At 39.8% G+C, this 280,348-nt stretch overlaps 1 protein-coding gene across 3 annotated transcripts; it reads left to right on the top strand.

The window, feature by feature from the left end:
- Positions 1-100,631: 100,631 nt before the first annotated feature.
- On the top strand, positions 100,632-273,761 carry Adam23 (ADAM metallopeptidase domain 23). 3 transcript variants are annotated; one of them, XM_048344882.1, is made up of 26 exons: positions 100,632-100,845; positions 102,026-102,243; positions 142,922-142,998; positions 182,858-182,921; positions 195,769-195,851; positions 197,243-197,306; positions 201,327-201,399; positions 202,118-202,191; positions 204,460-204,525; positions 213,787-213,858; positions 216,363-216,526; positions 218,806-218,890; positions 220,373-220,463; positions 223,604-223,652; positions 225,653-225,752; positions 228,974-229,045; positions 229,876-229,965; positions 231,173-231,253; positions 234,834-234,884; positions 235,731-235,794; positions 237,137-237,242; positions 240,227-240,346; positions 248,397-248,565; positions 250,911-251,022; positions 263,675-263,765; positions 270,171-273,761. In XM_048344882.1, the coding sequence occupies exons 1-26, from the start codon at positions 100,632-100,634 to the stop codon at positions 270,217-270,219; spliced, it is 2,499 nt and encodes an 832-aa protein (XP_048200839.1). In that variant the 3' UTR covers positions 270,220-273,761. The 3 variants fall into 3 exon arrangements, with proteins under 3 accessions (XP_048200839.1, XP_048200840.1, XP_048200842.1); XM_048344883.1 differs by lacking the exon at positions 263,675-263,765; XM_048344885.1 differs by lacking the exons at positions 263,675-263,765; positions 270,171-273,761 and adding an exon at positions 260,210-260,415.
- Positions 273,762-280,348: the final 6,587 nt, after the last annotated feature.

Genomic DNA, 280,348 nt, shown 5'->3' with positions numbered 1-280,348 from the left:
GTCAAAGTAATTGCTTTTCCTCCTGAACCACAGCAAATTTGTTTGGAAATAATTAAGGAAACACTTTCTTGAGATGGCAGTGCATGTTGATAAGTGGAGACGTAGCTCCTGAATAAAGAGAGACTACTAAAGCCCTTAAGAGTCCCTTCTGACCTAGTGTCCAAACAAACCAAACACAAAGGTTGTATTGAATATTTACTTTAAAATTATCTCACATTGAAACAACATGTGTTCATTAGATGAGTGGAATTTTAAAAGCATGGTATTATCTACACAGTGGAATACCCTTGAAAGAGCAAACTGTCATTGTGACAACATAGGTCAACTTAGAGGACGTTATACTAAGTGGAAGAAGAAGAATACTTGTAGGGGAAGTCCAAGTCAAACTCATCAAAGTAGAGAGCAGAATTGGTTGCCAGGGCCTGGTTGGGAGGAATGGAAAGGGGAGGGCACTGGCCAGCAAGTACAAGGGTGAAATAAGGAAGAGTAAATTCTTGTGTTCTGTCCAACAGCAAGGTCAGGTAGTTAGTCTGGAAAAAATAGCTAAGCCTGGCACTGGTGGCTTATACCAGTAATCTTAGATTCTTGGGAATCTGAGATCTGAGGATCAAAGTTTGAAGCAAAACCAAGCAAAAAAGTCTGTGAGACTTCTCTGATTAACCAGCCAACCATCTGGAAGTAGAGCTGTGGCTCAAGTGGCAGAGTTCCTTCCAGCTTCAAGTGGGAAAAGCCAAGGAAGAAGATGAGGCCCTGAGTCGAAGCCCCAATACCAGAATGCATGTGCATGTGAACACACATACACATACACACGTTCTAGTTAAGACTATTTTAAATATTCTCGCCATAAAGAATATCTAAGATGGGATGAGCATACAGGTTAATGGAAGGGCTGAGCTTGTTCAAAATACACTATTGATAAATGGAATTATCACAATGAAGCCCCCTCATATGATTAAGATTTGCTAATGAAAGCTTTAGAGATACACGGAATTCAAAATGAGGTGTTATATATTCAATGAGAACAGGAATCACCAGACCCTTTTCTGCGTGGGTAGGATAAGCTCCATCCTGCAAAAATAGCCACAAAAATGAGCAAGCATTTCAAGCCCTTAAAGAGAGTCCCATAGGTGAAGTCACATTCTGTGTCTTCCCCTAGTAAGGGTGCTCACCTCTGAATAGGTGGAAGGAAAGATGGGGGTTTTGTGTCCTTTCGGGGTTAGTATATCAACAGATGGCACAGGTTGTACAGGTGGACCATGGTGGAATGTCTCTCCTTTGAAGGCATAGTTAAGGTGGTCATGGGTTGGGGGAGGAGGGCAGTATTGGCTCCAATATGAAGTAGACTGATGAAAAGAAGGTAGAAGGAAGGACACAATGATTTGGTCCCTGTAACTCACCCTCAAGTGTGAGAAACACTTAGCATGGCCTCAATTTCCTTAGAAGTATACTGGGGATCAAGTAGGGAGGGGTGAGGAGTAGGGCTGCTCACAGGGATAGTTGGATCGCCTTCTTGGCTTTTCAGCCTGGTTTAGCCAGTGATACCTGGTCTGTGGCCTTTTGGTGGGCTCTACAATGAAATCTGGCTCCTTCCTGGGACCTTGATGGCCTCTAGTAAGACACATGTTGATTGAGGTGTTTGGGCCTGTCCCTATCCTAAATGGCCTTGTATGCACATACCACATGAAAGGGAGTCAATAATATATGCTAGCTTTTATTTGCCCCTCACTAAAGAGCTTGAGTGAATATAACAAACTCAGCTCTGGCTGGGTATCGGTGGCTGACGCCTGTAATCCTAGCTGCTCAGGAGGCTGAGATCTGAGGATTGTGGTTCAAAGCCAACCCCACGTAGGAAAAGTCCATGAGCCTTATCTCCAATTAACCACCAGAAAACAGGAAGTGGCCCTGTGGCTTAAGTGCTAAAGCACTAGCTTTGAGCTGAAAAGCTCAGGGACAGTGCCCAAGCCCAGAGTTCAAGTCCCACTGCTGACAAAAAAAAAAAAAAAAAAAAAGCAAAAAGCTCTACCTTTCAAGCTGATATAGAACTACTGGGGAAGGGGCAGAGGGAGTGACTTCTGAGAGTTCTGACAATAGCATAATCCTGTTGCCATCCATGAGCTAGCTGGTGTCTGGGTCAAGGTAGGGGATGTTTTGGAGTACAGTGGTGGGGCAGTGCAGATAAGATCAATAACTATCAGAAAAGTGTCCAGAGTATGGAGGTCAGAGTTTGGGTCCTGCAGTAGTGTAGCAGGGTTTAGGGTTTGAGAAGATCAAATTTGGAGGTGTGGACTCCACACTGAGACTGTCATTTGGTGGGGAGTGAATACCATCAACCCTGATTTCTGGGTCAATTTGGAAGACTCATACCTGAACTGCTGAATTGAGTACCCGGAAGTATAGAAGCCATCACTCAACTACTTGGGTCTAATCTTTTGAATACATATGTTACTGGCAATCTGTGGGTCCTGGTAGTTTAGTAAAAAATGACAATGCAACCTCCCTTCTCTCAGGAATATATAGAGAAAGTTTTCTTAGGCTAAGGAGGGCAAGAACCCTGTAAGGCCTGTAGGGTTTAGGCACATTTTAGGGGTGCATTCTAGAGGCTCCTATTTAGAACCTTCCAAAGACCTAAAGAAGGGTTTGGCTATCAGTTCAAACAGATCCAGATGCAGTAATACCCCACCATTCTCCAAATCAAGCGTGTTGCTTGTTGGCAAGGGTACCCATGTTTCAAATAAAGTCCCTGCACTTCTCAGTTAGATGTGGTCCCAGGAGCTAAGATCTGTCCTAGCACCTGGAATTCTTATAGAGAAATCTGGGCTTTACAGGGACAGAGGGCAGGGTAGAGGCTTTATCTTTGCCCCTGTGAAGATTTGATTTAACAGTTTATATAGGTTAAGGACAATTGGGCAAACAGGAATAATTCCCGTTGATGACCCAGAGCATCCTATAAGGACCATTTTTGTTTCCTGTCAGTACAGTTTTTTTTTTAGGCAAAATTACAAGAGCATATTAGGCCAGCTGACAAAATTTAGGAATGAGGGTTTTGGAGTCCTCCAGAGAATCTTGGGGATGCCTAGGGGAAAAGTTGAGGTCCTCAGAAACATTTTTTTTCCATAGTCACAGATAGTGAATATCCAGGGAATGTCATGTCCCAGTCCTTAGAATGACCTTTAGGGCCAATGAAAGTGTGGACCCAGCAGTCTGCACTCTGGTCACTAAGGTTGGTCCTAACTTGGATATTGCAGCTGAGGAGTAACAATGCCTGGAAAGAGTGAGTAAAGACAGTGTTCACTAGTGAGTAGATGAGTTAGGGAATAAACGAATTCATCTGTTCCTGTGAAGAGACTAGGGAACCGAAATGTGGTGCCAGAGAAGCTAATTAGGGCAGAATATGAAGTCCCAACATGTCTCAGAAAAGTAAGTAGGGTTCAGCTGGAGCTCTTCAATGGAGGATACAGGAGCCTGTGTAGCCCACGGGCTGTATCAATCAAGACCCAGAGATCTTCCCCAACTGTTGGTTCCTCATAGTCCGAAAAACCAAGTGAAAGTCATCTCCTGGTCATTAGGAATAGGCCATCCATGGGAGTCTTGGTCTTGGTGATGGCTTCTCCTTGTGGAGAAGGAAAAGGCAGTCCTGTTCCCAGCGACCTTCCTGCCTGTAGTGTGAAAATGGTCCTGGTGTGTGTGGGGGGGGAGGGAGGGGGGGTTGACTATTCCCATTGAAATGTCCCAGCCGATCACAATTATAGCTGGCTAGTGAGGATCATGGAGAGCATGGGATGGCCTGCAATTAGCCCGAATGAAGACCACAGAAGCCAGAGATCACCCTGGAACGGGATGATCACTGCCATTGCAGTGATCATGTATTCAGCCTGTTACCACTTTTCAGTCTTCTACACCTCTTTGCCCAATTACTAAAGGCCTTAAATGCCATTTCTAGTAGGGACCAAAAACGAGTTTGAAAGCTCCGTTCTAGATTCCTGGAGTTTTTCCTCTAAGGATTGAGTGGTAAAATGTATGGAGAGAATAGCTAGCCTCCTGTGTCTAGGATCTACAGGCACGTGGCCTCTTCTAGCCTGGAGTGAGAGCTGGAAGTTAGGTGGCTCTTTGAGTTATTTCTCTTAATTTATTGAAGTTAGCAGGTTCAGTCATAGCCTCATGCATGCCCTCCAAGAAATAAGTGATAATAAGTTTTCTTTTTTCTGGTTTCTGCCCCTGACCCTTTCTTACTAATCCCATTTAGAGACCTGCCCTAGAGATACAACCTTCATCACCCCAAGCCTTGGCTAGTAACCAGTTTTTAGGCCTTTCTTTATGGGTGCTACAAATGCTAAGAAAACTGTCATGTCAGGTAAGATCAAAGGAAACTGTCAGGGTTTTGAATTCCTTAATAAAGATGGAGAGGTCTTGGCTGAAAAGACTGAGCCTGGATGAGTTCTAGGTGAAATATGAATAAGGGATGTGCACCTAGATTATTCCTCGGTCCCCATTTGCAAACACACAGAGTGGCTAAAGGCTCTTTTTAGCTTGACATGGAGGGTTCATGGGTAGTAAATGTCTATACCAACATGGTATATGAATGGGATAGAAGCTGTAGTTACCTGCATGAGGAGAAGGTTGGCTGAGGGACTGGAGGATGGAGAAGGGCTAGAAATTGGTTTGGATCATGAAGGTGGGAGAGCTGGGCATCATCTAGAAGATCATGTGAATCCTCCATTTCTGGGAATGGGGTCCACTATCCTGACATCCCTTCCAGAGATCCCAGTCCCAAGAGACACATGAAAGCCTGGACATAGACAACTTCAGATCCTGTAGAGGAATTATAACAGAGAAGATCAAGTTGATAGATGGTGTTACAGACCTTTAAGGGCACACAACATCTTGATCTGGCAGTTTGTAAGCCAGCCATGCCTCCTCACAAAGAAAAATTAAAGGATTTCTTTTTACCCATTTAAGGATCACATTTCACCCAGTGTTGGAGAATGCAGCAGGGTTGAACCTGAGGGGATGCAGGAAGTTTAATCCATGTTGGGGAAGGGATTTCCAGTACCTATATCTCCTTGGCATTCCACCAGGTAAAATGAGGCCCACACTTTGTACAGACCTGAATTGGGGCTCTACCTCTGATGGGACATCACCTTTCATCAGATGGACTCTGAAACACTCACAGATGAGGGGATTCCCAACAGTGCCACTCCCATAGGTGACATTGGGGTGCACAGGCTTGACCAGACCTAACCAGAGAAGGGGAGGGAGAAAGGGAAATCAACCATTGGCACCAAGACTCCACCCACTGGGTGGAAATAATCCTTCCATAGGGCAGAGATTATGTCATCTGAGGGATCAATGGGAGAGGAAGAGGTCAAAGTGCAAGGAGAGAGGTCGAGGCCACAACAGCACCTACGGATCCTCTGCTGAGTGTCCATCACCAATTGTGAAGTGTATTAAAAACGGATTTGATATGAAGAGGACAGGCAGGCTCTTCACATGTATGAACTGCAGACAAGGTTCTTTTTGTCCTCAATCTATTTTGCTTTCACCAAAGAGTTGTCCTCAACAGAGACTTACAAATTTTAGGGGAAGTATGTCATTCCACTGAGGAGTCTGGGTTTGGTTCTTTTCTTTTTAAGGGAAATGAGTTCCACTTGGGGTCTCAGCCTGAATGTTGTCCTGGCTAGAGACCTGCACTTCTTTCCAAGTCCATGTGCAGTCCTCCAAAAGGTCCCCATGGGAAAAATGAAGTCTCCCTAGAGAGGTCGCCAAAATTGTGTGGATTTGGGGGAGGGGGGCTGTAGTTGGTAACATAGGTTGGTAAAAGAATGTACCAAGACAAGAGAGTAAACGAGAACGCTAAGATTCATTAGGACACCATTAGAAGAGAGACACAGTGGTCAGCTCATCAAAGTAGCACACCACACAGGGTTGTGAGAAAGTTATCACACTGTGGGCTGGGCTCCCCTCTTCCTCCTTTTCCCTTTTTAAGGTGACAGGTGCACACCACTGCATCCAGCTATTGGTTGATTGGTGATCTCATGAACTTTTTTTGCCTCACAAATCATGATCCTATCTCCCACTCCACGGTCAGAAGGATTATAGGTGTGAGCTACCAGTGCCAGATAGTGGCTCCTTTTTTGTGAGCCTTATCTCCTTGGATCATAGTTTGAATTTTGTGCACATGAGAACATTTCATGACCTCAGTTTTTGTTTTGTCAGTCATGGGACTTGAAGTCAGGGACTGGGTGCTGTCCCTGAGCTCTTTTACTCAAGGCTACCACTCTACCACATTGAGCCACAGCTCTCTTTCTGGTTTTCTGGTGGTTAGTTGGACATAAGAAACTCAGGGTTCTTCCGGGGCTGGCTTTGAACCACAATCCTCAGATCTTAGCTTCCTGAGTAGCTAGGATTACAGGCATGAGCCACCATGCCTAGCTTGAGTTCAGTTTTTATGTCCACATTCTACCTGGTCCATTTTGTGCACCTGACTCACTTTTGCATTCCATTCATCCCTTTGAATTTCTCTGCCATGTCCCCTTAAAGAAGGGGAGGCTTCCTCCATTCTAGTATATTACTAGCTATCGTTATTTCTATGATCTATACATTAGTTTTCTTAGTTTGGAGACAGGAAAAAAACTATTAAATTTGTTTGGCTAGCATATTACTTGTGGGTTGACAATCTATGCCATGAATTCTTGACCTCTCTGGTTGCCTTTACTGAGTATTGTTGGTGGAATAAATGCTCTCCTACCCTTTGAAGTCAAGCATGGTGGCTTATGCCTATAATCGTAGCTAGTCAGGAGGCTGAGACCTGAAAACAGAGGTTCAAAGCAAGCACAGGTAGACACATCTTTGATGCTCTTATCTTGAATGAATCCAGTAAAAATCTGGAAGTGGAAGAGGTGTGACTCAAGTGGTAGAGTGCCAGCTTTAAGGGAAAAAGCTAAAGGAGAATACTCAGGCAATGAGTTCATGCCCCAGGACTGGCATATACAATCAAACAACATAAAATGAATTCAGTGTTCAGCAATGAGATGTCCTATGGGTCATGTTGGAATCAAACCATCCCTTTTTGCTTTGCGTTATCCTTTGGGTTGTGTGAGTCAAAACCTCAGGTGCTGGAACTTACCACAACCCTTTGTCTATATTTCTCAAAAGGGTTGTGTGCTTCTCCTGATCAAACACGTCAGTCAGCACTTGCTTGTCCCTGTGTAGAGAGCCTTGATCCTATACCAAGAAAGAAGTATGGAAGAGAAAGGAAATTATGTGGCGTGATGTCATGGGAAGACATAGGTACTTCAGTACATCTTCAGGATATAAACATGACATTAGGTTTAAGTAGAGGAAGAAAATTAGGATCAGGTGACAAAGGTCTATATAATTTAGAAGTCCTGGTTATCAGTTGAAGGTGTGGCTTGGCTGGTCATTATCTCAGTTCTGGTTCTTGTGGGTTCCAGAGAAGTTGTTATTCCTGTCCATACTGGAGGAGAGCAGTCTGGTTCCCATGAGATGGTTTCTCCAGCTCCAGGAAGCAGCTTGATTGTTATAGGTAACTGTCCTCATTTGGGGGGTAATCTGTCCTACAAGGCTCTACTGTTCCTTAGGAGTAGTTTTAGGTCTTTGTCATAAAGATGTTATCAATCATCCCTGTCTTCCTGGCCCCAAGATGATTATAAAGTGGCTGTAGAAAGAACAGATGAGAAGAGTGGCAAAATGGAGGCACAAATGCTAGGCTTTCTCTGGCTTTCAGTTAATTCATGGCACTAAAATGTCGAAATACCTGTTACAAATACACTTTCAATACACTGAAAATAGGTGTCTTTATGGTAAGAACAATAGCAGTAGTGGAGTTTAAGTCCTTCCATTGAGATTGCCTGTGAGAAACTCCTATCCCTACATCCAGTCTTACAAGGCCGTGAGTTAGGAAGGACAACATTTTCTCTAAGACCTTGTAATCTCATCCTGCATTTTAAGTTTCCCCTTACATTTTCTCATTGCTCATGGGTAGTTGCTCCCTATTGAGATAATTAGTAAGCACTTTAATTGCATGATATAAGTAAAGATCTATAGCAAGGATGGAGGTTGGATAGGACATATAAGTTACTTTTGTTATGTGGATTGGTAAGAAAAAATGTATCATGTGTTAGTTTAGGCCGTGCAGGAATCAGGCCTGGGATGGAGTTAGACATGTAAGAGACGTATTGCAAAAGATATGTCAACACTGCCTGTGAGCTCCAAAGAGAAAGGGAGTGTGAGAATAGGCAGAGAACATCTTCAAGTAGAAGCTTGACACCTAAGGGGAGGGGAAGGAAGAGTCACAAACTGTGGTGCCATTAGAAGAGTTCTGCATAGGCAGTGATGGCTCTGTCCTTGCACGGGGGCTACCCAAGGAACATCACAGGCTTAACCCTAATCACTTAGTGAATCCTGAAGTTACTGTAGTTGTCGACTGTTCAGCTGAGTGCTGAACATCAAATTCGTGAAGGTGGATCCAAGAGGTGCATCTCCATAGTTACCACAGTCTTTTCCTTGTGCCATCCCAATTCATTCACTTCTCCATATACATTTGAGGAGCTCCTTGCAGAGTGTTTCTTGGAAGCTTGAAGCTTGGAAGTCTAGCCAGCTAGTGATAGCAGGCTGGTTACTTTTTGGGTGGTATTGTATATTTTATGATCAGAGAATCTGGTGGTGTTGGGCCTACTACTGTACTTCCTTCACTGAGAAATCGATTGGGGGCTATATTGTGTGCAAGTTCATGCCTGCAAATTAACCACTTTAAACCTCCAAATAGTAGTGCTGGGAGGAAAGATGTAAGCAAGAAAGACAGACCCTTGCTTGGAATAAGGGTTGATTATTGAGAGAATAGGCCCTTCCATGACATAGGGGGTCTAATGTAGTCAACTTGCCACTGAGTAGCTAGCAGGTCCTCTTGAGGAACAGTACCCTAGCATGGGTTGAACTTGGACCTCCGTAGTTGGTAGGTTAAATAAAAATCCATGCTGTCGGTCCACATGTTGTCTTCACGTTGCCATGGGGAGTACTCCACTTGTATGTTTCTCTCCCTCATCCTCAAGTGATTGACTACGAAGTCCTGCTTATATCCTCTGGCTGAGCTTTTTATCTGCTTGGTTGTTTACAGTATATTCTGTGGTAGCTGCTTTCCAGTGGGCAGTATTATCTGATATAAACATTTACGCTTTGTGTTCATTCTCATGCATTCATCTATTTGCCTCTACTCTAGAATTCTTTGCAATAATCTCCCAAAATTTTCCTTTTAGGCCCTTGCCCAGTTATCTGTAAATGGGACTACAGTGCAGTCTCCATTCCCTGCCTGCCCGCCCCTCCCCCCTCCAGGTTTTAAACCTGTCCAAACACAGAGCCAACTAGTTTGTAAATGAAGTTCAGATTTTCTCCCCTTGTTTCAGTTGGTCATGCAGGATGCTTTACAAATTCAAAGTGGGAAACCCAGAGCGAGTGTGTGTGTGCTGAAATAGGACTTTGGGTGACCTCCTCATGAAGCTTACAGATGCTCTCTTGCTTCACATGGGCTTGAGTCCAGATGTGCTTTTTCTACCATATGAGGGACTTCTGCTGGGTACTTAAGTACCACCACCTGACATCTATGACTTCATGACTTATTATCAATATTGCTATTAATGAGTCACTGTTGGTGACTGCCTCTCCTAATGTAAATCTGGTCTGCAGATGAGGCCTACCACTGAATTCCTCTAGGGATGTTGGTCCCCCCTTACCATTTCACTTCTGATGGTCTTCATGGGCAAAATGTCTTCTAAGTTCTCTTATGGAGGATAATTATCTAGTTTTTCTGACTCATATAATACAGGCTCATCTTACATGCCCAATTCTTGCTGGTCCTTAATTATTTTCCCCAATGCTTCCTATGGCAATGCATACACATTTCCGATTCACTTAGCACAGGCTATCACTTTCCTCAAGTTTTAAAGCCACCCTACCCCTGAGTTCATCCTATCTGTTTGGATCTTTGACAGGGTGTTAAATCCTATGTTCTCAGAGAGTGTTTCTAAGTCATTAACTCGTGCTTGCACAGTAGATCAAGCATACTTGAAACTGAATACTATGTGTCCTCTGCCAGTACATCTTAGTTGATCCTTGCCGCTACTTCAGATATAATCTCCCTCTCCTCCTCATATAATCACAGTTGTGCTGGGCTGGGATTTAACCCTAGTTGGTGATCTGGTAGCCGTGTGAGAAGCAAGAGTAGCTTCTGAGGTAGGAAATACTTGTTTGTAGGGGAGACCTCTCTGTACCATCCTTTTGCTTAGGGGAAGTGCTAATTCATAATAGGATTTCACAGGTCCTTAATTGAAAGGGGTAGGTCACCAAAGGTCCCTCTCTGCCTCTGAGAGCTTGGGTTTGAGAGTCTATCTCAACCCCATGTTTTAGGCTACTATTATTTTTAATTTTTATTGTTATTATAAAGGTGATTGCAAAGAAGTTACAATGACATAAGTCAGGTAGAGTACATTTCTTTTTGGATGATGTTACCCCTCCCCTTGCGCTCTTCCAGTTTTTCCCTCCCATCCACAAATTGTATAGCTCATTTTTTTTTTTTTTTGCCAGTCATGGGGCTTGACCTCAGGGCCTGAGCACTGTGCCTGGCTTCTTTTTGCTCAAGGCTAGCACTCTACCACTTGAGCCACAGCGCCACTTCTGCCTTTTTCTGTTTATGTGATACTGAGGAATCGAACCCAGGGCTTTGTGCATGCTAGGCAAGCACTCTACCAGTAGGCCACATTCCCATCCCTGTATAGCTCATTTTTAACACAGTGTCTAGTGAGTATCACTGCTACATTGGTTTGCCCTTTGTCCTACCATTTCTACTATGTTTTTAACTAGTGCCTTGTTCTTTATGCACCAGACTTGCCTTCGCTATCTATCCAATCATTTCTGAAGTTTGGCAATCCAGAATTTGTTCCACAGCTCTATCTCTTCTCTTTGTTTTTGTGCTAGTCTTGAGGCTTGAACTCAGGGCCTACGTGCTGTCCTTGAGCTTTTGTTTTACTCAAGGCTAGCACTCTGCCACTTGAGCCACAGCTCCACTTCCAGCTTTTTTGGTGCTTAGTTGGAAATAGGAGTCTTATGACTTTCCTGCCTGGGCTGGCTTTGGGCCACCCTCCTCAGATCTGAGCCTCCCATGTAGCTAGGATTATAGGCATGAGCTGCCAGCACCTGGCATCTGTTCTCTTACTGCAATAGATAAAGGCATATGATGTTTTTAGAGAGGCCCTTTGGCTCTCACATTTACTTTTGAATTATTTGCCAACTACTTTCCAAGACTATTTTCCAAAAAATGCTTTGTATAGTAGCAATATAGTCTAATAATATTCAGCCAATTCCATTGCTCCTGTACACAGGGTTCACCCGCATACAAGTGAATTTCTACCATGGCCACAGAAGCTGTCTCAAGCAGAGTACTCTTCTGATTCACCACTGGCAAAAGTTTAGCAAGTGGGCCTCCACTTTGTGCCAAAGACTCTCTATGTCACTGGTCACAGGGTCATTTCTAGCTGGTAAGTGAGTAACTTAACTTGCAAAGTCTACCTTGATACCTACTGCTATCAGCTACTCTCACTATCCACAGTTTTGAGTTTGGATCCTCTGGAAAGCAGATATCAAACTAAACTTGGCAATGTAAAAGATTCATAGGAGTAACTTTGTGTAGAAGGGAAGAGGAAGAGAAAGAGGCAGAGAGAAAAAGGGAGGAGAAAGGGGAGGAGCCAAATCTCAGCTTCCCACTGGGGAGCTTGTAGAGTTTCCAGGTTGGGCAAATGACTAACTCCTTGCATTCCTGCTAAACTTAGCTATTGGGTTGAAGTTGCCTAGGAAATACATGGCCTCAGCTCCAGTGATGTAGCATATCCAATGATGTAGCATATCCTGAAGGTATTGTAGCTTGGAGCAGTCAGCTAATTGCACATCTTCATGCTGACTGGTATGGTCTTTCCTGAAGGGAAGGCTAAGTAAGCACACACAGATACGACTGCTGTCAGTTATTTTCATGTAAACTTGGCTGTGGCAACAGGGTACCCTCAAGGATATGACTACCTGTGAATTACTACAACCTGTGAGTTATCTAGAAAATGTGTCTTTTTTCAGATATGATTAAACTAAGGAAAGCAAGATGAGATTATCCAAATGCCTCTATAGTGTCCAAAGGGCAGAGACAGAGATAGAGACAAAGAGAGACAGACACACAGAGAGACAGGATGTATAGACAGAAGCAGAGGGAGCAGTGCTGAGACCACAGTCAGCCATTGTTGGAAGGTGGCAGCCAATGACCTCACAGAGCTCATGTCTCTGTGTATTGCAATTAATTTGAAGGGCTATTGCATTTTAATTTGTAAATCCTTGCTATATATCAGACAAGGGCCTAATACCCAAAATATATTTAGAGCTCAAAAAATTAAACCTTCAAAAAGTAAATCCTTAAAGAAACAACAACCCAATTAATAAGTAAGCTAATAACTTAAAGAGAGAGACTTCAAAGAAGTAAAAATGGCCAACAGACACATGAAGAAATGTTCAACATCTCTGGCCATAACAGAAGTGCAAATCAAAACAACATTGTGATTCCACATCACCTCAATTAGAATTCCCATTATCAAGAAAACTAACAATAACAAGGGCTGGTGAGGATTTAGACTAAAGGGAACCCTTATACACTATTGCTGGGAATATAAGCTAGTTCAACCACTCTGGAAAATAGTATCAAAGTTTCTCAAAAAATGAAACATAGAATAACCTATATCCTACCAATTCCACTCCTGGACATTTATCAAATAGAGCATAGACAAGGCTACACTAAAGCCACCAGCACAACCATGCTCATTGTAGGATTATACAAAGCTACACTAAAGCCACCAGCACAACCAGGCTCATTGCAGGATTATTTGCCATAGTCAAGATATGGAATCAGCCCAGATGCCCCTCCATGGGCAAATGAATCAAGAAAATGTGGTATATATACACAATGGAATTTTACTCACCCATCAGAAAGAATGAGATTGTATCATTTGTAAGGAAATGGAAAGACATGGAAAAAAATATATTCAGAGAAACACAGGTTGTATGGTTTTTCTCATTTGTGGTAACTAGAATATACCTATAAATCTATAAGTAAACAAACTAGATAGTGTGCAAACAGTTACAAATGAATTAACTGAAGTATAATAGACTCCATGGAGAGCTCAAATAGTATGTATTTTTTTTTTTTTAGAAAGACAAGTCAAAGCTCCAAAAATAAGTGCCAGGGAGATGGTACTTGAAAGAGCAGAGTGGAGCCCAAGGGTGAAGGATGGATAAAAGAAGAAGAGAAACAAATGCAGTCAAGAATTCATTGTAAGGTGGGCGCTGATGGCCCATGCCTGTAATCCTAGCTACTCAGGAGGCTGAGATCTGAGGATAGAACTTTGAAGCCATCCTGGGCAGAACAGTACCCCTGAGACTCTGATCTCCAATTGGCCACTCAAAAACCGGAAGTGGCACTGTGGCTCAAGTGGAAAAGCTCTAGCCTTGAGCACAAAGAGGTTCAGGGACAGCGCCCAGGCCCTGAGTTCAAGCCCTACAATTGACAAAAAAAAAAAAAAAAAAAAAGAATTCATGGTATATAGTACAAAATTAGAAACAAGAGAAAGGGTATCACTGTATCTTATCTGAGTACATTGGAAACTGTATATACTGGTATTAGAACTAGGAAAGTGAAAGGGAATACCAAAATCGAGAGACACAGGATAAAAAGACAAACGACTACAAAACGACTACAAACGACTACTTTGACAATAAATAAGAAAAAAATAAAAACGAAGGGATGGGATGAAGGATGGGGTGTGTGAAAATGTTGAAGGATGACACAAATCAAGAGCCATTGTATACATGAACTGCTTTGTTAAATAACAAAAAGATTTCCAGACAAATCCTAAAAGTTTTAAGAAAAGTAAGGAAAGGTGTAGGTTGGGTAGGATGGGCGAGAATGTTGAAACGGATGACATTGGTCAAGATGCACTGTATTCATAAACTGCTTTTTTGACTGGCAGCTCCTTTATACAACCACTTAAAGATAATAAAAAATAAAATGTTAAACAGGGAAGTGCAACACATAAAATGTTTGTGTATAGTTATGGGATAACCTGTGATGTTTCAATACATATGCACATTATGTAATGTCTAAATCAAGGTTAGACAGGCCTGCAGAAGTATCTCAGCGGTGGAGTGCTTACATATCATGCAAAAAAGATTATTTCTATCTTTTCAAACATTCAGAATCTCTTTTTTTTTCTGTTTTTTGGTAGACAGTATGTCATTGCTGGCTAGAGTCATCTTGCTGAACAGTAAAGCATTAAGTTCTGACTCCTGTCACTTGGTACCTTTGACTAACCTTTTCCTATCCCCCTTCCCTCTTTTCACCAGCCCTTGATAACCATCATTTTACTGTTGATTTACTGTTTTCTAGGATCCACTGTTTTATAGACCTCATGTAGGTGATATTATGTAGAATTTGTCTTTATGTTAGTAAGCATAAACCTAAGCAAACCCTACAGTGGGCTGTGCCTGTAACAGTGAGAGACTTTTGCTAGCAGACGTGAGGCCCTGGGGACCATCCTCAGCACTGGAAAATGAAACAAAACAAAACAAAAAGTGCCTTCCAGGCCTTTTGCGTTTTTGAGACAGGGTCTCACTATGCAGCCCAGGCTGGCCTGGAACTCACAATTCTCCTGCATCAGCCTCCCAAACCCTGAGATAACAGGTATGAATCACCACACCTGTCTCTTCTTTATGCTCTTAAAAGTTCTTGAAGATCCTAAAGAACTTTTGTTTATATGAGTAACATATATCTTTACTTATTGTATTAAAATTCAAACTAAATTTAAATCTTTGAAAAATTAATTCAATTAAAATAGCAATAACAAGCCCGTCACATGTTAAAATAAATAGCACACTTTAATGAAATATAACTTTTTTTTGTTATTGTTGTTGTTTTGTGCTAGTCCTGGGGCTTTGAACTCAGGCCCTGGGCACTGTTTCTGAGCACTTTCACTCAAGCCTAGTGCTCTACCACCTGAGTCATAGCTCTACTTCTGGCTTTTTTGGTGGTTAATTGGAGGGAAGAAAGAATCTTAATGGACTCTCTGCCACAGATGGCTTCAAACTGCAATCCTCAGATCTGTCTCCTGAGTAGTTATGATAACAGGCACGGACCACTGGGAACTAGCACTTTACAAAAAATTGGCATTTGATTTAATAGGAGGCAGATTCTTATCCCCTGTCTACATTCAATGCATGGTAAAGCCCACTTGACTATCTTGCCTTTGAATGACTTCTTTGTAACATGTTTGCCATTTTGTAATGTCATACATTGGCCATTTGGAAACTACTACTTTATTGAGTTATGTTGATTGCTCAAGTATTGACATATTTTATTATCATGAAAAATCATATATCTACATGACTATCAATTTCTTTAAGGATGTGTTTAAGTTCACAAACTGTAATGCTCACAGTTTTGGACATGAGATTCCTAATTTCCGCTTGAAAGCTTGCATTTTATCGGATATAATATTGTCAGTAGCTCTCCTTGACATTCGAGGCTCACATTTTCAATGAAATATCAGCCAAATATCCAATCAGAATAGGCATAGAGTACCTGTAATTGTTTCTGCAAATATGGTGATGTTAAATAGCAAAGCCTAGCTCCCAAATTGACTGAATACATAAATGCACTTCTTAGATATAGCTGTTTATTTTATATGCAGTAGAATTGTGTTATGTGTTCTGCTCTTTTCATCTAATTTTCCAGGAAAGCCATGTACTCAACAGTTCTGATTTAACAAGATGGAAAGCATTTAGTGCTGCTTTAAGGGCATTAGTGAAAATTTCCCTCACTGTAAGTGCATTTTGTTAACAAATGTAATGAGCACTTCACATTCTGGTGCCACATTCTCCTGTATATGCTTAGATATCAGTAGTTTTGCCCACAATGGCTGTGAGATAGATGTCAATAGAAATATTGACATACATGTTGGAGGAGGAGGCTTTCCAAATAATGTCTTAGTAATATTATGAAATTAATATGGCTATTTTTATTTAGCTTATGAATCTTCTGATGAGATATCCCAGAGGTTCTCTGGTTATCCTCTTATATCTTAGAGCATCTTTCTTCCCATATGCAATAGTGTGTGTGTGTGTGTGTGTGTGTGTGTGTGTGTGTGTTACTAGGGTTTGAACTTTAGGGCCTGGGTGCTGTCCCTGAGCTTTTTGCTCGAGGTTGGTACCATGTGAGCCACAGCTCCACTTATAGCTTTTTGGTAGTTAATTGGGGATAAGAGTCTCATAGATTTTCCTTCCCAAGCTGGCTTTGAACCTTGAGATTCTCAGATCACAGCCTCCTGAGTAGCTAGGATTATAGGCATGAGCCACCAGTGCTGAGCTTCATTTGAAGTATTTTTAAGAGAATTAAACTTTGGAATTAAACTTTGGTCAGTGGGCTCTGAAAGAGGAAGTAGGGGCTGCAGTCACCATAATTTTGCATTTACCTTAGTCCTGCACAAAGGCTTTGAGCTGTTTAATCTATGCCTTCATTTATTTACTGTCTTATTTATATCACTTGGTGACAACAACAAACACATGAATGAAATTATACGTATATTTTGTAGTCGATATGAAATAGGTTGATGGAAGAAAAAGTATCTTTCTGTCTGACAAAGGAAGTTGTTCAAGTTCTAGAAAGCTCTAAATGGTTAAAGGATAAAAGTCACTTAAAAATAGAGAAAGAGGCAGACATCAGTTCTGATACCTTATACTAGGAAACTACATTTCCACAACCCCAAATTAATTATCATTATACTAGAATCTACAAGGAAAATGTCAATGTGAATTCTGTTTTTGTGAATCCTGTTGAAAATGGGTAACATCTATTGATAATGAACTTCATGGAAGACAGACATACTTTATTTTTTAAACACATATTTCAATTTAGACACTTTCAGTTTAAGCAATAGCAGAATTAAATTTTTTTATGTGAGTAGAGAGTTATACTAAAAAGATTTTCCTGTTTGTGAGGATGTATAGAAAGAGAATTTCAGAGTGTCTTGCTCTTGCTTTGATATAAGAAGACTTTGCTTCATTATTATTATTTTTTCTTTTCTGTGTTAGTACTGGGGCTTGAGCTCAGGGCCTGGGCATTGTTCCTTAGATTTTTTCACTTGAGGTTGATGCTCTACTACTTGAGCTACTTACCTACTTGCAGCTTTTTATTGCTGGTTCATTGGAGATAAGAGTTACATGTGCGTTGCTTGTATGGGATGGGTTAGAACCTACATTATCCTCAGATCTCAGCCTCCTGAATAGCTAGGATTATAGGTATGAACCACCAGCACCCAGCTAAAAGTGATTTCATTTTTTTTCTGTCAGTCATGGGCTTTAACTCAGGGCCTGGTGGTGGAGACCTAATTTTACCTCATGGTCAATCAAGGCAGTCAGAGTTTCAAAACTCATAGCTACTGAACAAATCCAAAGGACCAGGTGACATAGGATGCGACAGTGGGTGACCAACTATTCAGGTTTGCCTGAATAGTTCTAGGGCCTCCTGGAATATCAGCGTTTAGAGCTAATACTGGTGAAGTCCTGGGCAAGCTGGACTATGGTGGCTAGTCTGAGCTATACTTATGCCAGCCAATTTCCTATTCAGTGAGTGGCTCTAGGCTCCCTTGGAATCGATAAACTTGTTAGTAATACAGAAAATTTCCTCCTTGCCATCTAAAAGGAATGGTTGCAAAAATCCATAAACTTGGCTACAACAGATGCAGCATAAGGACAATTCTCTATCACTGCAGGACTTTTTTTGGCATGGTACTGTAGAGCTCTGGTGGCCTCAAGCTGGTAAGATTTCAATTACAGAGAGAGCTGTGGTGGTGAAGTGATTTTTGTATTCACATTGTTAGTTTCAGGGCAGAGATGATGCAGGCTTGGTTTCCATGGCAACAGACTCTGAGATAGAGATTCTGTTACAGATGATTTATAGGACTCGCTCTTGCAAGTGAGGAAAGAAGAATTAGCAAGGAGAAGTTGAACTGTGATGCACACAGCCTTGGTTTGGGAAATGAGCACGTCTGCCTGACTCTACCCAGGCTGATGGGGGTGAGAGGGATGGAGTTTAGAGGGTAGACTGAGGGCATTTTTGTTCAGCGAGCAACGAGTAACGTTGTCCCTTAGTATTTATTGGCAATTGCTTCCAGGACAACCCATGGTACTAAACTCTGAGATGCTCATCTTTTTATATAAAATAACAGTGCTGTACATTTAAAATCATCTTCAGATTATTCATAATGCCTGATGCAATCAAAATGCAAGACAGATAGTTTTCTTTTTCTTTTTGCCAGTCCTGGGGCTTGAATTCGGGGCCTGAGCACTGTCCCTGGCTTCTTCTTGCTCAAGGCTAGCACTCTACCTCTTGAGCCACAGCACCACTTCTGGCCTTTTTTGTTTGTGGGTGCTGAAGAATCAAACCCAGGGCTTCATGCATGCAAGGTGAGCACTCTACCACTAGGCTACATTCCTAGCCAGATAGATAGTTTTTATACTATACTATTTGAAGAATAGTATCAAGATGAGGTCTCTATGTTTAGTGTAGATACAATTTTTTCTCACTCTGTGTGTGTATATGTGTGCACATGCGTGCACACAGGTACATGCCAATACTAGGACTTGAACTCAGGGCCTTACACTCTCACTTGGCTTTTTCACTCAAGGCTGATGCTCTACCACTTGAGCCAAACTCCCACTTCTAGGTTTTTGCTGGTTGATTGGAGATAAGCGTCTCACAGACTTTTCTGCCCAGGCTGGCTTCTGACTGCAATTCTCAGATCTCAGCCTGCTGCGTAGCTAGGATTATAGGTACGGGCCACCAGTGCCTGGTCATTTGTTTTTTCTTTTGCTTTCTAAATATCTTTAATTTGTGTTTGGTCAAATCCACAGATGAAGAATCTGTGGCTATAGAGGACCATCTTGGGAGAAAGGCAAACAGTCTAATATGTTGGGTCTTTGGGTTTCAATTCAATATTTCCATTATACTTTGTCATTGCTTACCAATAAGTGTCTGTAGGCATCTTTCGGCTCTTGATTTAGCATGTAATTGAAAAATTTCCCGACTCCTGGAAGGTATTAATCAATAATGCAAATTCATAAGGTTGTTAATAATGAATGGATCTGCAGATGCAAATGGAATATAATTATTGGGTAGTGTTTTCACAGAAGACACTTACTGATAGTCTCCACTTTCAAAGTATACACTGTGACGTGCTCAAGAGGAACAAGTCAGACACTTCTGGAAGCCAGTGCTTGCCAAAACAGGGGATGAGATAGCAGAAATATCTGTGGACCTCTAAGAAATGCTAATACAAAGTTCACAAGACACTATGTCCAAAAACATAGTCTGAACAGACTCACATCAACCTTTTTTATTTAAAAAAATTATATGGGAAGCCAAGATTTCAGTGGTGGATTGAATCCATTTTGGAGTTTGCTTGAGTGCTATTATATAGCATTGTGTGTAACAAATAATCCTCAGCCTACATTTAATCATAGAAAATTATTACTTTTAGGAGTGAGTCATCTCTGAACAAAAGATAGATAATTGCTTTTTTTTTCTTGCCTGTAAATCTCATCTGGTGAGAGATGAGTAATGTTCTGTACCTCAGGTTGCATATTAAAGGCAACTAAGAAAATATTGTACCTCGCCCACACATTTGGAGTTGGAACCTAGCATTTACATTCTAGCCGTGCTCTCAGAGGAACCCCCAGGTGGTAGCCAAGCTCAGGCTCCAGGGTGCTATGGACTGGCATGGAGCACAGCTAGCATTGTAGGTCCAGGTCCACATTTCATTGTATAGTTGCCTTGTAATTTTTTTAGGGAAAAGTTTGATAATTTATAAAGTCTCAGTAAGAAATCATGGGCTTTTAATTTTTACTGGAAAATATATGTGAGAATTAATGTGTTAGCCATTTAAACTGTAAATCAATTCATATTTGTGCAGCCATCTCTGCCCACTTCGGGGACCTTTTCATTTGCTGCAGCAGACACTTTCTACCCATTAAACAGTAACTCTCCAATCCCTCTTTGGTCTTGTATTCTGGAGTGCACCATGCTGTCTTCTATCCCTGAGCTGAACTATTCTAAGGGATTACACAGGCAGGTTGTGTCCTTTTGTGACTAGCTCACTTCACTGAGCATGGTGTGCTAAAGATTCATTCATCCATGTTATGGTAGGCATCAGAATCTCCTTCCTTTTCAAGGCAGAAGTACATTCCATTGTATGTCTATGCCATATTGTAGATGGACATTTGATATCTTAAGCCTACTCTGGATAATATGACCATGAACACATTCGTACAAATATCTATCCAAGTCATTGCTTCCAGAAGGGTAGTTTTTGTTGTTGTTTTTTTTCTGTCGGTCATGGGACTTGAACTCTGGGCCTGGATGCTGTCCTTGAGCTCTTCAGCTCAAGGCTAGCACTCTACCACTTGAGCCACAGTGCCACTTCTGGTTTCCTGGTGGTTAATTGGAGATAAGAATCTCACGGCTTTTCCTGCCTGGGCTGGCTTTGAACCTCAATCCTCAGATTCCAGCCTCCTGAGTAGCCAGGATTATAGGTGTGAGCCACTGGCGCCTGGCTAAGAGGAGCTTCTTGATCATATATACTCTCTAATTTTTTAAAGAAACTGACATCATTTTTCACAGTGGCTGCATATTGTTAGTAGCAATGAACAAGGGTTCCACATCTTCACTGATTCCCCTTTCCTTTCTTTTCTCCTTTCTCCTTTCCTTTCCTTTCCTTTCCCTTCCTTTCCCTCACCCTTTTCTCCTTTCCCCATTTTCTCCTTCCCCCCTTTCTTCTTTCCATTCCCCTTCCTCTTCCTTTCTCTTCCCTTCCTCCATCTCAACATGTGGCTATCCAGTTTCAAATACTATTTTGTTGAGAAGGCTGACTTCTTCCCCATGAATGACTTCATTATCCTTGGTGGAAATTATTCAGCTACATAAACAAAAGTTTATTTCTGGAATTATTTTGTCTGGCTAGTATCTTATGTCCACCTATATCTCAGTACCACACTGTTTTAATTATTGTACTTTTGCAGGAAGTTTTGAAATCAGGAAGTGTAAGACCTCTAACTTCACTCTTCTTTTTCCAAATTGTTTAGCTATTTGGGGCCTATTAATTGCATGCTAGTAGTCATCATAAAAATCTTTTCTTTTAAAAATGGTTGTTCACAAGCCAGGATACCATAAAGACATGTGCACATCCATATCCATTGCTGCACTATCCTCAATAGCCAAGTGTGGAAACAGCACAGATGCTCTACAATAGATGAGTGGATCCAACACATGTGGCACCTATACCCAGTGGAATTTTCACAGCCAATAGAAAGAGTAATACGTCATTTACAGGGAAATGGATGGACCTACAACGAATCATGTTAGTGAGGTAAAACAAGCACAGAGAGCCAAATGGCACGATTTCTCTCACATGAGGATGATGAGACAAAGGACAAGGGTGAACCAATGCAGCAGCCATATTCACAGGACAATATGTTGGAAATGAACTTTACTCCATGGGGGTGGGGGCGGGTTGTGGGGGAGGGAAAGTGAGAGAAAAATGAGGAAGGGGTAACAATGTTCCACAAGAAATGTACTCATGCTAGGCACCAGTTCCTCACTCTTGTAATCCTAGTTACTCAGGAGGCTGAGATCTGAAGATCACAGTTCAAAGCCAGCCTGGGAAGAAAGTCCATGAGACTCTTATCTCCAATTAACCACTAGAAAAATGGAAGTGGTACTGTGGCTCAAGTGGTAGAGTGCTGTCCTTGAGCTGAAGAGCTCAGGGACAGTGCCCAGGCCCAGAATTCAAGCCCCATGGCTGACCAAAAAAAAAAAAAAAGTACTCATTATCTTACATATGTAACTGTAATCCCTCTGTACATCATCTTGACAATAAAATTAAATTTAAAAAGTAAAGTACATGGGACATGATAAGTTGTAAAGGATTCTAAGCACTCACACACAGTGAGACCAAAGGAGGATATTCTTAGGAGAGGAACACAAAGGTGCAATGCCTATGTGCATCTCCAGGAAATGAAAAAAAAAAAGGTTCTATTTACTTATTTTTGCTGTTTCTGTTTTCTTTCTTTTTTGTTTGTTGGTTTATCTGTCTTGGACAGGGTAAGGGGAGCACAGAAATTAAGGGACAAAGAGTAAACAAATGCATCAGTGGTACTCACTAGACACTATGTTGAAGATGAACTGTACAATTGGGCAGGGGGGTGGGTGGGATGGGAGGGAAAACCTGAGAGGCAGCCTAAGAAGGGGAGACATTGTCCAAAAAGAAATGTACTCATTACCTGATTTATGTAACTGTAACTCATCTGTACACTACCTTTATAAGAACAGTAAAAAATTTAAAAATGATTGCTTATTGAAATACATGATATATGAGGATAAGTATACAAAACAAATGAATTAGCAAAAATTGAAAGGGTAAGTTCTTGGCTAACCTTTCCTTGGTTTAAGATGCAGAGCTTTCCCAGCACACCTGAAGCTGCCTGTGTGTCCGCTCCTTCTCATTTCCCGTTTCTACCCCTCCAGAGTTAATCACTATTTTGCCTTGACTTGACATAATTTATGTTCATTTGTATCTGAACATCATACTAGTGAAGTTGTACACTATGTACTTTTTTATTGTTGTTACTAGTATTGAGGTTTAAATTCAGGGCCTTGGGCTTACTTGCCTTGTTTGCTCAGCTGGTGTCTACCACTTGACCCATGCCTTCAGCCTGGCTTTTTGTTGATTATTTTGAAAACGGAATCTCACAAATTTTTCTGCCTGGATTGGCTGTGAACCATTATCCTTCAGACCTTAGTCTCTTGAACAGCTAGGATTACAGGCATGAGCCATTGGTACAGGAGCATGCACTGCTTTTAAATTTTATTGTATTTATTTATTTATTTTTTGGCCAGTCCTGGGCCTTGGACTCAGGGCCAGAGCACTGTCCCTGGCTTCCTTTTGCTCAAGGCTAGCACTCTGCCACTTGAGCCACAGCGCCACTTCCGGCCGTTTTCTGTATATGTGGTGCTGGGGAATCGAACCCAGGGCCTCATGTATATGAGGCAGGCTCTCTTGCCACTAGGCCATATCCCCAGCCCTGTATTTATTTTTGCTCATATACTAACATGATTGTGTTTATATTGCTTTATTTTTATGTCTAAGCTTATTCTTGCTCAGATATGTGACCATAGTTCCCTCATTTATGTTGTTTCAGGACTTGATGTTACCAAGTTTTCTTCTCTCTAATTTTGAAAAGAATGAAGACTCCTTCCTTCCTCTCTCCCCCTTCTTTCCTTCTTCCTTCCTTCCTTCTGCCTTCTTCCCTTCCTTCTTCCTTCTTTCCTTCCCTCCTTTCTTTTTTCTCTCTTCTTAGTCTTTCTCTCTCTTCCCTCTTTTCTTTCTTTACTTTCAATGGAGTCTCCATATATTGCCCAAACTAGCCTCAAAATAATCCTCCTATCTTAGTCTCCTAAGTACCTGGGATAGCAGGTGCATACTGCCACACCTTTTTTTTTTTTTTTTTTACTTACACCTTTGTATTCTTTTCTTCATCCAGAATTGTGTTTTAGTAGGTAAGTAGTATTCAGGTGCTGATGGCTCATGCTGGTAATCCTAGCTGCTCAGGAGGCTAAGATCTGAGGGCCAAAGTTCAAAGCCATCTTGGGCAGGAAGGTCTGTGAAACTTCTTTCTGTAATTAACCACCAAAAAGCTGGGAGTGGAGCTGAGACTCAAGTGGTAGAATGGTAGCAAAAAAACATAGTTTAGCAGTCATAATGTTTGTATATTTCTTCTAGCTTTTGACTTACATCTTTATAGAGTCATATATGTAACAATATGCACAATAACTTGGTTTATTCATTTTCAGACCATTTGGAATCTGCAATCTTTATGAATTCATAGTTAGCAACTAGGAAAGTGTCATCATGTTTAGTAGAAGGATGTCTAGACAGATGGGTAGCAAGGTGTTCTGGCAGAAGCACTAAGATGCACTTTTCCAGATACTTTCCAGAGAATGAAATAATGGAAGGGTTATAATAATGAAGGTTTCAGGCTTTTTGTCCCAATGGGATTGTCACCCAATGGGTAAATGGACATCTAGTGTTTTTATTTTTTTTTGTTTTAGTCCTGGGGCATGGCTCAGGGCCTGGGCACTGTCCCTGGCTTCTTTTTGCTTAAGGCTAGCACTCTGCCACTTGCGCCACAGCGCCACTTCTGGCTTTTTCTGTATATGTGGTGCTGATGAATCAAACCCAGGGCTTCATGTATATGAGGCAAGCACTTTACCACTAGGCCATATTCCCAGCCCCGACATCTAGTATTTTTAAAATAGCATGCAGGTAGATGACTCCTCATTTTTCATTTCTGAGTAATTGTTTCCAGATATGAACCAGCAATGTTTTACTGGGAGTCCAAAGGATGGCTCTGTTATTTATTTATTTATTTATTTATTTATTTATTTATTTATTTATTTATTTATTTATGTGCTGGTACTTGGGCTTGCACTCAGGCCGTGGATATTGTACTATAGCTTTTTACACTTAGGGTTAGCTGATTATCACTTGAGTCACACCACTACTTTCAGCTTTTTTTTTCTGGTTAATTGGAGGTATCAGATTTTTGCTGGTTAATTAGAGATACAAGTCTCACAGACTTTCCTACCTGGGCTGGCTTTGAACCATGATCCTCAGATCTTAGACTCCTGAGTAGCTAGCTTTTTTTTTTTGTTGTTGTTGTTGTTTTGTTTTTGCCAACCCTGGGGCTTGAACTCAGTGCCTGAGCACTGTCCCTGGCTTCTTTTTTATCAAGGCTAGCTCTCTACCACTTGCACCACTTCTGGCTTTTTCTATATATGTGGCGTTGAGGAATCAAACCCAGGGCTTCATGTATGTGAGGCAAGCACTCTATCACTAGGCCATATTCCCAGCCATCTGGGTAACTAGGATTACAGGTGTGAACTATTGGCACCTGATAACAGGACTTCTTGGTAGAACACATTGAAAACATCAATTCTTGAAGAGTAAATGGTCCTGGTCATGCCAATGGATTGACATGTGAATGGACTCCTTCTGTATTACCAGGGCCTACCTTTCTCTCCACTGATCTCTCTTCCCCTTCCCCTTTTCTCCACCCTCTTTCCTACTTTCTTTCACATCTGCTGGAACTATTTTCAGAATTTATTGTTCAAGCCAAGTAATTTTGACATAACTGTCAGGTTGACTCATGTGACTGGTTAAATTAATCATAGGTTAGAAATCTGTCACAATGCTACCACATCAGAGCTATCATAACTTCAAGGCTGTCTTTCAAACTCATTCTCTTCCTTTTTGTCCTCAGCATAACATCTCATTTCCATTTTAAATGAGAGCTCCCTTTCTTTTCTACCTTGCTTATTGTTGGTGTGGTTTAATTCATTGTCTTCCTTGCTGAGCTAAATGGAATTGGAATGTTATTTCTTCTGTTCTAGAAGAAATATAAAATGGCTGCACTACAATTCAGAATTAAATAAACTTTGGCAGAATGTACCTATTTTATAATAAGTGTAATCATCGTAATCATATTTTAAACATACACATTTTGGTGCATAGGTCTTTAGAGTTCAAAGGAACTATGTCAAAATTTAGCTAAGAGAATGGCCTGTTTGAGAGCATAGTTCTTTGGTCACAATGAAAAGATTTTCTTCAGCTAAAAGCCATGACTTTTATGAAAATAAACAAATAAAATATGGCACATATATAAAATGAGGTTCTCAATCAGGAGGCCAAGATCTGAGGTTCAAGTCACTCCATGGAAGTTCTCTGAGAACAGGAAAATATTAGTTCTTCTGTTATGTACCTACTGTCATTCATCTCCCCAAGAAAATTGCATACTCTTCCTGATATTGTTCTTATTGGCCATTCAAATCTCCTCCCCCAGATTGTTCATGGCACTTCATATATGTTTAACTATATTATTTCTCGATATATTATTTATCATTTACATACTATACACATATCAATCAGTCAAGCCATCTATTTATAAAGCTTTGGTACTAGGATTTGTACTCAGAGCCTTTCAGTTTGTAGGAAGGCACTCCTACCTGGGCCATACCCTCAGCCCTATTTTTTTCTTTTGCTTTAGTTCTTTTTCAGGTGGGGGTCTTAAGGTGTTCCCAGTGTGGGCCTCCTTTGCCTACCTGGGGCCTCTCCTGCAGCTGGGATGACAGGTGTATTACCACACCCAGCTGATGCATTACATATTTAACCAGTGGTGGCTATTTCTGTGGTTTCATGAGCCCCCAAACCTTGAAGTGATTTTGTTTTGCATTTCTTCAAAGAATATCTGCTGAGTATGGATAAGAAACTCTGGAATCCTTATTCTAGGACTCCTTACCCTATAGTATTCACTGATTGCACACCCTGCCTGCCATTTCCAGACTTCCCACCTTGTCTTCTCTCATGGATCAGTAAGTATTCATCATTTTCATTATTTTATGAGCTTTGTTGTCCTGCACCCTGTGTCTCACCTGATTGACACAGCTGAAGCTCATTCTCCTCCAGCTCAGGCTCTCCTAGAGGGTAGCTGTCTTCATGGGAATAACCTGGACCGAAGTTGGACTAGAGTGACAAGGGTGTCTGCCAATATTGACAATTTTCTGTGAGGACACATACTCACAGGACGAACACCCAGATGTTAGGTGAGTAAATAACTACGCTGTGAAAACAACACTGTACTATTCATGATCACTTCCCCTGGAGCCCAGGCTGAGCAGGGCTAGAAATTATAGTTGCTTTTCTTTTTCTCTTTTGTTGGTTGTGGGACTTGAACTCAGGGCCTGGACACTGTCCTTGAGCTGCTTTGTGCTCAAGGCTAGTGCTCTACCACTTGAGCCACAGCGCAACTTCCGGTTTTCTGGTGGTTAATTGGAGGTAAGAGGCTCACAGGTGCTTTTCTGCCTGGGATGGCTTTGAACCATGATCTTTAGAGCTCAGCCTCCTAGGTAACTAGGATTATAGGTGTCAGCCACTGGTGCTTTTTCTTAGAGTGACTTTTCTCAGGACCAAAGTAGAAGAGAATAACTATAACTGAAGCCGTGATCAGGTCATGTGGTCACCATGGCAGGAGGCTTGGCAGATGAACACTAGATGACTCCTGGTTTACTAATGGGACCTCACAGACTATCACCACTTGGGAAGGCTCTATAGATTGATGGTATGGGTTTGTACTGCTCTATGCTGCTTTTCATTGTCAAGTGCTACCCAAACTTCTTTCCCTAAATTGGAAGAGGCCAAGAAGAAAGTCTGAATCCTTCCTGTGACCCATCAACTTCTGATCTTAGTAGGGCAAGAGTCACTCATAGTAGTTGTAATTCCCCAGAATAGAAAGTCTCACTCAGAGTGGGCTTGCTCTGCTTAAATGCCACCAGGAAAATCCTAAGGTAAGTATAGGGTTAGCAGGGTAGAAGAGGAAGACCCATTATTATTATTATTTTTCTAGGACAGGTTTAAATGCAAAAATGACCAGTCAGTTACCATTGAGAACAATCTTAAAAGTGTAATTTGTCTGCTTCCTTTCATGCACTTCATCTAACTCCATTGTCCTTCTGGAAAAACATCAGATTCCTGAAGTGTGGGCCCTCTCAACTGCAAGTGCCTAGCACCACTCTGTCACCCAATCTGCCCCCAACTGGGACTCATTAGTGTGATTCCCAAATGAAAAATGATCCTTTAGAATACAGAGAGAATAACGGAAGAAAAAAACAATTCTTACCGATTTTTTCCAAATTTAGTACATAGATTTAGAAGAAAGACCTAATCTACCATTCTGTCTCTCTGAGATTAATCTCTGCTTCCCCTCCTTCTGCAGACTCAGTGCCCTGCTAGCCTTGAGAGGCTGTCAGTGATTAGTAGTGGCTTTGCACAAGCCAGAGCACAGAAGGGCAGCCATAAGGACAAGTTAATATACGTGCTCCATTCTTAGAATGGTGCCAGACACATAGCAGAGTGATGAAGCGATCCTCATCTCTATTTATTACTATGTATTATTATTTATTATTAATATTATTGGGAAAGGACAGATGAGTCTTATCCCTTGTTAATGCTCTGGAAATGGTGAGTAGATGGCGGATAGCCAGGGAATCTTCGTGAGAGGCCGTATCAGCCCTCTTGCTGCTTCGCTCCAGCAGATTCATCTGCAATTCACTCTGCCCACGTGTCCACAGAGTGCAGGTGCAGAATTTCTCATGGCTCCTCTGTGGTCCTTTGCCCTTGATGTAGCTTTTGTTTGCCATTTCTACTGAGGTGACAGACCGATTCATCAGAGCATCACCGCCCTCCCCAGGCTCTTTAAAGTTCTCTTACAGTTTATATCTCAAAGAATAGATGGCTGAGAACTTTTTTTTGTGACATGATGTGGGGGCTTTTCTGTCTTCACCAATCTCTCCAAACATTGATGCATCTCCCTGAAAAGTGCTGGGGGCATTTTATGGAGTGAGGTTTTATCTATTATTACATAGATTCTATTTCTTCCCTTCAGTAGCATTAGTAGCTTACGTGCACTCCCAGCTGTTTATTATCAAAATGGGAAAGATGACAGAGTGAAACTCAATGGCTGTGTGAATTTTGAGGATGAAGGAAGCGACCTAGTGTGGCAAATGAAAGCATGCTCTTGAGATAGCAGGAGACCGTGGTGGTATCTTCTAGGAAAAAACAAAACAAACAAACAAAAAAACAGGTAATAGAGATAAATATAAAACAAGACAGAGGGGAATTTTATACAATTTTAAAGAATGTAGAAACATTCTGAGATACCAGTAGTAGATTTACATCCTTGAAATAGAACTGTATTCTGTAACAACTTGCTTTGATTATCACAATACTGTGCAGTTCCTCATCTTCAGTACCCACTGAGATATTTTGAACTCTCTACAATTATTCAGTGAGCAAGACTCTTGGAGTTAGCCCAACCCCCTCCTCTCATCCCATCCCCCAAACAACAGGACTTCTGGAACATTCAGAAATAAAATAGAAGCAACAATGAGGTGGATGCTGGAACGAACTAGAAAAGTATTTTCATTTAAAACTCAGTAGTTCTACATCTTAAAACCTATTGGAATTACCTCATAAAAGTAATAAACCTTTTTAAAAAATAGTTTATATCTCAAAGAATTAGAAACAGGTGCCCGAAGACTAATTTGTAACATCATGTAGTGGCCTTCTGAAGCCCGGAACTGGTGGCTAACACCTATAATCTTAGCTACTCAGGAGGCTGGGATCTGAGAATTGAGGTTCAGTGCCTTCCCAGGTAGATTGCACAAGACTCTTATCTCCAGTTAAACAGCAAGTAGAGGCATGGCTAAAGTGATGGAGCTCTAGCTTATAGCAAAAAGGCTAAGTGCAAGCCTTGGTATCTGCACACACACACACACACATACACACACACACACACACACACACACCGAGTCTGACAATTTGTTTCTCTCTGGTCATATATTGGAAGCCCCAATGGGAGGTAATGGGGAGAACAGAAATGGTGGAACAAAGGGTTAATAAATGCAGCAGTGGTACTCACTAGACACTATGTTGAAAATGCACTCTACAACTTGTGGAGGAGGGGGCTCAGGAGGGAAAAACCTGGGAGAAGGTGACACTGTTCAGAAAGAAAGAAATGTACTCATAACCTGACATGTATTTGTAACCCCTCTGTACATCACCTGTACAACAAAAATAAATAACAAAGAAGCCATTGAGAGGCTTTTTCCTCAGACCCTCTGTCTTCCTTTCACCTAAGGTTATACTCCTGACAACAGAGATGAAATTTAGTCTGCCAGTTGAATATGAAAGTATAATTATGTTCAAACTTATCTTTATTCCTGAGCAGAGTTCTGGCAATAACAAACAAGATTCCACGTGAACTTGCAGATGACAGCGAGCGATCATATATCATAGCCAAATGTTCCTCTGCTCTACCCTTTTCTGCACGCACTCACCTGCTTGGGTTGTGTGGCCCTCAGGAACGTTTTCCATGTTTGCTTGAAACAATGGCTTATTGGAGGAGCTGAGTCACCGATTGCAAAGTAATGAAAGCATCCAGAGAAGCAATAACAAGTCCAATAGTGAACAGAATGGTGTAGAGATGACCTGGCAGAGTTCTTAATTTGGGTGCAAGTTTAGCCTCAAGTGGATTTTATCTCAGATGAGCTGATGCCTGGCCTGTAGGACAATTTATGGCAAATGAGTTATTATTGGGAATGAGGCCTTGATGGGTGATGGAATCACAGCATTAAATTTGTAGTAGCCATTTGAGATGCTCTGTATTTGTTGTTGTTGTTTGTTTTGTTTTTTTTTTTTTCAGTTGTGAGGCTTAAACTCAGGGCTCTACCACTTGATCCATAGCACCACTTCTTGTGTTCTTTTTTTTTTTTTTTTTGCCAATCCTGGGGCTTGGACTCAGAGCCTGAGCACTGTCCCTGGCTTCTTTTTGCTCAAGGTTAGCACTCTGCCAACTTGAGCTACAGTGCCACTTCTGGTCTTTTTTATATATGTGGTGCTGAGGAATCGAACCCAGCCAGGGCTTCATGTACACGAGGCAAGCACTCTTGCCACTAGACCATATTCCCAGCCCACTTTGGTGTTCTTATAAGGGTCTCATGGGGACTTTTCTGCCCTGTCTGGCTTTGAACCGAGATCCTCAGATCTCAGCCTCCTGAGTAGCTAGGATTACAGGTGTAAGCCACCAGTGCCCAGCAAGATGCTCTATTCTTAAAGATTTAAATTAAGCAAAATTGGAGAAAGAATAAGGATAATCTCCCCTTTATTAATGAAGTTATGTATATATATAGCATTTTAATACATGTACATATATTATTTATATGTATTATTATATGTATTATTTATATGTACATATAAGTTTTACATTAGATAATACTACTTTTTAAAATTTAAACTTTATTTTAAAGATGAGGTACAGAGATCTTAAGGTTAAAAGTAAGGTAATAAGTACATATCTTTTTGACAGTGTTACCTCTACCTTCATTTCATTTTCTCCCACTTTTTCCCTTCCTGAACCCCCCTTCCCCCAAGTTGTAAAGTTCATTTCCAACACAGCATCTGGTGAGTATCAGTGGTCAGTTGGTTTACCCTTTGTCCTACCATTTCTGTGAGTCTCCTTCCCTTCTCTAAATCATATAAACTTATATATAAGACAAAGGGTACAGAAATGAAAAACAGTGACAACAGGGAATAAACCAAAGGGGGGGGGGCAAGAAAAAAGAAACAACTGAAGACAGTACAATAAAAAAGCTCTGTTTCCATATCTTGGAATTTATTTCGATAAGCATCATTTTATACAGTCATAATGCCCATAGCCATTGAGCCATTGGGATTCTCTCCTAAGAATATCGTAGCCATATTCTGGTTATTACAAATGAGGGAAACCATGCAGCCTATGTTTCTTTAGGTTGGATAATACTATTTTAATGGAAGGTTCATAGTGTTTTATATTATGAAGCTATCTTTATTGTAAAGGTAATGTAAGAGGGGTTACAGTTACATAAGCCAGGTATTGAGTACATTTCTTTTTGAACAGTGGAAGCCATTTGTTGTTGTTGCTGATCTTGGAGCTTGAACTCAGAATCTGGTCACTGTCCCTGAGCTTTGTTTGCTCAAGGCTAGTACTCTACCACTTGAGCCACATCTCCACTTCCAGCTTTTTTTTTTTTTTTTCAAAATTTTATTATCAAACTGATGTACAGAGAGGTTACAGTTTCATACGTTAAGCATTGGATACATTTCTTGTACTGTTTGTTATAGTTAATTGGGAGGTGAAAGGTTCATGGACTTTTCCTGCCTGGGCTGGCTTTGATGTGATCCTCAGATCTCAGTTGCCTGAGTAGCTAGGATGACAGGCATGAGCCACTGGGGTCTGGTTGGGATTTTTTGTTTTCTAAGTTTTGCTTTAGGCTTTTAAGCACTTGAGGCCTAAGGACTTAGCTGCCCTTAGTTGACTGGTCACAGCATGGGAGCAGGGCTCCAGGGTCTAGGCAGCAGCTTCTAGCTGGACAGCTTCACCACAGGATTTCCAGTTCCTTTCCTCCACCATTTTTCATTTAGGCAAATTCTTTCCAATGGTTTTTATTTCAACCCAGCTAAAATTGTAGCCCCTTCTCTTTGGAAGTTATCCAGCAAGCTTCTGGTGTTTCCCAGAGGCTAGGTTGTGAGCTCCAGCCTTCTTGAGTGGTCCTCCCCATACTTGCTCACTTCTAGACAGCCATCTCCCTCTTGAGGGGGCCCCCAGTGAGTCCCCAGTGGCACAAGGGCAATAAGAGTGTTCCTCCAGGGAGGTGACTAGGGCATTAGCATATGCTGCACAATATGGAGGAGCCCGGCCAGGGAATAGGCAGTTCACATGTCTGTGTCTTTGGTGGTTCTTGCCCTTCTTCTTAAGTGGTGGGAAGGGCGAGAACAAGATGTTGTGGTGTTTTCACTTCAGTTCTTTTGCCATCTTGTGCCAGTGCTTAGACTCTCAGGAGCTGAGAGGGCCAGGGGACAAAGAGTGACAGAACATTGGAACTTTGAAAGTATGATTAAGAAAAAAAAAAGCAATTCCAGGCTGGAGGCTTATGCCTGTAATCCTAGCTACTCAGGAGGCTGAGTTCTGAGGATCATGGTTTGAAGCCAAACCTGGGGAGGAAAATCCATAAGACTCTTATCTCTAATTAACCACCAAAAAGCTAGAAGTGGAACTGTGGCTCAAGTGGTAAGAAGGCTAACCTCAAAAACAAACCACACAAACCATCAGGGACAGCGCCCAGGCCCTGAGTTCAAGCCCCAGGACTCTCTCTTTCTCTCTTCTGCAGGAGGAGGGGAGAGAACTGCAAGAAACTCAACTGAAAGTACTCTGGAGACTGAAGAGAAGACTGAGGCAGGTTCAAGGCCAGCTTGAGCTACATCATGAGGCCCTGTCTTAGAAACGCAAGGGAGCTGTGGCTCAGTGGAAGAGTGCTAGCTCACCATGCCCCTCCTGCCCTTCTCAAAAAAAAGAAAATGCCTCACAAGACAAGAACTCTTTTTTACTCTTCAATGTAATAAAAACGAAAGCAAGCTTCCCAGGAAAGTCTGTGGAAAATAAGCTGCTGCAACTGATTGTTTTCAAAAGTGTTCTATGCACCATAGATTTTGGTTTATCCCCCAAGGAGACTTTGGATATTAAGTACATTCTGTAGTAGCGGGAAGCAGGGAAAGAATGAGGGCACTAGCTGTGAAAATATTCCTTTCCGGTGTTTGTGAAAACACTGCCCACGCCAATTCCGGTTCAGCCGGATGGATGGCATCGATGGCAAGTGTACCCAGGTTCCTCCTGCTGAGGTGGTGCTGCCTGCTTCCTCTTTAAACAGCCTCAGTTTCTTAGTTTCTAAGCAAATTCCCCTAGATATAAAAGATAAACCAATTTAGGCAAAACTCCAAGAAATAAACCGCCTCCTCCTTGGCTCCCTTCTTCTGGGATGATTATTACCTTCTCTGGTTGAGTAAATTGTTGCTATGGTGGATAATTAGAGTTACGATAGCCAAGGGTGAGGGTTTAGATCAATATATTTTGGAGATGCTGATTGCCAAGGCGAGCTTTAACGACTTGAAAATAGACATTTAAGATCTAGTTAGTCGTAAATGGACAATTTAAAATGATGTATAAAAATTACCTTTCTTATTCAAGTGAGAGAGAACTCTAGCAGAATAGCTACTATTTTTAGGCCCTAAAATGGTCTTGAGGGAAAAATTTTTTTTCTGCTGCTGCAGGAGCTATGAAAAAGACATTAAATCTCTCTACAATGTGGACAATCAGCATGGTCAGCAGAAGGAGAAAAGGTGCATGGCCTGCAATCAGCAAGGAAGGAAGGAAAGTGTTTCTTATTTTAAAGAATGAAAGTATGGATATAAAAATGTCTGAGTATTTGGGTGCTTCTTCCTTGCCTTAATATCCATGGACAAGGAGCTCTACTAACAAGAACACCCTCCAGGGTCCTTCCATGCTGTAGCAATTTCCAAGCAAACACAGAGACAACAGGTGATGCTTTGAGCCTGCTGTAGGTGAATAGGCTTTTCCAGGTACCTTCAACCTTGCCGTTTGCTCTTGGTGGGTTTCAGGTCTGCCTATTGGCCTTGCTTCTTTCCTGTGTACTATGTACTTCTTCCAGTTTTCACCAATCTCGAACCATCTGCACCTGCTCTACCATAACACCATCCAGTTAGGCATAGATGTGAAGCCAGACTTGCCTTTTCCAAAATGCGAATTGGATCATGTCAATTTGTTTTTTTTTTAAAAAACCACCCATAGTCGCACACTTACGTTTGTTCCCTATAAGGTTTACACTTCTTATGTACATATTTGGAAAGTTGCACCAATTTATCTTCTGAACTATAAGATGTTTTATCTTTTTTTTTTTTGAGATAGGGTCTCAGCATATAGTCTAGGCTAGCCAGAAACTCATAATTTTCCTGCCCCAACTTCCTAAGTGCTGGGATCAGAGAGGTGCATTATCATGCGTGGCTGAACTCTAGTCTATTAAGGGCCCTGTGCTCCCTGTCTGGTATAATGTATGTTGATCATATTCACTCCTCTCATCATTTTTTTTCTTCATTCCTCTTTTTATGCTTCTGCCCTTACTCTTGTTTTGATATTTTATTAACTTACACATTAGCTATCCAAATTTATGTGACACTCCCACACATGTACACACATACACAATGTACACGTGTACACAATATATTCCAATCAATCCCCAGCATTCTCCCTTATCCACTTCCTCTCTTCCTGACATAATTTCAACAGGCTTCATTGTTCTATTTTCATTCTCGCTGACAACATAGTTTGACAACAGTCATCCTCTTTCACTCTAATTAGTTACCCCTTCTTCCTATGGATCAACAGCTTTCACTGAAGTTCTTTATGAGGCTTTCATTTGTAGTTGCAATATATCTCAAAATTATTTATGCTCTTTTTCTCTTTTGCTTTCCTTTTCCCCTTCCCTCCTAACTGGTCCCTTAGTTTCAGGTTCTATGTATATGTTTAACTCTCTCTCTCAACATATGTTTATGCCCATGAATATATGTATGCCTTTTAGGCCTTGATCTCCTCATCTAAGAGAAAATGTATCATTTGTTTTTCTGAGCCTGGTTTCTCTCACTAACATCACAATCTATAGCTCCATTTATTTTCCAACAAATAACATAATTTTTGGTCTCTTTTAATGGCTGAAATACTACTCCACGGTGTATATCTATATTGTATTTTCTTTATCCATGAATCAGTTGAAGGATATGTAGGTTGATTCCATAGTTTGGCTCTTGAGAATAATGCTACTAAAAACATGGGTGTGGGGGCTGGGAATATGGCCTAGTGGCAAGAATGCTTGCCTCTAATACATGAAGCCCTGGGTTCAATTCCCCAGCACCACATATATATATATAGAAAATGTCCAGAAGTGATACTGTGGCTCAAGTGGCAGAGTGCTAGCCTTGAGCAAAAAAAGCCAGGGACAGTGCTCAGGCCCTGAGTCCAAGGCCCAGGACTGGCCAAAACAAACAAACAATCCCCCCCCCCCCCAAAAAAAAAACACCACATGGGTGTGCAATGTAAATGACTTGCATTCCTTCACATAAATGCCCAGGAGTGGTATAGCAGTATCATAGGATAATTCTGTTTAGAAAAACTGCCATACTGATTTCCATAGTAGCTACATTAGGTTACATTCCCAGCCACAATGTCCAAGGGTCCCACCTCCACCTCATTCATGCGAGCCAGCATTTATTATTTGTTGGTTGTGGGGTTTGAACTCAGGGTCTTACCCTTGCTAGGCAGCCACTCTACTGCTGAACGACACTCCAGTCCTGCTTTTTTGTTTTTTGTTTTTACTGGTTATTTTGGTATAGGTTGGATCTTACTCCATGCCCAGATGCATCTGCCTATTTCTCATTGTAACTAAGCTGACAAGTGCATTCCACTGTACCAAAGCTCTTGGTTAAGAAGTGGTCTCATAGTCTTTTTTACTTTGCATGGCCTTGGACCTACATCCTCCCTTATCTTAGCTTCTCAAGTAGCTAGGAAAATAGATGTGAACTGTCAGTGCCCAACTTGTTTGCTCACTTGATGGTGACCAACCTGACTGGATTAAGATAGAATTTTAATGTTGACTTGATTTGCATTTTCTTTAAGGATAGGGTTTTTTTGTTTGTTTGTTTTTGCCAGTCCTGGGGCTTGGACTCAGGGCCTGAGCATTGTCCCTGGCTTCTTTTTGTTCAAGGCTAGCACTCTGCCACTTCCGGCTTTTTCTGTATATGTGGTGCTGAGGAATCGAACCCAGAGCTTCATGTATACGAGGTGAGCACTTTACCACTAGGCCACATTCCCAGCCCAAAAGTTCATACTTGTTATGTGAAGATCCTCACCAATGACGATAAAAGTTGGACTTTCAGATCAACTTGAAGGCAACTGAGAACATGTTCCCTTTTTGGTATAAATTATTATTATCACTAGTAATAGTAACTCATATTACTAGTGATAATAATAATTTTGGGAGGGACCATAATGGGATTTGAACCCAAGCCCTTGAACTTGCTAAACAATTGTTATATACTTAAGCTATGCCCCTAGATTTTTTTTCCAATTTTTATTATCAAACTGATGTACAGAGAGGTTACAGTTTCATACGTTAGGCATTGGATACATTTCTTGTACTGTTTGTTACCTTGTCCCTCATACCCCCCTCCCTCCCCCCCTTTCCCTTCCCCCCCGGAGGTGTTCAGTTCACTTACACCAAACAGTTTTGCAAGTATTGCTTTTGTAGTTGTTTCTCTTTTTTTACCCTGTGTCTCTCAAATTTGGTATTCCCTTTCAATTTCCTACTTCCAATACCAGAATACACGGTTTCCAATATACTCAGATAAGATTACAGAGATAGTGTAGGTACAACCACAGGAAGATGGTACAAGAACATCATCAATAATAGAAGCTACAGATACACATAGGACGTTGAAAGTAGTTACAACTGTGATATAACAATTGTTTCCATAACATGGAGTTCATTTCTCTTAGCATCATCTTATGTGTTCATAAGGGTATAGCTATTGGGCCTTGTGATGCTCTGCTATGACTTGCCTAAAGCCCCTAGATTTTTGCTGTAGTTTTTTTCTTTTTTTCAGAAGAGGTCTTGCATTTTTGCCCAGCCAGCTGGGGACTATGATTTCCTACTTATACTTTCTGAATAATTGGGATTATAAGTATGTCTACCCTGCTCAGCTTGTGTGTTGAGATAGGGTCGAACTACCTTGTTTTGCTTGCACTAGATTTGAACCAAGATGCCTTCTAAATTTCTGACTTTAATGTGGCTATCATTGCAGGCATGAGCCACTGCACTTGGGCCACTCAGCAGATATTCAATTGTACATAATAGAGGATTTAATTATGACATTTTTTTTTTTTTGCCATTCCTGGGTCTCAGGACTCAGGGTCTGAGCACTGTCCCTGCCTTCTTTTTGCTCAAGGCTAGAACACTAGGTCTTAAGCCACAGCACCACTACTGGCTTTTTCTATATATGTGGTGCTGGGGAATCGAACCCAGGGCTTCATGTATGTGAGGTAAGCACTCTACCACTAGGCCATATTCCCCAGCCCCTCATTATGACATTTCTGTACATCTACCCAGTGTACTTTGATCATAGTCACATCCTCTATTCCTTTCTTATCCATCCTCTTCTCTCCTCTCCTCTTTCTCCCTTTCCTCTCCCTTCCAGGTTCCAACTAGTTCCCTGTCACTTTCATGACTTTGATTCTTTTGTTCTACTTTTTCCATAAATGAGAAAGAAAATGTGATGCTTATTTTTTATGGGACTGGCTTATTACACTTAACATCCATTTTCTAGCAAATGACATAAATCATTCTTCTTAATGGCTGAGCCAAACTCCATAGTATGTATACATGTCACATTTTCTTTATCCATTAGTCCATTGATGGGATCTAGACTGATTCCATAATTTGGTATTATGAATAGAGCAATAACAAACATGATGTGCATGTATTTCTACAGTAAGACTTTGATTTCCCCAAAGGGAATCTAGTGAGAAGAATTATGGATTGTTCTTAGGGGAGTTTATTTTTTGACTTGTTGAAGGTCTTCCATAGGGATTTGCATAGTGGCTGGACTAATTTCCATTCCTACTATCAGTGTATGAGGGTTTCTTCTCTCCATCTTCACCAGTGTTTGTTACTTGTTTTGGTGATAGCCATTGTAACTGGAGTGAGGTAGAATCTCAGTGTATTTCTGGTTTGTTTTTCCTTGGCACTAAGGACATTTTTTTCATGTATTTATTGGACATTCATATTTCTCCATTTGAAAAATGTCTGTTCACTTCATTTGTGCATTTATTGGTTGGATTATTAAAAAAAAGTCCCAACCTTAACCTTTTATAAATTCTGGACAGCAATTTCCTGTCAGATGAATATCTGGCAAAGATTTTCTGTCATGCTGTAGGCTGTCTCTTCATTCTGTTGATTATTTCTTTTGCCTCATAGAAACTTTTCTGATTTGATACAATCCCATTTGTCAATTCTTGCTCTTATTTCCTGAGCTATTAGAGTCTTGTTCAGAAAGTCTCTCTCTCTCTCTCTCTCTCTCTCTCTCTTTCTCTACTATATATATGCCTAGATCTTGAAATGTTTCTCCTGTGTTTTCTGTAGTAGTTTAAAAGTTTTTGTTCTTGGGCTGGGAATGTGGCTTAGTGGTAGAGTGCTTCCCTAGTATGCTTGAAGCACTGGGTTCGATTCCTCAGCACCACATACACAGAAAAAGCCGGAAGTGGTGCTGTGGCTCAAGAGGTAGAGTGCTAGCCTTGAACAAAAAGAAGCCAGGGACAGTGCTCAGGCCCTGACCAAGCCACAAGACTGGCAAAAAAGTAGTTTTGTTCTTATATTTAGGTTCATTTGGAACTGATTTTTCCACAAAGTGAGAGGTAGGAATCTGGTTTCAGTCTCCTACATAGGAATATCCAGTTTTCCAACCATCACTTGTTACAGGGGCTGTCTTTCCTCCAATGTGTATTTTTGGCATCTTTGTCAAGATGGCAGTGCTTACTGGGGTGTGTCCCAGGATCTTCAGTTTCATTGGTCTGTGTGCCTGCTTTTGTGCCAGTACAAAGTTTTATTCCTATAGCTCTGTAGTATATATATATATATATATATATATATATATATATATTACATATATATATTTTTTTGTGGGTGTGTCAGTTGTGGGACTTGAACTCAGGATCTGAGTGCTGTCCCTAAGCATTTCTTCTCAAGGCTAGTATTCTACCACTTTGATCCACAATGCCACTTCTGGTTTTCAGGTAGATAATTGGAGATAAGAGTGTCATGGACTTTCCTGCCCAAGCTGGCTTTGAACTTCCATCCTCAGATTTCAGCTTCCTGAGTAGCTAGGATTACCCAACTCTATAATGTATTTTTTTTGACAGTCCTGGGGCTTGAATTCAGGGCCTGGGCACTGTTCATGTATGCAAGGTAAGCACTCTACCACTAGGCCATATTCCCGGCCCTCTATAATGTATTTTGAAGTCAGGTATTATATCTCTAGCATTGATCTTTTTGCTTGGGATTTTATTAAGGATTCTGGCATTTTGTGTTTCTAAATGAATTTCAGGATTTTTTTTCTATTTCTATGAAGAATCTTGCCAGAATTTTAATGGGGATTTCTTTGAATTTGTGTATTTTGGAGCTATGAGTATTACTATTAATAATCTTTTTTGTGCTTTACAAGTGCTTTTAAAATTATAATCACACTTGAGTTTTCTGAAATCCTTCTTCCTTTCAAGTACTAAAACGTTGTTCCTGACTTATCAAGGCTCTAATTTTTGAACTGACTGAAGTCTATCCTTTTATATTCTGGATCTTTCTTTGTCTTTCTCTCTTTCTCTTTTTTTTCTCTCTCCTCTTTCATTCTTTCTTTATTCCTTCCTTCCTTCTTTATTCCTTCCTTCCTCCCTCCCTCCCTCCCTCCCTCCCTCCCTCCCTTCCTTCCTTTTCCTCTCTCTCTCTCTCTCTCTCTCTCTCTCTCTCTCTCTCTCTCCCTTTTTCTTTCTCTTTCCCTTCTTTCTTTCCTTCCCTCCTGGGTCTCTCAGGCCCTGAGTGATTTCCCTAGGTTAGGTATTTTTTTTTTCTTAATTCTAGCACTCTACTACTTGAGCCACAGCTTCAGGCTGGACCTGTCTTATTCTCTGTTAAGCTAGTAACATTTGCTTGTTATTAACAAGCACTGATAGCTTTCTGCCATCCCTCCAACATGACATTTACATTTTAAGAAGAATTTCCAAGGCCTTGATTCAAAGGAGTGAGTAATGTGTTTATTTTTGATATCCTGGCAGAGGGAAGTAGTCCTTGGCCTAAGAGAGCTTCCTAGTCTCTAAATTTATATCAAGCCAGCAGCTGCCTACTTTGCTTATTCCGAATATGACTTGGAAGTTGTATTGATGATCAGGGAGTAATTTAACTCAATTAACCAATACTTTTGCCACTAGGAACTGCGTTAGGTAGTGTGGAGAAGAATAGGAAGATGAACGATCCTGTTGCAACAAACAAGATCAAGATACATAAAAATAATTAGTTTCATTTGCTATAATCAAACATGTAAATGTTGTCTACTGCTCAGTAGTATACTGAGGTGAGGTCCTGAGGGCTACTTGAAAACAGGAGAAAGCTGGGTGCTGGTGGCTCCTGCCTGTAATCTTAGCTACTCAAGGAGGCTGAGATCTGAGGATCGTGGTTCAAAGCCAGCCAGAGCAGAAAATTCCCTGTGAGACTCTTATCTCCAATTAATCACTCAAAAAACTGGAAGGGGATCTATGGCTCAAGTGGTTGAACACTAGCCTTCAGCAAAAGAGCTCAGGGACATCTCCTAGCTCCACAACTGACCAAAAAAAAAGAAGGGCAGGAGAAAGGTTATTTGAGAACTGCACATAAAATTCATTCACCTTGGAACTGAAACCTGAACAATACTTAGAAATAACCAGGCTCTGCAAGCACAGCTCACTATGGAGGGAGAGTGCACAGCTGTACCATTAGCTTGTAGGGGCTAGCTACTATATTAAGAGCCTAAAGCTAGGACTGGAATTTAGGGTTGATGAAGAGTGTACTGGGGAGATTATCTAACCCAGTAGAGGACTTCTTTCAGATGAATTCATGTAAAGACAAATCTTGCTTAGATCCTCATGACTTTTTTTTTCTTGTGTCAGTACTGGGTCTTGAACTCAGGGTTTGGGCACTGTTCCTTAGTTTTTTCCTCTCAAGGATGGTGCCTTACCACTCGGGCCACAGCTCTACTTCTGACTTTTTGGTGGTTAATTGGAGATAAGAATCTCACAGACTTTCCTGCCTGGGCTGGCTACGAACTTTGATCTTCAGATCTCTGCACCTTGAGTATCTAGAATTATAGATGTGAGCCAACATCATCTAGCTTATCATGGATGCCTCTTAAATCAAATGGGATATACAAATAGTACCTCTGTCCTCACTGATAAAATAAGGAAGGACAAAATACACCAGTGCTACAGTGTCTCTGCAAACAAGTGGTTTATAAGTCAGCCATTCTTTTTTTTGTTTTTGTGGGTTTTTTTTTTTTTTTTTTTTTTGGCCAGTTCTGGGCTTGGACTCAGGGCCTGAGCACTGTCCCTGGCTTGCTTTTGCTCAAGGCTAGCACGCTGCCACTTGAGCCACAGTGCCACTTCTGGCCATTTTCTGTATATGTGGTGCTGGGGAATTGAACCCAGGGCCTCATGTATATGAGGCAAGCACTTTTGCCACTAGGCCATATCCCCAGCTCCAAGTCAGCCATTCTTGACTGGCCATATAAGGCAATAATAAGTGGTATTCAAATGAGTCAAAGAGATCTCTGGTTTGTAGTTTGGCTTCCCAAGTGATAACCCATTAGGCCTTTTTCACTCCTTGCTGTGAAATATTTTCCTTTTCCTTACCTCTCACTGACTCTACTAAGAATATGTAAATTGTTAGTTCTCTAAAACTGAAGCAATCTTCTTCCACAAATCCCTCCAAGTTAGAAAAAAGAAGAAAAGGGCTGGGGATATAGCCTAGTGGCAAGAGTGCCTGCCTCGGATACACGAGGCCCTAGGTTCGATTCCCCAGCACCACATATACAGAAAACGGCCAGAAGCGGCGCTGTGGCTCAAGTGGCAGAGTGCTAGCCTTGAGCGGGAAGAAGCCAGGGACAGTGCTCAGGCCCGGAGTCCAAGGCCCAGGACTGGCCAAAAAAAAAAAAAAAAAAGAAAAAAGAAGAAAAGTACAAGTTGAGTCAAATTCTGTGGTTTAAATAGTCATTTGGCTATTTTCTCTCTTAATCTTTATCCTTACCCCACCCCCACCCCAGCTCCATTGCAAGATGGCGTCTTGTTGATGTAACCTTGTAGCTCCGAACGGAGAAGAGTCCTGGAATTCATCCCATGAGTTCTGATATCAGTTGCTCACGTGGTGTCTGTTCAGTCTGAAGATACTCAAGGCTAAAGTCATTGTGTGCTGTGATTTGTGCTCTGGCCTCGGGCTTGGTCAGGCTTCTGAGGTCTCCCTGGCTAGGTGGATCTCTTTCCGGTCCTGTGGAAGGTCCTTGAGATCTGCTTGTGACTTGTTCTTGCCCTGATCTGAGAAACCTCCTCTCTAGATAACTTCTTCTCCCTTCAGCACTTTCTCTTACAAACACCACCAGGCCAATATTTGAATGTTTTTGAACCCTATCCAGGCCTCTTCCTCCAAACATAAAGTCCCCCAATCTGCTTGGTTATCTCTAGTTCCTCTAGCTTATTTACCTATTCAACAAATATATGCTGGGTACCTACTTTACCAGGTGATGATGACACAGTGGAGAATAAGACAGAAAGCATCTCTGTCCCTATGTACCTTACTGAGTGGTAGGGGAGAAGTGGGTGTCATATGACAAAGAGGTTAGAAAAAAGTAAATACATGTATCATGATCTGAATACATTCTTCACAAGTTCATATGTTAGACACATACTCCCCAAGTCTATGTGTTAATGGTTTTGGCAGTTGGGACCTTGGGTACTACTATTTTTTTTTTTTTTTTTTTTTTTGGGCCAGTCCTGGGCCTTGGACTCAGGGCCTGAGCACTGTCCCTGGCTTCTTCCCGCTCAAGGCTAGCACTCTGCCACTTGAGCCACAGGGCCGCTTCTGGCCGTTTTCTGTATATGTGGTGCTGGGGAATCGAACCTAGGGCCTCGTGTATCCGAGGCAGGCACTCTTGCCACTAGGCTATATCCCCAGCCCTGGGTACTACTATTAAAATGAACTTTGTCCTAAGAGTGGGACCCCAGAGAAAATTGGTGGCTTTGTAGGAAGAGATAGTTTCACACTCTTACCTGCCATGTGCTGCCTTGGGACTCTGCTAGCAAGAAGGCCATTCACCATGAAGTGATGTAGCTAATATGTATTTTCCTTTATTGCTAGGTACTTTTGTGTGTGTGTGTGTGTGTGTGTGTGTGTGTGTGTGTGTGTGTGTGTGTGTGCCAATATGAGCGCTGAACACAGAGGCCTGGTGTTCTCCCTTAGTTTTTTTGTTCAAGGCCGATGCCATATTGGACCTCTTGAGCTACAGATCCACTTCTGGCTTTTTGGTGATTATTCAGAGATAAAACTCTCATAGACTTTTTTGTCCAGGTTGGCTTCAAGCTATAATCCTTCGATCTCAGTCTCTTGAGTAGTTGAGATTACAGGAATGAACCACTGGTGCCTGTCATCTGTAAGTACTTTAAAAAAGTTTACTTTGTGATTTCTTCTTTGGCCTACTGGTTGTTGAAGTGTTTGTTGTTTTATTTCCATCAATTTATGTGAATTCTCAGTTTTTTGTTTTTTCCACTGTTGACTTCTAGCTTTCTCTCATTGTGGTAGAAGAAGATGCTTTGCATGATATCTATGTTTTAAAATCTATTGAGACTTAATTTGTGCCCCTGATATATGGCCTATTCTGGAACTCGCCCATGTGCACTCAAGAACATTTATTTTGCTGTGGCTGTATATGCCTGTCAGAGCTAGATAACTTACTGTGTGACTCATATCCTCTTCTTCTTTACTTCTGGCAGACTGTTCTATCCATTATGGAGAGTAGAATATTGATGTCTTCAATTGTTACTGTAGAATTATTTATTGCTCTTTCAGTTCTTAATCCCCAGCTTTAATATGATACAATTGACTCAAAATAATTGCTTCTGATATCCAATATGTTTACACACACCACACCACACACACACACACACACACACAAACACACACACCTAGCCTACACATTTTCTTTTTCCATTTACCTATTATCAGACAATTGTTGCTATATCTTGGTTTTTTTCAAATAACAAATAGATCACACCAGTGTAGATTCTATTTTTCTTTCAGGGCTGAGGGTTTGAACTCAGTGCCTTGTATTTTCTAGCAAGTACTCTATCACTTAAACCTCAGCTTGAGGCCTTTCACTTTTAGTTTATTTTTCAGATGGGGTCATGTACACTTGCCTGGGTCAGCATCAGACCGGTTCCTACTACCTCTACCTCCCGAGTAGCTAAGATTTTCAAGCAAGGACCATCATACTTGGTTGAGGGATGGTGTGGGTCTGAGGTTGAACTTGGGGCCTGTACTTGTTAAAAAGAATTTTCTACCACTCGAGCTACCCTTTGTTTTTAAGATAGAGTCTTGCTAATTGCCTAGGCTGGCTTCAAACAGTAATCCTCCTAAATCTACTTCCTGAGTGCCTGAGATTTCAGTGTGTACCATCACACTGAGACTTACATATTTTTTATGAGGTGAGGCTTTTATTTATTCTGGAGACATTAAATTGGATTTAAGAGTAAGATGGTTGATTTTTATTATTTGGAAGGATCATTGTTTTTCATATGGTTATATTAATTTGAATTCCCAGCACTGTATATAAGGGTGATCTTTCCACATCATTATTAGGACTTGTTATTATTTATTATTATTAGTCTTTTTTGATACTAGCCATTTAAGTACATATGAAATAATACCTCACTTTTATTTGAGTGTACATTTCCTTGATGGTTAATGTTGAACTTAAAAAAATGCATACGGTCAGGTGTTTTTTTTTTTGTTTGTTTGTTTTGTTTTTCCAGTACTGGGACTTGAACTTAGGGCCTCATGCTTGCTTGGCTTTCTTTCTCAGCTGGTACCCTTCCACTTAAGCCACACATCCAACACTACTTTTTGCTGGTCATTTTGGAGACAGAATCTCAAAGGCTTTTCTGCACAGGCTGATTTAGAACCACACTCCTTTGGATCTCAGCCTTCTTAGTAGCTAGGTTTACGGGCATGGCCTACTGGCACCTGGCTTGCTGTCAATCTTTTTACGTCTTCTTTTGAGAAATGACTATTCAGATCCTCTGTCCATTTATCATTTTTGAATTTTGTTTCTGATGTATTTTGGATATTTAATACATATATGGTTTGCAGATATTTTCTCCCATTCATCGTTTTCTCTTTGTTGATTATGTCATTTACTGTGCAAAAGCTTTTAAATTAAAATGTTATCCTAGTTGTTTATTTTTCCTCGACATTTTGGTGTTACATCCAAAATCAAAACAAAACCAAAAACAACCCACCACCCAAATCAAGATAGGTCAAGGAGGCTTTTCCGATTTTCCTAATAGTTTTTCAATTTCAAGTCTTACATTTGAGCCTTTACTTTATTTTTGAATTCCTATCTGAATACAATATAATTTCATTTGTATGCATTACTTTTCCAACATCATTTACTGAAGAAATTATCCTTTATGTATATATCTGGTCCCTTCATCAAAGATCAGCTGATCATAAATGCATGGATTTATTTCTATTTTTCTATTCTGTTTTCTGTTTCATTGTTGTTTGTGGCTGCTTTCTTTCTTTTTTTTTTTTTTGGCATCATAGGTCTTGAACTAGGGACTGGGCCCTGTCTCTGAGCTCTTTTGCTCAAGGCTAACACTCCACTACTTTGAGCCACAGTGCCACTTCCTTCCAGTTTTCTGGTGTTAATTGGAGATAAGAGTCTCGTGGATTTTCCTGCCCAGGCTTGTTTTGAACTGCAATCCTCAGATCTCAGACTCCTAACTAATTAGGATTATAGGTGGGAGCCAGTAGTACCTGGATTTTTTAAGCTTACTTTTAAATTTTAAAATCAGGCAGTATTGTGACTCTAGGTCTGTTCCTGTGATGGGGAGCAAAGACAGAGCCTCACAAATGCTAAGTAACCTACCGCTGGGTGGTAGGTAGAGAGTGAGCAGCAGCCTCAACTTAGATTTGTCCTTTTTGCTCAGAATGTCCTTGTACATTCAAGGTCTTTTTCTTTTCTTCCTTATATATTTTACAACAGTTTTTCCTAATTTTATGAAAAATGTCATTGGAGTTTAACACCCTGAAGTTGTAACTGTCACATCTGAACTTATTCCAGTTTAACACCAACAGTACATAGAAATTCTGCTTTTTTTATATGTCTGCACCCCTCTACTTGCTAATATTACAATATTATATCTTTATCTCTTGTTACATATAGCATAAACTTTAAAAAATTCATATCTCTTAAATTACACAAAATAAATTTACAAACCAAAGTTATGATAATATTAGGCATCAGACCAATAATCTTAATGTTAACCTTTTAAATCTTGTAGAAACAGAAGTGGAATTATAAAGCTTTGTTGCAATGGTCTTCGTTTTTATAATTGCCTATGCATTCACCATGACTGCAGTTTTTATTTCTTTAATTTTTATGACTTTACCCATCTTTCATTTCATCCTTCAGGACTTCCATAGGGTGTGTGTGTGTGTGTGTGTGTGTGTGTGTGTGTGTGTGTGTGTGTGTAGGGGGAGGAGACTTGAATTCAGGGCCTCTTTCACTTGGCTTTTTTTGTTGACAGTTTTTGCTATAGCACTTGAGCTATACCTAAATTTCTACCTTTTTGCTAGTTCCTTGGAAATAATGATTCTTGAGGATTTGTCTTCCTGTATTGGCTTTGAACTGAGATATGGATTCCAGCCTCCTCAGTAGCTAGGATTACAGGTGTGGGCAACCAGACCTGGACATTTTTCTTTAATCTTATTGTTTTTTTATCTTTCAGAGTCAATAATATCCATTATTATACATTCAAATTTGTTGATTCTTCCTTCTTCCTGATTAACTCTATATTTGAATCCTTCTAGTGAACTTTTTCATTAAAGTTATTCTTTTTTTTTTTCAGCTCCAGAATTTATTGGTTTACTTTAGGTTTTCTGTCCCTTTGTTGTTATTTCTCTCTTGTATATCACTTGTTTTCCTGACTCTCTTGATGTTTTACTTTAGATTTTTAAGCATCTTTAAGGCAATTGTTGTTAATCTCATTTCACTTTGTAGCCCAGGCTGGCCTTGAATTCACTATCCTCTTGCCTCACCCTCTTAAGTGCTGGGATTACAGGTATGTTCCACCACATCCACCTAAGACAAATTGTTTAAAAGTTTTGTCTAGTGTATCTAGCTTTAGATAACCCTTGGGACAATTTCAATCATTTTTTTTCCCTTTAAAAGGGCTATCCTTACCTGTTTCTTTGTGTGCCTTGTGACTTTCTTAAGCACATATGAAAACTCTGGGAATCCATTTCTTCCTCTTCCCCAGGGTTTGCTCTTTATGTTTTTTTTTTTTTTGTCAATTATGGGGGCTTGAACTCCGTTTTTCTTCAAAGCTAGTGCTCTATCACTTTAAGCCACAGTGCCACTTCTGGTTTTCTGGTGGTTAATTGGAGATAAGAGACTTACTGACTTCCCTGCTTGGGCTGGCTTTGAACCATGATCTTCAGATCTCAGCCTTCTGAATAGCTAGGATTACAGGTGTGAGCCACCAGTGCCTGGCTATGATTATTACTTTGTATTTGCTTTAGGCTGTATTTGTGCCAACTGTCAGCCTGAAGTGTGAAGATACAGGTCTTCTTAGGTCCTTTCTGAGCCAGGGCCTTTTTCTGAGCATGGACAATAATTTTTCTAATTCCTTTGGTATGAACAGCAACTCTAAATGTCCAAGCCTTCATTGTCTGGCTTTCAAAGGAAAAAAAGAGAAAATTAAAGTGTGTGTTTCCTCCTTCCTTCCTTCCTTCCTTCCTTCCTTCCTTCCTTCCTTCCTTCCTTCCTTCCTTCCTTCCTTCTTTCCCTCCTTCCTTCCTTCCTTCCCTCCTTCCTTCCTCCTTCCCTCCCTCCTTCCTTCCTCCCTTCTTCCCTCCTTCTCTCCTTCCATAGTGTTGGTGGGGATGAGAAAGATCACACTGACCTATTACATACTCTTCAAGTTACTTTTGTCATGGGAGAGGGTTTGTAACACTAGGAAGAGGGGAATGCAACAACAAAAACCGTCTGTCCTCACCTCTGTGGCCAGAAGTTTTGCTCAGCACTTAGAGCATAGGTTATCCCTGTTCGGAAGGAAGGATTCTCCCACCCCCAGCCCTATTCCTACAGCTGGTAGACAAACTGCTGCAAGAACATGTGTACAGTTTGATGCCATTTGGCCACAGGTAGGGAATCACTGAGTAACTATTACTATACTAAGAGCTGAACATGACCGAAATCAGTTCCAATTTACCAACCAGCCTTCCTGCAGAAGTCGCAAGACCAAAGCTAGGAACAGAGACCCCTGATATTTCCTACTATGCCACAAGGCTTTTTCCTTTTAAATATTATAAAAATTTGAATTTATAAAACCTGGAATGTCTATAAAAGTTTTGGAAGGAGTGATTTTTATGATGGTACCAACCATTTGGATTGTCCATTATTTTCTATTATTTTGCTTATATTCATTCATTTAATATTTATTATAGTGTATGAAAAATCACTATTTGATTTTTATTTTATTGTATTTATTTTTGTATTGTGATCTTGTGGTCTTGGTAATTCTCAAATTCTTTTCCTTTTCCATTGAAAGTTAGGAATGAGTAGGATATATGGGCTTTCTCAAAAAGGTTTGAGAAGAGTCAGTATTTGGATTAATATGGTAATGTGTTAAATGTGGTGATGTGGTAACGGTGTTAAGAAACATAATTGTATGTAGTATAGAATTTGATTTGTCTTTGAGTTTTCTGATTACTTGGGAAAAGGCTGACTTGGCCAGGCCTGTGGACTATGCCTAGGTCTAGGGACCTCTAACCCAATTCAGTGCTACATTTGAAACCAGAGAACTGAACAGCAGACAGTTATGCAGGAGTATGAAGATTCAAGGACTTATAAGGCAAGCTTTGAAGGCAGCTGATGGGAGCTAGGTGCAGTAGGACAGCCAATGTTTGAAAAAGGAGGCCTGGCTTCAATGATCTCACATTCTCTGGGTAGTAGTCAGAAGCTTGACTAGCTGAGGACTATGGTATTTGAAGTGTAGAATTATACAGCATCACTCCTTTGGTTATCCTCCAAAACTATCTGTGCTATCAGCATCTCTTGCTCTCTTTCCATGCCGTTGTTGGAAATGTACCCAGAAAGTCACCATGTTGTTTACTAACTTCACCACTGACAGCACGCTTCTCACTCCGCATTTTCTGGACTTCTAAACTACCTACATAGAGCAATCAGAAACCACTGAGCTCTTCCATAGTGGAAGACTGTGGATATAAGTTGGTCAACTTCCAGGGGAAGCAAGGCTCCACACAGGCCATTGCCTTGTTGCTGGGTGCCCATATGCAACTGGATTTAGCACAAGGCTCCCAAGAGTTGGCTGGTTTTCTCTTGGAAGAACAGCCCAGCTGCCATGCCCGCACCCTGGAATCTGAACGTGTGCTTGTGTAGAGCCACCTGTCTCTCTATCTGTATTTTCTTCCCAAAGAGCTGAGTGATTGCCTAGAACAGCTGAGGGTATTTGTGTTTTATTTTTAAAAGCCCTAAGCAACCAAGTGAAAAGCAAAGACGATTATGTCATTGAGCCTTTTAATATGTATGAACAGGAAAGCAAAAACCTGGGTTCACCATGGAAAACAGTAAAATAATTTACACAGAATAAGACACACGGCATTTTCCTAAGAAGTCAATGAGCAAAGAGGCAACATGTTTGCACGTGGGGTAAAAAGATGGGTTTTAATTTTGCTCATGTTCATGGAGATAAGCTATCTTTATGCAATCTCTTAACTCCTGCCATGATGGAATTTCTTATCCAAAGACAGAAGCAAAGCCTGGCAGAGGACATGCCACATTTCAATCCAGCCGTGCAGCTAGATTTTTACATTTAGCAGCCCCTACATATTTGTTGGTCTCTAGACTATTTAAAATAGCTTTCTTCCTTTCTTCACATTCTATGGACTTTAAATGTGAGTGGAAAGTTCAGCATCAACTCTGAAAATTTATTTGTAGCATCAGAGCATCAGATTTCTGCCACCCATAACTAATGCCAGAAGGTCTTTGGCTGCTGGCTGGCATTGAAGACTCCTCAGGTGCATGTAAGTGAGAAGGGAGTCTTATTTAGTATTGTGTGGTGTCTTCTTCGGAATGATAAGTCTCCTGGATGCTTTAGAATGACATTTTAAGTCGTGGTGGTGGTGGTGGTGGTGACATTTTGGTAAGTCCAAGTCAGTGGAATTTTTAGTATTAATATGAAAATTCATAGACCCAATACCTAAATAAAGGTCACAAAATTTATGGTGTTGTGTTATCTTTTTCTTCTCATCATACTTCGAATTCTGAGGGGAATCCATTTTATTCCAGTTATATGTTTTTCTCTTCATTTAGGAAATGCTACACATCATCTTAAAAACTTTGGGAGAATGTAGGAAAACGAGCTGGATGCTGGTATGCCTATAATCCTAGCTACTCAGGACGCTGAAATCTGAGGATTGAGGTTCAAAGCTAGCCTGGGCAGGAAAGTCTAGGAGACTCTTATCTCCAATAAACTACTCAGAAAAAGGTAGCAATGGTGGTGTGGCTCAAGTGGTGGAGGGCTAGCCTTGTACACAAAATGTCTCAGGAACAGCACCCCATTCCAGTGTTCAAGCCCCAGGATTAGCAAAAACAAAAACAAAAACAACAACAAAAAACAAACAAAAAAACAAAAAAAACAAGTAGGAAAACCAAAAATACTACACTTAAGAGCAATGCTAGTTTCTGTCTTGATTTGTTTCTGTTTTAATGCTTTATTTTGTTGTTGTTTTTCAGGTCCTGGGGTTTGAACTCAGGGCCTGATAGCTGTCCTTGAGCTTCTTTTTTGCTCAAGGCTAGTGCTCTACTACTTAAACCATAGCTCAACTTCTGCCTTTTTCTTTTTTTGGTAATGTATTGGAGATAAGAGTCTCTCAGTCTTTCTTGCCTGGAACTGGCTTCAGAATGTGATCCTGATCTTAGCCCCCAGAGTAGCTCAGATTACAGGCATAAGCCACCGACACATACTTTAAACAATATTGTATATATAATATTTTATATCTTAAAAAACTTAAAAATTTGCAGTTACAAGCTTTCTCCAATGTAATTAAAAATGTGTGAAAAAAATTCTGCAAATGGTTCATCTTCCCCTTTTCTTCCATCCCATCCCTTTCTCTTGAAGATATTTATGGCTTTCATTTTTTTTTTCTTCATCAAAATGTCATTAGAGAGCCTTGTGCTTTTGGATAAGACAGAGTAATACAATCTGTATTTCCCCTGAGGAGATGGTATTGTTGCAGGATTTCATGTGAAGGATAATGAAGTCTGTGCAGAGCGGCTGTGAGGAGCTAAGAGCATCCCTTTGAGTTTTTACCCGAGCACTGAGAGCTTGTGTATCGGAAAAATGCACTTGACTCTGGGGAAAGAACCACGCAAAAGAGACAAGAGGAAAGAAAAATCCGTGGGGGCATAGACAAGCTTGTATCTCACTATTCAGATGGTCATCAAAATTTGTGCAAGTCACATATTGTCTTCAGAAGGAGAATGCCTCAGCACTGGATGACATTCACCCAAGGTCAAAGCGGCTCAGGACCTATAGAAAGTACGAAGGATGTCCTCAGAGAGTCAAGCTAGGATTGGCACAGTGACACATGCCTATAATTTCCAGCACTCAGGAGGCAGAAGCAGGAGAATTGTGGTCTGAGGCTGGCAAGACTAAAGCATGAGATGCTATGTGACAAAAACAAACAAACAAAAAACCCTAAAAAGCAAAGGGACTAGAGACTGAGCTCAGAGTCTGGTACTTGATAGCAGACTCTGAGCTCAAACCCCAATATTGCCCCTGTTCCCCCCTTCCCCCCGCAAAGAGTCAGACTATTTTCAAGTAACTTAACTGAGAATAAAGCTCAAGGATGTTTGTAGAAATGTAGAAAATAAATCTGGCACCTAACAAGGCATTGTGGGATCCAGTAACAGAATTGTAAGATATGCAAAACATTAGGTAAATATAAGCCATGATAAAAAAAAATCAATCTGTAGAAAGTTAATTCAAGTGACAGGATTACTAGACAAAGACAGTAAAACAGAAATTATCACTCTATTTTATTTTTTATTTTTTTATTATTTATTTATTTATTTATTTTGCCAGTCCTGGGCCTTGGACTCAGGGCCTGAGCACTGTCCCTGGCTTCTTTTTGCTCAAGGCTAGCACTCTGCCACCTGAGCCACAGCGCCGCTTCTGGCCGTTTTCTGTATATGTGGTGCTGGGGAATCGAACCCAGGGCCTCATGTATACGAGGCAAGCTCTCTCGCCACTAGGCCATATCCCCAGCCCCTCTATTTTATTTTTTTATTTCAAGAGAAGATTAAAGTCTGAATTTGTAAGCTGGGTAATGGTGGCTCACAATTGAGTAGCTACCTAACTACTCAAGAGGCTGAGCTCTGGGGATGGCAATTGGAAGGCAACCCCGGCAGGAAAGTCTGTGAGACTCTTATCTCCAGTGAACCAAGCAAAAAAGCCAGATGTGGAGCTATAGCTCAAGTGGTAGAGTGCTAGCTTTGAGCAACAAAGCAAAAGGGAAGCACCCAGAAAGAGTTAAAGCTCCAGTAGGAGCACAAAACAAAACAATACAACAAAAACATACCCCCTCTCCCCACAAAAGAAATACTCATGAGTTTATTAAGGAAAGTATGGAAGATATGAATGATATATATTTTTAATTTTAGCAGTAATAGACTTTGAACTTAGTGCCTCATGCTATGGTACCCTACCCCCTGAGCCTTGCCTTTACTCCCTTTTTGTACTTATTCATTTTGAGATAGTTCTCTCTTTCTGTCTGGTCCTGGTCCTGGTCCTGGTCCTGGACTTCTCTATCTATTTTAATCTTTCCATTGTAGCTGAGATGACAGGTATGTGCTATTCCATAGAGACAAGGGTCTCATGGACTTTTCTGCCTAGGCTGGCATAGAATTATGAGCCTCCTGATCTCAGCCTCTCATGTAGACAGGATGACAGGCATGCACTACGAACTGCCTTCTTTTTTTTTTTTCTCCAAAATTTTATTATCAAACTGATGTACAGAGAGGTACGAACTGCCTTCTTAATGGGTCTACCTGGCTAGAGTGAACTAAACTCTGTTCCTTATTGCATTTATCCCAGTCGAGGGCAGAAGTGACAAAGCATGTACACACACTATCTCCTTTGCTAACCCACCCATGCCTTGAGTCAAGGCTACATCTGCAACTATTTTGCATGTTTTACAATCCATCAGTATTTCCACTTGCTTGGTCAACTCTGTGATGAAGAACCCAGCTTCCTTAGGCCATCCATACTTCCAAGAAACTTCATCAACTAATAAAAGAAGAGCAAAGTATACACAAAGTAAATTGGAGGATAATACGAAAGCCAATGGAATAAAAAATTAGCAAACAATGAAGAGAAATCAATGTGATCCAAAGCAATTTCTATGAGAATATTGACAAACAGCACACTAGGTGACATTGCCACAAATTCTAAAGACAATCAGAGCATAATAAAGGAATCTCATGAGCAACTTTATGCCAATAAATTTAACATAGACAGAATAGCCAAATTTCTTAAATTAAACCCAAACTCATTTGTGAAGACATAGAAATAGTTAACAGAAATACTGCTATGACTATTAAGGAAATTGAACTTGTTGCTGGATGTGGTGGCCCACACCTCTAATCTTACTCCTCAGAAAGCTAAGGCAGGAAGCTTCTGAGTTTCAGGAGAGCATGAGACTTGAACTTGAAAACCTTCCTACACAGGACACTACCTCCTTCACTGCTTTACTGGTCCAGCCTTAAAGAAGAAATACCAATTCTTTTTGAACTCTTCCAGAAAGTTGAAGAGGAGGGAGTACTTTCAAATTATTCTGATGATACCATTACTCTAACAAAAAAAATCAGACAAAGACATTACAAAACTTTAGACAAAAATACCTCATAAACGCACATGCAATAATCCTTGAAATTCTAGTAACTGATTAAAAATGTTAAAGGATAAAATATTATGACAAGATGTTTTTTTCCTACATTGTCAACAGACTGAAAAAAAATTACAGATCATCTTAGTTGACACATTAGAAAGCCTTTGGGAAAATCCCTCCCCTCATTCTTGATTAAAAAGTGTTTGGTTTTTTTTTTTAAAGCAAGCTAAGGACAGAAGGGAATTCATTGAAATTATAGGTCATTAACAAATAACATACAGCTAGCATACTGATACCTGATAATCCCTAATATCAGGAATATGTTTACTCTTGCCACTTTTATTAAATGTAATTTTTATTATCAAACTGATACAATAAAATAAAAATCAAATAGTGATTTTTCATACACTATAATTAATATTAAATGAATGAATATAAGCAAAATAATAGAAAATAATGGACAATCCAAATGGTTGGTACCATCATAAAAATCACTCCTTCCAAAATTTTTATAGACATTCCAGGTTTTATAAATTCAAATTTTTATTAATATTTAAAAGGAAAAAGCCTTGCTTTTGTAGTTGTTTGTCTTTTTTTACCCTGTGTCTCTCAATTTTGGTATTCTCTTTCAATTTCCTAGTTCCAATACCAGTATACACGGTTTCCAATATTCTCAGATAAGATTACAGAGATAGTGTAGGTACAACCACAGGAAGGTGATACAGGAACATCATCAATAATAGAAGCTACAGATACACATGGGACGTTGAAAGTAGTTACAACTGTGCTATAACAATTGTCTCCATAACATGGAGTTCATTTCACTTAGCATCATCTTAGGTGTTCATAAGGGTATAGCTATTGGGCCTTGTGATGCTCTGCTATGACTTGCCTAAACCTGTACTAATTATTCCCAATAAGGGAGACCATAGAGTCCATGTTTCTTTGGGTCTGGCTCACTTCACTTAGTATAATTTTTTCCAAGTCCTTCCATTTCCTTACAAATGGGACAATGTCATTCTTTCTGATAGAGGCATAAAATTCCATTGTGTATATGTACCACATTTTCCTGATCCATTCGTCTACTGAGGGACATCTGGGTTGGTTCCAGATTCTTGCTATGACAAATTGTGCTGAGATGAACATTGTTGTGCTGGTGGCATTACTGTGATTCTGTTTGTGGTCTTTTGGATAGATACCCAAAAGTGGGGCTGCTGGGTCATAGGGGAGTTCTATATTTAGCCTTCTGAGGAATCTCCATACTACTTGCCAGAGTGGCTGAACCAGATTACATTCCCACCAACAATGAAGTAGGGTTCCCTTTTGGCCACATCCCCTCCAACAATTGTTATTGTTAGTTTTCTTGATATATGGCATTCTTACTGGGGTGAGATGGAATCTCAATGTTGTTTTGATTTGCATTTCTTTTATGGCCAGTGATGTAGAACACTTTTTCATATGTCTCCTGGCCATTCTCATTTCCTCATCAGAGAAGTCTCTTTGTAAGTCTTTAGCCCACTTGATGAGGGGGCTATTGGTTCTTTGCAGTTTTGTTTTGGAAGAGGGTAATTTTTTTAGTTCTGCATATATTTTAGATATGAGGCCTTTGTCCGTTGAATGGCCGGTAAAGATCTTTTCCCAGTCTGTGGGCATCCCACCTTTTTTATCAGCTTGTCCAGATGTGTAGCACAAGGAGAGGAGTATGGCTGGGAGAGCTGTTAGCAGTCACACATCCAAAATGGAGTCCACCCAAGGACCAATAGTTTCTATGTCCTATCCAACAGAGGAAATGGAGAGAACATGATATCTGTAATTGTCCAGCAAATACATATTGCCTGGGCCTAATTCTGAGAAAGCACAAAGCAAATCCACTGTGCCAATGAGAGTTACCACAGCAGGCCTGAGGCTGCTACTTCTTATGAAGGCATGCTTAAAGGTTGGTCTTTGGTTAGCATCTAGGAACTTGCATTACAGGAGTGTTCTCACCATGCTGACTCATGCAAGTGGCTTCCTGTGCCTAAATTAATTGTACAAGGAGTGTAGTTTATGCTAAAACTTGCGATCTTTTGGAGAGTCTGAAGTTTAGGTACTTATTAGAATGCCTAAGTGACTATGTCCAATAAAGACCTCAGACACTGAGTTTCTAACTAGCTTACCTGGTAGACAGTATTTCATAAGGGTTCTCACTACTCATTGCAGAAGGAATTTAGCATGTACGGTGTGATTCCCCTAGGAGAAGGCCCTTGGGAGCGTGCACCTGGTGTTCTCTGCTTCACTATTCTTGCTTTTCTGCTTTGCTTTGTCTTGGCCTGTAATAAATCATAGCCAAGAATATGACTATATGCTGAGCCCTGTCAATCCTCCTCACATATCATCAAAAACAGGGGATGATCTTGGGGACCCTGCCATTGGATGATGTTGTTTTGTAATCCCAAAAGGTTAAGGGCATGAAAATCAAGCAGTCTTGCAAAATCAACCAGTCATAACAATTGGGAGCCATCTAGAAACTTGAACAGCATTCTGCTGGAAAGGTCTTTCTGGGAATAACTGGCCATCTTGAATGGAGTCTCTCTCTGGATGGTGGGTATATGGGGGTTCTTTCTAACAGGCCTTTCTTTTGTAACTTTTTTTTTTTTGGCCAGTCCTGGGGCTTGGGTTCAGGGCCTGAGCACTGTCCCTGGCCTCCTCCCGCTGAAGTCCAGCACTCTGCCACTTGAGCCACAGCGCCACTTCTGGCCATTTTCTGTATATGTGGTGCTGGGGAATAGAACCCAGGGCCTCATGTATACGAGGCAAGCACTCTTGCCACTAGGCCATATCCCCAGCCGTAACTTTTTGATGGGTTTAGAACTGCATCATAGCTCTACCTCTGTCTATCTGCCTGTCTGTGTGGGACTTTGGATTGGACCCAGGGATTTGTGTATGCAATTTCTCTACCCTTGAGAAATATCTTCAGACAAAATAAAAAAATTTCCCCAAAGTCTAAAAGCATTTTTTAACAACTGCATATTTTCTATTGTACAATAGCCTTTCAATTTCCTTAGCTTAGCAGTTTTCAACCCGTTACACATAGAATTATTTGGAGAGGGTTGTTTTAAAACTTTAATATCTATCTATCATCTATCTATTAATCTATCTATCATCTATCTATATGCCCAATTTCCACCTCAGAGGGTTTTTTTCTGTGTTACAAAAATTTTGAATCAGTAGTATGGACTCCAAGCTTTGGCATCATTTTTATGAAAAAATAAAATTTCCCATAAAATCAGAACACCTAGACTAAGAAAACTATGATAAGAACCAATTCCTTAAGATTATTTATGTTTTCTTAGCCATAATATCTCAACCAAAATGCATATCATTATTTTCTGTTATTTTGTATCATGCTCTTAACCCGGAAGTCAAACGGTATGAATATTTTTAAGCCTCCTTTGACCTTTTGTTTTGTTTTGCCTTGTTGGTTGTGGGGCTTGAACTCAGAGCAGGCTGCGTTTCCTGAGCTTTTCTGCTCAAGGCTACCATGTTGAACCACAGTGCCAATTCTGGTTTTTCTAGTAGTAAATTGGAGGTAAGAGTCTCACAGACTGTCCTGCCTGGCTGGCTTCGAACCATGATCCTCAGATCTCAACTTCCTGAATAGCAAGGATCACAGGCATGCACCACCAGTGCCTGGCATGACCATTTTGACAAATTATTTTCAAAAGCAAGTTGTCCAGTGTCTACTTCACTGTATATACTCATGGTATTCAGGCATTTTCAGCTTACTTATTAATATGATAGATATAAGATATTATATTACTTTAATTTGTATTATCACTGTTTCTTTAGAGAGTACAGTGTTTCCATTTTTTGTCACCCGTTAATGTTTCCTCTCTTTGCAGCTATTCATCTATCATCATACTGATTGTTTTATATACATGCTTTATTATATGTAAGTGCAGCGTTCTCCAAGTTTGTGATTTTCCTCTTAATTTTGGTCATTTTCCTCTTAAGGAGAAAGACTTTAGGAGGGAATGCAGCAATAAGAAAAGCTGTCAAGCCGGGTACCAGTGGCTCACGCCTGTAACCCTCCCTACTCAGGAGGCTGAGATCAGAGGATAGCAGTTCAGAGCCAACCCTGGGCAGGAAACTCTAGGAGACTCTTATCTCCAATAAGCCACATGAAAACTGGAAGTGGCACTGTAGCTCAAAGTGGTAGAGCACAGACCTTGAGCACAAAAGCTCAGGAACAATGTGGGCAGCTGAGTTCAGGGCTCTGTGACCAACAAAAGGAAGGAAGGAAGGAAGGAAGGAAGGAAGGAAGGAAGGAAGGAAGGAAGGAAGGAAGGAAGGAAGGAAGGAAAGAAGGAAGGAAGGGAGGGAGGAAGGAAAACCCAGAGCTTGTTCTGTGTTTGGAAGGTGTTCTTAGGACAGAAGAGGAAGGAAATACTGTAAGCAGTGGTGAGGATTCTGTGTTTGTGTAAGGTGACCTTACTATGGGTTGGCAAAAATAGATATGAATAAACAGCTTGCTCTGTGAAAATATCCTAGGTAAACCTCAGTCACAATCACATAAGTTTTCAGTGTGGTAGGCCAAGAACTCTCATAACAAAGTGTTATTTCAGAAATGCTATTAAAATAAAACCCCTTACATCCAAAGAAGATAAGCGGACGGCACATAAACCTGAGAAATCTGGATTCCTCTGCAGATGCTCAATAGCCCCAGCAGGGTTCGTGGAAGGATTCTACCACAAGGGGGAGCTCACATCTCATTTCCCTCCACTCCTCCTCTACCCTCAGACCTTGGCCTGGAAGGTAGATTGGTCAAATCTGAGAGCACATTTTAGGCTACACTGTGTGTGTGTGTGTGTGTGTGTGTGTGTGTGTGTGTGTGTGTGTGTGTGTGTGTGGTGTGTGTGTGTGTGTGTGTGTGTGTGTGTGTGTGTGTTGGGTGGGTTGGGGAGGGGCTGGAGCTTTCTTTGTGTTGAAGGAAAGGTTCATGAAAGGGGGTTCTTAGAACAAAAATCTTGTTCAGCTCATTTGGTAGGGTTTTTTAGAAAACTAGTTTCCCAAACAATTGGGATAATAAAAGAAAGCAAGGGCTCTGTTTAGAATCAGGAGTCCCCCCTGCTCCCTAGAGAGCCTTGGGGGGAAATGAACAGGTGATTATTAGGAACTAAGAAAAACTTACCTTCCTTGTTTTAATTGTAATTGGATTGGAATTACCTTTTCCTTCCCTTAGAGCCAAACAATGAAGATGACTGTAGGCAAGGTAATAGAGGAACTGGTTGTTGTGGGTTAGGAAGCCAAAATTGTGAAATTCATTACTGAATAGATGACGGAGGCAGTTAAAAACTTGTACTTTTCTTATTTATTCCTTTCCTTCCTCCTTTTACCCCCTCCCTTTCTTTCATCTCCCTCCTCTTCCCTCCCTCTCTTCCTTCCTTTTGTTCATTCATTCTTCTCCTTATGGGGGAAAATCTACCGGAGGTGCAACATTAGTTTTTCCCATTTACTGTTAATTTTTTAGCTATATAAATGGTTCCTGAATGCTTTCTCCATCACCCGTGGCCACCCACAGCTAAAGCTGCCCCGAACTTCTCTTTGAGCCCTCTTCTTCTGCCTAACATTGGAGAGGAACACTGGCTCCTTTTGGGCTGGATAGAAGAGTAGTTAGGGGAAGGGCTGGAGCCAGATTGCCCAGAGAAAATGGAACTCTGTGCACCATGAAGCAAGCTACTTAACTTGTCTGTGTCTAAGTTTCCTTAGGTGGAGGATGGATATTAATATCTACCTCCTAGGGTAGTTTCCAGGTTAAAATATAAAAATATATGGAAAGCACTAAACATCATAAGGCTCTGATTAAGCAATTAATAAATGGTAACTACTCTTACTCGACTGCTTCCTCTTGGAACATAATTTCTCCCCAGTTCCAAAAGGTAACTGCTACTGTGAGTTTCAGAATATTATTTTAGTATCATTTCTCTCTCTCTCTAAGAAAATGGTATCCAATTATAGGTTTTATTCTGCAGCTTGCCTTTTTAAAATAAGCAGTAGTGTTTTGGGATTTATTCATGTTGACACAAATGGATCTAGAAAGTACCCTTTAGCAGACAGTATACTGTCGTATAGCTCTAATTTCCCTAGCTAGTTCTTTACTGATAGACAGTTAAGTGCTGCTAGTTTTTGCCTATCATAATGCAAAAGTTCCCATGTTTGTATTTCTCTTGAGTCTATACATATGCAGGGAACTGTTGGGTAGTAGGGAAAGCACAAATTACCTGAACCAACTTACTCCTTACTAACACTAGCTCAAAGTGCCCAGTTCCTCAAGACCTTGTAGAGACTGAGCAATGAAATGAAACTCTTGGGGCTGGGAATATGGCTTAGTGGTAGAATGCTGGTCTAGCATGCATGAAGCCCTGGGTTCAATTCCTCAGCACCACATATACAGAAAATGGCCAGAAGGGATGCTGTGGCTCAAGTGGCAGAGTGCTAGCCTTGAGCTTAAAGAAGCCAGACATTGCCCAGGCCCTGAGACCAAGCCCCAGGACTGGCAAAAAGTAAAAAATAAAAAAAATTAAACTCTTTTGGCTCAGATACCTATTGTGACCAATTTAACTTCCATTTCTTTGGCTTCTAAAGAAATGGAACATCTTTTCATGATTGTTGGCCATTATCATTTTCTCTCCTATGAATCTTTCGTCCATAACACATACAACATTTTCACCATGATTTTTTCTTTTCTTATTAGTTTGTAAGCTAATCTTTATGCCACCTATCTTTTCTCTTAGTGTGTTTGCTTATCTTTTAGCTTTATTTGTGGCACCTTAAAAATGTTCATGTGCGGGCTGGGGATATAGCCTAGTGGCAAGAGTGCCTGCCTCGGACACACGAGGCCCTAGGTTCGATTCCCCAGCACCACATATACAGAAAATGGCCAGAAGTGGCGCTGTGGCTCAAGTGGCAGAGTGCTAGCCTTGAGCGGGAAGAAGCCAGGGACGGTGCTCAGGCCCTGAGTCCAAGGCCCGGGACTGGCCAAAAAAAAAAAAAAAATGTTCATGTGCCAAGTTGATTAATCTTGCAGTTTGAAAAATATATATATTTTTTTTCTTTTTTTTTTTTTTTTTTGGCCAGTCCTGGGCCTTGGACTCAGGGCCTAAGCATTGTCCCTGGCTTCTTCCCGCTCAAGGCTAGCACTCTGCCACTTGAGCCACAGCGCCGCTTCTGGCCGTTTTCTGCATATGTGGTGCTGGGGAATCGAACCTAGGGCCTCGTGTATCCGAGGCAGGCACTCTTGCCACTAGGCTATATCCCCAGCCCCTGAAAAATATATTTTTAATTTTGCTTTTTATTTATTTATTTTTTTTTGCCTGTCCTGGGGTTGGAACTCTGGGCTTAAGCTCTGTTCCTGAACTCCTTTTTGTTCAAGGCTACCATTTTACCACTTGAGCCACAGCACATCTTCTGGCTTTTTCTCTGGTTAATTGGAGATAAGAGTCTCATGGACTTTCCTGCCCAGGCTGGCTCTGAACCATGATTTTCAGATGGCAGCCTCCTGAGTAGCTTGCATTACAGGCATGAGCCACTAGTACCCAGCTAATTTTGGTTTTTAATATTTAAGAAATTCTCTTTACCATGGGTCATAAGTATATCCATCTATCTATTTTTTTTTTCTAAGACCTTTCCTGTACAAGCATATGCAATCTTCTGGAAAAATACAAAGGCTTTCTTGCCAGAAGGATGTGGACTAGCTTTTAAAATAGGTTTTTCTCTTGAGATCAAGTAGAATCAGAACATAATGTGACGGATGACATCAATCAGACAAATAGTGCAAGCCTACATGTTGTGGGGGAGGACTGGGGCTGCCTGAGGTACTGGGGAAAGTTTAGGGAAAATAGGAATCTGCCTGAGGGAGAGATAGATCTCTTAAGGGGGAGTGGATCTGGAACACACAGGCACAGTTAGGCTGTGCTGCCACAGAGAAAGGTTGAGAAAGCAGTGTTTCCACTGGCCTTAAAGAAAGTCAATGAACACATGGGAGATGACATCTTGCTTTTCTCCACATGACTAAAGGCTTGAGAAATGTCAGGAGCATAACTGCAGAGACCATAAATGTGCCAACAGGAGAGTTTTCTAGCCCTGTAAATGTGGGGGCAGAAAATGATCCAACCTAGGAACTAAGCTTGTTAGCACTAAAAATCTCCAAAGTATAAAGCAGGGGAGTGTTCAGCACAAAGGAATCACTGGACTTCAAAAGAACATAGAAAGGAACAAACCAACAAATTATGCTATCTGGTAGGAAAGAGATATCTTCCTCCTCCTCCTCCTCCTCCTCCTCCTCCTCCTCCTCCTCCTCCTCCTCCTCCTCCTCCTCCTCCTCCTCCTCCTCCTCCTCCTCCTCCTCCTCCTCCTCCTTCTCCTCCTCCTCCTCCCTGTCCTCCTCCTCCTTCCTCCCTCCTCCCAAATCCCCTCCCCCCTCCTCCTTTTCCTCCTCCTGTTTGTCCTGATGTCTGAACTCAGGGCTTTGTACTTTCTGGGCAGATGTTCTACGGTCGAGCTATACCTCCAGCTGATTTTTGTGCTGATTATTCTTGAGATAGGGTCTTGTATCTTGTATCCCTGGGCCTCAACCCACCTATTTTAGATTTCTAGTAATAGCTAGGCTAGCCAGTGTACACCCTTGCACTCAGTTCTTGGCTGAGAAGGGGAGGTTTCCTGAACTTTTCTACCCAGTCTGCCCCTTCCCCCCGCAAGTAGCTAGAATCACAAGCACTTCATGGGTCACTGCTACCAGAGAGCAGAGTCTGCATTCTTAGGGGAAGCTGCAGCTCAGTTTAGCTTTCAGGCACAAAGGACATGGGAGTCAATTTAAAAAAGCAAATGAAGGCCTTTTGACTATGCGGAATAAACCCAAATAGGAAAAAAAGGACCTATGGAAGCCCCATTGACTGGTTGGGGAGACTGTCATTAATTTTTGAGGTCACGGATAAAGAATCTCCATTCTACAGGAGTGATAAGATTTTCAATGAAATTTGGATGTTAGTATCCCTATTATCTTATTGATCATATCTCTCCCAAGTCTAAGGTCACAGAGCTTGATGAGGATAAAGCCTGGACTACTGTAGGGATTGGCTGGTGTCCTATGATACTTCTTCCTTTCTCTGCCTCTTTAGAATGTCTTTATATTAGAGTTTCATAGCAAATCAACCATTGTTTGTCGTTTATTTTTCAGCTGACAACCTGCTACTTTTGATTAGTTAATTTCTGTCTCAGGAAGCTGGACCATTCTAATACAACAATGTTTTGTATGGAGTTCTCATTCATACCTTTGTCTATAGCTGCACCCTTCTTTATCCTCTTTCCAGACTTCTCTACGAAGGGTTACTGTGAGTATATCCTAAAAAATGTCCTCTCTACCAGGCACTGGTGGTTCACACCTGCAATTCTAGCTACTCAAGAGGCTGAGATCTGAGATTGTGGTTCAAAGCCAGCCCAGGCAGGAAAGTCTGTGAGATTCTTATTCCCAATGAACCACCAGAGAACTGGAAGTGAAATTGTGGCTCAAAGTGGTAGAGCGCTAGCCTTGAGCAAAAGCGCTCAAGGACAGTGCCCAAGCCTTGAATTTAAGCCTCATAACACACACACACACACACACACACACACACACACACACACACACACACACACAAATACTCTCTGCTCTAAACTTAAAATACATAATTGCTGGAACAACCAAAAAAGAAACCACCCCAGTGAAACATTTTCATAGGCCAGAAATGGAAACACTCAGAGTAAGGTGGGCCTGCTGGGCTTGTAGGTTCAGAAACAGTAGGCAACAGTAGGGGCCTATTGCCCACAGGACAAGGAAAACCAAAGTGGCCCTCTTGTGGTGGGCACCAGAGTCAGCATCACTGGGTAGAACCAAAGGCTGGAGGGCCTGCTCTGACCATGAAAAGAGGTTGGGACAACTCTGATCACTGCGTGAAGCTGTGGCTTTCTAAAGCCAAATCCCCATTAAGGACGGGAGGAAGTGGAACAAGCCTCAGGGTAGGACCTGTTCCACATAGCTCTACAGTCCAGTATTTCCTCACTCTGAGCTGGGAGCATTCTATCTCCACAGTAAGATCTGGTTCTGGATTTGGTGAAAGCGGTTCCATGGGGCTAAGTAGATGCACTGTGATATTTATGCAAAGGGAGAAAAACAATACAACTCATCACAAAGCAGCATAGCACCCACTAAACAAGAACAAAAACTACCCTTACTCAAGGTGACACTACCACTTTTAGGAAAACTACCAGTCAAAAATAAAGAAAAAATCACCCAGGAACTGGAGGTTCAGCCCTATAATTCTAGCTACTCAGGAGGCTGACATCTGAGGATCGCAGTTTGATGCCAGCCCAGGCAGGAACATCCGTGAGACTCATCTCCGATTAGCCACCAGAAAACTGGAAATGGAGCTGTGCCTCAAAGTGGTAGAATAAATGAGCTTAGGGATAGCACTCAGGCCCTGAGTTCAAGCCCCTCAACCAACAAAAACAAAACAAACAAAGAACATCAGGAGATGAGTCTACTCTAGTGAAACAAAAATAATGGGAACATATTAGGTGACTTATAAATTATTTTTCAGATCTTTAGACCAATGAAGAATAAAAAGTAGTTTATATGGACCTTGGCAACAAGGTGATGTAAAAAGAAAAAAATACAGAAGAACTGGAAAAAAAGAGCAAATCCAACACTGTTATGGGGTCTAGGGGAGGGGATTCCATGTCCCTCCTTAGAGTCCATCACACTGAGACAGTTTCAAGTAAAGATGGATTTATTGGGGAAGTAAAAAGTGAACTGATTGGTCAGGGACACAGCATAGACTTGGGAACTGAAACTGCCACCCTGACCCGCCTTGGGTGTGGGCTAACAAAGGCAAAAACCACAACACAGGTGGTCAGGCAGATTACATAATTTTAATACAGCAACAGGTACTTTCCACATAGTTAGGGAGGTTTCAGCATTTTTTAAAATATGCGCAGACATGATACACTTCTCAAAATTTGAGCTGTTTGCAGACATGCAGACAGGCTATATATATATTTTTTAAGAGGGACGTGGTCACTGAAAATAACATTCAAGCAACAAGTTAGTTATTTTTTTTACAGTTCCCAAGGGCAGGGTGAGTTCTTAGTTAATCTAAGATGGAGTCAGTCTTGCTCTCCTCAATAACACCTTTCAAGCCCATTGCATATGCTTGGGTTTATGGGCTAATCCTTTCATTCATTCATTATAATAAATTTTAGTTCTGATTTGTGTCAAGCCAAACCTTGTTCTAGGTATATGGAATATTTCAGTGAACAACTTGAATCTTACCTCTTATGGGCTTATATCCAGCAAGAGGAACACAATCATGAATAATAAAAACAAATAAAGAGCTGGGTGCTGGTTGTTCATGCTTGTAATCCTAGCTACTCAGGAAGCAGAGATCTGAAGATCACAGTTCAAAGCCAGCCTGGGCAGGAAAGTCCATGAGACTCATCTCCAATTAACGACTAGAAAATCAGAAGTGGCACTGTGGCTCAAGTGGTAGAGTACTAGCCTTGAGCTGAAGAGCTCAGGGATAGCACCCAGACCCAGAATTCAAGCCCCATGACCCACAGAAAACAAACAAATAAAGAGACCATGAATAGTGATAGCACCAGGGGGAAAAAAGAAGTCAAATGTCAGATAAAAAGAAATAGGAGTCTCTAATGTTGGTGGTTGTCGATAAAAGTCCTTTTTTATTCATTAAAATAAGTTTTGAGAACCTATATGTGATTAACATAACTTTAGCCAATTTAAGTTATATATGTATATTTTAAAGCAAAACATTTGCATTTAAAAAACAAATTCCATATTTATATTCACCATGTAGGCTGTGTTTAATCAGCTCAACTAGCATGATTTTGATGTTTTCCTGCTTTTCAGCTGAGAAAGGAGGAATTTGTTGAAAACATGTTTGCCTTCAGAAGGATATGGAGATGGCTTACTAATGTATATTGATGTTTTTCTCAGCTCTGTAGCTCTGTAGCTTTATGGAAGCTAGTGTTTGTCAGGCAGTGTCCTGGGGAGGGAAGACCAGAGATGAAGTCCACCAGGGTCGGCGGCAACTGAGAAGAGAGAGTGGTGGGCAAAGAGCCATGCACGAACCAGCCATGGGACTGACAGAAAACATGGAGAGATTGTGAAATAGAGAATGGAGGCAGATAGAGAGACAAACACACACACACACACACACACATACACACCACAATATATACAGGTGTGGGTTTTATTTTTTAGGTGTAGGGTTTTAAAAATATCTTATTGTTATTATAAAGGTGATGTACAGAGGGGTTACAGTTGTATAACTGAGTAAATAGTACGTTTCTTTTTGGACAATGGGACAATGTCACCCATTTCCTCGCTTTTTCTCAGGTTTTTTTTTAAAGAAAGGAACTTTCAAAGACCTTGTTTTAGCTTGGACAACTCCTTTCTTATTTGTTTAAAAAATAAGTTGGAATTGTATTTGTGATGCAACTTGAAAGCAAGAATGAGAAAAAAATCTACAAAATGATTATTCTAATCTGTAGTCAGGAAAAAGAGAATCCTAGCTAAAGTTACACGATTCAGTCCTCTTAGGGCTTCTTTCTCTCCTGCTAGGTCCTGATCAATAATAACAATTGCTTCTCCATCAGTTTTCATCTTGCCTGAGATTTCCATTCACTTAGAATAAGACATTAATTTTTTCCCCCAGAAAGTCCACACTAATATGTAGCTGGGCCACATAAGTATTTATCTTGAGGTTAACTGAGAGAACAAAAGACAGGGTCTGTAGAGATCAGGACACTGAACAGGTAAATGACCAAAAGAATCTTGAAAAAGATGCTAAGGTAAGCCCATAAAGAGCATCCCATGAGCCAGGTACTGGTGGCTCATGCCTAGAATCCTAGCTACTCATGAGGCTGAGATCTAAGGATCACAGTTCAAAGCCAGCCCAGGCAAGCAGGTCTGTAAGACTCTTATCTCCAATAAGCTATTCAGAAAAAGCTGGAAGTGGTGCTGTGGCTTAAAGTGGTAGAGTGCTAGCCTTGAGCACAAAGAGGCTCAGGGACAGTGCCTAGGCTCTGAGTTCAAGTCCTACAACCACCACCAACAACAAAGAGCATTCCACAGGGACCTCCCTCTTGAGGACTGTAATGATATCTTTCTAGAGCCAAGGAGGATGTAGGAAACTATTGAAAGGGGGCATATAGGCAAGTTTTTCTTATATTTATGGACTGAACATGTACAGAAAATATTGTCCTGATTCATTTTAGGGTGCTACCACAGAATATCGCAGAATGGGTAAATTATAAGCTATAGAAGTTTATTTGGTTCATAGTACTAGAGGTCTAAGATTGCAGTCCAAGACTGAAGTGTTATATTTGGTAAAAATCTTCTTGCTACGTCAGATCATGCCAGAAGGAATCAGATGGTAAGATGGTAAGAAAGCAAGAAAAGGAAAGTGAGAGTAGGGAGAGGAAGAATAAAAGGAGAGAGAGAAAGAGAGGGATTCTGCATATGAATAAAAGAAAACTTACATTGGAAGGGATCTTCAGAGGATATTGGTGTTGGAAATATGAATGAGAGTGACAGAGGACTGGGATTTTAGCTCTCTTCTTAGCCCTTAGGCTGAAGTGCCAGGAGATGATTTGCCAGGTCTCACCTTGAGGGGAATGTAAGATCTGCTTGAAAGCCACTTTTAATGTACAGCAGCAATGACTTACTTAGTCCCATGAATGAACTAAAATGGGCTGAAAAGCCTGGTATCCCCTGCCTCCATTTTGTATGTCTCTTAGCTCTAAACCATTCTCTCCTCAGAAAGGAGAGGAACGATCAATAACATCTTTATGACCAGGGGCCAAAACTGTGCTGAAGGATGAGTAGAACTTCCTCAGGACAGCAAAGATGACTTGTTTATGGTAACCAATACAAAAGCAATAGCAACTTCTTCAGAAACCCTCTCCAAATGAGTACTGCCAAACAGGCCATTTTCTGACCAGGACATTTCACTAATTCTTTATGCCTGTTTGCCCCGCTTCCAGGCCATGTCTGAACCCTAAAGGTGGTTGAAGATAGGCTGAAGTACTGTCTTTCTGTAACTGCCCATGTTACATAATAAATATTTCTTTGCCTTTCACTATCATCATGTCTTTATTTGTGTAAAGATTTGTGTAGGGATAAAATTCTGGGCTGGATATTTGGAATCCAGAAGTTTGGGTCTGGGATCTAAAACGACACAGAAGGACCATGAGTCAGAAAACAGGAATAGTTAAATTAGTTAGGTATCGGATGGTGGCCATTTCCTGAGGAATGATAGATGTTTTGTGTGATTTCATATACATAGTTCTTACTTTGAAGATTGCAAAATGGTGACACTAAATACCTGTAATCACTTGAAAATTATTTTGAAAAATTTAAAGAAAATGTTACACCTGTTTTCTAAGAGCACGTTTCCTTGGGTTGGTCTACTTATTACCTTGTGTGATTTGATGGGTTAAAATCAAGGGTGGTTCTAGAAGTGAATATTGGAGGCTTATGCTGTAATCCTACCTGCTTAGGAGGCTGAGATCTGAGGATTTTGGTTCAAAGCCAGCCTGAGCAAAAAACTTCGTGAGGCTCATCTCCAACGAACTGCCAAAAAATCCTGGGGTTCAAGAGGTAGAGCACTTGCCTTGAGCAAAATAAAAACTTACCCACAGTGCCCATGCCCTGAGTTCAAGCCCTAGGACAGGCATACACAAAAGAAAGAACAAAGAAAAAGAGATAGGCTGGGCTGCACCCAGAGCTGACAGTGTATGGCTACCTTGGCTTTTATGCTCTTGGCTCTCCTTGGGAAGAAAACACTTTTTTTTCCCTTAGCTTAGTGATAAGAGACTTGCAAGTTAAACTGACAAAGACAGATTAACAGAAGGGAAAAGATTTATTCATGTGCCTATAGGTCTGAGCAAAAGAAGTAGCTAGTTTGACAATTGCTTCTTTTTATTTTGGTTGGTCATGGGCATTGAGCTCAGGGGTGGGTCAAGCACTCTCTCAAGGCTACTGCTCTACCACTTTGAGCCACAGCTCCACTTCTGGTTTTCTGGTGGTTAATTGGAGATGAGTCTCATGGACTTTCCTGTCTGGGATGGCTTTGAACCACAAACCTCCGACATCAGCCTCCTGAGTAGCTAGGATTACAGGCATGTGTCACCCATATCTGGCCTGACAATTTCTTAAAGCGAGAAGTTTATTAACACAAGCCAGTAGAGGAAAGGGAAGAAAGAATTCGGAAAGATACTGTTTCCTAGAGAGTAAGCAGGAGATGAGAAAGCTTCTGACTGTGTCTTGAGGGTTTTTGTGTTCTTTCTTCCTTCTTCTCGACCATGGAACATCTCCAGAGAGGAAATTCATGGCCACCTCATTTCCCAGAAGTTGCTGCTTTCAGTCAGTTATTTGAGAGGGTTTCTTTATTGAACTTCAACTGTCTCTAACTTTAAACTTTGTATCAACTTGGGGATTCCAAGTGGGTCCCCCTTACATCCTTTAAAGTCTTTGTCCAATATTTAGTAACAATTTTGTTACACTGGATATTGTATATATGCCTACCTGAACTAGGGAAGGGAAAGAAAAATGAAGGTGTAACATAAATCACAAGAAATGTACTCACTACCTTATTATGTAACTGTACCCCCTTTGCACAAAACCTTGTCAATAAAATTTAATTAATAAAAAAAATCTTATCCAGAAGAAAAAAACTTAGTAACATGCATTCTCCTGTATCTCCCACGGTTTTGTAGATCTCCTTATGTTAGAAAGGTTGTTCTGATTACAGAGCACCCAGCCCTCAAAGACTTCGACTATAAGGAAGAAGTTATTAGCTCACCTCCCTAGGAAGGCTGAGGGTAGATACCACCACATTTGGCTTTCTCTTACATTGGTTCCTTTCTCAGACAAGCTTCTCCTCTTGGTGGAAAGATGAGAGGGAGGCTCCTTTCCCATTTGCTGGGCAAATCCCAGGACATGTCTAGAATTAATCTTAATTGGTCCAGTTGGGTGGTAGACCTGCCACTGGACCAATCAGCCTGACTGGGAATGCTTTCTCTTGTGTTAATACCCACCCTGCAACCAAATTGTGGGCTCTACTCTTTTAGGGTTTTTCCCCCCCTAAATTTGGCAGTACTGGAGTTTGAACCCAAGGCTTTGTACTTGCAATCAGGTGCTAGTTCTTTTTTAACTTTTCAGGTGAGGTTTCATACTTTTACCTAGGGCCAGCACTAGACTGTGATCCTCCTATTCATGGCCTCCTGAGCAGTGGAGATCAGAGGCAATACCACCATGTAGTACGACTCCTTGCAAGGATGTGGGAGAATACAGTTGATGGGTAGAAGGGTGCCCTCAAGAGAGGAGAATAATGGATAAAAATCCAGAGTCTCCACCGTGGAGAAGAATCAGTTTTGGAGATCTAAAACCGAGTATGGTAGCTATAATTAATAATGCCATATTGTGCACTTGAACTTTACTAATAGGTCTTAACTAATCACACTATAAGAAAAAAACAAACAACTATGAGGTGATGATTTTGCTAATTAGCTTGATTATGAGAAATATTTCATACTGCAAATCTGTATCAAAACATCACATGCCCTGTAAGTAGACATATTGTTTTGGTCAATTATACCTGACTAGAACTTGCAAAAAGAAAATAAACTCCCTGATTAGATCGGAAATTAATTGAAATTATATTTGCAGCTACTTGTACCATTTCTTCTGCTCATGGTCTTCCTAATTACTGTTGGTTGGGGATTGACTGGTAGTGGGAAGGAGAAACTGATCTGGACAGGAACTGTGAAAAATATCATGATGTAGGTAGGGGTATAATTCCCGTAACCTTTATCAAAGTCGAGTCCAGGAGCTGGGTGTTGTGAGATCAATAAGGTTTCCTAGGTTTCCATTTGTCAGGCTGGGCTCCCGCTTCTTCATGTCATCCTGGCAATCTCCGGGTGCTTGTTAAGGGAGGTCTCCGGAGAAGCCACATAATTAGCAAGACCTTTCTCAACCGAGTAAACGGAATCTCATATGTTTGTGTTCTTTGTCCCGATCTGTCACTTACACAAGGAGATGATATAATTCCCTTTAGCTTTCTGATTGAGGCGATGCATTGATTCCTGTAATAGTTGAGAAGGCGCTGATCACACTTTTCGCCTGTCATTGATTAGCTGTATTTCAGGATATCTACCTCCCTTTGGTTTGAGAAATAACTTTAATTAACAAACAAGAAGACTAGTTCTATGTAGAAAATTAAATCCACTCTCAGCTGAGGTGACTCATGTTTCACCCTCAGCATCTATTAATGATTTTTTACATCTGGCATACAGCAATTCATTTAGTCTTAAACAGAAAGGGTTATTCTAAATAATAACAGATAGATCACTTGATGAGAGTTTGAGTCCAGTTTTAATTATGACAACTTTTGAATTTGTTTTGGCATGCCATAATATTTCTAAGCAAATGCTTAATGAGACTATTGTGTGCCAGGCATGGTCTGAGGAATCATAGAAGAAAGATGATTAAGAAATGGCATTTGCTCACTGTGATATGTCTTGTAAGAAGATGACTATATATATATATATATATGTATTACATATACATGTTCTTTTAATGACTACTTTAAACACCAAGTCTTTAATGAATGGCTCTTTGGTGATAGACACTATTCGTTTTCAAACCATAGCAACAAGAGTGTTGGTTTCCCTGTGAATTTGACTGGACTTGGAACAGCTGAGTGTCTCTCTCTTCTCTCTCTCTCTCTCTTCCTTTGTCCTTTTCTCTCCCTTGTCCCTCTTCCTTCTCCACCTCATTCTCTTCTCTCTTTCCCTTCCTCCCTTTATTTCTTCCTTCCTTCTTTCCCTTTCCCCTCCCTTTCTCTTCCTCTACCTCCTCCTCCTTCTCTTCTTTCTCCACTTCCTCTTCCTTCTCCCCTCCCTAACATGGCCTTTCTGTGTAGTCTTCCTGGTTGGAGAGCTAGACTTCCTACACTTCCACTCTCTTTTTGGTTGTTTTTTGTTTTTTAGACTGCATGACTATGGGTACTGAAAATAAAACTGCGGCTAAGGGTGAGCAGAGGAACTGTATTCTTCATATTTTAATGAAATAATTAATTTGGTGTTTTAACTTTATTGTTATTATTAAGTTGTTGTATAAAGGGGTTATAATTCCATAAGTCTGGATATGAGCACACTGTAACTCTTGACTCCCCCAATAGAATGTTCCAAGAGGGAAGAAGCAGAAGCAGCTATCCTTAATTTTTTTTTGCCTACTTTGTTTGCTACTACATTCCTAACATTAAACCTTTTGTTCAATATATAATAAATGTGTAACAAATACTTGTCTAGTCAATAGACACTGTCTCCACTTGGAATTCATTTATTTCACTCTATCTTACTTCTTTTGTATCCCTCATCTTACTAATAATATCATTGAATTTTTCTATGGTAAGTCTCACAGCCCTTTTGCGGTATTAGATTCTCCACCTACAAACTGTTAACACAGCTACTGTGATACTTTGAGAATATGCTTTCAAAGGTGATTTGGAGAATATTACATAATCATTCCAGTTGAGAGAACTAGGCATAAGAAAACAGAGACAAGAAAATGGAAAGAAACTGAACATGATCATTTTATTTCCTGAGAAGAGAAATATACCAAATGATGACTCTCATATAGTAGGCGTTAACCTGCTACATGCACTCCACTGGTCAGCACTTCTCTTCCCTCTGAGTTACCTGCCAGCCATTCTTTTATTGATTGGATGGTAGTATGCAACTTTGGCCACATTTTATTGGAAAACTTGAGTGAGTCCAGGAGTGACAGTACACAGATCTGGACATCATGAAGCATGTCTTCAGAGCCATCTTTAGAGATGAGTTACCACCCAGTCTACATTGTTAGATATTTGTAATTTGGAGGCAGCCAGAATGGGATAAACTGGGCATCGGTGGCTCACACCTGTCATCTTAGCTGGTCAGGAGGCTGAGATCTGAGGATGGAGGGTCAAAGCCAGCCCAGGCACGAAAGTCCATGAGACTCTTATCTCTAGTTAAGCATCAGAAAAACCAGAAGTAGCACTGTGGCTCAAGTGTTAGAGCACTAGCCTTGGGGAGAGAGAGCGAGAGAGAGAGCGAGAGAGAGAGAGAGAGAGAGAGAGAGAGAGAGAGAGAGAGAGAGAGCTCAGAGACAGTGCCCAGGCCCAGAGTTCAAGCCCCATGACTGACACCCCCCCCCCCAAAAAAAGGGATACTATTCCTTACTTATGAGCATGCTTGTATTGAGAGAACTGTTTTCTGGCCAGCTAAGAACCTCCCTATATTCAAGTCTCTTTCTATGAGTGTGTGTGAGAATAGACTGATACTTTACAATGCTTGCAAACATGATGGAATTATGACAGACAATTCCAAGAACACTCACACTTTGTTAGGTGCAGTGATGTTTGGGACAAGGGGGCTCTTCATGTAACCTCAGGATGGCTGCAGTACAGAAGTCTGACCTTCAACAAGCTCCAACTTCTCTGGCTCTTTGTTTTTCCCTCTTCAAGAAATCTTTTCTGACAAGAATCCTAGGGTAGTGATCATGTTGTACTCTTCCCCATCTTTCAGGATGGGGCTGAAATATTATCTCCTGATTGAAGCCTTTTAACAAATTTTAGGACTAATTTAGGAATAAAAAATGTAATTCTCAGGATCCCACACTGCTAGATAGGCACTCTACTACTTAAGGCTTGCTCCCAACCCCCCCCCCCCCCGCTTTTTTTTTTTTTTTTTGCTTTAGTTATTTATCAGGTTGGATCTGGTTTTTGGGCTCATAACTGAACTCAGACAGATCTTTCTATTCCCACTGAGACTACAGGCTGTGTATCACCACGAGTGGCCTTGTAAGGAAGATTTTAATGCTTATTGCCATCTGTAGAATAAGTGATTTGCCAATTCAAACAGTAATTTCAATCATTCACCTATGGGTTCAAAAGAGAATTTGTCATTTTTAAGTTTCAGTTTGTCATCATGGATATGACATAGAAGTCTGTTTCAGTAACTGCTTGTGTGGGTCAGGATTGGCTAACTGCTAACACACACAACCCAGTCACTTCAGCGGCTTAACATGGTAACATTTAGTGTTCACTCTTGCAATAGTTCAACATGGAGTTCACAGACAAACATTTCTGGGTAAGTCTCCTCCATCAACCCTTTCATTTATGGTTTATTAGTTTAAAAACAGAAATCTTGAGGGCTTCTTCATTCCACTGAGAATGAGCTGAAAGAGGCAGGATTACCTATGGGAAGTTTTTTTTTTTGCCAGTCCTGGGCCTTGGACTCAGGGCCTGAACACTGTCCCTGGCTTCTTTTTGCTCAAGGCTAGCACTCTGCCACTTGAGCCATAGCGCCACTTCTGGCTGTTTTCTATATATGTGGTGCTGAGGAATCAAACCTAGGGCTTCATGTATATGAGGCAAGCACTCTTGCCACTAGGCCATATTCCCAGCCCCACCTATGGGAAGTTTTTATAGTTTATGTTTAGATGTGATGCTCATTTCTTCCCCTTGCATCCTATTGACCAGAAATCAATCACCTGGCTCTTCTTCACTTCAGAAGGTATTGGGAAATATAATTTAGTCCTGTGTGTGGAGATGAGGGATATTAGACATTTGTGAATATTTGCTACCCTCTGTAACAATGTTATTTTTCTTTTCCTCCTCTTCATGCTCCTCTCCTCTTTTCCTCAATTTTCTTTTGTTTACTACAAATGGAACTCAGAGACTTGTTCTTTCTAGGCAAGCCCTCTACCATTTGAGTCCTCCCAATTCTTTTGTGGTTAGTTTGTTTTTCAGGAACAATCTCACATATTGCTTGGGCTTGGACTCTGCCTCCTCCATGGTTGAGATTATAGGTATGCCATCATGCCTAGTTTTTTTTTTTTTCTCCCTTGGAGCTAAGATCTTCATAACTTTTACCCAGGATGGCCTGCAATTGAGATTCTTCTGTCTCTGCCTGCCTCTTTTGTCCTATTTAACGTATTTTACTCCACAGGCATTTGATATTCATTTACATGTATGTTCATTCCATTTTCACCTTGATATTAGAATGTGAAAGTAGAAAGAATAGAAAGAAATATCCAGAGTAATTTCAATGAATCCCCTAATGTATCTTTGTATCTATGGTAAATGGCTCTGGGTTATAGACTCAGGGTAGGATAAGGAGTAGAAATCTTGGTAAATACTTTGTCTGATATATTAAATGCTTCATTAGGGAAAAAAAGCTCTCATTTAAAACTGATGACATTACCAGTCATAATGCTGCTTGATAATAATTCCTTTTTTCTATTCTTAGTATATTTAAATACAAAGTAGTCCACAGATTAAAGTCTGAAAAACAGAAGAAATAGTTTTCACCATTTGAATGTTTTCCCATTTGATAGACCCCCTAATGTCCTTTCTGTTTTCATATCCAAATAGTCAAAGTCTTTAGAAGCACAAAACTAATTAATTTCTAGCTCCCTTTAAGCTAGAGCCAGATAGTATTAGGGCTTGCCAATACTCACTCAGTCAGATCTATGCGATGTAACAAATTTATTCCAGAAAGGGAGCAAAATTCATTTCCAAGGAGGAAACATTAACCATCCTTGTAGTTCATGTCAACATGGATTTGTAAAAAAACATTTTCATGACCAGATACTAAGGGATCTGCCCTTTTTTGGTAAATTCTCTACATCTGTCACTGCTTGATAAATGCATTTTAGTAGAACATTTTGAAGATGAAAAACACAATAAAGGGACAACATAGTTCTATTGTCTTTATGTCTGTTAGACAGTATCTTGTTTCTGTGAATGCTTTGATAATTGGTTTACCTCTGAGTTGAGATGGAGAGAAAAGTCACTCTCTGTAACAGCAGAGAAAATGTCAGAGTTTAACTGCTGTTTTCAAGTCTAACTGTGACCGCAGACTTCGATTTCAAAAATAGAATTGAAAGGGGGTCTTTTTCAAGCTTACAATGGGGCTGTTTTAGTCTCACTGATGTTTTTGCCAAAGATCTCTTCCTTGCATGGTAATTAGATCTTCCTCCAACTTAGCCTGACTTCTTTCTTCCTTCTTTCTTTCCTTCCTTTCTTCCTTCTTCTTGTGACTTTCATTTGCTGCTTCATTTTTCCTGTGTTATCAAAATTTGGTATAATCAAAGTTTCAGAAATATTTTTTTCTTTTTTATTACTTATTTATTGTCCAAGTGATGTACAGAGGGTTTACAGTTTCATGCATTAGGCCATGGGTACATTTCTTGTACTATTTGTTACCTCCTTCCTCATTCCCCCTCCCCGGTCCCCCTTTCCCTCTTCCCCCATGAGTTGTTCAGTTGGTTTACACCAAATGGTTTTGCAAGTATTGCTTTTTTAGTCATTTGTCTTTTTATCCTTTGTCTCTTGATTTTGATATTCCCTTTCACTTCCCTAGTTCTAATACCAGTATATACAGTATCCAGGGTACTCAGATGAGATACAGTGATAGCACGGGTACAGCCACAGGAAAGGGATACGATACAAGAGGATCATCAATAAAAGAAGCTACGGTTTCACATGGCATGTTGAAAGTAATTACAACAGTGATATAACACTCGTTTCCATAACATGGAGTTCATTTCACTTAGCATCATCTTATGTGTTTATAAGGGCATAGCTATTGAGCTCTTGTGATCCTCTGCTGTGACTAGCCTAAACCTGTGCTAATTATTCCCTATGAGGGAAACCATAGAGTCCATGTTTCTTTGGGTCTGGCTCACTTAGTATAATTTTTTCCAAGTTCTTCCATTTCCTTATGAATGGGGAAATGGCATTCATTCTGATAGACGCATAGAATTCCATTGTGTATATGTACCACATTTTCCTGATCCATTCATCTACTGAGGGGCATCTGGGTTGGTTCCACATTTTAGCTATGACAAATTGTGCTGTGATGAACATTATTGTGCTGGTGGTTTTAGTGTGTTCTTGTTTGTAGTCTTTTGGGTAGATGCCCAAGAGTGGGGCTGCTGGGTCATAGGGGAGCTCTATGTTTAGCCTTCTGAGGAATCTCCATACCACTTTCCAGAGTGGCTGAACCAGTTTACATTCCCACCAACAATGAAGTAGGGTTCCCTTTTGGTCACATCCCCTCCAACATTTATTATTGTTAGTTTTCTTAATAAAGGACATTCTTATTGGGAAATCTTATAAAATTTTATCACATGAGAATCTACGCTGTCATTTCTTGCTATTGTATAGAATAATGCTATATATATATCTTGTATACACACATATATACATGTGTATGTGTATATATATATCTTTGAAAGTTGATTTTTTTTGCATTTTATTTTTTTAAAGTTTTTATTATAAAACTGATGTACAGAGAGGTTACAGTTTCATACGTTAGGCATTGGATACTTTTCTTGTACTGTTTGTTACCTTGTCCCTTATACCCCCCTCCCCCCTCCCCCTTTCCCCCCCTGCGGTGTTCAGTTCACTTACACCAAACAGTTTTGCAAGTATTGCTTTTGTTGTTGTTTCTCTCATTTTACCGTTTGTCTCTCAATTTTGGTATTCCCTTTGAATTTCCTAATTCTAATACCAGTAAACAGTTTCCCATTCACTCAGATAAGATTACAGAGATAGTGTAGATACAATCACAAGAAGGTGATACACGAACATCATCAATAATAGAAACTACAGATACACATGGGATGTTGAAAGTAGTTACAACTGTGATATAACAATCATTTCCATAAAATGGAGTTCATTTCACTTAGCATCATCTTATGTGATCATAAGGGTATAGCTATTGGGCTCTTATGATCCTCTGCTGTGACTTGCCTAAACCTGTGCTAATTATTCCCAATAAGGGAGACCATAGAGTCCATGTTTCTTTGGGTCTGGCTCACTTCACTTAGTATAATTTTTTCCAAGTCCTTCCATTTCCTTACAAATGGGACAATGTCATTCTTTCTGATAGAGGCATAAAATTCCATTGTGTATATGTACCACATTTTCCTGATCCATTCGTCTACTGAGGGGTATCTGGGTTGGTTCCAGATTCTAGCTATGACAAATTGTGCTGCGATGAACATTGTTGTGCTGGTGGCATTACTGTGATTTTGTTTGTGGTCTTTTGGATAGATACCAAAATATCAAAAGTAGCTCTTGCTGCCTAGTTGAGGAAGAATAGTTGGGGGCTGAGAAATATGTGGCTACTTGGACTAGGGTAAGTGACTTATTCTTTCTAAATCTTTGAAAGTTGATTTTTTTTTTCATTTTAAAATTTTTCTTTAGTTAGAATTCCTAAAAGGCCTGGGGCACGGAATATGGCTCACTTTTCCAGAATCCTGGCACTTGTTTGTATCTCTTTTTTTTTTTTTTTTTTTTTCTCAAATTTTTATTGTCAAACTGATGTACAGAGAGGTTACAGTATCATACGTTGGGCATTGGATACATTTCTTATACTGTTTGTTACCTTGTCCCTCATGCCCCCCTCCCTCCCCCCTTTCCCTCCCCCCCCCCAGTGTTCAGTTCACTTACACCAGACAGTTTTGCAAGTATTGCTTTTGTCGTTATTTCTCTTTTTTTACCCTGTGTCTCTCAAATTTGGTATTCCCTTTCAATTTCCTACTTCCAATACCAGTAAACACGGTTTCCAATATACTCAGATAAGATTACAGAGATAGTGTAGGTACAACCATAGGAAGGTGATACAAGAGCATCATCAATAATAGAAACTACACATACACCTAGGACGTTGAAAGTAGTTACAACTGTGATATATCAATTGTTTCCATAACATGGAGTTCATTTCACTTAGCATCATCTTATGTGTTCCTAAGGGTATAGCTATTGGGCCTTGTGAACCTCTGCTATGGCTTGCCTAAACCTGTACTAATTATTCCCAATAAGGGAGGCCATAGAGTCCATGTTTCTTTGGGTCTGGCTCACTTCACTTAGTATAACTTTTTCCAAGTCCTTCCATTTCCTTACAAATGGAACAATGTCATTCTTTCTGATAGAGGCATAAAATTCCATTGTGTATATGTACCACATTTTCCTGATCCATTCATCTATGGAGGGGCATCTGGGTTGGTTCCAGATTCTCGCTATGACAAATTGTGCTGCGATGAACATTGTTGTGCTGGTGGCATTACTGTGATTTTGTTTGTGGGCTTTTGGATAGATACCCAACAGTGGGGCTGCTGGGTCATAGGGGAGTTCTATATTGAGCCTTCTGAGGAATCTCCATACTGCTTGCCAGAGTGGCTGAACCAGTTTACATTCCCACCAACAATGAAGTAGGGTTCCCTTTTGGCCACATCCCCTCCAACAATTGTTATTATTAGTTTTCTTGATATATGACATTCTTGCTGGGGTGAGATGGAATCTCAATGTTGTTTTGATTTGCATTTCCTTTATGGCCAGTGATGTAGAGCATTTTTTCATATGTCTATTGGCCATTCTCATTTCCTCATCAGAGAAGTTTCTTTGTAAGTCTTTAGCCCACTTGTTGAGGGGGCTATTGGTTCTTTGCGGTTTTGTTTTGGAAGAAGGTAATTTTTTTAGTTCTGCATATATTTTAGAGATGAGGCCTTTGTCTGTTGAATGTCCGGTAAAGATCTTCTCCCAGTCTGTGGGCTTTCTGTTTATCTTGAGAGCTATGTCCTTTGCCATGCAGAAGCTCTGCAGTTTAATGCAGTCCCATTTGTCCAACTTTTCTTTGATTTGTAGCCTTTCAGGGTCTTTGTTAAGGAAGTTCTGTCCTGTGCCAAGGAGCCCGAGTGTTTCTCCTACTCCTTCCTTTAGTGTTTTCAGGGTGCCTGTTTTGATTTCAAGGTCTTTAATCCATTTGGAGTTTATTTTGGTGCAGGGTGATATATAAGGATCTAGTTTTAGTTTGTTGCATGTGTTGAGCCAGTTTTGCCAGCACCACTTGTTAAAGAGGCTATTTTTCTTCCATACTATTGTTTTAGCTCCTTTATCAAAGATTAAGTAGGCGTAGTTCTGTGGGTTTAATTCTGGGTCTTCAATTCTGTTCCATTGGTCTTCAGGCCTGTTCCGGTGCCAATACCAAGCTGTTTTTATTACTATAGCTTTATAATACAGCTTGAAGTTGGGTATTGTAATTCCTCCAGCACTGTTCTTTCTGCTTAGGAGTGTTTTTGCTATTCTAGGTCTTTTATTGTTCCATATGAATTTCTGGATTGCTTCCTCTATTTCATTAAAGAATGGTGTTGGGATATTAATGGGTATTGCATTGAATTTGTAGATAGCCTTTGGCAATATTGCCATTTTGATTATATTAATCCTCCCAATCCAGGAGCATGGGAGGTTTTTCCATTTCCTTAGTTCTGACTTAATTTCGTTTTTCAAGGTTTTAAAGTTCTCCTCAAAGAGGTCTTTCACTTCTTTGGTTAAGTTTATTCCTAGGTATTTTATGTTTTTGGGGGCTATTGCAAAAGGAGTTGCTTTCCTGATTTCAGCCTCGGTCTTCGGGTTGTTAGCATAGAGAAAGGCTGTTGATTTTTGAAGGTTTATTTTATAACCTGCAACTTTGCCAAAGTTTTGGATCAGCTCTAGTAGCTTGGGGGTAGAGTCTATGGGATTCTTTAGGTATAGGATCATGTCATCTGCGAAGAGAGAAAGTTTAACTTCATCTTTTCCTATTTGGATCCCCTTTATATTCTCTTCTTGCCTAATTGCTCTGGCTAGGAATTCTAGTACTATGTTGAAGAGCAGGGGAGAGAGTGGACATCCCTGCCTTGTTCCTGATTTTAAAGGGAATGGCTTTAGTTTTTCACCATTTAGAGTTATGCTTGCTGTTGGTTTGTCATAAACTGCCTTGATTATATTCAGGAATGTTCCCTGGAATCCCAGTTTTTCCAGGGCTTTTAGCATAAATGGGTGCTGGATTTTATCGAACGCTTTTTCCGCATCCAGCGATAAAACCATGTGGTTCTTTACCTTGCTCCTGTTGATGTGGTGGATTATATTAATTGACTTGCGTATATTAAACCAGCTTTGCATCCCTGGGATGAATCCAGTTTGATCGTGGTGTATGATTTTTTTGATGACCTGTTGAAGTCGATTGGCCAGAATTTTGTTGAGAATTTTTGCATCTATGTTCATTAGGGAGATTGGTCTGTAGTCCTCTTTCCGTGATGAGTCTCTGCCTGGTTTTGGGATGAGGGTTATACTGGCTTCATAAAATGAGTCTGGTAGTGAACGTTCTCTTTCAATTTCATTGAAGAGTTTGAGAAATATTGGAGTGAGTTCTGTTTTGAAGGCCTTGTAGAATTCTGCGGTGAATCCGTCTGGACCTGGGCTTTTCTTGGATGGGAGATCATTTATTGCTGTTTCTATTTCAATACTGGATATGGGTCTGTTTAGAAGGTTTAAGTCTTCATAGTTGAGTTTGGGGGTATCAATTTTTTCTAGGAAATCATCCATTTCTTCCAAGTTCTCAAAATCCTTAAAGATGTACTCTACAGGGAAAATAATCAAGATCCCAACACAGACAGAGAAATGAACCCTAATTAGTAAACACTAGATCAAGAAATGGGAAGACACACCTTTAAACAAGATAGTGATAATGAAAAGAACAAACGATCACCTCTCAATCCTAACTGTCAACATTAATGGACTTAATTCTCCAATCAAACGACATAGGCTCATAACTTGGATCAAAAATCAAGATCCATCTTTCTGCTGCCTCCAAGAGACACATCTATCCAGCAAAAGTAAACATCTTCTAAAAGTGAAAGGCTGGAAACAAATCTATCAAGCAAATGGCCCCCATAAGCAGGCTGGAGTTGCAATCCTAGTATCAGACAAAATTGACTTCAAATTAAAAAAGGTAAGAAGAGACAAAGAAGGTTACTACATACTAGTAAAAGGATCTCTCCAACAGGAAGAAATAACCATCCTAAATATCTACACACCAAATGCAGGAGCACCCAACTTCATCAAACAAACACTATTGGCTCTAAAAACATTCATAGACCCAAACACAATGATAGTGGGGGACTTTAACACTCCACTATCACCACTGGACAGATCAACACGCCAAAAACTGAACAAAGAAACCACAGAACTAAACAATTGCATAGACCAACTAGACTTAATCGACATCTACAGAATATTCCACCCAGCAAGGACAGAATACACATTCTTTTCGGCAGCACACGGAACATTCTCCAAAATAGATCACATCTTAGGGCACAAAGAAAATCTGTACAAATTCAGAAGTATCAAAATCATTCCCTGCATTCTTTCAGACCACAATGGAATAAAATTAGAGCTCAACTCACTCAGCCACCACAGAAAATCCCACAATTCATGGAGACTAAAGAACACACTGCTGAACCATCAGTGGATCATTGAAGAAATTAAAACAGAAATTCAAATGTTTATGGACTTCAACCAAGTTGAGGACACAAAGTACCAGCTCCTTTGGGACACAGCAAAGGCAGTACTCAGAGGAAAATTTATATCTCTGAGTACATACATCAACAAACTGGAGAAACAGCAACTCAGTAATTTAAGAAAGCACCTTAATTTTCTGGAGAGAGAACAGCAAGCCAAACCCCAAGTCAATAGACGGAAGCAAATAATTAGAATCAAATCAGAATTAAATCAATTAGAGACTAAAAAAACCATCGAAAGAATCAACAAAACAAAGAGTTGGTTCTTTGAAAAAATCAACAAGATAGACAGACCCCTGGCAAACCTGACCAAAGAACGAAGGCAGCACACTCAAATAAACAAGATAAGAGATGAAACAGGTAGCATCACCACAGAAATAACCGAAATTCAGAAAATAATAAGGGACTATTTTGTTTGTATCTCTTTTAGCACTGAATGTATGCCTGTCTCACATAGTGGTCTGCATTTGTTATTAAGAAAAATAAATACCATGCAATTGATGGATGAGAACCAATAGGAACATTTTCTTGAATAAACTGCTTCAGATTAGCCAATCCAGAATCCTGAAGACTTCAGCTACTTGAATCTATGCCCTCCTTTCTCTGTGGTCAGAAAGAAGCTGTAATTCATGACTCCCTTTCAGTATACATCTGTGATTATTGCAGCTAGGGATAGGAGCCTAAAGATAAATAAGCCATTGTCCCAAACTGAAAGTAAATTTTTCTGATCAGTATTATTTGTATGGACATGTGAGTGTGATAAGATATTGAGCATTCTGACCCTTGGGGCAAACTAGGTGAGGCCTAAGATGACTAGAAACTCTAAGCTAGCCATTGTGGTCAATAGCAAGCTTTTCTGCTTATCCAGGTTCTGAGTCAAAATACATCAGAGTGTTAAGTTACAAGATGTCAAGAAGAGCCAACAGCATTTGACTTAATACTCTCTTCTGAGGAAGGATGTAGTGCACTTGTAGTTGCATGTGAAACAGTTAAGTGGAATTACAGCCTTGATATTGCCTTTATTTGGAGACTAGGTATGATTTAAATCTATCTGTATAAGTACCAAGTTCACAACAGGTAGACTTGTGATAATTAAGTTTATGTGTCAACTTGTTTGAACTACGAGTTACCCAGATATTTGGTCAAATATTGTTCTGTGTGTTCTTGTGGAGGTGTTTCTGGAAGAGACCAACTTGTAAATGTATGCTGAACAAAGTAAGTTGTCTATCTGCATGTGGATGTTCCTTCTGCATTGATTCTAAGGCCTGAATAAAACAAGACATCGAATTCTGTCACAAATAAGAGATCTCTCAAAGCCTCTGACTTAGAACGAAACATGTTTTACTTTGTCTTGACTGCTTACGTTGTGACTCCTCAATCTCCATAATCATGTACCGTGTGAACCAATTCCTTATACTTTGTTCTATATTTTCTGACAAACCTTGAAGAACCACTGCTGGGGGCGGGCATTTGAACGCAGAACTTTGCATTTGCTAGGCAGGTACTCTACCACTTGACCCATGCCTCCAGCCCTAACATATTTCTTTTTTTTTTAGTAATAAAAACTGACAGTGCTAGGCTATAAAATCACTTTTTATGAAGTAAGCCAGCTAGAGTTTATCTTCTACTCCAGTGTATATTCTATAAGCAAGAAGAGAATACAAACATGATAGCATACTTGTTAAAATTTAGAGTTTCTAACCCATGATGATAATTTTGAATTTTGCCACATGTCAGGATAGCTTTCTATGGCTAGTTAAAAAAATGTTAAATTTCTACCTGCTGTTTTAATAAGTTAGCCTAGAATCTACTAACATTTCATTTGGAGACAAGTCACCTAATTTTCTAGGACTCAGTTTCCTATCTGTAATACATAGTGATACTGAACTAAATGATCTTTGAGATTTTAACTTTGGTTACAGTGAGCTGTCATGTGTAAGAATCTTCTGAGTTGAGAAAGGAACTTAAAAGACTGCATTTTTTTTCCAGAGGGTCCAATAAATATCTCCCCAGTTCTGTAACCAGGTTCTGAAACACAAGCAAAGATGGGGGGGCGAGGTGGGGATCACTCTATTAACAATGCAGCTACTGGCAGAGAGATTCTGTTCTCTATGGGAAGCTCAGTACTGTAGGAGAAAGAAAATCCAAGAGTAAGAGAAAGGAAAGTGGATGTGAACATGCCCAGTTTATTCTCTCCAATTTATTTATCAGATAAATAATGTCTGTACCCCAGAAGTGTGAAGATTAAAGGGACAGAATGAAGCCTGGAGTAGAAAGTAATAGACTTCGACCCCTTGGAAAGGAACACCAGGAATTGGAAGAAACTATTTCCTGCTAACAATCAATTTGTTAGAGCAGAAGGAACAAGCTGGTAGATTTTAAGCAGTTAACTGCAGGTCAGACCCAGACACACTTTAAATGAAAACCAGTAGGGAGTCACTGTAGGCACTTGAGAAGGAGTAAAATAAAAAACAATTGAAGAACAAGTATAGCTCAGTGATCAAAAAACACAAAAAGCTACTTTGGAGAATAATGGAAGAATTGATTAACTGGAAAAGGTAAAAAAAAAACAACCCAATGAATAATAACTAATGAGTGTCAATAAATATAAATAAAAAAGAAAAAAACCAGCCAGTCACCAATGGCTCACACCTGTAATCCTAGCAACTCAGGAAGTTGAGATCTGAGGATCATGATTCAAACCCAGCCCTGGCAAGAAAATTCATTTTTTTTCTTCTTCTGGCTTGAGCTCAGGGTTTTAGTACTGTCCGTGTGCTTTTCTGCTCAAGGTTAGTACTCTACCACTTGGGTCAAAGCTCTACTTTCAGCTTTTTGGTAGCTAATTGGAGATAAGAGTGTTAACAGACTTTCCTGCCAGGGTTGGATTCAAACCACAATTCTTAGATCTCAGCCTCCTGAGCAGCTAGGACTACAGTGCCTGGTTTGACCATGTGGGGTGTGTGTGTGTGTGTGTGTGTGTGTGTGTGTGTGTGCGCGCGTGCGCGCACATGGGTGCACACGCACACTGCTCCTGGAACTTGAACTTAGGGCCTAAGCACTGTCCATAATCTTTTTAGAGTGTCAGAGTGTCACAAGGCTGACACTCTACTATGTGAGCCACACCTCCATTTCTGGCCCTTTGCTGGTTCAATGGAGATAAGAGTTCCATAGACTTTCTTGTCTGGACTGGCTTTGAACCATGATTCTTAGATCTCAGTCTTCTGAGTAGCTAGGACTATAGGCATGAGCCCCTTGTGATTTGGTTGAAGTTTTTACATCTATTGGGCATTTAATCTATCTCAACTTAAATACGACCTGTTTCATTGATGGATATATTCTTTTTACTATATCCATTTTCCTTGTTTTAGCAACATTTCTTCTTGTTTATGAAGAACCTTGAGAAGTTCAACCCACTATAAGCACAAAAATGGCCAACAAAAGCTACACTTAGGCTGTATCTGAAGCCAAATAGGATGGGGCCAAATTCATTGGTAACATTGCTTCTCCAGAAAAGTATTTCTGGGCTGGGACTGGATGGTCTCCTGGATGCTTGCTCTGGGAGCCCTGTTGGCTTGGCTTGCCCTGTGTGGTCACTCCTGCCGAGCCATCACGGAGCCCTGCACAGCTCCTTGTTGACCTACTGCATTGTTCAAGGTGGCTTTGTGTGTGAGCACTGATCTCAAAGTGTGCCAGGGAGAGATGTACCCCACAGTCAAGCCAAGGAAGACTGGCCCACTGAATCTATGCCATAGGTAAGTCCTAAAATCTATAGAAGCCAGGAAAATTGCAAAAAAGGAAGAAGCATTGAGGGTGGAGGTGGGGGGCAGAGGCAGGGGCAAGAGCAGCAAAATGTCAGCTGGAGATCCCACACACTTCTTGCTTGCTTTCATGGCTCCCTTTTTTTTTTTTTTTTGTACTAAATATTGAACTTAGGGCTTTATGGCTGCTCAGTAGGAACTCTACCACTTGAGCGATCTCCCTAGTCACTTTGGCTTTTAGCTTGTTTTTCAGAGGGTCTCACGGTTTTGCCCAGTCTGGTCCTCAATTATAACCCTCTTACTTCCATCTCCTGCATAGCTGGGACTAGAGACACATTCCACTATGATAAGATTTCTGCAACTTCTGCTTAGGCGAGTCTTCACTGCCTTCCTCTTACCTCTGCCTCCTGGGTTTCATTTCTTTTCTTTTTTTTTGGCCAGTCCTGGGCTTGAACTCAGGGCCTGAGCACTGTTCCCTGGCCTCTTCTTGCTCAAGGCTGGCACTCTGTCACTTGATCCACAGCGCCACTTCTGGCTTTTTCTGTTTATGGGGTGCTGAGGAATCGAACCCAGGGCTTCATGTACGCAAGGCAAGTACTCTACCACTAGGCCATATTCCAAGCCTCTCCTGGGTTTCTTGGAGGCAAACACTTCTGTGTTTGTCTCACCTTGTGGATGAAGCATAACATATCGTATTTCTTGATGGTAATCAATAAAAACCCAATAATATAGATAAATCCTTGCTATTATACGGAAGGGATAAGGGACTCTACGTGTTATTCTATTCCTTAAGGAATGCATATCTTACTAGTGATAAAAAAAAACCACTGTCATCTTTGTACATATGTATGTATGTATGTACTTACGTATGTGTCTGTCTATGTACATACACATACTCACACAGTGCTTCCCCTTCTAGACCTACTATCTGGCTCACAAATGTTGCTCCATTTCTGGGAAATGACCCAGAAAATGAGTTGGATATGTGTCCTTGGGTATTACCAAGCTAGAATTCATGATCTGTCCCAAGGCCCATGCTGTGAGAAACCATTGTTTTTTTTCACGATATAGATGTCACCAAATCTAGAGATACACTCCAAATCTGCTCATTTCCCTTTAATAAATGATACCCATCTGATAAACATGTTACTAAATATAAATCCCGAAATAAAATAACTGATGGTTTTGCAGTATGGTAGTGGGTCTGTGTGATTCCATGGACATCAATTTTGAAACTCTTCCTAAGCCTCTGCTGAGACATGACCTCCAATCCTTTGATTCCAAATTGCCCGCTCCTGCCTTTGCCCCTGTTCCCTGTCCCTGCCCCTGCCCTGCCCCAGGCTATCTTTCTGCTGCCCTTAGCAGCTCTTAACTTTTGCCAACATGCATTTCCTGTAAACCTTTCAGTAGAACAAATCATCACAAAATGGATTGTGAATTCCCCAAAGAGCAATGATATAATTGAAGGTTGCCTTCTTGACTTAGATCATGAAATATATCAAGTAAATATAAGATTGGCTCCCGATATTTCTTTTTAAATGATAGTAGAACTAAGCCACGTAAAATGGAAGGGGACAGTGTGTGTGCTGATTATATAAGGGCTCAGATAGACCATAAAGTTTATATAAAGTCAAGAGAAAAAAAGCTAGCACTATTAAATCATATAAGTACAATCCATCTAATGTAAATATATTTGCTAAAATAACCATCTGGAAGTTCAAGACAGATCTCTATATGTCAGTGTAACTGAATACAATAGTGATTCAGGTTTTACATGGTAAATAAATCATGGTTAAGAAACTACCTCTTAGGTAGTTTCAGTGAGTTAAGTTAACCTTTCGCAATGCTAGGGATCCAGGCACCAGCTTTACATATGCTAGGCAAGTGGTCTACCACTGAGCCACACTCCAAATCTCCAAATGTATGGCTTTTAATAAGACAAACCTAAAAGCACCTTGCAAAAACATAAAATGTAAAAGATCCTACTGATTTCATGATATTGTTTTTATCCTTGAAGATAGTTTTATTAGTATACATTATTTCTGTCAACAGGCAATGGTTATTGATATTATTCCAAATAAAAACATTTCGTTTTGGTACTATGTGATTTGAACTCAGGGCCTTGTACTGAGTAGGCAGGTGTTCTACCACTTGAATTAGGCCACTGGAGCTTTTTGTTATTTTTTTAAATAGGCTGTTCTTTTTATGTCCTATCTAGCCTGAACTATGATGCTCCTATTTATGCTTCCTGAATAGCTAGGATAATATGTATACACCACTATGCCCAGGGTTTTTTTTGTTTGTTTTTTGTTTGTTTTTTTTGGGCCAGTCCTGGGGCTTGGACTCAGGGCCTGAGCACTGTCCCTGGCTTCTTCTTGCTCAAGGCTAGCACTCTGCCACTTGAGCCACAGCGCCACTTCTGGCCATTTTCTGTATATGTGGTGCTGGGGAATTGAACCCAGGGCCTTTTGCCACTAGGCCATATCCCCAGCCCCTGCCCAGGTTTTTTTTTTTTTTTAAAGTTTTATTTTTCAATTGTTATTATAAAGGTGATATACAGAGGGGTTAGAGTTCTGTAAGTCAAGTTATGAGTATGTGGACAATATCACTCCTTCCCTCTCTGTCTCCCAGTTTTTTCCTTCCATCCCCACCCACAAGTTGTATAGTTTATTTTCAACATAGAGTCTAGTATCACTGTTGCATTTGTTCACCCTTTCTTCCTCCATTTCTGTGTCTCCCACTATCCTTTCAAAGACAGATAAATGGACAAATAAGACAAAAAGAAAAGAAAACAAAAAGAATAACAAAGAAAAAAAATCTCCTTAGGCCCAGTTTTTATAGGTTAAGATGGGGTTTTGTAAAGTTTTTTCCCAGTTGCCCTCAAACCATGACTTTCCCTATCTCTGCCTCCAAATAGCTAGAATTAGAGGTGTGAACCATGGTGCCTGCTTAAACATCTTCCAAAAACTTAAATAATCTTAAAAACGTAAATGTAGAAACATCAATCAAGCATTCATGTCATGAGAATTTTCTTGTTTTTAAGTTTCAAAGAACTTTGGGTGGTTATTTTTACCACATATGTTTTTCAAACATAGGTAAAACAGAAGGTTCATGCAGTCTCTGACAGGCAAGGTGGGTTCTGGGAGACTTTTTAGGGCATGGCCCTGGGATCAGTGTCTGTGGAAGTGGGGGGGAAAAAGGAAGAGAGAAGAATGGATTCCACACACCACATAGAGAGTGCTGGAGTAAGTGACAAGGGAAAGTAAGAGTTATATGCAAGGGGGACATTTGGGGTACCAGGTAAAAACACAGGACATTTAGTAAAATTCACATTTTAAATGGGACATGTCTATGTTAAAAATAATTCATTGTTTACTTGAAATCCAAATTAAACTGGATCCTTTATTTTCATTTACTAAATCTGATGGATAAATCTGATTCCTAAATATTTGCCTCAACAATTACAGAACATGGTTCACCCCAGGATTGCATGACCCTGGGTACCATGACCCCATGACCATCCACTGCTGGGTGCTCTACCATCTGAGCCATGCCTCCAAGCCGTTGAAGAAATTCTGAAAGAGGCTAAAAGCCTAACAAGTCCTGTTTATTTTTTTAAGGAGTTTTCCTATGACAACAAGAAATAGCAAAACAGTTATGGATTAGCATTAGTGTTATAATGAAAGTAAAGGTTCAGCTTTTAATCCTAGCCTCTGTGATGTACTGATTCTAGATGCATTAAGAAACTGAGACAGCCTTGGTCTCTTCCTCCCATTCATGTGGCCATTAGATTGTTCCTGCTTATTGTTCAGGACTCAGGCGTGGGGAACCTTTTATTCTACAAAGGGCTGTTTGGATATTTATAGTACCATTCTTGGGCCATACAGAATTGTCAGTACCAGCAGATGGCCATGGGGAAGCATATCAGAAGCATATGTATCTGTCCCATCAAGTATCAAATGATTTTTTGGTCTTCAGGCCAGACATTTCCTAGCCTGGAAGGGTTCCTACATCTGACTTTGTCCAAGTCCCTTTTGATTTAGGCCTTCTCTTCTGACTTAATTATTAATAACACTCCTTTCACTCTCAAAGGTGTCTTTGTTTAGAAAAGATATTACCTGGCCTCCCTAGTTGGGGACCTTTTCCTTCTGCTCCCGCTAGGCAGGGATACCCTTAACTTCCATGGTTAAGCAGTTTCTTCCCCAAATATACAGAAGTTAAGGATATCTCTGCCTACAGTGAGCGGAAGGAAGAGGTCTTCAACTAGGGAGACCAGATACTTTCTTTTCTAAACCAAGACACCAGTCCTGTGGCTGGAAGATGAAATGCTGAATAGTCCAGAGGGGGTCTAAAGCCTGGCTTTAAGTGAATCAGCTTTGGCTGGGTTGAGGGAGGAACCAGATCTTGAAAAACAGACGCTGCCTTGGGGTCCCTAATGCTAAAAAAGTGAGGGAGTAAGCCCGGGGCACCAGTAGGTCATGCTTGTAATCCTAGCTACTCAGTAAACCGAGATCTGAGGATTACAGTTTGAAGCCAGCCTGAGCAGGAAAGTCTGTGAAGCTCTTATCTCCAATTAACCACAAAAAATAAAAATAAAAATAAATCCAGAAATGGCACTGTGGCTCAAGCCGTAGAGTGCTAGCTTTGGGCAAAAAAGCTCAGGGACAGCTCCCAGGCCCTGAGGTCAAGCCTCAAGACAGGCAAGTCCCCAAAAGGGACTTACTAAGAAACGAATTTACCAGTATCTAGGCTACTTGTTTGGCCAAACTCTCTCTCAAATTTCAGATGCAACCTCATCATTAAACTACTTCCAGATTTGAATGATATTTTCACCTTATCTACACTATTCATGATTTTAAAGCCCGTAAAAATATTCTTGCCCGTGCTCTATCTTGTCAGATGAGATGGTTCTTATCATTTAGGTTATTTTCATCTGGTAGCAGCTTGGTCATTTAAAATGCCTTTTTTGGCTAGTACCTGGTTCCTTTTTAGTGTTTTCACATCAGAGTTTGGGATTATTTAGATCATATTTTCTGTTTGGTCCTTATCATTGTTCAGTTAGCGTTTTTAGATAAAATGTACAATTCAAAGAGTAGTCAGTATAGACTGTCTCCTTCTATTGGAGATAACGTTTCCATTTGTGTGTATGTGTGTTTGTGTGTGTAGGTATGCGCATGTATAGGTGTGGGACATTTTCAATGTCTCTGTGTGTAGTTATGCTTCAAGGGAGGACATACGATTGTTTGGAGAAACAAATAGTTTAAATTCCTTTTATTTTTTTTTCTAGAACATGATTGTTGTTGATATTATTGGTTGTTGGCCTCAGAAAAATCTGTTTATAGCTCATCCCAGTTCACCCAAACATTTAGTACATGGAAGAATTCAGTGTTTTCTGCAGCACAGTATGTTTTATCAATCTTTTCCTCAGATAATTTATCAAAATAGCAAATAAAAAGTCTTAGGACTAGGTTCTGGAGGAAGATGGAGTTTATCTTTTCCTCTTGGAGAAGTGATTGTTTGTTTCTGTTATTCAGTTCCTGTCCCTAAGCGATGTCCATATTCATGACATGAGTAGTCTAATCCTATGACAATCCAACAGAAACTCACAGCTAGTGCTGCTTTGGTCTCTATAATACAATGTACTAAATGACATAAGATATGCAAAAGCACACTGTGTGTTCTAACATTAGCTATTCTTTCTGCCTTGAAACAACAGAATAAAACATATTTAATGAGTTCTGTTCAGGGTTTAAGATTCTGTAATTATTTCTTTAGAAATCTAAACATTTTAATATGGCAAAAACTCATGTAATTATTTGATAGAGGTAGGAGAATAAATGCTGCTAATTATAATTGATTATATTAAAGTAACTTTAATGGGTGACTATGTTGTTCTGTTTAAAATGTAGAACAAAATTAAATTCCCTGACAAGTGAGGATCTTGATCTCTCTTGTGGCTTGGTACTCTGATGTAAGAAACATCTGGACTGTAATTAGTTTTTTGTTTTTGAAATTAAGCAAATACATTTGTGTACAATAGCTGTGCTTAAAAATATTTAATGTGAAGTTAGGAACATCATTTGGAATAGTTCTGCATGCAGATCAGTGTGTGAATGGTGTTTAACATCTTAAAACAGAACTGTACTTACAGCTAACAACAGGATTTAAAATATTACAGTTCCTTTAAGATGCTATTTTAGGTGCATATATATATCAGTATATTTCAGCTGATAAAAAATACAGTTGCTAATATGGAATGGGTAAAAAATTAAATCTTAGTATGTTTTTGGTATTTAAAATGTGTTAATCTTCCACTTGGTGGATTGATAGTGATTGAGAGACATCATGGTGTGGCTAGGAATTTGTGCTTTGAAGCTAAGCCAACATGGCTGACCTAGCCTTGCTTTTTAGAGGTTAGGCAAGTTAACTTCTCTAAGTTTCAATTCATTCATTCACTGATAAGACACAGAATTATAACAATTAGCTTTTTATTACAATGAAATTCCATGGTAGGCAACATTATAGGCAAAAGAAGTTTACCTCAGAGATTTGGAGGCTGAAAATTTGAGCAGTATAGTGAGACTGTGGTGAGGACCTCTTGTCACACCAATTGGTGGTAGATGACAGACATCTTGGTGAAGGAAAGTGTGAGAGCACATGGCAGGATCTGGAGTGCCCAGTCTTGCTCTTGTAAGAGTGCTGTTTTGGACCTTTTGCAAACTACTTTTGGGTTGGGAATGTGGCTTAGTGGTAGAATGCTTGCCTAGCATTCATGAGGCCCTGGGTTTGCTTCCTCAGTACCACATAAACAGAAAAAAAGCCAGAAGTGGTGCTGTGGCTCAAGTGGTGAAGTGCTAGCCTTGAGGAGGAGGAGGAGGACTACTTTCATCTCCTCTGAAGGTAGGGCTCACAGTGACCTAACAACCACTCACTAAGCCCCACCTCTTAAAGGTTCCTGGCACCTCTTAACACTTTTCCTGGAGACAAAGTTTCCAATACATGAACCCTAGCATATAATGATAATTAGCAGGCATAGAGGAAGAGAGGAACTGGGGAGTACAAAGGTATTTGAGTTGCAGTGATATAGAGTGTGTGCATGTAGTACACTAATGGATAGTATGGGGCTGTATTGAACAATATACTGTATTGTATCCTGGATGCTTGCAAAGGCAGTGGATTTCTGTATTCTTTTTGGTTTTTTTTTGGCCAGTCCTGGGCCTTGGACTCAGGGCCTGAGCACCGTCCCTGGCTTCCTTTGTGCTCAAGGCTAGCATTCTGCCACTTGAGCCACAGTGCCACTTCTGGCCGTTTTCTGTATATGTGGTGCTGGGGAATCGAACCCAGGGCCTCATGTATACGAGGCAAGCTCTCTCGCCACTAGGCCATATCCCCAGCCGGATTTCTGTATTCTTAATACACAGAAAAAAAATGGCTAGCTATATAGGATGATGAAGATGTCCAGTTGCTTGACTACAGTAACAATTTTACTATATGTATATCAAGAACATCATGTAGTACACCTAAAATGTATACAATTAAACAAAAAAAACCAAGTTGTTTCAGGTGATTTCAGGATGCCACCAGGCTGGAAGAACTCTGGACAACTTGTGAGCTTTTGCATCCTCTTGTGCAAAGTACAGCTCCTTCAGAGAACAGCAGGAACTGACCTGTCTCTGTGGCAGGGTTGCGCATTGATAAAGTGCTCTTTACAGTGGCTAAATGCATGGTAATTATATTTAAAAAAGCAAGTATTATTAAAGGCCTTAGCATTTGTCATTATACAAATGCAAATGATTAAAATGACATATGAAATTGGTGGCAAGGATTCTAACCTTTTCAGATAAAATTCAATCGCTGTCTCTATTTTTTTTTTTTTTTTTTGCCAGTCCTGGGCTTGGACTCAGGGCCTGAGCACTGTCCCTGGCTTCTTTTTGCTCAAGGCTAGCACTCTGCCACTGGAGTCACAGCGCCACTTCTGGCCATTTTCTGTATATGTGGTGCTGGGGAATTGAACCGAGCGCTTCAAGTATACGAGGCAAGCGCTCTTGCCACTAGGCCATATCCCCAGCCCCGAATTGCTGTCTCTAAAAGAGGAGGTCTATTCCTCCCAACCCCCTGCCTTTGATTTGTGGTAACTTTTGCCAAAATTCCCTTTGTTGTCCTGGGAGCCAGTGAGGTCCTATGAATTATGTCAACTCAATGATTATGCCTAGTAATCACCATCCTTCCAAGTTTTGCAGAGCGCATTTTCCCCCAAACCATTCCAACGTAGTTGTTTACTTCTTTGTGTGACAGCTTGTAAATGCACTAAACTGCAGAAGAAACAAGCCTAATGTTTGCGAAGTGGGGGGGGGGGAGTTAACTTTTTCAGATTTATGCTCTTCTGCCAGAAATTTCCAGTTAACCCTCATTTACTGTAAGGAGGATTATCTTTTTTTAGATCATCTTATCCTTGACATGGACCCATTTTTGTCTGTTCAGCTGCTCCTCTAGAAATGCCTGTAACCATTGCATATTAGGTAATGAATACTTTATTACTTTTCTCCCCAGTAGTGTTGGATCAGACATACTGTGATTTCTGTAATTGTCCCAGTGTGGTCTGTCCATCAGAATAAACAGCAGTCTATCTAATGTAGACTTGCAGACCTGTTTGTCACGAATTGGCTGGTTGCGGGAGACATTGCATGTAGTTCTGTGCCTGGGGCTGCCTTGGCTGCTCTGCAGATACTCTTAGGATTGAGTCTGAGGAGCTCAGATCACCAGTGATGACAGGCTCTGGGAAGGGCTGTCAGACATGTGTTACTCTATCTTCTGACCTGTCATGGCTGTAGCATTCATTCAACATGTCTCTGCTCACCAGAAAATAGAGTTTGGCAAAACAAAGGAGAAATATGGAATATTTTCTACATCTGTTTTTTTTTTTTTCTTTTTGTAAGTGATTTCTTAAATTTCTCCCATTATCCGAGTCTGGGAATTCTCTCCAATAGGAGGAATGTACCAGGTACAGTGGCTAACATCTATAATCCCAGCTATTCAGGAAGTAAAGATCAGGAGGATTATGGTTCAAGGTCAGTCCGGGCAAAAAGTTTGGGAGATGTTCTTCTCAACCACTAAAAGTTGGGTGTGGTGGCATGTTGTTATCCTAGCTATGAGGAAAGGTAAATAGAAAGATCAAGATCCACACATAGCATGAGACCCTATTTGAAAATAAAAGGGGAGGGGCAGGACTAAGAGTGTGTCTCAAATAGTTGAGTGACTGACTTGCAAGCAGAAGGCCCAGAAGCTCAACACTGGTACCTCTCACCTACTTTCTTTCAAGAAATGCTTCCCCCCGCCCCCCCCCACTTTAGGAGTCCCTTTATGTGGCAAAGTTTATTTTTTTTTTTAAAGAATTTAGTGATGACTTATTAAGTATGTAACTGAATGACAAAGAAGAATAAACTTTTCTAGGATTACAGCCACAGATATTGTTGCACATGAAGAACAAGACACAGGGGCTGGGGATATAGCCTAGTGGCAAGAGTGCCTGCCTCGGATACACGAGGCCCTAGGTTCGATTCCCCAGCACCACATATACAGAAAACGGCCAGAAGCGGCGCTGTGGCTCAAGTGGCAGAGTGCTAGCCTTGAGCGGGAAGAAGCCAGGGACAGTGCTCAGGCCCTGAGTCCAAGGCCCAGGACTGGCCAAAAAAAAAAAAAAAAAAAAAAAAAGAACAAGACACAATGCAATTGATGGGAATTTTGAAGTTAACGTATATTAGTATGTAACTCCCATACATTTTTGTTGTTGCTGATAAAAATGGTGGGTTGAGGCAGGCATTGTGGTGTACATCTGTCATTCTAGCACTTGGGAGACAGAAGCGTCCTGTTTGAGGCCATCCTGGACAGCAGAGTAAGACTTTCTCAAAATACAATAACAATTACAACACAATAAGCAAAGGAAAAATGGTGAGTTTATTAAACAGAGCTGGCAGGCTATGTGATTTTTACATTTTTAAAGTATTACTAAAAACAAAACAAAAAACAATAACAAACTGGGTGCAGGTGGCTCACGCCTGTATTCCTAGCAACTCAGGAGGCTGAGATCTGAGGACTGTGTTTCAAAGCCAGCATGGGCAGAAAAGTCTGCAAGACTCTTATCACCAAAAACTACTCAGAAAGAGCCATTAGTGGTACTGTGGCTCAAGTGGTAGAGCACTAGCCTTGAGCACAAAGAGGCTGAGGGACAGCTCCTAGGCTCTGAGTTCAAGCCCTAGAACTGGCAAAGAAAAAAGAAAAGAAAAGACAAGGAAAAAAATCAAGGAAAAATAAATGCTTTACAGACCATAAAGCCCAAAATATTTACCATATAACTATTAACAAAAAAGTGTTTGCTGATTTTTTTTTTTTTTTTTTTTTTTTGCCAGTCCTGGGCCTTGGACTCAGGGCCTGAGCACCGTCCCTGGCTTCTCTTTGCTCAAGGCTAGCACGCTGCCACTTGAGCCACAGCGCCACTTCTGGCCGTTTTCTATATATGTGGTGCTGAGGAATCAAACCTAGGGCTTCATGTATATAAGGCAAGCACTCTTGCCACTAGGCCATATTCCCAGCCCCTGATTCTCTCTCTCTCTCTCTCTCTCTCTCTCTCTCTCTCTCTCTCTCTCTCTCTTTCTTTCTTTCTTTCCTTCTTTTTACATTTACTGATGGCTGCCCACCTTCACCTGTATGAACAACAGTTTCCCACACTTAGTCTTCTAGCCAAATCACTGCAGAAGGCACTAGGAGCCAATGCACATTTGTAACCAGTGTTATTCTAGCACTCAACCTTCTGGTCCATTTATTTTCTTTGTTCTAGCCCAGCTTTCCAAATCCTTCCCTTAGCTACCAAGATGCAGTACTTTTTGGTAAGTGAAAGATGATATCCACACATGTGAATGCAGAGTATATAAAGCTCTGGATGGTAAGTGACTAAGAAAATCACTAATATCATGAGGGCAGGAAGGGGAATATTTAGTAGTAAATGCTGTAGCAATAAAAATATCCAAAAATACTCAACCAAACTAACAAATTGACTCATTAATGAATGTTTGATTCTGGTGTGTGTGTGTGTGTGTGTGTGTGTGTATTTAATTGGAGTTAAGAGTCTCAGACTTTCCTGCCCAGACTGGCTTAAACTGCAGTTCTCAGATCTCAGCTTCCTGAGTAGCTAGGATTACAGATATGAGCCACTGGTACCCAGCTTTGGTTCTGTTTTTAATCTTCCCACATACATAAGGACCACATTTGCAGAAGGATTTATTGTTTCATTTGCTAATATATTATTTTTACCTCCAGCAATCTGTAAACAGTAAAGTTCCATAAACTCAGTTTTTATTAAAATTATAGAGCATAAAGCAACATCTCCCTTTGTAAATATCTCTTCTTCTTATGCAAACTAAATCGAGTCCTTTCCCTGTACCCTGCGCATGCAGAATGGTGAATGGGGGTTTATAACTGGCTGGGTTCAGTAGGTCCAGTTCTGCTAGTTTATTTATTGGAGCATCTCAGAGAAGTTGTTGTGCAATGACAAGAAATGTCTTTTTGAATAATTTGAATCTGGGCACCTTTCTCCTTTCATTTCCTTTTCTCTTCTATCTCTTGTAAATCTCCTTTCTGGTTTCTGTCCTCCCAGCCTTTCTTTCAGAATATACGTCGTATCAAATGCAAATTAAGAAAATCTCGGCAGGACCTGCTGGTGTGGAGGGCCCCGCAGCGGAGAAAGGCTGACCTGCGGGTGGTGGCAAGTACAGGGAGATGGAGCATTTGCAGCCTGCTGAAAGCGTGACTGGTTTATGGGCACTGCTGAGTTGTTTACTTATTGAACACAGCATTTTCAAGAGCTTTCTTTTTTTTTTTTTTAAAATCACAAATATGGTGCTGGTCCTAGGGACACAGTTGGGGGTAAAAAGGAAAAGTATTGCTGCCCTAATATGGGGGAGGGAACATTAATTACACACGTATGTGCTAATAAACATCGCAGCTCCGATATGGAAGAGGAGAGCTAGAATTACTATTTAACCCTCTAACAGCTTGGTCATCTTAAGTCATCTGTGTGCTCTGTCTGTGTCTCTGCCTGTGTCCTTCTTTTCTTTTTCCTCCCACTTTTCTTCTTGTAAAGCAGGGGTAGAAAAGATAGTTAACACTCTCTGGTGCTTTATATCCAGTTTTTTTGTTTGAATCAAGATATCCTTGAGCCTTCCCTTAACCTTTTCTGCCCCTTCCCTGAGGATATTATTATCCCCATTTTAGATACAAATAACAGAGTAAGACATTACCATACAGTGACTAGAGGAGTGAGTAAATTAATATTTGCACTAGGGGACTTGGGTGACAGAAATGTGTCACAAGCTCTAATTCCAGGCCACCAGATTTAGTAACTCCTTTATCCAACCTATGTCAGGGAAATGGCTTTATATATATATATATCAACAGTGAGAGAAAATAACCCCGCTCCCTGCGTTTTTTCCTCCCCCTCTTTTTTTTGCAGAAGTTAGGAATGGATCTCAAATATAGAAACGTGTCTTCATAAATGCCTGCCCACCCCCAGAGTTGACAAACGACAGATTTCCCAAGATAGCTGCCACACACTCTCTTGGTTTCTAATCTGTTTCCATCCCCTAGTAAGTCCAAATATACGCCCAATCAGACTGCCTGAACTTTTGAGTAAACACATTTGTGCCTCGGTGTTTCTCCAAGCCCCTTGGAGAAGGCGGGCAGGACCCGGGTCCGGGTGGAGGGAGGTATCCAGCCCTGCCCAAACGTGCTGACCACCGCGATCCCACTGGAAAGCTGAGTGTGGGGCAGAGGTGTTTTAAAAATAAAAAACAAAACAAAACAAAAACAACCAACGTTTATTTGTTAAGAGCTAAAGAAGGGAATGCTTTTGCAGATATAAATTGACATGTTAAATTTCACAAAAACCTTACGTATAACTAAAAATGAAGAAGAAGAAGAAGAAGAAGAAGAAGAAGAAGAAGAAGAAGAAGAAGAAGAAGAAGAAGAAGAAGAAGAAGAAGAAGAAGAAGGAGAAGAAGGAGAAGAAGGAGAAGAAGGAGAAGGAGGAGAAGGAGGAGGAGGAAATGCTTGGCAGGAGAGGGTTGGGACAGGGAAGGGCACATGAGGTCGGCTGGTGGCAGATTGTTTTCTCCAGATCAGGCCTGGTGCTGGCCCGGGAGCCCCCGCACTCTCCTTTCTCCGCCTCGGGCTCCTCTCGGACTGCCAACCTGCCCTCCCCCGCCCTCCTATCGGAGGTGCCACCGTCACCTCCTCCGAGGCTGCCGGGGATGCTGCATCACTCCGCCGCTCCTCCCTTGCCCCCACCGTAAGGCATGCGCAGTGCGTCCTGTGCCGGGCAACGGCGATGGCAACAGCATCAGTATCCGCATCCGTACCCAAAACCCCGCTCGGGCGCGCTCCCCCGGGGGGGGGGGCGGGGCGCACCCCCGCGCCGCGCGCGCCCGTTCCCCTTCGCCTGCGCCGCGCGTGCCCGCGCCGGTCTCTTTTTTCTCTCTCTCTCTCTCTCCACCTCCCCCCCCCCCCGCACCCCCCGCCACGCCGCGCGTCCCCGTGCCCGCGCCCCGCGCGCAGCCTCAGCATCCTCAGGCCGGGTAGCAATTTCCCGCAGTCCTAGGAGCGGCCGCGCCCGCCACGGGGAGGGCGCTGGGGAGGCTCCAAGTTGGAGGGGAGGGGAATACCCCTCCTTCCCCTCTGCGGTCCACTCCGGGAGGGGCCGGGAGGACAGTGGAGGGGAGCGCGCCGCCCAGCCCCGAACCCCGAACCCCGAGCCCCCTGCCGGCGGCGCGGCACCATGCGCGCCCAACCGGCGTGACCGGCTCCGCCCGCAGCCGCCCAGCCGCCCAGCCCCGAGCTCTCACCAGCCACACCGAGCTGCGCCCGGGAGCTATGAGCCATGAAGCCGCCCGGCAGCAGCTCCTGGCGGCCGCCCCTGGCGGGCTGCAGCCTGGCCGGCGCCTCCCGCGGCCCCCGCGGCGGCCCCTCCGGCCCGGTACCGGCCCGCGCCCCGGCCCGCGCGCCGCCCGGCCGCCTGCTCCTCGTCCTTCTCCTGCTGCCTGCGCTCGCCGCCTCATCCCGGCCCCGCGCCCGGGGGGCTGCGGCGCCCAGCGGTGGGTATGGCCCCGTGCCCCGGGCTCGCCTTTCCCCCCCGGGGCCCTGTAAAGGAAAGCGAAGGGCACGCAGGTCCGTGCGCTCTGGACGTGTCCCTGGCTTGGCCTTTCCGAGCCGCCCTGGCTGCCTCTCTCCACCCTTCTCCTTCCCAGACCCCATGCCAGTGCACTTTTGCAAGTCCATTTCGGTTGCATTCACCACTAACTCGTCCCCGTTACTGTCGCTTCCACGGGGAGGTATTTAGCGGACCCCGGGTCCGTCAGTGATCTCCATGGAACTTGTGGAGGGGAACCCAAGGAAGGGAGCAAGTTGCTTCGTGCTTTGGTGCAGCCTTAAGATGAATGCGGAAGGGTGTAATGGGTAACAACAGTGGCAATAATAATGCTTTCCAGCAAGCTTGCAAATTAGGGTGAGGGAGCCCTACTTCGGGGGAAGGTGTGTGTGTGTGGGGGGGGGGGGGGAAGAGACAAAAAATTAAGAGTCCCAAGGACATACGTTTGTCAAGAACCTTTTGATTGGTATTAGTTCAAAATGCTTGTGATTATAATGAGCAAGTAAAGGATACAAAGTTCAACACATCGTTGATTGGAAATCTCTGAAAACCCAAAGCTGGCATTGAAAGAAAAATAAATTGGAAAGCTGCCAGCATTTGTATCCCTCTATGGCAAAGACCTCCCCCCCTTCTCATCTCTTAAGTTGAAAAGAGAATTGTCCATTTTGTTGAAAAGAATCAATTAACATTCTGGCCCATGAATTCAACACTCAAGTTATCCTAGGAATGACTGCTCCCAGCTCTCACATGGGGGTACTACTGAGGAAGAGTACAGTGGAGCTTCTGTGGACCCAGAGATAGGGTGGAGATGAGGGTCAGGACCCTTGAGCATGTGGACTTGATGACTCTCCTTTAAATCCACTCTGCCCTCTCCCCAGAAATTTTACATGTATGGATTTGAAGCTGGCTAGAAAATGGGTACAGAAAAAGCCTTATTGGCTACTAACCTATTCAGGCCCTTTCAGTGTAACCATAACTTGCCTTTTCTTTGTCTCCACTTCTTAACCTGCTTAGAAATATAAAACTTTGTTCATGCACTTAATGGAGAAATGCATTTTAGAACTTCTGTATTTATTGCACGTATATGTGTGTGTTTGTGTGTTTTTGTGCTTCCTGTCCCCCACCAGCTCCGCATTGGAATGAAACTGCAGAAAAAAACCTGAGAGTCCTGGTAGATGAAGACAACCCAGTGCAACAGAACAGCAGCAGTAATATCAGTTACAGCAATGTAATGCAGAAAGAAATCACACTGCCTTCAAGACTCATATATTACATCAACCAAGACTCAGAGAGCCCTTATCATGTTCTTGATACAAAGGCAAGACACCAGCACAAACATAATAAGGTAGGCAGGAGGCTGGGTATGCCAAATCAGCTACCATGAACCGTTTTCTTTTGATTTGATTTTCTGCCATAATCAGATCTCACCATTTTTACTGCAGCATTTTATTAAGAAAGCAATTAATTCTGTGATAGGGGAGGAACTGGAGGGAATTAACTTGGAATCTACTGGGACAGGGTGTGCAGTTGGTTCTTCATTGGCTGAACTGGGACTGACATGTTCAGATGGCTTTACAGGCTTGATAGCTGAGCGATGGCCCATGTCTCTTCTAGGTACATTGGGCACTACACAATAGAGTGGATGTGTTTATAGTCCTGATTGGTTTCTGGGAGCCTTTACATAAGGGTACAAGATTCTCCCTCCCATCGTATAAATCCTTCATTTCCCGCGGACAAGATTGTTACAAAAAGTTCTTTGGCCAACTTTCCCCACTGTTCCATTTAGAACTTCAGTGTTTAATTTATGCTTACTTTTTGTAACTGATCAAGAGGGAAAAAGTATTGCCTTTCTATGTTTGATAGGTAAACAATTTGACATTTAAAAACTATTAAAGCATTCTGTGTAGGGGGGGCGGGGAAGGGTGGTGTTTGATACAGAGCCTTGCTGCTTAGCCCAGGCTGACCTCAAACTCTCTATCCTACTCCCTCAGCCTCTTTAGTGCTGCAATAACAGGCTTGCACCACTATACCTGGCACGACTTAGTACTTCAAAAGAGTATGCAAACCAGAAAAAAATGGTTTGCATAAGATGAAGGCCAATTTTGGTTGACATCATCTTTCAAGACTTTGTGTGCAATATGGACAGTTGCTTTGCTTTTAGATTGGTTTAGAACATCTTGCTGAATTTAAAAAAGACGGTTTTATAACCAGAGTTTAAGGTGTCTTTTTGCCTGCTTCCTACTATTTGTTTGAGTTGCTGATACTTTGAACCCCAGATGGATTTACGCAGTAGATTATCAGTGCCTCAATCCATTACTGTAAGTAGATAGTAAAATCTGTGCATTAAAGATTTCATTTTGAGATATACCTATTCAGTTGAGGAGAGCTGTCACTGTCTAAACATGTAGAAATTAGGAAAAACATCTATGATGTACATCATTGTTTGTATTAGTTTACTGAAATTTAGGTGAATAATAACGCTATGCCCAGTTTACAAACCAGAAGATAGAAATTCAAGGCTTTCAGGTAATTCTACCAAAGTTAGAAAGAAGTATCATAAAACTTCAGAGACCCAGATATTTAATTTTTACAGTTTTCTTTTTAAACAAGTCAAGTGTCCAGAAATGTGTCCTTCCTATGGAACATTGGTAGAGAAAGTAACTTTTCCCTCCCACATGGTTGCCCACGTTGGCTAAGCTATTGGGTTTCTCCTCTGTCAAGGTCTTTTCTCCAGAAGCTTCTCTGGGATTTAATGGACTAACATGTCATGTCTCCTCATTTTTCTTATGGATGGGAGGAGTTAATGTGTCCTGAAGGCACATCCCAGACCCTCTTGACAAAAAGTGTTGAAGACAATTTTATAGCTCTCCTTATGATGGCTAACCACCTAATTCTCTTACTCCAGTGCCTTTGCACAGGTTGCTGGAGGAAGCCAGAAATGGCCTCAAAGTCCATTTTATGGAATTCCCAAGCCCCTCTCAACTGAGATATGGAACAAAATTTCAGTGGAACTTGTCTATAACAGGTTTTCGAGGCTATGATGAATGCTTGTCTGATAGTTTAGCCTATAGGGCTGTTTTACGTGTGGGACATGATTTAATTGTAGTACATCTGACTTTCTGTTATAATAAAGTCTGTTAAACCTTTACCTACCGCATACATGGAGGAATAGATTTCTCACTGAGCAACGCTTCCTAGCTGTTGGAATGGTTCAGTCCCTCCACTCCCACCCAGCCTGGTAGTTGTGTTTCTTTCCTACTTTTGAAAAGAATGTTTATGCAGACATTAAATTGGGAATCATGTTCCTTCATTTATTAATAGTTTAATTCAGTGTATATTTGTTGGATGTTTCTCATGTGCTAAAGCTGTATTCTCAGGATTCAGAGATAAGAGTTAAGGGTTATAAGGATGGCAGAGACATGATTTGTCCTCCGGGAGACACACACACAACATAGCAAGACTCTAAAAACTGGCTCCACACAGCTATTAACAGTGTGGTTCTTATTTGTGAAGGGCCCTGGCATTTCCTTTTGTGATCCATGATTTTCCTTCTACTTCAGTTTCTTCAGCAGCCTATGAACTAGTGGACAAAAAGTATCCCATATGCAGGTAGCATTTGTAGCTTAGGATGACCTGTCTTAATAACAGTCATGCAAGTCACATCTGTCAGTTTGGCTGCTTTACAGAGGTTTCATTGAGAATTTTCATCAGTTTTGCTTTGATCAGGAGTCAGTTTTGGTTTTAATGTCTGAGAACTGTGGACCTTTCTTCTTTTTCCTCTCCTGATTCCCTTGCACTGAAGCACATCTTAATGAATGCTTTAGAAATGCTGAATCACTGCGCCTCTCTCCTAGATGCCTAGATGGGGGGAGATTTGGAGAGGGAAGTTCCCAGATGTAGGTTGCAAGGCCAAGCTCCACATTTATATCTGAAGAAGCTTCATAAAGACTCCGTGGTGATGAGTCTTTATTACCTAACAGCTATGAATGTTAAAATACTTGTTAACTCTTTCAAAATTGGGGAGTTTGAGACAGATTGGACAAGCACCCCTGGACATGCTATTGTTTCTGAAAAACCTTAATGTTTCTTTCTCAATACATGCTTAAGATTCTTTTCAAATCTCCAAATAGAGTAATATAAGCGGTTCTCCAAATAGAGTAATATAAGCGGTTCTCCAAACTGTGCTTTTTTTTTTTTTTTTTTTTTTTTTTACCGAAGTGGGCCTTCTTAGTAATTATGCTGGTATTCTGGGCATAAACCAAGATAGTCCAGAACAGACAGAGAACTATTTCATAGACCAGTAGTTGTGTTCTTTGAGTTTTGGTGCCTATACAGACTCAGTTTTCTTTCTAGACAGTTTTATTTTCTGATGATATATTATAAATTTTTTAAAGTGGTAGAGTACTTGCCTAGCAAGCATGAAGCCCTAAGTTCAAATTCTAGTACCTCAAAAATATAGAACAAAACCAAAACAATATAATAAAGTAAATATAATAAAATAGTTCTCACTATATAGGAAGTCATTTTTGCCACCATGTAGCAGGTATTGAGGCTAAATGGAAAAATGTGCATTTTGTTTTGTGTGATATTGTAAACTGTGTTTTTGGTCCTCATCCTATTTCCTGTCACACAACTTCTAAAAGTCTTGGGATCTCTGGAGCCACGAGAGCATGTTTGTTCTGGTAATATAATGACTGGTGGCTGTGCCCCTTAGATAGCTTTGGGATAGAGGCTGGGCACCAGAAAGATTGAAGAATGATTAGAGGGTTTGGATTTTCAGTCCTTCTCTTTCCACTCTAGAAGAGAGAGGGGCTGAAAATTAAGTTGATCATCAATGGCTAGTGATTTAATCAATAAAGCCTCCATAAAATCCAAAAGCACTGAGTTCTGCAAGCTTTCAGACAACAGCACATGTGGAGGTTCCTGGACAGAATGGTCTTTGGGCTCTGCTGCTATCTCCAGATGGATGCTCTCAGCACTGAATTGAAATAGTGGACACCCAGTTTTGTCAGAAGAGAATCTTTGAATTGCCAAGTATGTAGGAAAAAAACTACCCACCCCAATGAGGTAAAAAGTGGGTTAAATATTCTGTGAGAGTGAAAGGAAAAAGAACATTTTGCTTCTCTCTTTTTCTCTCTCTCTAACACTTTGATAGTACTGAAGTTTGAACTTCATACTTGCTATTGCAGGTACTCTACTTGAACCATGCATGCTTCCAGACCCCCCCTCCCATCATTTACATTTTGCTCTGTTTGTTTTGAGATAGAGTCTTATTTTTTGCTCCAGACAAGCCAGGTCTGATAGCCTCCTATGTAAGCTTCTGGTTGTAGTTGAGAAGACAGAAATGCGCTTTTTTTTTTCTTTTTCTGTAGATAGGGTCTTTTCCTGGGATAGCCTGGAGCCAAATTCCTCCCAATCTCAGCCTCCTACATAGGTCAGCTTTGAAGCATTTTTATTTATTTATTTTTTGTGGTCCTAGGGTTTTGAATTCAGGTCCTCCAACTTGCTATGCAGGCATTCTAACACTTGAGGCAAATCCCCAGACTTTTTTTTTTTTTTTTTGCTTTATTTTACAGTTAGTGTCATGTGCTTTTTGGTCTTGAATTCTTATCCTTCTGATCTCTAATTTCTAAGTGTCTGGGACTCTCAGTATCTAGAATTACAGGTGTGAGCTATTGTGCCCAGCCCTTGTATCTCTTTTCTATCAAGACTTAACTTTACACGTAGAGAGTGTATGTGTCTAAGTGCAAAAGTATGATTAAAAGTCCACCCTTGGAAGGGCTCCATGCGGATGCCCCCCACTTGTTTAAGTCTGCACCCAGTACCTGCTTTACTTAAAAACCAGGAGGAACATTTTAGATTTATTCATTTATTTATTTTGAGATAATCTGTAAAGGCTATTCCTAGGAAAATTCAGGAAGGAACCTTTTCCTGAGAATTTCTTTTGGTTAAAAATGACTTGTCTTGGGCTGGGAATATGGCCTAGTGGCAACAGTGCTTGCCTCATATACATAAGGCCCTGAGTTCGATTCCTCAGCACCACATATACAGAAAATGGCCAGAAGTGGCGCTGTGGCTCAAGTGGTAGAGTGCTAGCCTTGAGCAAAAAGAAGCCAGGGACATTGCTCAGGCCCTGAGTTCATGGCCTAGGACTGGCCAAAAAAAAAAAAAAAAAAAAAAAAAATGACTTGTCTTAGCTGGGCGCTGGTGCCTCATACCTGTAATCCTAGCTACTCAGAAGGTTGGGATCTGAGGATTGGGGTTAGAAACTAGCCTGGGCAGGAAGGTCTGTGAAACTCTTACCTACAATAAACTACCAAAAAAGAAAAAGCCCAAAGTGGAGGTGTAGAGTGCTAGACTTGAGCAAAATAGCTTAGGGGTAGTGTCTAGGCCCTGAGTTCAAGCCCCAGGCCTAGATAAAAAAACCAAAACAACAACAACAACAACAACAGAAAACTTGTCTTTTGTGTTGGTCAGCCAGGACTCTTTTCTCTTCTGATTGGGAAGGAGGGGGAATGATTTATTAGCATGGCACTGTGTTGGGGCAAGTGTGGGAAGGGGACCCAGAGTTTGGACAGATATGAACAGAATCATCGAATCAAAAGAAACTTCTGTCAATGGACTGACTTATGGTAAACAAGCATCTTCTACTTCCCACAATCCTAGGTTGAGGGCACAGAAGAGACAAGTGTAGTGAGCCCAGTTTTTAATTATTTGTTGCCTTTTTGGTGCTGGGGACAGGGCCTCATGCATGCTAAGCATACACTTTACCACTTAGCTAAGCCCCCAGCCATAAATGGTTTTGGTCATAGTGATCACTTATATTGTCTGCTCTGTCTTAGTAAAAGGTGAACCGCTTGATGTGGCCTGGAAAGAATACCCGTGTATTCTCACTCTTCCTTAGGACGAGGCTGGTTCCCCATTTCTTGACTTTTCAGTCCCTTTGCTCTGTTTTCCTCAGAGTGGGACCAGGAGTCCCAGGTGTCTTCTGTGAAGTGTTCTCACACATTTTTAGAATTTGGGATGGTCTTATCATGACCCTTATCATCAAAAATTAATTTTAAAAAGTCAATAGAGGGGCTGGGAATATAGCCTAGTAGCAAGAGTGCTTGCCTAGTATACATGAAGCCCTGGGTTCATTTCCCCAGCATCACATATATAGAAAACGGCCAGAAGTGGCACTGTGGCTCAAGTGGCAGCGTGCTAGCCTTGAGCAAAAAGAAGCCAGGGACAGTGCTCAGGCCCTGAGTCCAAGGCCCAGGACTGGCAAAAAAAAAAAAAAAAGTCAATAGAAAATCCTCTACTGTATGGAACATGGGGAATTTTTTTTTTCTAGAAGTTTTAGCCTTAGCACCAGCATAGGAGGCATCACTGCTCTGTCCTGACTCGGGTGTATGACTTTGGTAGTTGGCATGTCTGCATTGTCACATCGCCTTGCCTCGGATCAGTTGTGTCTCAACACCAGCTTTCAGATCAGCCTTAGGGGCCTTTCTGACTTTCTTAGGACTTCCAAAGCAGCTGTTTCTAAACCATAGCCCTAGAACTCAAACTTGGAATGGCACTATTTGTATGGCTGGCATGAAGTAGGCCTTCAGTAACTATCTCTTGAGTGAATTGCTCATTGGACACTCCTATGTCAAAGTGTAGTGATTCCCCTGCAGTTTCATGTTATATTCAAGTTGAAAAAAAAAGAACCTCAAGATATATATAGGGTGTTTTTGGCACTGGGCTAGATCATTAGGAGAGGTGATTTTGGTATTGTCTGTGTACTTTTGCTTAACATAGCAGAAATACCTAACCAGACTCCTCCTTCCTTCATAGTTTTCCTTTTAGCCATTTCTGTTACCTGTGGTCAGTGGTAGGTAAAAAGAAGATATGTACAGTAGAACAAAACAGGAAATAGAGAGGGAAGGAGAGGAAAGAAGATTCATCAGCTTTTATTATAGTGTGTGGTTTTATTTTTTCTATGATCTTATTAATCTCTTACTGTGCATATTTTATAAGTTAAACCTTATGAAAGGTATGTATGTATAGGGAAAAACATGGTATGTATAGGGGTGTTATTGTATGTGGTTCCAGGCATGCACTGAAGGTCTTGGTGTGAGTTCTCCCTGGGTAAGTGGGGGATTCCTATAGTAGTGGTTCTCAGATGATCTTTATCACTGTTACCCACTGTGAATGAGCTAATCAGAAGTTGGCCCTGTGGTGGTAGTTGTCATTGTCATGGGATTGATGGTGGAGTAAGATGTGCTTATCTATTCATACACCTTCCAATAAATCAGATTTACATCTGTTCAGTGTTCCGGTTTGTTTTATTCAGTTCACATTCATTGAAAACCTCTCTTGAGCCAGCCACTGTGTTAGGCTCTGGAGAAAAGGGCATTAGGACTAAGAGTAGCATCAGTCTCTGCCCTTACTCATGGGTAGCGTTTCAGAATCAAGGCAGCTGATGGTGTGTGGTTCACTTGTAAGAACTGAAGGAGAGAACAGTTTTTGCCTAGAGAAGTTGGAAAAGATCATATCTGTGAAGAAAGAGATGGTCTAGCTCTACAGCAGTAGGAGCTGTGCTAGTGCAGGAAGTGGTGTGAGTAGAACCCACAGGGCAGTAGAGTAGACACTGGAGCAGCAGGGGGACATACACAGTTCCATGTGGGAGTGAGTGAGGAGAACCCAAGTGTGGGACATTTCAGATGATCACACATCAGTGTACATTTGCAATTCATGGGAAAATTAAGCTACTTAATGCTCGAGAAGTCCAGTGGTGTAGATGCAGTCGTTCAAAGTTCTGCTTCGAAAAGGATTAAGAGCTGATGAAGAGGCAGACAGAGCCAGAATTGAAGTCCAACCTTTTCTTTGTAGAGCCCATGCTGGAGAAAGATAGGGTATATTGGGGATGGTAAGAGACATGCAGGGAGAGAGAGAGGTTGGATTTATTCCATATCACATAATAGGGGTCCTGGGGCTTAAATAGAGTTTGTGTTCTAACAGGAGAGGACAAGCCATGAACTTGGGACAGACAGCAACAGGAACAGGCATCCCAAGTTCCTGAGGAAGATAAAATAGGGCAATGAGGTAGAGAGAGGCAGGAGAATGGGCCCAGGTTGACAGTTAGGCAGTCATCGTCATATAGATACGGTGGTACGAGTTCTTTACTGAAGCCCCACCCTCACTCCATTCCTTGGTACTTTTCATTTGAAAGTGTTTTCTAAATTTTTGCTTTGGGAACTTAACCTTCAAATTCATATGTTAGTGATGGAATCAGTAGTTAAGATTAGCAGAAGCCCCGAGCGTAGGGTTCACCCTTTAATGTCAGTAATGACTGCAGCTTCTTTGCATGTGATCTATTTTGTCATGTGAGCTGCTCAGCTGTGTGACCATGCAGCTAGAAGGTCTCTCCAGGTGCTGATGCCAAGCTCTTATGCTTCCAACCCCCAGAACCATGAACTACATGAACCTCCACTCCTTATAAATTACCTAGTCTGTGGCTTTCAATTACAGCCCCAGAAAATAGGCTAAGGCACCGTGTGTGTTGGACTTTCTTTGTCTCTGTTGCTTGCTTGGTCCCTGTGGACATTTCAGTTTGGACCTTTTTCTTCCTTCAGGACTAGACTGTTTATGATCATTTTACCATGGACTGCTTTGGGCAGTCCAAGCTGAGCTGTGCCATTCAAAGTCTTGCTACTGTGTGGGTCCTCAGCAATACTTTCTGCTCTTCCTGCTCATGCGCTGACTCATTCTTGCTAACTATGTAACTGGTGTCATTCGGTCTCTACTTATTCTCAGGTTTAGTTACCAGACTGTACTGCAGTCCTTCTCTTACCGTCTTTGCCTGGTGACATTGCCCAGACTTCGTGACTTCACCACACAGTGTGAAAGTAAAGCAGGCAGGAAGACAGCTGTCCTTTTCTGTGATACTGTTGGTTTTTCAGGAATCTCAGAGTGGACCTTAGAGTTATCTTTGGCTCTTCTCTGTCCTTTACCTCCTGACTACAAATAGTTGCTTATTAAGTCCTGACTTTACTTCCTTGAATCCATCCCTCCTCCTCTCTCTGCATTGTGTTCCTGTCATTGCCTGGTGTCTCTGTCACTGTCAATCCATCAGTCCCATTGCTGACAGATTAATCTCAGTGGAACACTTATTGCATCACATGACCCCTTTTATTCACATTCAACAAGCATAATTTCAGCTAGATAGATTTTCCATGTGGAGCTGAGGAGAGGGTGTAAAATCCTCTGGAGAATTTCTGCCTTTCTTCTTCTACCCCCCAACCCCCTCCCCCAGCTCTACCCCCCACCCCTGTTCTCTGCTTCTCCTGGCAGCATTTTTTTTTCAGGTCTGTTTACCCAGAGGTCAGTACATGGGAGGAGGAAATTCTGTCCGGATGATTGAATACATATCTATTCAAACTTTGGGGCAGTTGTGGAAAAGCTTTAAAATGTGTCTGCAGGCTTTGAAGTCCAAATTGTGTTAAATTCCTGCTTCAGCAGATCCTGCCACGTCCATCTTTGAGATCTGAGTAATTAATTGCTCCTAGTGAATGAGTTTTCTGAATGGAAATATTTTATCCTTTCAAGAATGTCCATAATTATACGGCTTTATTCAAAGAAAATATTTAGTTCACAATTAATACAGGTGCACTTTACCCTTATGAAAGACCGATTCATTCTTGTAATTCATCCAAAGCCCACAGAATGTCTGAGTTTTACAGGGGATCTATCATGTTTAGCATTTATGAAAACTCAGTGCAATAGTAATAGAATTTATTACTAGGGTTTTTATTATAAAAAGGGTAGATCAGGTTATGATATTTTACTCAGGGTAATGAGACATTAAAAACAATCCTACTCATTCATGGGAAATTAGAATAAAATCCTGCATCACTGGGCACTCATTCTGGGCGACTGTGAATTAGCTCAGTGCTTAGAATGAAGTTGTTATGTAGGTGTCTTTTCCAGTGAAAGTGGGGGACAGAAGCTAATTTCCTCTTTGGAAACCTTACAGATGAATGAATTTGAGTCCTACTTTCAATTCTATTATTGGAAGATAATTTCTTCACAAGAACTAACCAAACTCTAAATGTTGTTTCTTAAGCTTCTATTTAAAGGTGAAAAAGTTGGACAAGTCTCCTCTGCTGATAGATCTTAATTAAAGAATACTTATGTTCAAATAAACCAATCTATAGAATTATGACTAGGACCCCAGTTAACTATATTGCTATGGACTCAGATCTGCTATATTGCTATGGACTGAGGTGTAGTTGGGGACACTCCCCTCTTTCCAATCCACTTGGCAGTGCCCACTTGAGAGAGTCATCCTACCATGTTTTTTTTCATTCCAGGTGAGTAGGGAGTACATATGCTCCTGGACTACCTCCTGTCCTCAGTGGGGCTCAAGATTAAATTTAGAAGTAGTTAAATCTAAGCATAGATAAAGGCATATCATAAAATAAAAAAATTTTCCAGCCAGGCACCAGTGGCTCATGTGTGCAATCCTAGCTACTCAGGAGATCTGAGTGAGGATCAAGGTTCAAAAGCCAGTCCTGGTAGGAAAGTCCATGAGACTCTTTCATCTCCAGTTAACCACCAGAAAACCAGAAGTGGCTTTGTGGCTCAAGTGGTAGAGTGCTAACCCTGAGCTGAAGAGCCCAGGGATAGCGCCAGGCCCAGAGTTCAAGCCCCACGACTGGCCAAAAAAAAAAAAAGAAAAAGATTCTCCAAGGACTGTAGATGTAGTTTTGACTGTTCAAGGCCCTGAGAATGATCTCCATTACCAGGAAAAACCCAAACCCAACCCAACAGAATAACACAACAACAATCACTGCTCCAGATCAAGGAAGAATTTGGTTTTTGTTTTCTGAGTACCTGCTGAATTCTGTTTTCTGTTTCAGAGCTTCATTTTCCTTGATGATGATGTTTAAGAATTTGCTCTATCAAGTTGTAGTCGCAATCACTTAACTGGATGCTTTGTGTAGTTTTAATTATCAACAGGCCTGGTAAGGCTGGATGTATAATAGTGCTGTTGCAGATGGGTTCTTATGATAGTACAAACCAATCTTTAGAAATGTGTCTCCTTACATTTACCTTTTCAGCTAAGTAAAATGCATTAAATCAACTTGCCTGTCCACTTTCTACATATAGTAGTTAGCTTTTGTCTTGAACCTAAGCATTGTCATATCTATAACTTCACATAATCCACATAGTGTATCCACCAAGAAGAGTGTCATTTCAGTGTTCTGGCTGATGAACCTAAGTATGAAGAGGTCAGGTCAGATGTAGAACATGAGAATCATCAGCCTGATCAGAATGTGGATAACTTTGGTCTCTAGACCTAAAGCCCCTGTTCTTTTATCACATATAGTGATCTCTGTTATTACATTGATACAGATTTCTGACCCTTTTAGATACCTTTCTTCTTGATGACAGGGACCTGTGAGCTAGTGTTACCTAAACTATGTACCCGGATGCACTTTCACGTATATTTACCCTGGAATCACTCTGTTGCCAGCTGGTTTTGTTGTCTCCCGCCCCCCTGCCCCATGAGTATTCCAGGAAAATATCATATTTAAACTGTTGGCATTTGTAGAATACTTTGCTTATGTATGGTATTTTTCCTTATTAATTATCTATCTTTTTTTTTTTGCCTCTATCAGATTCTCCATTCACTTATACTGAACAAGTGGGAGAGTATGAGTGTTGTGTTTGGTGTTCTCAAATTATATGTCAGATATTTGAACCATTCCACAAATAGCTTTTCTTTGTTTGGAAAATGTATTCTTGTAGATTGTATAGGAATATGAAGTTTGGAGAAATAGGTCTCCAAAACAAACTGAATTCAGTAAGAGCTGGTTAAACTACTTTCTTTTCCTTTCCTCTTTTTCTCTCTCCTCTTTTCTTTCCTCCCTCCCTCCCCCATCCCTCCCTCTCCCCCCTACTTGGGCTCAAACATAGGGCCTTGTACTCCTGCTTGGCTTTCTTTTCCATAGCTGATGCTTTACTACTTACACCAAAACTCCTGGCCTGACATTTTGCTAGTGTTGTGCCAAGTTGCGAAACGACCACCAAGAAGGCCACCGAGACTCAGACGTTCCGAAATGCAAAAGCAAGGCAAGGCTTTATTCAAGCAAGCTGCAACTCAGGCCTCGTCCTACCCACCGACACAGTGGAGGTTAGGAGGAAGCCTCGAGCTGCGATTACACAGGGCTTATAAAGGCAAAAAACAAAGTTACAACAATCAGGTGTTCAAGCAAGCAAGATTAGGACACAGTTACAAATCTGATTGGCTCAGGGCTCGAGGCATTCTGGGGGCAGTCAGAGTTAAGCATTCCCAGTGGTTAGAGTTCTAGACGGGCTGGGCCCTAATAAGCTTGTCCTGGGTTTGCTCACAGGGCCTGCTTATCTCAGGTTCACGTGGTAAAGTGGGGTTCACGTGGTAAAGTGGAGTCTGACTTCAAAGTCTGGCACTTCATGGGGCTTGAACTCAGGGCCTTGGGGATGTCCCTGACCTTTTTTTTTTTTTTTTTTTTTTTTTTTTTGCTATTCGTGGGCCTTGGACTCAGGGCCTGAGCACTGTCCCTGGCTTCTTTTTGCTCAAGGCTAGCACTTTGTCACTTGAGCCACAGCGCCACTTCTGGCCATTTTCCATATATGTGGTGCTGGGGAATTGAACCCAGGGCTTCATGTATATGGGGCAAACACTCTTGCCACTAGGCCATATCCCCAGCCAAAGTCTGGCACTTCATTTCTCCCTTTTTTCTTTGGTACCTTGGGAGCCAATCATGGCTCCATTCTGTCCATTTCAATGGCTTGTCTGTCTAGGGGATGATATAGAGATAAGGCATGTGCCAGTAGGGCCCAAAGTAGTAACCAAAAACAACTCTGGGGCTGGGGATGTAGCCTAGTGGCAAGAGTGCCTGCCTCGGATACACGAGGCCCTAGGTTCGATTCCCCAGCACCACATATACAGAAAACGGCCAGAAGCGGTGCTGTGGCTCAAGTGGCAGAGTGCTAGCCTTGAGCGGGAAGAAGCCAGGGACAGTGCTCAGGCCCTGAGTCCAAGGCCCAGGACTGGCAAAAAACAAAAAAAAACAAAAAAAAACAAAACAAACAACTCTGGTCCCTTGGCTTTAAAGGGGGGCTGTTGGGTGGATACAAGTCCTGCATTCTTCGGGTTCCCATGTGAGAAGCTTGGTGGATTTTCTTAAGGGTCCCCTTACCCAGCCCTTGTGGCAAGATAAGTTTCCCTTCACAAGTTTTCCACCAGTCATTGTTTCCTTCTCTGTTCGGGGTTTTGTGGGCCATGGGAATTTTCTTTATCCACTCCAAGTCTTCTTGGGACCCTACCACTTTGAGCTCCACACAACTCCGTTCCCAGCACTCTGCTGGCTGATTAGAGACAAGTCTCTCACAGGGACCTTTCTCTGCTCGGGCTGGCTTCGAACTGCAGATTTCAGATCAGTGAGTCTTACAAGAGGCCACTTTACTCCACAATTAAAAGCAACAAGGTGGTCCACACAGAAGTAGTTTTTAAGCATGCTCTTACCTGGAACTTATTAAGGGCCAGTATTAGATCTTGACAAACTTGTAGTAATAACCTGTGCTTCTCTGTGAGCCTGCTGGAAACTGTTACAAAAAACCTACTAAGAAGCTGGAATGGCAATTAAACATTTTGGTAGCCATAATTCTCATTTTCTCACTTTGCAGTAATTATTTAGGACAATTTTACTTCCAAATTTCTTATCTAGAAATGTATTCTTGATTTCCAAAGCCTTTTTACTAACCCAACACTTTAGCCTTTATCTGCATTGGAAAAACTGAAGCTCACAGGCATTCTGAAACCAGGTGCCGCTTTGCCTACAGACTGCTTGTTTCAAAAGAGCCTCTTTTTTTTTTTTTTTCTTTCTTCAGTCCCAGTTACTGCATGGCATGAAGACCTTTGAACTCAAATGACAATTTTTCCTTAATGCAAGAATTACAATTAGAAATACTTATCCATTCAGCTTTCCAATATATTAGTGAGAAACATTGGCCCATTTTGCCATTTCTTCCTACATACATAGAGTTAATGAGAGTTTACTTCTATCCCCATTAGTTTAATATATATCCTTTTACATCCAAATTTCTGACACTTAGCTCTGATTTTTTTAATTAAACATTTTTTAACTATAGTTCCTCTTTAAAACAATGCAGTAATCCTTTAAAGCATTTGGTAATGCCCAAACTTGATGACCATTTGAATTTAAACTTAAACTCACTCAATTTTACAGCATGCTAACAGTCTTGAACATGTTCACACTCACACATGCACACACACATACATACTCAAAAGATCTTAAAGCTCTCAAAATAAACATCGGCCGTACATTTTCCAGTGGCAAGAGATATTTTTGCCAATCTTACTCCTGCAACACGCAAATTTTAAGACAAAACCTTTAATATATGATTTTAGCATTCTCCAGCCTCATTTTCCAGGGCTTGATAGTCTTAGTAAAACATTTTTACACTCATACTGAATGTGAGCTGTCGCCTGTACATCTTTCCAATGAGCTATGCAGGTTTGACACAAAAGAGACTGTCAGACTTACAAACACAGGGACGACAGCACAGAGTGGTGCGGTCACTCCCTGCCACCTGTGGATGGCTTGGGCTGGCCCCGTGTCTGCCCCTGTCGACGGCTGCAGGTCAGGACTCGGGGCCGGTGCCAGGACTGGTCGGGACCCTCCAGAACGGAGGGCACAGCTGAAACATTTTAAGAAGGGCCGAACCCAAGCTGGAGTGTCCCTGTCTACTAGTTCCCTCCAGGTGTCTATAAGGAATCTGGTCTAGATAGCCTAAATGAGGGGCGTCAATTCAAAGCTCCCCTCAGGTGGCCAATTAGCCTCAAGGATGGGCCATTCTGACTTGCACAGGGTGATTTTCCTCCTTATGGGCCACACCTTGATTCTGAGCTATCTCCTTGACCTCCCTCCAGTAAGCTAGGGTCAAATCTAGGGGGCTAGATGGAGGTCCCCAAGATAGAACGTTACCCATAGCTCTGATCAGATGTTTAGTTCAAAAGGCTACAAAAAAACCCAAACAATACAACACACAGAAAAGCTATGAGTTGGAGATCTCCTAGGTTGGCCCACAAGCCTCCTGCAAGCTAAGCAGCAGGAGCAGACCTAAGTTGGCCCACAGCCTCCCGCAAGGGTGCAGGAGGGGTGGACCCAAGTACAAGGAGAGTCTGGGGTGTTCCCCAGCCTCCCCAGGATTGCCGAGTAAGCGCATCCGCTTCAACAGCCCTTTCAAGAAATAAGCAAAAGCAAAACAGACAAACAGACAAATTACAGGACAAGACAAATGAACAGCGCTGTTTCCTTACCTTCGGAGTCTGGGGTCTTGGGGGTCTCTGGGGCTATCCTGGACGAAACCCCAAATGTTATGCCAAGTCGTAAAACGACGACCAAGAAGACCACCGAGACTCAGACGTTCCCAAATGCAAAAGCAAGGCAAGGCTTTATTCAAGCAAGCTGCAACTCGCCCTACCCACCGACACAGTGGAGGTTAGGAGGAAGCCTCGAGCTGCGATTACACAGGGCTTATAAAGGCAAAAAACAAAGTTACAACAATCATGTGTTCAAGCAAGCAAGATTAGGACACAGTTACAAATCTGATTGGCTCAGGGCTCGAGGCATTCTGGGGGCAGTCAGAGTTAAGCATTCCCAGTGGTTAGAGTTCTAGACGGGCTGGGCCCTAATAAGCTTGTCCTGGGTTTGCTCACAGGGCCTGCTTATCTCAGGTTCGTGTGGTAAAGTAGGGTTTGCGTGGTATAGTGGGGTCTGACTTCAAAGTCTGGCACTTCACTAGTTATTTCAGAGATGGAGGCTCTCAGATTTTTCTGCTCAGGCTGGTTTCAAACTTTGATCCTCTGAGTAACTACGATTACTACGTTAGTGAACTACCAATGCCTGGGTTAATTCTTTTTATTAAGTAAAGAAATGACATAATACTCAATTTAAACTTTTTGTCAGCTTGTGAAATGCAGCAGCTGGAGCTTCTACATTGAGATATTTTGCCTCAAAGCAAGGAAATTGGCATTGTAATGATCTGGTAGATCCATTTATTTGTGAGGCAAATAAGGTAGTTTTCCTAAGCTGTTGTCATGGTTTGAATATGAATGGTCCCCACTGGCCCTTGTGTTGAGTGTCTAGCTGGAGGCAATAGGTCACTGGGATGTGTCCCTAGGGGCTCTTCCTTGCCCTTTCTCTATCCTTCTTCCTATTTTCTGGCCACCCTGAGGTGAGCAGCCTCTGCTACTGATTCTGCCATCAGTATAGTCTTCCTTACCGTAGGTCTGAAGTAATGGAGCTGCTAGTCCACGGACTGAAACCTCTGAAACTTTGAGCCAAAATAAAAATCTTTACTTGCTGAAATTGCTTTTCTCAGTCATTATCATAATGACAAAGTCTAACAGATTTTTTTTTCAAATTTTTATTATCAAACTGATGTACAGAGAGGTTACAGTTTCATACGTTAGGCTTTGGATACATTTCTTGTACTGTTTGTTACCTTGTCCCGTATACCCCCCTCCCTCCTCCCCCTTTCCCTTCCTCCCCCCCCGAGGTGTTCAGTTTACTTTCACCAAACAGTTTTGCAAGTATTGCTTTTGTAGTTGTTTGTCTTTTTTTACCCTGTGTCTCTCAATTTTGGTATTCCCTTTCAATTTCCTACTTCTAATACCAGTATACACGGTTTCCAATATACTCAGATAAGATTACAGAGATAGTGTAGGTACAACCACTGGAAGGTGATACAAGAACATCATCAATAATAGAAGCTACAGATACAGATGGGACGTTGAAAGTAGTTACAACTGTGAAATAACAATCATTTCCATAACATGGAGTTCATTTCACTTAGCATCATCTTATGTGTTCATAAGGGTATAGCTATTGGGCTCTTGTGATGCTCTGCTATGACTTGCCTAAACCTGTACTAATTATTCCCAATAAGGGAGACCATAGAGTCCATGTTTCTTTGGGTCTGGCTCACTTCACTTAGTATAACTTTTTCCAAGTCCTTCCATTTCCTTACAAATGGGGCAATGTCATTCTTTCTGATAGAGGCATAAAATTCCATTGTGTATATGTACCACATTTTCCTGATCCATTCGTCTACTGAGGGGCATCTGGGTTGGTTTCAGATTCTAGCTATTACAAATTGTGCTGCGATGAACATTGTTGTGCTGGTGGCATTACTGTGATTTTGTTTGTGGTCTTTTGGATAGATACCAAAATATCAAAAGTAGCTCTTGCTGCCTAGTTGAGGAAGAATAGTTGGGGGCTGAGAAATATGTGGCTACTTGGACTAGGGTAAGTGACTTATTCTTTCTAAATCTTCTCTAAGCCCTCCACTTCCATATTAATAATATAGACAACAATAAGGCTGCCTGTGATAGTGTTGTCAGCTTGATTGGATTAAGGGAAGCCCAGGAGATTAGTCAAGAACTCGTTTGGGTGTGTCTTTGAGGGTATTTTCAAGAACAATTAGCACTGACCTAATCAGTGGACTAATCCCTTACAAACAGGAAAGCATTATCAAGAGGTGGTGACAATAGGAAGTAGAGCCTATGGGAGGTAGGAGGCATGTCCTTGGGGCAATATTTTGCCCTTGTGTTTTCCTGTATTCCATTTTTTTCTGCTTCCAGGTTATCACAGCTTTGCAAAAGTTTGACTACAACCAGCTTCTACTCCAGACACTGTGCCTGACGGAAATGGGATGGTGCACAGCAAGTGGCTCACACAGTGCCTGTAGCATAGGAAGTACTCAGCAAATGATGCTTATTATTGACAGGCTAGACACCAAAGAAATCAAGGCTGTGGATTACTTTTTTATAAATAAGGGATTATTATTATTATTATTTTAAAAACAGGATTTAGGAGTTATTTTGAGGCCATAGAAGTGGGGAGGGTAGACTTTCCTTCTGTGATGTGTTGGGTACAGATGAGTTTTGGGTATAGATGAGATGTAAATCAATTTAAGGAGTGACTGAACCAGGCATGCCTATCCTTGTATTCCCAGCACTCAGGAGGAACTGAGTTCTGAGGCCAGCTTGGACTACATAGTGAGACATTTTCTAAAAGCAGAACAAAAAAGTAGAAGTTTGTATGTGTGAGGTCCCAAGAGACTGTAGTCTCCTGAGCTGTGTTGATTGTACAGTTGTGTGTCCTACTCCGGGAATGGGGAGGGGAAGGGAGTCTTTCCTAAATCATTTCCAATAATCAGGTTACTCCTGGGTAGGCTTGGAGGTCAGGCATTTTAGTGGCTTGTAAGGTGAACTGATTTCTTCTTGGAACTAATTACCAGTGTGGTATGGTTGGTACGATGTGGTTTCAAATATTTGTATTATATTACTTTTCTGTTTTTTTTTTCCCTTTGGCAGTACCAGGATTTGAACTCAGGACCTTGACCTTGTTAGGCAGGCACAATACCACATAAGCCATGTCCCAGCCCTACCCTACTTGTACTCTTAAGCACATGATGATTTCCATAAGTAGATATAATATCCCAATTAGACAATTTGCCTTTTCTCCCTCTCTTCCAATTCTCTAAATAAAACCAAACCTAATAAATACTTTCATTTGCCACTGGTAGTTTTCTGGTTTTGAAATGGAATGTAGCAATGGTGAACCTTTGACAGTATAATACAGACATCCTAACCAGGAAAAAAACCAGTAGTGTCATAGGAACACAATCGTTTTTCATTTAGACCCTGGAGTACAGTTGACTAGGAGCTAAAATATTGGGATATGATACTGTAACCTCTCTGTACATCAGTTTGACAATAAAAATTTGAGAAAAAAAAAATATTGGGATATGTGTCTTAGCCATGAAGAGTTCATAGGCTGCTTCTCCTCCTTTTCTAAATTTCTGCTAAAAACAACGAACTCTTAGTAATTATCTTCCTAATTATTGTCATCTGTCTGATGTGACATAAGGACTTTTCTTCTCTCAGAATATTGCTTCTCCGAATCAATGGGATGTTGAAATGATGTCATATTGTTATTTTGGCTTTGTGATGGTGTGTAAAATACTTTTCAGCAATGGTTAATTATTACTGTTCTCCTTCCTAATTAAGTCTATAGTTTATATTTTATGTGCTTTTAATTTTATTATTCCTCTTGTGTGTCTGGATTCACATTTTTTGTTGTTGGTCATGGGGCTTGAACCCAGGGCCTGGACCCTATCCCTGAGCTCTTTTGCTCAAGGCTAGTGCTCTACTACTTTGAGCCACAGTTCCACTTCTGGTTTTTGAGTAGTTAATTGGAGATAAGGGTCTCATGGGGGTTTTTCTGCCCAGGTTGGCTTCAAACCTCAATCCTCAGATCTCAGCCTCCTGAGTAGCTAGAATTACAGATGTGAGCCACTGGAGCCCGGCTTGCAGTCACATTTAAAATTTGTCTTTTATTTTTTTGTCATTTTTTTTGGTACTGGGGATCGAACCCAGGATGTTGCACTTGCAAAATTTGTCCTTTCATTACAGCTTTCTGAAGTTCTTGATTTTTCCCCTGAGATGTTTTCACACCCTACTACATTAAAAGTTTATGAACTTAATTGTACTTACTTGTGTGAAGGACTCTTTTGTGATGGAACATTTGAGAATCTTGATCCTTCCATAATAGGACAATCCCTCCTTTGTTAGTTGTACATTCTGTTTTCTTTGTGTTTTCATTTGGATGTCTAATAGGCAACTCACATTTATCATGTTTAAAATGAAGGCCTTAATTCTTTCTAAAAATTATTTTATTTATTTTTAAATTTAATTTTATTGTCAAGGTGATGTATGTACAGAGGGGTTACAGTTACATACTGTAAGGTAGTGAGTACATTTCTTGTTACAGTTACATACTGTAAGTAGTGAGTATATTTCATGTCAAACTTGTTACCTCCACCCTCATTTTCTCCCACCTTCCCTCTTCCCCAACTCCCCCCTTCTCCCAGGAGCCCTTAATTCTAACATCTTCTCTCCTAACCTATCCCTCCTACATTCTTATATGGGAAATAGGAATATCGTCTTCCAGTTGCTCAGGCTATGAGTATCTTCCCCTCCCGCTGAAGCAGCATCTTATGGTATCTAGTTCCTTTCTCTCTTCACATGCAATCTAGAATCTGGCCACTTCAGCACAGTGTAGCTGGCATAGTCCACCATTATTTCTCCCTTGCAATGTGACTTGCCTTCTCAGCTCTTTTTCCTGCTCTAATACTTTCCCCTCTATGCTACCTTTAGTCAGTTCTTCTTTCATCCTTTCAAATTCCTATTCTGATCCTATCACTCCTGAGCTCCACAACCTCCAGGGTCTTCCCATGTGACTTTCCCCTCTAATAGTCACGTGGTCACTGATGAGTATTATAGTTGGGGATGAATTATAGTTGGGTAGCTGGATCTGTTCTTTGTATTTGTGTTTAAACATTTTTGTTGATGACTTAAGATTGTATTAAACTATAGTTTTTATTTTTAATTTTTATTGTAAAGGTGATGTACAGAGAGGTTACAGTTACATAAGTCAGGTAATGAGTGCATTTCTTTTTGAACATTGTCACCACCTCCCTCATTTTCTCCCAGTATTTTGCCTCCTAGCCTCTTTCCTCCTCCAGGTTGTGTAGTTCATTTCTAACACAGTGTCTAGTGAGTATCACTTGCTGGATTTTTCTTAAGATTAAAAAAATACAGTAAACTAACTGGTTTACTTTGTTTAATTCATGTTTTAATTAAAACATTATTTTCCAGCTATGTCTGATGGGACATGCCTAAAATTCTAACATTTTGTAAGTTTGACACCATCCTGGGATACATAATACAAAACAAAACAAAACAAAACACCCTGTTTCTAAATTCTAGACCATGTACATAAAATAGACTAAATTCTTCATTAAAAAATTTTTTTTTTGCCAGTCCTAGGGCCTGAGCATTGGCCCTGGCTTCTTTTTGCTCAAGGCTAGCACTCTACTTCTTGAGCCACAGCGTCACTTCCAGCCTTTTCTGTTTATGTGGTGCTGAGGAATCGAACCCAGGGTTTCATGAATGGTAGGCGAGCACTCTACCACTAGGCCACATTCCCAGCCCTCATTGAAAAAATTGTAACAATAAAGAAACTAAAATTATATCCAGATCATACTTTCTTCCTTACCAGAGAGTAGGGCTGATGCTTCTGAAGGTGGCCAATAATGGATTAAGCAAGGGCAAGATTATTTTGTGGTAGTAGTGAAGTCACAGTTTTTATGTCTGTGAAAAGGGGTGCTTTCTTCTCTGTAGCAGGGAAATGGCTTGCTCCAGAGTGGTGACAATTGTCACAGAATTTTAGGTTTGAAGCACTAGAAATAGATTGTACTGTAGTCTGTGTGTGGGCTTCCTGTGCAAAGGGCAGTCACAGAAGGTGGTCCAAGCTGATGTTAGCAAATGAAAATTTCTCACAAAGAGTATTTAGATATTTGCTGGAAGCTAACATTTGATTAGGTGACCAAGACAAATGGGAATCAGGTTTGAGAGAAGGGAGGGTGTGTAGTTTAATGTTTGTGTGAATAAAACATTGTTTTATTGTGGTAAAATGCATACAACATTCAGTTTAACCTGTTGGTCCCGAAAGTGGTACATTTCTGTGGCATTGAGTATGTAGACATTGTTGTGCAACCTTTACACGATCCAACTCCACAACTGTGCTTCTTTCCTTCTTTTATTTCTACTTTTCTTTTTTTTTAAAAAAAAGTATTGGACAGAGGGTCTTATGTGTACTAAGCAAGCACTCTGCCACCGAGTTACATTCCAGCCTTTCCTTCTTTTTTTAAGTTGAATTTGGTTGTTTGGAGTCTCTGAGGATGCCACATGAATTATGGCGTAGATTTTTCTATTTCTTTCTTTCTTTCTTTCTTTCTTTCTTTCTTTCTTTCTTTCTTTCTTTTTCTTTCTTTCTTTCTTTCTTTCTTTCTCTCTCTCTCTCTCTCCCTCCCTCCCTCCCTCCCTCCCTCCCTCCCTTCCTTCCTTCCTTCCTTCCTTTCTTCCTTCCTTTCTCTCTCCTTCCTTCCTTCCTTCCTTCCTTCCTTCCTTCCTTCCTTCCTTCCTTCCTTCCTTCCTTCCTTCCTTCCTTCCTTCCTTCCTTCCTTCCTTCCTTTCCCTGACCGGGAAATGAAAGATTTGTCTATTTCTGCAAAAAAAAAAAAAATTCACTGGTATTTTGACAAGAGATTGGAATGAATCTGTAGAGTGCTTTGAGTGGTATTAACATTTTAACAATGTTGAATTTTTCTTTTCTTTCTTTCTTTTTCAATGTAGAAAGGTTCAATGTAGAGATATTAATTTATTTAGTCAGAAACCAGGGCTTGAACTCAGGGACTTGCACTGTTGCTCAGCTTTTTTGTTCACAAATACCACTCTACTACTTGACCCATGATTACCTTTAGTCTGGCATTTTTTGGGTTAATTGGCAATGGAATCTTACAGTCTTTTCTGCCTAAGCTGGTTTTGAACCTTGATTCTCCAGCTCTCAGCCTCCTAAGTAGCCTAATTATTATAGGTGTGAGCTACCTGTAGCTAACAATGTTAAAAATTTAAATTCTATAAATCTTTGATGCCTTCCTATTTATTTGTGTCTTCAGAGTTCTCTCAGCAATATTTTATAGTTTTTAGTATATAGTCTTTTGTCTTCTTGGAAAGTGTGTACCTAAGTATTTTATTCTTTTGCTGCCATTGTAAATGGGATTGTTTTCTTAATTTCATTTCCAAATTGTCCCTTGTTAGTATATAGAAATCTTTTCTGTGCTGGGAATTGAACCCATGGCCTCATAAATGTTAGCCAAGCACTCTGCTGCTGAACTACACTCCCTATTCCCTCAAGTTGATTTTTGTGTGTTGACTTCGCATTTTGCAAATTTGCTGAACTCCTTTATTGATTCTAGACTTCTTTTTTCTTTTCCTTTTCTAGGGCTTGAGCTCAGGACCTGGATCTTGTCACTGAGTTTTTTTGATCAAGGCTGGTGCTCTACCACTTGAGTAAAAGCTTAACATCTGGCTTTTTGCTGGTTAATTGGAGATAAGAGTCTCACTTTTCTGCCTGGGCTGGCTTTATCTGTGATCCTCAGATCTCAGCCTCCTGGGTAGCTAGGATTACAGGTGTAAGGCTAAGGCACTGGTACCTTACTTGGGTCTAGATTTTGTATGGGCTGTTCAGGGTTTTCTACACATAAGATCATGTCATCAGTGATTTATGTATTCTATCATCTATAATTTCATGTCTTCATTTCCAATTTGAGCACCTTTGGCTAGGACTTATACTACTACATTGAATGGAAATGTGACACTAAGCATATTTATTTATTTCCTGATTTGAGTAGTATGTTAGTCTCAATGAGTTCATTCTCTAGAATACCTCATGGACCTCGAATCCTGTGAAATACTATCCCCAAAGAGGTGATTAGGTGTTAGTGAGAAGAGATGAGATACAGGTATGAGCTATGGAGTTATTTCCAATGATGGCTGCTTTTGTAGAGGAGTTGCTTCTTGAGATTTGGGGATATTGAAAAGAGGATTTATTTATTAATTAAGTTAATATAATATTATTATATATTATACAACATATTATATCCATATTATATGTATAATATATAACATTGTATAATTAATATAATAACTACATTATAATTAATTAATTAAAGAGTAAGTACTTACTATTCAAAAAGAGTAGCTGGCTCCAAGGTTGAAGTGTGATGATTCAAGGAGAATGCAATTTAAAAAATACAAGCAGACTTTTTTATTCCAGAAAGCCAAGTACTTCTGTGTTATAACTTCTAGCTTAATACCCAGTCAGAGGATCTTCAAGCCATATTATGGATGGCAGCAATTATAAAAAAGAAATGTATGTATACAAAACAAAATTTAAAATTAAATTCACTAATATGCAATATATAATTATGAATGTTAACTCCCTTACTTAATGATAAGACTTAAAATAAAGTAATCCAATAATAGGAAAAAAAATACAAGCAGAGGAGTGACCAAGGAACAGTTTTCAGTAGAAAACTGGGTCATAGTAAGCCCCTGAAGTATCACCAAATCATCAGCAAGACAGTCTCTGGTGAAGGAATTCTAAAGAGCAATGTTGAGACATCAGAGTGATGGAATATTGCAACAGAGTGAAGACATATTACAACAGGTGACAATTATATGACCAGTTTGCATACAGATGTGCACTTGCACATGTAAAATTACTATAGATATGTAATGCAGAATTAGTAATTAATCTGGTATATATGCCTTTGTAGTCTTAAGGATTCCTAAAGATACAACATGAACAGCAAGCTCCTTGCCTAGCACTCCTCAGAGACAGCTCAACTTCTGTTTTTAGTTCTTGTAACATTTAATAATTTATCTCTGCTCTATTTTTAGATAATCATCAACCTAAGATATTATCTTTTGTCTGGTGCTATGAAAGGTGACTGTATCGGACTATGATGTAGGCTTTTCTCTCTTCCTCTACCTCCCGTGGCTTCTATTTACTCTTTACCTATTTTGGATATTCTTTTTTTTTTTTTTTATTAAAGCAGGTACTTTATAGTTAAGATGGTCTTACAGGGGTAAGATTTAGAGTCAGAATCATGTAGTAAGTCGCTGTCTTCTGCCTCTAGGGAGGGAAAGTGAACTTGGATTCTCAGAAAGAGTGCTAGAATTGATTCCCCTCTTCAGTGGCTTGTCAGGAGCGCCCACGCGCTTGCACTCAGCACACGAAGCCGGGGAAGGCTCATGGTGAGGGATGGAGAGACATTTTGTGCTGGAAAAAAATAGCATATATTTCTTTCTTAATCTTTTTTTTCTTTTTGCCAGTCCAGGGTCTTCAACTCAGAACCTGGGCACTGTCTCTGAGTTTCTTTTGCTCAAGGCTAGCACTCTACCACTTGAGTCACAGCGCCACTTCTGGCTTTTTCTGTTTATGTGACACTGAGGAATTGAACCCCGGGGATTCATACATGCTAGGCAAGCACTCTACCACTAATCCACATTCTCAGCCCCTTGATTTTTTGTTTATAAATGTAAGGAGGAGCCCAAGTATGAAGGTACAGTAGTATTAGGATTTTGTTCTGATTACAACAGGAAGGCATGGGTGAGTTGTAAAGGAAGAAATAACATTACTTGCTTTGTATTTTCGAAAGATTATTCTGGAAGCTTTATGGAGGATAGATTGTATGAGGGCCAGGGATGCTTGCAGGAAGAGCAGTGTCTGTTCTGCGGGTAGATAGCACTGTTAGCAGGTAGCAGAGGGACTTCAGGGAGGTAGGTAAACTTGGAATGAATTTTACAGGTAGAGCTTCCAGTTGCTGATGATTTGGCAGGGCGGGTGGGCTAGAAAAAGGAGAGAAGTTACAGCAGAGAGATGAATGCTTCTCTCCAGCAAAGGGTTCCACATCTGAATGCCTAGAATCTAGGATAACATGGCAAAAGAGATTGAGCAGATGTGAATAAATTAAGGATTTGGGGATGGGAATTTATCCTGGATTGTCTGAGTGGCCCAGTGTGATCCTAGGGACACTTAAGGGAGTCAGAGACAATGTGATGGGGGAAGCAGAAGTGTGTGAGGAGAGACTGGTGATCCCAGGAGTGTGGGCAACCCTTGGGAGCTGAGAAGACAAGGAAAGGGATTCTTTCATGGTGTCTCCGGTGGAAGAAGCCCAGATGGAGTTGGCACTTTGAGACTCACTATAGCCTTCAGTTTTTAACTTTGACCTCTGGAAGTATACGATAACAATTTGTGCCGTAGTCATAGTATTTAAGGAAATTTGATTGGCTGGCATAGCAGTGATAGCACAATAACCCAGGAGACAAGACTGGCTGGCAGGCAACTTCTCCCTGGGAAGAAGTGCTTCTGTACCCAACCTGGAAGAGCTGAGAAGGGAAGTGGAGAAGCAGCTGAGAGGACACGCAGCTTACTTAGCTGTAGAGATGGTTGCTTGTCTCTGTCCATCTGATGATGAGCTCCTTGGCCCTGGTGTCTGGGACAGGCCTGAATGGGATGGGAATGTAGGAGGCATGTCAAATGGCTTCTAGAGACTTGAGAGTTGCTCTCATAGGCAGAATATTTGTGGAATCATTGAAAGGCAGTTTAGTAACATCTAAACACAGACTGCACACTGGCTTATTCCATCTCATTTCTTGCTGTTTAAATCACAGTTGTTTTCTTTTGAGTCACCAAATGACATTTCAAAAGATAATAAGGAGCTGCCACTTTGGGGATGAAAGGAAGCAATATTAAGCATCCTTTTTTAAAAAATCAAATTTTGGGTCTGTGTAGAGAGTGGCATTCTTTCTTCATTATTTCTTGAAGGGTACATGTGAACTCATTTGACAGATTTAAGCTTGTAGTTTAATTTTGAGGAGTCTCTGTGGGTATAAATTTTTAAAAATCCGCTTCTCAGGTAGATTGCCTTCAACAGAGGAAAAGAACCAAACTTCTTTTTCAGTTTGCATGGGTTGCCTCCTGATGTTTTGTTTCAAGGCCTTTGGTGTCAACTGCAGGTGGGCTTTGAAAAGAAGTTAAGGAATCTAAATCTGTCTATACAGAGCAGGTCTGTTAGCCAAGGGCAGTTTTGGTCTGCATAGGACATTTGAAAATGTCTGGAGGTTATTTTTGGCCATGGGTAGAATCCTAGTATTATCTTGTGGGTAGAGGCCAAAGTGCTGTCAATCATAGCCTGGTGCACTGGCAAAGCCCCTCTCCCCAAAGAAGCATCTAGCCCAAGGCGTGCTTGAGTGAGCTACCTTTACTAGAGCTTGAAACCTATAAGCTAGCAAAATGGGAACTATGATCTTTCTGTCACACTGTTTTCTATGTTATGTCTCTTTGCATGGTAAGCTCAGCAGACTCAGTCTTTTGTTGCCTTCTCATTAAGTACTAGAACATTCTTGCAACTTCTCTACTTTTTGCTTTGTGGGGAACTGACTAATTTAGTGTTCATTGGAATAAAAGGCAAAAAGAGTTGGTTAGAAGTTTTCATTAAAATGGTGTTTGTTCTTGACCAAGAGAAATGTGTTAAATTTATTATAGAATTCTATTTTTGGAAAAAAATTATGCTTCCTAAGTATTTTTTGTTGTGGACTATTTATCTTGTAATAATTAGGCCATGCCCTCCCTTATGATTACTAAATACTGCTCTTGGTGTAGTTATTTGCTTATTTCAGGTACTAAAAAATCACATGATATAACTATGATAGTTGTAATATGAAATTGTAAAAATTATAATTAAAAATTTTTTAGCACTATTAAAATGTCTTGAAGCACTGTGGTTTAAAAAAGTGCAAGAAAATTCATCTTCTTGTCATTTGCTGACTTAGGGAACAGCCCAGGAAACAGATGTCAGAATGGAGAGATTTGTTCAGTGCTGTCAAGTCTTTTTCTCTTAGATTTCTCAATATGAACCTTGATTACTAAATTAGTAAGAGACTTTGAAAAACCTACCTTGTATAGTAGGATGTAGGCGATAACTTAATTTTTGTGTGTTAAGATGAGGCCCTGGAGGTGGAAGATACAGTAAGTGAAAAATCATTAAGTGTATGTACCTTTAGAAGTTCCTAAAATGAAATACATGTCAGCCTATGTTTAAAGGCAGTGACAGGTTTGAAATATTAAAAACAGTAAAGACAGAATACTTCAATATGGGACTAGACTTTTAGGAAATTAAAGATAAATCATGTATTATATCTTGGGAATATTTAATATATGTACATTTATGCAAATGGACCATATGGTTTGTTAAAGTACTAACATTTGCGGATTATGCTTGTATATATTTCACATATAAAACATATTAAAACGATGCTTTTTTTTTTGCCAGTCCTGGGGCTTGAACTCAGGGCCTGAGCACTGTCCCTGGCTACTTTTTGCTCAAGGCTAGCACTCTGCCACTGGAGCCACAGAGCCACTTCTGGCCATTTTCTACATATGTGGTGCTGAGCAATCGAACCCAGGGCTTCATGTATGCAAGGCAGGCACTCTACTACTAGGCTGTATTGCCAGCCTCAAGATCTGTCTTTCTTTAACATCAAGGACATAGGCCTTTATTCCGTGTTCCACTTGGATACCTTGGATATCTGGTGCATATCAAATGTACAAGGTTGTGGAGTCCTGAATTCTCACTACCACCTTTCCCTCTATTAGTTGTCTTTTGTAGCTGCACAAGTTTCTTGCTCCTTTTGGTTATGCAGTTCAAACACTGTATAATTTATGATACATCCTCTATTACATCTATAACTCACATCAAGTTTGTAAGTAAGTCCCATTTACTGCTTTCACTGTCTTGTCTAGAAGCTCACACTTCTCAACTCTGCAGCTTAACTGTTTGTACCCAGATGTAACCCACTGTTACCTCCAACCTTGATATTTCCATGTGACCCTAACTGGTCTTATTGCTATTCTTTGGCATACCAAATATGCCTTTGAATTAGGAATTTCATGACTGTTGTTCCGTTTGTCTGGAATTCTTTTGCCTCAGATACATACATGGCTCGTTCCTTTATTTCCCTGCCTTTACTCAAATGACAACTCTCAAGGAATCCTTTTGTTGATTGTTCTACTTGAAATTATCAGCTTTTCTTTGCCTGATATTCCATAATTCTCCTGTCTTTTGATCTACTTCAGTTTTTTAAAAAACTTATTGAAAATGCTAATAATGGAAGCATTACAGTTATAGAAGTCAGGCAAAGAGTCCATTTCCTTTTGGACACTGCTACCCTTTTCCTTGCTCTCTCCTAGTTTTCCCCTCACATTCTACCTACAAGTTATATGGGTGTATGGTTTGCTTTCAACATAGTGTCCAGTGAGTACCATTGCTACATTTGTTTACCCTTTGTTCCTCCATTTCTGTGCCTCCCCTTATGCTCCCAAAGAGGTATAGACAAACACAAGTTTTTTTTAGCCTGTAACATTTATCACTGTCTAAATTGCTTTGAATTGACTTATTTGTGATTGCATTGCTCCTTTCCAACACACACACTAAAATAGCCATGACAGAGTACCAGGATTCCAGCTTGAAATGTGGTAGGAACAAATAGCTATTGGTTGAATGAGTAACCATTTCAAATATGATGTAGACATCATTGAGGCAGTTGGTAAATATATATATATACACACACACACACACATATATATATATATATGAAAGTTGGTATAGTATAACCCAAAGTTCTACTTTTTATTTCTCTATTTGTACAAGATTTTTCAGTTCTCATTTACAAATGAAAACATTTTAAGAAATTTAAAACATGACATGGAAACCAAAATCTATCATCTGCTTACTAAAACAGTAGAACCTGGTATATAGTCAGTATTCTATATATTTTAAGAACTGTCTGAACACATGCTGTGTGGTTGATACTGTGCAGAATTTGGTGGCAGTTGCATGTTGAGAACATGAGGTCACATGGATATTAGCTTTGCCATATCTAGCTTTGGGGCAAGTGCATGTGCTTCAAATGGTATTTATTGTGAGTAAGCTTGTGTGAAATAGGACCACTTTGAACCTCTATGACAAGGAACAGTTAGACATCAATCCTGTTACTTTGCAATTCCGAGGGCACCTGCAATTTTGAAGATGCTCTAATCCATTTTGGCATGATCCTCCATTGAAAGTTACCCTTTGCATCTAGAGGAATAAAATACAATGTATCAATGATCATAGGTAAGGTCAGAACTTAGAATAAAGGAACTTGAGGGAAGTGAAGACCAAGGAACACAGAGTTCTAATTCTTAATTGTGGGTCCTATAGACAAATAATGCTAGACAAATTTCAATGAAAGAAGAAAGTCAGTAATAAGTTTTAGAAAGTAAAGGACTCAAGCTCTGTGCTTAATACCTGTGATTCATTACCCAACATTTTTAAGCTTGCTTATATAATGTTAATACTAACCTCAAGGAAAAAAGCTAAGATAGTAAGTACTGTATAAGAACTTGGCTTAGTGCTATACCACTTTTGACATACATCTTGCAGAGGATAGTTGAGGAAAGCAAAGACCTTGTGGGAATACTGGTACCAAAAAGAAAGGCCCATGGGCTGGGAATATGGCCTAGGGGCAAGAGTGCTTGCCTTGTATACATGAAGCCCTGGGTTCAATTCCTCAGCACCACATATATAGTAAAGACCAGAAGTGGCGCTGTGGCTCAAGTGGCAGAGTGCCAGCCTTGAGCAAAAAAGAAGCCAGGGACAGTGCTCAGGCCCTGAGTTTAAGGCCCAGGACTGGCAAAAAACAAAAACAAAACAAAAAAAACCACCCCCCAAAGCAAGAAAGGTCCACCCTAAGAAACACAGGCTGCATGGTTTCCCTCACTTGTATTAACTAGAATATGTCTATGATATTCTCAGCAGACAGTCACAATGGCTCAATAGCTAGGTGCATATGACCATATAAAATGAAGCTTATTAAAATGAACTCTTAAGAATTGGAAACAAGAGCTTTTTATAATGTGCTGTTTGCAGTTATTTCTTTTTTCTTTTTCCCCTTGCTTTATGCCCTGTTGTCACTGTTTTTTTTTTTTTAATTTCTGTACTCTTTGTCTTATATATAAGTTTATCTTATTTGGGGAAGGGAAATCGCAGAAATGGTGGGACAAGGGGTGAACCAGTGCAACAGTGATACTTACTAGAGACTATGTTGGAAATGAACTTTACAACTTTGCGGAGAGGGGAGTGAGGTGGGGCGGGAGAAAATGAGGGAGGGGTAACTGTTCAAATAAATGCACTTATTACCTACCTTACTTATATAACTATAACCTGTACATCACCTTTACAACAGAAAAAAAGAAGTGGACGCCTTAACATGTTTACTTATCCTTTCTTAGTTACATGTTTTCAGTTTGTTCTTAGTGGCTGAGAAATTGAAATTAATATTTGGATTCATCCCATATTATTTTGGGTTTGCTAGATATAACAATGCTCAAGTGAATTTTGCAGTTACCAGACCATAATTCTTATTTTTGTGTCTGAGACTCATTCGTTGTTAACTAATCCTTAATGTGATCATCCTAAGAACTCACATTAGAGAAACTCATTTTGCCCCAGAGAAGTATTTGAGTTGAAATTGAGTCCACTGGATTGTTGTAGCCAACATTTTAAGGACCAAAGTAGCACACCAGGTTCTTATACAGTACTATCTGAACTTAGCTTTTTCCTCTGGAGTTAGTATTAACTTTATATAAGCAAGCTTAAAAAGTGTTGGGTAATGAGTCAGAGGTATTAAGCACAGAGCTTGATGTTTTTTGCTTCCCAAAACTTATCCCTGAGTCTCTTCTTTTATTGAAATTTTATTTAGTGGGTGTTCAGTAATTGTGGCTAGAGAGAATATGTTCTTGCTTTATGACAAAAGTGTGAGCAGAAGAGAAGCCCTCCTTTAAAGCTGTGTAGTGTGGTAATGTAGGAATTGATGAGGAGAAAGAACAAGGTGAATCACACCTTAGCTAGTAGACTAATGCATCAAATTAAATGTTACTATTCAGGAAGGCAGCAGAAAGAAATTGCTTCCATGGTAACTGTTGTCATAGCTGTATTCTTACTTGCCTTTTAGAAAATTTATGAAAGCTCAAGAGTACAGTGGGAGTGATACTTGTAATGTAATGAGACTTTATTCATTTTCTAGTAGCAAGTGCTACAAAGGTTAGAAATTTAGTCTCTTTTGTTGACGTTATCAGTTTAATATCCAGAAAAGATTAATGACCAAGGTAAATGTTTGGACATACAACGTGAATGTTTGAAGATGCTTTGTCTTAGAAAGTGAGTCTTCCAGGCTTGCTAAAACTACGAAGGAAAATCTTACATTTGTCCATCTCTTCTTCCATAATAACAAGTGTAGTTTCTCTTCTTTAGCTTATCTCCTTTAATTTTTTTTAAAATTAAGAACATTTTAATATAGCTAACTTATGATTTATTTACTGGAATATTTGTGTGGAATATCAGTGCCTGTTGTCCTTCATCTTTTATTTGTCTGTGTTTTGTTTGTTTGTTTTGTGCCTAAAATTGATGATAGGTAAGAAAAATGAAGGAGATAAAACTGGAACCTCTTTTAAGATGGTTACTTGAGGAAAGGGTTCTTGTGAAAGACTTGTCAGAAGTTTCACAAGTCTACAAATCCATGTTTTCCTTTTTCTGCATCACCAGATTTAGTAATTGAATATTGGCTAGATTTCTTTTAGAGCCTAAGTTCCATCTTTCTTGTCAAGGCTGGCACAGAAAAGGTGATGCTGATCTATGATCTGATTGCTCGGTGTTCTTTGCTTATATCCTGGTCTTGTTTCAATAATATCCTCCAAAGGACACAATTTCAGCTTTGTAATTTAATGGTAAAGGATAAATTGATTAGCACAATAACATTAACATCTTTTTGGGTGTGTATATGTTCATACCACTTAATCACTTATTGACTACATGAAAGCACTACAATTTTCATTACAGATTAACACTCCAGAATGGATGGAATCCTTTTACTTTAAAAGCATGTTTCTGATGTATCTATTTATTACCAAATAAGAATTCTTCCTCCTCACATTCAAACATACTTGTTGTCCATAGTCTGAATTTAATGATTAATTACACTTAAATTATATGTGGCATCTTACAAACAAAAGTGATTAATATTTAATTAGTGCATTACATTTTTAACTCTTTGTGGTTCAGTTCCCCCCTCCCCCTTCTCTCTCTCTCTCTCTCTCTCTCTCTCTGTTTAATTGGAGATAAGAGTGTCACAGACTTTCCTGCCTAGGCTGGCTTTTGTCCATGATCCTCATATCTCAGTCTCCTGAGTAATGAGGATTATACAAATGAGCCACTGGTGCCTGATTACAAACTTTTAAAAATATGAATCATAATTGTATATCTTTACATATACCACCCACAGTAGCTCATACTAGTAGCTATTCATTGCACATTTGTTAGAGTTAATCCATAATACTGTGAACTGGAATAGGATAGGGGAAAACATGATGATTTTCTCTTCTTTGAACTGTCTGTTTAAATGCAACTTGGCAAGATTGTTCAGCAAATTACCTTAATTTGCAAAACTGCCTTCATGTAATGTTCACAGCTGTTTCACTCTCAGGAAAATGATTCATATTGTTTCAAAGACACGGAGACTTGAACAAGGTCAACGCATAATATACGAAGGTATTTAGTAATAAAAAACATAGCATTTGCAAATTCATTGGAATTTTCTAGAAGTCTGCTGGCTATGCCCAAAGAGAATTCTGAAGTGAATTGACTGATATCTGTTCTTAAATGTCAATACATTCTCCTCTAATCTCTTCTTTGATGGTCTCCTTTCTAAAATATCAAGTTCTTTCAATATGGCCAATCTTTCCAAGCAGCTTTTAGTTACATTATTGTAACATTTAACCCTTATACAAATCCTGGTGGTAAGCTAATTGTAACATATTTTAATGATGAGGAAGCATTGAGGCTTCCAGACTTAAGGATTTGTGACATAAAGTTGGTGTTTTTCACCAAGCTGAAGCTAGGTAATACCTCATACTTCTTTTGATGTATGACCTTGGACACACACACACAAAATCACTTAACCTTTCTGTGCCTTATAAAAATGTTTTCTACTGTGAAAGGTTAATAAAAACATATACTGTTCCAGTTCTCTGGGTGCTGTATCATTCTGAGAGACAGGACAGTGCTTTGAGATGACTAAAACACAATGGGAAAAAAAAGAGACATTATTATTTTAGGGATAATGCAAGACTGTGTGGCCTAAATAGAATGCTAATTTTGAATTAAATTTAAAAATGGCTGCTTGATAATTCCTTTATACTTTAAAACTTTCTTGATATATTCACATATTTGGATTTTTGCATGATACACAAAAATGATCCACAAGCTGGACTTGTAATTTTTTTTTTTTTCCTGCAGGATCAGAGTAAATCCTGAGTCGTCATGTAGGGAGAAGCCTCTGAGATCTAATGTGACTTTAGACCTCAAAATTGTGCCAACTTAAACTGGAAAGTTTTTTTTTTTTTTTTTTTTTTTGCCAGTCCTGGGCCTTGGACTCAGGGCCTGAGCACTGTCCCTGGCTTCTTCCCGCTCAAGGCTAGCACTCTGCCACCTGAGCCACAGCGCCCCTTCTGGCCGCTTTCCATATATGTGGTGCTGGGGAATCAAACCGAGAGCTTCATGTGTAGGAGGCAAGCGCTCTTGCCACTAGGCCATATTCCCAGCCCCAAAATGGAAAGTTTTATTGGTATATAACTCTTTGAGTTACTGGATTCAGTGTCTCCTTTCATATGAAAAACAAGACCAAACACATTGAGCAAGTCAACGTGGTCAAAGACTTGCCAGGAGTGATGGCCTCTGATTTCAGCTTGTCACATGGTACTCCTTTCCAGTCTCCTGACTGGCTGATTCTTTCCCTTCCTCTTGCAAGTGAATTGGTGTATTTCTAGAACTGTTTCACTGAAACATCATAAAGTATCCTGAATCCCCAAAGAAAGTGATGTTTGCGGTTCTGTGAACTTTTCCCTTTCTATTTGAAGAAAATGAAGTCGATTGATGAAACATCATGAATAAAGGAAAGAGCCAAATACAATGGATACTAGAAAATATTTCCCCAAAGTCATAGTTCATACATACACACGAGCATGCATGTACAGTACATGCATGTACCGTGCATTCAGTATTTCAGTTACCACAGAACGAACAATACTAGCATAGTGAGGTGGGACATAGAAATAAGGAAAAGGTTCTCTGCAGTCCTGTTACTGATCAACTGTTTAGTTATCTTGCTTTTTCCATGATTCCTTTAAGCTTACTTTATCCATGATTCCTTTGGGTAGACACGTAGGTCATCTTGGCTTCTAACACTAATGCTCATGCCTTGCTCTCTGACAACCTGTTCCCCAGAAGTCAGGATCCTCAGCACCTCCTCTTTAGGAAGCAGAGCTAGAATCATTTCACTGGAGTTTGCTGGGGCTTGATTGATACGTGTTAGGGCTTTTCCTTCCACATGTAAAGCATTTTATTTTTAAGGATATGCCACTCTGAACACCTTTTCTTTATTATTTGAGTGAACATTTCCCTGAAGAAATGGAGTATATTTAAGAGCAGGAAAACCACTTCAGATTTTCTTCTTTCCAACCCGTGTGTGGTATAGAGCATACAAAAGTAAAAGGATGTTGTGATTGACAGTGTGACTACTCAGTCCCCCAAGTTAATAAATTCTTCTGCATATGAAACTCAATCTCCTATACCATTTGAACTCTTGGGGAAATGTAACATTTCATTTCCTACTTTTAGTTCCATAGATAGATATTCTAAAGAACTTAGAAACCCTCACCAACTAGTAAGGAGTACTGTGTAAGGCATGCTTACCTGACAACTTGAAGATGTGTGAATGCCTACTTTTAATTTCTCTTAAGTAGATACAGTTATTTCTCTTTCTCCCTCTCATCTCAAATAAAGGTCACATTTTACTATGCTGGAATACAAATCTCAAGAAAACACAATGGTGTGTCTTTAGGTGATGTAATGTACACAAAGTTGAGTAAATGTGGCTACCTTGTTACAGTGTTGTGGGATGATAAAGCACAAAGCCAGGTTTAGCTATTCTCTAGCATTACTTAATATAGTACTGTTAGATGCTATCTACTAGGAAAACAACAACAACCAGAAAAACAAAAGCAAGCTGTTAAGATGTGTGAATTGTTCTTTAGTGAAGGAGGTTTGTGTATATAATTGAATTCAGTTGTTTTTGCTTATAGAGCTCCTGTGATTTCCCTGGGCCAGATTCTGAGTCAAAAGAAAAACACCCAGTGCAGAGGCAACAGCTGCTGCTGTCCTTCAGGGGGCAGATTCTGAGCTCTGTTGTGAAACGGTGCCTCCTGGCGCTTAGTCCCTGCATTCTCCCCCAGTGCTACTGTAGTGAGCGTCCTTAGGAAAACCAGGCTGTTTAACAGATATCTGGAAGGAGAAAATAACTATAACCTCATGTGTGGGTCATGAACTCTTCTCTAAAATATTTCTATCATCTGATTTGGTTAGGCTGAGCACATGTTACAACATCACCTTGTAGTTCCTTCAGAAGAGCGACAATGTAGGTAGCCTTGTTTTTTTTTTTTTTTTTTTTTTTTGCCAGTCCTGGGCCTTGCACTCAGGGCCTGGGCACTGTTCCTGGCTCCTTTTTGCTCAAGGCTAGCACTCTGCCACTTGAGCCACAGTGCCACTTCTGGCCATTTTCTATATATGTTGTGCTGAGGAATCAAACCCAGGGCTTCATGTATAGGAGGCAAGCACTCTTGCCACTAGGCCATATTCCCAGCCCCCCAGCCTTTATATTTCTAACACTATTTGTCAACTCTAAAGTCATATTAGATCAGCCAGTGGTAAGGCTGTGCTATATAAAAGTGCACACCCTACCAATTAAAAAAATTACCATCTGGAAGAGATGGGCTAACATTATATAAAATAATTATCCATCTACTCAGCAATGTAATTTATAAAACCGTCATGGTAAAGATTCACTTTACTTGATTCTAAAATATCTTTAGAACTGACATTTTTCACAACTCTGTATTATCTGGTTAGAAAAGGTGATAAATTGCAAGGCAGACTCTAGAAGTTAGAAGCTGTTTTCATAGAGTCAAGGCCAAGGAAGAAATAACAAAATAATTGGGAAAAGAAGCCTGCCTCACACATTTGTACAGGAGTAACTAGAGGGGATGAAATCTGACCAAAGCATATTATATGCATGTATGAAAATATTCTGATGAAACCTCTTACTTTGTAGACTTTAATATATTCCAATAAAAATAATTTAAAAATAGAGAAGAATCTGTACTCTGTATGTAATGGCAGAATATATATAGCAATGGAAAGGGAGGCAGAATGTGAGAAGAGTATTTGCTAATGTCATGGATTACTCTAAGTGGATACAATCAGTATGCAAGTTCTCTTTGCTATGTGAGCAAAGGAAAAATGGTGAACAAATCTTAAGTTATACAAAAATGTGCTGCTTCTTTGAATTAAATTAAAAGGTTACATTTTTTATTGATAAAAATAACAAAATCAGATTTTTTTTCCAATGGAGAATTCTGTTGTTGCTTGCATGGAACATTATTTTAGTTGTTCTTGAGCATAATTTGCTCATGTTTGAACATTGATGATGAATATGATGACAGTGATGAAGATGATGAAGATGACAATGTCATGTCATTATACTCACTGAGTACAGAGAACAGGCATTTAGAAGAAAGTGCACCGTCGACCTCACATACATAATTGACGTCATACACACCATTGAACATGTCACAAAGTCTTCCTATCTCCAGCCTTGCCTGCTCAGATTCCTCATCATCTGGAAAACTACTTTCCTATATACTACATTCATTTAAAAAAAATTGAAAATAGATTTTTTGAATTTTGAATAATTTGTAACCTTAATTCTGTAATTATTTTCTTCCTTGCACTGAATGAGATAAGTGGATACTTATTTGTCTTTTGAAATTTGTTCTGTTAGTGCCTTGTCAGAAAAGCCTTTGGGCACTTTCTCTCCTGCATGTGGTTTCACTGTAGTCCCTGTGGCCTGTTGGACAGTGGCAGGCAGCTCCCCCTGCTTCCCTCGGGACTGTACGTCTTGGAGGGTTATATTTAGTCATCTTCATGCATAATGTGGATGTTAAGATATGTGTGAGTAGTGATTGACTGAAAAGGCCAGAGGAAAGTCCAGGATTAGTTGCTAACTCTTTAACTAAATTTAATCTGAAGCCTGTCCTATTAACTTGTTGTAAGCTTACATTGATAATTATCAAATTGCATAAGTTTCAAACCATTCTGTTACACAGGGTACTCTTATTGTAGTATACTGCCTACTTTTTCCAAAAGGATTTTTTGTGTGTGTTTCTATTCATCTCATTGCTTATTTGTTTTAAAATGTCCTTTTTATTCAGTTACTTTTAGGATCATCTTAGTGCTTTGAAAAGAATTCCAGGATATATATTTATCAGCTCTACCAAGCCAGATTTCCACCAATGAACTTTTCTCTGCTAGGTAATCTTCTTAGGAGAAAAACATGCTTAAGGAACTTTTTAAACTATAATTAATTTTGTGGGTGTAGTATTGGGTCTAGACTTACACTTCAGCCATGTTCCAGTCCAAGCTTCACAAAGCTTTTAGCATGTGAAGTCGAAAAAAAAAACCTTAGGGGAAGTGGCACTGTGGCTTAAAGTGGGAGAGTGCTAGCCTTGAGTGAAAGAGCTCAAGGATAGCACCCAGGCCCTAAGTTCAAGCCCCATGACTGATCCCCTCCCCCTCAAAAAATTACATCTAGGACCAGGATGTAGCTCAGTGGCAAAGTGCTTGCCTAGCAAGTGCAATATCTTGGGTTCAATCGTCAGGTATGCAAAAAGGGAAGACAAAAACAACGCTGTTAAAAAATTATATAGATAATCTTCATGCAAAGTGATACTTTGAGATGAAAGGAGGACAGTTACATGGAAGACTGTGATATTTGTCTTGCATAGGTAGAGATTCTGCTGTTGGTGGCTGAGATTGCACTTGGCACAGTATATGCCTCTTTCTCTTTCTTGTAGGTGTCTGGCGGCAGGACCGCAGGTCAAGAGTGCTGACCTTGTTCAGCATGGTTGTTTGCAGTTTGCCAAGGCATCCTGCAGTGTTAGGGATTCAGGAACCTCTTGTTCATTTCTATTTGAACTTTAATATTGATTATTTCCTTTACATTTTGTATTGGTTTTCATTGAGTGACTAATCGACAGTTTTGCTTGACTAGAAGCAGAAGCTATAGTTTATTAGTAGTGATGTGTGGGTTTGCATGGTAAAATTGTCTTGACAAAAATTATTTGGGGAGTTACTTGAAAGTTTGGATGATTTGAGAAGGGTTATTAATCCACAACTGTTTGCATGATGCCTGTGACCTGTAATAAGTGTTGTGGAGCCATCTGTCCACCTTCAGGGAAACAGTATCCTCCGAATAGGAAGGGAAGAACCAATAAATTGCCCTCCTCCCCAGGCTTTGAGGAGCATGAGTTCATTCCTAGGGTGTGGGCCAAGAAGGGCTTTAAGGAAGCTAATGAAAATGGGGTTCTTTTAAAAGAAGGGAAGAGTTTCAATATTAGAAATGGCAGAGAGGGCAATGAGGATCAAGAATGGTCAAGGAAGCAGATATGGATGGAGAGCACTTTCGAGGGGGAAGTGTGTTCATGCAGGTGTCCAGTTACCAGGCATAGGTCATCGTGTAGACATTTGGGTCTCCCATTGCCTTAAGAATACAAATAGCTTAATATTTTTTTCAGGCCTTTCCACTTCCTTACAAATGGGGCAATGCCATTCTTTCTTATGGAAGCACAGAATTTCATATGTATATATGTGTATATATATTCACATACATATATACTACATTTTCTTGATCCATATGTTGATCCATTGAGGGGCATCTCTGTTGACTCCATATCTTAGCTATGGCAAACAGAGTTGCAATGAAGGAAGTTGTGCTTATGGCTTTACTGTGGCCTGGTTTATGGTCATTTGGATCAATGCCCAGGAGTAGGATCGCTGGGTCATATGTTTTGTCTTTTGAGGAACCTCCATACTGCTTTCAAGAGTGATTGACCAAGTTTACACTCCCCACCAACATTGTCGTAGCCTTCCTTTTGGCCACATCCCCTACATCCCTGCCAGCATCTGTTATTGTTAGTTTTCTTGCTAATAGTCATTCTTACTGGGGTGAGGTAGAATCTCAGTGTTGTTTTGAATTGCATTTCTTTTATGGCCAGGGATGTTGAACATCTCTTCATGTGTCTATTGGCCATTCTTAATTCCTCTTCAGAGAAGTCTCTTAAGTCTTCAGCCCACTTTTCAGGTTGTTCATACTCACTAGACTCTATGTTGGAAATGAACTATACAGCTTCAGGGAGGTGATGACACTTTAAAAAGAAATATACTCAAGAGCTGACTGATGTAACTATAGCCCACATTTCCAATAAAAAAGGATTGCAAATGGCAAAGACATGTGGGTAAGGGACAGGGACATAGATGTTGCATTTATCCCTGTCCTCTTTTTTTTTTCTCCTCCCCCTGATAGGATGGCAAAGGAATGCTTTATCTTGGTAAATACTTGAACAAAGCTTCTTTGGTTTGTTAATTTACAGTATTCGAGATGCTTCTTGGAGCCATACTAAGGTTTAACATTTGTAACCATGACTCTAGTTTGGATGGAATTACCCTTGTACTCTGAATTTAGCCATAATAATGACAATATTAGAAAATGTGTGACTTTTAGAGGGACATAAGCTCACAGTTCCCAGAGGGCCGAGCTCTAAGTGCTTTCAAATGTCAGAAGGCTGTGCTATCCCATTTTATTGTCACATTCTGCTGATACATCATTTAGAGAACGTTCCAGAGCCAGTTGCAATCCCTGCTGAAGAGCAGAGAATTGGCATGATTTTTCACCTAGGTGTGCAGAAAGGTTGGTTAGCTTTGTGCACACAATAGGAAGAAATCAAGCTTTATCATTACTTTTATATATTTCATCCCAGTTGTCTTTGGAAGGGCAGCAGAATAGTCTCTTGATTTTTAGCTTGATGAGGTCATTTTAAAGAACTGATTGTCTATGATTGTTCTTTGCTGCTTAGATGTGTAGATCTTTTTAGCAAGGCCATGACATGTATAGTCTCTTAAAGAGACAGGTTTATACATATACATGAAGAAATGAAAATATTAGTTCTGCTTAGTGTCATTCTTTGTATGAATACAGTCAATCTTTTTTGGAAAAAAATTAAAGGTGTTTATTTACATTGTTTATTTGTATTATTTATATCTATTTTAGGGATATTTGTTAGGACAAGATTATTTTTGCCTAACATAATAATACAAATTATTATAGGTTCTCTCATAATGAGGTTTTACTATATTTCTACACTTCTTTTAGATATATTAACAATTGGAGGCACACTGTGGTATAATCAGTCTTAAGGACAGGAAAGTAAGCTAACATTTCTTCTTTCTTTTTGCCTGTGCAGGCTGTCCATCTGGCCCAGGCAAGCTTCCAGATTGAAGCCTTTGGTTCCAAATTCATTCTTGACCTCATATTGAACAAGTAAGTTTACAATCATAATCCTCTTAAGCAGGTATGGTAAAACTTCACTTCTAATATTGCTTTAGTCGAAATAATGTCCGTTGTTGAATCAACTGATAATTGCGAGCTGATTACATGTCATACAGCACTTAAAAATATGAAAGCCCAAACAGTGAATTCTGTCTTTATTTTCTTTTCTTTCCTGAAAAAGGATGTCTAATGTTTAAAAAAATTTCAATATGGAACTTACATATTATAATTTTTAAGGAGAATACATATTTGAATTAAGGGTAGTGAATTAAATGTTAACAGCAATCACTATATATAAAAGGCATGAAAAATTGCTAATTGAAATATAATTAGACTTCAGCCTAGAGATTTCCTTCATTTTACTTTTTATAATGCAATTCACATGACTTCTGTAGGAGAACAAGTAACTAATGACTTACAAGTACCTATTTTGAGAAAGTTCTTTGCTTCACAATTTGTTTTAATGTCGGTTCCTAGAAATTTAGTGCTAATGAAAATTTACTGTTTTTATCTGTGTATTTGTTTAGATTGATAGTTACATGCTATGTTCTAGGTTGTACAGATATTCTTGTATGAAGTATGAGTCAGATATGTTGCCTTAATCAGAACTAAGAAGCTCAGCTAGTTGCTTAGTACCAAGCCTTTCTTTGATGAAATAGATCTCCTACATGATTTCTATAAGTTCAGAGGACTTCGGACACTGTTTGCAGCTGTCATTGGTATTTTTTATCAGAATTATTATATCTTTGTAAGAAAAAAGAAACCACATAGGTGACCACAGCCAATATCCAAGGAGTTGAAAAGGACTTGATAGAGTAATTATTATATTTATTGTATGCCAAATACTATGACCTATGCAGAAAAAAAGTGCACATCAGCTTGGGTGCTCCTTACTCAAGTGTTATTGCAGCTTTAAGTCAGAATGAATCAGCAGAACTCTATATTTCTGTGTTAAAGATATTGCAGGTTTTTCTCTGTGGTAGAGTTTCGTTTTACCATGCTGTATCAGCAGTGTACTTGCCTAAGAGATTGGTTTGCCAAATCTTAGACTATATTGAGTAGCAAAATATGGCTAAATTTAGTTTAAGTCCTTTCTTTCTTACTGCAGTTGAGACTGTCATTGCAGGAATGACATGATAGCTACCAAATAGTGCTATGTATTTTGCATAATAAAATATCATGGTCACAGCAGAGTATCCCAATCATATAGTTGATGACTGAAAAAGAATTGTACAGGATATCCTAGGTATTTAGAGTTTTGGACACATGCCAGAAATTATTCCTCATGTTTAACATGCAAAAGAATTGAACACCCACCAGTGGAGAATAGCCCTTGCTTCAAGGAATTTAGAGTCTAGTTGAAGGAGGTTGATAGATGAATATGACCTTAGAGGAGTGAGGTATATGTCATCTGGAGGTTAATCTGGTCTTATGGTAGTGCAAGTGAACACAGTGGGCCTTTAGCCCTTAGTACAAAAGCCAATATACACAATTAACAGATGAAAGAGTGAAGAAAGGTTTATTGCTTATGGCAAATAAGAGGAACACTAGGGATAAGTCCCATAGCAGTCTCTCTGAACCCAGGAGGCAAGGAGATTTTTCTAGCAAGGCTCATCCATATTCATTTTGGAAAGACTTGTCACTGTGTGTAGAAGTGGGCACATTTAAGAGCATGTTCAAAAAATGGCCAACGGGAATAGTCCTGGTACAGAGAATTTAACATTATAGTGAGATTATATAATATGTAAAGTTTATTCACCCTTGGTCATCTAAAAGAGTGACTCAGAAATGTTTGACTGCTGTAAACTGTTCTATGTGTTTGTCTCCCCCTCTGCAAGGCCTTACTTGAAGCAATAACAAAAACTAAAACCCCACCCCCCCAACTATGGCAGGTGATGGTGGCTTTTGCCTGTAAACCTAGCTACTCAGGTGGTTGAGATCTAAGGATTGTGGTTCGAAGCCGGTTCAGGCAGAAAAGTCCATGAGATTCTTATCTTTAATAAACTACTCTGAAAAAGCAAGAAGTGGTGGTAGAGTGCTAGCTTTGAACAAAAAAGAAGTCGGGGAACAGTGCCTAGGGCCTGAGTCCAAGCCCCAGGACTAGCACCCTCCTCCCCCCAAAAATCCCTAAAACAACTTGAAGTGATATTGATAACTCATTTAAAATGGCAACAGTTTACCCCTGGAAACACACAAAAAGCTCTTGCCTAGTAGCTAACAGTCCCAGAGGCTGCTAAATGTGAGAAGACATCTTGGGAAAGGTGATATTTGAGCCAAATCTTGGAAGAAAAGTGTTAGGATGGAAGGCAAATATTAGGGAATAGGAAAGAGAGGGAGAAGATACAAAGGTACATTCTAGACATGTAAGATAGTGTGTACTAAGGATGCAGGGTTATGTAGAAATGTGCATTTAAAAAGAGTAAAGTTCTTTGTAAATTTGGGGATGATTTAGCATAGGTAAACCTAGGGACATTTCAGCTTATTATAGACCAGAACCCAAGTCTAGAAGCTCAATCAGGTGTGAAAACCAAAGTTCAGACAAGAGTCAGTGATAAAGAAAGGTTTTATTCATTAGTCAAAAACTTGAGAAGAGGGCTGGGGATATAGCCTAGTGGCAAGAGTGCCTGCCTCGGATACACGAGGCCCTAGGTTCGATTCCCCAGCACCACATATACAGAAAACGGCCAGAAGCGGCGCTGTGGCTCAAGTGGCAGAGCGCTAGCCTTGAGCGGGAAGAAGCCAGGGACAGTGCTCAGGCCCTGAGTCCAAGGCCCAGGACTGGCCAAAAAAAAAAAAAAAAAAAAAAAAAAAAAAAAAAAAAAAACTTGAGAAGAGGGAGCTTTGAACATATCAGTTTTTTAACCTTAGGGAGTTCAGAGGTTATGAATATAGAAATACGAATAATGAGGAAGATAAACAGGCTAATGAAGGGGAAGATTATACATGCTGTTACTTGGAATAGATTATCTATGTCTTTTCTTGGTGTCTGGTAAGTATCTTTAACACGGAAGGGAAGACGGTAACTGGGAAAATCTAGGTCAAATTTACTCTATGTAGTAGTCTGTCCCAGAGGTTAAGGCAGAAAAAGGAGAGGCACAATAGGTAGATATGACAACCTTTCCCTTGTATTCCAGATACTCTGTGGGGCAAAAGTGACCTTCAAGTTCCCTGAAAAATAACCTAGGCCACTATCATCATAACACACAGGTCAGAGGTATTCTACAGAAACCTCCAACATTAGTAATCTTTAAGTCAATGAACAGCAAGTGGAACTAGAGTATTTATTTAGGATTTTCTTTAATAACAAACTCAAGGAAGATCTGATATTTCATACTCAAGTGCTTGGCCTTATTTTATGCTGTAAAAAAATCATGGGGAATAAATAGAAGTCTTGCTGTCAGGAAGTGCGAAGAGGTGTGAAGTGGAAATACTTTCAAGAAATCTTCAGTTGGTGGAATTCATTAGTATTGATCTGATGTGGTTGGTAAGGCAGAATGAAGAGTAAAAGCTGGTAGAAATACCTTGATTGGACAGCTGGGTGGGCATTCCCAGGAAATAAGCAGGCTAATTGATAAAGAAAAGAGAATGTGAAATCAGAATAGACATGATAGATTTGAGGGGCTTTGAAACCTGAAAGGGTTTCATGTTTAGGAGATGATAGGCTAAACAAAGCCACAGGGAGAGGTAGGAACTACAGAGTAGACTTCTATAGAACTATTAATGACAAACATGGCTGTAAATGATGTTGCTTGGGGAGGGGAGGTAGAATAGGAGAGCTTAAGCTGGGAAGAAGGAGGTAAGGAAAATGAACCCATGAGGGAGGAGGAGAATGAGTGACTGAGGAAGAAGGAGGAGAATCAGAAGAATGATTAAGTTGATAGTTTCAAAATAAAAAGGTGTGATTTACAGCATCAGGTGTAATAGAATGACCTCATAAAATAAGGAGCAGTAATTTCCCTTTGCGTGTTCAGTGGAATTGTCACTGGTGGGGAAGTGAAGCTGTGTGGAGCAGAGCCAAGTTACAGTGGGCCAGGAGTGAATGACACTTGACAAGTACCTACTGAGGAGGTTTGAGTTAGTGATGATGAAACAAGTCAATAGACTGAGAGAGGAAGACAATGAGAATGAAAAATCCAGAAGAGATAAGCCAGGTGGTGGTGGCTTATGCTGGTAATACTAGCTACTCAGGAGGATAAGTACCAAGGGCTATGGTTTGAAGTTCAGCCCAAGCAGGAACATGTGAGACTTTTATCACCAATAAACTACTAAAAAAAAAAAAAAAGCCCTTAAGTGGAGCTGTGGCTCAAGTGGTAGAGCTCTAGCTTTGAGCACAAGAAACTCAGAGACAGTGCCCAGGCCCTGAGTTCAAGCCCTAGAATTGGCACTAAAAGAAAAAAAAATTCAGAAAAGAGAAGGAATCACCTATAGAAGGCATTCGGATATCTTTCTTCCAATGAGCTGGAAATATACTTCTAATACATTCAGTACTTCTCCTAATGCCTTTAGCCAGTCACAATTCAAAAAAATAATGACAAGACTTTCAGGTCAGTGAGTATTTGGATCGTGAATTTTCAGGCTACTTGGTTGGCTCCAAGGTGACTGCCCATCCTGGGCATGCTCTCCTGTTTATCTGAAGCAAAATATATCACTGTACATCTTCTGACCTCTTCCTGGCACAGATGAGGAAGAATTCGTAAGGTGTACCAAATGTTAAACCTTCTGTGAATAAGGCAACAACAGTGTTCTTAAGAGAACATTACTCCAAAGGGAGAAGGTAGGGCTCTTACAGGCCTCTCCTACATTTGTCTTCATCATTGTTCAGGAAGAGAGAGCTTTCCTTGGGTGAAATCAAATGTGCTAACTGTTCAGCAAGCAATTGTAACCTAAATGTGGGCCTGGGACTTGGAGAGTAAGGGCTTTGCTTTGTTAGGAATCAGGTAAGTTAAGGGAAACAATATGCATTGGTTGAAGATAACCCAAATGAAGACTTAAGTATGAGTAAAGGTAGGGTAAAAAAAATTTACCTGATGCATCCAGTATAGTATTTTGAGGGGAATCAGAGGTAGTTGACTTAAGATGAATATCTAGAAAATGCCAATTTACAGAAATATATGCACACAGTAATTTGCTAATTAAAAGTTCATGCAGTGCTTTTGGCAGTATTTTGTTTGTTTTTTTGCCAGTCCTGGGGCTTGAACTCAGGGCCTGAACACTGTCCCTGGCTTCTTTTTTCTCAAGGCTAGCACTCTGCCAACTTGAGCCACAGCACCACTTCTGGCTTTTTTTTTTTTTTTTTAATATATGTGGTACTGAGGAATTGAACCTAGGGCTTCATGTATACAAGGCAAGCACTTGGGCCTAGTGGTAAAGTATACATGAAGCCCTAGTTTTGATTCCTCAGCACCACATATATAGAAAAAGCCAGAAGTGGTGCTGTGGCTCAAGTTGGCAGAGTGCTAACCTTGAGCAAAAAGAAGCCAGGGACAGTGCTCAGGTCCTGAGTTCAAGCCCCAGGACTGGCAAAAAACAAAACAAAACAAAAAACTAGGCAAGCACTTTACCACTAGGTCATATGCCCAGCCCCATGCAGTACTTTTGAAAGAAGGAAATGACCACACTGATGTAGCCAGTTGGGTTAAATAAAGAGCCCAGTTTTCATACTGATTGGCATGGTTAATTCATTCCTTATTCAGTCAGCAAACATTTATTGAGCACCTAGTTTATGTAAGACTCTGTGCTAGACAACAAATTTAGAGCTACAGGAAAGAATTGTTCCTTTCCAAAAACCCTGCCATGTTAATCAGTCAATTTTTATTTGCTCAGACAAAATAGAGAGACAAACATTTTAAGTTTAGAGAGGAAAGATGTATTTTGTCTCATCATTTCAGTTTACAGTTGGCTGGCTGGTTTCATTGATTTTTGGCTGATAGCAAGGCAGGAGCATCATGGGAGAAGTGCATGGTAGAGGAAAGCTGCTCACCTCATGGAAGTCAGGAAGCAGAATGAGAGCAAGAGTGAAAGTAAGAGAAGAGGAACAAGGTATATATCCCCTTCAAAGGCAAATTTGGAACATCTTCCACCAACTAGGCTCTACCTCCTCCACCTTCTTCTTCTTCTTCTTTTTCTTTTTTTTTTGCCAGTCCTGGGTCTTGAATTCAGGGCCTGGGTACTGTCTCTGAACTTCTTTTACTCAAGGGTATCACTCTACCACTTGAGCCACAGTACCACTTTAGGATTTTTCTGTTTATGTGGTAATGAGGAATCAAACCCTGGGCTTCATGCATGCTAGGCAAACACTCTACCACTAAGCCACATTCCCAGCCTGACTGTACCTTCTAATAGCTCCTTTAGCTATGAACTCAGGAGTGGATTAACCCATTAATGAAGTCAATACCCTTGTGATCCAACCATCTCTCAATACTTCCATAGCTGTGGATCATGCATTCAACACATGAGCATTTGGAGGAGACATTTAGTATCTCAAACATAACATCATGGTAGGGAAATGAGATCCAAATGTATAAAAATAACATGAAAACATGATGAGACTTGTAAGACCCGGATGAAGAGGGATGGTGAAACTTGAGTCGAATCCTACGGGTTGCTGTCTTAGTGTGTGTTCCTAGGAGCCAGGAGGTCACCATGAATGGGAAAGTAAGGCACAAGAGGCTGAGACCCTAGCTGTTTGTCTCTGTAGGCACTAGGGGCTCATGCCAATGCAGAAGCCTGGGAGGCTCGATTCTCTAGATCATGCTGGAGAGTTCTCCAGCTGAGAAGCAAGGAAGCTAGATGTTGTACATCAACTGCTAGTCTGTTGTTGGCTGTTTCTGTAGGGGGCCTGTGCTCTTCACTTCTTCCTCCTGGAATATGGGTAGATGAAACTTGAATTCAATTCATTCTTCAGAGCACTTTTTGGCCTTTTGAAAATAAAGCAATGTATAAAAATTTTAGCAAAAGCAAACCATGGGGAAAAAAAGTGAAAAGGCATTTGAGATGAGTTAATTACGGTGGCTACTGCATTTAGACTGTACTTTTCTGACAATTAAATAAGAAAGGCAGTATCTTGATTTTTATAATTTGCATTATCTCAGGAGAGAAGTTTTTAAAAAATTATTTCTTTATTGTCAAAGTGATGTACAGAGGGGTTACAGTTTCATAGGTTAGGCAGTGCATGCATTTCGTATCCAATTGTTACCTCCTCCTTCACCCCCCCACCTTTCCTCCTCTCCATTTTCCTCACCCCTCATGAGTTGTACAGTTAGTTTACAGTATATCATTTTGTAAGTATTGCTGTTGCATTGGTTTGTCTTTTATCCTTTGTCTCTCGATTTTGATATTCAGGAGAGAAGTTTATCTCCCTGCTTATAGATGTAAATATTTTCTTGTCAAGGAGGCCCCAATACTGAAGGACATTCAGTAGCAGAGTGGTTAATATGTGTAACCATGGTCCTGAAAACGACCAGCAATGATACTTAAAGGACTTCTCATATTGATGCTTTGTATATGCCAAGTACCTAAAGTTCTTTCTAACTCCAGTGAAGTGATCAATAAATTTACATTGATGGAAGCCTTTTATGAGCCATTCCAAGTACTTTTGTTTCACAAATGTTTATTGAGTACCTGCTAAGTGCCAAGTACTGTCAAAATCATCAGAAAGAAATCCTCCCCTTGAGAAGCTTACAAAGTACTGCAGGAAAAAGACAAGTGCTCAGGTATCTGCTGAAGATTTGAGAAGTATGACCATCAAGAAAATACTCTACATAAGAGGGTTACTGAATTTGGGAAGGGGTGGAGTGGATAGGCAGATAAATATTTATGGAATTAGATGTTTCGTCTCAGACCTAAAGTTTGTTTAAGAGTTGGTCACAGAATATTTGAAGGGGATGTGGGAGAAAATGGAAGCCTGGAGATGAATAAAACCACCAATTTCATAAATACCAGAGCCAGGATCAGAACCCAGAATTTCTCATTGTCAAAAAGCTTTTGAGAGTTGAAACATTATCTTAATTCATTTGGGATACTATAGCAAAATACCAGACTGTGTGGCCTTCTAAACAATAGAAATTTGCTTTTCATAGTTCTGGAGGTAGGGAAGTTCATGAGCAAGCTGCCAGGAGATTTGGTATTAGGTGAGGGATGCCTTCTTCATGCCTTGTTGGTACAAGGTAAAGGGACAAATTATGTCCTCACGTGGGAGAAGAAGAGGTCTCTAAATCCTCTTTTTAAAAATTATTATATTTAGGTGATTGTATACAAGGGTTTTAATTCTGAATTCTCTTATATAAGTGGATTTCATTCATGAAGGCAGCATACTTATGGCCTGATCAGTAGCCAAAGACCCAACCTCCTATTACCGTGGGACCTAAATTCCAACACGAGTTTTGGAAAGACATACATTTGAACCATAGCAAGTTTTCAGTGGTAAATCTTAATGAAGGTATGCTGGAAAGCTCTATAAAGGTGAATTTTAGAGAAATTTAAAAAGTCATTTGCCTTTTACCCATCGCTTTAGCTTTTTTAAGCTTTATTAGCTTTATTTTGTAAGGAATAATAATTCCTTACATAAATCTAACACAAATAATAATTTCATATTGGTTCTGCATTGATAAAACAAGGGCTTGGTGTCAGATGAAATGTTTCCTTAAGAATCTCAGCTGTCTTCCGATGGCAGTAAGAATTGTGTTATTTCTAGTATCATTTCTTTTGATGACTCACAGGCTAGAATTATGGAAATTCATTTCTCTTACTCTTTTGAAATTAATTGTAAATTAATATTAGAATCCTAGCTATGGTATGTTTGATTTATTTATAAGAATGCACTGTTTAAAAAATGTCAGTTCTATTTCATCTCTCATGATTATTTATTCATGTATTTTAGCGTTTAGATTGTGCTTTAAGACAAAACAGTCTCCATAGGCCTTAAAGACAACAACAAAAAATCACTTCTGCAAAAAAAGTTGCAGGTTCCTTAAGTTAAAATATTTAAAAATATATTTACCTTGTTTTACAAAAATGAGTCTAGAAATTTCTAACACATACTATACAGTGCACATCTCATTGTTTCCTATTTTACTTTTGCTCAAGTGACTTCACATCTGCAACAAATCAGACCATGTGACTAGCAGAGTCTCACTAGCAGGGAGAAATTGAGAGGGAGAGGGAGATGGGAAAGAGAGGGAGAAGGAGGAAAAGGGAGGTGTGGAGGGGAATTTCTTATCAAGCTTTGGGATTTCTTTTTAAAATCCCTTCTGGCCAGGCACTGGTGGCTCACACGTGTAATCTTAGTTACATAGGAGGCTGAGATCTGAGGATCGTAGTCCAAAGCCAGCCTGGGCATGAAAGTCCGTGACACTCTTAGCTCCAATTAACTATCAGAAAACTGGAAATGGCACTGTGGCTCAAGTGGTAGAGCACTAGCTTTGAGATGAAGAGCTCAGGGACAGTGCCCAGGCCTAGAGTTCAAGCCCCATGACTGACCAAAAAAAAAAAAAAAAAAAGTATAAAATCCCTTCTAGCTTTTCTGATATGCAATTGAAAAAAAAAAGTACACATTTAGGGTGTGCCTATGATTTTGTTTTGTTGTTTGTTTTTTGAGATGGGGAGTCTCACTGTGTAGCCCAGGAAGACCTCAAACTTGTGATCCTTTTGCTTTAGGTACCCAAGTGCTTAGATTACAGGCATGTGCTTGTAAGTATGCCTCACTTCAGTGGGATGTACTGATGTATGTATTCATTGTGACATCACCACACTCGAGTAAACAAACATATTCACTGCTCCATTACTTTTCATAGTTATCTTTTTCTCTTTTCCTCTTCCTTTTTTTTTTAGGGAAGGCATGTAAAATCTATTCTCTTCACTATCTTCAAGGGTACCATATAGTGCTATTAAATTTGGTTACCCATACTGTATATTAGGTCTCTAGACATTATTCATTGTGATTAGCTGAAACTTTTTATCCTCTGACCACCCAAGGATTTCTTAGAGATGTAATAATGCCCGAGGCTGCTGGTTATTAGTCTTTAGTGATTAAGACAACTGGTACTTGACTCTAAGAAGCTGCTTTGCCCTTTAACGTTGTTTGGACAGTGGTAAAGAAAGGGCTTCTGTAGGTGGCTGTGGCACTTGCCCACCTACCCTCTATTCCCCTTGCTGTCTATACAAGACTAGGTTATGGGACACAGGAATAAGATGCATGTTGCAGAGGTGCTCAAATTTGTAATCCTTGCTACTTAACTGGGGGAAGTGGATACTGGAGGGATCATGATTTCAGCCCAGCTCTGGCATACATGTCTGTGAAACTACATCTCAATCAATGGCTGGGCACTTTGACATGTTCCTGTTGTCCCAGCTACAGGGGAAGTACAATGGCTGGATATAGGGCTCACACCTGTCATCCTCAACTACACAGCGAAGCTTAGGTAGGAGGTTTGCCAGCCAGGTCAGCAGGGGCCTAAAGTAAGAGAATAGTTAATGTATGAAAAGGATGGAGGAGTGGTTCAAGTGGTATAGACCTTGGACATACATTAATCTCCAGTGAAAAATAAGGTGTGGTTTCTTTAAGAAGCCCACAATTTGGGGTGAAATTAAGGAAAGATTTTCAGTGGAAAGCATGGTTGAGCTGTTTTCAGGCTGAGTAATTCAAGGATGAGTAAGTAGTCCAATACTTTTGGATGCAATAAAGGACAATAGCTTTTTTGAGCATCCATTAATTTTCACAGATGAGTCAGTGTCTGACATGCAATATTTACTAGATATATGCAAATGATGGACTGTTGATACATGGTAGCTATTTTGCATCTTCTTTTTCCCCTCACTAATAAGCAAAAGCTTTATAAGCTTCAAAAGGAAAGCACTGATATTTTAGCCCAGGTTAGAGGGTTGTATGGGCCCTACTCGTTTGTGAGATCTAGTGAACTCTGTTCCTACCAGATTGTCAGTGCACTCGAGATTGAGTCTAGGCACTTGATGACAGCAGTGCTTTCACAGTAAATAATATTTCTATCTTCTCATCCAGCATTTTTTTGAAATCCTGGATTCTGAGTGTGCTTTTGATTTGGTGAGCTATGGAAAATGAGTGAACTGCAAGAAGCCATCAGTTTTTGTAAAGGCAGTTTGAAGCAAGGTTTTCAGGTCTATGAATTAAAAGAAGTAAACCATTCTCTACCCAGTACCATCATCAAAATGCCTATACTATGACATTGTCCTTCCTTTCAGTTTATCTTCTCCCCCAAATGGGCTGTTTGGAAGCATTTTTTTATTTTTATTTTTATTTTATTTTATTTTTTGCCAGTCCTGGGCCTTGGACTCAGGGCCTGAGCACTGTCCCTGGCTTCTTTTTGCTCAAGGCTAGCACTCTTCCACTTGAGTCACAGCGCCACTTCTGGCTATTTTCTGTATATGTGGTGCTGGGGAATCGAACCCAGGGCTTCAAGTATACGAGGCAAGCGCTCTTGCCACTAGGCCATATCCCCAGCCCTGGAAGCATTTTTTTAAATGATGAAAATACATTGCATGATTTATTTGAAAATATATTGTTGCTATATTTTAAACAGAGAATTTTTCTTTCTTCATCTCAGGCCTGGGATATAAGGCTTGTTTGCCTGATGGTATTGATGGATAATAATATTAATATAGAGTAGCTAATACACATGTGTTATTTATCCTAGTCATTGTCATACAGAAAACAAGAAGAAATCAGTATTCTTGCCTCTTTGAAGTCTCCTTCATGGTAAAATTACATGGCTTCCAAAATACAAAAAAGAACAAAGATTTTTAGATCCTGTTCTGCATGGGCATAGAATGGATATTGGGGTAGTTAACTATGATGTTGGGTAGTATGGCATGCCAGCAAAATAGATGCCCCAAAGTGACTTTTAGCCAGGTGCTGGTGGCTCACATCTGTAATTCTAGCTACTCAGGAGGCTGAGATCTGACGGATCATATTTCGAAGCCAGCCTAGGCAGTAAAGTCTATGAGACTTTGATTCTAATCCACTACAAGCTGGAAGTGAGCTTTGGAACAAGTGGTAGAATGTTAACCTTGATCAAGAAAAAAAGTTCAAGGACAGCACCCAGGTCCTGAGTTCAAGCCCCAGCCCCAGAATGGCACATGCATACATACATACACACACACACACACACACACACACACACACACACACACACACACACAGAGTAGCTTTTAGGAGGGAAACAAACCTTTTCTTGTGTGTGTTATTTTTTATTGTCAAAGTAATGTACAGAGGGGTTACAGTTACATACATAAAGCAGTGAGTATATTTCTTATCAAACTTGTTACCTCCTCCTTTGTTTTTCTCCCACCTTCCCCCCCCCCCGACCCTGCTCCTTCCCCACCTTCCCCCGAGTTATGTTGTTGGTTTACAGCATATTGTCTTGTAAGTGTTTATGTTGCATTGGTTCACCTTTTACCCTTCATCTCTCCATTTTGGTGCTCCCCCTCCCTAGTTTTGATAAACATACATACAATATCCAGTGTACCAAAGTCAGTTACAGTGATATCAGGGGTAAAACCAGGGGAAGAAAGATGAAAAAAAAAGGCATAATTTCATATGGTATGTAGGAAATAGCAACAACAATGATAAACCACTTCCAAATTAGTTCATTTTGCTTAGGATCATCTTATGTGATCATATGTACATTGCTATTGAGCTATTGTGCTCCTCTGCCACGACTATCCTAGACAAGTACTAATTGGGAAACAGGCCTTTTTTGTTTTTAACAAATGCAATTTTGAGCTGGGCACTGGTAGCTCATGCCTGTAATTCTAGAGACTCAGGAGGCTGAGATCTGAGAATTGTAGTTCAAAGTTAGCCCACGTAGGAAAGTCTGTGAGACTCTTATCTCCGATTAATCACCAGAAAACTGAAGGTGGAGCTGTGGCTCAGAGTGGTAGAGCACTAGTCTTGAGCTGAAATGTTCAGGGACAGTGCTCAGGCCCTGCTTTCAAGCTCCATGCCAACAAGAAAAATGATGGTATTATTAAGATTTTGAACAGTGGGTCTGTTGTTTCGTAAGTCAGGTAATGAGTACATTTCTTTTGGACATCATTATCCCTTCCTTAGCTCTCCCCCAATTTCCTTCTCCCATCCCTGCCCACAGGTGCACAGTTTATTTTCCACAGTGTCTACTGAGTACCATGACTGCATTTGTTCACCCATCTTCCCTCCATTTCTGTGCCCCCCTCAGCCTCTCTCAGATTAAAGAACAACAAAACACTGAACAAACAAACCAAAGAAACTCAAAAATCAAAAACAACATCACCACCACCACCACTACCACCACCACCACAAAAAAAAACAAAAACACCCATGTTTCCATTTCCTGGAATTCATTTCGATAAAAAATATGTTAAATGTTCAGAGGCGTTATGCTATTGGGTTTTTCATTAGTCTCTCTGTTTGTATGCATAGAGGACCTAGAGTCCTGTATAATTTATCATGTCCTGGTGTATTTTAGATTTAGCTTCCATATAGGAGAGAAAGCATGCGCTATTTGTCTCTTTTAGCTTGGCTTACCTCATTTAACTTGATTTGTTCTAGTTCCATCCATTTACCTACAAAATGACATAATATTATTCTTTCTAGGGGGTGAGTAAAATTTCATTGTGTATAAATACTACCTTGTTTAGATCCACTCAACTATTTTAGGGCGTCTGACTACTGTGAATAACTTCCCTAACTTGGCTATTGTGAATAGTGTAGCAGTGAACATGGATGTGCTAGTGTCTTTATGGTTTCCTGGATAAATGCCCAACCAGTGGTGTGACTGAGTCATAGGGAAGGTATATGCTTAGTTTTTTTGAGGACCCTCCAGACTACCATCCAGAGTGGTTGTACTCATTTACAATCCCACCAGCAGTGCAGTAGGGTTCCTTTCCCCCCATATCCCACCAAAATTTGTTGTTGTTCGAATTTACGATGTTGGCCAATCCAACTGGGGTGAGATGAAATCTAAAAGTTATTTTGATGTGCATTTCCTTCATGGCCAGGGAAGAAACAGAACCTTTTATATTGGTAAGATTTGTCTCTTATCTCAGCGGTCGATCATACTGGATCTGGAATCAAATGTTTTCCTTGGAATACTTTGGTTCACACCTCTCTAGGCTGGCCTTTTGGGAGGACAGTCTACACTGGCTTCTCTCCTTTGTTCTCAATCTGGAGGCCAGTCTTGTGTCTCTGTACTCTGCCCTAAGCATGAAGGAAATTTCAGGAACCAAAGGGTGAAGTTAAGCCGTTTCTGTTTCCATGTGCCTCTAACTCTGAGGGTTGTTTCTGGTTAGTTGGAAGATACTCTCCTACCATGCTTTTCCATCCCTTGTTGGCCACTTCCATCCTCCACCTCTGAGAAGGGCTTTGTGAGTCTTCCTTAAGTAGAAGAGCTAATTTTCTTAATCTGGAAGAAAGCATTGTCCATCATATCCTTTGAGAGTTGGATTTAATTATTTAATTCAGACTATTTCCTACCCTGGAGGCTTGATAAGTTTGAACTCACAACATAAATTTCCCTTTTCAAGGTCCTGTTTCTTACATAAAAGGAGGCTAGTAGGTGAGCTATCGGCCCTCATTTGACATGGCTGAGTGTGGGACTCTTAAATTTCCTCGTTGAAGACAGGGAGATTTATAGACTGCTAATGTGATGAAAAGAGTAATGGCCTGTGTGTTTATTTCCTGCTTCCAAGAGCAACTTTTAGCTTTTCAAATAGACTTCTTTTTCTTATTAACAGATGTTGGGGTTAAACTCTTATAGAACGAGCAGGTGCGCTCCTCAGCTGATTGCCCAGGTCCCTTTTATCCTCAGTGAGGTGTCTGCAGGTATATTCTAGAGCACCTTCAGGCTAGTCATCTCCGGTTCTTAGTCTAGGCCTGTTGCCAACAAGTCCTTTTTAATTCTTTTTTCTGTCTTCTTGTAATTTTGTGTCCCTTGTTCCCACTTTTTGTACTTAAAAGCCACTCACTCGTGGCCACCAAGTTTTAGTCTACGTCAGCCACTTATGAGTCCCTTTCAGAAATTGGTTCCTGAGATTGCTATTGTCCTCAAGAAAATAGCCAGAATTTTGTTCATATATATTCACCTCGAATACAAAATAAGAGTGCAGGTCATTTTCCAAGAAGAAAAGATTGGAAAGTCATAGAAAGATTTTTTTCTAATACATGAAAAATACTACATTTCAAACAGGTAAGAAGCTATTTATAGATTCTCCCTGCTGTGTTCAGTACTATTGAACAGCAGGAGATTTTTGTAATCTAAAAAAGGGTATTTTGAAGTCCTTAAGAACTTTCTGCAAGGTGAAAGCCATCTCAAGTTGAATTCTGCCAGATTTCCACTGTCTTAATGTTTTACAGATGAGCTGAACTTAGTGTAGTCTATTAAGAGGCAGTTAAAAACTTACAACTATTACAGATATAAGAGCTTAAAATTTAAAATACAATATAAATAAAATTGCATTGAAATGTAAGAAAGCATTTTAGCATCTAGTTCTCATTGAAAAACAGTAACTTAAAGATTGGTGTCATTTTTATTGTGTTTTTCAGACAGAAAATTAGGCTATTGTCAAAATCAAACTTGGTACTAAAAATTCATGTGTACCTGACCTGATTGTATTGGAAAGAATCATGCTGAAAATGCACTAACTTTCTTTGCTTTAGTTTGGGAAATGATGATGGTCCATAGAAAAATCATACAGAAACCATCATTACGAAAGACTGTTCTTTTATATTTGTTATTCATTGTTCTGTTTGTTATTCTTAGCACCTCTACCATCCAGCACTAATGGGAAACTCTCCTTCTGCATGAATGCAATAAGCACTTGCATGTTAGGACCTAATGTTTCAAGTGGCCCGTTGACCGTTGCCTTTGAAGATTTTGAATAGACCTATTGGTTACCTTTTGATGATTCTATGTAAAACATTTCAGGAATAACTTCATTTATTTTCTCCGGTGTTACCCGGAGCTAGCAGAAACTGTCCCTGAGGTATTTAAGAACTTAAAGAAGTTTTTCTTTTGTAATTATAATGTGCTGTTTATTTAATCTTTAATACATAATGCAAATATTAGTGAGGGAAATCACTGTTTTTCTTTGACTTTAAAGAGCCATAGAAATTCAGCACATATAAAGAACATGATTTTTCTAGCTTAGAACCCTATAGATTTCAAATGAACTTCATTTCTGGAGGGTTCCATTCATCATTTTTTTCTCATTCCTGGTTTTCTGTATCATTGATTATGGGCAATTTGCAAGTATTTAAAAAATGTTTTCTTTGTGTCTATTTGTAGTATTTATCTTATTTTCCTAGCCTATATCCTAATGAGGCAGCCAGGTTAATGCATTTATTTGATCTTTTATATGTATATATTCTTTTTTTCTTTTTGCCAGTCCTGGGACTTGGACTCAGGGCCTGAGCACTGTCCCTGACTTCCTTTGGCTCAAGGCTAGCACTCTACCCCTTGAGCCACAGCACCACTTCTGGCTTTTTCTATATATATGGTGCTGAGGATTGAATCTAGGGCTTCATGCATACAGGGAAGCACTCTACCACTAGGCCATATTCCCAGCCCCTATTTGTATATGTTCTTACAAAATATGTATGATAGTTTTGTGGGCTGGACTTTATTTTATACAAATGATGTTATCTACAGATCTCTACTCAATTCAGTTTTTAAAGATCTGTGCCTATATCTGTGTATCTTCTCTCCTACAGAAGTGGTATCCAGCACTCTTTCATTTTCACAGGGAGAGAAATCGGCCATATTATAATGTGTACGTATGAGTCACGATAAATGTGTCTATGTGAGAACTTGTCTGGTGCACATAATCAGAATGAAATTCTTGGCTATACTCAGTATGATGAAGAACTACAAAACATGATGCTCAGTAGTGTTCCAATCTCATATTTATGGGTTGAATCAATTAAATTTCTCCCTAGAAATAGTGTTATGTGTGTGTATGCATACATATGTATATATAATCTCTAAGTAGTTGTCCAAAACAGTTGCCATTTAACAAAGCAGTTTATGAATACAGTGTGTCTTGATCAATGTCACGTCTTTCAACATGCTTCCCCATCCTTCCCAACTCATACCTTCCCTAACTTTTCTTAATTTTGTAGAATATAAATTTGATTTTTGACTTCATTCTTCCTCATCATTCATTCTTATTCTCTTCACTTGTCTGTCCCCCCTCCCCTTGACATCATCTTACCCCCTTTGAATACCTATTTCCTGATGTTTATTCTGTTGAACTATGATCTTGCCTCCCTAAGGAATTATACTGTTTGAGTTCTCCCCAGAGTCTACCATATTTCAGTGAATACACTTGCATACCACCCAAGGTATTTACTCACATATTTATAAACTAATTCTACCTTCCACATATGAGAGAAAACATGCAACCTTTGTCTCGCTGGGCCTGACTTACTTCACTTAACGTAATTTGTTCCAGGTTTTTCCATTTCTTTGCTTTTTCCATTTCTTTGCAAATGATGCAAATGATCACCATTTCTAATGAATGAGTAAAAATCCATTGTGTATATATACTGCATTTTCTTGATCCATTTGTTCATTGAGGGATTTCTGGGATGATTCCATACCTTGACTTTGGTGAATGAAGTGCTTATTTTTTATTGGCCAATAATTTCAGACATGTGAGATTAAGCCTGGTAAGATGAAGCAGCTACTCTTTGATATTAATTAGTTTCCATAGGATTGCATTAATTTGTTCAGGCCATCATGATTTTTAGTGGGAGTGGAGTTTTACTGTCTTGCACTGTGTGGTCCTATGATGGCATGGAATTAATATGAAAAGTTAGCAAAATAAAACTTGGAAAGCATCTTCACTTTATAGGATAAGATCCATATTTATTTAAAGCTCTTATGTGCCAAGAGAGTCCTGAGTATATGTGGGACAAATAAAAAGGGACAAACTTTTTCTCACCTTGTATTTACTCTCCTATCACCCATCAGCACCTAACACTGTACCCTGATATATTCGTGGTGGGTATATTGGTAGTATGGTGGAAAGCATGCTCCAGATTTCTAGGAAAATATTTTGCTTTGTATTCTAATTCTGTCACTGGAGGGAATTATGGGACCCCTTTGAGCCTCATTTGAGCCTCATTCTACTGAAACTACTGATACTCATTCTACTGAAACTGAAGGGAGGACTCAGTAAGGAACAGAATGAGAAGAAGACCTTCATGAGTAACAGACACTTAGCATGTGTTTGCTTCCTTTGGCAAAGTGCTCTTGCCAGTGCAGTAGTCAGTTTCATTGGCAAATATTCTGCCATAAGTTGGTTCTAGTCTTGGTCTTTTTTATAGGCAGTCTCTTGGTTTCTGTTATGTTATTAATGGAAGCATTTTATTGAAAACATTGTAATGTTCTATTTAAAATCCTTTCAAAATTATCATGGTTTCACTCACAGAATTGTCAATGTCTTTGACTTTTCTCCCCCCATTGCCTAAAGCACATAAAGATTATTTAAGATCCCCATTGATACAGGGTTTCTGAAAATGAGGTGTTCCATGTTGAGTGAATAACTGAAGTTTAAATAAATAACTGAAGTTTATGCTTTAATGAATTAAATTCTTCTAGTTTTCCAAAGAAATCTTCAAAAATCTGTTAAATACATCTGTTTCTTGGATAGAATATGTGTAATTTTACTTTTCTATATGCAGAGTTGGTTTTTTTTTCTGCGTGAATAGCAATACAGTAAGTATTGTGGCTCGCTCTCTTTTTAAAAAAAATCTTGGCTATCACTTTCACCCTTAGTTAATCTCTCACTTAAGTCTGGCTTTTACTCATGTGTTCTTGTTTTGATATAGTAGAGCCAGACTAAGAAACAAACAAAACCATTAGCATTTGTGCAAGTTAAGAGTTAGTCACCTTGAATGAAGACTTAAGATTTCCTCTGTCCAGTTGAAAGAGATGTATTGCCTTTAAATGGTATTTTCAAAGGCATGATAAGCCTTTTTGCTTGCGTTCTTGATGCTAGCCACATTCAAGGGCTTAAGAGTATCGGGAAGCTAAAGATGGATAAAGGGTTTTATTTTTATTGTACAGCAGAATAACATTAGCAATATAAATCTTTATTGAACATATATTTGTAATTTGTACAGTCATATAATGTGTACCAGATATGATCATTTATAGATTGTAGTGGTGGGAATATGAAGTGCCTCCCCCAAAACTCATGTGTTGAAATCTTGGTCCATATATGGACATTGACTTCATCATCGAGTTCATCTCAAATAGACTATCAGGTAGTGAGGCAGGGTTGGTGGAAGTAGGTCACTAGAGGCATGATTTTGAAGGGCATATCTTATCCCTCCCTTCCTAGCTTCCATATGGTGATCAATTTTCCTCTGTCATGCCTTTGTGCCATGATGTTTTGTTTCAGCACAAGCCCATAGCATCAGAACCATCCAGCCATGGACAAACCAAACCTCTCCTTCAAACTGTTTTTTTTTCCCCCCCTCAGGTATTACATCCCAGTAATGGAAAAGCTAATATCTAGACCCTGAAATCTTGTAATGGACCTCTTTGCCCAAGGCTACCATATTAATGTGGCACCCAGGACTCTGGACTTCTGTCCCCTACTTCACGTGTCACTCTTCTTTCCTGATATTGAGAGTATTGGCTGTGGGGATCTTCTGAATGGGAGTGTTAAACATGTCTAAATGGAAGTGATAAACATGTCTAAATGTTTCAGGATGTTTAAGTAGTAAGGATTAGACAGAAAAAAAGTATATCAGAGCTTTGGTGAGAATTCAGATTGAGAATGTAGGTTTGGAGTTAAATGCCAGACTTCTTTTCCATTAAAGACTTTGGTGGAACTAGTGAAACAGAGTGGGAAACTAAAGTTTCTAGTAAGAAAAGCTTAGTTCTGTGTTTGACCTACTGTCAGCCAAAAGATAAATTTTTTCAGTTTAGCCAGGCACCAGTGGCTCATGCCTGTAATCCTAGCTGTGAGTTTGAAGCACAGCCTGGGCAGAAAAGTCCATGAGACTCTTATCTCCAATAAACTACTCGGAAAAAGCCAGAAGTGGTGCTGTGGCTCAGGTGGTAAGAGTGCAAGCATTGTCGCAAAGAGGCCCAGGAACAGTGCCCATGCCTTGAGTTCAAACTCCAAGACTGGCAAAGAAGACAAAAAAAGAAAGAAAACTTAGACACAGTGATGTGGCAGGACTGGGAGTACGGGCAGAAACCACAGAAATAGTCTTGCTGAGCATTTTCAGTATGTGCTGCAACGTCCCAAATGCTTTATGGGACTGAAGTCTTTAATCCTCCCAAAGATTTAGGAGATACTTACCTCTATTATATTGTTTACAAACGATGAAGCTGAAGTATGGGGGAATTAAAGTCTCACACGTAGAGTTTATACATTTTGTAGTTCTAGATTTGATGAGCCTTTTAGCTTCACAGCTCCCTTGGCTCTCTAAAGAAGCAGCTGTATATAGCTGTGAAGACATCTAGAAACCTTAGTTTGTAAATCTGTTTCTATTTGCAAACATAATAACTGGTAGGGCAATAATAACATGCACATGCAAAGGAGATCTGGATCTTCACCCAGCTTTTGAGATAGACAGAAAGGATATGGGGAGGAAGAAGGGAGGGGGAGGAGCAAAAAGGAAAAGAGGGAAGGGAGCATACCAAGGGAGAAAGAGACAGCGTGAAGATGGAGAGACAGAGAGACACAGAGACAGAGAAAGAAACAGAGACAAGAGAGATTGGTACTCTGTTTATTCCTAAGAAGATCAGCCTTTCTTTACTTGTGGGCTGTGAAATGATGTTCACATTACGAAGGGTGAGATTTAAAGTTAAGAGCTCCCAGACAGACTTCTCATTTCTTTCCTCTTAAATTACCATATGCCTCTTCAAGGCCACTGGGCTCCGTGGAATTTCTTACTAAGACATCAGCCAAGCTATTTGTATTTCCCTCATCACCACAATCCTTGCCAATACACAGTCATTATTTATCATATCAGTTCAAGGTGTGCAGGGGAAAGGGCTTATGGGAAGGAATTAATTAACCTGCAGGACAGTGAGGGGAAAATAAAGTAAGAGCACGCTGGGCATGCAAATAGTACAAGTGAACAATTGAAATGTAGTGGCATTAGCCTCTGTGCTGAACTTTATTGAGCAGCTGGTATTTTGCTGGGTGGAGAACTTCAATTTTGGAGGCTTTCTCCAGGGATACCCCACATATTCTCATGTACCTTAATATTCCTGGGTTCTCATTATCTGGCTTTTATCTTTCAAAATTGCCTCAGTTATAGCTTGGAATCTATATTTGCACGTGGAAGCAAAAACACATGCCCTTCAGAGGCATTTTCTCGTCGAGGATTGCAGAAACAGTCCTTTTATTTGTGTGGTTGTTGCCACACAAAAGTCTCACATGCTGTGTTGTCATTTGGGAAAAAATTTAAACTTTTGATGTTCACAAAAGTGTAATATTTAAATAGGTGTGTATTTAGTTATGTCTCTTGGCTTTGTCTAAGTGGAATGAGAACAGTCTTGTTTCCTAGATAATCATGCTTGTATTTTGACATTGAACACCAGGCATTTGTCGAAATTAGTGGTTGTGTAAACCCAGAAATATAAATGAAACAGAGTGGGAAGGCTGAAATCATTTCCAACAACGCACAAAGGTGATCAGGGGATCTGAAAGACATTGTAGGAGTCAGATTGTACCTTATCTTAAATAAAAGGCAATTCACATCTATTTTTAGAACTCTCGCCTTTCAACATTCACAGTGAAAAATAAATGCAGGGCTATTTTTTAACTTCAAGAAAGTACATTTAAAGTTTTGAGAGTCCATAAAGCCATAGCATTTTGTCAGGCAAGTTGCAGTCAGATTCTTGCTTGGTAGTATTTATGGTATGGATTTTCTCCATTTGCTTTACTTACAAGTTCCCTTTAAAAATTATCTCAAGTAGTTGTACAAGTGGGTTTCATTTCTCTGTTAGTTTATGAATATGCTTTTCTTAATGTGATTTGTTCTGAATTTTCAAGTGTAGTTTTATGTTTGTATAAATGTTTTTATATGTCATTGGGCTAATGGATATCAAAAACTGTAACATACTTTGTAGGTTCTTTCCATATTTTTAAGCTTTGTGTGAGTGTTGTTTTTTTTCTGGTAGATTTTATTCCAGTCTTTGTAACAATAAGCTGAGAGTAGATGATGATTATAGATCTACAGACAAGTGATCACACATGTAGATTGTGTTTTCTTCATTTGTAGGTCTGTTTTTAAGTGAGGCTAAGGAAATTATGGGTTGGGGAAGAAGACATTAAAAAGGCACTTTTCTTTTTTTTTTCAAATTGCCTGTTTACTTTAACCTACTAATAGGCTTAAGAAAAGAAAAGGGTCTCCTGAAAGCTTAGTGCCTTTAAGTTACCACTTCATTATGCTAGACATTGGCATGCACTGAGTACCTACCCAGTTCTAGGTGCTGAAGTAGGCCCTCTGTATTTGAGTAATAAAGACCTGTCTTATTTCTGAGAAGTCAGCAACAACTTGAAATAAAAGTACCCTAATAGCTTTATAGATAATCCTCTCTCTGAGGTCTCCAACGAAGTTCAGACTTATTGATTTCCATCCAGAAGCTTGCAATTCTAAAGCAATGGTTATGCTGTTACTTGTTCATCCTCAGTGTTGCAGGTATAAACCTGTAGTTACTCAACCATTGTACAAATTAATGGTGGTTGTTTAGATTCCTTCCTTCCTTCCTTCCTTCCTTCCTTCCTTCCTTCCTTCCTTCCTTCCTTCCTTTCTTCTCCTTCCCTTTCCCTTTCCCCATCTCTTTCCCATTGTCCTCCCTCCCTCCCTCCCTCCCTCCCTCCCTCCCTCCCTCCGTCCCTCCCTCCCTTCCTCCCTCCCTCCCTCCCTCTGTCCCTCCCTCTGTCCCTCCCTCCTTCCCTCCCTCCCTCCCTCCCTCCCTCCTTTCCTACCTCCCTACTTCCCATATGTCATAGGGCTTGAACTCAGGGCCTAAGGGCTGTCCCTGAACTTTTTTGCTCAAGACTAGCACTCTACCACTTCGAGCCACAGCCAGTTTTCTGGTGGTTAATTGGAGATATGATTCTCATGGACTTTCTGGAAAGCCCAGACTGGCTTTGAACCTTGATTCTCAGATCTTAGTCTCCTGGGTAGCTAGGATTACTACAGGTGTGAGCCATGGTGCCCAGCTTAGGTTAGTTTCTTATTGTCAGTAACCTTTATACTTCCAAGGCATGGAGTAATAGCCACTAAGTCAAAAGACATTGTTTTAAAAGAAAGATTGTATTTTTGTAAATGATACTACTGTTATGTGTGTGTGTGTGTGTGTGTGTGTGTGTGTGTTTGTGTGTGTGTGTGTGCCAGTCCTGGGGATTGAACTCGGGGCCTGGGCACTGTCCTTGAGCTTCTTTTGCTCAAAGCTAGCACTTTACCACTTGAGCCATAGCACCACTTTTGGGTTTTTCTGTTTATGCGGTACTGAGGAATCCAGCCCAGGGCTTCATGCATGCTAGGCAAGCACTCTCCCACTAAGCCACATTCCCAGCCCTCGGTATAAAATTTGAAGACCAAAAAAGTATAGAGAGTGAAAGAAAGAAGGAATCATTATCGGGTGCCTGAGCAGACAAAAATCTGACAGATTATCTTCAAATAACTAGCAAAAAGCTGAAAGTAGAAATATGGCTCAAGAGTGCCAGTTTTGAGCAAAATACCTAAGTTAGAGCATGATGCCCTGAGTGCAAGCCTCAGTACTGGCAAAAATGCATACATACACATTTGCGCACACACACATACACACTTAATTTAGAACATTGTCTATAATGATGGAAGTCTTGATAATTTATACATCTGGAATTAATTCATAATAATATTTTAAGTATAGCTAATAACATTTAACAAAATTTGAATTTAAAAGTATTAACTTCAAAAGAAAAACAACTGAAATGAAAGCATTACTTGTTTTTTTTTTAAAAACTTACTAAAGATCCTTGCTGTGAATCATTTACAAAGAAATGTCTCAACTAGATAATCTACCTAAAAGAAAACTAAAATGTTAGTACATCTTCCACTGTCTTTCATGCTTGCCAACTTGTTAGTTATAATGTTCCTTGTACATTGCTGAGGTCCATAGGACTTACATTTTGTTCAGTAGGCACAATTCCCACAATAAATATTTCTTACTTAAAATAATGTCAGAAACCTGCCCTTGGGTTCTTTCATGATGGCTTCTCCATTTTTCCTTTAAAAATTAATTCATTTGTGTGTGTTTCTCACTGGAATTAACTGAAAAGTAGATCAGGCAAGGTAGATTTTTTTAGTATTTTATACTTTCATTCCTAAGTAAATGTTTGTTTATTGCCCTTACACTTGAAGAATTACCTGTTTCCCTTAGGGGCTTTACAGAAATGATTCCAGTGTTCCTGGGCTTGAGAATTGCTCTGAATGAGTCTGGCAACCTAGTTTTTCCTCTTTAGTGAGCTAATTTTCCACTTCAGATCATGCTATCATTCTTCCTTATCCCTAACTTTGCCAGATTAATAGCACCACTCATGTTAATGATGCTTTATCCATTTTCCTGAGAATATGGTTTGCCTTTTAGAGTTGTAAATTCATATCTTTCTTGATTTTAGGAGGGCTTTGTTTATACACACACACACACACACACAGACACACACTCTCTCTCTCTCTGTCTCTCTCTCTTTTCTCTTCCCTGTGTTTTAATGTTTTATTCAGGAATATCAGTGGTATGTCTTACTTGTCCATCATCTCTGTATCATTTTATCATTTATTCTTAACTGTGCTTTCTCCCCTTTTCTGTTTTCAGTTTTATTTGCATCATTATAATATTTATTTTTACTTCATTTTCTTTTCTGGGCTGCATTACAGCTTCTTTTTCATCTTATTGTATGGTATTTCTTTGAGGGTTTTTTTTTTGTGAAAAAGTTATTTCTATAATTTCTTTGAGGCCAGAGCATTTGAACATTTCTTCTATTTCCCTGTGACGCATGTCCTTCATCTCCCCTGGACTTTGGTCCTGGCCTTTTTTCTTCCCTCATACCTGTGCTGAGGCCCCTGTTCTCTCCTTTTCTTTGTTATGATTCATCTGTACATGGAGACAGCTATTTGCTGAAGTGAAGTGTATAGAAGAGAGTCAGGGAGACTTGAAGAGAAGAATAAGCCATAGCAACTCAGCTTACTGGGGCTTTGTTGCTTTGTCACTCTTAATCAGTCTGGTATTGTCCTCCTTGGAGAGGTGCATCTGTCACTCAGAGTGACTGGGTCAGTGGAGCTTATGGCACAACCGCCTTGGAGCTCATATGGTGAGCAGGTGTTTCCTCCCACGGTCTCTCATGTCACTCTGAGGGGTCCCCTGACCTGTTTAGTTTCTGGGGAGGTATGTGTTGGCTCAGACCTCACAGTGTTTAGCTTCATAGTTTTTAGTAGCTTGAAAATTAGCGTCCATTTTTTTTTTTTTATAATGGGGAAGGTGGTTGTAGTAAGTACTTTTTCACTTCTTTTAATTCTTTTCAATTCTTCTGTTGGCATTTAGGAGAAAAACTAGTTGTGGTGAGGACTCAAAATGTGGAAACAATGAATGATAATCTGAAGAAATGAGAAAGGAAACATGTTAAGTCTTTTCATGTATTTTGACCATCATGTATTTTTCCTATGTATGGTGCTATGCCAGCAGCCTAGGAATGGGTGACTCAGTAACTGTGAGGCAACTCTACTAATATAGTGTTTAGAACCCAGATTCTCACATGCTTGTTACCTGTGGTTAAGAGATAAGAGGTAAAAAAAATTGACTTCATAGAAGTAAGAGAGCAGCAGGTGGCCACTAGAGGCCAGGAAGAATGGGAAGAAGGGAAGAAAAGCGAAATTGAATAACAGGTACACAAAACAAAACAGTCCCACAGGGGGGATCCGTCCTCAAGTTCTATAGTACAGTAGAGTGACAAGTGTTCACAAAAATTTATTAGTATACATTTTAGAAAAAATTAGCAGAGAAGAGTTTGGAGGCATCCAGTATCAACAGATGATAAATGTTGGCCTAGGATGCAGTTCAGCAATAATGTGGGGCTTACTTTACCAAGCATGAGGCCCTGAGTTCAATCCCCAGTACCAAAAAGAAAAAGAAAAGATAAATGTTTAAGGAGAGAAATAATGCTAATTGCCTTAATTTTTATCATTATATATTATAAAAATATATCATTTTATACTATACCTCATAAGATGGGTAATGATACATCAATTAAAAAGTAAATATAAAAAATTAAAGTTATCTATCAATCTCTTAGAGAAGCTATTTAGTAACCGCTTAAAGGAGGAACAAACTAAAAGTTTTTTTCTAGTTAAGAATTACAGGAATGATCAGGCATGAAGCACAGAGAAAGGGGAAAAAGACTCATTTTGCTATTTTCACTCGTCCTTTCTGATTTTGGATGGCAATTTAGAGTGGGTGTTTAAATCATTAGCCATTTCAAAAATGTCTTCTGGTTTTAGATATTCCATCATCTGAAAAGGCTATTAAGTGCCATTACATGGCCTTAGGATTAAAAAAAATTATGTATAAAATTAGAGCAATTTCTAGGACTGAGCTGACCCTCTGATTATGCATGTAAAAACACTCCTAGAGCAACCCTCTTCAGCATTATCAGATGTTCTACATATTCTAGCTCTGTAATATTTGTCTTTGATGAAAAAGTAGGAACTCTGAAAAAAGACTCTGTGTAGGTTGAACAAGGGATTGCATAAATCACCTGTGTGAACGAGGGCACCTTTGTAGTCCAGGCCTCACTTTTCCTTAGCCCCACTGGTGGTGTTGCTATCATGACTTCCCACCTTCTTTTCTACTGCAACATCCCCAAACACGCTGAGGAAAGTTTTCTTGAGAAAGAGAAGACATTTGTTATCTTTATGAGTGCAGAAATATGTTCTTAAATGATTATCAAAACAACCAGCCTTGGTATTTTCTAACAATGGCAGCTTTGCTGACTGAAAATCAAATTTGTGTGTGCATGCGTATGTGCGTGCGTATGTGTATGTGTGTGTGTGTGTGTGTGTGTGTGTGTGTGTGTGTGTACACTGGGACTTGAACTCAGGCCCTAAATGTTGTTCCTTTGCTTTTTTGCTTAAGGCTGACTGGTGCTGTCTCACTTGAACCACAGCTCACTTCCAGCTTTTTTTGGGGGGCGGGATGGGGGTGCTTAATTCACAGACTTTCCTGCTGGGGTTGACTTTGAACCTCAAATCTCAGACTCCTTAGTTGGCACGAGTCACTGATGCCCTGCTTGTGCTTTTAAAAAAAACCTAATATTTAAATCACACCTTTGAGTGAAGGGAAAGGAATCCTATCACTTGATATTTTCTTTTGAAACCCATTTGGCCACAGCAGAATTTGCAGTAAGGTTTCCTTCACATAACCCCATACCCAGTTCTTCCTCTTCTGGGACCATCCACAGAAAACCAGTGTGGGGAGGGTGTTGCTCATGTCATTTCTTTAATTCTCCGCTCTTTCAGCTCTGTAGTATGAGATCTAACTGTTTTGGCATGAAGTCAGGTATAATTCAAAACCTGTCTAGTCTGTTATTTTTGTGATATTTCTGAACTTTTTTTTTGGTCATATTTTTCTGTCCTCCAAGAACTTCTTTTCCCTTTCCAAGTTTTTGTCTTTAACAGAAATGGACTCCTACGTGCACACGGGTGTCTAAAAGTGTCCCAGGAGGCCTGTTATTTTTAGAGAAGGAGAAAGTTGCCTTTTGTTCTCTGTGCTTTTCACCTCCCACGTGTTCTTTAGAGTTTTTCCCCTCTGGTCTTAGTAGTGACAGCTTTCTAATTCCAGATCCTTTTTCCATGGTCTGCTTCTGGCTCAATTTGTATCATACTCAAAATTCTGTTTTTTTAAATTGTTGGTTGTGGGGCTTGAGCTCTGGGCCTGGTTGCTGTCCCTGAGATCTTCAGCGCAAGGCTAGCATTCTACCACTTTGAGCTACAGCGTATATAGGTAATTGGAGATAAGAGTCTTAAGGACTTTCCTGCCTGGGCTGGCTTTGAACTGTGATGCTCAGATCTCAGCCTTCTGAATAGCTAGTATTACAGCTGTGAGCCACTGGTGTCCAACTTCGTACTCAGAATTCTTAATGTCAGTATTGGACAAGGCTCTTCAGTTTCTATTATCTATAGATAGATAGTAAAGTGATGAAAATGTACACATAAAGTCTGCAGAGTATATTTATATACTTTAAATAATAATAAAAAAATATAATTCATCTGTAACATCATCCAGGTTGACAAATAGACAGTTGCTAGTGTCCTGGAAGCTTTAAATTGTTACCTCTTGCCCAGAGTAACTGTGCAGCCTGAAGCTTAAGTAGGATATATGGGAACTTTTACATTCCCCTCCCTTCCCCTCAATAAATGCCAAATCAAAATAGTGATAAATAGTAATAAACGAGTGACTTTTGATAATAGAACATATTCATGTTTATCTCTTGCATCTGTAAAGAAACACTTAGGATTCAAGCAGTCTATTCAGGCTTGCTCTATCAAAATGTCATCAGCTGGGTAGCTTAAACAACTGACATTTTTCTTACAGTTCTGGAGGCTGGAAAGTCCTAGGTCTAGGTGCTGACAGGTTCAGTTGCTAGTGAGAGCCTCTTGTGACTTGCATTTGACTGACTTCTTGTGTGTACGTTGTGCAGAGAGGAAGAAGGAGGGAAAAAACGATCTGGAGTCATTTTTACTTCATTTATTTTTGTAGTGCTAGACATCAAGCTCAGGGCCTTAACCATGCCATCTGGTCTCTCCTTGGAAGGGAGGTTATCCCATCCTGAAGACTTCATCCTCATCACTTAAATCTAATTACCTCCCAAAGGCCCCAACTCCTATGCCCTTGCATTGGCGGATTAGTACTTCAGTATGAATTTTGGAGGGCACTGACTGTTCATGAGAACATTCTTGAAGAGTTTCAGCTGTTCTTGCTGTCTCACTGCCTCAGTTTGGATATGACTTGTTTGTGTCCTATTGGCAGGTGGTGGAATCTTTGGGAGGTGTTTAGGTCATTGGGGCATACATAACCTTGGAAGGAACTATAGGACCCCATTTCCCTTATCTGTTTGGCAATGTAAGCTCTTCCAGACATCTTGGCATTGGCTATGATGTAACTGCTTGCCCTGCTATGCCCTCCCAACATTGCCATTCGCCATCTGCTCTGGGCCCTTTGCCAGAGCCAGATTCTGTACTGTACTGCTCAGACTTTTCAGCCTCCAAAACTGTGAGCTAAATAATTATTTTCTCTTTATGATGTTAACTGCCTTGGGTGTTTTGTTGTAGCAATACAAAGCTGACCAATACACTTACTGACATTGGAATTGATGCAAAAAGGAATATTAAACATGCACAATGCAAGTATTTAGTGGGCTGGTCTATGCCTGATATTGTAAGTAATGTTTAGAAATTTCTTTTTCTGGCCTCTCAGTTTGAAGGTAAACAGCTTTTCTGACCTCATTCACTCCTCATGTTCTCTCATGGCTGATCTGGTTACTGAACTGTACATAGGAACCTCTCATATTCTTCTTTCTAGAGTATGATGTGCTATCTTGCCTTATCTTTTGTGTTTTTCTGGGATTGTTGATGTGTCAACTTGTCATCAATGAAACACTAGTAGGATGCAATGGTTGCTTCTAGGCAATGATGGTAAGAGCTGTGGCTACACTGTGGTAGCTGCTCTTTCTTTGAGATGGTGGTTTAGGGTATCTTCTCTGCTCTTCTTCTGTTTATGGGCTGATATGATCTGTAGCCTCTGTAGGCATTTCAGGTCCTGACTATTCTCTTGACCCAGACTTTTGGCTTTACCAGGCTATTGGCTTTTAGATTTTTTCCTGAAGCTGTTCATTCTATTTTCTAGCCTTATCATTTGTTACTAATACTGATTGACATGGCTTTTCTGGATGTCATTTAGGATTCTTCTCTCTATATAATCATCTCCAGTCCTAACCACTTAGGGTTCTGGAATTTACGACATTTTTGCTTAGTAAATTCATCACTGTGGATCACATATAGTTAATGTTAGAATTTCCACCAGGACTCTAAAAATGTCTGATTTTAAGATTCAACTAAAAATAGACCCCCTGAAAGACCTAAATAGAATAGTTTCTCTTTTTTTTCTGTGTCAGTCTCTCTGGGATTTTGTTGCTTCTAGAATCTAATAAGGGTCTTGCTTTTGATTCAGACATTGAGAGGCACTTGGTGAATGTGAGATTATCTACCTGGGCTGAAATTTTAAGACAATCTTTTGAAAGTTGGCTGGAGAGGAAAAAAAGCACAGTTTTAGAAATCATCTTAAAAACTCTGATTCATGGATCTGTTTTTCTGCAGTTTTAAAAACCACTGATGATTTGGTTTTATTATAGGCTCATTACATATACACTAACATAAAAGGAATGTGTCTGCGTATAAATTATTTTAAGAGCATCACATGAAAATAATGATCTGAATAGCTTAAAAAAACCTCTGTTTTAACATTATTCAAAATGTCTAGACTATAATTAGACTGGAATAGATTAAGTTACTGACCTCTAACCACTATTTTATATATGTCTTTAAAATGACACTGTCATCAGATTTGCTTATTATAAGATACTTTTCCAGGAGGAGTATTAATTTTTGTGTGTTGCATTTGGTTTAGTGCCTCTATGATAAAACATATTAATATGGCTCTAAGGGTCTTGATTTATTTTATGCAATTAAGTAATGTTTTGTGACTTGTCTGATTTTTCAGCATGCCATTTTGGTTAGTTGGTGTTAATACAAATGTAGTTTAGCAGCTCTTAATCATAAGCTCTTAGATTAGTGTCTGTGTAAAGGAGTGGGGTTTTTGGTTAATTTATTAATCTAGTCTCTAGAATAGGTGTCATATGTGTTGGATTTTGAAATGCTCTCTTTTGGTTGAGGTATACAGAAATATGTAGAATTAGAAAAAGCTGCATTAGAACTGCATAGTATGTAGGTAAGATGAATGGAACTGTCCTTTCAGCACCTCTGGACAACGCTGGCCATCACCACCATGGACGACAGCTGACTGGCAGCTTGTACTAGGTAGATGGGATGTATGTTAGCAGGTACCATGTAGGGAAGGAGATGGTGACAATCATATTCATTTATGGGAAGTTTCCCCAGATCTCCTGTTTCCTGAAATTCTCATTTTTTGTAAGGGAGAATGCCAGCTCACAGTGGGAGGGACTCAGAGACAGTCAACTCCTGATGTCTGCAAGTTCAGATGACTGAGGCATGGCAAGGAACCTAATGAAAAACCTCCCAATAACATGCTAGTGACTACACGGAACCTTCAAGTCCAGGCCAGGGATGAATTCCCCTCTATGGGAGCTACAAACAAATGGCAGCTTTTAAAAATGAATTCTATAATTTTCACAAGTCTGTAGTATGTTTTTAGTTTGAGACAGCACATAATTTGGATAAATGAAATTATCTGTAGTTGTAGAAATTAGTTGTGGTTCAGATAAATTGTGACTTAAAAATTAATTTAATCCCCAGTAAATAATTTTATGTTATGAAGTTATGAAGTGTATTCAAGGTGAGTTTGCTTGAAGGTTATTTTTCTAAGTAATTAACAAAAAAGACGATTGTTTTGTATAATAGTTATTTTGTATTTGCATAAAGAAATCCTCAAAAATTCCCATTCTTCCTTTTCCTTCCTCCTTCTTTTTGATTCGTTTTAGTGTGTTAAGTTTTTATCTACTAGAATGGCTTGATATTACTGCCAGAAACATTTTTTACATTGTGACAGTTTTTTTAAGGACAATATAGCAAGGATCCTGATTGGCATCTTCACATATCCCTGTGGTTATGATTGGATAGAACACTGTTCTGCAGCAATTGGAGCGTCTCAGGTTAGCCAGCAGATACCATGCAGGCTCAGGTTGGAGCAGTGTAGCACAGTTCAATAGTTAGGCTCTTCTTAGATATGGCACAAAGAAAAGGAAAAGCACACACTTGAGACAACTGTGGTTGTTCTACAAGAATGTTACTCTGCTGAAACAGTATAAAACAGCTAAGTGTGAACCAGCATCTGCCTAACAAATATTGTGTGTGTATATATATATATATGCATGTGTGTGTACATATATACATACATATGTGTGTATATATAAATATTATATGTGTACATACATATATACACTAATTTTGTATATATACATGTTCTATAAGTAAATATTTGGCAAAAGCATTTTGGCATAGGTTAATCATTAATCTTGCTTACCTTCCTTCCTGCCCTCCCCCCCCCCCCCCCCCGCCCCATCTTTTTTCCTTCTGGACCTGGTCACCAGCCATTAATTGAATGAGTGAAAGTGAAGCTACAGGTTCACATATGTGGAGGGCCTCTTCCCAGTGTCTTTGCTGGTTTCTCGCCATTCTCCCCCGCTGACGACATTAATTACTTTGCTGATGGCGCTAACTGACCCAGTAAAAGAATCTTTGCTGGTTTTAGCCCTTCCCAAGCCCTAATGCCTTCACAACTTCTGTGGACACAGAATGCACCACTTGGCGTTCAGCTTTTATAAACAGTCTTCCAAGTCAGAGCTCCTGTCTTCCCCTTTGAGAATTCCAAGTCCCCCTTAAGTCTGTATACTCTGTGGTTCCAAACTTACCTTTGTACTCCTGTATCCTTCCCACCCAGTCCCGGTCAATGAGGACCTGTCCAAACTGGATGTCTCCCTCCTTGTTCATATTCTGTACGTTTGGATGCACTGGACCCTGTCCCTGGGATCAGCTCTTTCCTTCCCAAATCATGTCATGCAACCTGCTGAAGCCCTACTTCTTCATTAGAAGTCCTGGTCATGATATGTAGTTGAATTCATTTCCCATTGAGGGCTGTTTGATGCTCTGTTCTTTACCTTGTTATGGTACATAATTCCATGTCTCATTTTAGCTTTGAGATTATACTCACCTTAAGTTTCTCTTTCTGGTCCTTGCCCACCTCTGTCATAAGAAACCTCCATGTCACTGAGTTAAGGAGATACGGAGGCAGTACTCAGGCATGTACTGCATGGTTGCTGGTCATATTGTGAATGCCTGTGGTTCTTTGCCTTTCCTGGTCCTGAAATTTATCATTAACTTAATAATTCTTCACTGAAGGAGCTATGTATCTCTTCTTTTAAGAAGTGTATTTTGTAGTCATGTCTTCTCAAAAAGATAACATATTCATTGTAAAAATCTCAGGAAACAAGAGAGAAAAAGGAAAACAATTGAAATTTTTGTTTAGTTTTGGTTTTTGCCAGTCCTGGGCCTTGAACTCAGGGCCTGAGCACTGTCCCTGGCTTCTTTTGCTCGAGGCTAGCACTCTACCACTTGAGCCACAGCACCACTTCTGGCCATTTTCTATATATGTGGTGCTGAGGAATCAAACCCAGGGCTTCATGTATACGAATCGAGCACTTTACCACTAGGCCATATTCTCAGCCCCTTGAAAATTTTATAGTATGTATGAAAGTATACATAGTATATATCAATGTACACACATAAAAGTATTTTTAAAATTACCAATAGTATACTCTCATGTGTTTTTTTCTCCTTGTATTATGTATGAATATCTTTCTAAGTGTTTATAAAAGCACATATAGAGCTGGTTATATCTAAATCATGGAGTGTGTGTGTGGTGTGGTGGTGGTGGTGGTGTGTGTGTGAGAGAGAGAGAGAGAGATTTTTTAAAGCAAGGATTTATTTTAGCACAACAGGGTAAAGTAAGGAGATAGGGAGAAGTGACAGAAACATATTCTGTTCTTGATGCAGGAAATAGTAGTTAAAGGCTAAAAATGGTGGTTCCTATGTGCATGCTCCATTCTAAGAGCTCTTGCCTGGCTTTTCTTCTCAGGAAGTCCTCACAGGAAAAATTTGAAGAGTGAACTTGCTTCCAGAGCTTTGCTACCTACAATGCCAGTTTTTCTGCATCTTTGCCAGCATCATATTATTATTCATTTTTTTTAAAAGTGATGGGGACAAATGGTCACTTAGGTTATTTTAATTTGAATAGTCTTTTATTATTAATAAACAACATAATACCTCAGGAAACATAATGGTTCCTGAGGTTTGAACTCAGGCCTGGGCTTGCACTTTACTACTTGAGCCACAGCTTCACTTCCAGCTTTTTTTTGGTGATTGGAGATAAGAGTCTCATGAACTTTTCTACCCAGGCTGGCTTAAAACAGTGATCCTCAGATCTCAGCCTCCTGAGTAGCTAGGGTTACAGGCATGAGCCACAAGCACCCAGCTGATTAGTGTATTTTTATGATTATTTCTTGTTTTCTTTCTACGAGTTACACTCTGTATGTTCTAGTTTATTAATATCTTTTGTCTACTTTTTTTTTTTTTTTTTTTTTTTGGCCAGTCCTGGGCCTTGGACTCAGGGCCTGAGCACTGTCCCTGGCTTCTTCCCGCTCAAGGCTAGCACTCTGCCACTTGAGCCACAGCGCCGCTTCTGGCCGTTTTCTGCATATGTGGTGCTGGGGAATCGAACCTAGGGCCTCGTGTATCCGAGGCAGGCACTCTTGCCACTAGGCTATATCCCCAGCCCCTTTTGTCTACTTTTTTATTGGGGCTGTTTTTATTGGTTTTTAGTTTTTGTAAGAGTGTTCATATTAAAGATAGTAACTCTTTGCTTTTCTACTATTTTCCAAATGCTTCTAAGTTTGTTCTGAAATTTTTGTTTATGCTAGTTACTTGCAGAAGCTTACACTTTTTAAAAATTATTCTATTTTATTTTTATTTTTTGTCAGTCCTGGGGCTTGAACTTGGGGCCTGGGCACTGTCCCTGAGCTTCTGCTCAAGGCTAGCACTCTACCACTTGGGCCACAGTGCCACGTCTGGCCTTTTCTGTTTATGTGGTACTGAGGAATCGGACCCAGGGCCTCCTGCATGCTGGGTAAGCACTCTACCACTAAGCTACATTCCCAGGCCCAAGATTAAACTTTTTTTTGTGGGACTCATGTTTGAATATATGAGGTGATTGTCCATTGAGGAACATCTGGGCTGATTTCAAACCTTGGCTGTGGTGAATAGTGCTGCAGTGAACATGGTTGTGCAGGTGACCTTACTATGTTGTAGTTACTAATCTTTTGGATAAATGCTCAAAAGTTCTGTTTAGTTTTTTGAGGAAGCTTCTTATTGCCTTCTAGAGTGATTGAAACAAGTTTACATCTCCACCAACAGTGTGCTAGAGTTTTTGTTTTTGTTTTTCCTTTCACCCATATCCATGCTATTATCTGTTATTGTTTCTATTCTTTTTTTTTTTTTTTTTTTTTTTTTTTTTGGCCAGTCCTGGGCCTTGGACTCAGGGCCTGAGCACTGTCCCTGGCTTCTTCCTGCTCAAGGCTAGCACTCTGCCACTTGAGCCACAGCGCCGCTTCTGGCCGTTTTCTGTATATATGGTGCTGGGGAATCGAACCTAGGGCCTCGTGTATCCGAGGCAGGCACTCTTGCCACTAGGCTATATCCCCAGCCCCTATTGTTTCTATTCTTGATGATTGCTATTCTAACTGGGATGAGATGGAATTTCAGTGTTATTTTGATTTGCATTTTCTTTATGGCCAGAGATGTTGAGGATTTCTTCACATGCCTGCTGGGCAGTTTTATTTCTTCTTTTAAGAGGTCTGTCTTTAGCTTGTTTGTCCACTTAATACCCATCAAAACCATCAAAATTCCAATATTCTTCACTGAGATAGAGGAAAAAATCCATAAATTCATGTGTAACCACAAAAGGGTTTGAATTACAAAAACAATTTGGGGCAGAAAAAAAGTAGTGCTGGATGTATAACAATTCCAAACATAGAGTGATAGTAATGAAAACAGCTTGGTACTGGCACAAAAATAGAATAGACCAATGGGACAGAACAGAAGACCCAGAAATAAACCCTCAGATCTATAGCCATCTAATATTTGATAAGGGAGCCGCTAGACACATAGGCTGGAAGAGAGACAGCCCCTTCGAAAATATTGCTGGGAAAACTGGATGTCCATCTGCAGAAAACCGAAACTGGATCCCTATCTGTCACCTAGCACCAGTATCAATGCAAAGTGGATCAAAGACCTCAAAGGGAGACCTGCAACTGTGAAGCTATTTCAGGAAGGAGTAGGAGAAACATTAGGACTCCTTTGCAGAGGCAGGAACTTTCTGTGTAAAGATCTAGAAGCACAGCAAATCTAAGAAAGAATTAATAAACGGAATTAGATCAAACCAAAAAACTTTCTGTGCAGCTAAAGACACAGTGAGCAAGCGAAAAAGACAGCCTACAGGATGGGAGATCAAAGCTAGTATCAAGAATATATGGAAGTATGAGTGTCGGGGTCTCTAGCCTCCTGCACTCTCCTGATCTGCGGGAGAGATGGGGAAACACGCCCCAACAGGACGAGCCAAGAAAAGGAAAGGGTCGATGGACCGCCCGCACCCAGCCCTCCCTCACTGGAGAACAACAGACACGTCCGGGAGCTAAGTCAGTGTACAAAGTCTCGTTTATTGAGGTAGATCCTTCTATTAAATAAGGCACAGGAGCCAATCAAGTCAAAGATTGGCAGGAAGGGGCAGGGTGTACATGCACCTATCTAGGGACTGTGAGGAGGCCTGAGCTGTCAAGGGTAGAGGGCCGAGGGACCAATCCTAAGAGGCGGCCTTATTTTACATCACAGCCTCTGGGTTCACCATTAGGCATCATCTTGGCCACACGTGATCCCAAGGCTGGGAGGCGGGGCCAGCTAGAACCGCCTTTCTGGTGTAATAGCCACACGTGACCCCGGGGCTGGGAAACAGGCCGAGCCAGCTCGGACCACCTTTCCGGCATAATCGCCATGTGGCCCCAGGGCTGGGAAACAGGCGGGGCCGGCTAATTGCCTCTTTCTGATGTAACGTGCCCTGTCATGTCCCACATATGAGAATACAATTATTAGAATATAATAAAAATATAAGAAATTAGTCCTATATTTTCTTTTCTCTTTCCCACATGATGGCCAAATACAAGATGACTGTTGCTGGAAATCTCTCTCATAGGCATCTCATCTCCAGATCCAGTCATAGGAAACTAAGCTTTGCAGTCTTGTCTTGTGGTTGTGCTGTCTGGAGCAGGTGGAGTCCGAGGTTGCCATGGGAGAGATGGGGCAGTCATGCAGAGATTTTAATGCTTGCACAGAGGAACCCGTATCTCATAAGCTGTAGTCTAGTCTCCCGGCCATCACCTAACTGGGTAGATATAAAATGTGATCTTGTACCAGGAAGGCAAAGATGAAGTGGCATTTGGTGACTACCCAGCATTATTTCTGCCACAGTTCCCTTCATTGACCTGATTCCTGGCTTATTTGCCATGTTTTAATAGTCTTGATGTTCTCATAAGAGATTGAAAAAAAATGATGCCCACAAACTCCCTTTTGTCAGTTCCCACAAGTTATTAGACTCTTTAGGAGCAAATGCTCAATAGGCCAGTGCACAAAGAAATGCCAATTTATGTTTGCATCCACAAATACTAAATAGATCAATATTGGCACAGTTTCCAACAGGAAATTCTACTGGGAAACCTACAGGGAGCAGGTGTGTGTGTGTGGGGGGGGGGGGGGGGAAGGACCAAGAGGCATCTGCTGTGGGGATTGCCAGATAATCCCTGGTTTCAAGTGTTATGTTTCGATGTTACTTGTCCATCATAAAAAACACACTATTTTGGCAATACTTTAAAATTTTCATATTTAATTAGATTTCATTTCAGTTGACATTCAACATTTTCATGGCTATTACAAATAATATTAAAGGGTGAGATGACTATTCTTGCACATTCGTGCTGAGTTTGCTTAGTTTCAGTTTCAAAGAGTTGATTCTTCATCCTGTTTTCCCAGAACACAGGTTGGACCTAAGATATAGCAGGCCATTGGTAATGTCTGCTCACACAGCACATGTTGATCAGGGGTCTATGGTACATGAGACATTAATGCCATGCTAAGGACACTGTGTTGGTGAAACAGCAGTTTCAGGCTGTGGTCAGACAGAAGGAAGGACATGGGAAATGTTGATGTGTGCTATTTACAGAAGGTGGAAGATTGGAATGGCCTGTTGAGGAGAGGCAGGTCTATGCCAACATTTCACACAAGCAATCTGAAAGTAGTTCTTTTTTTTTTTTTTGTAAATTCTCAAACACGGGAATTACTAGAAATAAATATGGCCCTGAATACAAGTTCCTTAGGATAATTAAAGTGACCTTTATCAGATTTGATTGATGAATGGTTAGAAAGCCATTGTCTGCCCTTCTAATGATGAGCAAAAGTAGTGGTCCAAAATAAACTTGTTTCCAACTCCTAGACATGCTGAGGTGATTGTGTGGTTGAGAATTTTTAAAAACATTGAGTTATGTGTAGAGAATTGCAATTGGGTCATAGCTCTGGAAACCCTTTGCTCTTGGAGTTGCCATGTTCCTTGGAGAAATATTAACCAGCATCAGTCCTGAACACAGGGTCTATGCATATTCACCATGGTGGCAGTTGACATGAAGAAAGAGCAGTAAAAGCAGCTCTGCACCCTGTCAGGTATGCAGTTAAGTATTGCCATTACTTTTTTCCATTGCTTAGGTTTTTAAAAGTGGATGAATAGACATGCCATAATTTAGGTTTAAATAGACAATCATCAATGGATACACGTTAAGTTCATCATTTTAATAGAGAAACACATCTAAGTGAAAACACCTACATTATTTCTTGGTTGAAAGGTTGTCCTGGGGTGCCTGCAGGGCAGCCTGCTGGGTGAACCTGGGAGAATCCCCACTAACTGCTGACTAGCTCTGAGTCACCCTATTTCATGCTGCCCAAGGAGTCAACATAGAATGCATTAGGTGCAGATCTCAAAATGAGGCAAAGTCACAGAGCCCTCTCATTCTTTAGTTAAGCAAACAGTGCCAAGATTTCGAAATTGGCCGTTAGGTAAAATTACAGAAAGTTCCTAATACTGATTGATCACTGAGTGCTGATTTCTGGGCCAAGTACTGCACATTTATGGTTTCACTTAGTTTTCAGTGTCCTGTAAGGTGCACAATTTTGATAATTGCCATTTAACAAAGTCAAGGAATGTTTCCTGTGGCAATAATTCCTAGAGGCAATGGGCTAATTTTTAAGCTTCACTCTGTCTTCCAAATCTTAGGTTCTTAAACATTATTTTATATCAGGATTTAGAAAACCATAGCTCAAGGCAAAATCTGGGTATCTTGCTTTTTGTATAGTTTGCACACTAAGGATGTTTTCCACATTTTTCAAATGGTTGAAAAAATCTATATGAGAATAATATTTAATTGCACATTAAAACTGTGTGAAGTTTAAATCCATTGTCTATAAATAAAGTTTTATTGGAGTACAGCCACAGTCCATGCTTTACAGACTGCTTGTGCCTGCTTACGTGGCACAGACCATGTAGCTGGCAGAGCCTAAAATATTTACTGTCTGGCCTTAATTAAATGTACTTCCCAGCTCTTGTTCTACATTCTTCCTCAATGATTGCAGCTTACAAAATTTCAATTAGTTAGAGCATAATTGTAGGATTTTTTTTATAGGACACATCTCTATTTTGAGTTTAGTTTATCCCAGTTTAATTGACATATCAACTAGAGGTTGAATTGATAATTACCTTTAAAATGCCTGTGTCTTTTCTTTTTGGTGGAAATGAAGGAATGTTTTGTTATTAAACAATGTGTGAGACATGCAGATCATCTGTTTTTGTACTCTTGGTGGTTTGTCATACCCCTTACTTCCATGGATTGGGCTGTTTTAAACCTCCACTGTTTTTTTTCTTTTCCTTTGCAGTGGTTTGCTGTCTTCTGATTATGTGGAGATTCACTATGAAGATGGGAAACCACAGTACTCTAAGGTATGTTAAAAGTGCTTGGAAATAGTGTAATGTAACTCTATGCATCACCAAACTGAGCAGTGCTTACTACATTGTTCTCAGTAAATCACCCCACCTCCTATACAAGGGAGTTGTCTGTAGTGAGGAAGAATTTACTAAAACTTACACATTTTTGAGATAATATAAGAGATTTTATATGTTCAGGACAACAAAGGGATGTTTATTGTTTTGGCTCTATGTACTGGTATAATAATCTGAAATATTTAGAATCAGAAGTATTTTGGATTTTGGAAAGTTTTGCTTTTTTAGTATTTGCATATATGTATGTGTATACACACAGATCTCTTGGGAAAGAATCTGAGTTCAAACAGAAAATTCATGTATGTTTCACATACATAGCTTGATAGCAAGTATACACACTATTTTAAATAAGTGTGCATGAAACACTTTTTATGATATAGAAGTCTCCACTTGGGAAAAGCTTTGGAGAATTTTGGATTTCAGGTTTTCAGATTAGAGATGCTCAAACAGGCTCTCATAGTCATGCACGCTGAATTATAAGACTACATGGATTCTTACAATAGGATGGGTATTCGGTGCCCAAGGAAGGCAGAAAACAGGTCTTGGTAGACCAAGCTGACTTCAAATACACATTCCTCCAGAGAGCTGATATCAGGTTCAGCAATTTTTTCAAATTAATTAATTTATGGTGTTGGGGATTGCACACAAGGCTTTGCTCATAGTAGGCAAAGGCTCTCTCTAGCCCTGAGTTATATCTCCAGCCCTATTTCCTCTTAACCTTCACACCATTCCCAAGAAATGGCTATTTTTCTTTTTGTACAAAGGAAGACTCTGAGGTGGAGAGTGGGCAGAGAACCTACTGAAAGCCATCCAAGGCAGTAAAGTTGACTAGGGACCAATTACTTTCAGTTGGAGATTAGCTTTCCCTCTCTTTATGTGGGCTTTTAATTTTAGCAAGGGAGATTATTATTATGCGTACTAACATGATGAAAATGAAAATCTGTAGAGTGGCTACAGATAAAATCTCAGATTTGTAGTTGTCACCAGAATGTCACTGATTCAAAGCAGAGTTTATGGGCACTAGGAGCCTAGAAGAGGAAAGGGAACAAGCAAACTGGGGAAACACCAGTGAATTTTTTTTTTTTTCTAGAATGCTACCAAGTATCAGCCTAAAAGTAACATCTTTCATGTATGGACCTGTTGAGTTGCACAGCAAGGAGCTTGGATTTGCTGTCTATAAGCTGTCAGCATGTGTTTATAGGTGGTATTGATCATAAACACTGCCCACAGGCCACAGACTTTCCCAGGCTTTATAACTGTCCAATTAACCCTGGGCACCTTGGTCATCTGGAGTGCATTTCAGCTTTGGGATCGCATACTGCCAGTGAAGCACAGATGAATCTCAGTATTTGTCAGTTGGCCTTAGGCTGCATCATGGAGGCTGTCAAATCTCCCTAAGAGTGAATACTCTGGGAAGTGAGCTGCATTTCTATATCGAGCACAGGAATGGGGATGGCGCTTCCTGGCATTTGTACAAACCCACGCTCTCAGCTGGCCAGTGCCCTGAGCACTGCGGATGCTGAGTCATGAGACTAGAGTAGGCAAGACTGCATGAGAACTTTATAGACTCAGCAAATGAGCCACCTTTGCAGCCGCAGTAACCTGATCCAAACTTCTTGCTAAGAAGTTCAGTCCATTTTTTTTTTTTTACATTTTAAAAAGAAGCTGAATAGCTAATTGGTCTCCAGTGGTCATTTGAGGTCCCAAAAGGAGTCCTTATCATTAATAAGACATTCCAGTCCTCTTATGGTATGTAACTAAAATTTAAAAACAAAATATATGTCAGCTCTGGCAGAAGCAGTTGTGTTCATGACAGCTTGTTTTCAGGTTCATTTCTTTTCAGGTTCATTTCTTTTTGATGACTTATTTTCTCCAAACAGCTCATATACTCAAATTTACTTGCTTTGTTGATAATGAATTAATAGTAGCATCCCATTTTTCTAGGTTTTAAAAAAAGTTGTTGTTCGAGACAGTGTCTCACTATGTAGCCCAGGCTACATACAGCCTTGAACTCTTAATCTTTCTGGCTCAGCTTCCCACAATGCCATGATGCCAGTACATCCTGGTTTTTATGTGTCTGTATTAGTATATACATCCATAAATCCCCAAATGATATGGAACACAAATCTGTAGCAGGATTTTGAAATTCTAGTGACAATATAAATATTTTAGCATGCAATAGACCTTTTTAAAAATAAAATTGGTGTGATGTTCTTTCACATTTGTTTGTTGTAATTTAGTGAAACTATACCATAGCTGTAGGCATTTAGATTGTTCTAATCTTTCTCAACACAAACCATCCTAGGGAAAAGCCTGCTAGATACATTCAGAACACATCCTGAATAAGTTTGTAAGGATTAATTCTGAGAATTGGATTTTCTGGATCAAGGAATTCATACATATTTTTAAGTTTTTGATTCATTTTGGTACTTTTTTGTTTGGGTACATATTGATAGTTTTTTTTTCCATAAACTCACTCTTACTATACCATTACCATTTGTGTATATACATATATGTATATGTCTATATATGTAACTATGTATACATGTGTATACATGTAAATAAACTCGGGGTCTGGGCACCATCCCTGAGCTTTTTTGCTCAAGGATAGTGCTCTACTACTTGAGTCATAACTCCATTTCTCGCTTTTTGAAAGTTAATTGGAAATAAGAGTCTCGTAGACTTTTCTATCTGGGATGGCTTTGAACCATGATCCTCAGATCTCAGTGAGAAGCTATGATTACAAGTGTGGGCCACAAGCACCTGGCTACATACATACATACATACGTACATACATATATTTTTTAAAACAAGAAAACATTTTTACTTTTTTTAAGTTTCTTCTCTGTCTTACAAAGCAGTGTAATTTATTTTTCTTTTTCTTTTTATCCTTTGTCTCTCGATTTTGTTATTCCCTTTCCCTTCCCTAGTTCTAATACATGTATATACAGTATACAGGGTACTCAGATGAGATACAAAGACAGCCTCCCATGTTGTTTAAGAAAACCTTTGCATAGAGTACCAGAAAAGAAAATTACTGTGTAAAAATGACTAGATTAAACTTTTGGTTTTATACATTATGCAGCCTTTCTTCCAAAGATCTCCAACTGTGCTGTTCACATAACCAGAGCAGAATAGAATCACACTTTGACTGGAATTCAATATAGATGCAAACACAGTATTCTGGGAGTTAATTCCAAACAAAGTGACCATGCATCTATACTCTGAAAATGGTTGTCTGTGTTTTTCCATTTCACTGTTACAAAGGCTTTCCCTAATGCCTACTTCCAGCAAAGAAGAGATTAATGTCTTGGTTTTACTTTTACTGCATTTAAATGGGCTACAAAGACTCTTTTCCACATAAAACAAATATAAGAACTGGAGAAGTAAAGCAATAAAGTTTATAATACAAGTGCAGGGGACCATTTGATGCATAGGGATGAGCCTTTTTTCTAAATCCTGTGGAACTTTTTATTAGAATTAATGCCTACTGCAGCATTTTGTGTACCGTGTATAATAAAACAATTTTGTTGATTTTATTTTACTAATTTAAAAATAACTTACCTTTTCTTTTGTTTAAACAAATCAATTGGTATATAATTTACATAGCACCAAGTAGACAATTAAATTGTTTCTTAGTACATTTGCAAAATTGTGCATCTATCTACATAACTGGGTTTTATTTGTTGATTTATGTTTGGTGGTGCAGGGGCCTGGAGCTTGTTAGGCAAGTGCTTCCTCACTGAAGCCATGTCTCTGAAGTCCTTAATTTTAAAATATTTTCCCCCACCCTAAATCAATCAATTTTTCTTTTCTTTTTTGTGATGTCCTGGGGCTTGAAATCAGTCCCAGTGCTCCCTTTTGGCTTTTTCACTCAAGGCTGGGTCTACCATTTGAACCACAGCTCCACTTCCAACTTTTTGGTGGTTAACTGGCGTTAAAAGTCTCCCAGACTTTCCTGACCAGACTGGCTTTGCACTGTGATCCTCACATCTCAGCCTCCTAAGTATCAATCTACTTTTCTGCCTCTGTATATTGCCTGTTCTGGTAATAAGTGAAATAAAACAACACATAGCCCTTTGTGAACTTTGTTCTAGTTTGATTGAGGTGTCATTGAAATACACAAATTTTACATGTAAAATTGTATATTTAAAATTGTACAACACCTCCTGCATTGACATATGTATGCATTGTCCAGTGATCACATTTAAGGTAATTCTTGTACTTACAGTTTTTTTTTTTGCTGAAAATGTTTATACTTTTATCCTCCTAGCACATTTAGTACATAATAAGTACTAATACATACTAGTACATAATAAGGTGTTAAGTGCAGTCTCAGGTAGTACATTCTGTCTTAACAATCCACACATTTGCACAACCCTCTCACCAGCACCACTTCATTTTCCCCTAACCCTCTTTCCGGGCAACCACCAGTGTACTATTTGCTTTTATAAGTTGAATTGATCAGTGTTTGTCTTATGGTGCCTAACTTATTTCACTTACCATGGTGTCTACCAGACTCACCCCAGATGCACATGGCAGGGTTTCCTTCTTTTTGTGTGTATTTTCATTTCCATTATTTGTTCACCTAATGGTTGTTTTGATGTCTTGGCCATGGTGCATAATGCTGTAGTGAGCATGGCCATATTGACATCTCTCCAAGATTTAGCTTTAATTCCTTTGATATTTAAATTTTTAGGTGATAATCTGCTTTAATTTTCTTTGGTGGTGGGAGAGGTAACCATACTGTATTCCATAATAAGTGTGCTAATTTATGTTCCAATATTTGTACACCAGTGTTTCTTTTTCTCCATATCCTCTCCAACATTCTTTATCCTTCTGATTCTAGCTGTCTCAGTAGATGTGAAATAATACCTCTGTGTGGTTTAAATTTGCATTTCTCTAGTGATTAGAGATGTTGAACACTTTCATGAACCTGTTGGACATTTTTTATCTTTTTCCAAGAAATGTCTATTCAAGTTCTTTGGCCATGGTTTAGATCAGGCTATTTTATTGTTCATGAGATGAGTCCCAAATGCTTTGAATATTGCCATTTTATCAGTAGCGCATGATTTACATAGATGGATGAAACACATCCATCCTTCCTCCTTCCCCTTTCTCATTCTTTTGAGTTATTAGGTTGGGACCATGCCCTTTTATTGGCTCTATTTTCTCATCCTAACTGCTTCTAGTCCCCTCGCTTGCTCTTGTTCAGGGCAGAAGGAGAGATGTGACTGATGTCCAGTGTGTATGTGGGATCTCTTCCTCTTTTTTTTTTTTTTTGGTAGGATCCACTCCCATACAGGAAGTGCATATTCTTTCTAATATTCTATGCCCTAAGTGGTATGGTGGCAGCTCCTGCATGTGTGGCAGGGGGCAGGGGTGGGGAATGGAGAGGACAAGGTGCTTATTGGATATGCCCAGGTGCCAATGTAGGGTTGGAGTGGCAGCAGAGCTGTTCAATTCTCATCTAGTCCTCTCCTCCGACATGGCTTTATCAGTGATGGGGAGTTGATTTAATCTCTTTCACTTCTGTGTTACTCATGCAATTTGAAGCCTGGGTGGGTGCCGCTTCACACCCACTAGGGTGGCTTTCATAAAAAAAAAAGATGGGCATGAAACACATTTGGAAGAGACAGGGGAGAGATTAGAATGAGCTCTCAAAGAAAACAGTTTGGCAATTTCTGAAAAAGTAGCAGAGAGTCATATGACTCAGCAGTTTCACTCCTAAGTATATATCCAAATGAACTAAAGATGTACGCTTACAGAGAAATCTGTACATAAATATACACGGCACCATTACTCATAATAGCGAGAAGTGTCAGCAATCCAAATAAATGTCTTTCTGTTTATGAATGAATGAAAGTGTGATAGATCCATGTAGTAGAATAGTATTTAGCCTTATGAAAAGCTGAAACATGAATATTTGTAAACATTATGCTAAGTGAAAGAAGCCAGGCACAAAGTAAGATTTTCTAAAAATTTGAAATGTCTAGAATAGGCAACCCATAGACACTGGTTTGTGGTTGTGTGGGAATGATAGGTTGGAAGAGAAGAGACTGATTAAGAGGGCGAGACTGATTATGGGTACAGGAGATTTATTTTGGGGGTAATGAAAATACTCTGTAATTAGATGGTGGTAATATTGTACAACTCTGTGGATACATCAAGGACCACAGAATTATATACGGTAAACGGGTGTATTTCATGCTTAGTCAGTTATGTGTCAAAACTAAAAAAAAAAAAATCTTATAGGTGAGAAATGGGAGTTTATTTACTTACCTTCTGCATTAATCTTTTAAGATTGGTCTTATTAACTTATACTTATGACTATACTATTCCTATTCGGCCATTAAAGATGTCCTCCACCTTTTTCATGTTTTTATAAATGGCACCATCTCCATTTTAAGGCTGAATAATATTCCATTGTATTTGTAAACACTGAAGTAAGGTAGATACAGAAAGAAAAGTGCTGCATGATCTCACTTACAGGTGGAATCTAAAAGTAAAAGTCAATATGCAGAAACAGAGAGAACACTGATTACTTGAAATAGAGAGAGTATTCAGGGATGGAGATGTGTGGGCCAAAAGGCACAAAGTTGTAATTGCATAGAACATAGATGTGGAATCTTTTGCACAGTTTGAGGACTACAGTCAATAATATGTATTGTGTGATGGAAATTTGCTGAAAGAATAGACCTAAGATATTCTTACCCCTCACATTCACAAAAACTTTGTGATATGATAGGTTAATTCATCGGATTAATAGCAGTTCTATTTGTGACAAAATGCTATGTTTTATACTTTACATCTGTATAATTTAACACACACACACACACACACACACACACACACACACGAAGCAAAACTGTGAGTTCATCTCTTACTCTGACCTAGTCCCTAGTTTTAGGTGATGAGTGTATAACAGTGAATCCTATATATGCCCCAGCTCTATGAGTCTTGTGTTGTACTCATGCCATTATGGTTCTAATCAGTATAGTCACATCCTTTAGAATTTCTTAGTGCTTCTTTATTGAGTTGTGGTCAAATCTCAGCAGAAGCCCACGTTAGCAGCAGCTGCTGCAGCAGCAACAGAGCAAGCTGTCTGCCTGTGTGGGCCTCTTTGTACTTCTGACAGTCAGTGAGTCAGGGTTCTGAAGACCCTGCCCAACACAGCCATCATTCAGTATCCATGGGAAATGGCTCCAGGATCCTACTGGACACCACAATGGGTGGACGTTCAAGTTTCTTCCATAAAATGATGTTGTGCTTGTGCATACCCTGGTACACTGTGAATAGTTGGATTGCTTAGGCAACAACAACAAGGGAAACTTGCACACATATTCAGAAAGACAGGCTTGTGTAGTGTTTTTAGTATTCTGTTGTTCAACATGTGGCTGTTGATGTGAGGATACTGAAGGATGACTTCCCCTGAGTGGAAGAGGGCTGGGCATGGACTTCTAAGCAGAGCCTGGCTGCCCGGCCTGGATTGGGACAAGGAAGTTTTCAGCCACAAGTCTTCCTTTCCTTTCTTCTCTGACTTTTTTTCTTTTCTCCGAATCCCTTTTACTTTATTAATATTTAATGAGTTTTCTCAGACTATTTTTCTTCCCTTATTTTCTTTGATTTCCTACATCTCAACTTGCCCTAATTGGATTTAAATATTCATATTTGTGTGCTCTCTGACACCTGGACCGACCAAAAAGCTAGATAATGTAAGGTTTATATTTCTGCCCATATACTCAAGTAAAATAGCCTTTTAACTTGCATATACATCAGAATTTTTAGTACCCGTTGAATTATTAGTTTTTTTTAAAAGTACGTATAGAAGATTAATAATGGATAATTTAATAATATGGAAACAAAATTATTCACACTAACCTATTTACATTAGAAGCAAAATTACCAGTTATTAAAAATTTAAGTCTAAAATTAAGTTGAAATTATTATTGTTAATCATTCCAATATTGACTTTTGGGGGGGCAATATTTGGAGTACATTTCAGAATATGGGAGAAATATAGGTTTAAAAATGCCCCATGAAGTCAAGATAGAATACAACACTGGCTCCTCCCAGAGCTATTTTAAGTTTTAGCAGTATAATTTATATGAACTATTAAAATTTACATAGCATTAGTACAGCCAAACTGTTCTAATACTTTATTAATAAACTACTGGAAGAACATTTTTCTCAATTGAATTTAATGAAGAAAATAATTAAACTGGTATGGGGGAGTTAATTTCCTGATTCTCTGAAGTTATTTATTTCCTTTTCTCATTCTGCTACATTCAAACCCAGGTAGTATGGGCTCATGAAAGTTACCTTTTCCCTTATACTTTCTTTAATAACAGACCACTGAATTTTAAAATAGACTGGTACATCATGTTCTTAAACATGAAATGTCTAAAATATGCATGTAGAATAATCATGAAAGTATACTATAGTCATTTCTATCATACTCAGAACCTGGATATCCTAACATACACATTTCCTAGCTAAGACCTATGTCACTTACTTTCAAAAAAATTTTTTTCCCAGATCTTCAGAAACCAATTAAAACCATCAGGTTATTTACGCTCATGAATGTTCAGGCTTTATGCAAGTTTTCTAGATTAGAATTGGCTGATTGAATTTTACTAAAACAGATGAGATAATTAAACAGCTACAGAGGTGGGGAAAATTAAATACTGGTTTGCTTCTATTTGGCTCTCTCCAATAGAACATAGCAGGGCAGGGAAAGTCTAAACTTAAGAGAAGTTATCCCTCATCCTCCTGCTTTCTGTGGCCTGAATTTTAGGATGTATATCATGGCTTTGTTCTTGTGAGTTTATACTTTTCCTTAATTGTTATTTGCTGAGTTACTTGGGAGGTAATAGAGATGGACCTATTTTCATTAAACAAGTAGAATAAAACTATTCCAGTTGTTAGATCAATAATGTTATAGAACTAGATTTTTCCTCTGCATGTTGATTATCATGAAGGTCCAAAAGTTGCTGTTCAGTCTTTTATAGAAATGCTGCTCATGAGCCAATGAGGTGGCTCACTCATAGAGAGATTGCTTTACAATGCACAAGGCTCTGGGTTTGATCCCCAGTACAGCAAAAAGGAAAACAAAACTACCGTGAACAACCAGTAAAAGATCCATGTGACATCAGGATTTTATTATTGAAAGAACAGACCTTGTCTTTTCCAATGGGATTCTGAGCTTATTAATCTTGTGGAACAGAGTTATTATTTGAACAATATCTGACTCTTGGAATGTTCATCTATGTGGAAGTACTCAGCTGAGAAAGTTAGGGAGCATAGTTAACAAGATTTTTTAAAATTTCCTCTGACTAGTCAATAGATTCCACTTAGCAGATTTTCTATTTTTGTTGAATTTAATTAACTGACAGCTTTGGATCTGAAAATGCTGATGTCTCTGGGGACACACATGGCTTGCATTATGGGTTGAATTAGCCCTTCTCCATTCCTGTTATTTCTCCACCCCAGTTCTGTGACCACTGTCAGGAAGTTGATGCTGGCCTTGAATGGGACAAGACCTTTCTAACTAAAGAAAAAAGAAAGATATAACTTGACCTCATGATGTATGATGAGTCGTTGAAACTTTGGTTATTGTTGGCAAGGCCTTTCAATACCCAGTGTCTACCTCCCAATCTGCATATGAGATAGTAGTTATAGTCAGATAGTGATTATTCCAAATGACAGATTCCTGGGTGAAAGGCGTGTTGGAGTTGACTGTCTAGTATCACTGAGTATGAAGCCCTCTGTGCCTTTTATCCAAGAGAGGTTGCTTGTTCTTTCTTTTTTGTTATCATTATTATTTTATCTATGATTATGATTGAATTCAGGGTCTTGTCCTTGATACGTAGGTTCTCTATCACTGAGCTAGGCTCCCTCTTTGCTTTCATTACTTTGCAAATATGCTCTCATGTTTATGCCTGGACTGGCTTGGATTGTGATTCTCCTAATTATGCCCCCCATTTAATTGGGGTGATAGATGTGAACCACCATGCTTAACGTTTTTATAAGTTGAGGTCCTGTGAAAGTTTTGCTTGGGCTGTCCACCTCACCCTGAGATTCTCTTGATCCCCGATTCTTGAATAACTATGGTTACAGGCATGAGCCACTGTGCTCATACAAAATTCCTCAAAGTGTTACTTTGTAGCATGGATCTGAATAGTTGCTAAGTAAAATGTGTCTCTATTACTTTTAAAAAATTTGGTATAAATTTAATGATGAGCAGAAAATCTACAGCTACTACCAATACTAATTTGGAAATTTCCAAATGCTCATAGTATGTAATGTAATGACGCATACCAGATGCCAAAGCCTTATTATTGCGGTAAACATAAGGGATTGGATGTTATCTCTAGTCTCATTTAAGGTCCAGAAAATATGATGACTCGCATTTAAGTATACAACAAACTGAACCAGTTTCCTTTAGGTGATCACCTACCTTGATTCAAACAGGTAACAATGACCTTGACAGGGAGAGAGCATCAACCTTCATTTTCCAGTGCAAGAGAATGGGAGTAAGCTCTAAATAAGGGTTTGGTAATATTTTATGAGGAAAGGAATATCTTTAGGAAAATCTGAAAATATCTTAGCTTTTTCTTAGAAAGGTCAAGCAAATGTGAGGGTTTGCTGTGCGCTGACTTCTCACAATCGTTTGTCTTAAGATAGCTTTTTGCTGTGCCTACAGAAGGGGCTAAACAACTAGTTTGATAGAATTTACAGTTACCTAAGGCTCTTTCTAGAAGCCTGTGGAAAGTCTGAAATGTAATTGCTGAATATTGACCTGGATTCTCAAATTGCTGAGATGTATGAAACTTTTATCCTTTTAAAGTTCAGAGTTAGATACACAAATAGAACTTGGCACATACAAGTCAATATTTACATGCATGTTTGCTATTTAAGAAAAGATAAGTAATACATGAGGGCATGCACATCTGTGTGTGTGAGCGCATGTGTGTGTCTGCATGTGTGCGCGAGCATGCGTGTGCGTGCGTGGTGTGTGTGAGGCTCCTACTAACCAGTTCACATAACAGCTAAGGAGTAAGAAAGGATGAAAAGAAGACAGCAGGTGAGAGGTTGTCCTTAAAATGTCAGGATATGGAAAGCAGATGGAGAAGGGATGATTTTCTTAGATTTGAGGTTTTCCAGTTCTGCTAAGTTCTAATGGGGAGGTGGGTGGATTCAAGAAGTAGAAAGCCAAGTCTTATCACTAAACCCAGAAAGGTCCAGGAATTGAAGGCATCTGAAAAGAGGAAGGTTGTTTCAGTTGGTTAAATGCCTGCCTTGAGAGAAATTAAGTGCTTGATCAACTCCTAACCTCCCCCACCATACATGCACGTGCCTAACCCATTCTTAGCTCAGTTAATACAGAAACATGGAAATGAGGGAATGATCAGAGAAAATTTAAAAAAAGGATTTATCAGAACTGAAGTATAGGAGCTTTCTCAATTACACGGTGCCACAGAATGTTCAGTACAGTGGAGCTGAGACTCTCACCAAGGATCACGAGCAAACTGCATAGAAATGGGAGGGAAAGAACTTCTGGAAGTCTTCAAAAAATCCTTTGAAATGCCAAGAAAAAATAACCTTTGATCTACCTCCCCCAGAGGCAACTCCACCCGGCCGTGGGGCCTTAAACTCTAGGCCTGGGTACTGTCTCTAAGCAACTTTTGCTCAAGGCTGGCCCTCTACCACTTGAGCTACAGCACAACTTCTGGCCTTTTATGTGATTAACAAGATGAGAGTCTCACGAACTTTCCTGCCTGGGCTGGCTTCAAACCTTGATGCTCAGATCTCAGCCTCCTGAGTAGCCACCAGCATCCTACTTGATCTACCATTCTCTACTCGCCAAAATTATGGCTGTACTGTGAGGATTGAAAGGAACTGTTTACCCATACAAAGTCGCAGTAACTCTGTCTTAAGTACTTCTCAATATGTGCCTCCAGGAAAGAGGGAAAAAAAGGAACACGGGAACAGGAGCTGGACAGACATGCAATCTAGGATCTGATGTAGAAGACTAACAGGACATCCCAGAACTGTTCCAGAAAGTCAAATAGCAGCCATGCCCAGGGTCCAGAAAACCACAGAATGAACTGAAGTACAAGGTTGAAAGGAGATGAGAGGTGTGTCCTCAGAGACAAAATGGCTGTGATACCCTACCTGATATGTTGCCTATCAGGAGTTTTAGAATACTCTCAGATAATAAGGCTAAGTAAATGCTAATTACATGTAGAAATAAAAAACAACAACAAGAAAATAAGGAAAAATGTCTCAAAACATTAAAAATGGAGCAAGAAAGAAATAATTATAGTAGCACAGCTGTGAACAGTATTTGCAGGCATAACACAAACACTAAATAAGGATTTAATAATAAAAAAAAAAACACCTGACTGTGTGTAACAGAATGTGTTGGGGATGAGAGAGTCTTTCACAGTTCTATATTAGGAAGATGATTTTTAAAGTGGAATAAGCCAAGATATAGCAGTATAAAGATTCCAACCCCAAATACTTACAAATATCAGGAGAAACAACTCAGCATTAATGGTTACCTTGGAAGGAGGGGAGGAGAGAGGAAATCAAAGAGGAAAGGTGGGAAGTAGAAAGGAAACGGCTGTGGAACTAGAGACTGTGTGGCTACACCTGTGGTACAGGCTTAGCAATGTGTATAGCATTTATCATTGACATTGGTTTTATCTTATTGAAGTCTTTTCCCACCTCATGAAACGTAATATATATATATGAGCCTCCCAAACCTTCTTCTGCGTTGTAGGGTGGAGAACACTGTTACTACCATGGAAGCATCAGAGGTGTCAAGGACTCCAAGGTGGCCATGTCAACCTGCAATGGACTCCAGTATGTGGGACTCTTCTTGGGTCCTCCCTCCCTCAGGCTTGGTTTCTGCTGTTCAGTCTTTCTGTCTCCTCCCCTCCTAGATATTTATTTTAGTGAGTCTTCTGTGTTAGATCCATGTTAGGGACTGCCTATGGAGTAGTTACAATGAGCTTGAGTCTCTCCCCCATGTATCACTTAGTAGGAGAGTCCTAGCAGGAGATTCAGAGGTTGAAAAAATGATTACACAGGCTAATACCTAAGGGACATTTTGGTATATGCAGTGAAAGGAGGGACACAAGTGCATCCATTAGCTTTCTCGTACTATACAAGACATCTCAGATGATCATCTTATAGGAATCATCTTATACAGACAAAAGGTTTATTTTAGCTTATAATTTTGGAGATCCCAGCCCATGGTTGGTTGGCATATTACTCTGGGCCTGTGATGAGGTAACATATCAGGGCAGGTGTAATGCAGTGAAACAGCTCACCAGGAAACAAAAGAGACAGTGAGAAAGAAGATAGGGTCTCACAAATACCCTTACAATGCATGCCCTCTGTGACCTAACGACTTCCCAGTAGGCCCCATTTCTTAATGGAGCTTTAGGGATATTCAGAGTCCAAGCCTTACAAGGGGTTTACATGGATTTACTAATCCTGGTCTATACAGCCCCCTAGAGGCGAGTTCCAGAGTACATACCAGTTGTATTAGATCTAAGCATAGCCAGGAGTTAGCCAGACAAGGGTGAGATGATTATAAAATCATGCACTGGTTTAGAGACAGGTTCCACAAAATCGCCTGTAAAGCACCTTTTGAAGTAAAGCACCTTTGAGATGTGGGTAGCACCTCACATGAAGATCTAGGTTTAGCTATTGGTGAGAAAGAGGCTTGGAGCTTCCCCTTCCCCCCCACCTTATAAAAATAAGTCTCATGTCTATCAAAATTAAATGTGATTCATGTGACACAGAATCACACTGCTCTCTTGAAAATCACTATTTATAGCTCTAGAGGTGTTCCTGCTGGCCTCTTCAGATGGTTTTAGACTGTTTTTAATGGGCAAGACCTGTCGTTTTTCTTCTACATGAGACTTGGTTCATTTAACTAGAGAGCTATGCTGGTTTCTGATGGTTCTGGAATAACCTGAGAATGTGTAGTCTACCCACTGATTTTCAAAAATGAATTCCACAAGGTGTAATCTGTGTGCTCGTGGAGTGCACATGTTTCACTTTTGTAGCCAGTACTTGCTGAGACCACAGTGGGACTTACAGAGATATTTAAATTACATTTGGGACAGCATCAAGTTATCTGCTCATATGTACTTTTGAGTTTAAGGCACTCATGATGCCCCTTTATCATTTCTTGTTATTTGCTTTATTGTTAATTTTCTCCTGTGTGCTCTCCTATGTCCTAGTGGTATGTTTGAAGATAGCACCTATGTGTACATGATAGAGCCATTGGACCTGATTCATGATGAGGTAAGTCTGTGATATCAGTTTCCTCACATTTAACTCTTTCTGTTTCTTTGCTTCAGAGCAGGGAAGAGAAAATAAAAGCAAGTTGCAGAATGTATTTTATACACAACCTCCTTTCAAACTTAGAATGATAGCATGGGTGTTGAAGTTTAAGTTGCCTATATCAGGCTCATATACCAGTAAGGGATGATCAGAGACTTCAGTATTTGTTTTTTTGAAGAAAATTTCTATTCTTTCCATCTATGCAGAGAGCAGAGAGGGCCTTTTGTTTTCCAGCAGCCAGTCTAGTTTTTCATTCTCATTGTCTCCTCTAGACAACCGTGTGGCTATAAGCACATACTTAATTTCCGTTTTCCTAAAAATATCTAGTGGAGAAATTTATGGGCTGAACTTTGATTATGTGATTCACTGTTTAGTTTCAAGATAGGGAAGAAAAAAATCATGCCTGTTTATGTACAAGACATCAGTCTAGCTAACCAATCATATATCACTGTATTGTTATTTAAACCTAATAGAATGCAACTAGATTTAAAAATTGATATGTAGTCATCAAATACTGTATTGAAGGCTTATTGCATGGTTGGTACCATTTTAGATGCTTGAGGATACACCACAGACAACACTGACATCTTGAGTCTAGTGGAGCTTCAGGCAGACAGGAATGTGAAGGCCAATAAGTAATATCATAGACATTTCAGATGATGCTCCTTGCTAATGGGAACGAATGAAGGCAGCAAGGTGGAGAGGAGAATTACTCTGGCATGCTCACTGGGCCTGGAAGGCCCCAGAAAAAAGTGGCTGGGAGTGTGTTAATGTGTTCTAAGAACCTAGAAAGGCCTGACTAGACTTGAAGGCTGTGAACAGGAGGAAAATCAGTAGGAAGTGCAGGTGCTGAAAGGACAGTAGGAAAGTCAGTGAAGAGAACAGCTCATGGGAAAAGTAACATTTTGAGAGCAGTGGAGTCAGAATATTGCAATAATTTGCCAGGGGTGGGTGGGCACGGAACATTCCTTTTATATTCAGAACAGAAGATGGACAAATAGGCTTTTGATAATAACAGTTAAACCAATGAACATTGATTTTCTTAGTTGTATCAGTGTCTATATGAAAATGGAATCATTTTCAAATTTGAGGAGGAAAAGTCATTAAATCATAAATTTCTGTGATTTGAGTAAGCCTGAATCATTTATAAGTAGTAACTGTAAAAATTACCAGATACAGAAGAAGACTCAACTTGGGTTGAGATACTTTGGTTAGATAAAATGATTTTCCTTACTCCACTTGTTGGCAAATTTATTGGGGGAAAAAAATCTGACTTTGAATTTTAGCCTTTGAATAATGGCTTTCTTGCCCTAAAAATTAAAATCTCAGAGAACAAAGAAAATTTTTCAAAATAATTTTCCATGCCTTAAAGTTAAGAAAATATATAAATGAGACAATTTTCCAGTGCATTCCCAATAAAGGAAACTTAGCAGCTGCAGTGAGTTAATGTGTTCCCATGTCTGTTAAATTGTTGGGAGTGTTTATATATCCATAAACCATGGTTATCACAATGCCTAGAGAAATGGCTTTGCATTGCTATGTCTTCTAATTATGTTTTGGGGGGGCTGGTTGTTACATGCTTATTATCTTCTCTTTTTTGCTGTCCTCCCTACCATGTACCTTTTCTTCATGTATGATTGGTTCTTTTCTTCACCGTAGCACAAGGAAGGAAGGAACAGTGCTCCAAGCTTTGCATTAATCAGTCTTGCAAATTGTGTGTTGCTCATCCCATTGTGATTTCTCACTTATTATCACAACTAGGAGTAATGGTGGCTGGGACCTGTTGGCTCATGCCTGTAATCCTAGCTACTCAGAGGATGAGATCTGAGGATTGCAATTCGAAGCCAGCCTGAGCAGGAAAGTCAGTGAAAATCTTATCCCCAATAAACTACTCAAAAAGCCAGAAGTGGTGCTGTGGGGACAGCATATAGTTTCAGAGTTCAAGCCCTAAAATTAGCAAAAGAAAAAAAAAGTATGGTAATAAATGATGGCAATTGCATTGGCAATTTTTTGTTTTTCTCTTTTTTCCTTCTTTCAGGATTTTTTTTTTAATTTTTGAGACAAGTTCTTACTATGTAGCCCAGGCTGGCCTCAAACTCACAATCTTCCTAAGTACTCAGCTTCCTAAGTACTGTTATTATAGGCATGAACCTCCATACACGAATGGATTTGAATTTCTTTTCTTTTCTTTTTTTTTTTTTTGGCCAGTCCTTGGAACTGAACTCGGGGCCCAAGCACTGTCCCTGGCTTCTTTTTGCTCAAGGCTAGCACTCTGCCACTTGAGCCACAGCACCACTTCTGGCACACACACACACACACACACACACACACACACACACACACACACACACGGTGCTGAGGAATCGAGCCCAGGGCTTCACATATACGGGACAAGCACTCTACCACTAGGCCATATTCCCAGCCCCTGAATTTCTTTCTTCTTCTTCTTTTTTTTTTTGATGTTCATATTATTGTTAATTTAGCCTGCCTGTAGTAAGTCAGGTTATATAGATGGTTCAATTTCAATGAGAATTCATGCCCTATAGTAAGTAAAAAACATAGTAAAGTTTTAAAGGATTGTCTTATGTAATCTATTAAGAAGGCTCTTTTTTTGTAACCCCTTTTTCTGATTATGAAACTCATCTGTTAGCTGGCTGTGGAGCTGTACACCTCTATCTCCAGTGGCTCTGGAGGCTGAGGCAGGAGGATAGCATCTTTGAGACCAGCCAGAACAACTTAAGCTAGGGCTGATAGCTCAGTGCTTCCCTAGGATGTGTGAGAGCCTGGGTTAAATATCTAATACTGCCAGACAAACAGAGAAAAAATGTGTTATAGGAGAAACAATAAACAAATACCCAAGTAAATAGCAATTATTCCATCCCTAAAGAGAATGTCCCTTTACTTTTCAGCATGCATACATAATATCCTTGTAGTTTTCCAATGTTCATTTCCATATATATTTTAAACTTGATTGGTTGGACAATTATTTTGTAATATAATTTAACCCAACACTATCTTTCTTTGAGTTTCTGTGTCTTCATTTGTTAGCTAAGAATAAAATAAATATTCTGTGGGGTTCTTGTTAGGAATAAACTGGGTAATATGTACATAAACATTCCTAGCATACTATCAACTTAGTAATTGCAGTTAGCAGGATAATAGTCATGGTAGTAAGTCATTACTAAAATTATAATTTCTAGCCTACTGGCTGAGTATTTTCAAGGTTGAGTATTTCAAGGCTGCTGATTTAATAATAGCCATGTTAAATCTGTCTCAAACTATGCTACCAATTTTTTTTCTACCAAAAATATTGCCTTGGGACTGTAATTAACCAGAACATCAGAATTCCTAACTTGATGGCAATTTTTTTTCTTTTAAACATTTGCATTTTGAAGGGATACTAATCAATCAAAGGGATATTAACTGATATATGGCAGATATAATTTCTTAGAAAGGCTAACTCAAAGTCCAACAAAATAAACACCAGGAAAATCAAAAGGTTAGGAGATAAGGTCAAGGGGAATGGGGGGAGGTGGTAGACAAATGAAGAAAGGAAGGTGGGGAGAATGCAGTAATAGAATTCAATGTACAGTCTACAAAATTAAGAAAGTTGAGGAAGGGGTGGAGTTGGGAACAATGGTGAAGAATGGTCAAAGGGGTGATATTGAACAAGATACAGTGTATTAGTCAACTTCTTTGTTGAATTGCAGCTCTTCTGTACAACTAAAAAATAATTTTAAAAATCAGTATCATCCCCCTGCTTATAGTTTAAGAGTAACACTAATCCTGTAAAGTATACTTTTATTTAAACTGAGGCAGTTGGAGGATACTGTTTTATTGAAAATTAAAATTATAAGCTGTAAATTTGACATAGAAACCTTCCCACATTAGAAAAGACATTCAAGAATACACTAACACTTCCATAGACTGAGGCATGCCTTTTGTCTCCCCTTCTGATTGCCTGTAATTGATTCATTTCAGAAAAGCACTGGCCGGCCCCATGTAATCCAGAAAACCCTGGCAGGACAATATTCTACACAGTTGAAGAATCTCAGTGAGTTCTCGTGTAAAGTAGCTGTGGTGGGCTGTGCAGTGGTACTCTGTGGGAGGGCATTCTTGTGAAGAGGCTGGGCTGGGCTGAGCTCTGGATGAAGGTTCAAGTGGTAGTGGAGTGAACTGAGCCTTTCCTGGAATGAGACATTGAGGCGGTTCCAGAGACAAGGTAGGAATATGAAGCCACAGAGGAAAGCTGCTTTGGAATCAGAGAGTGTGGCCTTATTTAGAAGGGTGATTTACCCTGAGGATTATCCTGCAATTTTCCTGCTTTATTGCTCTTTGCCAGCTCCTCTTGCCTCCCTCTACTCCCTGGGCGTCTTGAGCATCCTGATATTGGCCAGGGCTCCTTTTGGATCTTTTGGGGTTGCAGGGTGGGGGCGGGGGGTGTCGGAGAGGCTATGCTATCCTGTATATTGGTGCCAAAAGTCTTTTAAAATTGATGCAAAAGTTTTATCTCACATACTTTTAATTCTCTAATGAATGAAGCCTAGAAGAAGGTTTTCAGGTTTGCAAACGTGGTTGGGTGATGGCAGGTCAGATAGGCATCTCATGATGAATCCTGAGCAGCTCACGTTTTTCGTGATTTTGGGCGAGCTTCGCTCTCTTGAATTACTTTTGTGCCATTGTTTCCTGTTTATCTTGGCTCTGTGATGACCACTGTGCCTTCATGAGGGGCTATGGAGAGTCCATGAGGTATTCCCTTTTCTTTTACTCAGGTATGGACAGCGGAGACCAGTGGCCTCTACTGTCCGAGTTACAGTGGCTGAAGAGGAGGAAGAGAGCTGTGAATGTGAGTGTAGCCTTATGTCACTGTCGGGCTGTCTCATTGTTAGCTGTGCCTGTCACTGAACTGAACTATCACTATGGCAGGTTCCATTTGTGCATTCACTCTTTAAAATAAAATAGGAGAGCCCCACGATCTGCACCTGAGCACAGTGTTTTGACCTTTCTCTCCAATATGTGATTCAAACTGATTATTGTTTCCTATGAGTCCTGATGGCAGACTAAAAATGGATTGTTTCATGTCTATAGTCACAGTTTTAAAGAAAGTTGGAGAGTTGGTTTTGGTTTTGGTGCCAATCCTGGGGCGTAAACTAAAGACCTGGGTGCTGGCCTTGAGCACAAGCTTAAGCTAAAGCTTGAGCCACAACTCTACTTCCAGCTTTTTGGTGGTTAATCACAGATGAGTTTCATGAACTTTTCTGCCTGGGCTGGCTTCGAACCACAATCCTCAAATCTCAGTCTCCACAGTAGCTAGGATTACAGGCCCAAGTCAATGGTGCCTGGCTTGGAGTATTATTTTTTTTTTCTAATAAAAGCACAGCAGATTGTTTTTGGAGGGATGATATGGCTTATATACATCATTTAAAACATTTCAGCCAATAGAATTACAGGATTAAGTTAGGCTTTGAAATGTTGACTAATTATATTTATTTTTGTTCTGTCAAATATCTGTTGTACCAAATTTTAAATCTGGGTGTGTTTTTCAGAACAGAATGACTGAATCTTTTTCACAAGTGACAAGAATTAAATAAAAGTCATGCAACGATATACCCAACTGTTGTATAACTTATCTCACTTGTGCTAATGAACATATGGAGCTTTAAAACTGAAATTCTGTTTCTACTCTTTTCCATAATAGATTAGAAAGCTGTAACGATGAGATTGTTTAGTAATTACATGGTGAATACCATGTACCCAAGAATTAATTCCACAGTTTATAGATTGCATGATAATTTACTAGATAACTTAATGAGTGATTCTAGTGGAAATTGCACATTTTACATAATGTTGTATTGTGTGTGTGTGTGCACGCACATGCACGGGCATGTGTATGTGGGAAAAAAAATGAGGCAGCAGCCATAAAAAAATGTAGTAAAGGTTAAATCAATATTTTAAATGAGCCTGTGTTGGTATTATGGTGATTATATCTATAGGTTTTTTTGTGGTTTTGTATTTAGATATATCTCTCTTTTTGCTTGCTCTTAAAACTGCAGTTGATAATAGTAAGCTTCATAAAAGCTTTCTTTCCTTTCACTCTGGTCCATCCTGAACTGATTCATGACTGTGTACACAAAGAAAAGTAGGTCTAAACAAGGGCTAAGTCCTTACTCTTAAAGGGTTATCTAGTGTTGATAAAATTTAGAAGAATTTTGAACTGTAGTAAGTGGAATTGTTAAGAGTTTGTAAATTTTTATTAGAATTTTACTTTGGTGAGTTAAGTGTTTCTGTGTAACTATCCTCATGCCTGATTCAGATACACCTCGAGGTTATGCTAATTTATGCTGCTCTTATTAAATTAGTTTTAAGTAGATTCTGTTTGATGTTTTAGGTAGATATGAACAGTTTTTTTTCACATTTTAATGTTAAATAAATGGAAATTTATTTATTTTTAACAGTATTGCACTTTTACATTTTTCTCCAGGGTAAATTTAAATATAACACCCATATAAAACCAACATAGGCTGTTCCCTATTTGGATAAGTGCTTAATTTTTTATTTTTTTGTTCTTTGATGGTTACTGGCGTTTGAATTGAAGGCCTTGTGAGGCACGTGCTCTCTCTATTGAGCCATGCCATCAGCCCTTTTTGCTTTTTAGTTATTTTCTGGATTGGGTCTCATGGTCTCACACTTTTTGCCCAGGCCGGCCTCACACTGTGATCTTTCTACTTGCTTCCTGTGCAGCTGAGAGTACCACCACTACTCAAACAAGTTGAGATAAGATTTTGCTAACTTTTAGCTCCCACTGATAAAGTAAGCCTGGGATAGCAGTCTTCTCAATTCTTTTCTCTCACACACCTGGGATACGAGTGTGGATCACCACATATAGCCATGGATGCTTATCTAGAAGATAGTAAAATTCATGTTTTTATTTATTTCTGAATACTTGAATGCTTACTAACACTATATTTTTTCTTCATATTCTCAGATTCTTATAGGATGTTCATAAAGTAGACAGCAGAATTCTTCTGAAGTCTAAAATTGATATACAACTTTGAGCACTAGAGCTATTTATGCCAGTCACTATCCTCATAATGTGTTTTTGTGTTTTCCTTAGCCATCTCGGGGTGTGTTTGAAGAAATGAAATATTTGGAACTTATGATTGTTAATGATCACAAGACGGTAAGAATACAGGGTAAAGACCCATAACTTGCTAAACAAAGAATACATTTCACTTTGGATTTTATTATTATTTGTTACTTAATAAAACCAAGACACTTAGACACTTTACTTTGTAGTTTAGGGAGACAATAAAATGACTCTTTTAGGAGTGTTTGGAGACAGAATTATTATAACTCTAAATTTTTCTCTCTGTCTAACGAGAAGTATAATCAGTAGATTCAGCCATTTTCTTTCTTTCTTTCTTTCTTTCTTTCTTTCTTTCTTTCTTTCTTTCTTTCTTTCTTTCTTTCTTTCTTTCTTTCTTTCTTTCTTTCTTTCTTTCTCTCTTCCTTTCTCTCTCCCTTCCTCCCTCCCTCCCTCCCTCCCTCTTTCCTTTCCCTTCCTTTCTTTCTTTCTTTCTTTCTTTCTTTCTTTCTTTCTTTCTTTCTTTCTTTCTTTCTTTCATTCTTTCTCTCTCTCTCTCTGTTTCTTTCTTTCTTATTTTTTTTGGTGGTCTTAAAGCTCAAACCCAGGGCTTGCAAATACTGGACAGCAGACAGCTTTTACTTGTCTTCACATAGGGTTCTTGCTGTCATATCTTTGGTCACTATTTCCTAATGTTATGCCATGGCTTTATCTTGCTGTTATATGACTTCTTTTGCTTATTATGTGACAAATATAACTATGGGAGTTAAATATACATAACAAACATATATATATATATAGAGAGAGAGAGAGAGAGGGAGGGAAGGAGAGAGAGACAGACTGTCTTTAACTCTTATCTTATTCCACTACTTAGTGGGAAGATAAATAATCTCATGTTATCTCTGAGGTCATAAAATACAACTGAATGTGTAATTTCAGTAACAAATATGAAGAGCAATCATCACTTTTCATTTTACTCCTGGGAGATAAAGTAGCAAGTCTCAGCTGTACTTACTCATTTAGCCTGGAGCACATTGAAGAGTCTTGTCAGTACCTGTTGGGATCTGGACGATCCCTTTCTCCCCCCCCCCCCCCCCCCCCCGGGGAGAATGGTAACCACAAACTCTATGAAAGAGCACTCAGCCTGGCCCTCCGCCAGCGGAAGGCCAAAGGCGTGCTCACATGGGCAAGCGCTAAGTTGAGGACGGGTTGCTGAAGCTTCCCCTCCCCCCAGTTCCCCCACATGTTACCGAGGGCGGAGGCGAAAAGGAAGGCATCAGGGACACGCTGCGGTGGTGGGAAGCGTCTCAAAGACTTTAATATGGAAGGGCACTTATATAGAAGTAATGGCGGGAAAGAAAGGGGGCTGGCCAAAGGGCCAGTCATAGGCTAGGGATCACGTTCATCAAGTGACCTCACGAAACTTCCCTTTGTGGGCGGGACAACCCCATCATGGTGGCACCCACGTGTTCACCTCCCAAGGGGTGGAGGCCAGAAGGTGGGAGGGACTTCTATTGTCCCAAGGCTGGTGGAAGGGCAGCCTTTCCCAGGCCATAATAATCCCCAACAAGTACCCCCTGTTACTTTATTATATTATACTATACTATACTGTACTCAATACTAGTAAGTATACTATACCCAATACTAAGTTTAACACCTAGTTCTGAGGGGAAAGCTATGATTTACTTTTACTGATCACTACAGTGTTAATGTCTGACTAATTTCAAGCTATCAAAGTAAGACAAGTGGAAGATCTAGCTGAAGGCATGTCTACTTGGCTCTTGTGAGTTGGGAGGGTTTAGGCTCCACACCACCACCATGCTCCTCAAACTGTTTAGGCCAGTTGTTACTTTCATCTTAGCTATGCAATTGAATTCTAAAATTTGAATACGCTAAGAGTAGTTTTATAGGAATGAAGTTGCATTTTTGAAAAGACATAAAAAATTCTCAAAAGTCAGATATGAGTGAAAAACTACTAACAGGTTGAAACAAAAAATTTCAAATTGCTTTGCAAGGCATCAAGCCCTTGTTTTACTTGAAGAAAACCAGAGTTAGATGAGTAGAGAATATGATAAAGTTATGTTTCACTGTTAAAAGGACAATGCAATATTTTAATCAGTAAATACTGAGAGAAGTCCTTGAAACTGTACATTTAAAAAGTATGATGTAAGGCTGGGAATGTGGCCTAGTGGTCTAGTGCTTGCCTAGCATGCATGATGCTCTGGGTTCAACTTCTCAGTACTACATATACAAAAAAAAAAAAAAAAAAAAAAAGCTAGCAGTGGCGGTGAGGCTCAAATGGTAGAGTGCTAGCCTTGAGCAAAAAGAAGCCAGGGACAGTGCTCAGGCCCTAAGTTCAAGCCCCAGGACTGGCAAAAAAAAAATAATATGATGTAGCCGGGCACTGGTGGCTCATGTCTGTGTCAGGATGCTTTGATCAGAGGATTGTGGCGGTTCAAAGCTAGCCTGGACTGGAAAGTCCATGATACTCTTATCTCCAATTAACCACCATAAAATTGGAAGTGTAACTGTGGCTCAAAGAGCTAGAGTGCTAGCCTTGAGTGAAAGAGCTCAGGGACAGCACCCAGATCCTGAGTTAAAGCCCCACAACCAAAAAAAAAAAAAAAAAAAAAGATGTATTATCCAGGTATGGTGGCTCTCCCCTATAATCCCAGCACACCAGAAGATCAGTAGTTTGAGGCTATCCAAGGTTGCATAGGGAGACAGTCTTTAAAACAAAACAAAATATCAAAAACAAAAGAAGATCAGTTCCATTTAAACATGTATTTCAGTTTCCTACTTCAATGAATGTTTAAATTAAAAAAGTAATTTAATTCAGTTGTGTTGATAGGTTTTTTTTTTCTTCCATACAATTCCTCTTACTTTTGCATGTGAACTTATTTTCCCTACCAGTAGCCTTTAAATACATTGATTGAGTTGAATTGAAGTAGAATTGAGATGAGGGCTTCTGTGGTAGAAAAGAAAACTAAATGTGCAGGCAGAGCCTTGAGATAATGAAGTTTCAGCAGGACATTAATTAAGGTAACCTTTTCATCCGAATTGATTTTGTGGATCGGGACATTGAAATTTTTTTCCCAGCAACTTTGCACATCTGAGCCTGTTGGCCTTTTGTGTGGCTTGAGAAGCCTGTTCCCTCCCCACCCCAATCCATTATGCAAATCTTTTAAAGTGACAATCTTTAAGATGCATACAACACCTCTGCGTGTTCATAGTGCATTTCTGAGTATTAGTAAATGGCACAATCAGTTTTCAAACATTGACTTGTAAATCCAAGTCTCTGCTCCTCCCTATTGTGCATGGGAGGTACATGAAGCTGTCACTCAGACTGAAGCAGAACTTAGCAGATTTACCTCAATACGGCAATAACTGAACAAAATAGGAAAGTTGACACATTCAAAAAATCTATATTTCAGATTTATTTGTTTATTTGTTTATTGGATGCTAGGGGCTGAACCCTGGGTGTCTTCTACAACTTGAATACACCCAAGGTATTTCCTACATCTTGAGTTTACTGTTTTATTTTCTTAAATGGTCAATATTTAGGTAATCTTACCGATATATTTACCATATATTCTGTGGTAAAGTTACCTTACTTAGGCTATCACAACTTTTAGTTTTAAAATTCCACTTTTTTAAGCCAAATAACTCATTTTATTGTAACAGTTATTAACTTGAGTGATAACTGGACAGGATATGTTCATCTGTCTTTGAAACAAAAAAGTAGTAATTTGCAAAAATGTATTAGAAAGGAATGCATGTTTAAAAAAATAACAAAAGTAACCAAGCGCCAGTGGCTCACACCTGTAATCCTAGCTATTCAGGAAGCTGTCATTGTAGGATCTCAGTGTGAAGCCAGCACAGGTAGACAACCAAGAGATTCTTCTCAATTAACCAGCAAAATACCAGAGTAGAGGTATGGCTTCAGTTGTAGCGTAGTAGCTTTGAATGGAAAAAGCTAAATAAGAGCTTGAAGTTCTGAGTTCAAGCCCCAGTCTGGGTAACACCACCACCCCCTACCCTTTGCTGCTCAACTCCCCAAAAAGCAAAAGGCTTTTCTTTTTTTACAGTAATAACAATGCTTAAGGGAGAAAGAAATTACCTAAGCTTTTCTCTTTTAAACAAATATTACTTCTAGCCTAATAGAACTGTTTATTCTTTTTTCTTTTTGCTCTAAGACCAAATTATATTCTCAAGTAAGTCATTTTTAAGATTTTTGAAAGTGGCAAAAAGTCTTTTTTGTGTGTGCTATTCTCCATATGAGGTGAAATTTTTAAGTAGTCATAAAGCTATATTAAATCAGGACATATGAGAGCACTTTCATTCCAGTATTGAAAGCCCACAAAAGATAGAATAACAAATCCACCTGTTTTTATTTTAATGTTTGCAAATTTGCTACCAGGCTTTAGCAAAATCATCCCCCTGGGACGACTCCACTTACAATGTTTATACCCCACCAGGCAGCAGTTTGGTTAGCTCTTTCCTTTAGGTTGAAAATAAGTCCTAATTTTAATTTTTTTGAAGAGTATTTCTTAAGGGTTTCATTTATTCAGGAAGTAAAAGCAAATTTTCCAGTTTATATGTAAATTGTTTTTACTGATCAAAAGATGTGAAGGTAAGTTTTAGCTTAAATGGAGATTGGACATTTTTTATTTATTTGCAAAATTAGTTCTCATTCATGCAGGAAATAGAAACATCTTGCTCACATTTGCATTCCAGCTCACTTCTCTAATTCACAGTAACCCAATATTGGCTGCCTGGAAAAAGAAAAGCATGTATCTTATTTTGAACAAGCATCACATTATCAGTGGCTTTCAATTAGAAAGAAAAATCTCTCCATTTTGTAGAAAGCGTCTTAGTACCTAGCTAGTAGAACCTAATTTGTAAGCCAATTATAGCTTGATAAGAGTCTGCAAACATTTATTTGAATCACTTAAGCTAAAAATAAATATTAAAAGCCTTCTAATAGAAAATTGGTTGAGATATTTTAAAGTGCATGAAAAGCAAATGTGTTGCTTCCATTTTTTCCTGTATTAAGTATGAACCAAGATGTGCAAATATGTGATAACTCGTCTTTTTCCATGTAAACCTTATTTGATTTTCCTTATCCAGAAAACACAGTATTTTAGATACATCCAAACAAACAGGTTCTCACCATGAGTCATGATTTCTTGGAAAAAAAACAAACTATTTAATTGGAGTTGTTAATGACTTTATCTCCTTCCCTATCCCAGAGTATGCTCTGAGTTATGGCCATGTAATCTTAGCTGAGTTATTTGAGATAATAAACTCATTACAGGGACCTGTAAGGAGCAAATCTTTGTTGTAGGAGAGAAGCACTTGTCATAATTCGTAGCAAATCTTTGGTACTCAGTTTAATGGTGCTTAAAGTTGTCTTTGTTCTGAGGTTTTGTTTTTTCTTTCTTTTTTTCCCTAAAGCTGGGGATCGAACCCAAGGCTTTGTGCATGTGAGGCAGGCAGTTTCCACTCAGCTCATCCCCAGTAATCATCTGTCCTTATCTTATTTGTTCAGTAGCATCAGGCAGCCAACAATTCTCATTTTTGAACCATTTTCTTCTTCTCTTGACTTCTGTGACACAGCAGCTCTTCTGTGTGTGTTATCAGGTGTTTCTCTTAAATCTTTTACATCTGACCCCTGGAATGCTGTGAGTGCCCTTTGGTGTGGGTCAGGACTGTAAAGGACAGTCTTCAGGACTCTTCTTCAATAACAGCTTCCAGACTCAGTCTTTAGTATCAGCACTCTCTGCTTTACAGCGCTAGCCTCTTGAGTGCCATCCTCATGTAACTAAGTTGGCTTGGCACGTCTGCTTCAGAACTGAATTGGTCTCTCATTTGGTGAGAGTGTGTCCTCCACACATTCATATTGTTGGAAACTTACTCTTAAAATTCACGTTAACAGTATTTGAAAGAAGAGCCTTTGGAAAAAAACTAGAAAAAAAAAGAAAATCATGCATTTCCAAATGCAGAAATATTTTTGATCTTCATGAATGACATGTTTTTTTTTTTTTTATTTTTTTTTCTCAAATTTTTATTATCAAACTGACGTACAGAGAGGTTACAGTATCATACGTTGGGCATTGGATACATTTCTTATGACATGTTATTTTTATAATTATAATTAAAGGCCAGTTCCAAAGGCTTGTGCTTCTACATTTAAATTTATAGTTAAGTACATTTTTCTTTTCTCTTAGAAGTAGAAAAATAATAATAGCTTCCTAGACAGGATGAGTAAGATCAAGAGGAAGGCAGTCATAAAATTCAATGCATATGTTACACAATTAAGAAAATTGAGGGAAGAGGTAGGGATGGGGGAGAAGATGAATGGGGTGACAAAGATCACGATGCATTGTATTCACAAACTGTTTTGTTGAATGGCAACTCCCTTGTACAATTGCTTAAAGATTAAAAAAAAAATCCTAGACAATAGGGAATGTGATCTTCATATGATAGACTTCACCACAAAGACATGTCATGCAAAGCCCAGTAGTTTTTGACATTCGTGGCCTTGTGTGAAAAGGAGAGTCTCCAGCTAACACGCGGGCTGTGTCTTATCACACCGTGCGTTCACTGCAGCTGAAGATGGACTAAGTTCCCTAGTCTAAAATTTCTCCTTCACCCTCTCTTCATCACTGTTAACAACACTGCCACCCTCTGTCTATTTAGGCTCCGAATTTTAGTCTTTTTCCTTACCTTCTTCAGTTTTGAGAACTCTACCTTCATAATGTTCCTTAAGTCCATCTAATCTCAGCAGCTTCCCTACTTCCAGTTTTTGTTTTTGTTTTTGGTGCCAGTCCTGGGGCTTAGACTCGAGGCTTTGGCATGGTCCTTGAGCTTTCGTGTTCAAGGCTAGGTAGAGCTCCCACCACTTGAGCCACAGCTCCACTTCTAGCTTTCCCGTCGCTAATTGGAGATAAGAGTCTCATAGACTACCTTGACTGGGCTGACTTTGAACTGCAATCCTCAGATCTTAGCCCCCTGAGTAGGCAGGAGTACCCTGGACTATTGCAGTAGTATCCCACAGGTCACCCTGCTCCATTCTTGATCCTTTCTCATTCACTCACCAGGCAGAGATCTTTCTCGGAAGCAAATCAGACATTTGGAAATTACAAGTAGGAAATAAATAACAAACATTATGCTTTGGTAGGCTGTTATATTAACTTGTTATATTAACTTTTAAACATGGAAGCCGTGTCCTTCCTTCCTTCCTTCCTTCCTTCCTTCCTTCCTTGCTTCCTTCCTTCCTAGGTTCCTTGTTTCCTTCCCTCCTTCCTTCCTTCCTTGCTTGCTTCCTTTCTTCCTTCCTTTTCCTTCTTTCCTTTTAGGAGTGAAATTTATTAAGTGTCATACAGTTGGCCTGGGGTTTGGAACAAAGACCACAAGTACACTGGGGATTCCCTTCCTTGGAGAAAATGACTCCAGTGCCAAAGGAACATTTATTACACTGGGATGGGGGTAGGGGTTCTTCTCAGAAATGAGGTTACTCAGGAATGAGCTGCATTTGCTCCAGGGAGATTAGCAACCAACCAGGAGAGGGAGTGAGGAGGAGGTGAGGATGCTCCCAGAGCACCGGTGAATGAATTAGCTTTGAAATGAAGCTGGTGACCCTCAACACAAGCAGTTCTGCTGTTATACTGCCTGGCATCATGGAGGGCTCCTTCACTTCCTCTGATCCAATGGGGGCCAAGGTGCCATGCTGTTTGGCCCTTTATGGGCTTGTTGTATTTGTGTTCCTAGACACAGAGCTAGGGGTTGCTTTGCATTTGGAGTGGGGAGTGAATGCACCTGCACACCCCTGCACGGGATCAGAGGAAATTAGCTCCAGCCTTGTCCCCAGGTAGCAACAAACTGCTATGTTCACATTCAGAGTGTGCCCGACCAGATGCTCCATTTCAGTTTTGTTAACTGCTCTGAGATCAGTTAACTGCCCTGGGAATATTGGACTAAGCTTTGTGAGCTTCAGTCTGGTGAGCATCCTCCATTTCTGCAGGATGGCTCAACAAGTTATGTTATCTGTGAACATTATTCTCCGAAGTCTACAAAAAGAACTAATGAATATTCAAATGCAATATAATAGTAACTTTAAAATGTAACACCGGTGCACCAGAATATGGGTGAGAGTGTCAGCTAATGCCTGCCTCCCTCCCTCCCTTCCTTCCTTTTCCCTTCTTTCCTCCTTCCCTCTCTCCTTCCTGTGTAATTTTTAATGTGAAGACTTTAAGATGTATTGTGCTTATGGCCTTCACAGTGTTGTACAATCATTAATAACTATTACTTCTGTTTAGTCCTAAAATATTTTTATCACCTCAAAGAAACTTAATGTTTAGACTTTTGATTTTACTCTTAAAACATATATTTGAAAGTTATCATCCTGTAGAAGTATCCAGACAACTCAAAATGCTGAGCTGTTTACTGAAGCTTTATTTCTAAGTTTAAGAAACCTGTTAAGATACCTGAATAATTTTAGATTAATGTAATGTTTTATGATCCAATCATGTGTTTACCCTGAAGCTTTTTTTTTAAAGAACAAATACATTAAGAGAGTTTGGGTCAAGTTATGATACAGACTGGTAGCAATAATATGAAAAATAATTGTATGTGATAGCGATGGATTAGTGGATGCTGCCAGTAGTACAATGATAGTCAGTTTTACTGCACGTCTATCATAGGTCCCCAGAGTTATTGGTGTTGTAGGAAATAAACAGGAGGTATGTAAGCATTAAAGCACATTTGTTTTTTTGTTTAAGCAAACAGGGTCAGTGGTAGAGAGAGTGAATGAAGGAGCCTGACAAATTTATATGGTGACAGTGGGCAAGGGAGGTGGCATTTCTCTTGAGGAATGCGCACAACGCACATCAGATTCATTTCCTGTTATGGACAGCGTCTAAAATAATGTGCGAGAGATTTTTCTTGATACACGGATGGCCCCGAGTTTAAAGTAAGGACAGCATCCAATTGAAACTACACTATTTTCTGGTTTAAGCCCTTTACAAATTGGATGTCATTTCAGAGAAACCATAAAAGAATTGAATGGGTAGACAATAAGATTGAATTAGAACTATTTTTCAGGAGCAAAGCTGCTCATGCGGGTTCCATTGCCTGCAACGTTTGGGGGTGTTTCAGTTATAGTTTTCTGCCTGACGGAGAGAAAGCAAAAAAGTAAAAAGAACGTATCACCATTATACCCAAGCTAACCCATACCAAATTAAATAGTTCTCATCTTCATTTCTACCATCGCTAAGGTGTTTCTGCCTTTGCAGAGTTTTGATATTTTACAATCAAATATGACTTGTCAGTGACTGGAAACTTTTCTCTCCCTAGTATAAGAAACACCGCTCTTCTCATGCACATACCAACAACTTCGCAAAGTCCGTGGTCAACCTTGTAGATTCTGTAAGTATCCTGGTTTTCTTGGAGCTATTTTTTTTTTAACCAAGATGGCATGGCTTATATCTCTATCTCTTATTTGCTCACTTGTTATATATCTTTCTTGGGAAAGAGTAAAAATTCAGTTTCTAATTCTTCTGGCAAAGGGTATGGGATGGGATAAAGAGTAATTGGCTTTATAAGGTATAGTCTGCAGAATTTAAGGAGACTGTTGAATATTCTCAGAATTAGTACATCAGCATTACTACTTTCTTTTAAATGTACCCTTTTTATTAATTATTATTTTAATTGTACATACTTATGGAGTGCAGTATAACAATTTAAGACATGTACAATCAAAATATAACAATCAAATCCGGACAATTAGCATTTCCATTTCTTTAAAAACATTAAAATGTTTTTTATTAACATAATAACCACAAGTGTTAGCTAGACCTAATTGTCACTAGAGTTCCTGGGAAATAAAAAGCAGTGGAGAAAATTAGCTACCAAAAGAATGAACATTTTAATTGGCAGACCATACTGATTTTTTCTTTTTTTTGCCAGTCCCAGGTCTTGAACTTAGCGCCTGAGCACTGTCCCTGGCTTCTTTTTGCTCAAGGCTAGCACTCTACTACTTGAGATACAGTGCCCCTTCTGGCTTTTTCTATATACATGGTGCTGAGGAATCGAACCCAGGGCTTCATGTATATGAGGCAAGCACTCTATCACTAGGCCATATTCCTAGCCCTGTACTGATTTTGTTAGTAACGATCTGAGCTTTTCTTGCATATATGGTGTCAGTGAGGAAGTCTAAATATTGAGGTAGAGTATGTTTGGAAAACACAGGTAAAATAAAAATATAGTCTAAAGGATACAAATGTATTTTTGAGTGTTCCCATAGTGAAATCTTTCTAACTTTATATTTAGACAGAATTAAGTACAGTCTTTAAATAAAACTAATTTGAAACAACAAAACACATACCTCCTTCAAAGGCTTCTAACCCTACAAATATTTACTATTGATGTTATTCCTCCTTTTGTTTTCTAAGTTACAAAAATGATTGTTAAGATTTTCTTCCTTTTTCTTGCCTTAGGTAGGAATTCTATAGAGCTGATTATTATGAATTATGCCCCAATAAATAATTCAACTTGGCTCGCATAAATTAAATATAGCATGCCATTTTTCATATTCTAATAAAAAGTTCTCCTATATTCAGTTAAGTGTATTTTATCTGCTATTTATTTTATGTTGCCGCTTAACTGTGGAAAAGAATCCTTTTTATAAATTGTCAAGCATCTGAACAATATTTATTTACTCCAAGGAGCTGCCTTTTAAATAGCCCCAAACCTCCCCATCATGTAAATATTCATAGCATGTTTTGTGCACCTCGCATATGTTATGTGGCTGGTAGGCACATCTGAGCAAAATTACAATATGAGTGCATGTGCAAAGAATATGTAACATAAAATTAGGATCAAACCTCTGGGAGTCAGTTTACGCCTGGCTTATTACTTTCTTTAATTTCAGCTCTTGTCAATCTTCTCAGAGGAAAGCTATTACTGAATATGGAAAAGAGAATCTTAAACACATCTTTTCCCCTGTGGAAGCTGTTTACTTGGTAGCACTGGGTTAGTCATTTCAGCATGATTGAGTAGAATCACATCCTGCAAAGTTTAATTTTTTATTTAGTGATACCATATATGGATCAGAAGCCAACCATGAATTTTAAAAAGATATTACACTGAACTCACCTGTGTGTTAAGTCATTACTGCTTCAGCTTGGCGCAGCCGTGATTGTGGTCCCTTGCCTCAGTCTGATCAAAGATCATCCATCGTTTTCTTAATCAGTTAAAAAAAATACTACAGAATGGTAGCACTCATTGAAATAGCTAAATGATGTTCATTATTAAGCAGCTTGGCCAAAAGTAGAGACAAAGAGAAGGGTAACAGTCTAAATCTTGTGAGTAGACTCACCTTGTGGAGTGAGCTGGGTGACACAAATCTGCTGGTTCTCCTTTTTGGTGGAAACCCACAATTCTTGTGTTATGTTTGCTTTTCATATAACATGTCTCCACAGGCAAGCCAGCTATATTGCTGGGCGCTTGTTTTTTTTCATCCTGGCAGAACAACTGGCTATATTGTACCTAGAGCTGGTATATCTGACACCCACCTGTACCTTCTGGAAGGTTTGCAAAGGTGGTTTTACTTACCTTGTTGAGTTTACAGCCTGGCATAGGAATCTTGACATCCCTACATTCTTACTATCTATCCTCTCATGGATTACCACAGAAAGTGTCCATCTGGGGAAGAAATAACCGTATAGAAGAGTAGATGACATGACACCTGATTGTATGATTTTTTTTTTCTTTCGGGAAAGAGAAAGGAAAAACAGTCTCTACGATGAGCTAATTCAGACCCCATGTTCTCTCACCTCCCCTTTCCTGTCTTTCCACTGACTCTGACTCACTGATCGTGCATGTTTGACCCAGTGTTTTCCTCCTGCACCTGTCCTGTTGTATACCCATAGATTTACAAGGAGCAGCTCAACACCAGGGTTGTCCTGGTGGCTGTAGAGACCTGGACTGAGAAGGATCACATTGACATCACCAACAGCCCTGTACAGATGCTCCACGAGTTCGCCAAATACCGGCAGCGCATCAAGCAGCATGCCGATGCTGTGCACCTCATCTCGTATGTACCTCAGTCTTTTACTATAGTGTTTAGCTTGAAATACATTTCAGTTATGTTACATAGAAAATATAAGGGCAGGGGCTGGGGATATGGCCTAGTGGCTAGAGTGCCTGCCTTGTATTCATGAGGCCCTGGGTTCAATTCCCCAGCACCACATATACAGAAAATGGCCAGAAGTGGCGCTGTGGCTCAAGTGGCAGAGTGCTAGCCTTGAGCAAAAGGAAGCCAGGGACAGTGCTCAGGCCCTGAGTCCAAGGCCCAGGACTGGCCAAAAAAAAAAAAAAAAAAAAAAAGAAAATATAAGGGCAAGTGAGTTTTCCCTTAATGCCTCTCTGTAATAAAAGAGACGTGGCAGTAGAATTCCAGGGCTCAGATGCTGGAGGATTCATAACTCTAAGCTGTACTTACAGAGTACAGACCTTCCATTCTCAAGGTCAAATCACAATTCAAGATGGCTGCTGGTACTCCAGCTCTTGGTACAACTCCAGCCCTCAGTAAAGACTACAGAGCTAACAGGCAGGGAGAAGGGCAATGGTTCTCTTTGTCTAGCTGAGTCACATTTTATAAGTCAGTTTTCCTGAAAGCTTACATGTACCAATTTTACCAATATGTCATTTGCTAGACTTTAGTTATAGGGCTACCGTTCACTGTAAGAAAGCTTAGGAAATAATGTATTTTTCGATGAACCGTTAAATACAGTTGAGCTCCTACTAGTAAGAAAGAGGGTGCTATACTTTATTTTTGCTATAATAAGCGATCCCTTCTCTTGGCAAAGCTGTTTCCAGATAGTCCTCCAAGGTTCTACCCGGGGATCAGTCCAACCCAACTATTCCTTCCTTCTCATCTTTCTTTTCTTTCCCTTTTTCCTTTCTTGAGTCTAATTATCAATTTATAATGACCAGCAATATTTTGAATAAGCACTAGATATTCTGCTAGAAAAACGCTAATGTCTGTGGCCTGCAGTATGCTGGCCACCCAGGACTGTCACACCCACAACAAGAAAATCACCAGCACTCAGTCAGTCGGGCTAGGAGTCTTTAGTTAGCTGTGCACAGCATCTGCTCTCCATCATTGGGATGGTAAAGAACAGCAATGAGCCACTGCAGGGCTGGGTTTTTCATGTATATGAGGCAAGCGCTCTTGCTACTAGGCCATATTCCCAGACCTAGAGCTGGGTTTTTAAAGGTAGAAGAAGCTATGCATTCTACAGCAGGTGGTCATGTAGCACAGATGCAGGAGGTTAACTCAGGGGCTAGAGCAAGTCACAAATGAGTTAAGCAAGCCATTTACAGAAGCAGAATTTCGCAGTCAGGCTGACCTAATATTAACTTTATTTTAACAATTGTTCCATGTTCCCCTAATATCAACTAAGCAAGCACGAGTGGGCTAAAACAATCCAGTACTCAGTCATAAGTGAACCAATCTGACAGTTGCCATGGCATTTCTGTAACTACTACTATGGTTGCTACCTAAAGACAGAGAGGAACAAGGGATATACATATTTTAAATGTCAAACTACAAGGAACGAGTCTTATGGATGGGGGTGCAGCCCTCTAGCATGGAGTCACCAAAATGGAGTTGTAGAAGCTAAGAGTAAACAGTGAGACAGTGAAATTTTACAAGCCCTATTGTTTCTAGGAGCTGGGGTGGGGGCTCCACTTTTCCTTGGTTTTCACATGGCCTGCTTACCTTTGTGTCTTTTATTCCTGTGCATGCACATAAATAAGGCTTACTTGATACTCAGTTCAGGCAGTCTCAGCTCAGGTTATTTTACCAACATGACCTTAAAATACTTATGATGAGGTAGGAACCCAAAGGCATAAGTCCTCTGAACATTTTAAATACTATTTATTAAAACAAATTCCAGGATATGGAAACATGGGGTTTTTGTTGTTTGTTTTTGCTTTTTTTTTTTTTTTTTTGGTCTTTTATGGGGAAGCCACGTGGGGACACAGAAGAGGATGGAAGAAGGGTGAACAAATGCAGTCCTGGTATTCAGTACACCCTGTGTGGAAAATGAACTATGCAAATTGTGGGCAGGGAGAGGAGAGTGAAGCTGTGGGAAAGTGAAGGAAGGGATGACATTTTCCAAAAAAGAAATGTACTCATTACCAGAGTTAGGAAATGGTAAAATATTTATAATGACATAAATTTAAATGTACTTAAAATAGTTTTTTGCTTGGAGGAGAGTGGTTTCAGAGTAGTAGAGTAGATATGTTTTGGTAGCCTTTATATGGGGGACTTTACGTTGGTTTCTAAGAGTATTTTGTTTTCTTGAGGCGCGTGACATTCCACTATAAGAGAAGTAGTCTGAGTTTCTTTGGAGGTGTCTGTTCTCGCACAAGAGGTGTTGGTGTGAATGAGGTAAGTTTCACTGATTTGCTTTAAGTAGAGTTTTATCATTGCATCTGATCTTTCTTCCTTATGGTATAGTTTGCATCCCTTTTCATGCTAGTTTTAAATGATGACTTGAAAATGGGGCATGAGAGAGTGGCTCAGATTAGAAAGTAGAGCCAATTCAAAGTGCTCCTTTAGGTTTATGACGATCTCATTGGGTATCAAATGCAAGCCAAAAGCTGGCTCAAAGATTTTAGGCTTCTATACACAAAATAGGTTACATTTTTATAAACTCATCAATCTATATTACTTTTAAAAATTATGAGCCGGGCGCCAGTGACTCATGTCTGTAATCCTAGCTACTCAGGCTGAGATCTGAGAACCATGGTTCAAAGCCAGACCAGGCAGGAAAGACTCTTATCTCCAGTTAGCTACCAGAAAACCAGAAGTGGTGCTGTGGCTGAAAGTAGTAGACTGCTAGACTTGAGCCAAAAAGCTCAGAGACGGGACCCAGATCCCAAGTTCAAGCCCCCCGACTAACAACAACAAAATTGTGGTGTTCTTCTGCACATTTTGAATTTAATTCATTTAAGTAAGTTTTTAGCCTTAGTATCTTTTATTCTCTCTATGTAATAAAAAAAAATCTTTGGGCTTTTTACCTACCTCTCTAGAAGATGAATTGAAACAAATGGTTTCTTAATGACACAGCTTGGGTTCTTGATACATTTATTTTTTTATAAAAACATTTTTAGTGTTTTCAGGGTATCTGTTTTAATTTCCAGGTCTTTGATCCATTTGGAATTGATTTTGGTGCACGGTGATATATAAGGATCTAGTTTTAGTTTGTTGCAGGTATTGAACCAGTTTTGCCAGCACCATTTGTTAAAGAGGCTATCTTTCTTCCATCCTATTTTTTTTTTTTCTCCTTTATCAAAGATTAAGTAGGCATAGTTCTGCGGGTTCATTTCTGGGTCTTCAATTCTGTTCCATTGGTCTTCAGGCCTGTTCCGGTGCCAATACCAAGCTGTTTTTATTACTGTAGCTTTATAAAGCAGCTTGAAGTTGGGTATTGTAATTCCTCGAAAATCATCCTCTACAACCCAACTAACCATACCTACATCCTGGTCAGTACTGGTATGTGTTTTACCAGGTCATCCCAATAGCCATTACTCACTGGGGAGCTCTCTCATAGTTGAGTTGAATTTTTCCATGACTGGATATGAGTTGAACTGGAGCACAGTGTTTATGACTTGTATTTCACATTCGCCTATAAGCCCTTGTGTCTGAGAGATACCACGCAGGAATGGGGGTGGGTATGGGGGGAGGGAGGACTTTCTACTTCTTGGTCCCACTTTCCAAGGAAGAACTGGTAAGGAGAACATGCCATTTTTTGGTGCTGTCAGGCTCTACTTAGGAACTGAGGTGATGTGTGATATCAATTAAGAAATAATAACTAGCTTTGTGCCCTCTCTCAAATATTTCCCACACACTTTCAACTCTGAAAAACAGTATGGTCTTCCAATGGCAGTGGCACAAGTGTTATCACAGAGCCTGGCTCAAAACCTCGGAATCCAATGGGAACCTTCTAGCAGAAAGCTGAGTATGTACATTGACCTTATTCTCACTTCCATGTCCTTCTGTGTTATAATGCATGTCAAATCAATAAATATGTTTTTTCACTTCAAAGTTATTGTACTCTAGTTGTAGTCTATTTCTTTCCTCTAAAAAATTATAAAAAAGGAAGTGGAGCTCTGGCTCAAAATGGTAGAGTGCTAGCCTTGAGTAAAAAGTTCAGGAACAGTACCCAAGCCCTGAGTTCAAGTCCCACTACTAAAAATTACAAAACAAGAAACTTTAGGTAGTTATTATTTGGGTTAAAGACATGTCCTTTTCAAAAATCTATAAAATTATACCCAGTTTCTCATGGTATGAATTGGCTGCTTTTCACAGGGTTAAATGTTGGGATTAAGGGCAGTAATTAATTACTTCCCCTCTGGGTTTGAATCATGTCAATTTTAGCCATAAGATGCTAGATGAGGCTCTATCACACATTTAGTTGGTTGGTCAAAAAGGAGATTATATTTTAGCTGTAGTTATTGCCCCCCTGGCCAAATCAGAAAAATTAGAGAAGTCTTCCCTAGACAGAACCAGTTCCCTGGTTTTTGGGGCAGGTGAGAGAGGAAAGAATCCCCTAGGGCCTGGGGTGGTCATAAAATATAGTTTTTAGTAATTTTTTCTATATTGCAGGAAGGAATAGTGCTCAAGGCCTACAGATATTATAGCGTGATCTTATAGAAAGACCAACATGTTTACTTATATTGTTTACTAAAATTAAATCCCTTCTTCATGAAAATATGAGACAGTAGGAATAAGGTTTTACTCCCAAGAGAAGAAAAAAAATCTACCTTACTATTTACATACATTATTATAGTTTTTTGGTCCTTACTGCATAATATTATGAAAAAATGAAATGAAGTTCCCATGGACTTTACCCACTGTGCTTTATAGACATATTAAGTGATTAGGTATATGGTTATCACAAGTGTCTGGTTGCATTGTGTAAATCTGCTCAAGCTTTTATTTACTAATATCTTATTCAGAGCATTTGCTTTCCCGAGGAAATTCTTGCTTCACATTAAAGAAGAAAGGTTTTACATTTTTGTTAGCATAGACATCTTAGAGTGGAGACTATCATTAGTTGATAACCATGTTTGACATTCCTGGATGCCAGTGCTGGAGTCAGTCGGAGCTGCTTTTCAGTCATTCCTGATACTGGTCATAGTTTCTCCTCTCCTAAAATTCTCTATTCTGTTGTGAATTGTTCATTTAGGTAGTGAGTATTTTTTTTTTCTGAATTGTATTTTTTTTTTTAAAGTTCATGTTTTGGGCTGGGAACATGGCCTAGTGGCAAGAGTGCTTGCCTTGTATATATGAAACCCTAGGTTGGATTCCTCAGCACCATAAAAGGCTAGAAGTGGTGCTGTGGCTCAAGTGGTAGAGTGCTAGCCTTGAGCAAAAAGAAGCCAGGGACAGTGCTCAGGCCCTGAGTTCAAGGCCCAGGACTGGCAAAAAAAAAATCCATGTTTTCTTAATCTATGATAGAAAATAAAATGGAAAAAATAAATAAAACAAGTTCATTACAATACCTTTGATATCTTGGTTAAACATACAAGGTTTATTTAAATGATTATTACTTCTATTTCAGATTGCTCTTTTTTTTTTTAAAGGTTCATAAGGAGGTTTATTAGTGGGGCCATAGTTCTCACGGGAGAGGGAGCTACATGGCATCTGCACCTTATCCAGGTGGCAGCTTCTCTCTGGGGGTAGAGGGGAAGTAGTTAGGTAGTGAGTAGGAGTGGCTCATTAGGTATGGGTGGGTCTGGGGTCTAGTGGGAGGAGCTGAGGACCTGAGGCTAGGGAAATGCTAGCATTCCCCCATTTGTTGTTTATTAATAACAGAGGAGGGGTACCAGGCTGGGAGTATGGGCAGAGGTTGTTTCTTCTGAAACTACTTCCTGCTGAAAAGGGGCAAAGTAGTCAGGTGTCCCTGATTCGTCATTTGGCCTGGTACCGTCCAGTTTGGTTGGTAAAAGTCTTCATCATTTCCACGAGAATGGTTATCAGGGCCAATGGGTGTTATGGTCTCCTCTGGCTACCTCCTGCAGCTTGGGCACATCAAGGAGTCACTTGGTCTGGGGTCTTCAGGGTCCAGACCTGCACTGGGCAGAGCAGTATAGTAAGAGGATGGCCTTGAACTGCAAGTTCCCAGGTGCCATTCTGAGTGAGGGATGTTATCCTGTTAAAAGAGACTTGAAAAGGTCAGGCAAAAGGCTGACAGGTTCACAGGACCAGTTAACATGAACGACATGAGAGGGAGAACACACCCTGGGCACAAGTTTTTATGTTGTTGTTTTTGAGATTATCTTCATGTGCTGGGTGCTATCGCTGAGCATTTTTGCTCAAAGCTAGCACTCTACCACTTGAGCCCAGCTCTACTTTGGCTTTTTGATGGTTGGTTGGAGATAATAGCGTTATGGACTTTCCTTCCTGGGCTGGCTTTGATATGATTCTCATATTTAAGCCTCCTGAGTAGCTAGGATTGTAGGCATGAGCCACCAGCTCCTGGCTGTGCTTGCTCTCTTTAATGGAACATTTTAGTAGATTGTTCTTCAAGTATCTTACCAAACTTGGTATTGACTCCAGAAAGTGAATTCTCTTGTCAAACTTCTGGTCATACTCTGTTAATAATTTGTTGTGTTCACAGCCAGTATGGGGTATATGCCATCTGTGTGAACCCTAGAACCACTCTGGGAGATAGGCAGAGAGACATAATTTCTCTATTAGCTGTGAAGACACCTCTAAAAAACACCAAGAGGATCTAGGTCACTTGCCAATGGTAGAACTTAGTCTGGAACTCAGACCTTCCACTCTCTAGTCCAGCATTCTTCTCACTATAAGAGTGACTGAGGAGCCTAACTGAATTATCTGAGCTTGAAAATGAGGAGATGGCACAGTTTTTTTTTTCCTGCCAGCTATTTTCTTAGGAAGCAACCTATACTTTTGGAAAAGATAATGAAATATTGATTTAAGGACCATGAGATTTGCAGACTAGGAGACCTTAGGTCTGTACCTATTTGGCATGGAATTGGTAATGCATTTTTGTAGGAACTATAACACAAATTGAAGGTGTGACTTTTGTTTCTCTTTTCCCCTGTTGCTTTTATTGTTTCATTGGACTAGAGTGTGACTGCACAGAATCCTGGGGTGGCTGCATAATGGAGGAAACGGGGTAAGTTTTTATTATATGTGCATTGATAGATATCCTTTGCTAAAATTGCGGCATATAGTTAAAGGTGGCCTCTTGGGTATTAGTCTCTTACATTAAGCATTTAGTAGAGACCCCACAATTAATTGTGTGATATTTAAAAACTGGCAGGCCTAATTCACTTTATAGTTTAATTTTTTTATTTAAAGTTGGTGATGAAAGTAAAATGTATTTGCTCCTTCTCCCTACTAACCCTTAAAAGCAGCACATTACTAAATGCTTCTAAGTTTGGGGGAGGCATTAATTTTTTAGCAGACTCAGAGTAAAAGCTGGCTGTCTACTTAAAGTAGTCAGTGAAGATGAATTTAGTCATCAATTTGCATTTTAAGGAGCTTGTAAATATATACTTTAAGGCAATAAGAGTTGTACTATCCCTCTTACAGAACCAGGAAAGCTTTACTAAGTCAGATGTACTATGCCTTAGTTAGAGTCTTCTAGTGGTAGACATTTGAACATTCACTCGCCTGTCTTCATTTTCCTTTTTCAGACATTTGGGGAACAAAAGCAGCTCTGTCCTGAGACTGGTTGCTGGAGGTGCCACCCCACTTCCTGTTTACCAGGCCTGCCCAATATTCTAGCTCCTGGAGACAGAGTTTGACAGAATCACCCATTGTCTCTGCAGCTTTAGAGCTGATTTCTGGAAATGTAGTTCCACAGCTTAGTAATCTATGCTATATACAGAAATAGAAGCATTGATAACATTGGTTTTCTAAAAGGAGACATCTTTTATCATGCACACACATCCATGCTGCTGCTGCTTCTTCCTCCTCCTCTTCCTGCTGCTCCTTCTGCTTATTTTGAGGCACAACCTTGCTGTGTAGCCCATGCTAGCTGTGAACTTGTGATCTTCCTATCTCAGCCGCCTGAGAATGGGATTACCAGTGTGTACCATCACACACACTACCTTTTATCTTTGAAACTTCCAGTTTCTAAAGAAGTTTTTGGATTGAGTATTAAATGGGACATAATGAAGTGATTTACAGTTAATGTACATTTTCTCAAGTATACATTTCTATACAGTTCTTGTGGAAGACCACTGTGAGTGGTAGCGAGTTTTATTCCCTTCCAGTAACTGCCCTCACATGTCAGAATACAAAGATACTGTATTGTATCCTAGAATGGCTTGTCATTCTCAAACTGGGCACTGCTCCAAATATTCCTGAGGAGCCACAGTGTGCATGATTTAGCTTAAATTTGACCATGTGTGTAACATTTCACTATGTATTTACATAGAGGTATTAACTTGATTGAATAAATCACATTGGGATGCTTTCCTGCTAACTCATAAATATTGTCCAGAAGTTGGACTTTCTCTCTTTCTCACACTCTCTTTTTCTTTCCTGATATTGGGATTGAAATTTGCATGAGCTCTACTACTTTAGTCATGCCCTCTAGTCCTTTTATTTTTGGTTTATTTTTCAGATTGGATGTCACACTAACTTTGCCTTGGCTAGCCTCTGAATGTGATCCTCATATCTACTGAGTAGCTGGGATTATAAATATGCATTCCTACACCTGGCCTTTGCCTGATAATGTTTAAAATAGAGTCGGAAAGTTACTCTAATTCTGTTTTTACACTAAAAACATATACACATATGGCTCAGCACATCTCTTTATGGTTTCCTTGTTTAACTCAAATTTGCATTGTTCAAACCTGAGTTATGTAATCTTTGATAAATAAATGTGACCTCCCAATCTCTTTTCCAAAAGTAGGTCTAGTAGGCTCGTGAACTCCTTTTATTAAGCACAGAGTTAGAAAAGCCAAAATATTTTGCCTGTATTGAGGCATAAATTTCATCACATGATCTTATTGAGCATCTGAACATAAGCACTTTTGTCTAAATTTGTGTAGATTTGTTTATTTTTTTCTAGAATGAACATGTTCTAATTCAGGGGTTTTAATTTTTATCTCTGATGACTGCTTTTAGTATATCATTTACATAATTGACTCTTTGTTTCCTCAGGGTATCACATTCCAGAAAGTTCTCAAAGTGCAGCATTTTGGAATATAGAGACTTTCTACAGAGAGGGGGTGGAGCATGCCTTTTCAACAGACCAACAAAGGTTAGTCACTGAGAAAGTACAATTATCTCTTCAATTTTTAACAGTGGAACAATGCCAAACATCAGCTGCTTGTCTTAGAAAGCAGGTTTCTTTTCTTTTCTTTTTTAATCTGTTTTTTTTTCTTTTGTTTTATCTGTTTTGGCAGGAGAGATTAAACCCAGGAAGTTGCACTTGCTATGCAAGTACTTAGCCGTGACCTATATCCCAGCCTGAGAACTGTTTTTTTTTTGTTGGTCACAATGATATTTAGTTACAAAACGTCTTACAGTGTTGAAGGCCAACTTGCCTTTCAAGAATAAAAAAACTATAGATCAGGGTTCAGTGCTTGCTGTACATAAGCAAGGCCTCCAAAAGGCAACTGTCCTTCAATTAAGAAGCTGTGAAAATAGTGTTTCTACCTTGCTACTAAGAGATATGTAGTTTAGATTAATGTAGAGTGTTACTTTAATCAATTTTTAAAAAATTAATTGAATTTCTTCTTGTCATTCTAAAGAAGTTATTATTATTTCTTTTTCCTCTACATCTTTCTCCTCCTCCCATTTCTCTTCTTCCTTCTGTGTTTCTTTTCTTTTCTTTTCTTTTGGTCAGTCATGGGACTTGAACTCCACCTGGTCACTGTCCTTGAGCATTTTAGGCTCATGGCTAGTGTTCTACAACTTTGGGCTACAGCTCCACACCAGGTTTTCTGAGGGTGAATTGGAGATAAGAATCTCAAGGATTTTTCTTCCTGGACTGGCTTTGAACCATGTGGTCCTCAGATCAGCCTCTTGAGTATCTAGGATTACAGGTCTGAGCCACCAGAACTTTGTTTTGTTTGTTTGTGTCAGCAAGCAGTACTAATATCAGTCAGTCAAACAATGATCCGTAGTATTTATGGGTTCCATTAATACTTTAAGTATTTATATTGCATAGTCTGTTCACCAGGAGATTCCACATTATCAATTGGCATCTTTCCAGAACCTGTACATACAATGTTGCAATCTCTCATCCACAGTTACAGAACTGAAAAAACTGCAGATTTTTAGAAGTAATATTTTTATGAGTTTTCAGAAAACACATTTGACCTAAAACTTATCCTATATTAAAAGTCCTTATTTGTCTTTTATAGTGTCACAATTTGTAAATCTTACTGTAAACCTAGGCACAATCATCATACCTTCATAGAATTCAGCAAAGCCCAAATCCTTCAATTTACTCTCTGAAGCTTTTAGATAATAGCTTGGTGGACTGCTATAGCATGTTTGGAAATAAAATTGCTCAACAGACAGAAAGGTATGGTCAATGCTAATTAGCAGACGGTGTAGAAATTTAACATGGCAAACTTCCGATGTCCTTTAAAATACGACTTCGTAAGCCAAATACAGTTCATCGCTGAAGAAAATATTTAATACTCTGAAAATTAGGAAAGCAGTGAAACTATGCTAACCTTTTCTAAAAAATGTCAGTGACTAATATGAATAACTGATAGAATAATGTATTCCATACTTATAATGAAGTGATACTGCTGGAGTCAGGGGGTGGTAGTTGGATGCCTGACTTCTGCATAACATCTCAGTAAAGCTGTGGGAAAACGACAGGACTTCTGAAGAGACCTTGATAGTTAAAGTAGGATACCTTCCCTGTGAGAGACATTGATCTCTGAGTGTCAGAACCTGAAAGCTTGCAAGTGTTTGCAATGAGTGAATTGGTAATAAAGAACTAATGGAAGATGCTGACATTTTTGAATTGCAACGTACACGGCTAATTTGGCCTGCCTTGTAGCACACCACTTAATTAGAAGCATCGTGCCTGTGGAAACAGCACTCACTTGTTTGGAAAGGTTAACATTTCTAGTTTATGCATGAGGATCCATCACTGCATCTCTCAAATTACCTGTGAGTAGAAAGAAAATTATCCCAGTAACTTGGTAGCAATATAAAAATAATTGAGTATACATATTCAGTTTTTACAAGTTAGTAAATATAGAGTCATTTATCTTTTTGAAGTACAAATTACAATGTTTAAAAAGATCCTATAGATGCCAACCGAATAGTTTATATATATGTAAAAAGAACTGCTTTTTCCTCAATTGCTTTTAGTCAATGAATATATTCATGTGCTGTGTGTTATTTTCACACTGTGTGCATATTTTCTGTGCTCTAAGAATCTCTCCCATTGCTATTTCCCATCTGGTTTGAGATGGCTTCGTATCTCAGAATGGAGAAAGATCCTACAAAAGAAACAGTGGAGGCTTGATTCAGCAGTGCTGGTCATGCTGGCCCTTCTGTTCTTTTTTCTGTTTTCTTCTTTCTCCTGGTCAACACAGCTCAGAGCAGGACTGATGAGTCCTACCTAACTAGTCTGGAAATCTTCCTTGCTCCTTATGATAGTTTTCCCTTCCTGGAAGTGGAAGGAGGGTAAAGAACTGAATGAAATCAGTGCCTCAGGGTGTGTAAAGCTGCTGGGGGCAGTCTCTTTCTCCTTTTCCTGCTCATGGGTTTGGCCCATTTGTGTTGGGATGTTTTGCTTCAGTCTTCAACCAGGGATGATGATGATACCCAGATAATTCCGCTCCTAGTGACAGGAAATTATAACATTTACCTAGAAGCAAGTGTTTGGCACCTGTAGGGTGGGTTATTCTTGAAATCTGATTCCTGTATCACTGCAGCAGTGATGGGAAGTTTTCTATACATTTGTACACGTGTATGCCTACAACTTAATATGCTTCAGCCAGCCAAGGCAGGTTTCTTTTCAGTGAAAATGATATGCTTGAATTTCTAGCAAAGTGGTTTTTCTATGTTTATTTGCATTTACTTGCTTTTATTTTTGTCAAGTTTTACGTTGTCTGAGCTACGTTGTGATATGAGACAAGTCTGTGAATTGGATATCTGTGAGTCTTATTAGCAATACATTTTAACTCCATTAGCAATTATGAAAAGTGATCTATTCCTCTTGACAGTTTGTCTCCATAATAAGTACCTCTTTTGCTAGAGGTCATCTCTGGAGCTCACCACCAGTGAAACTCCCAAAGGACATCACACCCATCCCTCTTTTGAATGTGTTGTTTCAAGTGTTATGAATAAGTCAACAGCATTCATTCCCTATGTAGATTTTGTATAAAAGATACCATAATAAATCACAAAAGTATTTCACTGCTTGTAGGGTCATGCGTATGGATGGCCTGGTTGACTTTCTGTGATAAGTTAAACATTTTTCCCTTTTCTCTCCCTAATCTCTTTCAGCTGTTTGAGCCCACAGAATGTGGAAATGGATATGTGGAAGCTGGAGAGGAGTGTGATTGTGGTTTTCATGTGGTGGGTATCAGAGATCTTTACTTTTGCTTGGTACAGCATTTCCCCAGAGCTAACAACAAAGCATTAGTGAGAGGCCTGTGTGATCATTCATCATGATCTCGCTGCCTTTCTTTCTGGTTGCTCTGATCAATGCTTCATCTTAGCTCCGACACATTAGCATTAGTCATGTCCTTATGGCCTTGTCTGGAGAAGCCTAATGGATTGTTCTAATCAAACTCCCCACCGTGTGAAAATTCATAGCTCGTACTGATTGCAGGCAAGGTTTACCAAATCATGAAACTTTTCTACATTGGATATTATTTTTGCCTTTGTAAAACCAAACGTGGGTATAAAGAATGTAAGAGAGATAACGAGGGCTGAAGGATGCATGCTAAGAAATGAATCTGCTCTTTGATAGAGCAGCTCTTTTATGGGAAATAAGATTCTACTAAGAAATAGGGCAGAAATGAGTCCATCATTGTTTAAAGTAATTCTTCTTCTGTAAGCAGAAATATCTGCTTACACTTAATATGAATATACTTATTTGGATCCTATGTAAGTCAGGTGGGGAGAGAATGTTTTGGGTTTTTTTTGCCAGTCCTGAGGCTTAGACTCAGGGCCTGAGCACTGTCCCTGGCTTCTTTTTGCTCAAGTCTAGCTCTCTGCCACTTGAGTCACAGCACCACTTCTGGCCATTTTCTGTATATGTGGTACTGGGGAATTAAACCCAGGGCTTCATGTATATGAGTCAAGCACTCTTGCCACTAGACCATATCCCCAGCCCAGGGAGAGAATGTTGAATGGGTAGCAGCAAAAGTTCCTGGTTTACCCACATGGACTGTTTTCTCTAGGAATGCTACGGACTGTGTTGTAAGAAGTGCTCACTCTCCAATGGGGCCCACTGCAGTGACGGCCCCTGCTGTAATAATACCTCCTGCCTTGTGAGTTCCTGACATATTATCTTTCTTTTCATTGACAGGTTAGCCAAATAACTTAGCATGTGCATGAGGTTTCGTGTCACTTTGTCATATAGTACACATGTGACAACACAGGTTTCACATATTAACCTGCAATGTTGTACCATAAGTTCTGGGGGGCCACCACATTTATCGTCACTGTCATTCACTGTCCATCATCTTATCCTCCAGTGCTTCCTCAGGAGAATGTACTTGTACTGCTTAAACAGCAGGTTGTCCTACTAACACAGATGAGAACCAAATTAAATTGTTGAGGAAAAGAAGGACAGTTACTTTGGTCTTTAGATAATATGACCTACTTATAACATTTTTTTTCTTCAGAACTTACCCTAAATTACTTTAAACTCATAGCATAAAAGCTAGTGCTCTTATTTTTTCACTTGACTTTTGAGTGTTCCATAAAGTCAGGGAAGACAGATTGGGCTATAACATGGTATGTTCATATGTTCATACATGTGTTTGTATTGTGCCACCTACAGTGACCTCTGAGTTATCTTTGGCAAAGTCATTTTTAATATTCCTTGTTCTCATATATAACACCATATGGTATTACCAATATCCATAATTTACATGATATTAGTTTTTCAATATGAGGAACATTACACATATGACATTCTTGAAGATTATAGTAGTTTATGTCTACTACCAGATTATGAATTGCTTGAGGCTCATGGGCCTTACTTTCTGTTTGACCAATCTCCTCCCCAGACAGACAAAATGTTTTGTATATCCAAGACAATCACTGAAATCACTGAAGATGACTCATATGAATTCATTGTGGCTTTACTGTTCATATATAGCTAAGGCAATATTAATATCCAAGCTAGTGAATAAATTAGTGAACGTTGGCATATATGTATATTAACCCCACATTATTTTATTCCTTTGTTTTAAGACAAACAAGTGCTTATTATTTTTACAAAATTTGCATTTGTGTTGTTTTTCTAAAATAATACTTAGAAAGTGATTTTGACATCTGAACTCTTAATGCTTTTCTGTAGATTAGAAGGAAGTATCTGGGCCTTGTTTCTATACTGCAACTGTATTATGACTCACAAAAAGAGTTTAGTGATGCTTGTGAAAAAGCATAAGAATTTTCAGTGAATAAAAGAATGATAACATTTGAAATATTGATTAATCCTGGCTCCTAATACTGAATTTTGATTTGTAGTTTCAGCCACGAGGGTATGAATGTCGAGATGCTGTCAATAGCTGTGATATTACTGAGTATTGTACTGGAGACTCTGGCCAGGTATGGAAAACTGAGTTTTGAGTAATACATTTTACAATACATATCTGTAAAGCTTTCATGGTAGACTGTATGTATGAACATAGTCTGATTTCTACGGCTTCGTTTTCTAGCTACTTCTAGCTCTTCACTATACTTTTATGTTACAAAAGCTCGGTGTGCTATTTCTAGATATCTAGCTCTTTATTTTTTTTGCTGAAATTTCCCTTCATCTCTCTATATGATTTATACTCAACTAATTGATGCTTCTTCTTAGGTCTCTACTTCTGAAACAGTACATTGACTTTAGTGGAGCATCAGTACTGTTTTCAAACATTTTAAGAATACAGACCATTTAAAATAAACAAACAGCCAGGAATGGGTGGTTCATGCTTTGTAATCCTAGTTACTCAAGAGGCTGAGATCTAAGGATTGTGATTGGAAGCTAGCCTAGGCAGGAAAGTCCATAAGACACTTAATGCCAATTTACCACCAGAATGCCAGAAGTGGAGCTGGAGCTCAAGTGGCAGAAAGCTAGCCTTGAGTGAAAAAGCTCAGGAACATCACCCACACCCTGAATTTACACACACAAGAAAGTTATGTCATATTATTTCATTATTTGTCTTAAAATGAACGAACATTTATAAAGTTATCTATCTAATGCTGTTGTCAATGCCAGGATATGGGAGAGAACAAGATTGACAAGTGCTTGAACTCATGGTGGTAGTTACAAAACAGATATGTAAACACAAATATTAGATGGCATAAATAAAGTGCTATGACAAGAAGCTTGAAGTAGAGACATTAGTGAACAGCCTACTATTTTTAGTGTTATAACAGAATGCTAAAAACATAACTGCCATATATAGTTTTATTTTTCTAAATATTCTATTGTCAAAGAAAAACAATGTTTATCTCTTTATTTGTCTAAGGCAAAAATGCTACTGCTAAATTAATTTGTCAGTGGATATTTGAAGTTTTTCTTACTAATCATTTCCCAACATGGTCAGAATGACCATGGGAGTCAGAGTACATCAAACATTTTCTTTTCTTCTAAAAAACAGTTTTAGAATTTTCTTCTCCAAGACAGTGAACTTTGAATTTAGTTAATCCTAGTAATTATTTGGAAAACAGACTTTCTGTATCTCTGAAAATCAATGTCTATAATCAATACTATGACTTTTTCTTTTCTCTCATTGTTTTATTCTTCTTTTTATGTTTAGTAGCACCGAGTTTAAAGCCAGGACCTTATGCTTGTCAAGGAGGTATGCTACTACTTCAGCCAACTCCCCAGATGATTTTGCTATAGTGATTTTTCAAATAAGGTCTTGCATTTATGATTAGGTTGGAGTGAACCATGATCTTCCTGTTTAAGCTCCCTCTGTGTGTATCTGGGATGAGAGGCATGTACTACCATGCCTAATTTTTTGTTAGTTGAAATGAGGTCTTGTGAACATTTTTCTCAGGCTGGTCTTGAGCTCTGCTCCTCTCAATCTCTACCTCCCAGTAGGTAGGATTACAGACATGAGCCTGCATATTGCACATGAATAGCACAATGTAAACACAGTTGAAGATGTTTCAGGTGAACCTTGCTGCATAGTGTAAAACCAAGGAGTGGAATGATATTTGAGACAATCCAGAGCTCTCCTCCCAGATCAAAGTACAACTCTTCTGTTCTAAATGTTCTTACAGATAAGATTCCCCCTAAATTCTCTGTCAAACATATCTGAAATAGGAAAGTGAATTTAAAAAAATACATATGTGTATATATATAAATATATATATTTTTGAAACAGGGTCTTGCTCTGTAATTCTTGACTGATCTCAAACTCTCCATTTTCCTGCCTCAGCCTGTCAGGATTACAGGTTGTGCTCCACCATGTCTGGCTAGAAACTGGCCTCTGTTAGTATAAATTAAAAGCAGATTGATTAGAAATCTGACATTTGACTGGGACAGTTTGTTGTTGCTTTTGTGTTAGTCCTAGGACTTGAACTCAGGGACTGGGCACTGTCCCTGAGCTATTTTTTCTCAAGGCTAACGATTCTGCTCCTGGCTTTTTGGTGGTTAATTGAAAATAAGAATCTCATGGACTTTCCTGCCAGGGGTGGCTTTGAACCACACTCCTCAGATTTTAGCCTCTTGAGTAGCTAGGATTACAGGTGTGAGCCACCAGCACCCAGCGTGGGACAGTTTCTAATAAGCACTCTTTTTTTTTTTGTTAGTAAAGAACTTTACAATTTTTTCTTGCAGTGTTATACAAGTGAAATACGACAAATTAATGGTAGGGTCTGATTTGCTTTTTCCTGAAGTATTTTTTTTTTCATTTCTGTTTATTGTGGTTGCAGCAGTCTTAGAGGAAGTGAGTATAGCTGATTAATGATGTAATTGTTGACTTGTAGATGAATAGAGAGGGACAAAAGCAGCCACAGGGGTCTCTGCTTTCAGTTGGCTGAGCATTTCAGGTTTTAGTGCCAAGAATTGCATCCGTGGAACACTCACCAGGCCTGCTGAATGAAAAGCTGTGGTGAATGAAGCTGTTAGAGCACCATTTATTCTTAGAAAAACATAGAGCCAAAGCATTTTCGATTAGAATCTTCCTTAGTAAGTCACTGCTACTTAGGAAGGATAACCTAGTTCTCTTTTCTTTCCCTGGTGAACTTGATCAGTAGCCTGATATGTGCAGAATGTAATGACTTGATTGCATCTGTATGGGTCATTCAGTTATTCTCTAAGTCAGTCACTAGTAAGTGAGTACCTACTTCAAACCTGCATGCCCGAAGACAGCTACAAAAACATGAAAACATGAAAGCTTGTCAGCATGGAGCTCACATGATGATGGGGAACAGTTGTAAACAAATGAATAAGACACATGAATTGTCATGCTCTGGGAAAGAAAAGCAGGGAGTGGATTCTAACACTACTACAGAGCTTCTGTCTTGACTTTTTTCCAACTCTCAAAACTGTGTAAAAGTTTTAAGTTCACCTATTCAGCATAATTTGGGAGAAAAGCAAGGCATACTTAATGCTAAAATAAACAAGCCAGTAAATAAAAATACCCATGATATCACAGTGTTCTAGGAACAAGTGTGTGTGGTGGGAGGGTTGGACAGGTCATGACGAGGCAGCATTTCCACACGGACTCAAAATCAGGACTCTTCTGTTTTTGTGAAGTGGTCCATAGGTGGTGACATGATGCCACATTGCAGGTTTGACATTTTCGGGAGCTTGGAAAGGCTTTGTAAATTAGTTCCTGAGTGTGTTTACTCCTACATCGCAAGCTGATTCATTTCCTTCCCTCACCATTTTAATTCTGCTTACTTTCATCTCCTAGGCAGCAAATACACTTTGTTTTTCTAATCCATCTCGCAGTTAACAGGGAATCATATAGAAAGCACCCACTATGTGGGCTCTATTTTCTTATTTATTTTACCATTGGTAGAATTAATTTGAATAACCTACTTATGGAGTTAGGTGTGTTTTTGAAATATTCTTAATTATGTATTCACTACGCTTGCTTTTTCCCCCTTCACTTGTGCATATGGAGCACATTATCTGAAGATGCTTCTCATGCTGTACATTTACTAATAAAATAATATTTTTCAGTGTCCACCAAATCTTCATAAACAAGATGGCTATGCCTGCAATCAAAATCAGGTATGCTAGGAACTTCTAAATATAATTTAGAAAGGGTGGTTGGAAAAGTTGTTTATTTCTTAAATAAATGTCACATTGGAAGGAAATTTGCTCACATGAATTACAGTGGGGTTCTAATTCAGAGTTGCTTCATGCCATACCATATATTAAATGTATTTACTAGCGACAAGTTGTCCAGATTGAGGCAAAAGAAAACAAATGAAATAGCTGAAGAATTAGAAATCTTAATCACTAATTTGTGACCATCTTTAAGTAATTCCAGCCTATCTGTTATGGGAAAATATGACAATTTTTTGTAATGGCTTTTGAAAATTTCAACCATGCATATACAAGCAAAGCTAAAAATCATTTAAGTGTCATTCAAAGAAAGGCACCAATCTTTGCTTCCCATAGTTTTGAATTTTAGATAATTATTTTGAATTTTTGAATGTAAGTACCTGTGGTTTTTTTTTTTTGCCAGTCCTGGGCCTCGGACTCAGGGCCTGAGCACTGTCCCTGGCTTCCTTTTGCTCAAGGCTAGCACTCTGCCACTTGAGCCACAGTGCCACTTCTGGCCGTTTTCTATATATGTGGTGCTGGGGAATTGAACCCAGGGCTTCATGTGTATGAGGCAAGCTCTCTTGCCAGTAGGCCATATTCCCAGCCCAGTACCTGTGTTTTGAGGTCTGTGCTATCTTAAGCTTTTTATAAGATGTTGGTACCGTACTCTCACTGGTTTCTGTGAAAATATTAGAATATGGAATGGAAAAAGCACCTTATCGAAATCATCTAGAAAGAGCTGTTGTCATCAGAATTTGGGGGAAGGTGTTGTGGCTCTGTGCATCTCATACATGTTTTTGTCCTCAGGGTCGCTGCTACAATGGCGAGTGCAAGACCAGGGACAACCAGTGTCAATACATCTGGGGAACAAGTAAGTCATGGCTTCCTGTTTGCTGGTCCCATGTGCACGTTCTCTTAAGATTGTTTTTCTCTACTAGTCTTGCTGACACAGATACACAGCTTGCAGTAACATGAAAGAAGGAAGGAAAAAGAGAGAAGAGGAAAGGAAAGAAAACAAAGATCTAGAAAAGGATGAGAACAAAGAAATCTGCAAAACTATATCTGAAGAAAACTATAGAGGAGGTAGCTGAATAGTACAGTACATGAGAGGCCTTGGATTTAATTTCCCAGTACCTACCAATCATAATTAATAATAGCAATAATAACAGAAAAACCAAGATATACAACTGTTGAGGATTTGTCCATTTGAATCCTAACCAAATGCCATCTGACTATCATAGAAGGGATTTTTCATCCCCTGTGAAGATTGCATTGAGTACAGTGGTCATAATCATTATCTGGCCACCTGTATGGCTGACTTTGTGAGCTCTCACGTTTATCCCCTACCAAGTTGGCTTTCTGGAGTAGTAGCTTCCTAAGAGTATATGGTAGAATGTTTCAGGACATTTCCCTCATAGCTACTTACTCAGATTTACAGTGCCACTCCAATAAACTTCGGTTCACAGGGGCCACATGGAAAGTTCCAGAAATGAGTCTTTGTTGGCTGAGGCTGGGACTTTGCAGAGAAAAACAAAGCACATAAAGATAAACAGAGATTCTGGAATGAGTGATTTTAGTGTTGGGCAAATATCATTTATCTGAATAGTTTACATTCACTGCTTTTGTTTTGTTAGAGGCAAGATGATAAGGGCATATTGACTTTTAAGAAATTTGAAAATCAGGGCAAGGCACATAACTCAGTGGTGAAGTACTTCCCTACCATATGTTAAGCCTTAAGGTTGATCTCCAACATTGCAAAAAAGAATAATGATTGGAGCATAAAATCCCAAGTAAAAATATGGGTTGAGACTTTATAATGCATCTTCTAACATTAATATAAAACAAAATCAAGAATGTTTACAATTTTTTCTTCTCTGTGTAACTTCATTAATTTCTGCATATGACCTTTTCTGTTACTCACCTTCAAACAGTTTCTGACATTAAAAACAACCCCCAAGTTGGAGCCTTTTTGTACTATCTCCAAGAGCCAATTGCTACATTTCAAGGATTTGATAAGCTAGTGAATATCATACTGATAAATTAAAATCAGGTTGGGTGTATTTACAGCATAGAAATTGGCAAATGCTACAATTTAGGACTTTTAAATTCTTTTTCTGGAGAATCAGTTGTTGAGCATTAAGTACACGGGCCCACAATTGGTTATGGATGATGGGAACTGAAATGAAATTTCTTATCTTGCCCATCTCCAAAAGAGGCTGCAGGATCTGACAAGTTCTGCTATGAAAAGCTGAATACCGAAGGCACTGAGAAGGGAAACTGTGGGAAGGATGGAGACCGCTGGATCCAATGTAGCAAACAGTGAGTGGCTTTGGGGCAGGATGCCCGCTCTTAGTGATCCAATGCAAATGCAAAATGAGTGCAAAGTAAAAGTCACTTAAAAAATGTTCCAACTATTCAAAAGCTTAAAGCATATATTAAAAATATATAATAGAATATAATAAATACAATAGATATAAAATATAATAAAATATATAATGGTATATTTAAAGGAAAATAATAGTACATTGACATTATGCTACAAGATTGATCGTGTGTGAAATTCAGAAAATTGATCACCTGCTGTATTTTGCTTGATTCTTGTTTTGAATATGCTTTACCAAGGGATTTATGATTATTAGGGCCTAACTTTCTACTTTTGCTATATTACATGGCCTATGAATGTGTTATTATGCACATTTGAAGAGGCAAATTTTGTAGACTAGGTATATGTTGAGAACTAATATATAGTGTAGTGAAATATATGATAAATTTTATGAAGTAATAATATGTTTTTATTCATTTCACAAGTGCAGCATCTTTAGATTTTACTAGTCGATTAATACTAGAGCAGAGACTTTTCCCTTCTGAACAATATCTAGTTCATGGGTAGTAGAGGCCTCTTTACTCAGAAATGAGATACTTTGGGGGGAACGTTGGTTACATTTCCCCATAAATGATGGAGGAAAGTTGAAATTACCATGTAATCATATATTTAGGTTAATTCATTGACTTGGATCAATGAAGCTATTAAGTTCTAAGTCAAAGCTCCCCCATTTTCCTCCTACAGCAAGGATTAATTGCTTCCTAATTTTGAAGCAGAGCAAAGATTTTGGGCAAGTTTTGTTTTGCTAATCAGTCGTTGCTGTTAATATATTTTATGAAATATTGCAATAAAGACAAGGCTTTAGTAGGCAGCACAGCTTGACTATAATTATTTAAAATTACACCAAAAGAATAGAGATCAGAGCTTCCCTTCTGATGTTTTCTGAGTGAGGAGTAGACATTCCAAGACACTGATCCTCAGTTCTTTGGGTAACACAAAGTAGGAAGAAGGAGGATGTAACATAGTCAAGACCCATGGGGCTGGGCATTTCTCAATTTAATTAGCTTTACTCATTTGTTCTAGATATATCTGATCATTGAGTAACTTTTTTTTTTTTTTTTTTTTTTTGCTGGTCCTGGGGCTTGAACTCAGGGCCTGGCCAGAATGCTCCCTGAACCTCTTTGTGCTCAAAGCTAGTGCTCTATCCCTTGAGCCACAGTGCCACTCCTGGCCTTTTCTGGGTAGTTTATTGGAGATGAGTCTCATGGACTTTCCTGTCCAGGCTGGCTTTCGACTCTGATCCTCAGATCTCAGCCTCCTGAGAAGCTAGGATTACAGGCATGAGCCACCAGTGCCTGGCTTCATTCTGTAATTTGTGACCTTAAATCACTTGGGGAGAAATGAATTATATCACTGTAAGAGATATTTTCTGAACATCTGACTTTAGAATAACATTTCCAGTGTGTTAATATGTGTGTTTTGAAACTTGAAAATTTTGTGAAATATAATATGTAAACTTAAATAATACAAGTTGTACCTTTACTAAATAATTATGAGATGAACACCCACAAAACTCCTACCTGGGCAGAGAAATAGAATATTCTGGCATCCCAGGAGTAAAGTCTCTGTCCCCATGATTGTTCTCCAACTCTTTCCTGGACTTAATTTTCATCCTCACTTTTGTTTCTGACTTTCTTGCTTTCCTTTAGAATTTTACTGCCTAAAATTTCATTTGTGATACGTCATGCACTATTTTATATCTTACTTCTGAATTCATCATTTTAAGAGCTTTTGTGGGGGATGAATACCTGTTTTATCCATCTTATTGTTTATCTGTTTAATTTTTATAAGTATACATAAAATATACCATAATTTACTCCTGTATTCTATGTTGATGGACCTATGGGCTTGTTTCTGCATTTTGGCTACTAGGAGCTCTTCTGTGTGAATATTTTTGCATAAAACACATTCTTAGTGTGTTTTGATGCATATATCTGTAAGACCTGTTCTTAGCAGAAAAATTGGTGACTGTAGGGTATTGTGTGGTTTCTGGTGTCACTGGATTATGTCAAACTGCTTTCTAAATATGGTTTTGTTAACAATGGATATGAAAAGGTTGTTACACCTAGACTTACCAACACTTGGTTTCAATCAGATGTGATTTTAACTTTTATGCATTTTAGGGGATGTGAACTGCCATAGTTTTAATTTATATTTCTTGGGTAAAAAAATGAAGTTTAGCAAAATTTCGTACATTTGTTAAATATAGATTTTCTTTTAAATGATACCACTTCAATTCTTTGTCTACTTTTTGGTGTCATTGTTTCCTAAATGATTAGGCTGGAAGTAGGCGGCCTCATGGTGGGTGAATCATATAACATAAAACAGTGTCATCAAGGATCTGGATAATTACTTCTCTTCTGATCCATGACCTCTAGCATACTTAGTTTTATCCTTACAAACTCATGATTGCAAAGTGGATGCAAAAATTGCGCATTCAAAGGTAGGAAGTAAGTAGGAGGTAGGAGTAAAAAGGTCTTCTTGTTAGGCTTCTTATCCAGAAGTAGAAATCTTCCTGGAAACTTCCTAGCTGGCTTTTTCTCACCTCCCTGTAGCCCTGGGCCACTTTACAGGGGTGGGGGGAAGCAATGCATAGAAAAGTGGAGTCAAAGAATAGCAGCACCAGGATTGGTTTAGACTAGTCACCATCCATCTTGCAGGCATATACATTTCAGTGCCCTGAACAAAACTGCGATCCTCTGGGCAAGGGAGCAGACAGTCATAGGCAAACAACAATTACTGAACAAATGATTTTGTTTTGAAGAAAGAGAATATATAAAAACGTGAAGAGTTCAGTGATAGAGTGTTTGTCTAGCATGAGCAAAACCAGCACCTTGCAATAAGAGGTGTAGGGGAGAATATAATTTGATTGTTTTGAGTTTGACTTCTGTCTTTTGTACTTTTTTTTAAACATGTTCAGTGATGTATTCTGTGGATTTTTACTCTGTACCAACCTTACTCGAGCTCCACGTATTGGTCAACTTCAAGGAGAGATCATACCAACCTCCTTCTACCATCAAGGCCGAGTAATTGACTGCAGGTAACACTGAATGTTGGGAAACCTCACAAAGCATGAAATTTACAGTTTCAAAACAGCAGATATTGAAAGCATAAAAAAAAACTATGGGTTTTCTAGTTCTTGCAAGAAGTTAACTTAGAGATTTACCATTACCTTTCATATCAATGTGAAAACTACATTTGCTTAAAATTATGCTAGTTATCTTTCTACTATAAGATTTTTATTTTCAAATCATGATTCTAAGAGTAGAATTATAGTACAGGTTGAGTATTCCTTATCCAAAAGCTTGGGACCAGAAATGTTTTAGATTTCAGATGTTTTTCAGATTTTGGAATGTTTGCATGTACATAAGATATATCTCAGGGGTAGACCCCCAGGACATATACATCCATACCACACACACATACACACACACACACACACACACACACCTCTCACATATGTGTATATGAACTTTACATAGTTAGGCTGAAGGTAATTTTTTTTTGAGTGTGTACTGGTTCTGATGCTTGATCTGGGCACTGGGCCTGGGGAATGTCACTTAACTTCTTTTTACTCAGGCTAGTGTTCTACTGTTGGGGGGCTCGGGACCCCCTTTTCCCCCTATCTCCCGGGGGAAATGCCTGATCCCAAACTATGAAAGAACACTCGGCTTTGTCTCCCGCCCGCAGAAGGCAAAGTGTGTTCTTATGGAATGCGCTTAGCCGAGGAAAGAGTTGCTGAAAACCTCCCCCCACCGCCCCCCCCACGTCCCCGCTCACATGTCAGAGGTCAGCGCAGAAAAGAAGGCTACAGGGAGACAGTCTGAGGGTTGAACTGGTCTCACCCGCCCGGGGGGTGGGCAGAAGAATTTATTACGGTGACAAAGATGGGAAGGGGAAGAACTTGGGGTGATTGGCTGATTGGCTGAGCTGGGCTGTCTCGGCAAGAGTAGCACCCTGGGACTCCTCCCACAGGCTGATGTCATGCCCCAATAGAACCGCCCCTGGGCTCCGGTGGCGCCATCTTGGAGGCATCCTCGTGGACCTGAGATCGAGACGGGAGGCAGGCTGAGCCAGAACTACTCCTTCCGGTTCTGGACCTGGAAGGCATAGGAGTGGCTTCCGGCTATGCGGCCCCAGGGCGGGAGGAGGGGAGGGTCAGTCGGGGACCGCCCCTCTACGCATACAGCCAGCATCCCCACAACTCCCACTCTTTTATTCTTTTGAACTGCAGGAGGCGCCTTACTTGAGGGCGCGCCTGTCTTAGGTTGTCTCCCCCGTGGGAGACCTTACCCATCATAGGCAAAAAAAAAACACACTGGCACTTCAGGCTGATTTACCTGCCGGGCGGCCAGCCCGATGAGAGAATTCGGGGAGAGTGGGATTGGCATTCGAGAGAAAGCCCTGATGTTTCTGCTCCATGCCTGTGGGCCCCGGCCAGTAGCGGGTTCTAATGGGCGTTATGACTAACCTCGTGGGGTTCCCAATTGGTCAAAAACAAAAGCCACTGTTGACCCGAACAGTCCTAGCCCATTGCCACAAACGGAGACCTGCTTTGACTAACAGAGGGTAAGGCAAGCAGGGTGCAAATGTGAACATAAGGCACTTATAACGTAAACAATTGTAACACAGGGCAGATGCAAATATGAACAGTTGTAGCACATGAGCAATTATTACACAGGCACAATGCAATGGAGGGTCTCTTATCTGGCTCAGTCCATAAGAGATAGAGAAGTCCTGATCCGATCTGGGGCCACCCGAGATGACGCAGACAACATTCCCGCTCTCCAGTAGTGAGGTAGAAACAGGTCCAAGCTTTGGCTCTGGTGACTTTCATTGGTCCACAGCAGCCAAGGCACTGGTAGCTTAAAGCATTGGTTAGTAAATATTTTAACGTAAACATTTGGAGCAAGGTGCCAATTTTCTTGCTTATTGTAAACATTTATCATAAAACAATAAGGCGTCAAAACCCTTTAGCTCCTATTTCCCTCCAATGGGGCCCCTAAGATAAGCAGCAAGGGGAGGAGAAAAGGAAGGAACAACAGTGTGCAAAATTTTCCTTTAGTTCTTGTGCAACGCTGCAGACGGTGCCACAGCAAAACATTGCACCACGGGACGTCAGATGTCCAGGAGGCAAGCAGAGCTGGCACTGGTCCACCGCCAATGTACATAGGCAGGCTTTCTGTCTCCCCAGGGAGAATCTACCATGGTCCCTGTTTTTCCTAGAGAGAGTAAGGGGAGACGTCCCTTAAGGGCAGGTGCCCTTGGGTGATCATTCAGATGAACAATATTTTAAGTCTCTAGCTGGTATACAGATTGGATTTGGTTCCCCAATTGGGAAAACGCATGCGAAACCCCTTCCCGCACTGATAAGTGGGTCTGGGCCTCACCTTGCTCCTATAAGGGGGTCCTTTCAATGGACTTCCACCTTTACGTAAGGTGTTTGGCTTGACCAATGTTTCTGGAAAGCCGACAGAGGTTGGTCCTTGGAAAAATTTAAGATATTTAATGTAAATATCGCTGTCCTCAGCTGGTCATGGGGGCTTCCCCCCTTTTTTGTTTTAATAATTGATCCTTCAGGGTCTTATTATGCCTCTCAATTATGGCCTGACCCTGTGGGTTGTATGGTATTCCAGTGGTATGTTTAATATTCCACATTTGGGAAAAGGCCTGTAAAGGCTTGCTGGTGAAACAAGGTCCATTATCTGTCTTTACTTGTAGGGGGAGCCCCAAGATAGCAAAACATTGTAAGAAGTGGCTCTCAGCATGCCGGCTCCTTTCACCCGTATGGGCCGTGGCCCAACAGGCATGAGATTGGGTGTCTATAGACATAAATATATATTTCAACCTTCCAAAAGGAGCGTAGTGGGTTACATCAGTCTGCCAGATAACATTAGGCTGTAAGCCTCTGGGGTTGACTCCAGGAGATTGCAAAGGAGGGACTTGCAGAAAGGGCATACATGCCTTGCAAGTCCTAATAATCTTTTTAAAATCCTTTATAGGAACTGAAGGAAATCTCTGATATAACCCTCTCCAGTTTAAATGTGTATGCTCATGGAGTACTTGGGCCATTTAAAGATTTCAAGGCTGTAAGACAGCCATAGCTGTAATAATCCCATTAGTGGCCAGATGATCGGCCACTTGATTACCTTGCGCCAGGTTCCCAGGTAGCCATTGGTGTCCGTGAAGGTGCTGTAAGAATATAAGCTCAGCCTGCTCTTTTAACAGAGACCTGACTTGGATCATTAGAGGGGTGATTGGGTTCTCATCTAACTTAATATATGAGGACACTAGGTTTGGTAACAAATTAACCACATACAAACTGTCAGAAAACAAATTCATCAGCTGTTTGACATGGGTCAGTGCCAGGGCGACTGCGTATAGCTCCTTAAACTGCGCAGACCCAGTAACTGCTTCAAAATAATGGGTGTTTCCTTTCCCACAGGCAGGGGAGGAGGTGGGGCATACCACCACGGCAGACCCCGTCCTTCCCCTATCTGTAAAAACATTTGCAGCCTTGACAAGAGGCCTGGTAGAGAAAAGCACAGGAGGTGTCCATTGTAGCCTGGAGAATGAGGTCACCCACCTCGAAGTTCCATAATGGCAATCTAACTTCCCCATAAAACCCTCTAAGGCACTAGACACCCATTTATAGTTCCTTCTGACCCATTCAAAATCTGCCAGCCAGTAAGGGATGGTTATCACATCGGGATCTCGCCTATAATATCTCAGGGAAGTATCCCTGCCCTTAATTATTAAGTCAGCTAGCTGTCCAGCTGGGAATAAACTCTGGGAGCTCCTCCCATCGATGTGTGCACCCACTGAAGAGGCTCGCCGGACTGGGTAATAGCGGCTGAGGAAAGCTCAGATCCAGGGAGGACCCAAAGGCAAAGTGGACACTCAGGCTTATAGCGAGCTAACTGTGCCATATTTAGGGCCATTTGGATTTTCTGGAATATTGCTTGGAGTGATGGAGTTATTGTAATAACATCAGTGGGCGCTTTGCCCTTTAAGGAGTCATGGCGTAGAAGCAGCTCCTCCATAGGCAGGTGGAGACAGGGTCTTAGCCAATTAATCTCACCTAACAATCCTTGCATTTCTACTGGAGTATTAGATGACTTGAAGGATAACTGGGGTTTAAGGGGGCACACAGTCTAATTTAAGTTCTGCCCCCAAAATCTTAAAGGGGTATACTTTCTGAACCTTGTCACTGGCTATATGGAGTCCTCCTCCTTGTAGGAGTGTTTGTAATTTTCTATAGGCCAAGTTCAACACTCGAACATCAGCTGCCCCAATAATGATGTCATCCATATAAACATATAGAATAATATCTGGCTGGCTCCAAAGAGGTTGAAGGACTTGTGACACATAATGCTGACAAAAGGCTGGACTATTAGCCATGCCCTGGGGCAGAACCACCCACTCATACCTTTGGTTTGGCCCCTGGTGGTTAACTGAGGGCACAGAAAAGGCAAACTTTTCACAGTCTTTGGGGTCAAGGGGAATGGAAAAGAAACAGTCCTTGATGTCAATTACAATCAAATGTCGATCCCGAGGAATGGAGGGAAGCCATGGCAGCCCCCTTAAGGGGGTGCCTATGGGGACTATCCGCTCATTAATTTTCCTTAGGTCCTGTACCATCCTCCATTTACCTGAGGCCTTTTGTGTAACAAATACAGGGCTGTTCCAAGGGCTCAGCAAAGGTCTAATATGCCCTAGGGACAGTTGTTCTGATACTATTTCCTTTAATTTCTCTAACTTGCTTGAGGGGAGTGGCCACTGTTCCACCCACACTGGGGGACCTAGGAGCCATTGAATGGCAGGGACGGTAGGAACAGTGGCCTTTAGGATTGGGGGTGAGGTCCTGTAGAAGAAACAGGAGCCTCCTGACTTGAGGTCTCAGGAGGAGGCACTCCCTGATGGCCATTAGGGCCACCTGACAGGTCAGGGCCTGACAAGATTGATGCCTCAGCCTTCTCTAAGATGTCCCGTCCTAGCAGATTATCTAGTAAGCCTGTCATTATCAGGGGATGCACTTCTCCCTTATTACCATCCGTATCATTCCAGGCAAGCCAGTTCCTAGTTACTTCACTCTCAACCTCGCCCCCTACTCCTGTCATCTGGGGCCCAGAGATCAAATCCCACCAAGGAGGAATTTCCTCCTTCCTTAATATAGTCTGGTCAGCTCCGGTATCGATTAAGCATCGGAACCTTTTCCCGGCTATAGTAACCTCCATATTTGGCCTGGTTTTTGAGACTATTGGGACCACCCAGCGGGCCTCAGGTTGGTCACTAGGCCAATCGCCGGGTTGGTCACAGGGCTGGTCACTAGACTGGTCACCTCCTTTGGGTGACAGGGCTGGAGGGTGCCCCACTGCTAGTTTAAAGGCTTCCCCCCAGCTCAACCTTGGACTTGCACTCGCTTTGCCAATGATATCCCTTCTTGCACCGGGGGCAAGATGTCTTAGGCGGCACCTTAGTTTGGCCTGAGTTTCATCCTGATGAGGCACTAGGTCTTACAAAGCCTGAAGGACATTCTCTCTTGAAATGGCCACAGCCACCACACCCATAACATTGCCCTCTGCTTACCTCGTTGGCTGTGGCAGAAGTGGGCTCCTCATCAAGCGAGGCAGTCAGCGCCTGTGTCCGGCGGGTCTGAGTACTGAGATACCAACAGGCAAATATCCAGCTTTCTAGAGGCTTATCTTTCATTCCTGCACAAGCTAGTTTGTGGTCTGGGGTCATTCTGTCCCACACCAGGGACCTGACAAGTTCGTCCTGACCAAGGAGCCTTCTCCTGAATACTTCCATCCCCCCTCTCGACAAAGGAGGCAAGGTCCTCTGTCACCCCTTGAGTAACTTCTAGTGTCGGGGTCTTTGAGGGCTCTTTCCCTAAGGATCTCCATGCCCACATCCCCAGGGCCCACACCTGCCCCCGACAGCATGCTGGAAGAGGGACCTGTTGAAAGTTAGTAACATATGGATTGGCAGGCCCAAACATCATTTCGAAGGTTATGGGGATTGGGGGATTGGCTGCTCGAAATTTCTCAGCCTGGGCATAGCATGCATCCCTAAAGGAGGCACACCATTTCAGGTATTCTTTCCTAACAAGCAGAGTCTGACCTATGCGTCTCCACGTCTGTGCGGTGGAAAACCGGTTGTTGAGTAGGATGTGAGCCCAAGAAGGGTTCGGTCCCCTTTCAGCGACCACTTTCTTAAGATCTCGAAACTCCCTGACTTCCCTAGGTTCCCACCCAGCCGTGATGCTTCCCACGTCAAAGTCTACCATCTCCTCTATGCCTGGTAGAAAGTCCAGCCGTGGCTGCTCAAGCTGCACGGGCAGCGGTGGAAGCGGCGACAATGGCGGTGGTTGCGGTGAAAGCGCAGCTGGCTTTCTCGGGTCCAGGGCGGGGTATCTGGTGGGGGATGGGGGGAGCGACGGCAGGGGCTGTCGGCTACCCCACTCCCTGACCGCGTGTCCCGGGAACGCGGCATCTAGTCTGGGATTCTGGAAGCCAGGCCCCTGATCGAGATCAGACCAATGCCCATCCGCGGGCCCGTCAGGACGGGGCATCGGGCCCTCCTTCTGCAGGTCCACGGGAGGGTCGCCTCCTTCTCCCTCAGGGCTCTCCTTTACAGCCCCTGCCCAACCCAATGGATTCCCTCCTGTGGAAAAGCAAGCTCTGAGAGAGGTGATGATCATGATCGGGAAGATCACAAGAGGGAGATCATCTCCTAACTCCTCTTCCTTGCCGTCCAGCTCCCTTCCCAGCTGGTCCCAGGTTTCCCACAAAAGTGGGTTAGCTTTAACCAACCATGGGACGGCCTGGGTCAACTTTTCCCAAATCCGCTTGGTGGCAGAATCTGAGATAGTCTGTCCGGTATTTCCTTTCTTTTTTTTCTTGACTGCCTTTCTCGCTCCCTCCCTTCCTCCCTCCCTCCCTCCCTCCCTCCTTCCCTTCCTTTCTCCTCCCCCCTTTCTGTGATGGTTCTGGGACTTGAACTCAGGACCTAGGTGCTGTACCTGAGAATTTTTTTCTCAAGGCTAGTACTCTACCACTTGAGCCACAGCTCCCCTTGCAGCTTTTTGGTGATTAATTGGAGATGAGAGTCTTACAGACTTTCCTGCCTGGGCTGGTTTTGAACTATGATCCTCAGATCTTTGCCTCTTAAGTAACTAGGATTTATAGGCATGGGCCACCACCACCCAGCCATCATCTTTTCTTTAGTTTTTGTACCCTCTGAATCTAAACTTCTATTCTTATGTGAATGACTATAAAATTTGAAATTACCAAAAGGTAATTTTAAACTTTTTGGAAATTGATTGGGTACTGAGTTGGATACTGTTGGTTTGGCCAAATGATTATTGGTTTACTCTCTTTTTAAGTGATTCTAAAAGTGATTCTAATACTCTGTAAGGTCCTTCCTGGAAGGAATTGGAGTCTTCAAGCTAGTTTCTTTCTATATCTATCTATCTATCTATCTATCTATCTATCTATCTATCTATCTATCTATCTATCTATCTATGTTTACGTCTTTTGACCTTTGTCAGATGACGATGACTCTATTACCACCTAAACTAGCATATTTATAAGATATTTTGTTAGTAATTATAGCTTTGATTATCATTTAAATTTAGTTGTCCCTAACTTTGAAATTTTAGAAGTAAATATCAACAGAGAACCAATTTCTCTATTTATTTTTCAATTATGAATCATCAAATTCTTTGAAATAATACCTTCTGTGGCCTGGGAGAACTAATGACAAATTTGTTTCTTTTGATTTTATCCAAATGCCTTTATGCTAGTCTTAATATTGAATGTTGGAAACAAGTGAAGTGTTAGGAGGCACTTTCTGAAAAATGTCAGTTTTCCTGATTATATGTGATGTAATAATGATAGTAAAAGGTCACTAGTTTCTCTTTCTTCCTCACTTTTTTTTTTTTTTTTTGGAAAGACAGGGCAGGGGGAAAATGCTAGGAGAAACCCTTTACATTGTCTTCAGTTTCATGAAGCACATATCTTGTTCATGCTGAAATTGTATTTATAAGTAAGGAGCTAATGGTTATGTGGCTATCTTTCTCTTTTTAGTGGTGCTCATGTAGTTTTAGATGATGATACAGATGTTGGCTATGTAGAAGATGGAACACCATGTGGCCCGTCCATGATGTGTTTAGATCGGAAGTGCCTACAGATTCAAGCCCTTAATATGAGCAGCTGCCCACTTGATTCCAAGGGTAAAGTCTGTTCAGGCCATGGGGTAAGTAGGCATCAATGTGTAACTTGACTGAATTGTCTGGCATGCTGAGTTCATGGCAGTTAGACTTCCAGCTCAGTCATTCTCCTACTGTAGCTGTTGCCAGTCCCTATACACTGATGATGAGTGTTTCCTTAGTACTTTTGTCTGCTAAAATAATTAAATTGATTTTTATTTTTGTTATTTCTCAAATCACTACCTACTTGCAATCACCATATTCTCCAGGTACTAACTTGATATCGGCATTGTCCAGACTCTGCAGAGAAACAGAATTAGTAGGAGATCTGTCTATCTAAGGATATATATTGTGAGCAGCTGTCCCACTTTATTATGTAGACTGAAAAGCCCTATAATTTACTGTTTATGTAGAAAACCAAGAAAGCCTCTAAAATAATTCAGTCTAAATCCAAAGATCTAAGAGCCAGCAGAACCAATGCTATAAATTCCATTTCTTGGGCTAGAGAAGATGAATTTTGATATCTCAGTTCAACCATTAAAGCAGCAAAGAAGGGAGTGAATTCTTTCCTCCTCCTTTTTGCTCTTTTCAAGCCCCTACTGGGGAGAACAGACTGCTCTATGAAGCTCACCAATCGAAATGCCATCTGGAAAGACTGTCACAGGTATCCAGAAAGGATGTTGAATTGGGTATCCCATACAATCTAGTCAACTTGGCTCATAAATTCACCACTCCAGCATCTTCAAGGTTGGAAGAAAATTGATACGGTTTTTAAAGGAACTGTAGATTCCATGTAACTGTTTTGTAAGTTCAAACAACTTAAGCCCTCTCAGTAATTCCCTTTCAGCCACTCCCTACACACAATGAGCATATGTATGTGTGCCAGATCACATTAGACTAGAGATTGGGTCACAGATGATTCTCACATATGCACAGTACAGTTATGCATGGACCATTGGCAGCCAAAGAGAAAAAATGGTATTCTTATTCATACCTGCAGGTTGCTTTTATTGGCACCTGATTTTATTATAAAATTTTAGTAGTTCTTTAAATTGGGAATATCAAAATGATGATATTTCAAAGTTCGTACAGACTTCAGTAATGGGAAAGAGACAGGAAGAAACCATAAGCAAATAAAAATGAGTGATATCAGAGTGAAAGCTAAAAAGTAATGCAACATAGACAAGTGGGTGATACAGAGTAGATCAAAATGGAAAGGCCCAAGAAGCTGTGTATTATGATGACCCAGAGTTTGGAGTTTGGTTGAAGCATAGGCTCAGGATAGCCTGGTAACAGTGAGGACTAGGAAGGACTAGGACTAGGACTAGGAAGAATTACCAGACTCAGTAAGGTTTGAATCCTGGCTCTGCCTTTTGTTATTATCCCTGTGACTTTGATTACGTCACTTACCCTCTCCTAGTCATCAGGATGCTGGGGTGAGCATTAAATAAGATGCTTGTGTAGAGGACTGAGCATGAGTAGTTGGCACATGCTAAATGTTCAATAACTGCTACACTAAAATAAAACCACTGGAGAGACTCTTCAAATGGTTTAGTTATTGCTCTAAAGTCATAAAACTTAATACATTAAAAAGGCTTCTTTCCTTCTGTCTTTTTTACTTTGTTAGCAAAAGGTCAACTTTATGAAGAGTAATTATGTATTATCACATGTCACATTCAAAGCTTGATCTTATCATTTCTTATCATCTATTCTTAGGAGTTTTTCATAGGAGATAAAAGTTTCACTGCCTCTGTCTCTAGTTTGCAGATGGTTATTTCATGTAGATTTCAAGTCTATCCCAGTTTACTGCTGGATCCTCAGAAACAGAGGAGAGAAAAGTGACTCTGAGGTCTTCAGCCCGACTGACTGGGGCAGGGGTGATAATGTGTTAGAGAAGGTGGGAGGGGTGCTCACTTGGTGAGTTAGTATATAAAATAAGCTTGGTGCTGGGCATGGTGAGACCATGGTAATTTGGATCTCCTGGCCTTTTATCTCTGACACTGTCTCTTCACAGTGAGTATCTTCAGCCCAGTATCTATTAACTTACTGAGTTAAACATATCACTGTTCTTCTTATAGTCATATATATTCTTCAACTGCTTATAAAGATTGCCCTGAAATTATTAGGTACTTGTGTGGTTAAATATCATCATGAATAATACAAATGTAACTTTTTTTTATCTTAATCACTATTTTGCTATAATTAACAGAAAATATATTACAATTTCATCTATTCATTGTTTCCCCTTTTCTAGTCCCCCAAACTGTAAGAAACTTTTGGAAACATACAAATGATTTCTAAAGCATCCTTTCTGCCCCATGTCTGTTCTGCTTTTTAACATGATTCCACAAATCACAACAGGTAATACCCCTGGCCTCTCTTCTTTTTACAGGTGTGTAGTAATGAAGCCACTTGCATCTGTGATTTCACCTGGGCAGGGACAGATTGCAGTATCCGGGATCCAGTTAGGAACCCTCACCCCCCCAAGGATGAAGGCCCCAAGGGTTTGTGTTATTTCAGTTTCAATTCATTGTATTCATTCACATTTTTTCCAATGAACCAGGACAGTACTTTCATAGTTTCGCAGAGACTCATAAGAATACCTCTTTTTGCCAGGAAAATTTGCATAATTCATTTATTGCAGAAGGATTCTATGTATAGCATATATGTGTGTGCATATATATATGTATTTAAATCTGCATTTAAATTACCTCTTAGCCTAGAATATATCAATTTCTTTCATCTACTTTCCTTTTGTTCCTTTAACTCTTACACATTTTCTGTCATCACAAATGCTAATTATTTGACAGTTTGTCTAAATGGTACCAGTTTCCTAATAGAGAAAGGTCTTTTGGGCTGACTGGAGATTCATGTCATTCCTCAGTGTTTAGTCCCTCTGGTGAGAAGCTATAGCCTTCTATACACTTTCTGAATATTCTTTTATTGGGAAGGAATTCCTCATAGAACTTGAATTCTTTAAAGTATGTGGAAGGTGTTAACATGTGTTCTAGTCTGTAATTAAGAATGCAGAGCGATTTGAATTTTAGAATTAGAAGGAGTATAAGAGGATGCGCACAAACACTCTCATTTTTTAAGTGAGGATGACCAGGCCCTGAGGTCAGAGGCCATATCTGGGACTCAGGTGGACCCAAGGGGCCTGATTTCAGACTCATGCTCTCTTCCACTATACCATCTTATCCTGTAGTCTTAGTCATCATGAGTAAAGTAATCATTTTCCAGTTATTCTCTTGTTCCATCCTCAAAGATCTAGAAAAGCCACCTGTCACAGTATACTTATACAATGCACTGCAGCACTGTACCTGAGAAACCAAACATCTACCAGAGCCAGATCTGATAAACAGTGATGACACTGAATATCAGCTTTTTTTTCACATGGTATTGTGAACAGTATTTTAAAAAGACTGTCTTTGTTTTCCATGTAAGTAGAAAAATACGAGTACTAATATTATCTTGTTGATAAACTTCATTGTAGGTGCAAGTTCATATATATCTTATAAACTTGGCATAGCCTGTATGGGAAAATATGATTCCAAAGCCAGTGACACTCTCTGGTACATAATTCCTGGATAGATTTAGGCTGCTTTGGGTGCATGCAATTGTGTGAAGGCACATTTCATACCTTTGCTTAATATGCCCCATGATATTAAAATTCCATAAGAATAACTAACACACCCTCAAAATCTATTTCTGCTTCTAAAAGTGAACCCATTCTACTTTTCCACTCAGTTTCTTCTTATTTTAAAACTAGAACAAAACATTTTTGGTTTCACCTTCAGAAGTTAGTTTGGCTCTGGTAAGTGAAGTAGGGGTTTATTCTCTCCAAATTTTCTCTCTATTGCATATCTGTAATTTAAAAAAATGTACCTAGATACTAGTCCTTCAAGTGATGTGCAAAGATGCCTGGACATCTATCAGCTAAACTAAACTTCCTTAGATACTGCTCTTCTCACCTAAGTAGAGCTGGGATTTATTATCTAGTTCTGTCTAGTGGAAAATAGTCACATTCTATCTCCAACTTTGTTGGAGATTTTATGACTTCATTTTTTTAAACTCTGGTGTTGTGCCTTGAACTCAGTGCCTGGATGTTGCCCTTAGCTTTTTTTCCCCCCACTTATGGCTGACATTCCACCACTTGAGCCACACCTCCACTTTTGACTTTTTGTTGGTTATGATTCTCATGGACCCTTCTTTTCAGGCTGGCTTCAAACCTCAGTCATCAGATCTTAGCCTCCTAAATAGCTAGGAGTAAAGATGTAAGTCATCAGTGCCTGGCTCAATGACTATTTTCTGATAATTTTGGATAAAAGAAGATGTGAAGAGGGCTGGGAATATGGCCTAGTGGTAGAGCGCTGGCCTCATATACACGAAGCCCTGGGTTCGATTCCCCAGCACCATATATATAGAAAACGGCCAGAAGTGGTGCTGTGGCTCAAGTGGCAGAGTGCTAGCCTTGAGCAAAAAGAAGCCAAGGACAGCGCTCAGGCCCTGAGTTCAAGGCCTAGGACTGGCAAAAAAAAAAAAAAAAAAAAAAAGATGTGAAGAGAGAAACTATATATTTCATTTTTAGTTATTATCTACTTGTTGACTACTATTGCCAAGAAAGCATATTTTTGGCACATGGTAATGTGACACATGTAATGTTCCATTCCCCAATTGGGGAAGGTGTGAGAAAAATGAAATGCCTCATGATCATGCTGATTTTCAGGTGACCCATAGCCATTTGTTTTATTGGCTTTTGAAGGTTAGCAGATAATGAACTCAAGATCTTGGTGCTATCAATACTTTCTGTTTTTTTTTTTTTGGCCAGTCCTGGGCCTTGGACTCAGGGCCTGAGCACTGTCCCTGGCTTCTTCTTGCTCAAGGCTAGCACTCTGCCACTTGAGCCACAGCACCACTTCTGGCCGTTTTCTGTATATGTGGTGCTGGGGAATCGAACCCAGGGCCTCATGTATACGAGGCAAGCTCTCTTGCCACTAGGCCATATCCCCAGCCCCTATCAATACTTTCTTGACTGTAGGTTCTGCATTATGTGAAGTTGATACCTTTTCCTCTAGGACTTGACTTTACACGGTATCTTCTTAGGGTCCAGTTAGATTGGTTGGTACTTACTTTATTGAGCCCAGTGTTTGGATCTTCCCCATATATTTGCTGTGTATAAAGAGCATGACCTGGCTAGTCATACCAGACATAAAAGTTTTCAGCATAGACACTGTGATAAGGTATTTAAGTACTTGATTTAATTTAATCTTAACACAGTTCCATTTTATGGGGAAAAAGTTAAGAGCTATAATGAAAATATCATTTAAAAAATCATGAATCTGGACATAAAAGATACATTATACCCAACTCCAGTCAGTCCTTTAGACGAAGACCAAAGTAGTAAAAACATAAAGGCAAAATCTGTGACTCTGTCTCCATCCATCTGAGAGTGTCCAAAATGAACTGGTGTGTTTTGGCATTTCTTTCTTTTTAATTACAAGTTCTTGGGAGAATAAGAATTTCTACTTTTCTCCATTTGGTAGACTCAAACCACATGAGCATGTGACCATTATAGTCACTGCACTTGTTCAAGTTGTCCATGCCGGACCCACAGTTAATACAGTATGCTAGCATTATTCCATCCAGCTTCCTAAATGAAAATTATTGAAAGACAAGAAATAAGATGTCAACACACAAGCTATATAAATGTGTTTTCTTTGTTTCCTTCCTCCTATTTCCTTCCTCCTTCCCTCTCTCCCTCCTTCCTCTTTTTTTTTTGGCCAGCCCTGGGGCTCGGACTCAGGGCCTGAGCACTGTCCCTGGCTTCCTTTTGCTCAAGGCTAGCACTCTGCCACTTGAGCCACAGCGCCACTTCTGGCCATTTTCTATAGATGTGGTGCTGAGGAATCGAACCCAGGGCTTCACGTATACAAGGCAAACACTCTTGCCACTAGGCCATATTCCCAGCCCCCTTCCTCTTTTTTTTTTTATTGTCAAAGTGAAGTACAGAGGGGTTACAGATTCATATGTAAGGCAGTGAGTACATTTCATGTTCAACTTGTTACCTGCTCCCTCATTTTTCCCCTGCCTTTCCCCTCCCCCTCCCTCCTCTCTCCTCCCTTTTTCCCTCTCCTCTCCATGAGTTGTACAGTTGGTTTACACCAAAGGCTTTTGTAAGTATTGCTTTTGGAATCATTTGTCTTTCTATCCTTTGTCTCTGATTTTGATATCCCTTTTCCCTTCCCTAGTTTCCTTCCTTCCTTCCTTCCTTCCTTCCTTCCTTCCTTCCTTCCTTCCTTCCTTCCTTCCTTCCTTCCTTCCTTCCTTCCTTCCTTCCTTCCTTTTGTGGCCAGTCCTGGTGCTTGAACTCAGGGCCTGAGCACTGTTCCTGGCTTCCTTTTGCTCAAGGCTAGCACTCTGCCAATTTGATGCACAGCGCCACTTCTGGCCTTTTCTATATATGTGGTGCTGAGGAATTGAACCTAGGGCTTCAGGTATACAAGGCAAGGACTCTTGCCACTAGGCTATATTCACAGCCCCTCCCTTTCCTGCTTCTAATACACATATATACAGTATCGAGGGTACTCAGATGAGATACAGTGATGGGGGGTACAACCATAGGAACCTCCTTTCTTTTTTCTTTCTCCTCTCTCTCATTTCCTTCCTCTTCTTTTTTGTCTCTCTTCGCTCCCTTCTCCTGTCTATTCTTCTTCTTCTCTCCTTTCCTTTCTTCCTTGCCCTCCCCCCTCCCCTTTTTCTCTTGTGCTTCCCCCCCGCCCCCCCCTCGCCTTCCTTTTGCTTGGATGGAACCTAGGGCCTCACATATGCTAGGCAGTTGCTCTGCCACTGAGTTACACTATGAACCTTCTGAATAAGGACTTTCAGAAACATTTTTATTAGATGTCATTAATTTCTTCTACATTGTCATTTATTCCATATATGAAAAGTTTTTATCCATCTTCTCTTAACCGAAGTCATTGTAAATGATTTCCATTTGTTCTAGCATAGAAAATACTTCAATTCTGTTTAAAAGAATCCCCACCTGCTGAAAGGATCCATGTCAATTATCTATAACTTTTGTCAGCTTGTAGATATCTTTGCTATTGTGATATCACCACATCAAAAATGATGAGAAAGAACAGAAGAAACTGAATCGTATAAAATGTTTTCAGTGGTATGTCAGCAGAGACCCTTTAATCAATACTGTGGTCATACCCTCAGAAAAGGCCTTGGAGCCCTTTGCAGATGCTTTACAAACGAGAAAACTAATTTAAGTATCAGGCTTAACAGCTAATTAGTGGCAGACCGAAAATAAAATGTAATCTCCTGAGATTTAGGCTAGTACTTTTTTCTTTTTCTTTTATACTGTACTGCCTCATTTAAAGTTGACTATTCAGTTATTCTGAGGGTTCTTTGAGCAGAATAACAAGTAGAAAGGGTGAAATATGACCATATCATGATGACACTGCTTATCAGTGGTGTTTCTCATGGAATTGTAGGAAAAGGAAATATCATATAGTTAGTATTTCGAAAGCAGTGATTTCCAAATTTTAGCATGAGGGGCTGGGAATATGGCCTAGTGGCAAGAGTGCTTGCCTCGTATACATGAAGCCCTGGGTTTGATTCCCCAGCACCACATATATAGAAAATGGCCAGAAGTGGCACTGTGGCTCAAGTGATAGAGTGCTAGCTAGCCTTGAGCAAAAAGAAGCCAGGGACAGTGCTCAGGCCCTGAGTCCCAAGCCCTAGGACTGACAAAAACAACACAAAACAAAACCAACAAATTTTAGCATGAGGAATACTGTTTGTCATGTGCATATGTCCTTTGGTGACATTGCTTGGCAGTGTTCAGATCTTTGGATTTATCATTCATATCATTAGCAATGACATGATTATTGTATATATCTATGCTCGTGTGTAATTATGTGTCCTCTACGTGTTTTTCTCATTAGGTATGACCTCATTAAAATTTAAGGAGTTGCCAAGTTTTAAAATATTTTACTAATTTGTTTTAGTTCAGAAAAACTCCTTATTTTCCTTAGCAGCACAGATTGAAATAATGTCTTAATGAGGAAATAACTTTTCATTCTTTCAGATATTTGTCTCCATATATCCAAATTGAATATTAATTTTTTATTTCATGAAAAAGAGTATGATGATCTAGCACATAGAAATTTGGAGCAAGATAAAATGGTTATGACACCAACATTAGATCATAAAATACAAAGGTTGATTTAGTTTTTGTTTCTAATCCTAAAAGTTAATGAAATAACTCTCTTGAGGAACAACTTTGCTTCATAGGGTACCAGTGGCAACTTTTTTGCCTCCTTTTTTAAAGGATATAGAGATCCAGCTTCTTGGGAGTCACAGCTTATAAACTGCCAAAAGAAAAGAAAAGAAAAGAAAACCACAACAAAACAAAAGCCCCACTCCATTTCAAAAGAGAACAATTTCCAAGTGTCTAAAGCATGCCTTGTCTCTGGAGCAATTCTACATATAAAATATAGTCTTAAAAAGGAGAAATTATAGTTTTATTTTAGTATTATATACTTACCAAAAATTTGGCCTTTTTGTACAAGTGAACTTTGAGAGCAAGGAGCAAAACTAAAATGAAATAATCCATCAACAGCAGATATAAACCTGAAAGCATTTGACTAGGTAATACCTAGGACCTGCAGTATAATGTAATGAAAGGTAAATATGTCAGTTAAGCAAAGTTAAAAAAGATCCTAAGGCTGGGCTCTGTTTTCCCCTGCAAGCTTGAAGATCTAGATGTTCAGGAACAGAGAAGAAAAATTATGTATATCATCCTATGTCTAGTGTAATATGTAGAAGGAGGAAAAACAGTTAGTAGTAGTGGACAAATAAAGGAACGAGTAAGAGAATATTGTTACATAATTAATTACCAGACAATAAAGATGTCCCCCAAAGACACAAGAAAACCTTTTTCAATGACATGATCAATTATAACTGAAAAAAACAACAACTACAACTTGAGTTCTCCCCTGCAAAACTTCACCTGCTTGAGGGCCACCTACTTAATTAAATCCATGCCAAGTTAGAAGTTGATTGAGGCAGTCCTTAAAGAGATAGCCTCTATGTCCTTAAAGAGACAGCCCTGTTCCACATTAGAACAGAGTCTCAGGGATCTGTGTTTTCAGGACACCAGCACTAAAAGTATCTCAGGAAGGGAGAACAAGGGAAGGAGAAGATATTTCTGAAAAATAGCCATTTTCTTTTATCCTGCTTTATGTTGAATGCTTATCAGCTAAGAATTGCAAGGAGCTAGATGTAGTAGCCATTATTCCCTGTGCAGATTATGGGCTGTGTCTGTCTATCTGCAATATATGCTTGGTTTGTGGAGACATTTCCTGTTTCTCTGATTGGATTTTTAGTACCTGCACAACAGGTTGTCTCTATACTGAGAATTTATGCCCCAGCCAATCCAAAAAGCCTTTTTTATTCATCTTGTCTATGTTATTTTATTTGAAAATAATTAGCACATGTTGATTTAATGTCACCTTTTATGGGAGAGCAGGACATTTTTCCCATGATATATCATATATTGCTTATGTAAGAAGTTAAGAGGTAATAGGGCTGTTTTATGTATGTATGTGAGCTCCAAGAGCCAATGATGAAATCTTAAGCTAAAAAAAGTTATAAAACAAGAATTCAGTATTCTGAAGGCAACAGTTTTTTAAGGGTTTAAAAAATTGAGTTTTATATTTGAGATCGCCTTTTCATCCCCATAGCTAACTCTGTAATTTGAAGCTGTGAGTCGGAGTTATAATGCCCCCATTGGGAAACATTCTCACTTGTTTATATGTTGGGTCTTCCCTTCCCCCTCAGGTCTCTCAGACTTTCTCTGTTTTGTGTTCTGTCTTCATCTTTTTTTTTTAAGGACAGTTCAAGTTGTGATTCTTACTAACCATATGCTCTCTGTCAGTGATATTATTTATCCCATGATAAAATGAAGTAATGATGTAGTTACTCAACAGGGTTAGAGATCCAAGGGTTCTCTCTCTGCCTTTACTAATAGAGCATTTTGTTGAGAAGGTCAGTTGTCCCAATATAAAGTCTTACAAAATGAACTGTGAGTCTTGGTTCTTTGTTTTGTCCTACCGTGTCTCATAGCGCACATCTGTGAGACGTGCTACCTCCTGAAGCTAATCACTGTGCAAGGGTAAGGCCATCTGAATCTGGTACTTTTGATGTGCATAAAACATGAGGTCATGCGTGTGCATGTATCCACATCATTGAGCTCACATAGACACCCTCCTCCTGTATAATTCACCTTCCTACTTCAATACCAGACTTCATTTAACCTATGTGGAGAAATCGTTGGGGCCCTCCACCCATTCCAGGTTTACTTTGCAATTGGGGAATGCTATGCACAGAAGCAAAGAGCAAACCACATTCAATGTGACTGTAGCCATCTACCCATTGGTGTTCCAAAGCAAGCTGTGCCATATATCCTCACTGTGCACTGTTCTATAACAACCACAAAAAGGCAGTGTCCTATTTCCCATGACAGAGATCCAAACTTTACAAAGATAAGATAATTTAAAACACCCATTCAGAAACTTCTCCAGTGAAAGGCACTTCATTATAAAGCTATTCTGTTTTAAATTCTTAAGGATTTTCACAAACTTGAAGGCAGCATTTCGAAATTTGGAAAGATGTCACATGTATTTTACAGTTTGGGAGCCTTATGGAATATATAATGACAATTGATTTTGTAACTAAAACAAATTCTCAGGCATGCACTTTGTATTACATTTAAATTTTACATCATAGATGGCCAGAGCTATAACTCTGAGTGAATTACTTATGTGTTTGAAAGTATTTAAAAGAGATTATGTTTGTACAGCATGGCATGTGGCCTTTGGAGACAAATTCAAAATTATCCTCAAAGATCTTTAAAGTGTCTGATGATCTTAATTTCAAAATTTCAAGCAAAGATTTCCCCATCTTGAACTTAACTTTCAAAGCATTTCCTGGACAGGTAATTTTGTATGTTAGTGAAATCATTGTGTCGTTTCTTCTGTTTAAAAAAATCTTCATTTTCCTCCACACAGTGAACTTGGCCACAAGCAGGCTCATAGGGGCCGTGGCTGGCACCATTCTGGCCCTGGGGGTGATTTTTGGAGGCACAGGGTGGGGAATAGAGTAAGCATCCTTCCACTTTTCCTGGTGCGTCTGTCTGTCTGGTGCCTAGTGTGGGCAGTGATGTCTGGAACCTGAGTCTTCTGTGTTTCATCTCGTTGACTGTTTCCTGTGAAGGTCAACTTGTGTTATGTTTTGAATGTGTTCATGTCTTGTGGTTGTTCTTGTGCAACATAGAACCTTCTCCTGTCTGGACAATGTGGGGCATAAAACATTTTTGGGGGTGCTTAGGGTCGATTCACTATGTAGACAATAGTCCAAAACTTCCATTGCTTCTCCACTTACCAAAACACAATCTTAAAAGAATCAATTTTCTCTATTTATTGACAAAAATGCTTTTATGTGAGTGTTTTCTTAAGATAGCCATAATGAATGTACTTGTTCGTCAGTGAAATAAGTATATGTATATTAAGAACTACCAAAAGTTATTTGTACTTTCTAAAGATAGAATGATAGCCACTTAAAGTTTTCTTCATTTATTTAGAATGACATAGGAAACTGTTTTCATTTTCCTGAATAAAATAGGCTAATAATTGAGTGTGGTTTGCATAAAAAGCAAGGAGCCTCAAGAGTGAAAAGATATTAAATGCAAACCTGCGACGAAGACATCTTCCTCTGGTGGTTTATCTTCAAAGCATCCAGTGAGCAAACACATGCCTCGTGTGCCACTTGCCCCTGAATTCAATCAGAAACCAGCTGTCCCAGTGCCTGTATTTAGGTTGCCCTGCACTTGATCCACATCCTCCAAATAGCATCCGATCTCCATGGGGTGCTGCTCCAAGATATCACTAATATGAAGACTCGATGATTAGGATGCATTCCTCTCTAATTGCAGAGAGATGGCAGGGCAGCCCTTTAGTCACACTCTACTTTCTCTATTTGCTGGGGTGGTGGTGGAGTTAACACTTCATTATAACCCAGAAATGGTTTATTAGAATCTTTAAGGAATCACCAGACAGCCTTTAACCAGCGCACATCGTGGGCATGTTAATATCTGAATCAGCTCTCAGACTCACTAGCTGCTGCACATTGTATATTTTTCTCACATCCTAGCACTGGGGGACCCAGTGTTGAAACAGCATCGTGAGAGGCCTATAGGGGCCACACTTTGTGCGTCTGCTTTCTTTAGAGGGAAAGGCTGTCCAGCCTTAGATCTTGTAACTCATATCCCATCAGTATGAGCTGTGGAGCTATTGAGTCTAGGAGAAGGCAAAGTACTGGACAAGAGATTTTATTTTTCCTTACTTTTTAGAAAATGAAGTCTACAACAGAGGTGAACTATCTAGAGACAAGAACTTTGTTCTGTTGAATTTTATCTTTGAGTCTATTGACTCAATTATACATAGCACTGATTTTCCTTGCCTGGGGAAATTCTATACCAACATGTGTATGAAATTCCTTTAAGGAGGAAAACAGTTTTATGGCAACTATCCCAAATGTGTTTTTTAAACATTATTTATTGAGTGTAATTTTGGGGCTATAAATTTAATAATCCTTCTTTTGGGTCTCAGAGATGGGCAAAATTGAAAAGGTCTTTGTTGTGAAGCATGGTGCTTGTTACGAGTGTTCATTTCCACTCATCCTTGTTGATTTGTTGCTAGCTCTGGTTGTGGCAGGTAAGTCTGTGTAAGTGTGTGAACATTGTTTCTAAAAGTAGGTTTGTTATTATTTTTCTTGTTTTGTGGCATGTTTTTCCTCAGTAGACTACTGATTTGTCCTTCAAATTCTGTATTTTTGCTACAATCGCTCAGTATTTATTTGTAAAAACAAAAGTTCATAACTGGGCACAGTGAGCTTATGCCTATAATCCTAGCTACCAGGAAGATAAGATTTTAGGATTGCAGTTAGACGTCATCCCACATCCATCTGTGAGACTCTTATCTCCAGTAAACTACTCAGGAATATCCAGAAGTGGTGCTGCTGCTTAAGTCGTAGAACACTAACCTTGAGCAAAAGAAGCTAAGGGACTGTGCCTGGGCCCTGAGTCAAGCCCCAGGACTAGGGGAAAAGAACTGAAAGAAGAAAAATTCATATAGTACAATATAACACTTCCTACTTTAACTGATAGAGTAATATGTATTCAGTCACTAAAGACTCGGTGGGCAGAGTACATTTTAAAAAAAATTTCTTACTCCTCAGTTCCCATGGATAAGGTATTGTGATGAATCTCTAACCATTGTTTTCTGAGCTAGTGAAGAGCAAATTTTGTGAGGTATAGAGGCATACATGGCAATTGGAGCTAAAAAATTATTTGTTTCAAAATAAGTCACTATTGAGATGTGGGTAGGAAATATATGTAAATGGATTCAAGGTTAGTCAGAGTGAGCAGTAGGTAGCTAAAACTTTTCTCTGAGGAATCAAGAAGCAAAAAAATTTTGGATTGAAGACTGCAAGGCAATTGGTTGCAATGTCTCAGCATTGTTATCCTAGAAAAATAGCAGCCATAAGCAGTTTATGAGCAAGTAAGCATGACTGTGCCCAAATATAATGTCTTAGCAAAAATAGTCACTGAGGCCAGTTTCGGCTGTTGTTTGTTGACCCGTAATTTATAAAACAACTCTTAGAGCTAGATAGTTCTATGTGCAGATTTTACTTTATCACCTATTAACTTTCAGAAGTTTTTGTTCCCTTCGTTATTTAGTTGGATGGTCATAGCTCCTACTTCATATGGCTTTAGTGAGAATCAAATAAGATGATATGTCAAGTGCTTCAGAATTGTCCCTGGTACATTGAAAGGTACTCAAAGTACAATGCTTTATCACTGTTAGTGTTATTGTTAGTATTGTCAATGTGTCTCTAAGGGCCACTGAAACCCTGAGTGCTTTTAGATTATGTCAAGGCTCAGAAACCTGAAGAGACCCACACACCTGGCACATATCCTCTACTTGCTCCCTCCCAACCCCAGGGCTGGGTGGTCTTAGGGTAAAAATGTCACACACACACACACACACACACACACACACACACACACGACAAACATGTGATTTTAGTGGCCAATCCCTCTATGCACAGTCAAGGTACTGGTATGAGAAGAAAAGAGAATGAATGCCCGTTTAAAAGAGAATGAATGCCCGTTTAAAAAAAAAAAACTAGCAAAATTGGCTTTGTGAGTTCAAGGCGGGGATATGTGATGAGAACTGAAAGTATTTTGCTAGTATGGGGAACTGTGCTTGCATAGTAACTTGATGTGGAATGTGATGTTTAAAGGGATACTTAGTTTGCATATTTAAACTAAATGTAACAGCTTAGCTTTTTGAACCATGAGCAAAGGAGAGGAAAGGAATTACTAAGAAGTTGTCAACTTCTACCCAAGAGTTGACAGAAACTCTGTGTTGTGTTTTCTTCCTTACTGACCTTCCTACTTCTTTTTTGAACATTTCAAACCTGAAGTTTCTATCCGTAATAAATAGGAACTTAAGGGAGATATGCTTATTTAAATTCAAGGAACCCTTCTTGCATTTCCCCCAAATTTGTCTTGGAACCCCATTCTGGTGTTTTAACACTTTAAGAACCAAGAAGAAATATATCTTTAAGATCAAACCTTCAAAGTCAGATCTCTACTGGTCGCCACCTTCTGACTTTTGCAGATAAATTTCTGTCTCTCCATGATATCAGTTGGTCGTCAGTTTGAGCTAATTTCAGTGTGATCCTGTTTCTTATGTGCATTTTCATTTGATTGGTTTATGATGTTGGGGAAGGGGAAAAAGACAAAAGATGTGCAATGGAAGCAAATGCAGCCTATTTGCTTCACACTCTGCGGAAGGTGAATTTAATGGAACGTAACTGCCAATGGGGCAGAAACTTGAGATTTAAAGGCGTAGAAATCCAAGCAGTCATTAACCATGGCAGCTAACTTTCAAGTAAGCTAAGTAGGGAAAGGTGCTTTGTACGGCAGAGTGTTTACTTACAGAAATTGCTTAATTGCCTTTCCCGTGTGATAACAAAAGTGGTTGGCTCATATGACTTTCTTCCCATGATCCTTTGTCACAGGTCCTAGTGCCACCAATCTCATAATAGGCTCCATCGCTGGTGCCATCCTGGTAGCAGCTATTGTCCTTGGGGGCACAGGCTGGGGATTTAAGTAAGCACACGCCGCATGTCTTCTTCTCGGTGGCTCTGGCACTTCTCTCTTTTGCTTACATAACCAAGTTTTGAGTTCCTGCTACAATATTTTAGGTGTTAGTAGTAACTTCACAGAACAAATATTTTTACTCCCACTTAGAAAAGAAGAAGTATCGAACCTCAACTGTCATCTTCAAGAAAGTGCATGAAAGTAGAGGAGATTCCTAGCACCTATTTAAAATAAAGTAGGTATTCTTCAGTAAAAGACATGAACAATGAGCCTTCTCAGTTACCTTCATTTATCAAGGAATTAAATTGGAAATTGAAATTTCTGATTGTATTGTTCACAATTGGTTAATATTCTGTTGACATTTTCACAGTTTCAATCACTTGGTGGTCATTATTTTTCTCACATACCAAATATAACTTTGTGATTTGAAAAGCTTCATTCCTCATCAAATAAAAATCTGAAAATAGTTTAATCTACTAACCAACTGAACTGATCTTAAATTGTAATTTGAACTAGCTTTGGGACACTTAATATTTTCTAATTAACTGCTGATTTTGACAATGACAAGCCCAGTATGGTTTCATAGTGATCTTTTAGTTTGGGATGATTTTGATCACTCAACTAAGATTATTTAAACACACACTTAACTAAGATGTTTGACTCCACCACATTGAATAAACACAAATAAAGAGCCATTCTGATTAAATAATTTAAACCTGACTTATCCAATTTGTATGCTTCTATGCCTCAGATTTATTGGATAATCACTTTTTATTACCTTTTCATGACCTGGTGACTTGATTATTATGATTTGTAGGTGAGCCCTCCTGAGCCAAAGATTCCCGTGATAAACTGAGTTTAGATCTGCTGAAAGAAGTTTACGTGGAAGTAAGGCCATCAGCCAAGTTCAAAACCCACTTTGACTCTATCCACACAAGCTATTCCCTGAACTAAAAGAATGATTGCCTCAATTATGAACTTTACTTTATATTTCAACTCTTGAATTCAATACATTTAAAGTAGCTAAAATGTTCTTATTAGAATTAATGATGAAAATGTAAAAAACAACAACATTTAAGTAAGTTCAACGTCTTCTGCTAATTGGTTTTGCTGCATTAAGATTTAATGAGTAAGCCTGCAGTTTTTGATTGGCTTCAACTTGGAAAGATATTATCACCTAATATGTTTTTTACTAGAGACAGAATTGAACTTGTTTAGTGGCAGCAGCATGTTTATAGAGACATATAAACAGAATGGTCATCTGACATTTGGATATCTCTTCATGGTTTGCCCAGACTTGGGTCACTCAGGCATTATCTCAAGAAACTGTTTTTGATTGGGCTACTCTCATTCCTACTTAGTGTAAGGAAGTCATTGTACATGACAGTCATGCCCTACTCTGTTGGTGATGCTCTTCTTTTCATAATATGCATCCCCAGATGTCTTTTGTTGCACCGAGAAACCTGAGTTCCAAAGGCCTGGGAAAGAGTCCCCTCTCCATCGTGCATGCAACATGTGCAATGCCAAAATTTAGTATTTCAGCATTTGGAGATAATAAGTATAACCTCTTCTGTAGCAGGACCTCAAAACAGCAGCCTGGCCTAGCTCACAGCTTGATTGCATGTGGGTTTTTTTGGGGGGGGTTTGGGTGGGAGGTGAAGGGGAAAAGCCTTTATCACTGTATATATAAGTGAATTAGGCCCTGTACAGGTGACCTTTGTCTGTAAGAAATATGTAATTTTCAGAGAGACAGGGGAAAAAGGCAGAAGGCCGAACCAGCCAGCCTAGAACCAACCAGCCTCAACTTTGGCTGCAGAATGGAGATGGTGGGATGGGCCAGTGTGGGCTGAGCCATATCAAAGGCCTTTCCCAGGACCCTGCTACTCACTTTAAGGGAAAACTTTGCAGAAAGGTACACAGTAGACTGAAGAAAATATGTTCACACTTTGGAGCCAAAAACAAAACAAAAATGTGGACTAGGAATAATTCTCAAATGTGTAACTTTGATATGTAGAAGCAGTTGAGACCTGATGCTAACTTCTAGATGCTACACAATTTGCTTTAGATTTTAATGGTATCTGTGTGGTTTGTATTAAGCCATAAAGAGTTATAAAATGTCAAGTCAGCCATGAAGCATATAAGTGCAAATGAGAAAGTCAGGGATATTCTGAGCCTTGATATTGCCTCTCTCTCTCTCTCTCTCTCTCTCTCTCTCTCTCTTTCTCTCTCTCTCTGTCTCTCTCTTCTCTCTCTTTCTAGCTGCTAAAATAAGTGATTGAATGCATGCCTATGAGAGAATGTGAGTGTATGTGGTTTTATATGTATAAAGATTCATTGAAATGATTGTGATCTAAAATGAATTTAAATTTAGACTATCTCTTTTCGGTCAAGTAGTAGTCTCTGAAAACATGGGCTAATGCAAACAAGACTTCTAAAAGCAAGGGCACAGAATTCCTGCAAGGAAAAAAATACTTTCCTTGATTAATATTATTGTTGTTATAATTGTTATTTTACATATTCTGACATACTAAATAATGTGATGGGCATATGTTACTGACTTTGAGTAATCCTATACTCCCTACTCCAGAATTATGAGAATATTAAAGGATGATTTAATTGGTAGGTTCCTGGGTGTTTAGAGTCTTAAGATTTATTCTGAGACCTCCCACGGAAAATGAGCATGGGCATGTGCCACACCCTTTTGTTTACCTTCTTACACCCTGAGGCAACTCTTTATCACCTACATATAGAATAAACATATAGACTGTGGTATAGAAGATTGCTGACTTGTGCCCTGTTTGACTCACAAAAGCTCCTGACACCTACTTAATGCTGAATCATAATGCTGTTTTATTAGCCTATTGGAGCAGTTGTTTTTACAGGACAATCAGAACAAACGAAATATATGATAGAACATTTTAGTAGCATCTACCCTAAAGCTCAGGAAAAATGAACATGAATTTTATGTATACATTTAAAATGAAAAGAAGTGTTACATTTACCTTGCAGGAGGCTATTTATCTGACATTCCCTTTGAATACTTGAATTCTGGGTGAGCAATGTGGTCATTTACATGTACATAATCAATCTCACGGTTGACAGCACCGGGGAATGAGATCTCAGCCATGATAGGAAAAGACAGTGACATAGTTTGTAGACACTTGAAATCACATGGATTCCAGGAGGACTACTGGAATCGTTTACCATATTGCAAGGCCTTCGACTGCGGAGTCCCACCACAGGTCCCCCTGCCTCGCTGCCAGCTCTCTGCATGGGGTCTTGTGGCAAAGTGGGTTTGCACGGCCACCAATACTCTCCATGACGGCTTTCTAGAGCAGCTCCTGACAATCTAAGGTGTTGGTCTGATAAGTCTGTACTTATCATTTATGATTCTGCTCTCAGAAGTTACTTGGCTTACAAGTTCATAATGAGCCTGTTTCCTTTGGCTCTTAAGACATTCTTTTTTGGCCTGTGTTCCATTTTGTTGACACTCTAAAGGAAAGATTATGTATGCTTATGAAGTGATCTTATACATCACGTCTATATATAGGAGTAGACCTATATCTAGGATAGTAACTTAATCTTCCTTTTTTTAAAAAAAATGTCTTTTAGGCAGGAAGGAATTTTGATTTTCACAGAATTAGGAAGTAGAATAAGTTTTCACTAGCTTCGCCATGACAAAGACAACTGCACTGCTGCCTTTCTAAATCCAAGGCCATGGCTCAGTGTAAAATAAGCAGCTGGACTTCATAATGCTTAACTCGTGAGTTAGGTACTTTCTTCATCACACTTGAGAGACAGTAGTGATGACAGGCTGACCAGGAAGATCGTGCGTTTCCTTGACTTAGTGCCTGGAAGACATGAACTCAGCTTACAGTGGCTGAGGAAGGGCTTTCTTATATATCTCATCATAGAAATACAAAAAAATTATTGCTGTACATAACTACAGGCCTATGTAAGAAGAGCTGAAGGCCTTACAGCTCTGAGATGGCTACTCTTACTTGGAGAGTTTTAATTTTGTAATAGGCATGTATAACATATGCATTATAGACCAAAAGTCTAGGTTTTTCCAAAGTAGTAAAAATTGGTGCAAACTGTGCCACCGTGAGGTTTACCGAAGTTGCCAACATCTTGTAGGGATCCAAAAATACCTGACAGGTTATGATGAAAAAAGGTAGTTGACTTCAGAATCACAGAGAGAGGCTATTCAGAAAAACAAAAACAAAAACAAAAAATCCAGGGGACACAGCATAATGTAACTTTTACATTAACATTGACCAAGCAAGAATTTTGCCTTCGGAAGATTTGGGACACAGAGTTCTCAAAGTAGATTGGCTTGTGTGCTTTTCTAATTTGGGCTGGGGAAGCTTGGTAGCCAGCTTGCTTCAGGGGTGTCCCACGGTGTCCCCACTGCTGGCTCCCCCTCCTTGTAGCTTGTCTGGGGGCCAAGGGCCCTCCATCTCCTCACTGGTGCCTTCCAGTGAAAATGGATGGCTCCACAAGGTGTCCTGTGACCCTGTAAAAAACATTGTATAAAAAGTTCAATCTTTGCATAAAAGGATTTAAAAAGGATTGCGCACATTTGGACCCCGAGGTAAAATCCCGTATCTCTGTTTAAAAACGAACAGCATTGCCGTCACGATGACCTTTGGCATGACAATGTAGCTGATGTTCTCTGTTATTTGAATTAAGGAATTCAGATGTGGGCAGTGCCTTTCTGTATGTGCACAGTGCTAGTTAGGCTTGCTCTTTCCTCTGCATTCAGATTAATCAGGCGACTCAGCAATGTGTAGCTGACTAGGTGGAGTATGTTCGTTGGTCCTCCACAGTCATTCCTCAAGGTTAAGTAGTTGCTATTTCGGACTCACAGTGGCTCCTTAAATAGCCTGGGTAGCATACCTATGTACTGCGCTCCACAGCAAAGGAATTCAGCAAGATGCATTGTAGAAAGCTTCCCCATTGGACTCCTGTTCCCCAGGCAGCAATAGCACTACCTGCTTTCACGAGCACTGATTCAAAAGAGGGCTGGGTGGCAATGGTGAGGAACAGTAAGTAGCTCTTTTACACATAGTGTTTGCTGCAACAGACTACCTGAGGGGCCAGTGTACCACATGCTTCGCCATTCATGAAAATGTCTTACTGGACAATTTTTAGAACAAATAGAGTTTTTCTTTAAGGTTGTTTAAGTTTGGTATTTCTGAAGAGAAACGTCAGCGTGGTCATTCACAGGGGAAAAGAGAACTGTGCAGGATGTATTTTGAGTTTGGGGTAGTAATTTTATTTTGAATTACTTATGGGGGAGGAGGAACCTGTTGTAATGTTTTGACTACAGAGGGCTTGTAAGGGTACTGGACCAGCCCTGAATGTGTGGGTTGGGGATCAAGTCATCTGGGGCTCCTTAGGACTGGTGAGGATATCAATCTTTCTTGAGTGAGGGGCTGGGAAACCAGGGGCTCCTCAGTGTGCAGGTTTGCATGATGCCTCTGTGGCAGCAGCATTGCACCCGCCAGTATGCAGACAAATGCATGAGTCCATGCTTGATGCCCCACATGAAGCCAGACCATGGGGAGGTTGCAACCAACTTGTGTTGTTGCCTTGTAGTGTCTTGCTGGTTCGTTTGTTCTTTCTCCATTCCTTCCTTCCTTTCCTTTCCCTCCCTCCCTTCCTTCCTTCCTTCCTTCCTTTCCTTCTTTCTTTCTTTTTTCAACATAAGAATCACTGGTTAGGAGACTGGACACTGAACAAGGTATTTTAACTTGCTTATTTGCAACTGAGCTAAATGGCTGCATTTGCTTAACTAACCGAGCCTGTGTCCATTCTCCTTTGAGTGTACTGTGTAACTGTGCACTCTGTCTTTCAACTTTCTGGTATTTAAAAAAAATGCTTATTCCATAGTGTGGTAAAAGTTCACACACCCAAGTCAGAGATGTCTGAATAGAGCAAGGCTTCTTCCCAATAGCTTTCTTGGTAAAAGACACACCCATGGACACAGAACACTGAAGGCTTGGTGGGAAGCTGCTACAAGGCCTTCAGAAGTTTTTGTTCTCCCAGGAGCCTCTACATAGAAGAGGCCTCCGTGGAATTTTTTTTTTAATCTAGCTAATTTGTTGTGTTGTTTGCTTCTAAAATAAGAGACAAATTGGGCCCCAGAGTTGGCCTATGGTTGCAAGTTACCAACTGGAAGTTTCTTTTGATCTTCACAAGAGGGCATAGTGTAATGGGAAGATGTAAAGCCATTCTAAAGCATTAGTTCTTCTGTGCTCAAGTTGTCTCAGCAACTGCCTTGGTGTGAGCTGATTACTTTGCTCTGGAACTAGCATTGTTGTCATGGTGGTTTTTCTCTCACCATCATCTGATTAATATTGTGGATTTTTGTTTCCTCTGTTTGCATCTTCTTTTGACACACTCTGGAAGAAATGTCAAGAAGAGGAGGTTCGATCCTACTCAGCAAGGCCCCATCTGAATCAACCACACTGGATGAATACCACCTTGAGCTATGGGGTTGTGGGTATGAAGTACTCACGGCCACATTGCCGGAACTTTTCTATCTGTAAACAAAACCACTGGCTGGTAATGACAACAGAGCTCCAGTTGGGGTGTTGGGGATGGGAGTAAAAGAAAACTGTCCCTTTGGAAATAACTTCAAAGACCCCCCCCCCACCACCACTCAATAAAAGTGAGGAAGGGGTAAAAGACCTTGTTCTACAAATAACTTTGGAATTCTATGTTTTCCCTAACTAAAGGAGAAACATCAGCAACAAATAAGTGCAATAAAAAATCCATTAAAAATAGCAAATGATTGCCCCTGCCCCAAGCCTGCTGGCACTTAATATCTTCTAAATGATTTGGCATGTTTTGTTTTTTTTTTCTCTTACTACCAATGACAAACTCCAGTGGCATGAAGATCTAATTTTCGAAAGGGTAAAACCTGCATGGCATATATACAACAACAGCTAGCAAGCCAATCCTCAGCAAAACCTGCAGTGGAATTCCTAAGGGGAAGACATCAGATGGGCACAGAAGCTGCCTGGGCTTGGGTAATACCTCCCCATGCTCCAATCCCTAAGTTTCCCCTCCCCTTTGCCTACTAAGAGCCCCACTCCCCTTCTAGACCAGCCCAGGGCAGAACTAGCCAGGAATGTGTTCTTGTTAATTCATTATTTTTCACCCCCTTGGACTAAGTATCCTTTGGAAATGGAAGCTGGAATTTGAACAATGATGCTATTGTATAATTCTTTTATAAATGTAAATATGGAAATAAGAGATTTTGACAGATCATTTTCACTCGTCTGTATTGAAATCCTTTTCTTGTAAAGGTTCTCTGTAAAGTTGAGTTTGTTGCTTGCTCCCCATCTGTTTTTGTTGTTGTTTCTTTTGTTTCATTCTTTCTTTTGCCCTTCGTTCTTGTAATATATCCAGTGATTTCTGGGCTTGCTTAAAAAGATAGGCATAGCCACAGATGCAGGGGAATTTGGGCACAAAACAGATGCGATTTAGAGTTAGTATGCTTGAAGCCAAAACTAAACAAAGGGGAGTGTGATGGACACAAAAAATAACCCATATGAAAACCACAAAACTATGTAAATGAAAATATATATGTACCGACAAGTGTAAAATTTTTTGATGTCGTCATATGTATATAATGTAAGAAAGTAGACACCCTCTCAAATTAATCACAAAAGTGCCAAGCTCATGATTTCAGTTTTTTTGTTTTGACAATTTTCTTTCCCTGTCTTCAATGTGAAAGGAGGATAAACTTTAAGCCTTAAATAAAAAAAATAATCTTTAAATGTTGAAAGCTTGGGGAAAAGTTAAGCTTTCCATTTTATTCACATCACTGTTCACTTGTTCATTCATGTCTCACCTTCCTGCCTCAGAATCTGTATGACAGAACCTCATCGCGAAGGTGTTATGGGAACAGAGTGGCAGTCGACCCTGTTCTTTCAGGTTCTAATTCTGTGTGGTGGTTTCAGGAAACCTTTCTTAGCCTCTGTGTTTTTCTGATCCATGAGTTACTGTGTTGGGTTCCAGTGGGATTCTGTTCTCTACAGATTCACATTGTACTTTTCCCTTCCCACAGATTTGCAGACCAAATCTTGGAGTTCCCAAGTCCCTCTGAGTTTCCTTTATGTTCACCCATTTCTTCGGTTCTTGATCAAGATAGCTTCTGCTCAAGTGTAAGCTAGCAAGTTGATAAAGGAATTTGGTTCCAACTTTGTTTTGAATGCACAAACTTATACATGGTCACTTGGGTGAGCATCCATCTAGGGATAAACTTTACTAAAGGCCTTCCCAAAGCCCCTATTTCTCATTGTCCTTTTTTTTTTTTTTTTTTGGAGCAAGACATGCCCTTGCACTATGCACTTCTTTCTGGTACTGAATTCAGTTGCTAGATTTAGCTCTAAGGTCCTTTTCAGCAAGATTCATGACTTCAGTTTTGCCATTTTTTTTCTTTGACCTTGGGAAGGATGATCTAAAAAGGTCCTGTGTAAAATGATGTCATTACCCAGAGTTTCTTTGAGATTGAAAGTTTCACAGTCACAGAGCAGAAATCACCATTTCTGTATGCTGCCATAAACCAGAAACTGATCATCTATCATCTCATTTCTGTTTTGCTTTCTGAGTAATAGGTGCTACACAGGTGTGCAGTTTCTCTCTAGAACTTGCTCTATGTTTCCATTGTAATAGGGCAACACCAGATGCAAGACACGGGTTGTATCCCTTCATTTAATGGCCATGGCCCTTTTTGCTTGGAGGAAAGTTGGAGGAAACTCAGATGACTTGGTATCTTTTCCTGTTGCTTTATCGTTTCATGGGTCCTCTTCACTCAGAGTTGACCTGCTGCTAGCTGCACCATACACATTTCACTAGTTTTCCAGAGGCACCATGGTGACTTAATAGACACAAAACAAGGCTGGTTACAAAAAAAAATCTCTATTGTTAACTTTTGAGCATTTCACAAACAACATTGTAAACGTGCGATGTTATGTTTTAAATCAGACCACAGTGGTCCCCAAATATTATGTACATATGGCAAATATAAGTGTAACTTTTTGTTACACTAGTAATTTCATAGGTAACAAAACCTATGCTCCAATGTTAAATTATCTGTGTATATGTAAACTACACAAGCTTTAAGCTATGTGTGTATGAATATGAAAGATAATGTAACCACATCATAAACAATGGGTTATGATTCTTTTCGGTGGCATTAGGTTATGTAGTTTCAAACTCTTGCACATATCATGTATTTGCTGATTTTTTTTTTGGTGTGGTGTAAATACTCCTTCTTACTAACTTGAGCTCAAAGCACAAGCATATCACTCTGTTTAGTGTTACCCAACAAGAGTGTTAAGTGATGACCAAGTTCCCATTTCACCTGCTATACTTTTGCTGCGATAATGAATGACACCTGGATGAGGAGTTGTGCACTAACTTCATTGCTCACCCAGGATAGTGCATGAGCCCAGTGGATTAGAGCTACTCCCACTAGATAAATGAGCAGAATCCATAGGTGCATGTTACGCCACATGAATCACATAGAGCTGTGGAGTTTTGCCAAGTGATGTGTGTGGTTTTGTTTTTGTTTTTCACTATGCAAAGATGGGAAATGCACAAACTTTCAAAGACTAATGTCTGAAGAACTTTACACACAATACTTGAATTATTTCTTTCGTCATCCCATCCCGTTTTATAATCATTGCTGCTTCCATTGTTAATTTTCATTTTGAAATGGTATGTAACTTTATTTAAGTGCATAATCTGCAGCTTTGTTTGGAGTTATTAAATTCACTCATATCTTGTTGGCTGCCAATGAATGGAGATATAGTAGTCATTGTATGCATCTTTTAGTCAAATGTATATTGAATTTTTTGTTATGTAGAATGTTGTAGCTTTATGGTTTGATTATTTTATTTCTTAAACCCTTTTTCTGTGTTCTCTTGCATTGTTGATTAACTGGCCATGTGCCTGGTATCATTAATTTTAAAATCAGTTTCAGTCAAAGGATCACTGAAAATTTAAACAGTCAATGGAGCAAAATAAAATCTCTGATTATTAATAAGTATATGCCTGATTAGGACTCAGTTTTATTGGATTCACTGGAAGTTATTTGCTTCTTAAAAGTCAGAAGGGAAAAGAAAATGCCTCAGGATCGTATCATTACACTTTTTTTTAAGGGTCTTTCTTCTAAGTTAACATGGATGGCTATTAACAACATCCACATTCCAACTTGGTACAGAATTTATAGCCAAGCTATAAAAATAGCAAAGAAAATCTGGTTATACACATTACCTTATCAAAAACATTCAAAAGAAGGTGTTCCTTACAACTCATGTGAAATTTGTCACTAAGTTGTGTTCCTTCCCTGTGAGTGATATCAGTATGACTCCCATCTGTCCTTAGTGCCATTCCTTGGTTGGGCATCAAGTGCCCATCTAGCTCTTGTATGTGAGATACTGGTCTCCCACACAGAGATCTGACTACAGTCCTTTAATGAAAGTCAAACAGGGCTCTTCATTTCCTGTAGCATATGTTCCAAATGTAATAATACGACTTAAACTTCTGCATGCCTCTTGTGACCTCACTCTTGATAATTTTTCTAGCCTCACTGACTCTCATCATCTCTTAGTCATATTATTTAAAGTTCCCCCCAAAGGGCCTGTTCTACCCACATCTGAATAATCTTCTTTTAACCTTATGTCCATTGTCCATAATTCATGCATTTCAATGTCATTTCATGTAATAAAGGAAATACAGAAATACTTAAAAATAGCACAAACATTAGACTTAAGAAAGCCAAGTGTATTACAGTGTCATTTATCATTGACTTTAAGCAAATGATCTGATTTATGGATACACTGTCCTGTAAATCATCCTCTTGGAGAATGACATTGAAATGAGTTCTGCTCCATGCTCCCTGGTAACGTTCCAGAAACCAAAAACTCCCTAGCTGTTACAACAGTTGCCCTAGAGTTAAAAAAAAAAAGTTATGAATAATTAAGTAGATAATCTGTATGCCCCAAATGGAATTCCTAAGTAAGTTAAACTTTAAGGTTGGTTCCCTTTGACTCAATGTCAGGGGGTGGGGAGTAGGGTTACAGACTTCTCATTTATTCATTCAACAAATATTTATTAAGCCCCTATACTAGGAACTCTTGGACACTGAAGGATCAAAAGAAAATTCTTGATGGAAGGTTGTGCACATTATAGCAACAAGAGACACATTTGAAAATACAAAAATTAAAATCTTGGAGCCCCCAAATTTAAGTAAATGTTATTTGAGAATTAGCAGTGAATTGGTGGAAAGGTAAGGCAGGGATGGAGGAAGGCTTCCTTCACAGAAGTGAGCTTGAGACTTACCTTTGAAAGATGAAAAGAATTCACCACTCTAATAAAGTGATACCCAAGGCACAAGGAGCTGCATGTATAAAGACCCAGCAGGAGGAGTCCTGGGGTAAGTAGACCTAAGTGTCTGATCCATTTGGCTTGTTTGTTTCCTTCCACATTTTCTCCCTACTTGCATCTTCCCTTCCTACCCTTCACATACAATTGAGCTGTAAGGATCCTACACCAGGGCTAATCCAGGCTTCAAGCACACAATGATGAGTGTTCAAGCTTGTGAGCAGGAGGCATCATCTAAACATGACAAGATTCATCCCCTAGTAGATCTAAGTATGCAGTGCTTTAGAAGAAGAGAGAAGGAAGGCTTTACCCTTGATCTTGGGATCAGGAGGGTTTCAAAGAGGGGGCGCTGGTAAGCAGGCTCTACCTGGGCCACTGGACCTAATGCTATGGTCCCTTCTTGTTATGTTCAACAAAGGCTTGCTCATTTGGGTAGGGGAAGACCATTCATAAATGCCTTAGTAGTAGAAAAACATGTAATATTCAGATTTATTATCTGCTTTAGATGTCTGGTTGTCTTGTGTCAATGTCACCGTCTGTTAGAGACCCCAATTTTTTAGATATTTCCCCCTAATATGTTTATTATGAATCAGACTCCAATGCTTTAGGGTTATTCATAATGGCAAAGAGGACTTCTTGACCTGACCTGTAAGCCTCTGGCATTTTATTAACATCATGATTCCTTGCTACTCTCAGCCTGAAGAGAAGGGACAGATAAGTAAAAATCATAAACACTATGAAGCATCACTTAGTAGGTCCTTCCTTGAATAAAAAGTAAAAATACGGGGGGGGGGGAGGGAAAGGGGGGGAAGGAGGGGGGCATGAGGGACAAGGCAACAAACAGTACAAGAAATGTATCCAATGCCCAACGTATGATACTGTAACCTCTCTGTACGTCAGTTTGATAATAAAAATTCGAGAAAAAAAAAGTAAAAATACTTTTCCAAAGGTAATTGCCTCTCTAGTTCAACCAAAGTTAGGAGTTATTTATCATGCCTTGAGGGATAGTTGCCACTCTTCCACTTTTTCAGAAACTTTCCAACCTGTCTGGCCCCATACCTAAATCAACTTCCTGACTATACATGTGACTTTTAAAGAGACAGCAAGTGCTAAGAGTCCCTTGTTAGGTGCAAATTGTTGTCCTGCTGGGATTCACCAGGGCTCTCTTGCCAACAGATTTCATGTAAAGTGCACATTCCCTGGTAAAGATCATACTTGTGACCTGCAGAGTTCACTCAGGAGAGTATTTCCTGACTGTAATGACCACTGTAATAAAAAACAAATTGGCCCAATGAGCCAATTAGTCCTACAAAAACAAGTCACAACAAAATGAGAATTCATCCTGAGTGATTAAGAGTATATCAAGACTTCTTGACATCTCTTTGGAGATTTAAATAGCTTTTAGGATTCCAAAGGTAAATACACCTGCCGAGAGCGCCTTGCTGCTTCAGGCCTAGGTTTCAGAACAAAGGCAGACAAAGATAACTTGGATTACATATGACATCTGGGGAGCATCTCCCTTGTCCAGAGATATAGATAGCCCTGTGAAGCCATTAAAATTCCTATGTAGGTAGTGAATGGCCTTTACTCAGCATGTGGAAATTGCTTTTTCTATGTATGTGAAATGGCTATGGGTCACAAACTGTCTAGATACCAATCAAGCAAGTGAATTTATCACCTTTACCACACAGATTACTTGAAAACTAGTCACCTTAGTACATCTAGCTGCAAAGGAGTCTAGGAAATATACTAAAGGAGTTATAGAAGATTAGAAAGTGGCATGAAACAACAGCTGGTAGGTTGTCCTAGCACATTTTGTGTTGCTGTAACTGACTAGCTGAGAATGAGTGATTAATAATGAAATAAAAAAGTTCATTTTTTTTCTTACAGTTCTGGAGGCTAGGAAGTCCAAGACTGGGTGGCTACATCTAGTGAGGACCTCATGCTACCTCCACTCATGCAAAAGAGCAGAAGGGCAAGTGAGGGTGCATCTGGGAGAAGCAAAACACAGGGACTGGCTCTGATCTATAACATTTCTGCTGAGAAAAGAGGTAGTATTTTAGCTGGTATCTGATCATTGGGGGTGTGATGGGCATTTCCCAATTTTCATGTACTTTCCTACACAAAGGCAATAGCTAACCTCAATGCAGGAATGACACCTAACTCACACAAGAAAGATATTAATTCATTTATGAGGGTGTCACCCACATGATCTAAATACCTCCCACTTCTCAGCATTGTCATATTGAAGAATGAAGGATCCCAACATACCCAAACCATAGCACACTCTGCCACCAAGTTTAAAGGAAAGTACTTGTGGGGAATTGTTTGAAACCAATCAGTGGGTAACATGAAGTGCTGTTCAGAGTTGCTTTGTGAACAAAGTGTTTTCTCCTCCATCTGCTGAGAACATCATGGGAAAATGAGTAGCAGCTTCTAGCTTTTGTTAGAAAATTATTATTTTTTTTTACCAGTCTTGGGGTTTGAACTCAGGGCATGGACACTGTCCCTGAGCTTTTGTGCTTAAGGCTACTGTTCTACCACTTGAGCCACAGCCCCACTTCCAGCTGTTTGGTGGTTAATTGGAGATAAGAGTCTCACAGACTTGCCCAGGCTGGTTTCAAACCATGCTCCTCAGATCTCCTGAATAGCTAAGAATACAATCATGAGCCACCAGTGCCAGCCTTTCTCTTGCTAAAGAAAACTTTCCTTCTCAAAGTGAACTGTATCAAATGATGACTAAACAAGCAGTCACCCAAGTCTTGGCTTCTGATCCCAACTCAGGGCAGATCTGGAAGTCATCATAGCTGCAAGTCATACATAGCTCTTCTTTTGTTGGGCCGGCATAGGAGCTCATCTCCTTCTCTCGCCAATCCTACTTCCTCCCTCACATAATATGCATTCCAAGAACCACCAGAGTCACACTATCACATGAAGCAAGGAATTGTTTTAGCAAAGTGAAGGTTACATCTGCACGGAAGGGGATACCGTCAGCTGAAATCTGGCAAGCAAGCAAGCACGGACTGCTCCTTTTATTTAGTCTCAGATGAAGCAGGTCCTACTCCTCTGGCTCACATTTTGTTCATGGTTGGCTAGTATGAAGAGGGTAAAAAAAATTTCTAGCAGAATGTGGTTTAATAGGAACTGGGAGATGTAACTAAAATTGAATGAGCTTGTAACTGAATGGCTTTAGCAGAAGCCGAATAGGATGCGACTAGAATTTAATCAACAAGGGCCAAAACACCTGGCCAAAGTAGGCACTTTGCAGAAAAATAATTTGCATGAGATTGACAGAAAGGAAGTGACCCTCGTTGATAGAGAAGATGGCTTCTCTCATGTTCTCTCACCTTCCATGACTGCAAAAATCATATGCATACTTCCTGTCTCTTCATTTCTGCTTCAAAGACTGTTTCCAGAACTTCCCCTGGAACAACCCTTGAACCAATCTCCTTGGTTTTATCAGAGCATAGAGGACATAAATGGAAAGAAAGGAAGGGAAAGTAAAGAAGGTCATAGAGCACTTTAGCTGTGGCCTATGGGCTTGATTTTTTTTCTCCCTCCTTTTATTATTATCTCCAACTAGGCTTACAAAAGAGTTTCAGTTATTTAACATGTCCATGTATGTGCATCTTTATCATCTTTATCAGAATCTCCCCTTCCATCATTCTGTCCCACCTCCATCCCATCTAGCTTATCCCCACCCATTTCCTCAAGTATCTGTTGACTTGACTTTGTAGGCAGTTGCCAGCAACTTTCTATGAACAAGAGTAATGGAAGCTATTTGACTGTAGTATCCTAGATAGACTATGGGTAAGAGAGGCAGAGGCAGAAAAACTAATTAGGATACCAGGGCCACAGCACAGATGGATTTACATGGAGTTCTAGTTATGAAAAATGGAAAAGGGAAGTAGACTGAAGTAGAACCAACAGAATGGTGATTGTACAAAGCACAAAGGAGAAGAGAAGGAATAAAACAGGAGTCAGGCCTGATGCCTAGAGTTGGAGATATGTAATAGGAATAGTCTGAAAGAGACTCTGGTTTAGGAAGCAGAGATTTGTTTTCTTTTGGATCTGAAGCAAAGCCAGGTGAAGGTACCCAGCAGGATACCAAAGTGGAGATATGAAGCTTATTGGAGGAATTAAGATAGAAATGTTTACTTGAGAATCATCTATAGACACTAAAACTTAAGTATAGTTTAACAAGGTAAAAAACTTAGAGGCAATTTCTAAGGGAGAGAATGGAAATGGAAAGAACGGAAGGGGAAGGGAAGAAAGCAAAGGAAAGAAGAAAGGAGAGGAGGCAAAATAGATTGGGAGAAAATATGGAATAAACACAACAAAGAACCATTACTTCCATAAAATGCACAAGGTATGTTAAAGGTTACTGCCGCAGAACTGGATTGTATTGACTTTGAGCAGAATTTAACCAGAGAAGGTGAACTAGATTTTCCTGCTCTGACTAAAAAATATGGGCTTTATAGGGGCTTTTTGTAAAGGACAACATAAAACCCATTACCAAATAAACCTTAGGACTTTGTGGGTTACCTGCAGTTTTTGAGAAAAAAATTAATGTTCATATTCAAAAAACTTTTGAACATATCCCAGGATAGCAAAAGGATGATTTAAGAAGAGAAAAGAAATGTTTGCTTTTATTCCCATAACCATAATTCTATTTTCTGGAGACTGAAGCAGAATAGCATTTTGGAAGTTCTTAAGAGTTCTGTACTTATAGAAACCAATTTTGACTTATCAGCCTATTAGATGTTTATCAATCACATCACAATAGCTTCCTGCAGACAAGTGTCATCTTGGGTCACAATGACACAAAAGCAGAAAGGTGGCTTATTGTAGAACATAGAGAAAGCTGTAACTGTTCTTGGGTTTCTAAATTACATTCTCGATGCCACAAAAGAAGAAGTGCAATGCTTAAGATACTTCACTGGGTATATAGTATTTTGAGAAATGTAAGCTAAACCTAAGAAATCAAAGGAAGCAGGCCAGTCAGAAAGGTTCAGGCACCAGGTTATAGCTCTGCTTGTATTTCATAGAGCTCTCAGAAAGGTGGATAGCCTCTTCTTTATTGATGTAGTGTATTGTGTGAAGCCACAAAATAAACCATATTCAATTTACTATAGTTAGAAATGAGAAAAGAATTTCTCCTTTATTGAACTTGAAAAAAAATTCTGAGA

This window comes from Perognathus longimembris, chromosome 4, assembly GCF_023159225.1.
Source record: "Perognathus longimembris pacificus isolate PPM17 chromosome 4, ASM2315922v1, whole genome shotgun sequence".
Classification (NCBI taxonomy): Eukaryota; Metazoa; Chordata; class Mammalia; order Rodentia; family Heteromyidae; genus Perognathus; species Perognathus longimembris.
Note: the sequence above shows the minus strand (reverse complement) of the source record. Positions and strands in the feature narration are given on the sequence as shown.

What these genes read in the sequence shown, in the direction of transcription:
- Adam23 (XM_048344883.1), top strand. Translation starts at nt 100,632, where the DNA reads ATGAAGCCGCCCGGCAGCAGCTCCTGGCGGCCGCCCCTGGCGGGCTGC. An exon ending in TCAACCTGCAATGGACTCCA is followed by an intron (nt 195,852 to 197,242) that starts GTATGTGGGACT and finishes CCTATGTCCTAG; the next exon opens with TGGTATGTTTGAAGATAGCA. An exon ending in TACACAGTTGAAGAATCTCA is followed by an intron (nt 201,400 to 202,117) that starts GTGAGTTCTCGT and finishes TCTTTTACTCAG; the next exon opens with GTATGGACAGCGGAGACCAG.